At 38.5% G+C, this 288,358-nt stretch overlaps 2 protein-coding genes and 1 pseudogene across 10 annotated transcripts in view; all 3 read right to left on the reverse strand.

Annotated features, from left to right (window-relative positions):
- Positions 1-66,179: 66,179 nt before the first annotated feature.
- QKI (QKI, KH domain containing RNA binding) lies at positions 66,180-190,010 on the reverse strand. 8 transcript variants are annotated; one of them, XM_026705096.2, is made up of 9 exons: positions 188,635-190,010; positions 150,303-150,445; positions 132,259-132,375; positions 126,798-126,941; positions 80,396-80,483; positions 77,018-77,041; positions 76,428-76,700; positions 73,480-73,554; positions 66,180-69,239 (listed from the first exon to the last, which is right to left on the reverse strand). In XM_026705096.2, the coding sequence occupies exons 1-9, from the start codon at positions 188,774-188,776 to the stop codon at positions 69,223-69,225; spliced, it is 1,023 nt and encodes a 340-aa protein (XP_026560881.1). In that variant the 5' UTR covers positions 188,777-190,010; the 3' UTR covers positions 66,180-69,222. The 8 variants fall into 8 exon arrangements, with proteins under 8 accessions (XP_026560881.1, XP_026560883.1, XP_026560882.1 ...); XM_026705098.2 differs by lacking the exon at positions 77,018-77,041; XM_026705097.2 differs by lacking the exon at positions 77,018-77,041 and having other exon boundaries at positions 76,428-76,721.
- LOC148127684 (uncharacterized) lies at positions 142,754-144,175 on the reverse strand (annotated as a pseudogene).
- Positions 190,011-241,756: 51,746 nt separating the features above from the next.
- The window catches only part of PACRG (parkin coregulated), a 277,345-nt gene continuing 230,743 nt past the window's right edge, over positions 241,757-288,358 (reverse strand). For both annotated transcript variants that reach the window (XM_026705094.2, XM_087938616.1), the window contains one exon: positions 241,757-242,218. In XM_026705094.2, coding sequence (XP_026560879.1) covers positions 242,058-242,218 — 161 coding nt within the window. In that variant the 3' untranslated portion in view covers positions 241,757-242,057. The remainder of the gene's footprint in view (positions 242,219-288,358) is intronic.

A 288,358-nucleotide genomic window follows, 5' to 3' on the forward strand; every position in this document is an offset into this window, starting at 1 on the left:
TGGATAACATTAAGAAATATTAGATTGTTGATATTACAAGGACATAATCTGTTGTTGGGGTGGCAGGCTTTTTTATAGTATAAAGGAACTAAAACGCAGGGGTATTTTAGAAGAATTATATATGGGAGTCTCTGTGGTTAAACTGGGAGAAGATTAAAAGACAATGTTATTTGAAAATTCCAGTCTGGCTATCGACTATTGAAGCATTTTCTTATCCTATAATATACAAAAAGGAACAAGCAGTTAGATATGGTGAAATATTGAATGAAAAGGGTGAACTTAAATCTATACAAAAACTAGAGGAACAAGGTATAAAGATGAATTGGTTTTCATATGCACAAATACATTCAAGGTATGATAAAGATTCTAAAACAGGTTTCTATGATAAACTGACTGACTTAGTTAAGATTTTGACAGGTACTGATGAAAAGGTGATTAAAAAATTGTATGGATATTTATTAGAAATTAAACTAGAAAAAGAACAAGTTAAAGAAACTATGATTGCTTGGGGGAAGAATTTTGGATATGGGATTGATCTAGAGAAATGGCAAAAATTGTGGTCTCAAAATTATAAAATGACAATGTCAATAGCATATAAAGAAAATTTGTATAAGATGTTTTACAGGTGGCATTTCCCCCCAACAAGAATAGCAAGAATGTTCAAGAATAAATCCGAAAAATGTTGGAAATGTCATCAGACACCTGGCTCATATTACCATATTTGGTGGATTTGTGCGGATGCTAAAAAATTCTGGACTAAAATCCACATGTGGTTGGAAAAAATGACAAAAAAAAAAACATAGATTTGAAACCAGAGATATTTTTATTGGGAATTTTACCTGAAATATATAGTAAAGACTTGAAATACCTGATTGTAAATGTATTAACAGTGGCTAGGATTGTATTTTCTAAGAACTGGAAAAATGAGAAAACACCATCACAGGAGGAAATCATTAAGAAAATATTGGAATGTGCTGAAATGTGTAGATTGACATTTGAAATCAGAGAACAAGAGGATAAACAATTTTATAAAATTTGGCATCTATTCTATCAATGGTTAGACAATAAAATATAGTAATGAAATATGTAGACTTTTAGAAAATACTAAATGTATAAAGATGTATTCTTTTCTTATTATATCTACAAAATGATTCTAGGATAGATTTGGCATGATAATATGAACTGTAATAAAACAAATTAAGTAAAATATGATTATTTTGTAAAGCATGAATGAATAAAAGTATAGTCAAATGATTGATTAATAATGATATTAATGTATTTAATATTTGATTGAAAATACGAGATTATATACAATGTAATTGTAATTGAGGATTATGAAATGGAAGCACAAAACAATTTGTAAACCAACTGGCACACTGTATGTATGTATGTATGTATGTGTATGTATATATATATATATATATATATATGGAAGATGGCTTGATGTTTTTATGTTTTGTTCGTTTATGTTTGTTTTAAAAACCAATAAAAATTAAAAAAAAGAAAGAAAATTAACGATGAAACCCTAGATCTGTTTATAATTACATTGATTTTCCTAGTCAATCACATAATATGAACATAAAATGAGGCTTCCACTAGGCCATGACTGTCAAACTTTCAGCTCACAGGCCAGATGCATCACGCGCTGGCCATGCCCTCCCCCGCCCGGTTAGCAAAGGGGGGAAAAGTCCCAATATGTCACATGACACCACTTTGTTGACATGAGTTTGACACCCCTACACTAGACAAGCCCTCTTTGATCATTTATATTTCACATATACATAACCCAGGAGTGCCAAATGGGCAGAAATATTATGCCAGCTTTCTAGTCTCTTTTTTAAAGGTTGCTTTTCCCCAATTTTTTTTAAAGTGACCACTTGGCTGTAGTATGGAAGTTTGGGAAGGTGGTTGCTACCTGTTTGACTAAAGCAGGGTATCCAACCATGCTGGCGGGGGAATTCTAGGAGTTGAAGTTCACAAATCTTAAAGTTGGACACCTCTGGATCAGAGCATTCCTGAGTATCAGCCACCAGGTCCAAGGCTGGCAGGAATGATATGGGATGAAGATCAACATACCTAAACAGCATCAGGTGGAGGGGGGCAGATTGATCCTAAATACTAATAAATAAGTGCAAGGTTGGTGTTGGATGTTCTGGCAGCATTTAAGTTGACAGATGCTAATCACAGGAAATATATGAGCTGCATTACTTAAGAATGCATGGTTGCAGAAGGCAGCAAGCCATCTTCCAGAAACATGGTATATAGTAAAGCACCCCATAACAATAGTGTGGATCAGAAATCTGTAAAATATACTTGTTTAATGTTATAATGGAGTCTGTGACATTATACTAAACAGAGGATAGAGGAAGAATGAATCACTGGAGCAAAATTTCAATAATTTAGTTTTTAACTTGGGAAGAAAGGGGCGGAAGAGAGCACATAAGTATGCCTCAGACTATTTTATGAATCAATAAACATTTCATCTTCTGTAGCAGTATATTCTGTTTCACATTGCTAACCACTTGAAGCCACCTTAGAGGGAAGAAGCCAACAGCGCAAACAATTTTGGATGCTCTTTGCTTATCATATGCAGATTGTGGCATTCTTATTAACTTTTCAGCTTTCTTCCTGCATAGGTGCAAATGCTGAGATGCTATTTGAAAACAGTCAAGGTAATTACCATCCAGCAGGGTCCAATTGTTTTCAATTAAAAGCTTGAATTAAGTATTTAGTTTTTAATACCATGGTGACCATCTGTTTTCACTGAAGTTCATCCTTCAACCTGCAAGGAAAAACATAGACTGTATCCAAATGCTCCTTAATTGGAAACACAATTCTTTGTTTTAATTTTAGTCCAAGGCTTGTTGAGAAATTTTAAGTAAAAGATGGAGAAAACTGTGAAGGAGAGGTATATATATATATACATACCTGGTTGAAAACTACAAACCAATCTCATTGTGTTGTGTCATGTGCATAGTTATGGAATCAATTATTAATCAATGCATTACCTTCTATCTTGAGTCAAACAACTTACTCTCCAATAAACAATTTGGTTTCAGAAAAAAATTGTCCTACAATTTTCAACTTCTACACAGCAAAAACATATGGACTACACTTCTTGACCAGGATAAAGCAATAGATGTGATTTACATTGACTTCTGCAAAGCATTTGACTCAGTGGTACATGACAAAATTACTACTATTAAAATTACTACTATTAAAATTAAACTCTTACAGCATTTCTGGATCCCTTCACAAATGGATTACTGCCTTCCTGTCAAATGGGCAACAAATAGTAAAAATAGGAAACGCCCTATCAAACCCTGCACCAGTTATCAGCGGTGTCCCCAAGGGAGAGTTCTAGGACCCTCACTCTTTATACTCTATATAAATGACCTTTGTGATCACCTTATTAGCAACTGCATCCTCTTTGCTGATGATGTAAAACTATTCAACACCACCGTCAATGCTACTGTCCTTCAAAAAGATCTTGATTATGTGTCTGAATGGTCTAACAGTTGGCAACTTCAAATCTCTTCCAACAAATATACTGTAGTTAGAATTTACATTTCTGTAAATTCTAAGCTACTGAAAGACCATTGTTTTTTTTAGTTAAATTCCATCATTCTGCAAGTGAAATCCATCAAAGCAATGAATTCTTGCCTGTCATTTATTTTTATTTCTTAGGCCTACCCCTCACCCCTTCAATCCATGAATATCTCTAATGCTACATGAAATTTCAATTCAAAGGCCATTCAACTGAATCACCCCTTTCAAATCAACTTTTCAAGCTGAATTGATGAATCTATTCAATATGTGGAATCAAATCAAGAATCTTTCAAATAAGTTCAAAGATCCAATAAACTTATTTTTCTTTTTTTAAACAGTGTATTGGTTAACTATAATAACCAGAAGTTATAATCAAGTTCAATCAAAAACGTATCATTGTTAGTATTATCAGAATATGCAGAACATTGCTTAAATGAGAGACATTTGAAAAAACTAAAAATGTATACATAAAATGTTCATTTAGAACTAGCTAATACTTTAAAAGTATTATTAAATCTAGTCATACAAACTATCCATTGCTCCATCTTCTCCATTTTAATGCAATATGTTATTTCAATACAATATAGTGATATTTATGTAATATAATTAAATTCTTAATATTCTATTGTTCAGTTGCATTACAGTATTGAATATAGATAAGAGGGACAAGAGGAATGTTATATCAGTTTTGAGTTATGATTATTTGACTTTTTCTTCAAAATTAAACATATCATTGAAAACTAAATAAAAAACATGAAGGAACAGCATACATCAAGGTATTTGTTTTATAATAAAGCTTTCAATCAGAAGCTAAATTACTTGATATAAAAATTTCCATCATGTTGTTACTTGATGCATGCTTGTGTGTATGTGCACACAAATACATTTTCAATATTGGTTTTGCAAATTTTTCATTCAAGTATTATTTCTTTCCAGAGTATTCAAGATCATTCACAGGTTTTGTTTTTCTGGGATGGAAGATGGACCAAGCTGTAACAAAGATGGAACTGTGGGCCACATTAACATAATAAATTTATTTTGCATGTATGCATCGTTGATTAGTGAATGCCATATTCCATAATAAAAAATAGAACAGCAGTCTTAAGAGTGTCTTAATTACTAGAAGCACCAGTACTCTCAGATGCTTTGCTAGGAAAAGGATCCAATGTTCAAAAATAGGCACATTTAATTAATACATTCATTTGAAATTGAAATTGAATTGTAAACTGATTTACTTGCTAATATTTTTAAATTTTTATCCATTATGTTTCTTTCTAGCTGGCTTTCTTTTTTCTTTTGTGTAGCTTTTTTATTCTGTGCTTTAATGTACAAATTACAACAGAAAAAGAGAAAGCAATGTTTTAAAATAGGACACAGAAAGGGATTAGTCGCCAAATCAGATCAGTCCATTTGGGTCTAGATGAGTTACGCTGACTGACAGTAACTCCCTAGGTTTTATATGGGAGTACTTTTTTAGTTCTGCCAGAAGACACGGGAAAATTTAAACTGGAACCTTTTGCGATACAAAACAGAAACTCATCCATTGAGTTACAACTCTTCCTTTGAACCTGAAGCATGGCTGAGCAGTTGCTAACTCTGTCTGCAGATTTTTGGGGAAGGAAGGGAATTTTTTGTAGCAGAGAGTAGGAGAAATGGTTGCACCCTTCAGAATCTGAGAGGTGGAAACTACATTAGTCTCCTAATATAGTAATTGATCTGCTAATGTAGCGTTCATTACCTGAATTTTATATAATAAATATATTTGCTCCAACAAATGTTCAAGTCAGAGAAAGCTGCCTTGAACACTATTGTCAGAAGAATAATTTGGGGTGCCAACTCAAGCTAAGGTTGCACAAAAGTAAATAAAAATGAGATCCAGACAGCTATGAAGAAAGAAGAAATATTTATTCCTAAAAGCAAATAGTTTGTCTTTAGGGGCAGCAGCAGAGAAATGGGGTAATGTAGCAGATTTTTCTAGGGGGAGCTTGTCTGGGATATGGAAGTGCCTGCATGCTGTTCTAGAGTGACACTTGAGGGGGATATATGGGTGTGTAGATATGTATTCTTGTGAATATGCAGTTCTGCTAGGGGACCTAATTTAATTAACTCTATCTGTGTTTACAAACCATATCCTCTAATATCTAGATTAGGGCTGGGTAACTTATTTGGAGGTTTGAGGAAGTTTGCCTAAAGGATTTCACCCTCATTTGCTGCTTTTACTTGATTAATTTAGTTTCAGCTTGGCTGTCAATTATCTAGGGGAGATACTGATTCTTAGACCATTGAGGGTTATGTTAATGTTTTAAGGAAAAATGGAAACAGTATAAAGAATAACATATGTTTTGACATAAAAATTATCACACTATGCTGTTGTAACCCCAATTGGTTAGGATTCAAACTTACGCTAACCTAGGCTTGAAACAGGTGGTATTCAGCAGGCTCTGACCAGTTCTGGAGAACTGGTAGGGGAAATTTTGAGTAGTTCAGAGAACTGGCAAATACCGCCCCTGACTGGAGAATTTACAGTATCTTTCCCCTGCCATGCCCACAGAACCAGTAGTAAAAAAATTTGAATCCCACCACTGGCTTAAAACATATTAAACTTTACAGGGCTTACTTTAATATTGGCATGCCTAAGATTGTAGTACGCAGGATCTTAATGCTTGAAACAGCTGACAGGGATAACAGGGATATGCTGTAGGAATGTTTTTAGAACTTTATGACTGCATCACAGGAGTGTGCAAAGAATTCTGCTAGGGAAATGTTCTTTATGTTTTAATAAAAACACGGCAGTACCCACATTTGTCACACCTACAAAAAGTATCCTTGTAAAACGGAAGAGACAAGGTTAAATTCTCACCCTATTTGCTTGGATTTAAACAAGGTAGGAATTCTCCTTCAGCTGCAGGAATTTTCTTGGCATGATAGAATACATCAATAAAAGCATGTGAAACCTAAGAAAAATGTTATTACACCAACAGGCAGAGCTGAACGGGCTGAGTATCTATTAAAAATATTCCTAACCGCTGCAAATGTAGTCTTGATTGATTTTCATCTTCTAAAACTGAAGATAGCTTATGCCTCAAATACGTAATTACATACAAAAGCTACAGTTACCCCCAGGAGATGCATTTAATGTCTAACCAATAAGCCTGTCCAAACAAGGGTTGAGCAAATATTCTTTGCATTATGCAAGATTTGGAAGACAACCTTCATACCATTTCCAATGTATTTAAGGTTCAGAGACAATGCCACAAAGAATTTTTCTCTATTTGACAACAGTGACAATCTGCAATGCATACTTTTAATCCACCCCTCTCCTTGTATAGTCAGAAGTTAAGTCTCCCCGAATTAAACAGAGTGCACCCCCACCCCCCAAAAAGTACTGTGGATAGAATTATGCATAACACAGATATAAATCCCTCTTACTCATAGCAGTAGATATGTAAAAATGTTTAACCTTGGCTCTGTTTTTGCTAACCACACCGAAGGTAAGCATAAAAGGAGAAAGAATTATAACCTAAATGTATTGATATGGTAAATAAGAATGGAAGGTTAGTACATGTATAATTAAGTAAATCTTTTCTTTACTATAACCTTCTGGTACCATTCTTAAAAAGAATATTTCATGTTTCAGGTCTATATGTTGTTTAATCATTTTTTCCAACCATGTGTGTATTTTAGTCCAATACCTTTTAGCCTCTGTGCAAGTCCACCACATATGATAATATGTTCCTGGTGTTTGGTGACATTTCCAACATTTCGTTGATTTATCTTTAAACATTTTTGCTAGTCTTGCTGACGCTAAGTGCCATCTATAAAACACCTTATACAAGTTCTCCTTATATGCTGTCGATATTGTCAATTTATAGTTCCTATCCCATAGTTTCTGCCATTTTTCAAATTCTATAACATATCCAAATTGTTTCTTTAACTTGTTCTTCTTCCAGTTTGACACCCAATAAATAACAAAGAATTCTTCAGAAATGTCTTTCATGGTTTAAGATAACATGATAAATACAGGAACATTTTAGTTATAGCATCCACCCACTTTCAGACTCATGGGACCAGGACTTGATCTTTAGGAAGATGATTTAATTGTGGTTTTTTTTGAGTTTTGATCATTCTTTTTGTAACTTTTCATGGTTTGAAGGGAAGGATTAACTGCATAATGAACTCAAATAAAATGACATATTATCACAAACATGCACCCAGACTTAAGACTTACAATATTATACATATTGTATAAGAACAATTATACAAATGTCCAAAAATTGTTTAATAATCTGCTGAAGCAGCCTTCCCAGATCCAGTATCTTTTAGATATATTAATAGCAATAGCACTTAGATTTATATACTGTTTCATAGTGCTTTACAGCCTTCTGTAAGCAATTTATAGAGTCAGTAACAATCTGGGATCTCATTTTACTGACCTCGGAAGGATGGAAGGCTGAGTCAACCTTGAGCTGGTGAGGATCAAACTGCTGGCAGTCAGCAGAATTAAGCTACAAAGCTGCATTCTAACTACTGTGCCACCAATTTGAACTACATTTCCTTGAATTCCTGGAAATATAATTGTAATCTGAACACATTTTATTACATACAAATCTTTTCAGTTTTGCCAAAACATACAATGGAAGCAACATTATGAGATAATAGCAATAGCAATAGTAATAGCACTTAGACCTTTGTACAGCTTTATAGTGCTTTACAGCCCTCTCTAAGTGGTTTACAGAGTGAGCATATTGCCCCTAACAATTTGGGTCCTCATTTTACCCACCTTGGAAAAATGGCAGTCTGAGTCAACCTTGAGCCTGGTGGGATTTGAACTGCCAAATTGTAGGCAGCTAGCTGCAGCAGAAGTAGCTTGCAGTACTGCACTCTAACCACTGTGCCACAGAGTCTCCTAATAATAAACAAGATACAGAAAAATTCTCCCCAAATAATTGCAAATTTAGCCCTATTTAGGAACTAGTTTACCAGCAATACCAAGAAACTTAAATATGCAAAAGGTAGCTAAACATTGCATTGTTCTCTTCATGATCGTCCAGGTAGATAGTGAAAATTTCTACTGGAAGAGAGTCTCCATGCATAGAGTAACTGTTTGTGTAGAGCTTTCTCAGAGGTTGAAATCCTGAATTATTTGTTTTTGGTCACTGTGAAGCTTTTGCTCATATTCAATGAGTCCCAATCCATACAGATTCTTGCAATGTAGGCAGTGGTGGAATTCAAATAATTTAACAACTGGTTCTTTGCCCTAATGACTGGCTGGATAGGTGTGGCTGGGTGGTCATGTGACTGGGTGGGTGCGGTCAACTCAACATCACTCTCATCAAGGAACGCTTCACCACACCTCTCTTTGCCATGCCAGGCCTTGCTCCCCCACCCCCAGCCACTCCTTGTCAAACCCAGCCTTGCCTCACCTCGCTGAGCCTCTCCTCAACTTACAACCACAATTGAGCCCAAAATTTATGTTGCTAAGTGAGAAATTTATTAACTAAATCTTGGTCCATTTCACGACTGTTCTTGCCATGTTTGTTAAGTGAATCACTGCAGTTGTTAAGTTAGTAACATGGTTGTTAAGTAAATCTGGCCTCCCCATCGACTTTGCTTGTCAGAAGATCACAAAAGGTGATCACATGACCCTGGGTGACTACAACCGTCATAAATATGAGACAGTTGTCAACCATCTGAATTTTGATCACTGTGGGGATGTTGCAATGGCCGTAAGTGTGAAAAACGATCATTAGTCACTTTTTTCAGTGCCGTTGTAACTTTGAATGGTCACTAAATGAACTGTTGTAAGTCAAGGATTACTTGCACAAAAATACAAAAAGCTTCTTTGCTTGCAAAACGCTGTCCTAAATATTAATCATTAGATTAGAAATGGGGGAATACACACTGAAGACCAATGATGGTCACAGCCATCATGGAAACCTAAACCATTCTGTCTGAATACCTTTCTTTTCATCAGCAATACCTGCAACTCAGAGTTACAAAACAGGCAGGATGGATTAAAATAGTTAAAATGCCATGATAACAATCAGTAGCCAACTCTTGCTTGTAAAGTGAAACCCTTTAGCAGAGAGTTCATTTAAGCTCTCCAAAAAGTGTGTGGGCATACTTGGGCTACAAAATGCTGAGTTAAAGAGACAAATAAACAAAGTATATAGGGTACCCAGGTTCAAGTCTCTGCCCTCCCTAAGCTTGTCAGGATCACAATAAAATTAGCACATGCCACAAATATCTAAATAAACTTCAAGCCTGGTGCCATGTTACTAAGCCTTATTATCATGAGAGAAAACTAAAACGAATTGGAGGGAGGAACCACACTAGTGGTGGCTTTCACTGGTTCAGCCTGGTTCAGACGAACCGGTAGTTCCAAGGATCATCTGTGAGTGAACTGGTTCATTCCAACGATCAGCTGCTGGGCCCTTCCACTTGCCCCGGCTCTATACTGACCTTTATTTCCTGCTTTTCAACTTCAGCTGCTTCACACGGCACAGCAGATTGCTGCGCATCAGCTGGTTTACACACAGGGCTTGCAGCAGAAAGGGAGCTGCAAACATTGCATGCGCGCAAAGCAAGCACTCACACTGAGCCGGTAGGAAAGATTTGGAACCCCACCACTGATCCACACCGCTACTTCCTATTGGTTTTAAAATCTTACTAACAATCATGTGCCTTGTCCACTCCAAAGCAATGCAAGAGACTCCTGTCCCGAAGGTGCTTTTTCTGGAAACCAAGAAAGTCCAGTTGCCTCTTTGGGACAACCATGACCTGGATGACTGAAGAATCCTTAGCTCAGTGAACTGACAGAGAACCCTTTCCCATCCAGGAGAAACAATCCTTAGATCCATTTGCACCACTTAAAGATACCAGCTGGTCTCACTCACCTCACAAGATATCCTTAGGAAATCATCCAGATTTAAGAAAATATCACATGCCCCCAGCATTCCATTCCATTCCATTTTGCATTCCATCACACTACTTCCTTTTGGAATATCTGGTTGAGCACTGCAGGAATATTAGACTTGATGGTTCTATGACCTGATGCAGCAGAGCTGTTTTTTTTTTATGTTAAATATCTTAGAATAGGGCTTATCTCCCTTCTCTTCTGTAGCAAAATATATTGAAATAAATATCATGCAACAATCAAAACAGCTTCACAATGCAGATTCCCCAGTGCCTGTGCTACATCACAGACAGTTGCCTATTTCTCCTCAAATGTGTACATTTTCTTAACGAAGCTCTTAGATTCCATTATTAGGTTTGCTATTCTTTGAATATGGAACACCTGAGAATTGATAAGTGAATACAATACAAGTGAATCCTGTGCCCTGGGATAGACAAAATGAATAATGTAAAAAAATGATATTGGTTTATCTGTTTATATTTGTCCAAAGTAGTCATAATAAAACACCTGTCTTATTGTTACCTGCAACAATCTTACCGGGTCCTTTGTGCTCTCACTGTAGAATATTTCAGTGGATACAAATAAATCAGAAATAGAAATGACAATTTAAACTACATTTTCCCCCATCTTCCTTCTTTCTCTGTCTCTCTTCACATAGGCAGACAACTTTTCTTTGTGTTAATAGCTGGAGCAATTTCTTGCAAACGGAAGCCACAATGTGAAACAACATTTGAAAACCCAGCTTTTATGTTAGGCTGCCTCAGACAGTGGATGCTGAAAATGTGAGGAAGAGATTTGCCTTAATCAGACTGAGGGCCTAGAGCTTCCTGAAGTCTTCCAACCCATTTTCTCACCTCCACCTCCACATCTCACCATTATGAATGGTGCAATCTGCAGTGGGTGTTACTCAGAAATTAAAATCTACTGGAAATCTTAAAATACATTTAAAATATCTTTTTTTGGGGGGGGGAAGAACCCTCATTCCAAGGCAACAAAATCTCCCAGAATGTCCTGGCTCCACCTAATTTGAATCATTGCTTTGCCCACGCTGGTCTGCACAATCAGTAAAATGTCCAGGCCTCAGTCCATCAACGATCATCTGTCTTTGAATTAAGAAGACTCTCCTAATACTTCAAATTCAGAGAGGACACTATCCAGTGGATAAATGGATAATTTTACGATATCCCACCTAATTAGATACAACAGTGTTAACATATAATGCATCATCATTTGTCTGTGGTGTTCCAATTGGCTTGTGCACATTGAAAAAGGAGGAATGCTGTCTTCTGTACATCAAAAACACAATTTCTTTTGCCAACCTTTAACATTTGCTTTACTTGATTCAGGGTCACTATAGAACTTTTTGTGTACCTCAAGAACACAGTTGATAAAGTTATTGGAAAGAGAAATCCAAAAGAAGCAGCCTGAAGCAACTCTGCTATGAAGACAGTTATAAGCTTGGGACTTTGAAAGCAACTTGGAGAAAACACTATAAAGATTGATTTAAAAGCATGTGTGCTCATGCATAGGGAATGGAGAGAGAGCTCTGTAGCTGGGTTTAGAAATTGCTTCCCACAAAATATACAAACAACCATCAATTTAGGTGGGTTTGTAATGGGCTAAATAAAACAATGGATTAAAAATAAGATAAGATAAACTTTATTGTCATTTTCACTGGCCCACATTAAAAATGAAATTCTGTTGCCTAAAAACATAGAGGATTATCCTTCAAACAACTACCAGACATGGCTTCACTATATGTTTCTCGCACAATCAACACCAATTGCTAAATTGCTACACTAATTCAGCAGTTGGTTAACCTCTGAGATCAGGGAAATTCAGTTTTAACAGTGCTGGGTTTATTTGGGGTTAAAGTGTCCTCTTGGGTGACCGCTATCATCTGACCAAATGTGAGGCCCAGTCCATTTAAATAGTCCTCCCCAAAAAAGGTTTGAGGCTACAGGGTGACTAGGAAGAAAAAAACAAACACCTTTGTTTTTCTGTTACTGAGCAGCCACTGAACCGACCTTCCTAACTCTACTTGGTGGCAAAGGCAATTAAAATGCCTCTTTGTTCCCATATATTCCCACAGGCTTGTAAAAATTAATACGCTATAAAGAATACTATTGAGTGGGCTTGCCTCTATAGATTATAGGACCATGTCTAATTGCTTACCCTGTTTTCTGAGTCTTGTCAATCCTGCCTGAGTATCCTAGAGTCCACTGGTTATAACTTATATTGGGTTTCCTATCAGTGGTGGGATTCAAAAAATTTTTACTACCGATTCTGTGGGCATGGTTTGGTGGGGGTAGCTTGGTGAGCGTGGCAAGGGAAAGATACTGCAAAATCCCCATTCCCTCCCCACCCCACTAACCTGCTTTCCAGCTCTGTTCTCCTGTGCAGGGCAACCAAAGAAGACTCAGCCGATCAGCTGGGACTCGGGAGGCAGAGAATAGATGGGGGCACAGCCAGTCAGAGGTGGAAAATACTTCCGGTATTTTCAGAAAAACAGGAAGTGATGAAACGGGGCTAGATTTCAGCCTACAAAGCTTGTAGAAGCCTGAAGAAGCCTTCCTCAAGCCTTTGGGAGGCCGAAAAAGGCCTCAAACTGTCGGAAATCAGCTGTGTGGCGCACACATGTGCTCGTGTGCCAGCACAAATGGTTCTGCATGCCACCTACGGCACGCATGCCATAGGTTTGCCATCCCAGTTCTAGGTCATCTAGTCCAACCTTTTCTTCAGTGTAGGATCCCCAACCAATGCTTATCCAATGAAGGCAAAACTCACCCCTTGAGTGAAGTAGTCTTGTTTCTGAAAATAAATCATTTGAGGTTGATGAAAGAGCAAACTCCTTGCACAAGAAAAAGCAAGCAAATCCTATGATGGGTGATATTTTGTTATCCAAGGGAAACTAATATGAGGGTGGGAGGGGGCTGAACTCCAGCAGCTTCCCAGCTTCATCTTGGCATTCTGCAGGGCAGAGTGGCTTGCTTCAGGCTGTCCTAGAGATGGCCAGGATCAGTGAACTGGTGTCTAAATAGAATTGCCAACCTTATTAACAGAAAGGTGGATTGGGCTGCAGACAACAGATGTGCTGAGTCTACCCTACATTGGGCAAGAATCTTAGCTATATCTATCTATTAATGGCTTCTCTAGCAATGAATTCATAGGCCGTTTGTTGTTGTTGTTGCTTTTGTGCTCCAATGAATTTCTTCCACATAGGCAGCCTGGTACATCTCTGTTTTGCTAGCAGCAATATATACACTATATTAAAAAATGATAAATTCTGGTTCTAGCAAATTACCCAGCTAATTAAGTCGAATTTCAATAAAACTCTACAGCATAGCTAATAAATCATTGGGCTTTTATTTTCTTTCTGTATACCAAACAGCAACAAAAGATGCATCAAAAACCAGGGGTTTTTATTTTTATTTTATTTTTTGCAGTAACAAAATGGCACTTTGTTGGCAGCAAACCACAAAACGTGTCATCACGAAAGACAATGCAGCAAACGTCTTCATAAATAATTAGAAAAATACTAATGGGGCTTATTTAAGTACTAATACAACTATGTCTATTGCATAGTTTTAGGCACAATGGTAACATGAGAAGAGCAAAGTAGAGTTGAGGTCAAGGATGTATAAACTGCATTTTTAAGAATGACAGGCAGATTTAAGAGCAGCCCTGAAAAACCAGGGATTTTTAACTGCACTTCAGTTTCTCTCTTTGGGCTTAGCCATTGTCCAAGAATGAAACCACCTGTTAGCATTTCCAAGCCACAGTTAGCTTGCAAAAGGAAGATCTTGTTGGAATGGATGGAGACTGTTTTTACACTTATGGATGGATTGTAAAGGAAGCATCTCTCTCATTTGGGGCGTGCATAGGTCTGCCACAATTTGAGCCTGTTAGCAGAAGATGTGCACAACATCATACCAATATAAATAAGCTCAAAACATTGGCCCAGTGTTGTAAATCTAAACCTCAGCATACTTCCATGAAAGTGAGGGGGAAGCAGGAAATTGCTTTCATGATCAGACTGGATTTCAAGAAACCATCTTGTATAAATATTTTAGTGCAATAATAAATGAGAAAACATTTATGGAAGGAACTTTGCAAAAACCGCAGATCAACTTTTAACTGTTTTCTCATTTTTTGCATGTTTGGATGCAACAGAAGTCCTAAGGAAATGGTTTGTATTCAGAAACGAACAGCTATTTTTTATTCAATTTTTCATTTTGACTTTATCTAGAGACATGTATCAGAAATGCCACTTTAACCAATATTTTGGTTGATATTCTATGGCCTTGTGGTTCTTTCCAGTTATGTTTCTCCATCTGCTGGATATTTGGGCACTAAGCTAAAAAAAAATCTGACATCGGGAGTTATTTGGAAAAATTAGTAGTGATCCTTTAGATACCTTCTCTTTCCCACCTGACACCCACCCCCTGTGCCTTCCAGACAAAGAAAGGATATGTTAGGATAGAAAAGTATAACTTTTTTCAAACAATAGGGCTAAAGTTTAGTACTTTCGGGATTCTTTTGGACCTCAAGGACTGCATGGAGCATGTCCAATGACATCAGTTGCATGGATGGGACTTTAAAATATGGCTTTTATTTCAGATGTAATGGATGGTTTGGAATCCTAAATTTTGCTTTGTTTTTGTACCATACAACCTACATTTGCACATGGAATCTGTGGAACAAAAGTCAGAGAAAAGCACATGTCTTTTGCTTCAGATATTACAAGTTAGAGAACGGAAAATGTGTTTCTCATGTTTCCTGTTTGTCTTCATTTAGCGTTGTTTGAAGTAATGCCTGGATTCATGTATTATTCTAAATCATGATTAAAGTGACTTACCATGATATTCTAGATATTTATAAACTGTGTGCACTGGGCCTTGGTTAAAGTGACCATTATTAATTATTAAACAATAATTGTCACCCATCAATGCCATAGGATAACATTTGACCAAGGTGCCAACAGTCTAATGTTGAGTTTGTGCACACTTAATATTGATTGTGTTGAATTGAATAGATTCACTCAGCATATTAAACCATAAGCTATTATTTACGAATTACAATTGACTGGGTTCACATTGCTCTCAAATCAAAGCATAATGTAACTTAATGTGATGCTCAAATGCAGCCTATTTTAATTTTTACTAAGTTCAAACGTTTCTTCAAACGGTTGGTTGAACACATCCACAAAATTGAGCAAAGAAAAAAGAAAACTGTTGCAAATCTCACTGGTATTAGATAGCTATAGTAGTAGTAGTAGTAATAGTAGTAGTGGTAGTAGTAGTAATAATAATAATAATAATAATAATAATAATAATAATAATAATAATAATAATAATGATAATAACAACAACATCAAAAACCAAATTCTCATCCCAATTGCTTTGTCTTGTTCAACTTATGTAATCATTGTTTAAAAATTAGTTTAAATCATTAGAGGGGTTTCTTTTTTAACCATTATTATTGAGGCAAGTATTATTTTTGAAAAATTAGAAGCATTGGGTAGCCTTTCCCAATCTGTTCTATAGATAACAGAGCTCCCATCTCTTACCTTGTACATTTGCAAGACTTAAATGTTACAAAAAGATTCAGGGGGAGCAGCAAGGAAAGCAATATTTCCTCCCAGTGACTTTGTGAGCTATACTGAGGGTTGTGTTCATTTCCAGAAAAATACTAGTGACCTGGGCAAAGGATCAGACCAAATAAAACCCATTGAAGAGGGAAACAGAAATTTTGTCTGATATTCTGCCAAGAAAACTAACTGGATATTTACAACTGAGATAAGGTCAACCTGATATTGAAAGATGACACCCCACCCCCAATTGGAAGACGTCCAGAAAAATGTCCACAAAGCAACTGAGGAAGAACAGAGGGCAAGTATGAATAATACTGGTATTTATGATGTGGCTGGATTATTAAAAAATGCCCAGCTGCTAGTTTGGCTAGATGCAAAAGAAAAGTTTGATGAACCAGTAGTGGAAACTTTGAGTAGTTCAGAGAACCAGCAAATACCACCTCTGACTGGCCCTGCCCCCATCTATTCTCTGCCTCTCGAGTCCCAGCTGATTGGCTGGGTCTTCTTTTGTTGCCCTGCACAGGAGAATGGAGCTGGAAAGCAGGTTAGTGAGGTGGGGAGGGAATGGGAATTTTACAGTAAACTTCCCCCAGGAGTGGGGAGGGAATGGAGATTTTACTGGTATGCCCACCAAGCCTCACCATGCCACCAAGCCACGCCCACAGAACCAGTAGTAAAAAAAAATGAATCCCATCACTGGATCATCAAATAAATCAATCCAGAGTTCTCAGTCGAGGCACAAAGTAATAGATTCAAATTTATCCTACATTGGGCAGCTAAATGAAGACTTAGCTCTTTGGAGAAGGCTCTAAGGCCAGGAAAGATGGAAGGAAAGACAGAAAAGAGGACAACCAACAACAAGGTAGATGGACTCAGACTGAGGCTAGTTGGAAGACCTGAAAGACCAGGTTAGGGATAGATTATTATAATTACCTTTGTGGTTGCTAGGAATAAAAAAAATGACTGGATGATGCATAATCAATCAAGTAATTGGTGATTTTAATTGGTGATCCTGTAAACTTAAGTTCCAGTTATTTGAGGTTATTCTGTTATTTGTGATTGCATCCTGGAGTATGACCATCAGAAATAACTAGATTTACCTATTCAAAATCTCCCACAATCTCCCACATCTCAACATAGAATTTGTAAACTAAATGGAACTAGGTTTACAGCCTCCACTTTTAATTAACAGAAAGTGTATATTTTCATTTTGTTACCTCCAAATCTTCTCACATATACTCTCTCTGAACATTTTGATAGGCAAGCAAGGTGCAATCTTGTTCTTGCTTACACATTTTTCTTGATTAATCCAGTGACTTACATATGTAGGAATACTAGGAATATGTCCAGAAAGAATCTTAACAGCTAAAGCAGGCCTTTGGTGGGGGGCGGGGAGGTAGGAGCAGTCAAACTTAAGAAGGAGCTACAAATCACACATGTATTTAAAATTTCAGTTCAGATCTTATATTATATCTACAAAGAAGATCTTCTCCAGGGAGACCAGGAAAATAAATGCTTAGAAAGAAGATCTATGAAATGCTATGGCCCTTAGATATATTGACATGTCAGCATTCTTCCAATTAGAAAGAAATGTATCTTTATGCTCAAGATGTTCTAGGAAAGACAAAATATAAGGCAGGGATAGGCAATGTTTGGACTTTGCTGTATTGTCATTCCCTGCCATTGGATAACAGTTCCACAATATTTATCATACGTTGCCTAGAGCCTTAGAGTGACATGATTTTTAAAAATGCTTCCAGTGTTCCTATAAACCTGCATTCATTTAATTCCTGGCAAGGGCATGTTTTATTTCCATTAGGTAGCTGTTTTTTATCTGAAGTCTTCAGAAAGCCCTGAAGTTCTACCTTCTTTTATTTAAAAAAAAAAAAAAAAGCTGAGAAAACTCTACCCAAATATCGGTTTGTGAAATTTCTAAGGTCCACCAAAGATTATAACTGGAGTTGCTGGCAGATTTGCTTTTTTTTTTTAAATGCCTAAAAATTAGCGTCTTTTGTCATTACAAATGCTAATATCATTTCTGATTAGCACAGTTTGCTGTAAAGTTGCTTAATGCTTGATCAGTTCTTCGGTGGTAAATACACTTGTCAAAGGTTGCGTCAGGATAAGATCTGATAGACATAAACATGGACAGCACTTGTCCCAAAGGTGCATTTTCCAAAAGGCAACAGGTTTTTTGTTCCTCCTCTGAAAATGCTTCTTTTCTCATCCAAGAAGCTTCTTCAGTTTAGAACTGAAGAAGCTTCTTGGATGAGAAACAAACAAACAAACAAAATCAAGAAAATCCAGTTGCCTTTTGGAGAAAAGGACCTTTGGGATGACCGTGACAATCACCATAGACATGGACAGCACTTAAACAAATGAAGTTTATTCTTAAGGCTAAGGTATTTCTAGAGCTATAATAGTGTAAGTATGTATAAGTGAAAATATACATGCATACACTCCTTAATTCTCAACATCTCAATAACCTTTCAATGTTTCCCTCACTTTTACCTGTGCTGGATTTTGGCCTCTTTTTCCCCCCTCTGTTTCTCAATGGCTGATTTTGGAATAGCCATGAGTTTTCCTGGTTGTTCTGCTGACAAACAAAACCTTTAACTCACACAGTTTGACTGTCCAGTATCAAAATCTCCTTAAACATGATACTGTCCAGTGGTGGGATTCAAAAATTTTTTACTACCGGTTCTGTGGGCATGGCAGGGGAAGGATACTGTAAAATTTCCAGTCAGAGGTGGTATTTTCCAATTCTCCGAACTACTCAAAATTTCTGCTTCTGGTTCTCCAGAACTGGTCAGTACCTGCTGAATACCACCTCTGATACTGTCCATTCTCCTGGTCTCTCCACATGTTCAGATTCTGCTCCAGGATTTTCCTCCTGGTCTTCCTCCTCATTCAAGACTGGAATCTCTGGACTTGCAGGCTACATATCACTACACATCTCCCAAGTGATGTCCTCCTCAATGGCAAATCCTGTAGTATCTGCAACAGAACCACCAACACCACCTCTATCTTCTCTGCTTTTCCTACCTCTTTCTATATCCATGACATATATGTGTCACTGCATAGGTACCTTCCAGTCTTTTTGCCTCTGCTGTGTCATCTACCTTCCCTAAAAATAACATGACCGTGGCACAGACTCAGCTGCTTTCCTTCAGCCAGGCTCTTCAATCTGCCATAAAACCAGAACATTACAAAATCCTGGTAGGTCTTAGTACCAACTTCTCCAAAAAACAACAATTCCACCCGTTTTTGAGAGAATCATCCCTATCAGTCTACAAGAGCAAATCCAACAAGGAGTGTTGTAGCATTTCATTTATGGTGTCATATGTTCTCATGGGCCCCAGTCCATTTCATTTCCAGAATTTCAGTATGGGATCATAAACCCAAGGTGACAGAGTTTAATAAATAGTGATATTTGAGACAAACACAGTGCAGAAGACAGAGATAAATATGGTTGCAAGTGTCATTATTGCAATATGCACTTTCTGTGCCTCCTTTTTCTTTAACATTTACTAGGCTTTCACTTGATCCATATTCCTACCTGTCCCAGGAGACCACTCCATTACAGAGCTTGGTAACATTTTGAAGTACCAGACATCAAATACTCATTATTTAAAAAAAAAATCTTGCAAGTTCACCATATCTCATAAGATTTCAGAGATCTCAGCTTTGCAATTCCATAGAACAGTGTTGGCGAACCTTTTTTGCACTGAGTGCCAAAACAGGAGAGAGAGTGCAGGCAAGGGAGTGCTGAAAACTGGAAGAGCAGATCCCCACTGGGCATGTGTGTGCCGGGAAGCTGAACTTCTGGTTACTGGCATGTGCATGCGTGTTGGGGAGCTGCTCTTTCAGTTTCCGGCGCTCCCGCACACACGAAGACCAACTGGCCGGTGCACTTGCATGTGCTGGAATCCAGAAGAGTAACTGGTGACAGCTGGCATGTCCAGAAGATGGATCTTCATGCCACTTCCAGCACCCATGACATAGGTTTGCCATCATGGCTATAGAGGAATGCAGACATTTTCTACAAACATACGCAAGAATATCACTCTTATGAAACTGCCTAAAGTCTCACGAAGATGTTCTAGGTCTCATCTGAAGTCTACTAAGAAGACCACAAAAGATTAGGAAAAGTATAAGATGTCAATAATTAAATAATAATTTTGGCAAATACTATCTAGGGGTGTTCAAGGCACCACCACTGATATTATAGTGCCATAGCCTGAAATGGACTAGGATCCGGTCTACAAAAGCCTTTATTGTGTTTTTTGTTGGTCTGTAGAAGATCACATCTAACAAGGCTGCCTGAGATCCACATACAATTCCAGAAAAGTAAAGTCTAATGCAGGTCACTATAACAGAAAATTAACATTATTTTGCTGTAATCATCAACTCCAGAAAGTTAACAAAAGGCTGGCACAACTATACCTACCTGAGGTGTGTCACGTCTCAATACATCTAGTATCTCATTTTCACATGTGGAATAAGTGAAAAGAGACCTTTGGTTAAATCCAGGCTGCACTTCCCAGCTAGAATCTCTTTAAGGAAGGGATGCAAAACTTTGTCCATGCATGAACATGAATAAAATGCTATAAATATTGTCTGAAATGGTATAGGGTTTCCTGCCAAAACAGGGGGTTGGACTGGATGACCTCCAAGGTCCCTTCCAAATCTGTTATTCCGTTATTCTGACATCTTAATTTGCATGCCTGTGATACATGCAAGCTGAAAATCAAAAGAAAATATGAGTAGATAGTGATTTTTATGGTGGAGACAGAAAGGGATGATGTGAACTATGGCTTTGCCACCAAATGTCCCTTTTGTCAATTCCAGCAAGATGTTTTCTTGAATAGAGGTATGGAAACACGTGGGGACGTCATTCTTCCAACAAGATGTGAGCCCTCCCCTCCTCTGTTTCACTTTGAAGAAATTAATGAACATTTCAGGGAACCTTTGACAAGTACAGCCTGCGAAAAGCAGTGAAAAATAAATAATTATTCCCTGGCAAGGTCATAGCTTTATAGCTGAGGGATGACGAGAAACCTGCCTGTAATTGAGCTTAAGTAGTATTGTGACAAAATGACTTAAGAATTGAGCCTGTTTGGCACACCTGAAGAACACCCACTAACAATGATGTATTGACCATGTTTCATATTCCTGCCGAAGTCACTTAATTCAGAGAGATAGAGGAGGCCCAGGGGTGAAGTTGACCTTGAAGCTTAGCCAGCACTCTCAGGCTCCCATTTTCTTCTTCCTGGAAAGGCCACGATCCTCTCTGCAGAGAATGGAGATATCTTGGCTTGTCAGTGACTTAATTGTTTTACATGCATCATAGCCGGAGGGGATCAGCTCCTTTTTTTTAGCTTAGAAAACAGAGGATTATTTTTGGGATGGCCATCACTCACCAGTTTTCTCTCAAAGAAAAGCTCCTTTAGGAATATCAGGATTGTAACAAGACTTGGACTTAGTCTGATGACTCCCTAAGGTTCCTTTCAATTGTGTCAATATTGATTCTAAAATTTTGAAAACTTAAGCTCTTGGGGAAGCAATCCTCTGCTTCTTCCTAAAACTCAGCCAGTTTGGTATTGTGAACGGAGGCAACCTGAAGAGACCCAGGTTCAAGTTCCCAGTCAAACAAAATATTCAGTTCAGCTCTTTGGAGAGATCAGTATATCAAATTCCAGTATACACATTTGTTTGGAGGGTAACATAACTAGCTTGTGTGTGAGGAATCATACATGTCTCCCGGAGCGCTTACAAAGAAGCAGGATGTAAATATAAATGGGCTTCCTGTTGTCCCAAGGAAGGGTGCTTTTATATAATATTATCTTCAGAATTAGCCGAACTTCTTAGAAACTTCAAAAGTATAAATCCCATGTGAGAAAATGCAAAGCTATGAATGGCCAGAGAGATTCTTGTGTTGTCACTTGATTAATCAGAGGAACGACAGTCGTGTGATCTAGCTCTTTGTGATAATTCATTAGAAATTGAATGCTTCTGGCTAGTTCTTTGATTTTGCAGTCTTGTGCAAAAATAAGTTTTTTTCTCCAGCCAAGTTTGCTTCAGATGCTTTGTGACTACAGCTCATAAAAATCCATGTCCAGCCAAAAGTTTCCTCCATTGGTTTGGCTAGCACTCAATGCCAATTGTTCTTCCTTTCCCAGAGCATTTACTCTCTTTTCCTTTCTAAGTGACCACTAGGCTACTATAAAGTGCTACATTTTTTAAAAAAGTTTTCCAGAGTTCTTGTTTTCTTTTATATTGCATGGTTATCTACCTGCAACAACTTGCACAAAGAATAATTTTTAAATTGTCTCTTAACAATCCCAACAGAGTGAATAACAACAAGCTGATCTGAATCATATGCATAATTGATCAAATGGCTGTTTTTCCTTTTTTGTATGTAATGTTTAATTAAGAATTTTGATTACAATAGTTAAAAACTAATATATATTAACTTAAAAAAGAAAAAGAATAGTTATAACAAAAAACACAAAATGCAAGAAAGAAGAAATAAGAAACAATAAAAAAAGAATATACACTGCTCAAATAAAGGGAACACAAAAATAAGACATCCTAGATCTGAATGAATGAAATATTCTTATTAGATACTTTGTTCATTGCATAGTTGAATGTGCTGACAACAAAATCACACAAAAATTATCAACAGAAACCAAATTTAGCAAGCCATGGAGGTCTGGATTTGGAGTTACACTCAAAATTAAAGTGGAAAAAAACACTACAGGCTGATCCAACTTTGATGTAATGTCCTTAGAACAAGTCAAAATGAGGCTCAGTTCTGCGTGTGGCCTCCAAGTGCCTGTATGACCTCCCTACAATGCCTGGGCATGCTCTTGATGAGGTGGCAGACAGTCTCCTGAGGGATCTCCTCCCACACCTGGACTAAAGCATCCCCCAACTCCTGGACAGTCTGTGGTGCAATGTGGCATTGGTGGATGGAGCGAGACATGATGTCCCATATCTGCTCAATTGGATTCAGGTCTGGGAAACGGGAGGGCCAGTCCATAGCATCAATCCCTTCGTCTTGCAGTCCCTGCTGACATACTCCAGCCACATGAGGTCTAGCATTGTCATGCATTAGGAAGAACTCAGGGCCAACCGCACCAGCATATGGTCTCACAAGGGGTCTGAGGATCTCATCTCAGTACCTAATGGCAGTCAGGCTACCTCTGACAAGCACATAGAGGGCTGTGTGGCCCCCTAAAGAAATGCCACCCCACACCATTACTGATCCACTGCCAAAAGGTCATGCTGGAGGATGTTGCAGGCAGCAGAACGTTCACCACAGCATCTCCAGACCCTGTCACATCTGTCACATGTGCTCAGTGTGAACCTGCTTTCATCTGTGAAGAGCGCAGGGCACCAGTGGTGAATTTGCCAATCTTCGTGTTCTCTGGCAAATGCCAAACATCCTGCACGGTGTTGGGCTGTAAGCACAAGCCCCACCTGTGGATGTCGGGCCCTTATACCACTCTCATGGAGTCTGTTTCTGACCACTTGAGCAGCCACATGCACATTTGTGGCCCGCTGGAGGTCATTTTGCAGTGCTCTGGCAGTGCTCCTCCTGTCCCTCCTTTCACAAAGGTGGAGGTAGCAGTCCTGATGCTAAGTTGTTGCCCTCCTAGAGCCTCCTCCACGTCTCCTGATGTCCTGGCCTGTCTCCTGGTAGTGCCTCCATGCTCTGGATACTACACTAACAGACACATCTTCCCCGAGCACAGGTGATGGATCAACAGCTGTGGGACATCAGAGATAACATGAAGGGGTGGCAGGGACCAAAAGGGAATGGTGGAAGACTGGATAAATTCACATGGAGCACGGTAGAGTCAGTCGTTAGGCTACAGGGTTGATGACTGCCTCAATGGGAAATGGGCCGATGAACCGATGGTCCAGCTTCTTTATTGGGCGGTCGACCTGAAGATGTTTTGTGGATAACCGCACATGGTCTCCTACAGCCAAAGGAGGTGTTGCCCATTGAGAGCAATCTGCACACCGCTTGTAATCTTCCTTGGCCTGTATCAGTTGCTGCCGAACTAACTGCTGAACTGAGTGAAGTTCCAAAAGGAATTCCCGGGTCTCAGTAACAGGGGAATCTAATAGTGTCAAAGGGAAGAATCGCGATGGTGCCCCACATTAGCATGAAATGGTGTCATTTGGGTGGAGGTGTGCTGGGAGTTGTTGAATGCAAACTCTGCCAGAGGGAGATAATCAGTCCAGTTGTTCTGCCGTTGGTTTACAAAACAACGCAAGTATTGCTTGAGAATGCCAATGACCTTCTCCATTCCCCCATCAGTCTCTGGATGGTGTGCCGATGACAAGCACACCTGCACGTGTAATGTGGTCATCAGGCTTTTCAAAAATTGGGCTGTAAATTGTACACTGCAATCAGAAACTACCCTGTCTGGCAGACCATGGAGACAAAAAACATGCTGCAAGAACAAACGGGCAGTTGTATGGGCCGTTGGCAATTTACGACACAGAATGAAATGGGCCATTTTTGTCAACATGTCGACCATCACCAGCACAGTTGTAAATCCAGAGGACGGCAGTAAATGAGTCAAGAAGTCCATGGAAATCACTCCCCATGGTCTTTCTGGAGTCGGCAGAGGTTGGAGGAGACCAGGAGGCACACCCGTTGCCGAAACGTTGCTACAACTTTAAAAGCACAACTACAATGACGTGGGAAAATACCTGAACAAAGCTGAATGCCATACATGTAAGTACCTGCGAAAACTTAAGAATATATATATATTTTCACCCCATTATACATATACATTTTATCCTAATGCTTATTTATAAGCAAATTCATAAAATACATTAACCTTGGTGTCAGTAAAAGTCCACAAGGAGTTGTTAGAACTTTGCAAAAAAATGTAAAGTTGATCAAATAAACCAACTTTATGTTCCTTTCTTTTACTTCAATCAATCATAATCTTTAATTCATTCAGATATTGTTGTAATACTTTTACTCTTCGATTCTTCTTTATTCCATTGCACAGATTTCTTCAAAGGTTGACAAACTTCTTTTGTAGATACAATAAGAAAACATTTTCCAGGACATTCTCTTGGTTTGTCGTATGTATCTCCCCTTTAATTTTTAAGGCTTCAGTCATCCTCTTTGCCATGTCATTTGTAGTACCACTTTTGGTACTTTCTCTGTCTTGTTAGACAAAATTTGCTCCACATCTCTTATTAGCATCTTTTGTACAGAATTACATAGAATCAAATATTATATCATATATCATACTTAAATAATATTAATTATCAAGCTTCTTTCACCCGTCGTCCTCATAGAGAGGCTCCATTAGTCACACTGTTGAAGTTGTAGCTACTAATTTCTGCTTATTCTTCAAATATCTCCTTTAATAATTTCAGTCTTATGTTTGTGTCATTTTGTAAGTCCCAATGCTAATCAACACCAAAAGCAGCCTTGTATTTTTTCCTTCTTTTAAAAACCTTTAGTTCTCTAGTGTCTAATTTCTAAAGTTATAAAGTTGCCTTGTCCTTGTTATGAGCCAAGATAGCCAAAATAACCAATTTCTCCGAAGAAGCTCTCTCTCTCTCTCTCTCTCTCTCTATATATATATATATATATATCTTTTTATACTCAATTCCAAATTCTTATGGTAAAAATCAATATTCCAAATTTAATTGGACCCTTAATCCATTTGTAACTTTCTTCAATCAAAATCTTATTTAGCTTTTTATTGTTTATCTCAAATTCTTCATTTTTAAGGTTGTGATTAATTTTTCTTTTGTTCAGAATTGAAGCTAAATTCATCTAACAAGTTTTTAAACTTGTCATTCTGAAGTTCTCTAATAGCTTTACACCTGTTAATAGGTAATTTCCAAAAATGATTAGAAAATAAGGCTTTCAAATTTAGTGTATTTTAAAAGGCTCAGCCACTGTTGTAAGCAAGATGGCTAATCCTTTCATCTCTTGACACTCAAAGCCACAGATGACCTGTCCTGCAATTTTCTCCTTAGAAACAGCTATTAAGACCACATGTGAGTAAAGTCCTACTGTCTTCTTATCCAAAGAAGTTCCAAAGAACCAGTCTACTCACCAATTCTTTGGTGTTTCCTACAGTCATTCGTTCTGCTTTTGTGAAGATGTCTTCAGTCACCATGCTTGACTGGAAGTCCAAATGGCCTTGTTTTCCCAATTGATTTCATCTGCTCTTTAATGTAAGTCAGATCATAAAAATGAACATAGCAAGGATCCCAGGAAGGATTTTTATTGTACTAAAGAAGGGACTTGAATGCCTTTCCAAGTTTGTTTCTGTCCCAGCTTTAACTACACAAAATCAAATTGGAATTAATTTGAGTTTCTTTCTTAGATTCCCTCTTTTTCTGCCAGAAAGACTAATGATATGCTTATGAAAGGAGACTTAACTTTAGTTAAGTAGTTTTCCATACCATGGTAATTTGACGTAGTACAAATGCTAAATCCCAGCTTGTGAAAATGTTTCCTCGGAAAAGGGGATTGTTTTGTCCTTTTCTGGTTGTCCCAGGGTGATTCATGCTCACAAGATGGCATTGACTATTAGAAGAGGAAATTGAAAGAGGCTGGAATCTGTCTACCAAGCGTGAATATTGAGTGGCAGAAGAAGATCTAAATGTACCCAAAAGAAAAATGAGATGTTGCCAGCAAACTTTTAAAAGAAGTCCTTGATTAACTCTTGGAGGAGTTAGTAATCATTATCCACCAAGATACAACTTAGACAGGCTTTTGTCATATTAGCAGAATCAATACCATTGCAGGCTGGAGATAGTTAATCTCAGACTAGCAGAGCAATTAGGCTAGAAAACAATTTTCAGCATTCCATTCCTGTTTGAAGACAGATGCCAATACAGGGAGGGGAAGTTGAAGTTCAGTATGTGTGCCTTTGCTGCATGCTACTTGCATAATTATTTGGCTATAAGATACAAAGAAAAAAAATATCCAGGTTCCTAGAAGAACTCTGTGTCTTGAGTGTTGTCTAATTAATCTGAAAAACACATACAAATGCTCAATTCCATTTTGGCAGCCCTTGCAGCTCTCAAAATTTTCTTGCTAAATCCAGAGCAAATACAGGGACATAACTTTAACATTTATATTACAGGTTCTCTTACAGTCCTTTCCCCATCTAGTAAATAACCTGAACATTTCAGCTCCTATACTCTTCAATTACACTCTCATCTTTTGATGACTTTCTCGTAAGTGCCCTGCCTTCCCACACACAGACCAAAGTGGTTGTTCAGCAACTCTATGGTGAATCTACTACTCTATCCCCAGTTCCATTCCTCCAAGCTGTTCCAGAAGGATGCTACCTTCAATGGTATCAAAAGCCATGGAGACATCCTGAAGGGTCAGGATAGTTGCACTGCCCTCATCCTGAGCCATCAAGATTTATCACAAAGGCAAGAATAAAAAGGTCTAGGGAGAACTGTACTTTCAAACAAGTAACACTTAATGTAGGGGTGTATGTGTGTATGTGATGGTTTCATCTGCTTTCTCTCAATGGCTTCTGATTTCTGAGCCTAAAGCAGTACTGCTTGATCTGCAAGGGCATACAGGTACTTGTATCACAATCCCGAGGGACTATTATGATAGTCTTTCTATGAAAAATGTACTGACAGATTTTTATAGTTGCTGAATGCAAACATCTGATAGGGAGGGAAGAAGGCAGGGAACTCTGGTTATATTTTATTTGTTCAATGCAATTTTTTTAAAAGGGGCATGTCGGTGTTTATTGAAACAGGAATGTTCACTGACTTCCTTTCACACTGCTGTTCCCGAGGGCTGCAGTTTAGCCGAGCCCTATCACATTCTTCAACTGGGAGCAGCATTTTTCCTTTTTGATTTTGCCTTCAAAATCAGAGAAGCTGCGATACTGGGAAGATACATTGGAAGAAAGTAGATAATCAAAGTTCTTTTTTAAAAAAAAGAAGTGAAACTTTTTAAACAATGTATACCAGGTCCAAAGTCTCTATGCAATGCTGGTAATGATGTTCCTCTAATGCTAGCTCTTTCTATTAATACAGTTGCTGATAAATTCATGCACATGATGTTGTTTACCAAAGTGGTCCAACTTTAGATTTCCAGACTGAATAATTCTGATTTGTCTCTAATCTCCCAGCAAGCAAAAGAAAAAAGGAAAGAAAAGGAAAAAGGCAAGGCAAGGCAAGGCAAGGCAAGGCAAGGCAAGGCAAGGCAAGGCAAGGAAAGGAAAGGAAAGGAAAGGAAAGGAAAGGAAAGGAAAGGAAAGGAAAGATGATCTACAGCTGAAGAAAAATAAAATGTTTTGTCTCTGACATTGAAAAGATAGAGGAAAAGAGCTGACCCAACAGAAGGAAGTGCTAAAGGGTTGCTAAGCTATCATTCAAAAAAGACTCAGCAGAAAGAATGATGCTGGAATCTGTCCAATAATTACACTTTACAGACTTTAAACAGATGTCACTTTAGATGGAAATATTCCATGAATTAAGAACCAGCCTGTTCAACCATCAGTTATATTGTCACTATTATCATATGTGCCTAACATTAGCAAAAAAAACCATAAAGAGAAAATGGCAAAGAAAGTTACTTGTCTTCAATACATTGTGGGGCCACATATTAAAGCCAACAAAATCTAGAAGGAACAGTGAATCGAGCAAGGTTTAAGAGAGCGGATCCAAATGGTGGTTATTATTATATGGTAAGTCACATTATGCAAATTACTGGTTGCTCCTCATATTCTTTTCAGTTTCATATATTAAAGCAATTGCTGCACTTGGAATGTTTTATAGATGCTCCTTCAAAAATACTGAATCTTTCGGTTTTCTAGGCCTCTCTCATCCAAATAGTATTATTAAGCTCTGCATAATTGATTTGGTAAAAGTATTGCAACCTAAAACCAACCTTCTACTCTAATCCTTTAAAAAAAAATCTGATATGAGTTAATCTAATATATATTCTCTTATCCTATATTTAAATCAGAATTCAATTATCTATTGACTTAATTGTTTTAAAAATGTGTATTAAAATATATTATGGTGGTAAGGCGTAAGAAATGAGCCTTTACCACAGCAGCATCTTTCTTCCCAGGCTTCTTTCAAAGTGCTTTTCCTTTTTCTTTTGTGGATAGTTCCAGCTGGCATTGGTTGGGAAGAGGTCTCTAACCCTGATCCCCTGTGATATGAAGTGATTTGGGATTCTCACAGTCTTCTTTCACCTTTATATGAAATCCCTGGGGAGGTCCTTCAACAGCCCCAGAACTGATATCATCAGCAAAGGATGCCATTCAGGTGCTGACCCAAGACTTGACACTGTGAGGATGCACCTGGGGAAGAACCAATGTCACCTTAGCAAGGTGCTTTGGAGTTTTGGTCTCCCTGGAGCTGGTGATGGGTCAGCTTTGATTCTCACTTCCCCATTCAGAATTGGTGCACAGTTTGGAAGTCCTACCTGACTCACAGCTCCTGCTCAATTAGCAGGAGGCAGCTATGGTTAGTGGAGGCAACTATGGTTAGTAGATTCATCTTCTGTACCAATTGCACTCATTCCTGAACTGGGAGGCCTTACTCACAGTTACTCAGGCTGGGGTCACTTCCTGGCTGGATAATTACAGTATTGTAATGCCGCTAAATTGACATTGCAGTAATATAAGACTGGTCCAGCATGTGGTAGTGCACGCAGTTTCAAGTGTCCCTCAGTTTGGCCATAATTCACAACTAATGTGACAGTTCCTTTGCAGATATAATTCAAGCTACTGGTTACTACCTTTAAAGCAAGGGTCTTCAAAGTTGGCAAGTTTAAGACTTGTGGACTTCAACTCCCAGAATTCCTGAGCTAACATGACTGGAGGAGGAATTCTGGGAATTGAAGTCCATAAGTCTTAAAGCTGTCAAGTTTGAAGACCCCTGCTTTAAAGCCTTACATATTAAAACCTTGCACCAAGCTATTTGATGGGTTACCTTCTCTCTCAGAGTTTATGTGCCTGATCCACCAAGTCCTTTGTTTAACTATTGTCACTTTGAAAACCTAGAAAATGTGCCTTTTTCATGGTGGCCCCTGTTCTGTGGGATACCTCAAGTGTAAGACTAGAGCCCAATAATTCTAATTTTTGATGGGTAGGGAGATACACTTTAGGGGGCCAGGATTTGTTTTTTGCACATTGCTTTTATTTGTTTATTGGTTTGTCTCTCTTGATTTTTATTATTATTTATGAGCCATCCAGAGTTGTGACATGTAAGAGTCATACAAGCCTTTTAATTAAAAGAAATACATGTGGCATTTATGAAGGGAAGATGCCTTTATCCAGTGCAAATGTTTATATTTATTTAATTTATACCCCGTCTTTCATTATTTTCACAAATAACCCATGGCAGCAAACATACCTTCCTCCTATTTTTTCCACAACAATAACCCTGTGTGCTGAGGTGGGCTGAAAGAGTATGACTGGCTTTCATGGCTAACTAAAACTCACTGTCTCCCACTTTCTAGCCTGGTACCTTAACCACTAGATCAAACTGGGTTTCGATTATAATCTGCATATTTTAGAAACTCTCTTGAAACAGGTTCCAGCCCTTATCTGCCACACATTCAACATAGCAGGTTAACAAATTGAGACTTATGTCCTCTTTTCCCTCCAGTACTTGTTCACTTAGTTAATTATACCCGTAGTTTTCAACTGCCTCACTATTGCAGAATGCATCTAGGCGTATATTTAAAAAGCATTACATCTCTGATACAATTTTCTGTCTATTCATACCAAAATTGCAATAAGCCTTGAAATCTTCAGAATACTTCTGTCTTGGAGTATTCAGACACTGCACCCCTTTGGCATCGGTCATCGTGGCTTGTTTATACATTTTTTTTTTGCCTTCCCAAGAATATTAAAAAAGCATCCCTAATAGCAGGGTGAGGTTAAGCTTGGGTCTTGGTTATTTCCTGGCTGGCTTCAGTGAAACACACCTCTGTTTTCTGATGAGGCTCATTGCTTATTCTCAGTAGACTAAGTAGATCATTTCTGCTAATCCACCCAACTGCCAGTAATGTGCATCCAGTCCAAAATTGTTCCTGAGGGACAAATGAGGTAAAAGCTATTGTTTAAAAGCCTTTTAATTAAAAGTCATTATCTTAGGCCATAAAATCCCTGGAGGTGCATTCAGGCCTCACTCAGAAAGGCAGGCATGATATCAAAGACATGGTTAATTTATCCAACTTGCTACTTTGATTTGGTTTTAAGACCAGCTAGACTATACTAGAAAAGATTTTATACCACACAAATGGCAGATACTTTTGAATGAAACACCTGAATCCACATTAATCATCAGTTACATAACAGGAGAACTAGGTTTGGCAACCTCAGAAACTTGCTTCTACTATACATGGGGCTTGCATTTTACATTTGAGAATTGCTGGATTATTCTGAATAGCTGTAATTCTTGTAATAATTATATTTATCAGACATCTTCTTCCTTAAATCATGGTCTGCAATGTCTTTCGTTCTACTACCCAATGGAAGAACCAGATGCTCAGTATCTCTGTTTTAGACTCTGTTCCCACTGATCCAAGAAGAAACAGACAAACTAGAACACTGGGCCGTATCTAACAAAATGAAATTCAATGTAGAGAAAAGTAAAGTCCTACACCTAGGCAAGAAAAACCAAAAGTACACATATAGACTGGGTGAAACCAGGCTCAATAGCAGTAACTGTGAGAGGAATCTTGGAGTCTTAGTGGACAACCAGCTAAATATGAGGCAGCAGTGTGCAGCAGCAGCCAAAAAAGCTAATGTAATCCTAAATTGTATTAACAGAGGGATCAAGATCAAGGGAAGTACTAATACCAATCTATAAAGCCTTAGTAAGACCACACTGAGAGTACTCATCCAATTTTGGTCACCACATTATGAAAAAGATGTTGACTCTAGAAAAAGTACAGAGAAGAGCAACCAGGATGATTAGGGGACTGGAGACTAAAACATGCAACGAACAGTTGCAGGAACTGGGCTTGGCTAGTCTAATAAAGAGAAGGACCGGGGGTGACATAGCAGTCTTCCAATATTTGAGGGGCTGCCACAGGGAGGAAGGGGTCAAGTTATTTTCTAAAGCTCCTGTAGGCCAGACAAGGAATAATGGATGGAAACTGAACAAGGAGAGATTTAACCTGGAAAGAAGGAGAAACTTTCTGACAGTGAGAACAATCAACCAATTGTAAGAACAATCAACCAATCAGCCATTTGTCAGAAATGGTGTAGGGTCTCCCGCTTGGGTGGGGGGATGGACTAGATGACCTACAAGGTCCCTTCCAATTCTGATTATCTGTTATCTGACTGGAGGTTTTACAGTACCCTTTCCCTGCCCGCCCACCAAGCCATGCCCACAGAACCGATAGTAAAAAAAATTGAATCCCATCACTGGAGCCCATTCGCCAGGATCATGTCTGTAATAGAAGACAGATTACCATGGAAGCAGCAAATTATACACTAGCAGAATTTTCTGCCAGCTCAAGAACTGCTGGGTAGTGCTTTAACTTAAGAGTAGGGGAACCTCTTATGCTGGTTCAGACTTGTGTTTTCTGACACCATTGTTTTCTGATGTTTGAAAATCAGAATCATGTAGAAAACCTAATAAATCATCTAAATTCTTTACGAAAACATTGCAAATGATAAATGCCCCTAAACATAAAGACGGAGCCTGGCATAGGTAAATGTCTATCTAATTATGTCCTTCATGACTGGGACAGTGATACACTTACTTGACAATCCCTGCAGAGGCTGACTCTTGGGTTGTAGGAAACCATGTTATGCAAGTAGATCTGCACTGAGCTGGATTGTGGACACCCATGCTTTAGGTCAGGGGTGTCCAACCTTGGCAACTTTAAGACTTGTGGACTTCAACTCCCAGAATTCCTCAGCCAGCTTGAAGTCCACAAGTCTTAAAGTTGCCAAGGTTGGACATCCCTGCTTTAGGTTGACAAAATTGAGGTAGGTGGGTCAACCTGGGAACAGATTCATGTTGGATAACTTAGGAAGCTTTGGGTGGTTAGCAGTCCTGCTGATCAATAGATTTGCAATCTTGGATTCTGTCCCATTTGGTGTTTGTCCTTCCTGCATTTTGTACAGTTCCTTCTTGTTGCAGTCATGTGTGCTTATGCACATTCCATAAATAACTTTCTCTCTCACTCCTCTTCTGATACTCAGAAAAGTATTTTGATTCAGGACTGCCCTGAAATGCTTAGGTTTGGGCTTTTTGTTTTGTTTTTTTAAGAGTGGCTGCCTTAGAGGCTGAGCCATACAACCAAAAGGTTACTATAGAGTATTTCATTGCCTCTAGATGAACAGTAGGTGACAACAAGGCAGCAGATGCAGAGTTCAAGAATGAATATTTCACGATAAACAAGAAACCTCTGTAAACATCAAGTACAGATTTATAATTGATGAATAATGCATCAGGGATTTTACCATGTTCTGAAATTCTTGACTTCAGAAAACCATCCAAAAGTTATCTGTTTTTGAAATGCAGCCTATGCACCTGATGCATTCTGTTAGGTCTCCTGAGGAATTGTCCAGCAACAGAACTTTAACAGATAATAAGATTCATGCAAGCTAATTTGAAAAAAAACATGAATGGGAAGTACTGTAGATCTGAATGTTGCAGATTGGAAATTAGTACTATCCGTCCCTTGCAACTTTAAGATTATAATGAATTCTGAATACCATTGGGAAAAAGAAAAGACCTCATCTGTGTTTTAGAAATATGCTTCAATGGAACAAAGGATAAAACATCTTTTTGTGTATCAGACTGTAAGACAATCTCTACAGGGGTGATATACAGGTAGTATTCAATCTAATTATAAAATTTAGCTGTACTTATAGTTCTTACCATTAGTAATAACACTGACTACTACTGCAAAAAGAACTCTAAAATGTTTAATTTGTCTAATAAATTTAATTAACAATATAAAAATAATGCCAGTCTTATCTGAATCAAGCTTGACTCATGACTTCATGGATATTCCCTATAGTTTTCCTGGGTACAATAAGGAATTGCTTTTTTCTGAGATGGTGAGTGATTTCCCAGTTTGGTCCACTGCTTGGGGATTTCCTGATGATCTTTCTAAAAAGTAGTGATTGTCCAGTCTTAGTTAGCTTTTTAAGTTCAGCAAAAGTAAACTCAATTTTAAGCAACACCCAATTTTTCTAGCACTTCAGGAAGGAGCATTGTCCATGACAACAACACCAACCTACTGAAATTATTGAATTACAATAACACAGGTGGCATTTCTAAAGCCAGGTGGTTGCTGCCCCTGCTCTTCTGCAGCCTTGTTGGTTCTGTGGAAAGAAGAAGAGGATATTATACCGAGACTGTTGCTTTGTTTCAGGTGGCCCACTTCCTCGACTCTAATCGTTAAAAAGTAACAGCAATGTTCCATGTTCAAAAAAATTTATGTGAAGATTCTGCCATTTATCATGGGAACACCAAGTCCCGCAGCAAGTCCATTTTTATCTCTTGCTCCTTGTGTGCAAGCTGCTTGAGCAACTGCGAGAGATTAAGGAGAAGAGATAATTCCAAAGTGGCTGACAAATATCCAATACAGAATGTCTTTCTTTCTGCCAACAATGTTGCTGTTTAATTCACCACACTGTGTTACTAATATTCTGGGATAATGTTCGCGGCAATAAACTGGTTGAAACTGAGATATAGGCATTAGTCCTATAATGCATGTCATCAGTGTCTGAAATATAGCTGAATTGCATTCCACCGCCTCATGCCTTTCTGCAGCTTTGTATTTCCACTTCTATAATTCTCTAGTCAGCATGTAAATGTGGTGATGTGGGACATGGTGTCTGCTTGGTTCGTTCTGTAAATGATAATTTGGGATTGCTTGTCATAATGTATTTATTTGGAGAGCAAAGAAAATTAAACAATGACACACTGCAAGGAACTGTCAGCAAACACAATGCCATTTGAATGACAGAGGACAACAGGAGATTTCTTCATTGGATACTGAGAATACCTGTCTCTTTGTAAGAGAAATATCCATCAGGAGTACAAAGATGCTGGGTGGGTACAACAGGAAAAATAGCACATATCTTTCTCAACAACAGGAGCTAAGCTCTAGATAGACACACATATACACCCCCTTACAATCCAGGCTTATCTGAGATTGAATGATACCATGGAATATAATGATAACCAAAACTCTCATTAATTTAGTGCCAAGACAAAGATTCAAACTCTTCTATTTTGCCCCGTAAATGAAGGGGGAAAGGCACAGAGAAAATATGAAGAAAGTTAAGTGAGAGGAGCACTATCCCATTCACAATTTAATCTGAGGTGAACAGTCACTTATTTTTGTTCTTTTTTTAAAAAAAAGCTACAGTACTATGCTTGCAAGAGCCTTTAACAGCCTTTCTCTTCTATCCCTCACCGTCTTCTCCCAGTTATAAAATGGCCACCTAAACACATAACACTGTACAATCACCTGGCATGGCCATTTCATTCTTAAGAAAATTGGAATGGAAAGGGAAATTCTTCATGAGCGCTTGTTTTTCCTTTATGCTTCATAAGCCATCCTTCTGCCTCCCATTATCTCTTCCTAGTTACCAAAAGTTGTGCAACTTTCCGGCTGTCAGATAACTATTTTGGAACTAAGAAGATGATATAGAAGGTGGATGGTAGAAGCTGTTCATGTCCTTGTGACTAGCTCTTTTTCCAAAGAAGGGGGCAAAAATAACAACTGGCCTCTTATTTGTCAGCTTTTTATGAATTTCTTGAAAATTTCATTTGTTCTAGGCAAATGAAGCCATTTTTCATCACAAAGACTACTTGAATATCAGATTCCATTCCATTGTTAGTTTGGGCTGATCTCTATACAATTTTTTTTGAAGGGGAGGCACCTTGAGCCCCATAATTGATTATGGAGACAAGGGGTAGCTAATGTGACCAGAAGTTATCTCAGGACCCTGCTACTTGAGACCAGAAGACAATCTACTGTTTTTGTGCAGATGTCTGGCAGGTGCAGCCACGCTATTTCCCCTCCTGACCACCAGAATGTTGGGCAACATGTCATTCTGAGAGGGTCTCCAAAGTAATAAAAATTCTCACAGCATAGGGAGCAGATATGGCCAGCCCACAAAGCATCGTTATGAGTACCCTCTTTAAAGCCATGCCAGTGGGCAAGTGCTCAAGAGAGATGTTCACTTCAACTCAATGAATTGGCTTTTCTGATAGTGAATTAGGAGACAGAAGTAAGGTCTTGGCCTTGGTTCATTGTCTACCCATCTACTAATTAATGCTGCTGCTTTGTTTGGCTTGCTGGGATTATTGGCCTTCATCACAGCAACAGTAGAAAAAGTGTTTTGTATTGCAATGTGTTTTGTGCTTTGACTTTGTAAATTACCCAGAGCATCTGGATTGAAGCAGTTTACACTTCTAATAAATAAATAAAAAATCAAACCAATCCAGTATCCATGTCTGATTGAGTCAGCTTGGTGGAATTTATGGTGACAGATACAGAAAAAAATAATGGATATTGAATTAAAATTCCTACTTCCTACATAAAACTGCACACCACAAGAGTAGTTATGTTCCCTTTATTCACTTATAAGGGCATCCCAGTATTTTTACCTACCATTCTGGACACAGATAGAAATAGTAGAAATGACTGGCCCCATTCTGCTTTGATCAGATCCTGACCTTATAGAAAAACATAGCTAAGGGCATTGTTCTGAAAAGAAATGGTCCGTTCTTTTATGCTTTGCACACTAGCTTCAAAATAATAGTTTTCCTTACCAAGAGTAAACTTTCTCCAGATGTGATTGAGAGATTCAATGGCTTCCCAGCTTCTTCTTAAGTCAAACAAGTATCTGGCCAAAAACGCAGCACCTCTGAAATGAAAGGTCCACCAGCTTTCACCTCAATGACCCTATGTCTGATAAATTACTGTAAAGACATAAACACAGAGGTACACAACAATCCACAGTTCTGTCTGCAGTAACAGAAAACACACTATCTGCATACAACATTGGACAGGTCTGCTCTTAAAACTTTTCATATACATATATGCACCAGATTACATAACTCTCATTTCTGTCAAGATTTACAATGCAAAATGCTGGAGTCAAAAGATGTATTAAGTGAATTGTCCTATATTTTACCAAGATAAAGCATTTTGACACTGTAGTAGAGGGCATGTTTCAGGGATAAAGCTAAGTTGGTACACAGCAGATAAAAGTGACTGAGATGTTACAACAAAGATGAAAATAATAAAAACAGAGAGACGCTGACTGTACAGTACAGCATTGTTCACCAACAGTTCATGTAATAAGCAAGCACTGTATAGGACAGCCAAAAAGTAATTGTTCTCCATCAACAAATATTTCAGACTTCCAACCCACTTTGAACTAAAGATGGAATCCTTGCTTAAATCATTAGAGAATTTAAGGTTGGGCTTTATTTGGAAACAATTAGCAAACCAATTCTATATCACAGACATAAGGTAAATTAAGCTGGAAATCTTCATAAATGGTATCCATTAAACCATATCCCATAAATCATATTCCAATAATTGAATTCCAATGTAAAAGAGTGACTTGGGGCATGTTATAGTCAGGGGCTCCAGCAGTAATTGGTTGAATCAGTAGTAAAATAAAACGAAGATTGCTGAGGAGTTGCTTCTCAGGCTAAAACAAGTAAAGCCATGTGGAGCAAATCAAAACTAAAATAACATCAAACCCCATCTTATAAATATAGATTTAAATTGTCCTGATCACAAGGCATACTGAATTGAATACATACATGCAAGAAAATCTAAAGTTGTCTTGATCACTCCTGCTGCCTGACCCATCAGGTAACATAGAAAATGCCCAGTTATCCCAAAGCAGATTGAGACCAGAACTTCATAAAAATCAATATAAAAATCAACCCTGATTTTCACCAAGGTATGAAGGTACCAAATGATCCTATTTCCCCTCCAGATCTGAGGTTCATCCAGATATAATTCATACCCCTAGAAAATATTTACAAGTGTTCAAAATCAGTGAAAAATTAAAGCTATAAAAGTAAAAATCCAAAGCAGAAATAGTTAAACTATCTCTTTGGCTTAGGCAATAATCTAAAATTTAGATAAATTGATTTTCAGACTTTTTGGGCTGTGCAAAAAAAATTCTACAGATCCAAGTCTATAATCCTATTGCCATCTCACCATTCTCCCAAGAAGCAGACTGTTTCCTTGAAGCAATACCAACACAAAACTAAAAACTTTGTGCCATTTAATTCTCTCAGGGGGATCCAGATGCACTCAGCAAGAGTGGGCTTACCTTGGTGTATTGGCTGACAAAAACCAAATCTTCTGACAAGCTGTTAGCTTGGCCCTGATTGGAAACTATCTTTAATTAAAACACCACATCAAAACCCTAAACCAATTTCATCCCAGCTCAGCTAAGTGCTTTGTACAAAACATTAGCTCTAAAATCTCATTACACATTAGCAACCCCTGTGACAAACATAAATGATAATTTAGCTCTAATGCAGTCAAGAGTAAGCCATTTCTTTTATTAAAAAAAGAGGTGGGGAAACTCAGTGCATGGGCAGCAACAACATTCCAGCTGAAGACACAGCAAAATATTTTAATTCTTGATTCACTTTCTGCAGATAATTGGGCACTTATGCATTAGTCACTTTCCAGATGGACTACAGCAATATCAGGTTCACCTTGAAGACCATTTGAGAGCTGCAGCTAGACCAGAATGTGATGCCCTAGGCAATCTTGGGTGCACCATGAAACATTATGTAATACCATACCTCATGAAACACAGTGGCTTCCAGTAAATTTCCAGTTGAAGTTAAAGATACTGACTATGACCTACAAAGCATAGGGTCATGATATATAAGCCCTATCTATCTTGGGTGGTTTGTACCTGTCCCATTAAATCCAGCAAGGTGGGCATGTTCCAGAACATTTCTGTGAAACATCATCATCTTATGGGACCTAGAGGGCATGTTTTCTTTGTCACAGCCTCTGCCCTGACAGCCCCTGACATTCAAATAGCTTCAATCCTATTGGCTCATCAAAGGGCCTTAAAAACCTGGTTCTTCTTTCACACTTTAGGACCAGAATGTTAGTGGAGCCCAGTTTAAGTTTTAATCCTGTGTTGATTGAGGAAATTATTACTTTTACTGGCATTTTATTGTATTTTTCCATGGATTTTGTATGCATGTTATTTTTGTGCTTCATTAGCTACCTGGAGCTATTTGATTAGGATGGGTGGCCATAAAATTTGCAGAAATAATTAAACGTATTTTTCTTCCTCCAAAATGGAAACAAATTAGTCTGAAAATGGCAGGGAAGGAGCTCTACAACTCTTCCAAGATGCCTATAGAGCGGAAACTCAATTTTTGGTATCTCTTTCAGTCTGCCTCAAAACTAGCCCTTCTGTTCTTTCAGCAAAATTTTAACTCTGGTTCATTCTCGATAATGCTTTCACTTTCAGAGAGAACCCTTGTTTTCTCACCATTGGTCTTAATAATCCATCAATTAAACAAAAGAATCTACTGTGCTTTCTGCAGTTATTCCATCGGTCTTCTCCTCTCTAACTCCATCTGGCCACCCTTGCCCATGCCTACAACAGCCTCAACACCAAAATGTTAAGGAGGAAGAGCGTAAAGGCAGAGTTGTGTGGTAATAGTGCAGGTTTTACATTATTTTCATGGACATAATTCCGGGTACATCACAAGTTAAAACAATGAAAAAAAATTAATAAAAATAAAAACAATTAAAATAAACCAGAAACATAAAATGCAGAAGAGTGCCATTTCAGCACCTTACAACCAGCTTCATATATCACCACATGAAGTCCATGGTTTCTTGAGCAAAGCTGAGACAAAAAAGGCATGCCGTAGCTTTCCACAATACAGCAGCCAAGTTCCTACATCATGCTGAAGCCAAAACCAAAGCAACTGCCTTATGACTCAATAAGTCACATGAACCCACATAAATAAAGCTGGTATTCAAAGACAGGGATGTTCAATATAAGCAACAGCAAAATGGTGCTAATTGGAACATACATTAGTGGGGCAAGCTAGAAGGAACTGACCCAGATAGCTCAATGAAAAAGCAGCACCTGACTTTTAAAGAAGCAAAATCCATACTAGGAATCATCAATAAAGGAATTTAGAATAAAAATGTAACAGGAGAAAGCCATTATATAAATGCATGAGGGGGTCAAACTTGCAATACTGTGTACTGTAGTGTTCTATTACCAAATTATTATGCTGAAAAAGGTGAAAGGGCTACCTAATTATTACAGAGTTAAAAGCTCCATTTTAGGGAAAAACCACAGTATTGGGGGCTTATTAGTTTGCAGCAGAAGAGACTAAAGGAGGAAATAATAGAGATATATGAAATAATGCATAATTGGAAAAAACGAGGACAGAGAGAAAGTCCCTCTTCCCTTTTCTGGCAACTTTAGACTTTCTTTTGAGGCATTTATTGAAACTGAATGCAGGGAGATCCACTAAGAGACACTAATTTTTACACAGCACAACCATGAATTGAGGTAGCTTTAATAGGCGGACTGAGCAAACTCATGGATAATCAGATCCCTTAATGGCTATGCTCTTGATAGCTGCATGCAATCCTCCAAATTACTGGAATATAGCATTAACTGGAGAGAAACATTAGAGGAGGAATGCTACCATCCTGCCCAAGCTTATATGTTTCCCAAATACATCTCGTTGACCACTAAATGAGGAACCTCACAGTCTCTATTCTGGTTCAGCAGAGCATGAACATGAACGTTCAACAATCTACAGTTTTCAGGGGCTAAACCATAGATTACCTAAAATTCAACATAACTCTATTATATATTATTTCAGCCCTTGGGCTTGTATCTACTTTTTGTTATAAACCTGACCAACTAAAAAAATGAAGAGTTTACTGAGATTTTGATGCACAGGGATTACAAAATAAATTGTGGGGGGAGCTGGAAAAATTGCTGGCCAAAAAAAATGACATGGAAAGAAATGAATATGCCAAATAACTTATATAAATGCAGATGTATCTTAAACACATCAAGCAAGTGCATCTAATTTAAAACTGTGTTTCAAAGATTAGCAGCTAGCAAGCCTGATGTTCCATTTAGAATTAAATAGTTTACAAATTTGATCTAAGGGATTAACAAGAACAGCAAAAGTCTTTCTAGCTTGGTTAAAGTTTTTCATGCTTTTCCAAAAGCAGCTGGGTTTTATTCCTGTGGGTATCCCAGTAAGCTTTTGCGCAGGTGTGCATTCGAACAGAAGTTACTGCTTTTTTAGACAGTGCAATAAGCTTAGCTTTTTCCCTTATATACACAAAAGCTAATTTTGTACAACAGCAATATATATTCTTTCTGTTGGCTCATGATGGTTATATTAGGAGCCTTCTCCTAAACTTTGGGCAACTTGGTAGTTATCTTTGAAGCCTTCAACAATAACATTAGGTTATGATAATAACCTTATGAGAAGCTGTGCCACTATACATATTTATAGTGATTTTTTTTTGGAGTGGCAGAGGTAGAAGACCTGGTTCACACCCTATTTGATTGTTTCCTGTATAAGAAGGTGAGAGACAGGTACCATGGTCTATATACCAGTGGTTGCTTACTAGTGGGCCACGGCCCACTGGTGGGCCGTGGAAAAATTTTGGTGGGCCACAGAAGAAATGGCCCCCAAAAGCAATTAATCTGGGCCGCGCAGTTCTTGCACCTCCTGGCTCTCTAAGGGACCCCGTAGTCAGGTCTCTGAGATGCATACACCAACCAGCTCCTACACCCAGTGCCGGCAGCAACAGCAGTCCCCTCCCCCAGTGTCCACTATCAGTTCTCTAGCTTTGAATTGCTCCCGGCTCTCTCTCTTTCCTCCCCCTCACCCATGTGCAGGCAGGAAAGGAAAGGGTGATGGAGCCATGCACAGCTCTCCTCTTTTCCTGCCCTTGCTGCCTCTCCCAACATCGAAGCCTCAGAAATGTAGGCAAAGCCGCCACAGCGGTAGCACCCTGAGTTGCCTTAGCATGCTCGGTTAGTTAAGAATCGCCCTACCCAGAGAAGGAAGTGGTGCTGGAGGAGGCAGTAGTGGAGAAGCAAGCAACTCAGGGCGCTACCGCTGTGGCGGCTTTGCCTACATTTCTGAGGCTTCGATGTTGGGAGAGGCAGCAAGGGCTGGAAAAGGGGAGGGCTGTGCACGGCTCTGTCTCCCTTTCTTTTCCTGCCTGCATGTGGGTGGTGGGGAGGAAAGAGAGAGAGCCGGAAGCAATTCAAAGCTAGAAAACTAATGGGGAGAGCTAACAGTGGGCGCTGGGGGATGGGACTGTTGTTGCTGCTATGTGTGGGAGCATGCATCTCAGGGACCTGAGCCAGGAGGCATGGGAACTGCAAGTGGGACCATCTGATGATTTCGAAGAACTCCTGGAACATGGTAGATTGGTGTTTTGTAGGTCTCAGTGAAAGAGTGAGCTTTGTTTCGTCTCCTTTCTTCCCCTGGTAATGTGAGAGATGCTTTCTCTTTCTCCTCCCACCCCCAAATAATCACTAGCTGTGGCTGGGTTTGGCAGCAAAGTGCTAAAGCGAGCAAAGTGCCCCCAGGGACACCTTTTCTTGCCTGTCTCCGGGTGACACTGGAAGAGCCCCCCTCCCTGCTTTTCCTCGGCTGTAGATCTGAGCCTCTCAATCCTCCACCTGGGATCTGGAAGGAGGTCCCACTTTCTCCCCCTCCCCTCCCCCAATTAATCACCAAGAGCAGCAGCCCTTCTGCAGGCAGATGCCTGCTGAGAAGCCCCTGGAGTGGCAGCCAAGGAGCGCTGCCCCCCAAGGAGAGCAAAGCCCCCTTTCTGCCTCTGCTTCTCCCAGCGGCAGTTGCTCCGAGGCCCCTCAGCTCACACACACACACACACACACACACTGGCTGCTCTTCTGTCTCTTTGGAAGGTGCCAGGTAGGGGGAGGCCTCCAGCCTGGAACGTTTTATTTTGTTATCATTAAGCATTTACATTTTTGTTATAATTAAATAAGTAAGTCTGTGTGTGTGTGTGTGTGTATAAATTTTATATATATATAAAATTTATATTTAATATAAAAAAATATATTAAATATATTAGCTTTTAAAAAAATTCGTATTAGTGGTCCTCGGGATTTAAAAGTATGAGTTTGGTGGTCCCTGAGATCCAAAAGGTTGGTGACCCCTGCTATATACCAAATGAATGACCCACTGCGATCCCCATATCAAAACAACTTACCTTATGTGTGGCCAGAATCTGAAAATAACATTTAACACAGCAAGTACTTAAGTAAAATGGTTCAGTTGAGATCTGTATATGTGGGACTAATTGGGGTAAATTGCAGGGGTGTCACCGAAATATAATTTTATCATATTTTATCTATATCTTAAATTATTGTATTCTATACCAATTTCATTTCAGACTGAACTACATTCTAATTTCATTTTAAATCATATTTTACTCCAATTCCATTTTAAATTGCTTTTATCAAATTTTAGTAATTATTTGTTTCTGGAACTTTGCACTTTGATTTAATCTAAGGGCTAATCAATAAGTAATTAGTGATTTTTTTCCTCGACCATATATTCATCTTAGGTTTAGAGCAACTTCAATGGAAGAAGTTTCTGAAGACCAATGTCCTTGAAGGACAGGAGAAGCAGGAGCAGGAAGAAGAGGCATAGACTAGGCAATAATCTGATAAGAGACCACTTAGCAAACAGAAGGAATGTGGACATAGCAAACATCTTAGAAGGCACCCTCCCAAGTTTCTTGAACTATAAAAATAACGGGGCGAAGATGTACTTTCAGACTTGCAAAATTCTGTTATTGTAACCTAAAGGAGGTGGTAGTACATGGTTGGTGCTTCTTGTTTCGATTACCTCAAATTCTTGACAGCTTGACATTCATATTTAAGCAATATGTTTGATCATTATTGTCTCTCATCTGATTCACCCTTGGTGTCCTTTTTGAGCAGAAAATATATTATTATCTGAAAAGGTTCAGAGAGCATTAATTCTAAACGGTAGTTTTTTAAACATGGTTTATTCAATAAACCCAAACTGCTAAATTCACACCACATTAAGCCACAGATAAACTCATTTTGTGGTTTAGGTTGTTATCTAAATCTGATTGTGTGGTGACATTTTCAGAAAAATATCTAATATAACAAAAGAAAAATAAGTATGGAAAGGCAGCAGAATAATAGTGAGGATAGGCATTAGCAAAGGAAATGTATGGAACAGGATATTTCATGCAAGTTAATTGGCCAGTTACTTTAGATGAGAAGGAGGAAGAATGGTTGAAGAATGGTTGCAGGAACTGGGTATGGAGTTGACATATGGCTAGTCTAGAGAAAAGAAGGAGTAGGAGTGACATGACAGCAGTAAACCAGTATTTGAGGGGTTGCCACAAAGAAGAGAGGGTTAACTTATTATCCTAAACACCAGAAAACAATGGATGGAACCAAAAAACAATGGATGGAAATTAATCAAGGAGAGAAGCAACCTGAAATTAGGGAGAAACTTCCGAATAGTGAGCATAATTAATCAATGGAACAGCTTGCCTTCAGAAGTTGTGTGTGCTTCACTACTGGAGGTTTTTAAGAAGAGACTGGACAGCCATTTGTCTCAAATTGCATACAGCCTCCTGCTTAAGCAAAGTTATGATACTTTTTACTTCATAAACCTCTTCTAGTAGCTTTTGAATTAAAAACTCAAGATTTTTTTCATCTGGTGCATACTTATACAAAATAAAATGAATTGTGGTAAGCCATATATCCACTATTACATGCTACAACAGTCTTTGCCTGCCATTAGTAAATATATATACCGTTGGCTAGGAATACAACAAATAAGGCTAGAATGAATAGTTATTTTCACCTCTGTTAAAGAGTATTTCTGAGTGACTGCAGTAATAGCAGACCTAATATTTGCTTTCTTCATTTAATTTTAAGGAGGCTAACTAAAAATCCTTTGTTTGATTACCAACAACACTCTCAATCTCTTTCCAGTCTAAAATGACCTTTGTAAAGCTATTCTGGTGGTTTGAATTGTAATTATACTAGAATTGATTCCTGATCCCTCTACCACAAATGAGGAATATATGACTTTGTGCACCAAAATAATAATGACTAATGTTACAAATGTATAGACTAAGGGTTCAAACTTGGCAAGTTTAAGACTTGTGGACTTCAACTCCCAGAATTCTTGAGCTAACATGACTGGAGGAGGAATTCTGGGAGTTGAAGTCCACAAGTCTTAAAGTTGCCAAGTTTGAAGACCCCTGGAATAGGCTATATAGATAATTTCTTGTTGGTCCTATTGACACAGGGAGATAATGTGTGAGGATGTATTAAATGACAAATAAAATCATCATTGATATCTCTACATCTGGATTTAGTGTTGAAGTTAGACCAATCAGCATGCTAACTTTGAAACAGCAAAACAATTTCATAGGCATCCAGTAAAATTTTTCAGAAAGAGACCATCTATACTATGGTATCATTTCACAAATGATATGATTATGTGAAATTAATTGCAAACTGTGCATTACAAATTACATAACCATGCACTGATGTTGTGATGTGTGATATCACTTGTCCCTCTTGTTCATGGTTGATTTAGCTTTGATGGAATTATCAATTGCCCCTATGTGAACTTGAGTTTTCCATATTACATTACTTTAATTTATCAACTCTAAAATTAAAAAAAAAAACAATTGATTTAATAAAGGAAACTGGAATGGAAAATTAAGGGAATGTTATCTCTCCAGAATGTTTGGCAGTTTTCTAGAATGCATACCATGAGTCAGAGGTTTTTTTATAAATGGAATAATTACCAGATGAGGAGAACAAAATACATGCAAGTTGTGGAACACATTGAACATATGGACAACTAAAAGAAATGTGGAAATCATTATGGAAAACACTACACATTTATTAAATGAAAGTAACAGGAATGACTATGAATCCAATTGTTATAAAGACTAAGAAGCGAATTCCTTTTAAACAAATCTTATCATAATCAATCATCCCACTTTGAACCTTGTAGGGGATGCTTGGATAAAGAAGCCATCAATTACAAATGCATAAACTACATTTTGAACTTCTAAAATCCAAGGCAGTTCAGCTGTAGATGCAATTATTTAATAGATATAGACCTGGAATCGTCTGCCTTGAACCTCTGTACACCGATGATACATTTGCACCCCAAATCTATTTTACAGATTACTTCGTTACAGAAAACAGAGATAGATAAATTAGATGAGATACATATAATGGGTTGGCAGGGTGAATAGCTATAATGAGGAAGGCAGAAGTGGTTGGAAATTCATCATGCAAAAGGTAAGGACCAAAAATTCTATTTTTCCCCTGTGTGTAAGTGGGTAGGTGTATTTGTTTTTATTGAAAGTGATATGCAACCCTGGAGCTGCAGGTTGTGGAAGGATAATTTTCTTGGGGTACATTTGAATCACAAACTAGGGCACAATTACAGTTGAAACACAAATTGGTTTATTGATAGATTTGGTACCAGAGACAGAATAAAAAAGGTTAAAGAGGGGTGTGCTTATAACCTATCTTAATAGATTTGTGCAAAGTATCCTTTTATTTGATAGATTACAATACAATGATAGTTGTTTTTCATGCAAGGGAACATAGCCATCAATGTGATTGATAACATGAATCTTATTGAATTATTTTAACATAGTGTTGTCTAAAAGCTTTGAGTTCCCAACACCGAGAGTGAATTCTTAGTGGCCCCATCTACATTCCTGAGGTTAATATTTTCATTTATGTTAATAGCACTTCTGGCCATTGGAGAGTTCCTAATACTTGATTGCTTTCATCTGAACTAGTGATATTCTATTGTAGAAATAATAAGTGGTTGTTACAATAATAAAGTGGACCTCTCAATTCTTTTGTCCTGCATTGCTCACATTTCGCATAATGGAATGACCAGTGTTTGTGAGATAGGGGAATGATTCATGCATATAATTCCAGTCCCCTTATTATACACTTTTATTTTACACACATCAAGTCCATGTGAATACCTAAATATTTCATTATATTGATGATCACGTAGGTGATGAGCAATTTTGATCTTAACTTCATTCTATGACTGAATTATTGTCCTGATATAAAGTCAAAGAATATTAGGGTTGGCAGGGACATTTCTTCTAGTCCAATTCACTGCCTGTGTCAGGAATCCATATGCCAACTCTGTCAAGTGGCTTACTTAGCTGTTCAAAACGCTTGGCAGAGAAGAAGTAAAAGCAAAGTCATGAAGTTCAGAACCTACAGTATTTATCTGTAATCAATAACAAGGATGGTTGGGAAGCAATCAGATTAAAGCAAAGCAAGGAATTATGGCTTGCTCAGAAGGCTGCCAAGGAAAAACAAACAAAGGCAGTAATCCAGGAAGGGCATCATGTGGGCAGGAACAAGAAAGCTGATCTCAAACAAATCACAGCTGTGGCCCTGAAGTGGTTATGTTAAGAATAATTTTATACTATTATTTGGAGGGCTTCATCCCTGACTTAGCTGGTGTCCAATCTCTGTGATGATTTTATCTGCAACTTGACCCTGTGATTTTTGACTTTTGACACTTCCATAGTCTTCAACATTGTATCAAAGAATCAGGAGTAGAACCTGAAAACATGAGCCTCAGGATTGAATGAATGGTGTCTTCTCTATACCCTGTATTGGGGCTAAGGTCTGCAAGTTCATTATCTTCTATAGCACTTCCCAGGGTTCATCCTTCTCCAAATAGGAATTGTCAAAATCGGGTGAGAGAAAGAATGACAGTATTGGTTCGGATGCAAGTGAACTATCTGAACAGCACTTTGGCTTTAATCAAAATTACATTCTACGACTGGTTTTTGGATCACAATTGGATCACAACCAACATGCTTGATCAAAATTATCAAAATGACACCATATCAGTGGATGGTGGATTCAACTACATTCAGTGATTCACACTACATTCAGTGTGTCCTCAATGCTCACTGAGCCAAAGTTATCTTAGCCATGATTATTCAATTAAGTCAATATATCACAATAAATTGAATCGTAAACTGGCCATGAAGACTGGGTTCACATAACATACTAAACTACAGTGTGATTGATAGTTTGTGATTGAGCATAGTGTATACACATATTCAGCATAAAGCAAGACCCTGTGTAGTGAGTATGACACAGTAAGGCTGTTAATAATAGAATAACAAAGTTGGAAGCAACTTTTGGGGGTTTTCTAGTCCAATTTCCTGCTCAAGAATAATGTGACTGTTCACAGAATATCTCCCTGTGTCAGAATTCTGAGTTGCAATACATAATTCTAGAATTTTGAAGAACTTGGATTAATTTGTATCATTAAGCACTGATGATGGTCTGCTAATACTGTAGCATCAAAGCAATCTGGCTCGCCGCATTTTGAATAATTCACTAGCTTAACAATGTTCAATTAAGAGAAAGAAGAGCAGAGAAAGAAGTGACACAGAATGGTCAGCCCTGTACTTTGGCAAAAATGTGGCTTTAACAATAATTTCATAGGATGACAATTCACATGCTATAAACCCAGACAACATCTGGGAAAATACTGAGGGCAAGACAATTAAGGGAAAGGTTAACATGCAGAAACAGCAAAAATAGAACCTGTTTTTACATAAAGGTGTAAAAACAGGGGTGGGATTCTACCAGTTTGGACAGGTTGTTATGATTCTGCAGTTCGGAGAACCGGCAAATCATGCCCTTGACTGGCCCTGCCCATCTCTGCCCAGTCAGTCCTTATCGTATATGTGCAATATTGCGCGCATGCCCGACATTGCTGACTACGTTCTTCCCCTTCACTCCTTAAGGTATTTTTTCCCCTCCTGACAATCAGCTGTTCCTATGATCAGCTGTGCCGGGATTCCCTTCACTTACTTACTGCTTCACCCAGGAGGCTTCCCTGAGGCCCAGGAAGGCAAAAAAATGGAGGGGGGCGTAGCATTGGTGCCAAAAAAAGGGGGAGCCACACCCACCTAGTCACATGGCCACACCCATCTAGCTATGCCCACAGAACTGGTTGTTACAAAATTTGAATCCCACCCCTGTGTAAAGAGGCATAAATTTCAAAGTGAGTGTTTACATTCAAACTCCAAAACTCAGAAGGAAGATTTGCTTTTCTCTTCAAATTCTATTCAGTGCTAACAATCACTAAGTCTTGCTAGAGTTTTGCCAGATTCCTTCCTAACTATGAAGGTATGGTCATGAAGTACAGGTAGAGGATACATAAGGATAAATCATACCTGACCTTAGCCTCTTTGATTTCCCATGGATTCTGAAATCAGAATGAACTGGTTGGGATGCAATCATAACAAATAATAGATATTGACAAGGGAATTATTTGAAGAAATGAAAAATGAGCATATATTATACTATGCCTAATGCTTGCCGAAGGGGAAAAACCTAGTCCACTGGCGAAGGTGTTTCAGTGGGTATGGGTGTACGTGTATCTTAATGCAAGTTTCTAACTATAGTAATAACATGTCATGCAGTAATCGCTGCCTGGATGATGTGCAGTTTGCAGTGAGCTAAGTCACACTGAAATATTGAAAGCTGATTACTTTTTAGATATATTCATCAATGGATTTTGCACTCAGGAAAGTCAAACGCAAGTGATGTTTAGGAAGCAAAGTTAGAAACCTGCAATGGGCACAACGCAATGTAAATTGTTTAAGTGCCTATTTATAACCATTTTTTTCCTTTCTAAATGAAAAGAATAATTTGGTTAAATTGTGGGAAATACTTCCTTATACCTCCTAGTCATACCTTAATCTTATTTTATGTTTTACTTAGAGGCTTAGGATAACGGAAATTTAATAAGGGATAATATCTTCTTAGAAGTGACTTTAAGGCAGAGGTGGTATTCAGCAGGTTCTGACCAGTTCTGGAGAACCGGTAGTGGAAATTTTGAATAGTTCAGAGAACCGGCAAATACCACCTCTGACGGGAGATTTTACAGCATCCTTCCTCTGCCACACCCACCAAGCCATGCCTACAGAACCGGTAGTAAAAAAATTTGAATCCCACCACTGCTTTAAGACAGTATCTATTGTATTGCTCAATCCAGACTTCCTAGTATTTTGAGTTTTTTAAAAATCCTGCCTTCTTCTCATCTATGTGGCCTTGCATTCTAGAAGAAAATAATTCATGAAATAATCAAGAAAACATTTGTGAGTCAAGGATTTATTATCCAGATCCAAGAAACCATTATATAATTTTCCAGATTCAAAAAGAGAGTCATTCAATGCTGCTGATCTTTTTTTTGGGGTGGTGGGGGGTTTGAAGGAAAGCAATTCAGATTCATCAGTTCAGATTCATCTAGTAATAGGTTCAAAGACTACTGCTTCTTATCAGAGGGAATGGAATAGTTTTCATTTCACAGTTTATGGTGCTATTGTTATAGTTACCTTCTCCCAGATGGTCTGAGATGACATGAGCTCTATTAGTGAAGTCTTTTATGCTTTGTGACTTACGCTAGAGTGGCTTCACCACGTTTCGTTGAAGTGTGAACACAGCCTCAGAGGGAGCAATCGACATATAAGTCTTTGTAATTGGATTACACTGATGAGGTGAAAATGAAACACTTCTTACTTGGTCTCTTGAAATATGATACTTCCCCCAAACCACAAAGAGATGGACATTGGGGCCTGTTGGTTCTGCCTCTTCACCAGGGAGATACAACCTTCTTAAACTGGAGATTTGAGAGAGTTCTGTAGGCATATTCACAAAATGACTGCCACAAATGATTTTTCTAGTCACCAAAAAAACTTCTTATAATGCTGTGATTTCTCATTAACTTCCCTTCCTTGATGCTGCCTGTCATTCTAATCGGACTTTTGTGTGGTCCAAAGTATTGCTGCAAATTTTGAATGTTTGTTTTGAAGAATGCTAAATTCAGATTTTTAGAACATGGATATTGAGCAGATGAAGATGTTTCTAGGGGTGCTAGATTGCCTATTCCAGCAACATACAATCAACTCTTCAAATATTCAAATAGGTTTAGGGTACCTGGCATAGACTGCCATATATTTGTTTAAAAAGTGAAGTACAGATTCATAGAGGAGGCATTTTTAAGGGGAGAAAACACACAGAAGTAAAGAATTATATAACACTTTTTACCTTGTTCCAATTTTCCTCAACTAAAGTGGCATTTCATACCATACTTTATTAAAGCTGTTTTTCCTGCTTGAAGGGGCTAGCTGAATTCTCCAAGCTATGCCTGTTTTGCAGTGTGTGATTTCAGCTTCAAGACAAGAAATACTATTCATTTTCCCTACCCTTATGAAAACCTGTTATTGACACGAAGAAGAGCAACAATTCTCATAACAGAGTTTATTGTCTACTGTTTGTGTACATTTCAAAGCCAGGACTTTATTAGACATGCCATAATCAAAGCTGTACAACAGTTTTGGCAAACGAATCTGGAAATATAGATGAACTTGACAGATCTCGAAAAATTAACCAGGATCAGAAGCCATTAATACTTAGGAAGGAGGCAACCATGACATCCTAGCATTGTAGACTAGAGTGGGAGGTTAAAAAAAAATACTTGGGAAGAAGACAATGGAAACCATTTCCATATTGCCTGAGAAAGTTGCATTGGCACTTCCATGAAATCATCACAAGTGGAGCTTGAACCAAAAAAAAAAAAAAAAAACGCTTTACCATAGAAAATGTAGTGTGTCCCCACAATTCTAGCAACTCGGGTTGCTAGAAAAAACTGCAGTAAGAATGGAATCCATATTTAAATATTAAAATATTTGACATATTCCTATATTTCTCAAGTATAGCATAGTGAGAAAGCTGGAAGCCTTAATTTCTTTTTCAGATTACGGTCACCAATTTTAATTTAATTATTAACTATGATTTAGTAAAACAAACCAGACTCACAAGCCAAGGATTTGGTTTGTTATACAAAGCCAAAGTAATACTAACCAGTTTGTGTAGGTTCAGAGTCAATAAGGAATCACAGTTAGTTGAAATGACAGCAAAAAAAATCCCATTTCTTTTCTGGTCCAGGTGTGAGACATGCGAACCCTGCAGATTCTGTATCTAATGCTTAGTTATAATCGAAAACTAGCCTATATACAGTACTTCATAATACTGTAATCTTCACTTTGTTCATGTTCAGGTACAGCATAAATAATCAGGCTGATAAAGAACTGTATTACCCATATCAATATTATACATTAAATGTGGCCACAGTTATTGCGACACAGAACTGGGAACTATAGAAATCTACTACTGTTGGTGGATCAAGTAAGAAGTGATAGGTGGGAAACACACTGCTTTCTTTTTCAGAGCTGGAGAAGTAGATGTGAAGCATTTCTCAATTCCCATTGTTTTCTGTTTGTGCTCCGAATCACAATGTTGGCAGATCATTTCTTGCAAATAAATCATTCAGGCGTTCTCCTAAGCAACACTGTTTCTCCTCCATTGAAAATGCTGACTTCTCTTGCATCCTCCTGCAGAGTTTCTACACATTCAGAATTTATCCACATCACATTTTTTTTTTTTTTGGTCAGAAAGGGAAAAATTATGTCTACTTTTGTCTGGAGAGCTGCAAGATTTTCAACACAATGATTTTAAAATTTTCCCTGTGAAGGCAGAAGCAGAAGAGATGAAGAAAGAACAATCCAATAGGTTTCAAATTGTCCAACCAAGAGCCTAAAATGTTCTTACCACTACTCATTGGTAACCACCAAGGGGAGGTGAGGTGAAAGGTTCAGAAGATTGCTTTGGTCCTTTATTTTTCCTCACCACTTTCTATTCTGACTCATTACACACTGTTTGGAAGGCAACCAGGTCAGTCTCATGCCTGCATGTCCTCCACATCTTGCTCATGGGACATGAACTGAAAAGCAGTTTGGGCAAAAAGTTAGCAACTAGCTCAAAGTCATTCAGAGGGTCGACATGGACCAGTCTCCTAGTCTACATTTTAACTGCTGTACCACGGTGTCTATCTTTAATTCTGTGGATATTAAAGGAGGCATCTGTGGCACAACAGGCTCCAGGGACACCATATTGCATATGTTAACTCCAAAATGATTGATAAGAACAAAGAATGAGCCATATTCTGGGAAGTAGCCAAATTACATGAAAAGAATGACCTGGAGGCTTCAGAAGATGATATCACTCTAACACTGTCAAAAATGAATTGAGCCTACCTAGGTATGTATTTCAGGATGATGTTTGGATTCAATCACAGTTCATTTAGGAATAGTTAGTGAATGCTATCTTTATAGCTGTAGCTTCCTGTGAGTTAGAGGGATGGCCTTCAAGTCCTATGCAACTATTCCCTCCATACCAAATTATTTTCTTATCAAGGATGGATAGTGGTAGAAATATAGTATGTGTTTTAGGAGCAGTATACTGGCACAGAAAAAATGGACCAAACAGAATTTATCAGGCTAAGACCTACCTCCTGAAAAGGAAGTGAACGACAGTGCTGCTCTTATCTTCTAGTGCTAGTAAATATTTCCTTGTCCATAGGTGTGTGAAGTCAACAGCCTGGCTGGCCTCCTTCTCAATTTCAATTATACTCATTTAATTTATGTGAGCACTTCAAAACAAGTAAAGTAATAGCTTTTGTTGGATTAATTTCCTTTAAGAATCACAATGGGCAAACTTGCAAGGTACCAAAAACTCATCTTCACACAGAATGAGGAAAGAAAGCTAATTTAGCCTCATACAAAGCAGTAATGCATATGCAAATACCTTTAGTCATTTCCAGCCTATAATGTCCAAATTACACCCCCTAAAAAGTCTTTCCAGTGTACCAAATGGCTTGTTTACACTGTATTAACCACCAGGAGAGTTACAGGCTGTTATAATGACTAAGAAACTTCTGGCTTTTAACCAAAGTATTCTGTGATTAGTGAATTCTAATGTGTTTGAAACACAGCTGCATCAGTTACAGAATCTTGAAAACAGGTTTTTTTTTGTTTTTAAAAGGGCTAAATAGTGCTTGGATCACAAAAAGGTAGGTACATTCTTGTCATCCTTGTCTAGTTTCTCAGCAATACAACATGAGCACAGTGGCTTGCATGGTTAGGATGCCAGGTTGGAAGTTAGCAAGCCTGTATTTGAAACCCGAGTGCTGCTGTGGGGAGGGGGTGAGCTCCCATCCTTTGTAAGGAGCCCCCAACTGGATGTCCATCAGGGCATGTATGATGTCACTGGCTAATCCTTTCAATCTGGAAGCACCTCGTTGCTTCTGGCACAAGCACAATGCAAACATTAAAACGTGAGTTAAAATTTGTTTACATCAGAGCCCCTTCTGTTTAAGAGCCAATTGTTCCTGTAGCCAGCATTATCCCCTGGTTGTTATATCTACTGAATTCATTTCATTTACATTGGGTACTTCTGTAAAGAATTGCCCCATCCATATATATATTTTCAACCAGAACTGTGATCATGTGTGAGCTTTGTAAATATTTTCTGATTCATCATCCCAATTTATTGTGCCCATTTTGCAATTTCCTCTCAATATAATAAAATTAATAGTAGCATTCATAATTCCTGTTTCCTAGTTCGGTCAAGCTTGAAAGGCTAACCCAGGAACTCAACACTCACCCTACCCCAAAGCCTGGGGAGGACAGTCAGACCTTCAAAGGTTTTCAGAATGTCAACAGCCATAAAGGTCTCTTGTGGGGAATGGTGTTCTAGAAGGAAAATCCCATGACAGAGAGGTGCACTTCCTGATAAATAACATTGTTTAATTGAAAGGAATTGGAGCTTACTCACTCTGTCTGATATCGCTGGACAAACACAAACTATTGGAGGTGGGCAGTCCTGCCATCTCTTAAGGAGGCAGTGGTTTGTTCCTTTCTCAAGAAGCCATTGGTACGGAACAATTTTTTTTCAGTCTCCAACCTTTCCTTTTTATATGGGTCCCCTTCAGTTAGAATTCATGTTTGGGTATGTGACTGAAATAGCATTGATCATGCTTGTAGACTATCTCCGGTGAGAGCAAAATGGAAGTGGAGCATCCAACCTTGATCTCTCAACATATATTGTAGTACCCTTCTAGATCAGCTGCTAGGATTGGGAGGTAGTATGTTATGATGTTGTTGTTTTTCCTTTCTCCATGCTGGTTCCAGTTGGTTTGGATCAAGGGTGAGAGCGCCTGCCCATGATCCCTGCTTTGTGTGGTGTAATGGGGTTCAAAACTAGTCCTGCTTCTATTAAACATCTACATGAGACTATTGGGTGAAGTCATAGGGTGAGATATTATTATCAGTGTGGTGATAATACCCAACTTTGCTTTTCCATACCTGGCTGACCAGGTGAAGTTATGGAAGTTCTTTTTTGATAGCTGCAGAGGTTTGAATTCAACTCTAGCAATAGTGGGTGACTTTGCATATTAGGGACCGATGCATGGGGCTTTTGTTAATTTTGGATGGGGCTGCAGTACCCCAAACAGAACCAGTGTGCAATTTGAGTCCTGTTGGACTTACAGCTCCTGTTAGAAGATCAGATAGCAGCTGTGGCTAGGAAAGTGAACCCATTCTTGGAACACGAGGATCTGCTTATGGTCACTTATATCATGGTCACCTCCTGAATGAACTTTACATGATGTTGCAATTGAAGAGCACCCCATCCAGGAATCAAAGATAGGAGATCCCTGAAACCAGGAGGTCCAAAACTCAGAGCCACTCAATCTTGCTTAGCTTGAGCTGAAGCCTATTATGCCCCCTCCAGGTCTCCAAAGCCTCCAGAAACCAAGACAGAATTTTCACTCAGATGATCTGGGATGGAGATATAAAGCTGAGTATCATCAGCACACTCTACCTCATTCCAGATGACCTCACTCAGTGGCTTCAGCTAAATAGACAGAAGAGAAGCACCAAGCCCTGGAGTAGTCCATAAAGTAGCAGCTGGGAGGCATACCCACCCCACCACAATACCAACTGGAACTCACTCTGGAGGAAGGAGGAAAATGAGGATACCACCATGCTGCTGACCCCCAACAGCTGCATGGATATTTATGCTTGCTTTTTGATCAGCACATGGCATGTCTTTTGCTTCAGGAGTTGGACTGATTTCTAATGTGCTTCAAGATACCGCTCACACGTCTGAACTACTAGGGAATATCATTTTGTGGAGGTCAGGAGCCGAACCTGACACCCAGCCTTGAGAACATTACTTGAGCCCCATTTCGGCCTTTCCTATGCAGGTTTTTTTAAATTGAGTCTGGAGAGGAAAGTTGCACCTGACCCTGTACAATTGTTGTGCCGATTTGTTTCTGTTTTTTATCTTGACTATGGATTAGGTACATATTTTTTTATCATTTTGTTTTAAGCATTTTTGTTTTATTGTTGTGAATTTGTCATGAATTTGAAATGGATGGCCATATAAATTGAAAAAAAATAATTCTTTTAGAAAAGTGCAAATTTATATCTCATTGGAATACCTCAGTGAATTCTAATGATTTTATTTCTGAATAAGCACATACAAGATTCCATCATGTCTCATATTTTTGCTAATTTATTTTATTACAAATGCTTGAAGATTGGCTACGATTTTTTTTTTGTAACTCAACAATATGCTTTAGTTATTCATTGCTAGTATGTCCTGCTCTTGGCAATGCTAGCTAGGACAAAACCTGTCCCCAAATCACCCCATGTTTTGTTCATTCATGTGACATTATGATGACCCATCCACCACAGCATTGGCCAGGATTTTAAAGGAAGTGTGGCTCATGAAATGTAACTCAGTTTGCTTTACAATTTATGCAAACCTGAGAACAACATGTTCCCCCAGCCCTTTATATATTTTCCCCCAGCCCATTCCTTTTGTTCTCCTGTGAAATTATTAAAGGGCAAAAGCTAATTCCTGAGTGTGGTTTTCTTTTATGCGTAACTTTGGGAACTTTCCTGGCCGAAGAGAATGTAAGTGATGTATATTAAAAACAAAAAAACAAAAGTGAAACAATGGTAGAAATCTAATCAATTTCAGATCTTAAAACTTAAATGTTAAAGTGAAATAGAATTATAAAGGGCAATCCATGATTCTACTATGCAGCAGTTGCATGACAGATGCTTATCTTAGCACCACCTATTGCTGCATTTGTCAATTCCAAGGGAGGAGGATGCTTGCAAATTGCTTTCTGAGTTTTAAAAAATGCAAAGCCAATGTTTTCCAATAGCGAAGTGTAGCAATTAGGCTTGACTAGTGTTCAAAAAAGCCTCAGGACAACCCTTTCTACAGCAAACACCTGTACATGAACATAACCTTGCATTTTGTGGCAATGACTAATTATTCTTAGGTAAAAATTAAGTAGCTTTCAACTGTGTTGAACAACAGATACTCTCATATAGAAAAAAAAATAGATCATTCTCACCATATAAATATATTGAATTTTTATTATGCCGTTACTTGATTAGCAGTCTATTTATGTCAAGTTTTGTTTTTGGTTTCAAAAGATCTGGAAGAGACTATAGAATTTTTTAAAAGGGGTAGATATTGATTAAAGTCAAATCAAGTATTCTCAAAAATACCTTTTTTATTAATATGTCCAAGGAAAATGAATTGTGATGAAAAAAATGTGATGTATATGGACAATAGTGAATAAAAGCAAAACTGGAGTTCATACTCTACTGAATAAAATTATTCATCTATTTGAACATCAGATTCCCAAAAGCTCTGTATATTGGCCTGACATAAGAAACAAGGTGTGGCCACTTTTGTTTACTTACCACAAAATTGTAAGCCACTCAGAATCATTTGGCCAAGTTGGATGGCTATAAAAATTGATAAAATGATTGCTCAAAAAAATCCATGATAGGAATCCATGATAGATATATTTATTTGTGATAATCACAAAAATTCTTCATGGTACATAATCAATTGCTATCATCTTCTGATTCAGTAGAAACCTAGAATGTTCTGTTTTGCTAAAAACAATATAGAAAGGTCCTGAAACAGATAGGAGTGCATTACCGCATTCCTGTCTGCAAGAGGTTTGTGCCCAGTCCAATAACCATCTTACCACTCCTTTTCTTCCCTTGGCTTAGTTCAACTGTTAATTATACAATGGTTTGGGTACATTTCTTATTATAATGGATTGAGCAGCAAGGAGCATGCACCTAGCAGGGCATATCCCATTTATCTATCCTCTGATTTTTCCAGCATTTTTTTTTTTTTTGCTTCTGGTCCTGGACTCTGACAATCAATATCTATTTGTACATGCAGCTTAAAGGAAACCTTGAGTCTTGTCCCCACTCCCATGCCTTCGTTCTTCAATCTCTAATCCTTTGCCACAGCTGTATTTCAATTTGTACTCTTCTGCTTTGTACAGTCATACCTATGTTTCAATCTGGAGAAAACAAGGAACACTGTGCTACCAAACTGTGGCACACCCACCAATGTTAGTGTGAGAATTCATTTGCAGTCATATCACCAGCAGGAAGTAAGAACTGCAATCCCATTCCTGAGCAGAGAATGGATAACACTTTTGAAAAAGAAGAGTTGCATGTGACGGAAAAGAAGGGAAAAGCAGTGGATATGCTGGATTAATCAAGTGAAATATTGTTGGAAAAGCAGAGCTAGCAATAAAACAGAATCAGGATAACAAGGACATGTATAATCCTTGCAGACACCAAAAAGTCAAAACTGACATGACAGTCTAAATAAAATTGATTCTGAAAAGTTGCCTCCATTGCAAAATCAACTATTAAGTGATCTGGAGGAAAGGATGGGAAACTGAATTGATAAAGAAACTCAATTCAAAGTTCAGCTGCTTCAAAAAGGAAAACAATTTTATTCCAATTGAATATTTGATGTATTTCATATATAAATAATCAAATAATTCATTTTTTTGTAAATCAACATTTTAAATTGATTTACATTGATTTTAAAAACTTTTATGGAGTTAAAATTCTTGTTTCCATATTTGCATGTAACACTGTAGCAATATCTGATTATAGACTATTGAATCAAATTGGATATTCTATCAAAAATGTAAAATATAAAGTTGAAAACACTCTTGGCAATATTTTACCAGTAGTGTCAAAACTTTACAGAGGATATTTTATTGTCATAAAATGTCAGTCTTTTCAACCTTGTTTTGTTGTTTGATGTAAGTTTGTGATACCAAGAAAAAGCATGCAAGTTGTGCCTGTCACTCAGCACTGGCAATTTATGTCCAGCAGCAAAGGCGGCTGCTATTTGTCATCAAAACTAAATATGCAGGGTTTGCTGGCTCTGATCAGTGCGGACAGCATTTCCATGTTTCTCTGCCAATTCTCACCACATATCATAGTGGCTGTCCCCTCTAGGTTGCTACTTAACAGTATCTAAAACTCTACACCTTCAAAAAGTTTTTAGAAGCAGTAGAAAAACAAGTTGACCCCTGAATGACAAAGCATAAGAGACAGAAATAGGACTAACATCTATAACTAAATGCCTCCAAGAGTTAAGAAAGTCTTAAATATCTGTCTGTCCCCAATTTTGTTTTGAAAGAAATAGAGAAATCCTGTTTCACATTTAAAATAATGGCAAACATTTTAAACCACATTTAATTTATTCAAAAATGAAGTAGGAACTGTTGTAATGAACCTACCAATGAAAATTACTTGATCTCTAAAGAGCATGGAGACTACGATTTCTATGGACAATCAGCAAGTTCCCCTTAATGTAGAAAACATTAACTTTAAAAAAAATCTTTTTTTGTCTTTTAGACAAAAAGGCAAAATAGGAATCGTTGAAGGAAGTAAAAATACTTCCTTTAACTGTTCTTATTTTGCCTTTTTGTCTCTTAGCTTCACACAATAATAAATCTTTCTTATTCCTCTCCATTTTTTCTTCTCAATGCCGTGAAACATATTTTACTGTCAAAGTTGTCTTTTTCAAGCCAAGCAAGAGCTATCCGGGATATACAGTATCTGGGAATTCCAGTGTGGGGACTAAGATTACCAAGTGCCAAGCCTTTTGGGAGTAACAAACTCAAGAAGCAGAAACTACTTGAATTTCTGAAACTTTATTGCTACTATGGTAATGTAACAGAATCTTTAGAATTACTTGCCAAAAGAATTCTCCAGGACTACTTAGATCTACCTTAATTACATCAGAATACTTCCACAGTTCTATAAGACTAATATTTTTTTTTTTTGTAGCAGTCCTCCTCCTGTCTTCCTCAATAGATCTCCTATTCTTATCACATCTAAGCACTCATGGCCCTCCCTTAATGTCTTTTAGGTTTCTTGTTCTGATTTGTGAATAACATATTATGATGGTAGCCACGGTATAACTTGTCAGATCTCATCTCCACACATTTTTGCCAGTTGCCTGCTACCAAAAGGATTTATTAGCAAGAATTTAGGCTAGGTTAAAGTTCTTTGATAGTTTGACATGACGACAGATCTTCTGTGTTCTGATAATAGACTCCATTCAAGAATGTAATTTACAGTGCATAACTTATTGATCCTTCAAAGCAATGGATGCAGCTTTCGGAACACTTCCAATAATTGGCACCAAACCATAATTATGACAGAATAATAAAATACAGGTAGGGTAATCATATTAACTGTATGAACTGTGTTTGAGTAAATAATTTTGTTTACTCTCTCATTTCGGAATGCTGCACGGACTATGCCTGTTTATTTTTCTCAGGATCTAAATTGACTTAGTACGTCGCAGGTGCCTTCTTTCAGGACTCTACTAATTTGCTCCTTTCCAAAATCTGCCAACCAGAATTCCAATGTTTCAAGAGGAGGATTCCTTGTGTCTATAAGCAATAGCTAGCTTATCAGTAATATCAGTCAAGAAAGCCAGAATTACCTAGGCTACTGTCACTCACCAAGATGTAATGCTTGTCACACATGGCATACTGATGGGAAGAAAAAAGATTCATTAACTTTTTTTCATTTTTTAAATGACAGCGCCAAACTTAAAAGGGAAAATAAATCTTCTAACCACACTTTTTAAAAAAAGAAAGTCTAAAATCTAATCATTGTATTGATAAACACTTTTCAAAAGTAGAATAACTGTGTTCATTTATTCAACACATTTCTATACCACCTCTTTCACTTAAGTAACTCTTATTAGGGGACCTAGAAGCAAAGAAGCTATGCAATGATTAAATGGCATTGTCAACATTTCCAACTATATTCCTTATCAACTGCTTCCTTCAACATATATTTTTGGGGCAGGAAAACAAGTACCCTTTCTTGAGCTATTTAAAAAAAGGAACAAACCACCCACACAATTTAGCCTTGCTTCATTTTACATCTTTGTCCAAATCTCCCTTTCCATTCCTCTGCCCCCAGTGGTGAAGGTCAGCAGATCTAAGGAAATGGAAAACAATTCTGAGCACAGGTTAAGTTGGATAATAGCAGTAATGATCAGCAAAAGGAAACACCTGTTGTTGAGACCATTTATTGCTAAAGAATACATGTTTGTGGTAGTCATAGAAGCATCAGCAACCCCAGTGGAGGCTTCTTGTCTATGAATCTTGTTACCAATTTTATTATGGCAAAGAAGGAGATGTGTTCTATTTGAACAGATTTAAAATGGCTTGTCAGGGACAGAATTGGTACCAACAGTATCAAATAGTTACCAGATAAATGATTAGCTGCATCATTTATGATGTGAGGAAATGACAAAGGAGGAAAGGAAGGTTCCTCAATTATTTTGCTTTGACCAAAGGGCAGGTGGAACTTCCTACTGTAATCTACAGTGCAGGCTATAAGAAGCCATCATACACACATATCCTCCCTTTTCCATTAATATGGAATCATTATTCAATACAGGAACACACACACACACACACACCTGTAAAAGTCTGACTCACAGACGAACACAATACAGAAGCCTGATGATGGCAGATGAGATTCTGCAGAAACGTTGCTACAACTTTAAAAGCACAACTATAATGACATGGGGAAAAAATACACACACACACACACACTTAAATGTGTTAAGAATGATAAAGATAGCTAAGAGAATAGAGATGAAGAACAATGGGAACAAATGCCATCTAAAAGAAGAAACAGAAACTAGAAAAGCTTAAATTCCATGGAAAAAATAGACAACTTGGGACATCCATCCTTTAAATTCTTACCTGTGAGTTGTTTAACTAAACTCAGTGAAACCAACTTCTGGGTAGAGATGCAAGGTTGCACTCTAAGTAAATGAAGATAATTGTGGAAAGCAAGACTCTAAAGGGCAACCATGATATGTTGTCCATATCATACTGAATGAAACATCAATATCTAACATAGTTAAAAATGTCAACACGTAAGCTTCTTAGGTTGAACTACTGATATCCTTTTTAATGCACCCTCCCCACATGCTTACTGCAGTAGCAATTTTGGGAAAACTAGACCATCAAAACAGGAATTCAAGCTTTCAGAGAGATTGTGGTGGTTGTGAAGGGAGGAACAATTCAAGGAGGAGCCACTAATCAAAATGATTAAACTCTTTCTAATTGTGTGTCATAAGAAAATGTGTACCTTTTCCCACTTGCAATATATATCATCCACCTATGGCAATTTAATATTCCATGGGATAAATACAACATTACCTTTTTCTGCTGTTCAACTATGCAAAACAGAATTATTCTTGTTTACACTGGATTTCACATCATTTTATGTTTGGTTTAAAATACCTCCACAGGAACCTGTTATTACAGATATTTCTATTTGTATTTAAAATCTGATACAAGCTGCTGATATATAATCTATAGTAACAGAGTATTAAGAAGCCAGGCATAGAAATCTGGGATATACAAAAGTGCCAAAATCATTAATGACAGTTAAAGAGTGCAAAATGTACATTCTTTATTCTGCCATACAGTTCCATACAGAACAAAATTTGATTTTTCAAAATATAAAAATAATGTATTCTGTCCATTGGCTTCTTAGCATAAAGCACATGTACTTTCCAGTTTCATTGCACATTGTTTACAGGTGTGATGGTTTTATTTACATGTGTTTGGGCATCATCCATTTTTCCTAATACATGTTATGTTGTGGACACAAAATTCAAGTAATACAACTCAAAAGGAAATTTGTATCTTTTAAAAATCTTCTGTCTAATAATTAATTTGCTCAAATGCAAATCTTTCTCCTGGGAGTAACCCTGATTTAATTACTGCCATCATAACTAGTATCAAGAACTGATTATTGCAAATAAATATTCTGTACTTCTCAAATACCCACTTCTGAGGCAGGATGTTCACACCTGCAGTTAGTTAGCCAGCAGCATAAAAAGAACCAGGAGCACAGTTTCTTTTTAACCAGTTTGATTCAACATTGAATATTATATAAAATATTTGACTGGCAATTGTGAATACCTGAAAAAGACACAAAATCCCAGATCTTTTTTTTTTTTAAAAAAAATCAAAATAGATTCTGTAATTATGGGCTTTATGCCAAGAGATGATTTGCACGTGATTTCACTGCATGATTCTTGATTGGTTGTCCACTCTCAATTAGTATTTCCAACAGGAATTATTCCAGTGGTCCCCTAGTTAATAGGTTGAAAAAATGAGATTTACAAATCTTAAGCCTAAAGAACTATTACTAACGCTAAATGTTTAATGTTCTAGAAACATTTGTTCCAGAAAAAACAAATGCTTTTGTGGCTTCCTAAAGGGAACAATACTGGCAATTTATTATTTGATCAAATGAAATTAGAGCAGTTGTTTTTATTTACATTCCACTTCATTAGAGAAATCAGTCTAAATTCAACTTTAATTTTAGTGTTAATTTACCTTAACTATAATAATGTTCAAATTTTAATTGGGGAAAGCACTTTCCTATCCCATGAAACCAAAACATCACCCACATTGTTCCAGTAAGATCCTAGTGTTTAGAAAACTGTGGGAAATGAAATGGCGAAGGGGGAACTGAAAAAAAACTGCACTTCATCATCCTCCAGTGACAATTCTCTGCTGGATTCTTGCTCTGAATGGAAGTGCTAAACAAAGTATCTAATATTCAGCATACCTAAAAATAATTTATAGTACCTGGCTTCGTTAAGCTTCACATTATGGCTGTTTTTCAAAATCAAAAGTACTGTTGTGAATAACATATCCTTTACATTATTTTCACTCTAGCTACAGAGAAGCTTTTATGAGTTTTGTTTCCAATCTATTAGAGAAATAATATTTACCTCAGGAAATATTGGTTTTCCTCCAAAATAAATAACTTTTTGTTAGAAAGTGAGCTAATGTTAAAAATGTGGAAATATGTTAACACTTACTGACTCATGTGATCCTACAAACTCAGATAAATTTCCTCCCCTCTATTATCTTTCTAATTAACATAATTAAACAGCCATTTAATCAAATCATATGGTGTACTGGCTGCTGTTACGGAAAGTTATCATGAAATATGTATTCCACCACCACCACCACCCAGCCTTAGGTAAATTTAGGTATATGTAATTGTCAATTGCTTCTCATTCCACATTCGTAAAAAAAACTATTTAACCATTGCAGCATTTGGATTGTTTCCCTCTGTATCAAAAACATAAGCAGTGGTAGCTATAAAAAATACCTAATTTTTAGTATTAGTTACTGTTTAATCCATGGTGGGTATAATTTCGAACAGGTATGCATCCATGCATATTGTTATGGATTTATTCCTATTACATTCTATCCTATAATATTGAACAAAACCCATTCCTACTGTTTATTTCTATGAAAATAGGCTTGAATATATTGGGACATTTAGCCTTACTTCATTTTTATTTCAATTTCTCTTTTATTATATAACTCATAGCTGGTAAATCCTTATGTTTATCCAGACTCTTCTAATAGATGAGTTAAGATTATGTTGCATACTATTACAAAATACAGTGTTTCAAATATATTACATATGTCAGCAAGAAATATTGATTCATATGCCACTGTATTCACAAAATCTTATTTTTCCTAAAAATGAAAAGGATTTACTTCATTTTTTAAAAAAATATTCATGTTGTGCTTATAACAGCTCTATTTATGTCTATTCAAAATTAAGCCTTATTAATCTGGATATAATAATGGATATAAGTTTCAGCCTAAATTCTCTGAAGTGGATCATAGAAAGGAATGTTTTGAACAAATGCTGTTCCATATAAATAGGTCTCCCATAAAATATATTAAATTTGAAAGAATAGGCCATATTAGCCATATTTTAGTAACCTTTATGAAAAACTTGAATAATTTATTACAACAGATTTCTGCAAGCAATTATCTCCTAGATGAGTATACAAAATGTTAGACTTCTTTTTAAAATGTTTATATACCTTTTACAGTAATTAGAAAATTATCTACTTTGATTTAAAATTTTGAACTGTACATGTCATTTAAATACTATCAACCGTAGATATAAAAAAAGAAGTGTTCCACCTGAGAAGCAGTGAACCCACAATTTTAAAATTGTTTATTAAGAAACAGTCTGCTTTAAAACAACTTAATTACCTGAGACTTGTCCTTTGAAGACTGCTTCTAAAATCACCTTTATAATCACAATGAAATTGGAAGAAATATGGATCCTGCTAGGTTAATGGTCTGTTTCTTGCTTTAGATACATTTAGAAATGTGCACAACAATGCTGTTTAGATATTGAGATGTTGAACTGTCATTTTAATCAGAACATTAAAATCAAACTATATGTTTCTATCATAAGGCTCAACAAAGAATCAAACTGGTTTCTCTGGGCACATACTGTATACCAATATATTGGTATTTTTGCCCTTTTGCTGTGAGGTGACAGTGATTAATTTAGAAAAGGAGATTGTGGAATTAGTAATGCAGATGCTGAAAGGCAAGTGGCAAGACTCTAAAAGAAGATTACTTGAAAATATGCTACTTGTTCCCCGCGCTACTGGCACTTACCCATAAGGTAAAAGTACAATATGACCAAAGCCAATTCAATGGTAGTGTGCAGAATGTCAGCCAAACAAACAACATAAAACAAATCATGTGTTATCTGTGGTCACTTCTTCAGGTTAGTCCAAGAACTCATAACTTACATTCTTCTGTCCTTCCTTGTTTATTCAATTAAACATGTAATGGTTAATAAACTGACATAGTCCAAAGTTAGTAGGTTGGTATTATAACATTTATTAAAATAATGCTATGGGTTAATAGAAACAGCAAAGAACCAAAGAATTAAAATGCAAGCTATGTAAAAACCCAACTAAAACCCAAATATGTCTAATGTATTTAGTCCAGTAGCTAACTAAAAGCCTAAGAAAGACAACACTCCCAATATAATAATAAAGTACTGCAAAACAATTAGCAATTTTCAGTTATCAAAATTGTGGGTTTTGCATTTTTGTATCCTTTTCTCAATCAGGAAAAATTATTCTGAATGTTATATAACATACATATAAAACAAGATAGAAAAATACATTATAAACTTGTAACAATGGCTGTAAATACATTATCTTACATGTTTCTCATAGGCAATAGGTTGGTTATGTTACATACATAGCATCAAACTAAGATAAAAGAATAGACAAATACATGTCATCTGTACGGTTACATACAAGCGACACTCCCATATACCCACTCTAAAAATTACATAATACTGTCAGAAAAAAAGACTTAAACTACATATTTTAAGAAAGAAAAATTCAATAAAGGATGATAATACTGAGAACCAAGGCATTCAGAGATTCAAAAGTCATGCTTTAAGTTGATCCAAAATGTTATCAACCAAGTTTTAAAACTTTTTTTCAGAACAAACATTACTTTTAGAAGTCATACTTCTCCCAAGAAGAGACCTCTGATCAGCATCTAAAAATGTCCAGGTTTATCACAGTTGAGATGAAACTGGATCAAATACTGGTAACGTTATAGCAATCTTCTCTTCAAAATGTTTGAGTGTCGCAAGTTTATTCAACCAAACAAAAATCAAAATGGCACAGCATATACCAAAAGTAAAACCAAATAAAAAACAACAAAAATGTTATGTAACAGGAAGACAAAGCCAGTGGCAGAATAAAAGGAAAGCTAGCTGCGTACAAAAAGATGAATGTTTATTGCATAGTAAATAAACTGATACTTGTTTCCAGGTGAGACACAATGTTGATAAAGTCACCATGCAGATGCTTAAAAAATAAGCCCTCTTTATCTAACTTACTATTGACCTTTGATTTGGAAACTGTGAAGGTTTTTAGGAGAATAAGCTGACACAATGTAAAGGGCAAGGTATCACCTGATCTTTGCCAATTTGCTTCAAAGCCATGACCATGTTGATACTTGCTCATTAATTTTATACTCCACTTTTGTGCGTAGTGTTTATAAACACTAGTGTTAATTAATACTAATTCAGCCACACAAACTTCTTTTAAAAATTCAAACTGAACCACAGCTGGATTTTCCTCCTTTAAAGGAAAGCGCAACCAGTAGTTAACATTCCTCAAGTAGAAGTTTCATGAAAAATTATGTAAATTCATACGTACTTGGCATTATAGCTAAAAACATCCAGAACTTATAACATGCTCAATCTTAATGTTTGGTTTAGTCATGGACGAAATTATATGGGAGCAAGTTTAAGTTCTCTTGTACTTTCCTGCATCTAGTTCAATCAGGAAAAAAAGATAACTAATCTCTAAATCATAATAAAAAACCAAAACACTTGCTACTCTATAACTACTGTAATCTTATAATTTGATTTAGAATGAAACTGCATCGTAGAACCCTTTGGTTTAAGGCTGAGCAAGTATTATAAAAATATATTGTCTACAATTGAAGAGGGAACGTGTTACAAAAATATTGCGGTTGGCTGTTGGTGGAACAATTCTATTTCACAGTTTGGGATCTGACAAGGTTGCATCATGCTGTGGCAAAAACCAGGTAATTTTAATAGTCAACTCATTTGTCTTTCCTCACAGCTTCTTTTCACATACTGGGCGGACTGAGTGGCATGCATTCATTAACTTGCTGTCTTAGGGAGGAGCTGATTATATGACACACCTGACTAAATGACCATGAAGAAAATAAGGCACTTTCTTTTCTTTATACTTATTCCAATACTTAAAAAATAAAAAAGAAAGACAAAAAGGCTCTTTTGGTCTTTTGTTTCTCGACAACCACCAGAAAAAATCATTTAATGAAATAAAGGGTTTCTTTGTTCTTTTTTCTTTTTTATAACACTTGAAAGTATAAAATGCTACATTTCCAAAAATATATATTTCTTCTGCACCAGCACCCTTGTATAGTAAAAGTATCTACTTTTTTTTCAATTTGTTTCAATGCACTACACTTTATCTACAATTTCATTACATGTATACAGCAAATAGGCAAGCATGGCTTTTATATCCTTATGAATTTACTCTATACAGGGAGGTTTAAAAAAATATTTGAACAGTTTGCCCAGTAATGTGACACATAATGCATGTACCTTGTACTCATGTAATTTTTAAAAGGAAGTTGATGTATAGTAAAAGAACTGTATCTCAGCGTTAAGCTTCGATAGGGTTGCTGTCTTTTAATGCATTGATGTGGTTCAAAAATTCAGTAACCTATCTTTCATGGCACTTTTTTTTTTCTTAAAAACACCCAATTTGGCAGGTAATATAAAAAAGGCTGCATCTTCTGCCCTTTGAGGGCATTGGTAGTGATTACACTGCAAGTCAAATTTTGAATACTTTTAGGAATCCCTTCACCAATGATATCCCTGACCAAAGGTTCATGCATGATGCATCATCACACAGTACATTCAAAGAGAGCTTTGACTTCTTTATGAGAAGAGAAAGATTCCTAGAAGTCTCACAGTAACTGCCTCTGACATCAGGGAGTTAAGGGACATCTGCTTCCATCTCTTAAATGAGGCCCTTCTTACCATTTTTAGGGTGGGACACTAAAAGATGATCAGTGCGGAAGGATGAATTGGACCTTATTGCTTTACTACTATTCAGTGCAGGTTCTAGAACCACTTTCACCCAAACAGGGAAAAAAAGCTGAGTTGGAGGACAACGAATTCTTTGTCTTTTTGTTAGATGGTAAGACCAACGGACAAATGCCTCAGCTCGCTGCACTGAAGACAGACAAGCAAAGGCGATTACCAGTTAACTGATCAGCAGGCAGGCATGGTCAGGTCATCATTGGGTGAAGAGTTCAGAGGTCAGAAGGTCATAGGTTAGTTGCCGGTGGCGGCTGGGTGGTTAGAAACAAAACAAAAACAAAAACAAAAAACAAAAAAACAAAAAAGAAAGAAAGATAGAGAAGAGATTAGTTTCAGCTAGTGACGGCTTAATGACAACATGAAAACTAATCACAACTAATAAAAACAAGCATGTTTAATTCTGACATACTGGCTTGACACCATCTACAGAATGCAATAAAAATCATGACAGCCTAGTATCATGATTTGAACATATGAAGGAGAAGCCCAGTCCCCACAAAATTGGTTAACAAGGAAAAATAGAAATAAAAATATAACTAATGGTTAGTAGCAGTCAATGAAAGAAAAAACAAAACAAAACAAATGATGAACAATTTCTGGAACTTGATAAAAGAATTGAGAACAGTCAGTGCACCATATCAGTATCTGACTGCTATTAAGCATTAGTATTCTCCCATGTGCAAGCAATCAAAGCAACTAGTAATGATGAATGTGATTATTAATAACTGACTGTTAAGAGAAATGAATCTAAGAAATTTGATTTGTTGACATTTGATTTCAAAAACTATCGGCCAAACAAGTTTTTTGTTCAATAAATTTTATTGCTTTTCAATGATTCTATTTACAATCAACACTGAACTTCTTGGCTTCATGATACAAAGCAATACTAAATTGAAGTCTAAAAGAGTAGGCATCGTTCATGGGAAACAGGAAAAGCTCAAATGTTCTAGCGAGCTTTTTCCTTTAAAAAAAAACACCTCTATCTTACACATATAGGACACTAAGAAAATGCACTTGTATGTAAACACTGTAAAAGTCCTGCCATTTAAAATTCTATATTTAAAATGCTCTAGTTACATCAAAAATATAGGAAATCTAATTGATACTAATAAGGCATTTTAAAAACTACAAACAGCTCTTTTTTCAAAGCTAATACTTTGCAAATACAATAAAATTTGACATTTCATATACATTCCTGCTTTATATTTTTATATTTTAAAAGAAGCCACCTGTAAATACTATTTTCTTTTCCAAAACACACAAATATTACAATAAAACATAAAAAAGTTCTCAAGTGGAAAGTTATCATTCCCATTTTTCTTGAGCTGTTTCTTCTTTAATTATTCTCTTTCTCATTCTCCTTCAACAACTTGGTCCACTTTACAGTAGTACAAATTTTAAGACTCATTCAACAGCTTTATTATCTCTAATAAATTCTGAGGTTTGATAAGAATATTTGTACTGTTGCCATTGACTAAAGCAGAGGAGATGAAAGTGAGAAAGGTGTTCAGTGCAAAGTCAGAGTTGTGCCATTTTAAAAATGAATTCAGTAGGTGCAATGTTCACAGATAGCACATTTTTAAAGGCCGTACATTTTGGGTTGGCTTTATATTATTTCTATGGCCTATCATTTAGGCTACAGTTCATGAACTCTAAAACCATTACTGTTGTAACTTAAATGATACCTTATTTTCCCTGATTTTTTTTAAATGCTGAGAAGTGGGGTTTTAAGTTAAAAATATTGTAAAAAAAACCCACCTTAAAATTAATAAATATTTTATGTGGCATTATCTTGCCACTATAAAAATGTGTATTAGATATCCAGAATCTTAAAGCGTTCTTGGTACTTACTACAATTTTAATTAATATGGTATTACAATTTGTAGATATAAATTATGTGAAAATTGGCTTTGAGAAAAACACTTACTGTTATAGTTTCAGCACTGCCATTTCTTGTGTATTTAAATCAATGCAAGCTATCGTAAGATACCAGTACACCTGTGATATATCCTCTGCCAAGTCCTTGACCATCTACAGTACACACAGGTTTGTCAAGTGTGCAACACCATTACAGTTTATTACAATTAAATCAGTCAGTCTCTCTGTTACATAAATTCAGTTTTATATTATTTATATGGCGGGGCTTAGGATAAATTATGTGATCTCTTTAACTCTCAAAAGAAATGAAATCTGAAAAGTTGGGAGCTCTTGCTTTAAACACAATGCTTACATATAAGCCAGCATTAAGAATGAAATATTTAATCAGACAATAATGGGATACTTCTTTTAAAACCTCTGTTAACCAAAGATCAAATTAATGCATATGCTAGCTTCAGTTAACTCCTCATAGTTTTTCTTATGAACAGAAAGTGATTCGGTTTACTGACATTGAATTTTAAACACTTATTGAACTGGACAATCATTCAGACATATGTGAAGCTCTAGAGCGTCCAGTTATGTTAGTACAATGGAATTTTCAACTTGGTTGCACAAAACAAATTAAACTTGAATGGGGAACCAAGTAATATAAATAAAAAATGTATTAATGACAAAAACCAGTATAGTATTCTACTCTTTTACACTATTGTCCACAATTCAAAATGAATAAACAAAGCCACCTCAGAGTTTGATGGAATCTGGAATTATTCATCATTTTCACTAATATCATGTGTATCTGAATCAAATACCAACATTAGTAAAACCAACTTTTAGGGATAAAAAGGTCACCATAATCTATACAATGGTAACTGTAACTCAGATGTACTTTGGAACATTCTACTACTAAAGTGTATGCTATGTGCTCTCAAATATTACCAAAATAAAAATCTTAATACAATGTCTGCAAATTAGTTTTAATGAATCTCCCCCAAATCTACAAAACATTGTTTCTACTAACTGCCAACTCTAGATACAGTTAAAAATTCAGTCACAAACTGAACTACCACCCAAACATCAAAGACTTCTAGATACAAAATATTAAAAGCTAGTTGATTCTCTGGCCTAATAACTACCCAGTACAATTTTCTTAAGCAGTGAAATGTGATTTTAATTCCCATTCCACTTGATATATCTGTCCTGATTCCTTTATCTTTAGATATCCACATGCGATCATAATTTCAAAAGAGGAGAATCAAGTAAAGTGGGTTTATAGCACAATTTTTTTCACATTCAACAACACTCACATGTGGAATCCAAGAGGAATGGAAGTAGGAATGCATGATCTTGCTCCCTCATTATATGTACAAAAGGTATTTTTCACAGAAGTGAACATTCATAACGGTGATTCAACACAAACGGGGGTGTCAGAAAAGAAACTATTTTGAAAATACAATGTGGCATTTTGGAAATGTTGCAGAAAGTACCAATCTGGTTTGGAATGTTTCTAACAATGAGCTCCTATGGTATGCACTCAAGAACTGGTTAAAAGTTATAAATAAAGACACTGGTATTTATTTAGGATCTGAAATATCATTTTGCATAAAATTTATTCTTATCTGAATTTATTCTAGTGCAATGTTACAAATGTACTCCAAGAATTAAAATTTTGCATTCTAGTCTCATTTGCACTTCAGACAATGCAACCTAAGTTAATCCTCAGGATACCTCTGCCAACTAAGGGAGGTATATTGATATCACAACTGAGTTGCCAAATTCAGAAACCAAAACAATACTACAGTGAAACAAATGTTCCTAAACTGTCACACTGCTTTCAGTAGTAAATTCAATGTCAATAAACCGAGAAGTCATTTCTCACAAGAAAAGGATATCATTCAAAAGCCTATAAATTTACAAGGAATGTAAACTGCATGATATAAAGGAGAAAATGAAGATTTATTTTCCCTTCAATAACCAAGCCAAGCATGTTTTTTGCTTTACCTACCCAAAAACCCAAGGTATAAGTTAAAAAATGAATTTTAGTTGCAAATGCATTTTTTAAATCCTAGAAGCTAGGAAAACACACTCAAACTTGAGATATATCACTTTTACTCTCCTTGTTAAATGTAGAGATTTTAGGGCAAATGACACAAACAGCTTGTCAACAGAGAAGAAATGAATCTTCAGTTTTCTCCTGAAAAAATACATATAGCACTTACTTCTACCTTATTTAAGCACTCATCCATTCATTTTATTTTGCAACACCAATTTGATACATCTCAAATTATTTAAGAGTCCCATAGGAAAATCAAATACCGACCCAAAAATAAAATGATGCCTACTTGAATTAAAACATAGCGCTCACAAAGGAAGTTATAACTTTGTATACTCAATACACTGAAGTGTATGTGTGTGTGTGTGTGTGTGTGTGTGTAGATTTTTGATAGAAAGGGTACAGTAGTTTTAAATTGCCAGAAAAGTGTTATCTTCACTTCAATTTAATATAAACATCAATAAAAAGTCAAAATAGAATTTGATTAACCAGTTGTGGTGTTGCAAATTTTCATGTACACTCAAAGCATTTCTTATAAGCAAGAACTGCAGAACTAAACTAACCTCTGTCTGCGGTCACAATCCTTTGGTAAGGATGGACACGCATATCGTGCCTTCGAACTTTAGTAGCCACCGCACCTAGTTAAATTGCAATTACCAAGACAGTTAGAAAACATTTGATAAAACATTAACAGCAGGCTTATTAAAATGAATTTTAAATGATCACTTTCTTAAAACACTATTTAAAGAAAGCAACACGTTAAGGCACAGTAGTTTCAAATTTTAACCTTAATATATGAATTATATCTGTGCAGATTAATACTGCATTTATTTTAAACATCCAGGCCTTAACCTGCATTATCCATTCATTTACAAACTTGATTACAGTATTTCATGAAATCTACTAGACCCAAACACAATTGTGCTTTACTAGTCACATATTCACTGAAGTGCCTTCCTCGCAGCAGGACTATCTTAAATAATGCCATTTTTAATACTGAAGGTTCTTTGCTAATTTTTAAACAACTTCCAGTTTTTACCTTTTTTTTAAAAAAAATTATAACACAATTCCTCAAGCCTACAGACTGTTTTAAAAACTAAGTCAATAACTGTGAACTGCAATGAATTAGGTGATTAGTAAAGCAAATAGTACAGAATACATAGCAGTCAGTATACTACCATACACTCATAAATCACAGCTACCTTGCCATAGCACAGGCTACATCAAATTAATAGCATTTTTATTTCTATGTGCAAAAAAGTGCAAGTAAGTCACTGACTGCTAGGCTACATTTTTTTCAAGGCTGCTGAAAACTAAACATTTGTTAAAAGTCAGCTCTGATGAGGTTCAGTTAAGACCATTCTTGAATTCTTAGCCTTTCGTTGGGAAAGCCATACCTAAAGATAAAAGGGAATTAAATATTAGTCAACTAAGATTTGATGCTACTGTCAATCCCTCCCATAAATTTATTTCCTAATCTTCCCTGAATCATTTATACATTTTCCCTAAATTGCTTTTCTTTTTGAATCCTTATATTTTGCCAAAAATATTAGTAAATGAGGGCTTTACAATTTGTTTGAAATAGTGTTTTCTTTTTTTAACAATGGGGAAGGGGCACATACAAAGCACAAGTTCTCAAACAATTAAAGTGGACTCACTGGGAGTGGAATGAACATGGGCATGCACACGCATGCAAAAATAGCTGAGAACAGCTTATGAACTTAAAAAAAAAGATGCAGCTGCTTTAACAATTAGAATAGACAAAGTTCTTACACAATGAAAAGAAAATCTTTCAAATAATTTGTACAGCCTTGCTGGCATTCATCACAAAAAATAAAGATGCATATTTCCATAATAATAGTTTTAACACCTAGTATTTTAGAGTCAATGTTTATTAACACATACTTATACTTAATTTTCACAATACAGCAGGAAGTAATATATGGCATTTACTTTAGTGATCAGTTCTCTACATTGGAAGCATAGTCTTGACTCTGATATTGTGTTGTAAGAAACGAGTATAATCTCTATATTCAAAAAATGTATTATATCACCTATTTCAGATTTGATTACTATTAACTTCATCACATACATAATAGAATCAAAATTAAAATGAATATTTACACATAATTGTAAACATTATTTTTAATTAGTAAATCTTTAGTAAGGGTGAACTTAGCTGAAAATTAGCCATTAACTAATACTACGTATAAAACTATATTATTATATTTAAGTTATGATAGGTGATATAAGTATCTAAAATGACAGCATGAAAACATTTCAAAAGCAATAACTTTTTTTAAAAAAATTAAAATTTTATAATTAAAAAATTTAAAAATATAGGATTATGTTCTATTCTTTAAAAAAATCCCTAATATGCATAGTTCCAACAGTCTAGCACTAAAACTTAATTAACATAAATTAATTTCATATTTAATTATATATGATGGTGTATTATGAATATCTATGGAAATGCTACATTCATGTTATTCATTTATTGATGATTATAAATATCTCTATTCAAGCTAAAGTGTTCCTAAAAATATTATTATCTTGAAAAACTCACAAAGGAAATGAAATTGTGAACTAGCAAATAATATACAATTGCCCAATCTTAACACTATTGTTAATTATAATTATTTTAAAATAACAGCTATTTTATGTAAAAAGAAGTATGCTGTAAATTACAGTAAAAGAATTGGTATTACAAAAGCACTTTTAAATACAGTGAAATATAAAATAACTACGCTATTTTCTCAATCCCAGAGAAAATGGGAAGTATGGATGTAGGCATGAAATGTATTGTTTGCAATCAGGCTTAGAATTTTAGGTTAAAAAAATAAAGATAGGGAACTAAATAATTGATTCACGACTTCAAATGTCTGGGGATCCAAAAACCAATGGTTAAGCTGTCCCATGGATTTCAATGGAAGAGCAACCTAGATAGATAACTGATATATTCAGCAATATACTGTATATAGTTCAATCAGGCATGCATTCACATAAACGGATAGCAGGTTGCAACTAATTTATCAAACTGAAATAAATGAGATTTTATATGTGTTTTTCTTGGACTATATTTTTGCTCCTGAATATAATCACCAGCAGTAACTACTTTTCAGTCAAGCATTAAAAATGACATAAAACAACATAATTCATTATATACATTTAATTTAGGAACAAAGGAAAAAAGTAAAAAAATGATATGAACAAAAACAGCAATATCAAATTAACACTAATGTTTTCTACTAAAATAAAGTCTTCATGCTGAAAACTAAGGAACCAAAGCATTAAGAATATCAGAGGTTTCAATCTCCTGATCTCCTCTAGAGAGAGAAAAAAGTAATTTTTCAAATCCAGTATCCTTATTATGTGGGGACACACTTGTTTAAAAAGGGAAGCACATTTCATTGACAGTAAAACAAAAATGCTTTCAGAATCTTTTCAAACGTAATGGGGCACAAGCCATGCTACCTATAGTACTCAATTAAACTGTCTTGGAGAAACTTACCTAATACCCCACTGGGTTCAATAGGATACTCAAGAATTGATGTAGCAGGTGCCAGTGTGTAGGGATATTCATAAGGTGTGTAAATTAAACCAGCTTCAGGTCCTGGGGGAACTATTGCAGCAGTTGGGTGAGGAGTTCCATTTGGCATGACAGCGGTCTGTATTTGTCTGATCAAAGGCATTATGGTAGGGCCAGCTGGCGTAGGGGTACGCAGGGCAGCTGGTGGAAGAACAGGCGCAGGCCCTGTGATAATCCTTGGAGCCTGGGCTGTTGCTGCAAGAGAAAAGGCAAGGGCTGCTACAGTAAGCAAAGAAATTCAGAAGAAAGTATGAAGACAGTAGTGCAAAACATGAAAAGATGGGGAAAGTAGAAAGAAAAGTAGGAAAGAAGAAAAATAAAAGGAAATCATTAGTACATGCATTGATCACACAGTGCCAAAGCACACCATTCAAAAGCAACAGCTTTCCATTTCCCAGTGTGATTAAGAATGAACATGCAAAATAAAAGCCAATTTAAAATGGCAGAATATATTTCTAAAACAGATAACACACAGCACAAAAGCTCAATGTAGATCACATATTTTTCATTACCTATGCCTTCAAGACTGCATGAGACTGAGAGGCATGCAGGAAACAAAGAAAATACTGTTGTAATTGCATGTGGAATATTAAAAATAGTGAGATTTTAAAATCCACATAAATTCAGTGAAGCTTAAATATACAATGTAACATATTTCAGTTGCAACTTAACCAGTAAACATTCTATTAAGTGAGCAAATACAGTATCAACATTTGTTTGTATCTCCTGTCCATTTTCTGAACCATCACAGGACAAGTGGTGACAAGGATACAGAAAACGTTTTTCACATTTCCCCCCATCTAATATAACTAGAAAACAATTCTGTAACTTTTTTCTGTTTAGAGACAGGATGGCAATATAAAAAACTAAAATACAATAAACTGTAAGTAAAGATGAGCATTTATGTTAATATATGTTTACACTAATAGTTTATCAAAACAGAGTGAAATACTGCTAAGTATATATTTTACAATATATTTAAATTACCACTTAAAAAGCAATTGTGGTATGTTCAGGTAGCACTATTTAATATTTGAAATTTAAGAGAAAGCTGAACCATTAAAACTACTGACTGATCAATAACGAATAGATAATGAATCAATTCTGAAGGTAAATGAAGAGCAAAATTCTGAGCTGTAGCTTAACAAAAGCAAATAAATAGCCTGCTGGTCATGTTATAGTCATTTAATCCTGTCTTTCTATACAAAATGTTCTGACAGATTCCATTGTTATTTTCTATTCCAGTGTGTTGTACCAATATCACTTGTAATGTTGCCTTTTTTTACAAATACCATTCCTAGCAATTCACAAGGAGCATACGTAAAGAAGAGGGGGATGTATCTCCATCTTAAAGCTCTTTGATTATATTTTTCTGACACAGTTTAAAAAAACTGTAAATAACAATAGAAGTTGTGAGACACTGAAGTGTAGTCAATTCATCACAAAAAGGCAGGCTTCAGAGAATCGTTCTTTCTCAGGACAACATAACCTGGTAACAAGGTTTCTAAGTTGCCAGCATTCTTTTTATAAGACTCATACACTCATTAATTTGTAGATTTTTAAAATATTCAGGCATCTCCTAGCATCATGATGTAAATTAAATCCCAGAGCTGTTATACTAGAAAATGGTGATACCTTATGATAAATCTAGGAAATATCTCTATACCTAACAGCAAAGTTGCTTAAGGCATGACAAGATTACTTCTTGAACCTATGAGATATCAAGTACTTGCCCTGGAGCATAACTTAACAAAGTGGCCATTACAAACATGTCAAAATCATCATATGTGGACCAGTAAACTACTTTCAAAACAAAAGCTTTGGGGCACAACAGGAAACACAAGTGATTGTCAGTGATCAAGACCAAGTATGAACTAATCCGTGCATCAAAGTTTTAGAAATGCTAACAGTGTTTTCCTAATGGGTATCAGGAACATGAGAAAAATGTACTGGGATGTGATTTGAATGTACTATATTGCTGAAGTTGGAGACCATTAATGAGATTATAGTGCAACTTAGACTATGAGAAAATAACTAAAAATAAAGTTCAGATAAACACTAAATATTAGCAGTGATTCAGCTGTCTCCGTGGCTATTAAAATCATACTATCCAAAACATAATGTTAAAAAAGAAAAGTTATACTATAAATTTTTATTTTATAAGAAATAATAATCTCTCAAAGCTGTAAAACATTCTTTAATGAAAAAGTAAAGAATCTGGGATCAGATGCTGAAATAGGTATCAGATTACATGGCTAAACTTTAAGCAAACCCACACTATTGTAAACTCAATAATTTCAAAACATAATGCAAGATCACTTTATACTGCAGATACAAATTCACTTTAAAGCTTTGCAGCTGAAAGTCCATTCAAGTTTATCCAATGAAGTAAGGAACATTTCAAATAACTATTGCTTTTAGTGTATTTATCTTTTATTTCAACTAATGTTTGGATAGTGGATTTTAATGCCATGAAGAATCCAAATGGAGTGCTGCAGCATAATAAAAAAGAATTCTTATTTTGACTTTGTTTAGATTTATTGGTAGTGATATTGGACAAATGTATCTTTGGACTTTTGAAAGGACTGTTAAGTATTTAACAGTGTAAAATATATGCTGAAATTCTCACACTGTCATTTGCATGGGAAGCTATGAGTAATAGGTCTGTTTAGTTAGGTTTTCTGCAAATTTATAAAATACTGGCTTATCTAAAATGATGGATGAATGAAATCTAATAGAGAATAACTTCCCAAAGTACTGCCAGAGTTCTGAATCAAATTCAGCCTTATTCTGCCATAGAAGGGATCTTCAGTCTTTCTACTACAAGTTCCTTACATGTGTATATTAGAAAATGAATCTATCATAGGAACAGTCTGGATCAAATGTTGTGGTAGGCCCCATCATACACCAGAAAACTTTGTATTTCTATCAGTTTTGTGATTCATTGAATATAAAAGAGCATTGATGTGAAGTATAATTCCCTATTATCTATTAGTGGTTAGATAAACCATTATTATTCTCAAAATGCAATGATTTGCCTGTTAATGTTTCAATATGACTAAAATATAATCCAGTCAGCAAGTGAAAAGCATTTAGTTTTCAAATATCCCTGAATACATGCATTTGTGAAAGCATGCTGAATCAACTGTTTACAAAGTCATCATTACTATCATATAACTGATCTCAGTATTCACAGCAAAAGAAATGGGGAAAGTAGAAAATAAAATACTACACAGAATATGGTCTGATCTCACCCTAACATATAAGAGAACTGCTTTCCTGAAGGTGCCAAGTCTCTGCCCCCGTGGCTGAATTAAACAGAATTTATTTTGTCTATGGAGATTCTCAGTCATCCAGGTCATGATTGTCCCAAAAGGTTTTTTTTTCCCAAGAGGCAACTGGACTTTCAGATTTTTTCTTTGAAGACGTTTTGCTTATCATCCAAGAAACTTCTTCAGCTCTGAGGAGCTGAAGAAAAACCAAAAAGTCCAGTTGCCTCTTTAAAAAAAGCACCTTTGGGAGGGAATTTATTTTGTAAAAGTCACCACAATTAAGACTATATTTAGTGAAGACTTACTTAAGAAAAAGCAAGAGATGCCAGGAAATATGTGCAATACCTTTTTTCTTCCAAAAGCAAGCTTTGCACAATATGCACTATATTATGGAGTACAAAAATATGAATAGAGATAGGCATGCTCTGGAAAGCAAGATAATATACATGGGGCAAAAACAAAATGTACTCTGTGAGCACGAAGGATATTTGAAAAGGCTATAAAATATCATGTGAGTGACAAAAAGAACTAAAACACATTTTGTCAGCTTCTATTTGCCATATAAAGAACTAAATTCTTGTACACGTATGGAAAGTTCTACAGTACTATAGGACTTACGTGATTTGATATTGGCGTCTCGGTAGGTACCATTCAGAATTGCAAGTTCCATTAACTGCATCTTTTTAAGGCTATCTTCTCCCTCTGCCTGCACAAATGAAGTACATTATTAGCAAAGCAGTTTATAATCTCATAGCACAATTGCAAGGAACTTGATACAAGTTCTAACTGATAAATGAAATAGAAACACATTTACATAAAGGAAATTCATGCTGATGCTGCTCTAGTCACATAATGACTTCTTATATGCTTTTGTAAATTCAAAATCCTGTACCTTTTAATGTACCTATTAGATTTCAAGAATAGGTAAAAGTCACTGTAATTGTACTATATGACAGTGCTATAAAAAAGTAATAGAGATTGTTCTCTTCTGGACTATAATTCCAATGTATACATTCTTTCTTTCAAAGGTAAAACAAATCTGGATGAGGATAGGAAACTTTTTATTGAATCAGAGTTGTACAAAATATACTAGCTTAAAGGGCTGAATCAGACTTCCATTCAATTTGAAATGGAAGAGTAATGATTCTTAAGTCCAAAATGAAAACTCTGAAATGAATGGCTAACAAAATTTAAACTGTAACACAAGTACCAATGCTTCCATGAGGGAAGTCTATGACTATTATTAAGTGTTTCTTGACTCTTGACGAATGTATCTCTTCTTTTATGTACACTGACAGCATTTTCACCAAGACAAATTCCTTGTGTGTCCAATCACACTTGGCCAATAAAGAATTCTATTCTATTCTAAGCACATCTATTCAAAGTTATGATCCATGCATATTTGCTACTTATAAGTCAAGTTTGAAAACTTCATGTCAAGTTATGAAAACTTTAATGGATATAACTTCTACAAAATTAAACTGGATAAAGCATTCCTGCATCAACAGACCAAATTACAATTAGTAAACTAATCTATTCTTCGTATTTATAAATGTTAGTTTGCATTTTAAAATATAATTTAGTTACTAATAAGCAATAAACAAAAAAGTATATATTCTTTTTAAAAGTATTTTATTGAAAGGTTTTAACAGCAATAAGAACTAATACAAACTAAAATAGAGGGAAAACAAAAAGAAAAGAAAAAGAAGTGCAATTAAAGTGCAATTAAAAAAGAACATTTTTAAAAAAGGAAAAAGATGTAAAAAGATGTAAAGATGAGGCTTCCTATATTCTTCATAGCAATTATAAGTAGTTAATTTTAACCTCGCTTTCTAAAGTTACATAATGACCATCCTCTTTCTATAATCCATTCAGTCTAATCATCAAAACCATAAATCACAAGTTCATTTCTTTTCATTTTTATGCAAAAACCCATTAGGGATTTCCAATTACCAATAAATATAAACATTATTCTTAGAACATTTAACTATGTACTCTTAATTGCAACAATTCACCAATTCCCAATTTTAAAATTTATTTTACTTATATCTTGCCTTTATCATTTTTTATAAAAAAAAAAAACCCACAAGTGGTGAACGTATCTAGTATTCCTTCCTCATATTTTCCAAACAGAGCCTAAGGTCACCTAGTTGGCTTTCATTGCCAAGGCAGGACTAGAACTCTTGATCTCCTGGTTTCTAGCCTGCTGCCTTAAACACTTAGATGAAACTGCTTAAATCAAACTCTGTAAAAATACAACAGATAGGAAGCACATCATTTTAACGAATTAGCTATTATTAGATTGGCAATTACAGAAAACTGGTACAATGACTATATCAGTTTTAAAGATGTATTCTTCTAAAACAAACACAATACTGTGTGTATCAGTGAACTGAGAGAGCTGATTTAAATAAAATCAGCAACAATGCTTATGCATGCTTTTCTTTTAGCTTAAAATAAAACAACTTATACAAGCATTTCGTCTTTGAAATCACAATTATAAATAGATATATAATATGAAACAATAATCAGAAAAATATATTATTGAAATGATTAATGATTTGTTTTTTAAAAAAATTGGTAATTACTAGAAATGTGTTTTGAGAGGCTATAGATACTTACATTACTAGGCACATTTAATCCCTGTTGTAATTTCTGATACCAATATTTCATCTCCCCCTGCCCTCACCAATTCTTAAATGGCCTCTCATTAATGGCAAAATTTAAGTAGCAAGGAGTAAATGAGATGAAGGGAAAGAAATTGAAACTAGTGGCACAATGGAGTTAAATGTGATCTTCAAACAGAGAACTGAGAAGTTTAAAGAACAAAAGACTATGAATTGGTATATGGACATGATCAAAGTAAGGATGGCTTTCAAGGACAGAACAGCATAGAAAGTTGTAGTGAATAGGTTTGGTATAAACTGGCTTTAGTCAGAGTTTCTTTCCTTTTCTCTTATCTCCTGTGTCTTTATTCAATTCCTTTTGATACTCTTTTTTTTTAAAAAAGATACTGCATAATGAAGGGGTTACTATTATGCATATATACATACAAGTGAGTTCCCGTTACACTTGTCCTAGCTTCTGCCAACCTAGCAGTTCGAAAGCACGTAAAAATGCAAGTAGAAAAATAGGGACCACTTTGTTGGGAAGGTAACAGCATGTGCCTTTGGCGTTTAGTCATGCCGGGCACATGACCACAGAGACAACTTCGGACAGCGCTGGCTTTCTAACGGAGATGAGCACTGTCTCCTAGAGTGGGAAACAACTAGCACATATGTGTGAGGGGAACCTTTACCTATGTATATAGAGCCAGTTTGGTCTAGTGGTTAAGGCACCAGGCTAGATAGTGGGAAACTGAGTTCAAGTCCTGCCGTAGCCATGAAAACCAGATAGGTGATTTTGGGCCAGTCACTATCATCCCAACCTTCCTCATAGGACTGTTGCTGTGGGGAAAAAAAGAGGAAGGAGTGTTGTATGTGTCTACCGCCTGAAGTTTTGAAACAATAATCAAAAGTCCACTGTACATCTCTGACAAAGCTGGCTCTACCTTTCCTTCATCCCTTTCTTTGGGAAGAAAAAGTATTCAGAAATGGAAGAGATCAAAGAAAAAGTGCCCATTCCTATTTATTTTTAATGTTGACTCCACCCATTTGTTTCATGTAGCCCATCTCAGGGCCTCCAAAAGACTATTCTAAAGGAACAAAGTCCTTGGCAGAATAGTTTCCCCATTCCTGATTTTGAGAAGGAAAACTAGTTAAATACATTTGATTGCAAAATATAAAATATCGTTTACAAATTATTATTTCTAAACTTTTTAAAGGATTTCTTCTAAAAACAGTAGATGTACACAACATGCTCCATCTACCTAGACATCTTATTTCGCATTTGAAATCTATTAACTACATATACAAGTTAATGTTTACTCAAATATTGTAGTTACATAGACATGAACCAGAATGCTTAAGATTAACCAGTCAAGCTTTAGCAAGCTTGCTCCATTTCTCAAAGTGCCTGTTGTTGTTAGGGGAAAGAGTACCTAGTTTTAAAATTTAAAATGTTTTCTACTTTACTGTTAATGAAGTCACTAAAAGAAAATATAGATAAGTTTTATCTGATCATTTATTCCAAGCATAGGAAATTTGGTATCCAAAAGAATAGAGTTTCATGACCCTAGTAATATGTAAATATAAATAAATCCCTTCTCATCCCTATGGGTGGTATATATCTTTCTCAATCTTAGGTTCTCTACCAGAGGCCTGGAAAATTGAAGGTTCTGTGCAGGATCTTAGCTGTTCCTAGCACTGTGTTCTTCTTGGATAAAGCTCTGATGTTGTTCCTGGGATTTGGTGGAGCCACTCTCCCATGTTAGAAGTCACAGACTAAGAATTCTTACTATCACTGAGACCACTGTACTTTCCACATCCTCTCTAGTTCCTCCTTTAGGACCTAGTACTTCATCAGCATCTCATACCTCTTCTTTGTGATGCTGCTTCATTTGGGATTGCTGCATCAATCACCCATGGTATCTCCTGGTCCCTGTCTACTATCAGTGTTGTCTGGTTAACTGGCCAGTACCTGCCTATCCACCTGGTCTTGCTATAATGTGTTGTGCATGATGTGTGAGGCAAAGTTTCTAGATTTTTAAAAAAGTTAATGATTATCATAAAAAAACTGAAGGATAGCTACTATTAAAGCTAATTTCATTAATTGGGTTATACCATGCTTTTGTAAGAAAATAATACAGCAGCTTCATTATCCAAATTAATGACATTTGGCAATATTCCAACTGCACTAGTTACAATGGTGTGTATATGGGGGGGGGTTAAATTCCTTAGATTCAATTAAACATGATTATTATACTAAAAGATTACACATCGCTGCTCTAAAAAGTTGCAAAGGTACTCCTCTTCATTCAGATCTCTTACTCACTATAGTAACATATCATTAAAAACACAGACCTCATTAGCCATTTTTGATATAAGACTCTTCCTGACATGAGCCCCCAAATTCACCTTGTGGTATGTATCCAAAAGCAAATTGCATTTAAAATATAGACTCCCTTTCTGTAATTGGATATTTCGTGTGGTATTAATGGGGTATACAAGTAGTCCACAACTTAATTCCCACAATTGGGAATCAACTTCAGTTTATAAGTAATGTAGTCATTAAGTTAGTTGTGCCCTACTTTATGAGTTTTCTTGCTACAGTCATTAAGCAAATTTGGATTCCCCCCATTGTCAAAAACTTCCTGAGAAAGTTGCAAATGGCAATCACATGACCCCAGGATGCTGCACATCAATTTTTTTCCAGCATCTTCATAACTTTAAACTGTTACTAAACAAATGACCATAAGTCAAGAACTACAAGTAATATCAGAAATAAAAGGATTAAAGGAGCAGTATTAAATACCCTTTTCCCTTTTACACTGAAATAGTTAACTAAAACTGAAGTAGATTGCAATTTTAAAAAGTAGAAAATCTTGCTTGATCTACACTCAAGCTTTTCAGAAGCTTCCAAATCAAACAAACAATATTTCTGCATATTTAAGAAATCCTTCTGTTCTGCACTGTTTTCCCACCTACCACAGATTGGCAGTTTTTGAAAACTGTGAATATCAGCAAGACATGCAGCATCAATTTTGGCTGACCCTATTTGAACAACCAATTTTAGAAGGCTGGATTTCAGGGCCTAAGTATATATATTAAAATATAGTGAGAAGTCAAGAATTTATTCATTTTATTAATTTGTATCTCAAATGTATTATTTTTATGATTAATTCTGGGCAGTGAACATATCCAACACACTTCCTCTTATTTTCCCCACAACAACCCTGGGAAGTGAGTTGGCTGAGAGTGGATGACTTTTTTTAAATAATTTACAAAAATTATTATTTTTTTGGTTGACATTGAAAGTCAGGTTAATTGAGGGATTCTTGATGTTCTCTGAGTTTCGTTGTTGCAGACATTTCATTACCCAAGCTAGGGAACATCATCAGTGCTAGTAAGGAGTGGGGTTTGCTCTCAGTTTATATTCTATTGGCTTGGCTTGTCAGTGTTGGTGGGAATGGTCTTAGAGGTTATTTGGTTGGGCTGTTTACTGTTGGCTTGTCTGGCAGTTTCTTGATTTGAGTATTGTTTACTTGATTGTTGGTCTGATGTTATTCTTGAAGCTAATCTGTGCTCATCTGGGTGCTGATTGCTGAGGAAAAGGTATTTAGGATTTTTTGTTTCCTTTTTGGCTTGCTGATTATCTCTTTTGCATAATCTATGGATATTATTTATCTCTTTTGCATAATCTATGGATATTATTTATGTCTAAAATACAAACAAAATACTAGAAGATAAAGAAACTTACATCCCAGTAAACACTAACAGAATATAAAAATTAGACAACCAAATCAAGAAAATTCTCAGTGACCTCACTAAGAAAGGCCAAATTACCAAACAGGAAATATAGTCAACAGTAAACAGCTCAACCAAAGTACCCCCCTAAGGCCACCAACACTGACAGGGCAAGCCAGTAGATTCTAGAATATAAACTGAGAGCAAACCACACTCTTTACTAGCACTGATGGTGTTACCTAGTTTGGGCAATGAAACAGCTGCAAGAAAACAACTAAGCTCAGAGATCACCAAGGACCCTTCATTTCAACCTTGAGCTACAAATATTTTACTTTATTGGTTCGGTTTATTTATTAAATTTGTTTGCTGTCCATCTTGCTGCAAGGCACCTACTTAATTATTTTTACTTGTTGGGTATTTACTACATGAATTTATAATTGGAAATTGATTTTATCCAATGGAACTGACTTATAGAACACACAACAAGATCAGATAGTCCTCATTTAAGAAACACAATTGGAACCAGCAACTCTGTCACTAAGTGATGCCGTTACACAAATCCCCCATAGTTGTTAAGCGAGACATTTGCCTGTCAAAAAGCCTTGGCGTGAGCTATCAAGCTGTCAAGGTGGCGCCTGCTGTCAAAAAGCCTCGCCGCGAAAGTCAAGATTTAAAATGAAAACTTTTCTGTCAAAATCATCTTGACGCGATGTCAAAATGGCACCGGCTGTCAAAAGCTCTGGCATGAAAAATCAAAATTCGAAAATGGCACTGGCTGTCAAAAAAGCTTGGTGTGAAAGTTGGAGTTCCAAAATGGTGCCGGCTGTCAAAGGAGGCCTCGGCGCAAGTTAAAAAGAAGCCAAAAAGTTGACAGCAATTAAAAGGCTCTCAAATTCAGTGCCGATTAGCGGGATTGTGCCAATGCGCTTCTTGCTCTGGTCAGCTATTTATGCCTCACCTCTTGACAGCTGGAAGAGGCTTTAGCAATGGAATCAAGCTCCTACTTTTTGTGCTGCTGCAGCCCCCTGTTAAGAGCCTGCTGCTAACCGATTGACAGCTATAAAATTACGTCGGCTGTCAGCGTTTCCATTCTAAGAAAAAAAGGATCCACAAAGCGCCCTGAGAGTGACACTCTCACTCTGGATGATTTTAAAGGTCTAAACCAAGTAGTATTCAAAGAATCCTAGCCCAGGAACACATCCTGATCGAACGACAGACTGAGCAAAAATTGGGGACAAGTATCAAGGAGGCAGGTCCTCAGACCTATCGAACGACAGAAGCATTACCCTGGCCTGGATGCTCAGAACAGCACACTGGAGAATTGATTTTATCCAATGGAACTTACAGAAGAGACAACAAGATCAGATAGTCATCATTTAAGAACCACAATTGGAACCAGCAACTACAAATCCCCCATGGTTGTTAAGCGAAACATTGTGGGATAGTGTCTTGTGAGTTTACTGCTTTCTTCTCCATTGACAGGTATGTTGAAAGCTGACCATGAAGCATGCAAACAGTGATCATGCTTTTGTAGACACAGCAACAATCATAAACACCCACAGGTTGAAAAATGCCAAAATCTCCTCACATGCCCTCAGGGATGCTGCAACAGTTGTGTAAGTGCAAAGATCAATAGTAAAGTTACTAAAGAGTCCTGATGGAGCAGTGGTTAGAGTGCAGTTTTGCAGGCTAGCTCTGCCCACAGCTTGGAGTTCGATCCTAACTCAGGTTGACTCAACTTTCCATCCTTTCAAGATTGATGAGGACCCAGATTGTTAGAAGAAAATATATTGACATTTTAAACTGCTCAGAGAGTGCTGTAAAGCACAATGGGGCGGTATATAACTCTAAGTGTTATTGTTATTGCTACTTTTTCCATGCAATCATAACTTCAAATGATCACTAAAAGGGGCAGTCATTAAACAAGGACTACTTGTATTTATTTAATCTCCTCTTTATTAATTTTTTCTTAATTACACCCAACATGTCACTAGGTATCCATAAGGACACCCAAATAAAACAGTTTGCACTCTTTTATTGATTAAAAAATGAGAATAAAAACCTTATAGAAAACTTTCATAGGAGAAAGATAGGTTGCATATGGGCCAATATCAAATGCCACACTAGCATCCAAGCTGGAGTTTTAAACAGCATCAGAGAGAAAGAGAAACCTAGAAAAGAGAAGGAATGAAATGGATTCAAACCACTGGCTGTTGAACACGGGCTGCTGGTTTAATATCAGCCTAATATGGACTGATAAACATGAGCTGAATTAGATTATGGATAAATGAGAAGTTTACAAAAACCCTTTGCAGTCCTACTCTAAGAAACATAATGAAGAGGAGGTGACAGTGGGCCACCTGCTAATTCAATGGAGAAAAGTCATAGTGCAGCTGAAAATGATAAAAGATAAGATAAAAATATACTTACGGAAAGTCTGAAAGCAACAAGCTTCGAGTGTGATTGATGATGGGATGCTGGGCAATATAACTGAGACTTAACTGATAGGGGAGTTTTATAAAATAAGGGTACATACATGCTAGGTATAAAGTTCGTATACTAAATTCATATTATATATATTATTCATAAGATATTCATATTTAAGACAGCTTTTAATTCACATTCATGTATGCACACCTATGATATTATTTGGGCATTAATATTTTCTTACCTAAATAACTTTTTTGAAGTTGCTTTGCTGATTTGGCTAGAGTTATTCAACATTAACACCCGCCATTTCTTTCTACCTTAATTAGGAGCTGCTAATGAGCACTTTTGGGATATTATGAATCATCATATAAATTCTGTAACCTAGTTTTTATTTTACAAATGTTGCATTAATCCTACAAAAAGTGTTCAAAGGGTTTTTTAAAAGAACATTTTAAAAATCATAGCAAATAATAAAAGCTCTATTTTTACTGATGCATTGATTGCAGATTGCCTGCCTAGAAAAACTACAAAACTGAACAGCAAGAAATGGATTAACAAAACAACCTATGCACAATATAACAGCAAAAATACTATCTGGCTGTTGGCTTGGAGGTTCTATCAAATTCACAGTGCACTCACTGCAACGCTCACCAAACAACACAACAGTTTTCAGATGCAGTAATCTGAAAATTCAGAAGCATAGCAACACTCTATAAAAAGTGTTTCATTGCATGTGCCAAACAATGTGTGTGTGTTGGGGGGGGAGTTGAATACACACAAAACTCAAAAGGATGGTTTATATTACAACCCTTGGATTCCCCACAGCAAAGATGGGAAAATAGCTATATTTAAAACAATTATATACTCATTTATATGGCAGGCAGCATTTTTATCATGATCAAAAATGCTTTGCAACTGCTGAAGAGGTGTTGCACTGACTCTTCCATCTCCTCCTCCTGACTTCACCCAATGATAGCAAAGATGAAATCTATGTCTGTTTAACAATGTAAAAGAATGCAGAGCTCACCATAGGAATAGAGAAGGAAGGGAGGAACTGTTAAGGGGGAACTTGCAGAAAAGATTACACTGACATGAGAAAGAAAAGTGTGAGAAAGAAACTCAAATCAATATTGCCTTGATTTTGTTTAACATATGATAGGACAGAGAAAAATAGAGACTTTCAATATTATGTTATTCTACATTACTGTAATAAAGAATCCCTGCTGTGTTGCCTACCTCAAATAATCCTTCAGGTATGGCATGGAAGCATTTAAAAACAAAAAAACAAAACAACTAACCAAATCACCAAACCAATCACAGAATGTCATGAAGCAGCATGGCACACAGGGTGATTTACTTGAAAATAATTTTGATTTTGGAACATTATACAATAATCGCAATATGCTAGCAGACTGTAGAAAATTCATATTATAAACACTTCTAATTTATTTATTATTGTGCTGGCCAGGGAAAAAGAGAAGTCCGTCCCTTGTAACCAACATGAAAATACAGTAAACTGGGAAAAAAATTCTGCATTGAAAGTGCAGAATACAAAGCCTTTTCAATTATTTCCCACAAAGAAACACAGTGGATTTGCAACATAATGATATGCATTTCAAGGCTCCAGTGTTAGCTACATTGTTTGGCACAGGTGGCAGAACAAGGTTTTATCTTCCACATGTTTATAATGAATGATATATGCCTCTAAAACTCACTGGCTGTTAAAATGCCTCTACCTGAATGTGCAGCATAGAAACCTAATTCAGAAAGAACTGAAGAAAACAGCTGGTTGCATTTCTTCCAATAAGTTGTATTTCTGGCCTATAAAATGTTTAACCAATTGCTTTTTATTCATAGAAAGCCTGGCAAAAGAACAGTCATGTATTCTATCTATACATCTTTAACCAGATTGTATTAGAATTAAAATATATGAACGGGAAAAATCAGAATATTTTGAAAGATGATTTGCAAAACTGTGTTAAACTATGGATAATTTAGCTATTAAGTTCAAATGGTGTTTAGGTATATTGCAGAGCCAACTGGTCATTTTTATACATTTGTAAGCAATGTATGAACGCCATGAAGCAACTGTAGTGCTAAGTAAGTATGATATAGCTTATTTTCCTCTGAAGAAGCTTATAATATATATTACAAGGAATATCAACATTATAGCTAGTATACACAGTACAAGCCTTCCAATTGATTCTCTATAGATAACAGTTGAACTACTGGTTCAGGGATGGGGCAGGAGGTACAGATTTTGTCCTTAACTACTCCTATTGCAACCTCTTCCAGGATGGAATGAGGAGAATTACACTTTAGTGCCCCGTCTCCCCAAATCTCAAGGATGACCATGACGCAGTGATTGTATTTTACATTTCAGAAACTCTTTGACTATGATTGGTAAAGAATAGAGGAAGGAAGAAGTGCCATCTTGTTGGGTACAGCATTTTGGAACTAGTGGCCACCTGGCAGTAGATTTGTTCTTGAGTGTGTTGTAGTAGCTAAGCAAACACAACACAATCTAAGCAGCATTAGTAATGTTTGGTAGAGACCATAAACTTCTGTGATCTATACTTCAGAGAATTTTCAATAGGAAAGTATCAATAGGAAAGTTACTGGTCCGATTTCTGTGCTTGGTGCAGAATTTGCTAAAGGTTGATTATTCAGCTTCTTTTAAAAACCTCCAGCAAAGGAGAATTTCCCACTTTATGAAATAGCTATTCTTAGAAAATTTATCTCAAATAAAAAAAATTCTAGACTGAATCCATAATCAAGTCATTGGTTCTGGTATTGCATCTCCAGGGCAAGAGAGAACACATCTGACAGTACTCTAACAGAACAGAGCTGATAAATACTATGTACCATCTTGTCATGTGATTTCAGAGAAAGAAATATAGAAAGGACCTATTCCTAACAGATCAATCAGTTAAAACTGGAAAGTTTGTACTTTCAGATGTGCAAGATTCCATTAATATAGCCTTATAATAAAGTAGAATTATTTCATCTTCTTGTGCTTCCTGACTGCCTTACCTGGGAACACTGACCCCTAGTTATTCCATGGACTAGTCCATGCAATTTTCTTGGCAAGATTCACAAAAGTGGCTTGCGGTTGCCTTCTTTCTAGAGATGAGAGTGAGTGAGTAATCCAAATTTATCCAAGCTCCATTCCAATGGGATACTAGAACTCATAGTTTCCCAGTTTCCAGTCTGGTGCCTTAACCACTATACCAAAGTGACTTTCAGTGTAAATCTAAGCAGGTTATTTTCGTGCCACTTTTTATTGCTGACAGCCTGTAGATTCCAGGATGAGATGTTAATGCTATTTCTGTTGGACTGTCTTGGCTCATATTACTTCTGGCAAAGGTTTTACATTCAGTCAGTTTAATAGGGAGGACTAAACAAAACTGTATGACTTCTCTCTATGGAGCAGATGTGTCACTCTGCTACTTTCCATTCAAAATCTTCAATTCCACTTGGTCTTCTTTATATTGTTGAGAATAATTTTCTATATGTATGCATATTTTAATCTAGACTCTCAGCTAGATTTAATTATCCAGCACTGTTTCAGAAAGTACAAAATTCAAGCTGCTTACTTGTAGCTGTAAAACAAAGCCCATTTAATAATCACCTCTATATATTTTATTGAAGTTTAAAAATAGAAAGAAAAAAATTAATACAAACACATACACGCACACACAAATACAGAGGAATTCCTGAAAAAAAAGGAAAATATTAATACAAATAAAAAATAAGATAAAAATTTAAAGAAAATAAAAAATAAAAAGTCTAGGCAGAATTTAAAAGGTGGAGGAAGAAGAAAAATATATAAACATCAAGACAAGTTCAATTTCAACATATCATCTTCTCTAGGATTTCAACCAAAATCCTTGCTCTTCCATATATTATCTTTTATGTATTAATAAATAATAAAGCCTCATTTATTCTTAATCAGAAAATCAATTAAAAGCCAGAAATAACTATATTTTGACCTTAAATTAAATAAATTAATTTCATATTCCTTTCCTTTTCACAGTAACATTATTTCTCTAAACAAAAAAACTGTTTTTCCCTGGTCTTATCTTTTATCTATAAACAAATATTTAAAGCCTTACAATTCAAATTTAATCAAGAAAAATTATATTGAGCTCCAATACCCGAAACAACATATTGAAATTTAATCCCCTCAAATACTGTTTCTATAAATTAATTTCTTATCATCTTCTTTTCATCTTTTCTGTTTAACATGTGTTTCACAAGTTTAACACTTTTCTTCCATTTTAATATGTATTCCTTTTTTAAAAAGCTGATTTCATTCTTTTTCTCCTTTTTCTAAGAATGCCTTCATAAGTGTAATACATCTACTTGGTAAATTCAAAATAAAAAAGTTGTCCAAGTCACTCTTCTAAGTTGAAATCCACACATCCAAGTCACTTTTCTGGTTTATTATTTGTCTTTCCCTTTCAGTTATTAAAACATCAGTCAGTTTCATTTTAAAGTCTTGCATAGCATTTTTGTCAATATCATTCTTGTATCCTGTCCATTTAATATATATATCCAATAGTCTGATTCTCAGTTGTATTCTTTTCCTTTCTTCTTTTTTGAACAATTTTTTGTAGTTATGGATAATCTTAAAGAGACACTCAGGAATACTGGGAGTTGAAGTCCATAAGTGATAAGAGCCAAGTTTCCCAACCCCTCCCCTAGACCTTATGCTAACAGCTTGAGATCTATCCCTGGGCTGTGAGGTGGTCATACCAGTAGATACATCAGTCATTTTGGGGCTAACTACAGCTACTAAATTCCTGGGTAGTATACTTTAGTTCTAAGGACAGGCCTCATGCTCACAGGAATTAGACTGCAATAATGCCTGGCATGGGTGGGACCTAGCTCACCAACAGATGACAGTTCCCAGTAAAGTCCAGTCTCAGCTTCTCCACTATTTTTGAGGCTTTAAAGTGGTCCTCTGTGAACGCTGTCAGCCTCAATTTGATTCTTGTTGCCCTGGAACTGCTCTCCCTGAAGGCAGACAGCCACGGATCTTCAATCAAAATTGCTGAGGAAAGCCTTCTATTTTGTAGGGCTCCAACACCAAAAATCACTTAGTCTCAAAAACAGCTGACTGTCAGTTGATATGTAGTCTCCAAGCCCTTGCTGCTCTAGGACTGCTCTCCCTTAAGGGCAGGCAGCCCAGAAAACTTTCTCCTTTAGCGCTTCTGTGCCCATCGCTAAACTGTGCTCCCTCAAGAGGCAGGCAGGCAGCTCAGCTGGGCTCTTCTAATACTCTTCACAGTGCCTTGCAAAGTGCTGCAATCTTTGATTGAAAGAGCTGTCAGCACAAACAATTCCACTAACTGACAGCTGTTAGCTTTCAACAGCCCAAAATGGCATTCCCACCAAACAGCTGATAAGCTGCAAGGTCTGGTGGGCCCAGACCGCTGCTCCTCAGCATATAGCTCCTAGTGATCACTTTTGCCTTTTTCTGGGCTGCGCTCCCCCAAGGGGCAAGCTGCCCAGTAGGCAATCCAATTCAAAGAAAAAACAAGCTCCAAGCATGTTTTTCAAAGTGCTGGAGCCGCAAACAGCCAGCTGGGTGCAAAAGCCGACCCACTATTAAAATGGCAGTTCACACCTGACAGCTGTCATGCAGCGATCAAAAGTTGGTCTGCAAAGCGGCATGAGCCCCTTTAGGACCCTGCCCATTATGTGAGGACTGTTCTTCTGTCCTTTCAGCCTATCCTGATCAAACAGCAAAACACACACACACACACACACACACACACACACACACACACACGAACAAAAAAACTTCTAAAACCAAACTCCAAATCCTAAACCTAATAGCTCTCCAGAACACGCCTGAATGAGCAACAGACTGAGTCAAAAAACTGGGGACCATTGGTGAGGAGGAGGCGATGTATCCTCAGTTTAATTCAGTCTAAACAGCAAGCAGACCAGAGTCGGGATCTTATTGACACTCTGGAGAAAGATTTCTTACATTAAATTCAAATTTTTCATATATTATAATAGGATTTTAAACAAATCACACCAAGTATATTAATAATTACAATATTTCAAAATCTTATTACTACTGAATTTGGCCACTTAGTCTGTTTAAAACTTTCAAAATCACACTTTGGGCTACTTATTTTCAAGTAATATTTTTTCCTTTAAGTTCTTAAAGTTACCTAAAACTTCTTTCTCTGATGATTGAATGAAAATCACCAGGTATAATAAATAATGTTCTTCTGAAGGTTCTCTTCTTAATCCGCAAAGTAGTTTAGAGAGCTGATTAATTCAGCACAAATGTATTCAGCAGGTTCTGACCAGTTCTGGAGAACCAGTAGCAGAAATTTTGAGTAGTTCAGAGAACCGGCAAATACCACCTCTCTGACTAGAGATTTTACAGTATCCTTCCCCTGCCACGCCCACCAAGCCAAACTCACAGAATCGATAGTAAAAAAATTTGAATCCTACCACTGATTCAGTGGGTCCTCTTTTTGCCATGGTCGTTGACTCCACAACAGCCATTGCTTCCCATATATATTATTTCTAATAGCCAAGATTAAAAAAGAATTCAAGAGGCATTTATAGGATAATTTATAAAATATATCTGAAAGAATTCATAGGAAAAGGAATCAAACACACATCATTGGACTAAAATACAGATAAATGATTTCACAATGAAAAGACAGCAATTTAGGTATCCTATAAGTTTTCCTAGGGTTATGTGCAAAACTAGAAAGAGGTATCAGTTCCAACGCCACCCCGTCACTTTAAACAGAAAAAGGCCTTAATGTCTCTTGAATAACAGTTGAAAAACTACAATTAAATAACCTGACACAGATACTGAATATAGAGAATGAGATTCTTCAACAATCCAAACAATTCAGACCCATTTAAGGGAGGTCTGAACATGATGAGACCGAGTGAAGAACAGGGGAACGTTACGGGGGGGGGAGGGTGTCCTCAGGTTTTCAACTCGGTCTGCAGAGCTATGAGACTAGAGACTACGCATCCTGGATTCTCCCTTTGGCTTAGTGGAGAATGAGATTCCTGGGAGATCTCAGAATGAACATTTCACAAACTAACTTAAGGGCTCTATTCTACTTTGCACATAAAAAATGTGTTCCACTGATTCAAAATCTTCTGAAACTAAGGATTTTTCTTCTTCTCAGGGATGATCACCTTTCTGCAACCTTTAAGGAGGGTGCCTCTCACAACATAAAATATCATATTTACAATCTACTCTAGGCTCTAATACTCCTAAATTCTTAGTGTCAACTATTATTAGGAACAATAATATTACACAGTACAATTTCATATTTTACCTAATAATAGCCACCCAAGGTTGCTCAATAAGACGATTTTCTCGTAACAAAATAATCTCATAACAAAACAAGTCATGGTTTGTGGACTTAGTAAACCTTTCCATCCTCCAGACCCTGGAGGATACCAGAAGACAGAGTGTCCCTCATCCAAGGACCAGTATTGCATCCAGAGCCCCAGTGGCTTCAATTGGTGCCCTGGAGATTGAGTGAGGATCTCTGATCCGGGACAATTTTTCCTCCAAAGTGATAAGAACTATCCAAGCCTCCAGGAGACCCTCCACCATCCGCATCTACGATGCAACCTGGAAGGCTTTCAGCAAATGGTGTCCTAGATCTGACATTGTCCCTACTGGAGTCTCGATTGCCCAGGTGCTAGACTTCCTCCAAGAGGGCCTAGATAAGGGACTGTCACCAAACACATTGCAGAGGCAGGCTGCACCCTTGTCCTCTGTTCTCAAACTTTTAAAACTTAAAATGGCAGTTTTAAACTGTTGAGAGCCTAGCCAAGCCAAAGTGCAGGGATGCAGTGCTTCTACACACCTCCCGCAAAAGGTATGATGTAGATCGGCCCTCAGTCGATCCGCTGTCCAATGGCCTGGGCCGAAGCCCTGACTGCACTGTCTTTGACAGCTGTCAAACCAGTAGATGGGTTCCTCTTTGAAATAGAGAAAAAAAAAACAACCCAATTCTGAATCCTATTTGTTGAATTAAATTCTTTTAAATTTTAGTTCTTTAGAAGAAATTAACACGTTGTTCAGCTAGCTAACTAAGTCAATTTCTGGGAAGTCCCTAGAACAGAGGGAGTGTCCTCAAAGTTTTGATAGACTCAGTCCAATCAGCAAGTGGAGACTGATCACCCAATGTTGAATGCTATCTCCACCACAATGGAGAATAGAAGATTTAGGGAAGGAAAAATTATCCTTTGGAATTTTTAGCCAATTAATTCAAACATCAAACATGTTTAGTTAACTCTAGGCAGTGGGAAAAATAATTTTGAAACTGGTTTTGTAAATGCATTAGTGTTATTTATTAAAGGCAACTGGGTGACAAATTTCTGCTAACAAGTTCCTTAGCACATGATTAGTTTGTTCACTTTATAAAACTATGATAAAAACATAAGAGATCTTGAATTGTATGTTGTTGGTGTTTTTTGCAGTTCATGGAAAGAGGCATTGGTCTTATCTGATACACCTTTTCTCTTTGGGTGGAGATAGAATTCAGGATTGGTAGCCAGTTGCTGCTAGATGATTGGACTGAGTCTGTCAGATCTGTGAAGACACTGCCATTACCAATGGTCCCCAGAATTTAGCAAAAGAATAGTGACAGACTGATGTGTTCTCTCACTGTTGTTGTGCTCCACTAGATCCGGAATGGACCTTCATCAGGGTGGGGCTGGATGCCATCTCTGCCCAAAGAGAAAAGGCGTAACAGTTAAGATCAACGCCCCTTCTCCTTTGTGATGCAGATAGAATCCAGGATTGGGACATAGCAAAGCTGGCTGTCCTACAGGCGGGCTTAGTTCAGTCCGGATCCTCTAGTCAAAGTGGATCTTTTGAAGGACTCTCTGTCCAAAGGCTGCCTCCACCGAGGCAAAGGAGTCTAGCTTATAGTGCTTAATGAATGGGGATGGTGAGGCCCAAGTGGCCGCCCGACAAACCTCTTCAAGAGAAGCCTGAGTGGCCCACGCTGCCGACGTGGCCGCACTCCCTGTGGAATGCACCGTTATGCAAAGAGGTACTGCAAGTCCCTGGGACTGGTAGGCTCCGGAGATGCATATTCTGATCATCACTCAGTCGATGGAGTGACCTTGCAACCAAGGGAGGAAAGTTGAAATGAAACAAAAAGGGATTCCGACTTCCTAAAGGGGAAAGTTCATTTAATGTACATATGAAGGGCCCTCTGTACATCTAGAGTGTGCCATCTCTTTTCCAATGTGTGAACCGGTTTTGGAGACAAATCAGGTAATATCAGTTCCTGGGCCCTGTGGAACCATGAGATCACCTTTGGCATGAAAGAAGGGTCCAGCCTCAACCATCTAGGCCAGTGAGGGGTGAAAGTAGAAGCTCTCCCTTTCCCCCAATAGTTTCTGTATCGCCCTCAGGATCGAGGCAGTGGGGGAAATGCATAAAGGAGCCCTCAGGGCCAAGGGCTGCATAAGGCATCTGTCCCTCCACCCCCGGAACTGCAAATCTAGAGAAGAATTTCGGGAGTTGTGCATTGCCTAAGAGGTGAAGAGGTCAACTGCAGGTCATCCAAAGCGCTCCAACAGCTCCTGAAACAAAGTGGGGTGCAGACGCCACTCTGCATGGACTATAGTGGCTCTGCTAAGCCAGTCTGCTTCAATGTTGGATGCGCCAGAAATATGCTCAGCTCTGAGCAAGACATGGTTTCTCCAGCCAGAGGCAAAGTTGTTCTGCCTCTAGCATTAGGGATCTAGAATGTGTGGCTTTAACATTGTTTGTTAAGACCAGAACATAATTTTCTGATACTATGTCTTGCCATTTCCTCAAGGCCAGATGGACTGCCCTGAGTTCTAACCAATTGATGTTATGGGCCAAGTCAGTCCGGGACCATTGTCCCTGGACCATCCTGGATTGGAGATGAGCTCCCCAGCCATAAAGGCTGGCATCACTGGTCAGAACTAGCCGGTTAGGTGCCTTGAATCGGGTTCCTGAAGAAAGGGCTTCTGAAGACCACCATCTAAAGGGATTAATGACCTCCAGTGGGATCCAAAATTACCTCCAGTGGGAGTGGGAACAACTTCTACCTGCCCTTTGAAATGGTAGAAGAAACAATTGGAGAGCCATGGCATGCAGGTGCATCCAGGGCACTATAACAATATAAGAAACCATTTTGCCCAAGAGCCTCGAAAGCAGAGCCAGGGGCACCCTGTGCTTGGATTTTACCAGGATAATTAATTCCTTGATGCTCCACTGACCTCCTGGGATAGGTAAACCTTGCACGCCAAGTTATTTATTACGGCTCCCAGATAGAGTAAACAGTTAGTGGGAGTGAAATGGCTTTTTGCCTCATTTACAGAAAACCCGTGCTCCTGGAGCACCTGGATGGTGATCCTCAGGTCCTCCACTGCTTGAGAGGCAGAAGAGGACTGGACAAGGATGTCATCCAGATAACACTGGAGTCTGACTGGGATAGCCCTAAGGTGAGCTGCTAGGGCTGCTAAGAGTTTTGTGAAGGTTCTAGGTGCAGATGAGAGACCAAACGGCAAAGTCCTGTATTGGAAATGTCTGTCATTATAGAAAAACCTAAGGAACTGCCTATGGGCAGGTTATATTGGGACGTGCTGTAGATAGGCTTCGATTAAATAGATAGAAGTGAGGATGTCACCCTCCCTAATTCCATCCAGAATAGACTGGAGAAAATGCATCTTGAACTGCCTGTATGTTAGTCGGCGGTTCAGACACTTCAGGTCCAGAATTGCTCTCCATCCCCCTGAGGCTTTAGGGATGACAAAGAGGATGGAATGCTATCCCATCCCGTTGGTCCTCAGGCACTGGCTGGATTGCATGGATATCCAGCAGGTGTGGAATAGCTGATTCCATGAGAACCCTTTTCTCCCTATAGTTAGAAACACGGCAATGAATGAAAAACCTCAGGGGTATGGAGAGGAATTCTAGGGAAAGGCTGAAGCGGACCATCTCCAGGACCCAGGTGTCTGTGGTTACTTCCTCCCAATGCCTGGCAAACAAGGCCAGATGTCCCCCAATGGAAGAGGCGACAGATTGTTTATCTAGGGCATCAAAGGGATAACCCCCTCCCCCTCAAAATGGCCACTTGTTCTGGAATTGGTGGTTTCTACCTGTCCAGTCCTGTTGTTGTTCCTATCTGGGGATGAAAGGTCTCTGGGATCTAGAAAACCCGCCCCAGCCTCCGTTACCCTAAAAGAGGGACGACAAAAATATGATGTCGAGCGGAATTCACCATGTCTTGATCTGGATGGTAAAATCTTCCCCTCGTCTTTTGAGTCCACCAGAACCTTGTCAAGGGCCTCTCCAAATAATTTATCCCCTTTGAAGGGGGCCATAGCCAACTGCCACTTATACCTCATGTCTGCCTGCCATCGTCTGAGTCAGAGCAGACGGTGAGAGGCCGCAGACGATCCTATAGCCCTTGATGCGAACCTGGCCGCACTGGCATCAGCAGAGAACTCAACGGCATGTAATAGCTTATTGATATGCTGATGAGATCTCACATTGAATTTTCTTCTGCAATTCACACAGCCAGATGAGGGAGGCCCTGTTGAAGAACGATGCAGCCGTGGAGGTCTTCACTACCCAGGCTACTGATTGGTAAGTTCTCTGGAGCGTTTGCTCTGCACGCTTTCTTCTGCCCTCAAAGAGTCTTCAGGCTCACCAGGGATATCGGAGGTAGACTTGGTCACACCAACCATGTTGTTTGCTATTTTACTTGCTTGCTGATCGGCCTTCAGCTAATTTGGCTCCAGCTGATCTAGGCCAAAGCCCCGTCTGACAATCTTTTTGACAGCTGCTCAGATGGTAGACTGGGAGCCAGCTGTCATCCTTATAGCATTCAGGATTGGGTTTGCCAAATATTTGTTGTTTTAATGTCCTAAAATTAGGAGCGATCGAAAGCACGTTGTCCTAGCTGCTTGACTGAGTCAAATTCTGGGGACTGTTGGTAACAGGGGAGTGTCCTCACAGATCTGAAAGACTCAGTCCAATCAGCTAGCAGCAACTGACTACCCAATCCTGGAAGCTATCTCCACCACAAAGGAGAATATATATTATTTTCAGATGGTCTCTGACCTCAGAACATTTCTCAGATAACTAAGAGCACTGCTTAAATGACAATTATCCTACAATTATGTGATACAATGTTACAGAAATATGTGGAATAACTATATGAAAAGTATGAAAAGGGATTCCTTGTGGAATGACAAAGTGAAAAATAATATTTTTATTACTGTACTGCAAAAAACAAGAATGAGATGCATAAGGAGAAAAATAGCTGTAAATAATGAAGTCAAACGGTATAAAAAACAGTTAAGATAAAGAGATAAAAAGTGCAGTGCAATTTGGAAGCCAATAAACCAACAGTTTAGGAAATGGATAATATGATATATATGACATATCTAGCAGAGCGTGTGTGATTAAAAATAAAAGTTATACAATGATTGGGAAGAAACCAACTTTAGGGAATGTTGAAACAAGTATTCTAGAGATGTGAAAAGATGTAGTATTAATATGTTACACATGTTATAAATGTTACTGTCCAAGAAAAATGATGAAAAGGAAGTCACAATTGCTGTGAGAATGTCGAAAAATTGTACAGCTGTAGTTGCAGAAGGTGTAATTGCAGAAAAGCTAAAATATGGTTTGCTTCTGGAATGTTTTTACAACATGCTTAAGAATGTGAAGATTATCTTATAAGGACAGCCTTACTTTTCCCTTACACAAAGCCAAAAGTAATCAAATAAATGCAAAAACTATAAGAAAATTATGTTTAATGCTCCCAAGAGTCTCTGGAAAATTTCTCAATGAGAAAGTACAATTTCTGAAGTGGGGCCTTGTATCATGACAAGAATTTACTCTTATTTACTCTTTAAGTTTGATGATTTAGAGAAAGCACATGATGAGCACACACTTATTACTACAATCCAAGACCGAAATAACAAAATACTATGCTTACAGCATAGGCATAGAATTTACTTTCTATAATGCCTATTAGCTATTTAATGCATTTATGAATTGAAATGAATTAAACAATTGCCTACAAAAGTTGTGGGTGCTCCAACACTGGTGGTGTTTAAGAAGAGACTGGACAACCCCAGCCCGGGCCACATGGGCTATCTGGGGCACTCTAGGTCCACAATCCACACCAAAACTACTAAAAAACCGATCAATAAATCGAAAGGAAAAAAATAAAAATAAAATAAAGGGCACGAAAATAAAAATGCGCAGAAAGCAGCTAAGCTGACAAAGTTGGACAGCTGTCAAACCCTTCCGAAAATCCAGGGAGTAGTATAGTTCTTTTAAAACTCAAATAATTCAGAGCCCTTTTACGGCTGTCTGAACGAGCTGAGACAGAGTTGAAGAACTGGGGACTGTTACCAGGGAGGCATGTCCTCAGAATTCAAGTTGGTCTGTAGAGCAATGAGGCTAGAGACTACCCAACCTGGATTCTCCTGTCGACTCAATGGAGAAGATCTCCAAGTCCCTTCCAAGTCTGTTATTCTGTTATACATGTGGTACATTAGCAGAGTATTGGTTAGGGACAGGCACACAGTACATATGTAGTTTTAAACAGAAAAATGCCATATTGTTATACCATACTGATTTCATGCTACAGCAGGTAATAAGGACTAAACATTAATTCATCAAAAATGATTCTTCTTTATTGTTTTTCCCTTACCTCGTATTTTATTACATTTACATTTTCATTCCTTTGATACTCTTATTATTTTACTTTATTTCAAAAGGGATGACTGATGGATGGCAGGATATATGTGTGAACATATATGTGCGTGCATGTACACACATATAATATGTATATACTTAATTCCAAGCTATGACACTGAATTTTACTGAAAAACTATCCGCTCCTGGTGGAATCTCGAAATAAGAAAAAGATCCTCCCCTCCCTTTTTCGCAAGCCTGACAGTAAATCTTTCCAGTTCTTTTTTTTGGGGGGGGGGGAGGTTCCTTTTGTCCCTTCTATCAAGGATCCTATTCCCAAAGATCACAAAGGCCCTCTGGTTATACACAAGGTTAGCAGCCAGTTAGATCTGAATTTGGGAACAGAAATAGGAGGGGGGGACAAAACAAAAGGTCCTTTCATAGGGCAGGAAATAAGTCCTTTCGTCGCCCCAAGTAAAATCATTCCCAACTCTCCCATAAGAGGCCAGTTAAGGCTATTTGCAGATCAACGGGAATCCACTACATCAGATGCCTGGGTCACAGAGACCATAAGATCAGGTCTCTCTCTAGAATTCCTCTCCACACCCCTGGATTTTTTTATGATGTGCCCTGTTTCAAGGGATCCTACCAAAAGGATTCTTATGGAGACCGCAATTCAGCATTTGCTGGAGATTCGTGCAATCCAACCTGGTCAACGGATCAACAAGGGCAAGGATTTTATTCACATCTATTTGTGGTCCTGAAAAGTTCAAGGGGGCGGGGGGTGGAGAGCGATTCTAGACTTAAAACACCTGAATTGTTTGCTTGTCTACAAAGATTTAAGATGAGCTTCTTGAAATCAATCTTGCTCAGTATCAGACAAAGAGATGTCTTAATGTCAATAGACTTAACAGAGGCATATTTACACATTCCTATGAGACCCACGCATAGCAGATTCCTGAGATTCTGTTATATATAATAACCACTACTTCAAGTATATAACTCTTCCACATTTGGCCTGGCCTCAGCCCCCCCAGACTTTTACAAAGGTTCTGGCGGCATTAGCAGGCCATCTTAGGAATAAGCCAGTTTAGCTACAATGCTATCTCGATGACATATTAATTTTGTCATCATCCAGCCAGCAGGCTGAACAAGATACTCAGCTCACCCTACAGGCCCTTCAATAGCACGGATTTTCAATAAATTGGGCCAAGAGTCATTTAACACCTTCGACTTGTCTCCTGCACTTGGAAGCCATCATTGATACAGTGACTGGGAAGGTATCTCTATCACCAGATAGGCAGAGCAGCATTAAGCAGTTGTCAAAAGAGGTGAGAACTTTCAAATGAGTATCCCTGACCCAATTATCCATACTATTAGGAAAAATGATCTTCTGTATTTCTATTGTTCCCTGGGCCCGGCTCCACACCAGAACCCTTCAATGGTTTCTGCTCCCGTATCAATGGTCAGGAAGGAGCAATGCCATGTCCAAGGTCACCGTTCCGTCAAAGGTACTCATATTGCTTCACTGGTGGACCACAACAAATATTAGCAAGGGCTGTCTTTTCAAGGACCCTCACACACAGACTATAACAACAGACGCAAGTCTGTTTGGATGGGGGACTCATTGTCAGTCCCTTACAGCTCAGGGTCGCTGATCCATGACAGAACAAACTTGTAGCATAAACTGGCTGGAATTGACGGCAGTCCATCTGGCCCTCCGTAAATTTCTACCATTGATCCAGGGACACATTTTCCATAGAGCTGTCTCGAGTGTCCAGGTTGGGAGGAGCTCCAGTCTCGGCTCTCACAGGCTGAGCTTGAGATTGAGGCACGCCTCTCACCATCACATGGTCCTCCGGGCGCGCCCCAGTTTTTTGCTCAGCCTCGTGGCAGTCAGGCTGGTTTTCCTTTCGCTCCTGGTCGTTCTAGCACCTCGTGTTTTCTTTTTTTTTGATCAACTTGGACTCTCAGACAGCGCAGGAAACTGAGGTTTGAGCTCCCTAGGGAGCCTTTTTCTTCTAAGGGGAATTGTTTCACTATCCTTTTAAGGGAGAATCCAGTGCTTCGAGCGCTGCCCCCCACTCCGATTGCCGCCTTTTCGCTCCGTGCGAAGCTGCATCGTTCTTTCCTGCCTGGTTTTGTTCTTTGGCCGTTTTCCCCCGCGAACGCCCTCTAACCCAGGAGACGCTTCCCTGCCTCTCCCAGGTACTTCTTTGTGGCCTCCGGGCCTTTTAACTTCTCCTGGGTGATAGCCGCCGCTGGGGATTGCCTCGTCATTGCGCCCTCCATTTTGGGCTCCCTGTGGCGTCAGCCATCTTGGGAGTGGCAGGAGTCGCCGCCATCTTGTGTGTGGCCGCATGGCCGGGCGCCATTTTTCAGAGGCCTATAACAAGGTTTTTCTTAAGGTTTTATAGGCAGACTCCGGACTGCCTATATCCTTGCCTGTTTGCGCTTAGTTTCCATCAGGCTAACCAGGTTAGTTGGCTCTGTAGCCCTTCCCCAGCAGGCGAGTTAGCAGCTCTGCCATCCCCTTCCCGGTCCGTCCGGCAGGGGTAGCTGCCTGGCGTTCAACTTTTGGCTAATTGGCTTCTGGGCTAGGCCCTGCTGTGCAACAGCCTCCTATTTTAAATGCAAAAATTTTTTTGATCAAAGGGGGTGCGAAACGTGCGCTAGGATCCCCAGCCTCTACGTAGGCCGCATCCAAAAGTGCAACTGTCCGAGGACCCATGATGGCACTTTACTTTAAAATTTTTGGTTGGTAGCCCCAGGGACGCCTGCCACTGCTCGAGGCCTACCTGCAGGCCGCATTGTGTTTGATTCCTGGGCAGATCCTTGGAATGTCCAAATCCCTGCTGGTACCTTGCAATCCTGCCTTGGTACTCCTCTAGATATAGGAGTCTACTGGCTACACAGTCTCTCCCCAGCAAGGGAGGTAGCAGCTCCGCCATCCCCTTCCCGGTCCGCCCGGCAGGGGCGGTTTTTTAGCGTCCATCTTTGGCAATGGCTTCTGGGCTAGGCCCTACTTCTCAACAACGTGCAAAGCACCTCTGTTGCCCTTGACCTAGGGGGTGCGAAGCAGTACTGGGTTTCCCGGCCCCTGCTTAGGCTGTGTCCAGCCTTGTTAATCACCTCACGTTAATCAAGAACTTTTCCTCCTTTCTCCTCTCCAGATGGCAGACGACAATGCATCTTGTGGCACTTCCCTGAAGGCCAAGGCTAAGTCTCACCACCTGCGCAAACAAGCACAGGAAACATCCAAAGCCTCTCAAAGGGATGCCCTTAGGCGACACAGGGCCCTTGAAAAGGAGATTGACAGACGCTCTAAGGAGTCAAGCTCTGTGCCTCTGGACCCTTCCAATCCCACTCCCACTACCTCCACCCATCCTCCCTCCTCCCTGCTTCTGCCTCTTCATCGCAGCCTGGACAGGCCCCTGAGGCCACCTTCCCCCAGCTGCTGCAGGTCTGCGCCCGGAGGAGCCTCACCCACCCCCACGGTGGAAATCCCGAAAATCTCAAACAAGCGATGGAGCTGGCCATCCGGCACGGGATGGCACAACAGTTTCAGCAGCTGACCGGTCTGGCCCCTAGGCCTGAGGCCCCCGAGGCTCGAGGATCAGCAACTTCGCATGGTCAGGTAGCTCTCCACGGGGACTTGACCCTGCCCTTGGAGATGGAGGAGATGGAGGCCCAGGAACTCGGGGACCCTACCCTCTTTGGGGACGAGGAGGATCTCGGTGGGGTCTGTCGTAGACAGTGAACTCCTCTCGGGAGCAGGCCCCCAGAAGGGGACATGTCGGAGGACGAGGGCCTCTCTCCAGGCCAGCCCGCGTTTCTGGGGCTGTTTAAACCACATCTATTTAGGTCCCTCCTGTTCAAGGCCAGGAATACCTCGGGCCTGAACCTCCCCCCACCCAACCCAGCGGCATCGGGGTTCCTCCCGACTCCATTTTCTCCCAGCCTGTGGTGGAAACCAAGTGATTCCTGTCCCACCCATATTCTCTGACATGGTCTCAAGGCAGCTAGCCTCCTCGGGCCTCCTCCCCTCCCAACGCCCAGGACAAGCGGTTTTTCAATCTTGAACCGCAGTTCTCTACCTTGCTCGATCCCCCTGTGGACGAGCCCGTAGTAGGTCTGGCCTCCCGCTCAACTCCCAGCGAGTCCTCGAAGCTCTCCAGCCCGAGGACAAACGAGCTGAACTGGCCTCTGCGCCGCGCTCATCTCTCTGATGCCTGGGCGGTCAGGGCCTCCACGGCCGCGTCTTTTTTCACCAGAACCTCCATCAAGTGGCTCCAGCAGCTCAAGCAGCACGTCCCGCAGCTAATCTCAGAGCGCACCAGGATATTGCCAAGATTCTGGCCGCAGCCGAGTTCTCTGCAGACGCCACCTTCCAGGCTGCAAAATTTTCCACCAGGCCATCTGCCCCAGGTCACTGCCCGTCGCCTTCTCTGGCTCCGCCACTGGCAGGCAGACGTAAAAAACAAGGCTAAGCTAGCATCAGCCCCCATCTCTGGGGGAAGCTATTTGGACCGGTTCTCGACCCATTCCTGGCCGAGACCCGCAACAAGCGCAAATATCTCCCTTCTCTTGCTAGGAGGTCTGATTTCAGAGGTTCCTCTCCCTCTTCTCGCCAAGGTTCTTCCCGCTCTTCCTCCTTCCCCAGGTACTACCAATCATCTCCCTACAGGCCTCCCGACCGATCGGAACCAGACAGGTCCGGAGGCACCTCGTCCAGGAAGCCCTCCCGGGATCCGGGAGAGGTTCGCTCCGCTGCTTCCGATAATGCAGTCTCCCCAGGTGGCTGCCCCCCAAAAAAAAAAAAGAAAGAAAGAAAGAAAGAAAGAAAGAAAGAAAGAAAGAAGTATAAAAACGAGGAGAAGGAGAGCGAGAAAGCCAATCCTCTTCAGGCTTCTCGCCTAGTCTGGCTCCACTCTGACACTTAACTCCTGCAAAATCTCTTTCTCTTCAGCCTTGCCCAAACCGTTGGGGAAGCCTAATCCTCATATCTGCCTTACCTCTCCATACCAAGACTCCCGGTAGACCATACGGCTCCCGGACGCAGGCTCATAGTCTGGAGCACCCTTGTCCTCCTCACCTTGCCCCAGGGCATCTGGCCGGCAACACATTTATCCCCACCCCATGTTAGCTGGGGTTCCTTCTCTGGGCCCCCGCCCACAGCCTCATAATCCAGATACACGGACCCCTTGCCCTGGTCCTCACTACTACCCTTAGTTCCCTCTGGGGCGGTCCTCGGTCAGTTGGCTCTTGAGCAGGGCCGACCGCCTGCTCTGGGCGGAACCAAACTTGGTCCCCACTAGCACAGGTCACAGTTTGGGAACTCCTTACGCCTCCCCTCCATCACTCTGACCTGGAGTTCTCTCAGGGGTTCCCAACAGGGTCTATCCCATAACACCCTAGGGCGTCCCATCACCACCCTCGCAACGGTGACCCTCCGGTTATTAAGGGCGCTCCCCTCACTCTGGCTAGGTCTTCTCAGGGGAACTTCCATCCTCGCCTCTGCCCGGCTCCTCGTACCGGGTCCCTAACAAGGTTTTGGCCGCTCTACCTAGTCTCCTTGCCCCACGGTCTCAGTAAGCATCCGTGGCATCCCGGCAGGGCTAGCTTTAGACAGCCCCGCCTCCTTCATCAGGCCCTCTCGTTGAGGCATTCCAACCTCCGAGGGGTTCTCCTGTTGGGCGTGCCCTCCAGCGGGTCATCAGGGTTCCAGGAGAGGTCCCATTCCAGACGGGAGCCCGCCCGCAGGACTAGCCAAGCTTTGAGTATGTCCCAACCTGGACACTTCGAGACAGCTCTATGGAAAAGGGGCGTTGGTTCTACCTGATACGCTTCTTTTCGTAGAGCTGTTGAGAGTGTCCAGCCCCACCCGTAGGCCGTCTGGTGGGAAACCCTGCTGTTCGACCGAGCAAACTAATATTTTTTCCTGAGTAAGATGAGAACAGGACCTTCCTTCTCGTCTTCGCAAAACTGGGGCACGCCCGGAGGACCATGTGATGGTGAGAGGCGTGCCTCAATCTCAAGCTCAGCCTGTGAGAGCCGAGACTGGAGCTCCTCCCAACCTGGACACTCTCAACAGCTCTACGAAAAGAAGCGTATCAGGTAAGAACCAACGCCCCTTCTCATCCTGACCGACAATGTGGCTACAAAGGCCCACAGCTAGTTTTCTAATGTTTCTCTGTTTCTCTGGGGATAGGAAAACTTTCCCTTTAACTGTATCTATAATGGTGCCCAGGTGAATCAATCTAGTTGACGGAGATAAATGACTCTTTCCCAATTAATGGAAAAACTGTGTTGGTGGAGGGTCTCTAAGGTGATTTGAGTATCTATTTCAGCTTGACTGTGTGATGATAAAATCAAAATGTCATCTAAGTAACACTGCAGCCTAACGAGTGTACCCCTGAGATGGGCGGCCAGAGTTGCCAGGACCTTTGTAAATGTCCTTGGAGCAGATGACAAACCAAAGAGTAGGGCAACATATTCAAAATGCTGGTCGTTGTAACAAAATCTGAGAAATTTGGTATGTGAGGGTCTAATTGGAATGTGTAGATAGGCCTCTGTTAAGTCAATGGAAGTTAAAACATTGCCCTTTCTTATGCTAAGCAGAATGGATTGCAATGTACTCATCTTAAATCTTAGATACACCAAGGAACGGTTAAGTCGTTTTAAATCTAAAATTGCCTTCCACCCCCATGAACTCTTCCAGACTACAAAGACTAGTGCGTAGAAACCTTGCCCTTGCTGATCCGGAGGCACCGGTTGTATGGCATGGATCTCCAGTAGGTGTCTGATAGCTCTTTCCATCAGGTTCCTTTTAATAGGATTTCTGGACAGAGGGCAAGTCATGAAAAAGTTAGGGGGTGTGGATTGGAATTCCAGAGCTAGACCAAATCTAATGGTATCTCTGACCCAGGAATCCAAGGTAGAGGAATCCCAATGGTCTGCAAAGAGTTTTAGTCAACCTCCAATGGGGGCGTAATCTCTGAATCTATTTTGGGTAGCGAAGCCTCTGTTTCCTGTCCCCCAGAATGATCTTTTACCTTGCCTTCTCCTTCGATTCCTGTCAGTAAAATCCGATCTATCTGACTGCTGGCCGCTCCTAAACCCAGATACACTCTGGAACCTTGGAGAACATTGTCCCTGATAGAAGGGATGAAAAGAACCTCTCCGAAAGGGCTGGAAATTTCTGTTATCTGGGTGACAAAAAAGGGAGGGGAGTATCTTTTTCTTACTTCTAGTTTCTATCAGAAGTGGATCTAGGACAGCACCAGATAATTTGTCTCCTGAAATTGGGGAAGAGGCAAGCTTCCATTTGTGTTTAGTATCAGCTTGCTAGTGCATAAGCCATAGCAATCAGCGAGCTGTAACCTGCAATGCCATGGCTCATGCAGAGAATTTGACTGAATGTTGTGTCTGCAGAGAATTTTGTGGCCGCTATTAGTTTGGCAATGTCCTGATATGAGAATTTGGTATAGTGATGGAGCCATCTGAGGGAAGATCTAGTGAAAAAAGATGCAGCCGTTGCCGCCCTTATAGCCAACTGCGTCCAACTGATGCGCCTTGTGAAGAGCTAACTCAGCCCTTTTCTCTTCCAGTTTGAGTGCCTCCTCTGCTTCGTTGGGAATTGCAGAGGAGGGTGCTAAGGCTACCACCGGATCATCTACCTGTGGAGTATTGAGGGAGTTTGAAATTCTGGTGCCAAATTAAAAAATTTCCTGTCATATACTGTGGGGGTGGGGTACGCTGCTGCCAAAGCCCATTGTTTCTGGACCAGATCTGAAAACATCTGTGGGACGGGATAACGTCCACTTCAGTAATTGGTTGGGAGAAAATCAGATCCTCTGACTCCCCTTGTGATCCTGGTTATTAAGCAGAGGGGAGATTTGTTAAGGCAAGCGGTGTTTTTGGCCTTGAAGAGTGATTTGAATAGGTGAGGATGGAACAGCCCCGTAAAGGTTGGTTGGCTGGGCGTGATGCCTTTATCATCTGACTGCTGCTGCTGTATCTATGAACTGTGAGGGCTGCCAACATATTATTAGATCTTCCCAAGCAGAAAGAATGGAAGTTAATTTTCTTCCCCCTGGTCTCTGCATCGAGAGCTCTGAAGACAGTAAAGCCTCTTTGCAGTCCAACAGGAATAGGTAGAAAATTCCACTCTGTGCACTCTCAGAATGGCATTGGCCGTTAAGATTGTGCGCCAACGGCAGTAGTAAACTGCGTTAAAATGGCGCTAACCATTAATTTGAGCACCAAACACAGAAGCAAACCATCGTCATCCTAATCACCTGAAAAAACAGCTCTTCTGTGATTGAGAGACAAGATATAAGGTTCTGATGTCCCCACCCCGTGCTCTCTGTGGGGAGGAATTGCCTCGGGGAAAAGGACAAGTTTTCAGAGAATAATTGAAGTTGTTAAGTTAGTAACATAGTTGTTAGGTGAATCTGGATTCTCCATTGACTTTGCTTGCCAGAATGTCACAAAAGGTGATCCCATGGCCCCAGGACATGTGCCATAAATATGAAGCAACTGCCAAGCATCTGAGTTTTGATCACGTGACTGTGGGATGCTGCAACAATTGTAAGTGTGAAAAACAGTCATAAGTCACTTTAAGTGCCACTGTAACTCTGAATAGTCACTAAACAAATTGTTGTAAGTCGAGGACTACCTGTAAAGCTTTTAGTATTCTTCATAGTTACATTTGGCATGTCTAATAAATATTACATGCGGAGGGGAAAGTTAAAATCAAATTAATGTTTCCTGAAACAATATAAATATCTCTTTTAAATAGAATTTCTTGAAAAGGTATCTAATTCAGCAAGATAATTTAATTTAGATCTACAGCAATCAGATTTTTTTTACTCAAAGGAATTGATACAAACTCCCTTGAATTGTGCTTGCTATACTGGATAGCATTAAGCAGAAACAGTTTAGCTTTAATAAGCTGATAGCCTGCTTAGAAGCTTGGTTCAACTTCTCTATGTAAGCATTTTCTTTAAAGACCCCATGCTGCTTAGTCTATGCTCAATCTATGCCGGAGACAGCAAAGATTGCTCCTTTAAAACCTGTAATTTATTATGAGTTTCATACCCTTCAAATCACTCAAGGGAATGCCTATTTGAAAATTCCCATGGCAACTGATTTAGTTTGGCAGGCAAGGAGACCCAAATTCAATCCTTTTATCCTTAAACTAAACCATTACAATGGTAATTCTACTATTGTCACTCTGAAAAGACTGCTAATTACTGTCTTTGGGGTCCTAAGACAGATTTTCCATTTAGATTAAAATGGCCTTGGATGGTATGAAATAATAGTGACACCTTTTAGCATGTTAGGACTACATACTAATATATAACTGCTTATTAGGAAGACTCAGAAACACACACACACACACACACACACACAATCAGTATAAGTGTGGGATCTGTTTCCTGTTTATATGTAGTAGCCTCCCCTGCCAATTTTTGGAGGGGGCATGGTTTTCTATGCAGACTTGGTATCAGAACTTCAAGTGACATTCTCTATTTCCCATCCACAGTGCTCACTGGTGATTGTTCACATTTTCTCCTTCTAACCTACCTCATAGACTAGTAGTTGTGGATGTAGGGGGAAGAGTATCCCATACACTGATCTGAGATCTCAAGAAAAAAGCAGGATATATATACAATAGCAAATCAATTAATTTACATTCTAAGAAAAAGTACAGCTAAGATTAAAAATAATCTGCACTATGGATAGTGACCAAGAAGATATTTATGTTATTTTTCATATGAAAATTGGATAAAATGATGTTTTCAAAGTGGAATGAACTACTACATCTTTCATTATTATTACTTAATCAAATATAAACATAAAAGCTGAAATAAATATCTGAGATAAACAGAATAACAGAATTTAAAGAGAACAAAGAAAAATGCAAAGAAAAGGCTAGTATGATTTCTTAAAATACATATTCATGTCCAAACATGTAACTAAAAAAATTAAACATTCATATTAAATATTTCTATTTGGAAATATATTTGTACAGTCCATGTTATTAACCTAGCTAATAGAGGAAGAAACATCCATGACCTGCACTATGCCAATGACACTACCCTAATTATTTGAAAATGCAAATGTATGTAACTGTTGGGCTCACAGTGGAGATGTTCTGGGAGCCCTGTCATTTCTCGCCCGGCGCTTACCAGCCACATACATCTTGTGTTGGCGTGTCTGCTCCTCGCCTGCCAGCTGGGGAACCCAACTGAAAGCGATGCCTGCCTCCCCGATATGGCGTCACAACAAACTGAGATCCTGAACTATACTGCAGCTGCACAGAAAAGCCGGAGCAAGCTCTCAGCTGTTTGGCGGTTTTGACAGCCATCAGCTGTTCGGCACAGAGGGAGAATCAGCAAAGTGCTGAGAGAATCAATGGCAGTGAACTTGGCTGCCCTTCTGCGATGTTGGGGCAGTGGAGTTCCTGAATATACTTTTGGGGTGGTGGGGGTTGTAGGTGATGGGTTTGTTTAACATTAGGCGTAAGTAGGTGTGGAGTGGAGGTGAGGATGGAAACGGACGGATGTAGGTTAGTTGGGTGGGGTTGATAGGCAACCATAATAAGCGCTGAGAGGCAGTTGCTCTCAGTGCTAGCTTTGCTTGAATTGATCCAGTATTGCCTTTTGGGACTATTGTGAAATTGACTGATAAAACAAACCTTGCTTACTGCAATCTACAATTGTGAGTACCATGGTTTTTCAATGCAAATCATCAGGTACCCAGCGTGGCTGACAGTAACCCTTAGTACTAGTACAAATCAAGGCGCACGGTAAAAAATGAAAACAAAAGCTAAAGCTATAAGGACCAAATTAATGATAGAACAACTATACTTGCCAACCAAATTAGTAATTAAGATATAAAAGTAGTGTACTGCTTCTGCCTGTTAGGATCAACTCTCAATAGTCGTAGTCAAATACCATGATATGTCTATATCTACAAAGACCAGTATTGTGCAAACTGTAATATTCCTGGAAGTGGAATACCCTCCTCTATGGAAGTGAAAGATGAAGAAGCAGGATAAGAAGAATAGTGACACATCTGAACTTCTGTATGCAGACAGCTGGTCATTTGCATCCTTTTAGAGGGGTTGTATCCTCAAGGTCACTTGAGTAGTGCTGATGGTTCCTGTAGTCTGCAATGTTTTTATTTTTTATTTCTCTTTCCCTGGGAATCTATTCATGCTCCCACACCATTTGAAGGGTGCCCAACCGAAACAGGATAGCTAAAAGCTGTATGCAATGAATGTAAATCCTTCTATTCCCCACCATCCATCCAGTCAGAGCTGAATGAGCTTCTTGGATGAGAAGTGAAACGTCTTCAAAGAAAAAACAAGAAAGTCCAGTTGCCTCCTGAAAAAGCACTTTTGGGTCAACCATGACGTGGATGACTGAGAATCTCTACAGACAAATGATCAGGCTCAAATTATCTTACTTCAGACATATGCAAAGACCTACCTGTCTCAAAAAGCCTCTAATGCTGGAAGAAGGTAGGAAAAAAAGAAGCGCCAAGACTTACTTGCAAGGTGGGCATGAATGTAAATTTGACACTTGACCCCTGACTAAATTCAGATATCATAAGACTAACATCTGACAAAATTATCAGTGTAGATTCAGAATAGAGGTTTGATTATATGTAAGTAAGTAATTCTTCTATTAGTTGCCACTCTACAAGGCAAATTCAGATATGGAGTACTGATTTTAAGGGGGAAATGTTACATAAAGATAATACATAGAAACAATTTCAATCATCAGTTAAGTATAATGGGAGGGAACTGCAAAGCTTGCCTATAGTTTTATATATATAGTTTCCTAATATTATTTAATTTTTCTTTTGTTTTTAAAATTTTTAAATATTTTTATTTTATCTTACCCTTTACATAATTACAAGTTTTTATCCTTCGAACAATGACAAAGTAGGTAATAACAATATTAATTTCACATTCAGATTTTTATAGATGTCTAGTTATTTTCATAACTTAATTCTGTACATTTAATTATGGAATGAAATAATGAATTTCAAAGTTCATTAAAATTGTAAACTCCCTATTAATTTATAGATATTTTAGTCTTTATCCACTATGTTTCTTTTTTCCTTTTATATAGCTATTTAATACTATTCTTGCAATGTTCTAATAAACAATTATTATTAATGGGGGAGTTTAGAGGCTTTTTGATGATTTAACCCTTTGGAATAGCATCCCATCTGAGGTTTGAACACACGGCTCTCCCCTTAAGCACTGGGCTAAAATAGGACACTAACTTGGTGCCTGGGGGAAGGGGAAATTCTGTTCTTAATCCTTGTTTTTATACATTCTTGGGAGCCACTTAGAATCATTATATGAAATAATCTTACAAACATGAAAACTGAAATTTCACAAGAGAATAGAATCCTAGAAATCACAGTTTATCTCAAGGCCACCAACACCCCACACATTCTGAATTTCAACAGCAACCATCCACTGTCAGACAAAGAGTTGCATTGGAACACTATGTGGCAGGGTAAAAAATCCACTGTAGTACCCAGCAAGTCAAACAGCTGGAAAACAGATACCTACGTGAACACTTCAAGCAAAATTGATTTGGAAAAAAGGTACATTTCATGAAGTCATAATACTATATTCAAAGGGCATTGTGATTTTTTAAATTGTCATGTTTACCTAAACTTAAAATATTAGAATGCATTTTAGAAATACATGGAAACAATTTTGCTTGTAATAGTTTGTCAAATATATTAAATACATAATTACCAACTGTGTACTTGCTCTACAAAGGTATATCAAAATATATAATCCATTATAGTATTTTAATAGAATTTACCAAATGGGTGCTTGACAATGAAGTACACTACAAATTTTGACACAGAAATTCAAAAAACCTTACATGAAAAAAGGTGGTTATTCAGAAATGTATTCAACAGTTTAAATTTCCTTAACGCTGGTTTGGAGTGTGTTCAAATTCATTATGACAACAGTATAATCACTGCTGCTAAATGATACATTGATTGAAGCAAATAAATTCCAAGATCCACTTCTACAAAATAACTTTTATTAAAACGTATCTTGCTAACACCAGTGGATTTTTGTGAATAGAAGTTATCTTGGTTGAGATGAAAGCCTTCATAAAAATCCACTGGTGCTAGCATACTGTGTATCTTTATAGTAATTCTAGAAAACAGATGTATGTTTACAGAGGATCACAGACTTAGAAGAGATCATGAGGATCAACTAATTCAATCCTCTGTAATGTATTTAATTAAAAAAAAACTTTTAAAAAGTCAATGGATTTTTGTGAACATCTTTGGCTAACCCAAGTATATGAAAGTGTATTTTATGTTAGCTACAAATGAAGCAAGAATTATAGTTTAAATATTTGTTTCATTTGCTCTACACAGCCAATATCTTTTTATGTGTGTTGTACATGGTCTAATTCATCCCTCTTGCATATAAACCAAAATACATGTATTTCTCTTTCTTGGAATAACTTGGAACCTGAGTTATATTTTTGAAACCGTCAAACTTTTCTGATTTTTAAGGCAAGTTTGTGAAATTTCTTAAAAATGAAAAAAGTTTCCAATCTACTTAAGAGCCTTGGTGGCGCAGTGGTTATAGTGCTGTACTGCAAGCTACTCTGCTGCAGCCAGCTGCCTGCAATTTAGCAGATCGAATTACACAAGGCTCAAGGTTGATTCAGCCTTCCATCATTCCGAGGTGGGTAAAATAAGGGCCCAGTTTGTTGGGGGCAATATGCTGACTCTGTAAACCACTAAGAGAGGGCTGTAAAGCACTATAAAGCGATATATAAGTCTAAGTGCTATTCCTATTGCTACTTCACTGTAATATAGTATCAGCATGTTTCTATGATATCCTTTCTTTATTTGCACACATACATAAGCAATGGATATTCTTCTGACACTGTACACGGTAACTGAGGAATTATATTTTTTTAAGATGAAAATACAGCATGTCAAATTGCAGTATTTATCATTTTAATTTCAGTATTTTTCATAAAAGAAATAGAACTATAATGGGCTTTAACTTTACAACTTAGCGATTCAAATCATGCTTCATGTAAAGATTTACCACGTTTTGAATGCTATCTCAGACATATGTTCCTACATATAATTGTAATAAAGATAGTATAAACATCAATAGTACTTCTAGAAGCATCTCCTGAGTAGTTTTATTCCTCAAAAGACAAAAGGGAGTGAAGCACATTTTCCCTACCCTCCCACATTTCCTCTGCATCATCTGAAGTCTTTCTAATGGTTGTGAAAACTCCTGAAAAATATTCAGAGAAAGATAAGGAATCTTATCTTTAGCATTAGCATTTCTCCTCATTTGCACTAGCATCCCTCTGCTACATTCAAAATTTTCTATGGACATGCTCTCTTTATAAATGACAACAGATGATCCATACCTATGTGATTAATATAACTCATTTTGGTTTACTTTTATTTGTTTATAATTTATTAATAATTTCAACTTTTATGACTATTGACGGCTTGGATGTTGACCTCAGCATTGGTGGGGCACTTTGTATCGGGAGACATTCCGCCACCATTCCTTTCCCTTCTCCCCGTGCCACCGCGGCATTTGGAGCATCACCATGGTGTTTGCCGTAGCCGCACAGGGCCAGCCAGGGCTCCTCCCTGCAACTGGAGCCCGGCGGAGACACTCGGCTTCAGGCGCTCCTGTCTCCACCTTCCCGGGCATAGTTTGAAGGCAAAGCCCTATTACGACAAAATCTCCCCTACCCGAGAGGGCAGCCCAACCCCACATGGAGAGGTGAATCTCCCGGGGCCGCAGCGCAGGATCAGCCCACCCCAGGAGAAGCACCCAGCCGCCATCCCTGCCTGGTGCCGGGCAGAGCATGAAGAGCTTCGCCTGGGGTGCCCAGCGCAGCTGACAGGTGGGCCCTTCTGCCTGGCGGCGGAGCTCTGGCCAACTCAGCGAGCACCTCCCCGCTGGGCCCTCCGCTCATCCTGCCAGGGCCATGCTGGAGCCGTGTGGGCTGGGCAGAGCCGGGAAAGCGAGCCACAGGTGTGCGCCTGCCTGCCAAGCAGAAGAGCCGGGCCGACCAGAGCTTGGCTTCCCAAGTCCCTCCAGCCCAACCCCGAAGGGGCCACCGGGAGAGGCCACCCGAAACAGTGATAGCACCCACCCATCCGCAGACAGGGAGGTGAGGCGACGGCCCACGCCGTGTCCTCCTCCGAGCTGAGCCCCACCGAGTGCCTCTGCCTGATGCCTGTGCCGCTGTAGCATTTGGAGCGTCGCCGCAGTGTTTGGAGCTGCTGGCAGGCTTGGAGATGCATAGGGACAGGGACAGGATGGACAAGGGGTGGAAAGGATGGGCGGCTTCGGGCTCTCTCCGCTGGACCCGCCAGCCAGGGAAGCAGCGCTGCCGTCGCCTCATCTCCCTGTCAACACAGGCAGCACCATACCCGGGTGTGCAGCAAAAGTACTTGGCAAGAGCAGGGAGGATGGTGGCGAGGCATGGCTGCCCGTGGGGTGCTCCTAATGGCAAGCCCCCCACCCTTCCCCATTTTGCATGTTTTAAAATAGGTCTTAATTTGGAGGGAGGGGCTTAATATCATTTTATGCCTATAAAACATGCGGGGACCTCCTATTGGGGGAGGCCTTATTGTTGGAGAAACACAGTATAAGTTCTATCATCTAACCTCATTTGAGTAACTGCTGCTTACTTATAATGAATACTTATATTAAAATCCACATTTTTATGAAAGATGATGCACAGCCACTAAAAATAGACAAAAATTATAGAGATTCAATGGTAACCCCCAGTACATTTTATCCTTTAACTAAATGTCCTGCTTAATTCTCTCTTGTGTTCAAAACGTTTAAGTATCAAATCAAGGAATGTAAGTGCGGATTATGCTGTCATACAGCAGCTTAGACCATCACTCAAGCAGCTTAACTGTGATCTTCAACAATAATTCAGAAGAATTGCATAATAATTTATGCAAACTGACAATGTATCATTCAGAAACAGATAGTTGTATGGATGCTTAACTTATTTGCAGGCAAAACAGAAAATTTCAACTTCGTTAAGAAGAATCAATTGGAGAACTCTTTAAACAGAATAAGGAAATTTTCAACAGACACTTCAAGTTGTATAAATTTATTCCCACTTAACTGTCAATTTTATAGGTCCTAGCAAAGATTAAAAAAATAAAAAGCTAGGAGCAATAATAATTATGATATTGAAAGTTTTGTCTATTGTTTAATTTTTTAAAAAATCAGGTTTCTTCAGGGGTGGGTTTCTACCAGTTCTGTCCACCTCTGTAGAACCAGTAGCTCTGAAGAGCAGCAGACATAGAACTGGTTCTATGTCTGCTGATGTTTTTGCCCATCCACCTACCCAGGCTCTTACCTGACTTTTATTTCCTGATTTTTTCAATTTCAGCTGCTGTGCAAGGCATAGCTGCAGTTTAAAAAGCAGGAAAAAAGGGGCTTTTTCAAAGGCTGCTTCTCTGCACGCAGTGTGCTGATGACAATTTACAGGCGCACGCTGGCAGCGTGCAGGGAAGCACATCATAAATTACCAAACCTCGTAAATCACCGAACTGGTAGTTAACCCTGTTGGATCCCACCCCTGGGTTTCTTGTATATGAATTTTAATGCTTGATACAATCTGGCAACATTGATATTTGTGACATACGGTTAATAAAATTAAAATTAGGGCAAAAGATTGAATTAAGGCTACAGAAACATACTAATAATTATTTAAGATAAAGGCCATATGTATCAAAATTTTATGAATTATTGGAAATAATATATGAGGAGTTCACAAGTACTCAAAATGCTATTTTTAAAAATTTACCTTCTCGTCTTGATGTTTAGGGAAGGACATAAACTGTATTATTATTCTGCATTTAAGAATCTTAATTTCAGTCCCCTCCTGGACTAGGGAAATTGAGTTACTTTTGACCTGCCACTTTCTTTCACTCCAACTTACATTACAGAGTGGGATGGGAAATTGAAGAAGGCAGTGTTATAAAGACCTATCTTTATGTCAAAGATCAATTGAAAGTTTTAAAAGAGATAATACACATGCATCTTCTCATCTATGTTGAAATTCATTGTTCAATTTCATTACAAATGATTAAAAATCTTCCTATCCATTTTCCCAGACCATTCATAAATATTTTTTCCTTTTACTTATTTCCACCTGAAAAACACTCCAAAAGTGAATTCATTCATCCTAGCAAGATGGCTCAGAATCTATGTTGCCCTCTTCAGTGTTTTCTCAGATTCAGCATCTTTCTTAAGTACAATAATCAGAATCACACTCAGAATTCCAGGACTACTACCCCAAATTCTTTTCTAAGTGTATGATGATTTTTCCAATTCAATTTAATTCATCTGCTTATTTCCAATACAATTTTTATACCAGAAATACATTGTAAATGTTCTTATAAAGCAAACCACACTAATCCCAAGATCATTTTTTAACAGTTATTAGCTTAGGCCTTATCAGATGCAGGGTTTAGCGTGCACACACACACACAGGGAGGGGGAGAAACAATACTATATTTGCTTATACTGAAACTTTGCCATTTTAATTTTCATTCTCCCAACATAAACAAACTTTTGAAATAATCCACTGTTCCTTTTAACCATTCTAAATTATTTGGTATCACCAAAGATAAGATAACCCCTTAGAACTTAAGATATTAAAATGCTTCATGTGACCAAAGTGGATAGACCTCTACTGCGAGGACATTTTTTTTAGTATTTATACATTTATAGTTGTTTGTAAGTAGACCATTTATTTTTTACACTGTCCTAGATGTAATTGTTAAATGGCAATAGCCAAGATACTACTATTATGCCATTCATGTCTTATGGACATGTCTCATGTCTTTTCCTATTGACAAAACTTTAAAAAAACCTGTATCATATATCCTGAGTTCATTTTACAACGACACATTCTATACAAAAAAGAGTCAAGGATATAGTTTGATCTACACTCTTAATCAGCAAATGTACAAGTACAAGTAGTATACTGGGCTACATTAAAATACAGGTTATACATGTTTTACACTATTTCCAAATATAAAGTATTCAAAAGTAGAAACAGAATTATAGTCCTTGCATTTGAAACAAGAAAAAAGTCATACTGTTAGGATTATAAATACCTGAATACAACAATGTCTAAAATAATAAATTTCAGCATTAATAGAATTTAAGCTCTGATTTTCCTTAAAATAAATTATTACTATCATTTTAGACCCCTTAAATCAGGGCTGTCAAAATCACAGCCTATGGGCCGGATGCATCACATACTGGCCATGGCCATGCCAGGTTTAGCAAAGGGGGGGAAAGTCCCTATATGTCACGTGACACCACCGTGACGACGCAAGACGACACCCTTGCCTTAAATATAAACCTTTCAGAATTCCCTATTCTAGCCTTTGCATGAATGTTTCCATTTTTTATTCCAAAATGTCAGTATTTACTATCAAGTACCTATAATAAATCACAATATGATTCAAATATATTATTTATATTTAGCTTCATGGGTCAATTTCAGGGAATTGCAACTGTATAAGCTATACAGTTCATAAAATAAAGTGCACGTTAACAACCAATCTTTTATAGTCTTATAAAAAGGTAAAATACCATAAAAGTTGCTTATTTTTACAACTTTTTAAATCAGAAAAATTACAGCCCAACTTACTTTTTCGGGGAGGAACTTATCAACCTTTGGAAGACCTGGAACATGACACAAAAACTGGAGTTAGAAAGAAGAAGCTCCTTGCCTGTTAGGAGAATTCTTCCTTAGTCACCCTGTCCAAGCAAATAACTGCTGGGAATACTGGAAACTTTAGTCACCAAATACACAGGAAGCTCCATTCAACAAATGAAGACAATGTATTTGGTTGCCTTGCTTATCTTTCGCTAATTAAATCATTCCCCAAAGAGGGAAACACTACAGATAATTGATTAGACAATGGCACTCTGGAAGAACTCTATTTACAGGAAAGCAACCTCCATTTCTCATGCAGATGATCCTGTCCAGTCACAGGATGAATTGGGCAGAAAATATAGTATGGGTATCTGATCAGTTACAGTTGTGTCATTATTAGAAATTAGATTAGATTAAGAATGTTAATATTAAAATTAGAATTAAAAGATTAAATTTGGAAGAGCAGAGACTGAGTAAAGTCATCAAATTTGTAAAACATTAACTGTTGTCAAGTATTTTCAAGGAAAACACATTTTTCTAAATATAATCCTCAAAGTGCAAATTTAACTCCCTGTATAATTATCATAGAGGAAGCTAATTATTTCTTGAATGTTAACACTGTATGCCACTTTTCAAAGAATTTGTTGCAATATTTTATTCGCACAACAGCTAAACAGTCTGAACAAGACCAATCAACAAACTTCATAAATAAGCAGAGCCTCAAACTCAAATCTTCCTTTCAAATCATCATTGGCTTTAACCCCAAAGTTGACACACAGGTATCAGAACGTATGGATTCAAGATTTTATTTTGAGAAGAATAATACTGAAAATGCAGCAGCTATGTTCCAATGAAAACTGTCACAAAGTAGAATCTATGTAGTAGATCTACAATCCTAACACAGTAAACCCTCTGGTGACGAACACTTCTGACCATGATCAAATCAGGTTCCAACAAAAAAATTCAAAAATTTTTTTTTGTTTCGGGACCGATTTCCCCTTCGTGCCATTTTTTTTGTAAGCACCAAATTTCCGAAATTAGGTTGGGGTCACGACCAAAGTTATGAAACAACGTATGGTTGTGACCAGAAGTTCTACTGTAGATGTTTTTAAAACATTTGTACAACTAATATATCTCCCTTTTTAGAATAACAAGGAGAACATAAAATCAAACTAATTTTCAAATACAGTGGAAAAATAAAAATAGAATTCATCTATATTTTGCAATGCATGCTTTGGGAGAAATCTAATGGTGAAAAAAGAAGCCGTATTCAATTCAAATGTGAAAGATTCATGCTTTTATTCTCTCATCAATAAAGAAGCTTTTTTTCTTTAATTCGATCCATTGTTATAATTACTAAAACTTATGCACTTTTAATCTTAACAATACTGAAGAGTGTATAATAAAAAAACATACAAATAAGAACTGAACTTTCTATATGTTCATGGAACTTTCTAAGCAGTCAAGAACAAACAAGTCAAGGGATTTCAAAGGTATAATTCAGACCTGCAAAACTTGTAGAGGGGAAAGGGCCACATTAATAAGTTAAACATCAATATAAAGAAATACCTGGTGCACCAATCAGTTATTTAATAGCTAGAAAAAGGGTGACATCACAGGAAGTGGTGGTGAGGGTTACAAGTGCTCAGCAATGGGTCTTTCAGGATGACAATAGTGGTGAATTAATTTTTAAAAAAATGTTAGCCAACTACACAAGGCTGTTTAGCAGGTCACATATGGCCTCTGAGCTATATGCTTCGCAGCACTGATCTACATAAAGAGGTGCATCTAACCTCTTAATAAAACTATAGAAAAAAGCAGAATTGTTTAAAGTAAGGAAACCATTACTGACATGATTCTTATTAACTTCCCCAACAGTACTATCAAAATCCACTCCACAAATCTCAGTATGCTGGTTGATACACATTATGAGAAGTATTCTGACAAGTACTTAGGCCTAAGAATTTTGAATTTTGTAAGTTAGCACCGATACTCTGAGGTAGATTGATATGAAGAGATATTCCCCATAACAGATTCTTGAGAATTGAAGTAATATTATTTCCATGTAAGGACAGCCTTATGTAGAATGTGCATAGTAATCTAGAATAGACTAAGACATTACAGCATGGCCATTCTGGCCAGGCTATATTTATTTAAGAAAGGACATAACAGATGAATGACTAGAACTGAAGAAAGTCAATTGCTGTGGCTATCTAAGCCCCAGAAATAAAACTAAACCAAGAAGTACCACCAAACTACAATCCTCTTCCTTGAAGTGCATTTTCATTCAGAATTCATTCAGAATTCAACTCTACCAACTCCCAAATCTGGAACCACTCACTTTATCACTTCATTTTAGGAAATTTCAATTTCTGTTTACCAATCACCATCTAACCTTCTGATCCCTTTACCACTTTATCTGATTAAATGAATTAATGTTGAAAAATTAATGAATCCCTTGGAGAAAGTTATTCAGGAAGAAATTCTGTTAAAATAAGAAAACCCCATCTTTAAATCAGGTCTAAATTCTCTTCATGGCCAAAAGTATGATCAACTAGAGATGAAACATAATCTACAACAAATATTGAACTCCTAAATTTTAAAATATGCCGGGAAGTAATGTTAAAGAACGATCAATTTACAAAAGTAGTTTCTAAAATTGGTAACTGTGATGATGATACAGAATTACTTTTAACTACAATTAATTGTTGGTTGATACAGCTATTCAAGGTTATATGAATGTTTGTTCAAATCTGCCTATTTTAAAGCTTTATTATGGAGGCATTCTTAGATGTGTAGTATTGGGAAAAGTTCATAATGTATAACTGAAACCTTTAGCAGGGGTTTGTATCGCAATAAAACTTTCTGTTCTTCCTGAATTCCCTACCCAGTACAAAAAGCAAAGAAAATGACTACATTTTTACAGAAAGTTATAGAATATGATTTTCTCTAGAAAAAAAAAGTAAAACAATCCCTTAAAATGCACAAACTACTTTCCATTTGAACACAGCATAAGCAATTAGTTGTTTGAACTTCCAAAACAATATGTATTGATACTTATTATTCCCTCTAATTGCAAACTCACATGATTTGGTGATATCAAATATGGAATCAAAACAAAACTAGAGAAACAAGAGGGCAAAACAAACATACTTGGATAAACACCAAAGCAAGCAGAATTGTAAAATGCTTTATCCAAAAGTACACTATACCGTGTCAAAGATAGTTCATTGTTTTCATGATACTATATAATCACTACTTGGGCTCAAATGTTAAGCCAGGGGTCTTCAAACTTGACAGCTTTAAGACTTGTGGACTTCAATTCCCAGAATTCCAGTCATGTCAGCTCAGGAAGTCTGGGAGTTGAAATCCACAAGTCTTAAACTTGCCAAGTTTGAAGATACTTGTGCTAAGCCATACTTTTCTTTTAGCTCAGTGCAATTTATGAATCTGAGTGAAAAATCCAATGCAGCTGGCAAATTAGTGGTCTACAACTTAATGTTGTACTAACCTATATATTATATCTTGTTAAACAAGCTATGTGTATTACAGATACTTATATCAATTTATCCTACAATATGCCTACCAAGGATATTTCCTGAATCAAACTAAAAAGTTTATACTTCAACATTTACAAAGAAAATTTGGTAGAATCAATACAAACTACAATCTGAGTGAAAAATAGATTTCTAAATATAACTTGATGGCTGCAGTTTAAGAATCATAGCCCTTAGTGTGGTAGTATTTTAAACTACAAACATCATTTTCTCTATGATTGTCCATGTAGTTAAAATCATTTAGATAGAGGCAGTCAAATAAAACCCCATTTTTCCTCTAAGTAAAGATTGAAAAAAATAAAGAAAAAATAACTAATATGTACATAAAGTATGGATATATATTAAAATATTAACAGAGATAAAAGGATACAGAGTACAAAACTCTGGATCAATAATAAACAATGATCCGTATTAAAACTATTGACAAATTTGATAGTTTATCTGCAATTAGAACTCAGAAATAATTTTTGCACACTTTATCTTTATATCCTTAACCAAACCAACTAAAATCCATTCTGATGATAAACATTAATTAAAAGTTTAACACAGCTAACTGTTCAGTCTTTAGATTTGAACAAAACATCAGCACAATTATATTTTAAACTTAATATATCTACAACTGAGATAAGTTTAGTTACAAATTACTATGTGTACTGTATCAAAGCAAACAATTTTCATTTAAGACCAAAAATGGAACTAAATTAGTTTATTGCTGAAGAATTGATTAATAAGCTACATGGGCAAAATTTAAATTAATGAATTTTTTAGATTTTTGTTTTAAGGAAATAAACTATACTATACTTTATTTCCCTGATAAAAATAGACTTTCTTTTAATATTTCTTTGATTTTTATCCTGCTTTTATTTTTGGCCTACATAGGATGAAATATTCAATATTCCTCCTCCTATTTTCTCTATAACAAGCACTGTATGAGATGGTAGGATTGAGACAGTATAGCTGTTTAAAAGTCACCTAGCTAGTTTTCATGACTACGGGAGGATTGGAACTTAGGATCTTCCTTGGCCACTAAATCACATTGGCTTTCAATTTTTACTAAAATTGCATCTTTACTGGAGTTTCAATTGTTCTCAATGAATGAAATCAAGCAAGTCTATTCATAACTGATTTTAAATAGAATTGTATCATTCTACTAGCATTCATCAGAATTTAATTTTTCAGTGGTATAACGAAGACATATTTATGTCTTTCTAATAATTTTATTATAGTTAGTATACAACTATTAAGATACAACATAATTTTAGAAAAAATCCTTCTAATATGAGTTTCTATAAAACACATTCCAACTTTATAAGGGTCTCTAAGGAACTTTTCTTTCTATATTCCTTCTATATTAAGCAAATTGTGTTTGTTGTATTTTTGTATTTGTACATTAGTTTTCTTCCTCTGCATGTTTTTTTCTTTATAAATACCTATAAAATTCATATAACGAAACATCCTACTCATTCATGCACATACTTGTAGTGAAATATCCCGATCTCCAAATTAGTCTTTTATGGAACATAAATGATATAATAAAGTATAGCCAATACACTGACTTCTTTAGTACATTCATCTGATAGATATCTATATTTACCAGAACAATTTTATAATAAGAAAAATGTTGCCTCAGTAAATTATGAAATCAAATCTCAAAATTATGGCTACAGTCAATAGTACTGTATAACCTAGTGAGATCTGATGCACCCTCTTTTTACCCATCTGGATAGAATATATAGATTGCAGTGTTACTACTACAGAATGTACAAGGGTCATGCCATGCTTAACAAAAAATTTTCCTTATAGCCCTCCTTATTATAAATGGTTTATGAAAATTCCACAAGTTTAATTGAGTCTTATAACTTTAAAAGTCACTTATTACAGAGATGGGATGCTTTATTTAATGAACAGCCTCATACTGCTCTCCAGACAATAGTAAAAATTGTCTGAAATATTCCTGTTTCTCCTATAAATCTATGTATGTCTTCTAAGTATGCACTTATACACTACTCCTTTCAAATCAGAGTGTTGCTTTTGAAAAAGTAATTGATATCCTACATTCAAATCTTATCTGTACACTACAGTGGCTCATATACTAACAATGCTTTAGATAAAAAATATTTTACTTCAATATATTTAATTATTCTATATAATGTAAATACCACATGGAAGATAATATAACCTTAAGGAACACATATCAAACATCAATATGTCAATAATATTACTTACTGCAGGTACCAGTAATTTTTTTACTTCCTCGACAGCCCTCTTCAATTTGATTTCTGCTCTATTTTGAGCATCTTCCACAGTGATTAATACATGCAAATCTTCATTCAGATGTTCCCAATTGGGCTTGCCTCTGTTTTGTTCTTCCTAGAAAAAAAATGAAATACCAGATTTAATTGGTTATCCTTAATTGCAACAAGACAGATTACTGGACAATATTAGAACCATATACAGTATGAGTGTGTGTGCTTGTATGCTTCATTGTGCATTTTGTATTTCTGAAAACCTAACAATTATCATCAAATGGCCAAAAAGCACACTCTATTGCTAACAGGGAGAATTCAACATAAAAGCTTTCTAGAGATTTAACTGAGTAAGAAAGACAAAAGAATAATTTGAGATCTAAGGATTTTCTCACTTTGTACTGCTATCAATTGAAAATAATTAATTAAAATTATAATTATTAATATTAATTTAATTATTAAAATAATTAAAATAACACATTATCAGACTTCATTTGGGGGCAGGGAAAACATGACAATCACCTTAGGCCTCTTTCTCCCCCTCCCCCAAATCTGAGCATCTTCCAAATGCACTAATACATTCTGTTCATTTCAATAGCCCTTTCTTGCTATACTCAACTGAGTTCATTATTATTATATACAAAACTAGTTTTTCCCTTTAATTCCCTGTAACAGTGTGCCGATTTATCACACAAGCATGCTCACATATAGAAAAACTGCCTTATATAACTACAGTGTTTCTTAGAAAATAAGACAGGGCCTTATTTTCTTTTGACCCCCGAAAAAGTCTGACTCCTGGGCTGTTTCTTTCATGGCCAAAAAGAGCAAGCGATGTGCCTTCCTGCCAGCCAGGCACTGAAGCTCCTCTACTGCCGATAGGGGAGGGGGGGAAGAGAGAGAGGGAAAGAGAGAGAGGGAGAGGGGGGGAGAGATCCTCGGAAGGCTGGCGGTGATGTTCTCTCTCTCTCTCTCTCTCTCTCTCTCTCTCTCTCACACACACACACACACACACACACACACACAGGTCCCTAACACACCCCCACCCCCTCCAAGGCAGCCTCATTCCTTCACTAACCTGCTTTCCAGCTCTGTTCTCAGGAAGACGGAGGGAGGGAGGGGGAGAGGGAGAGAGAGAGAGAGGGAAACGGTATCCTGCGATCCCAAATAAAGAACGATCAATCGGTAGGAAAACCGGGGGGGGGGGGGGTCCTGCAAATTTTTTTAGGATTTTCCCAGGGTCTCTGCTGTTTCTCTTTTTGGCTTCATGCAAGGAGAGCAGCAGAAGTATTTCTTTCTCTCCCTCAAACTCCACCAGAAATGAGTCTTTGTGAGACTTGTCGCGCCCGTGCAGCCTCTTGGAGCAGGATGCCATGCAGGGTCCCAAAAATTCATTTCTGGTGGAGTTTGGGGGAGACAAAGACTTCTGTTGCTTTCCTTGTGTGCAGCCAAAAGAAGAAGAAGAAAGAAGCAGCAAGAAGTGGCCCGGTGGCCAGGCCAGGCACATGGAAAAAGTGGGACAAGTTCCCCCCTCCACCCTTTCCTCCCCTCCCCTCACTACCTAGTATTGTCCGCAATGCAAGCATGAGAAAACCAGCTGCGCATGCGCTTAAATAGGGCCAAATTTTGGGGAAAGGGCTTAATTTTACTATATGCGTACAAAACAGTGCTTGGCCTTTTTGGGGTGGGTCATGTTTTATGAGAAACACAGTACTATAAAGATCTCATTCATTTTAAGACAATTGTTATTAAAATGAAAGAGAACCTAATAATTACAGGAATTATATCAAATTCTGAGTTCTACTTTTCCCCCAGCTAGTTTTTATACATGTATAAAGGTATCTGAAATACTGCCACACCTGGTTTCTTTGGCTTCTTCTTTGTACCAGTTCAAATCAAATTATTAATGTAATACCAAAGAAGCAGAGATAGTACAGTGAAACTGTGTAAATTAATTGCATAATTACTGAGCTGTTCTTCAAATAATTTAGCAGATTTCCTTATATACATATGTAAACTATTCTTTTCGATACTTTCCTACATACTTTAGACAAAACATCAAGAACTTTATCTACTGCAATCACACAAATCAAATAAAAAACTAAGCAAACTCAAACGTGTATTAATATCCTTCACTAACAGAAATATTTGAACAAAATACTCCCAAGGAGTAGGAAGGTGAGGATGACCACTGTTTTCGATATCAAGCAAAGCAGATAATTAATTGCTATTCTGACATAGTCCTTTATCACTAAAATGCACATCACTGCTAAGTTTTTCTCAACATCACTTTGCTGTGCTACACCCAAGCAAAGCTGATGTTTCAGGGCCCCATTCACTCATTTAATACCGAAGTGTATTTTTAGACACTATTATTACACATGCGGGGGAAAAAATCTAATTCTAAAATATAAAAAAGCAAACATGCAAATGTGATATTTTCTCCATAAAAGATTGCTTTTCATTTTCCAGTTCCAAGCAGCTACAGTTCACTTAATTTTGAATGCACAGTAATTAGGCATGCAAATAATCTAGAAGCACTTTGAAATTTTAGTCTGTGTGCAATCAATCCTATTCTTTTTCTTCTGCACATAGAGACCTCTCATTAGAAGATAAATTCTCCCATAAATCTGCCAGATGTCTTATCATACTATTAAGAAAATATACAATATTCACAAGATATTATGAACTGGATCTAAATTTAGTTGTATACAAGGAGGCTGGATGCCAGAACACTACTGAACACCAAGTATTTGAAATGCCAAATATAAAATTTAAAATAAAGCAACATACTTCATACAGAGGGGTACTTGAAAGAAAATTTAGGTAAACATGGTGGCACAGTAGTTAGAATACAATATTGCAGGCTAACACTGCACACATCCAGGATTCAATCCTGACCAGCTCATGCCTGGGACTCAGCCTTCCATCCTTCCAAGGTCAGTAAAGTGAGGGCCCAGATTGTTGGTGGTAATATGCTGACACTGTAAATCACTCAGAGAATGCTGTAAAGCACTATGCAGTGGTATGTAAGTGCTACTGTTATTGCTGTTACTAAACTGATATTAACTTACGCTGTCATAATTTAAGAGAAAATTTCTATAAATAATGTAGTGTTGGTATATGACACCAACAAAATTATCAAAATTATTTATAAAACAAAAATGTTTTTTTGAACTAGAACTTTATTTTGATTTTTGCTGAAAGAAGAAATAAAATGAATTAATGATTTATAGATCTGAAGACTAAGAAAAGACTAAATGAAGGATGAAGGCCTCTTGTAAAGTATTTAGGAGGAAACACTGATTGTTGTGCAATTAGCTTTTGGTAAGATGGATGACTATACAAATCTAAAGGTTCCCCCCCAAATTCTTTAAATTGAATGCAATCTAATTACCACTTAAGACATGCATTAACAGCATTTGGTAATAAAAATGGGTGGTGTTTTCAAAAAGAACCTCATAACTGACTTTATTATACATAATTAAATTATAGATCTAAAATAATAACTAAAATTTCAACAAATTACTATTATTTATTATTCTATTAGGTAAGTAATTTTTTTACAAATTGAGTAAAAGACAGTATTAGAGAGCAAGGAAAGAAATTTAAATTTTATGTTTAAGTTTACTTAGCATATTTTCCTATACAACCAGGTAATAGGACTATATTTCTAGAAAATGCTATCAAATTTCCATATATCCACTCGCTCAGTGTACCTTAACATTCTAGAGCTATTATGAAATAAATAGACATGCTTTAATTTTACTCAAGAACTTAAGACATAAACAACAGAGAAGCTACTATTCCTATAGCACAACAGTTCTAGCAAGCACGCACACACGCGCGCACAAACACACACGCGCACACACACACACCAGTGATGGTATTCAGCAGGTTCTGGAGAACTGGTAGTAGAAATTTTGAGAATTGGGAGAACTAGCAAATACCACCTCTGACTGAAGATTTTACAGTATCCTTCCCCTGCCATGCCCACCAAGCCACGCCCACAGAACCGGTAGCACAAAAAAATCTGAATCCCAACACACACACACACACACACACACACACACACACACACACACACAAAGAATGTAACTATATCTTGATGCTGATCAGAAAATAAGCCTCCCAAAGTGAAACTGAATTGCTGATGACTTCACCAACTTGCAATGGCAGCAATACATATGTGCTATCTTTCAGGATGCTTTTCTGCTTCCCAGTGTTGATATTCCCTAGTAGTTGATATTCCCTCCATTCAAACAACCTAAGTTCTGTATGTTAGAGGTATGTTTCTAAACCTAGATGTTTGCTGGATGCTACCATCCCGTAAAATTATGCTCTTGGGGTACTGAAGAAATGTAGAGAAAATACGAAGTTTATTGGAAAACATTAATTGGAAGAAGTAAGGAGGAGGAGGAAGACGACCTGAGCTCAAATTTAGCACTACAGTATAATCATTCTTCGGTTTAGTATTTAAAATATAGTCAAGCTAAAAATAAATAATGTTACATCTTAACTTTGCTTTTTATATTTCACACAATAATCAGAAGAACTCTGGAGAATGTAAAAAATTATATTGAATACTTTTGTATATTAGTATTTATATTATTATAAAGTGAAAACTAAATACCGTAGCAGCCTTAAAGTGCTGATATATAAATTGAATTAGTAGTCTTGAGATTAAAAAACAATCTATGTTTTGTATCAAATTCTCAAAATATAACAACATTTTTATATAAAGAACCAACCAGAAGATTTCATGTTTTTCAGTGAAGGCTTATGACCATGAAATGAGTGATAGTAGAAAATAGAAAATAGTAGAAAGTGAGTTCTTTTTCTAAATAAGATATTGTCTTTAGGATTTTTGCAATGAACATCTCAATCATACATTACAGATTACAGACCTCAAGCATTAAAATCAGTCATGGTTAAATATGATTGTTAACAGCTATTTCTTAGTAGTTAGGTTATATATTAGGGCTTACTGAAATATGTAATTTCTTGAAGCTCTTTGCATAATCCAAATATACTATGAAGTTGTAACAGGGAATTTTTCCATTTTTTTAAAAAAAAATATAGTTGCCATTCTATTCTTGAAAATAAGATTGCATTTAATTCTTTTTTAATGATAAATTTAATTTCCTCCACATTTGGAGGGGTACTGATGTATGTGACAGAATCCCAGTAAACATTCCACCAAAACACCTATATACCCACACACCCTCTGTAAGTAAGCAAAGCCTCAAGATTTCCTTCAGGACATGTAATATTATATGTATAAACCATTTGGATAAAGCAAATACGTTTTTCCAAAGTACTACATAATTTAGTAACATAGTAAACTGTTGAGCATTTTATTAGTTTAATCAGTTAATTATATTGGAAAGTCTGCCATCTGTGAAAAAGTTTTCCTGACAAGTGCTGTTTTTTAATGAACTTACCTTCTTCTTGTCTCTCATGGACCCTTTGCCTCGGACCATTATCTTACATCCTGTTTCAGCCTCAAGTTGTTTAGCTGTTAGCCCTCTAGGCCCAAGAATTCTTCCAACAAAATTAAACTGAAATTTTAAAGAAGAAAAATAATTGCTCAGAACATAGTGAAAATAATCAACACCCAGCATTCTGTAAAACTTTGCCTTAGCACATGCCTATCATTTTGAATTATTTCTTCAAAACAATGGAAAAAACTTGCTTTGTTAGTTTAAAAAAATGCACTAGAAAATAGAAAAGAATCTAGTGTGGATATAGTCAGCTACAACAGATGCTTAAATTACAATATATCAAAGGTACCATAATTGTTAAATAATTGAAGATGTCAAGAAATTAAAAATACAACTAATTGAGAACGCAGAAACCCAGTACTTATTAGTTAGGAGGAGGAAAGTATTATCCTTTCAATGGGGGTGCAAGTTGTTAGTTTTTGGGGATAAACCCCTGAGCTGAGTGCACAGCAGCAGTCAAGCCAGGCAGCCAAATGAGAGTGAGGCTGGGCCCATGAGTATACACACACTTGAGACAAATACACTGTTTGTGGTTTAAATAGGTATTTAATTCATACAGAGATTAAGAATAGTCATTCAGTCCATATGTCAGTATCCAGTTTATCAATCCAGTTATCAAGTCCATTTAAACAGTAAATACAATGTCTTTATCTGCTTGTATATCTTCTTCTTAAGATACCTTTCTCTCAAGTACTAACGCTGAATCCACAGCTCACCAGTAAACAGTCCTTGTGTTCAGGTGAAATGGTATCTGGCACAGTAGCCTCCAAGGTAAGCAGATAGACCAACACAGTAGGCAGCAGACCAGGAACAGTAACCAAACCAGTTGGAGTATCCATATACCCAACATAAGTCTCCAAAGAAAAAGCATTATTTGGTAATTTGCCACACCATAGAGATGGTACATTACATTGCAGAAGAAGTACAGGCAAGACTATTATTTTCTAGTGAGCAAGGGCCAAAGTCTCTTGTACAATATTGTAATTTAATTTTCCTTCTTACTATGAAGGTGGGAAAATATTGTAATGGTGAGAATGAAAGCTGTTCTACAGGATTGGCAGAGATTGCTTGATAAACATTTGACAGGAAAGAATGATTTCTCCAACAAGCATATTTCCCACAAAAGTAAGATTTTATTTCACGCTGAATATCAGTATCTAGCATCCTTTGTTTCAATTCAGATCAGACTTTCTCAGGAGCATGCCAAGCAACACAATGGGTCAATGGCATATGATATATCAAAATAATACGACTTCTATGACAACAAAAAGTCTTACTAGAAAGGGCACTGGCTTACCTGAGACGCCCATTCTCATTAACTGCAAGAGTCCAGGACAGGGAATCCCCAAAGAGCTTGTCTTCCCCCACCCCAGCATCCAATAATTCGATCCAATATTTCAACTGGCAAATCTGCATGCTGGTATTCACAGAAACTAGGTCCAATACTAGTCTTGATAGATAATTTGATGTACAATGGGGCATCTGCTTTTACAAATGCTCTCAAAATTGAATTGAACCAGCTCTACAGAATCTACTCACAATAACCGCAAATCTGTATACAGTCTAACAGGTGGCTGATGACCTTAAGTCTGAAACTTTCTATTGTAGCTGGGATATGATTATTGGTTATCACCATCAGCAAAATGAAAAATTACATTTGAAAGTTTGAGTCCTAAAGGTGACACCTCTCTTTTGCTGATTCTAGGTCAACAAGGCTTAGAATAATATATCCAAATATTTAAAAAACTCAATTTGGTCAATGCTAAGGCCATTGACTTTCTACGAGCTGCAGGAATAGAGCTTTTAGCAAAGATGACTAATTTTGTTAGTAGACTAGTAGTTATTAATTACTAGCAGATCACAGAAACTCTATCTCAGATCCAGTCTGTGTTATCAAGAAAGTTGCTATATTGGAATATAGATGAGTAAAAACAAATCTATTCCTTAATAAGAGAAGGAAGAAATTTAAGCTTTGTCAAAACCATCTTATTTTGCCCATTTGTGAATATTAATTATGGGTGAAAAAAAAATCCTGAAGCACTAGAGCAGGGATGTCACAAGGCCTAGGACCCAGATCCAGCCCACAGGGTGCTAAGATCTGGCCCGCAGGGCCACCCTGGAAACAGCAAAGGACTGGCCCATGGTGCCTCTGCCAGAAAAAATGAAACTCAGGAGGGCCACACGCAGGTCCTTCCAAGCTCTGTTTTGGTTGGCAGAGGGTTGCAGGAGGCCGTTGCAGCCAAAAACGGACCTTGGGAGCCCTTTTTCACTGGCAGAGTGCTCGGGCCTCCACAGGTGCCCAACACGAGTGACGTCGAGGTGGCCACACCCATCCTGGCTATGCCTACTCCGCCTCCCCAAGGTTAAACACAACCCTGATGCGGTCCTCAATGAAATCAAGTTTGACACCCCTGCACTAGAGCAACATTGTTACAGCATCTTCATATTGTTTCATCCTTTCAACAAAAGGTGAAAAAGTTTTCCCCAGAAGCTATCTCTAGGTACTGAATCACAATCTGCCTTTAAAACATTTAGAGACAATATAAAGGATCCAATGCGGATGACTTTAGTATTTTTCAGTTTGAAGATAAAGGAGAAGGCAGTATGGAGTGCTGACTGTCCTTCTCTGAAACCAATTTGTTCTTCCATCGGGATGTTATACTGCACCATCCAGCCATGTCGTTGGCCAGAAGAGGAATCCACCAGATGGAAATTGGGTGGGGCTGGATGCTTGTTGCAGCTCACAGAGAATGGATGTATCAAATAAGTACCAACGCCCTTTCTCCAATGAGCTTCTCCGAGCATCCATTTGTGGGACATACCAAAGCTTGGCTTGTCCTATGGGAGGGTTTACGTCTGGAATGGAGTCCCCCCATGGTCCGTAAGGACCCGTTGCAGAACTCTCCTACCAAAGGAGGCCAGAGCTGAGGCAAATACATCAATTTTGTAATGTTTAATAAAGGGCGATGAAGAAGCCCATGTTGCCGCATGACATATTTATGCTATTGGTGCTTGTGTGGCCCAAGCTGCTGAAGTTGCGGTGCTCCTGGTCAAATGCGCTGTTATGCCGCTAGACACTGGTAATGATTGAGTCTCGTACACCTTAGCAATTGCGGCTTTCAACCACCTGCCTATAGTTGAAGGTGAGACTTTGTGTCCCTGAGTAGTTGGCTGAAAGGAAACAAAAGAGCGCCTCAGTCTCCCTGAAGGGAGCCGTTCGGTGTAAGTTCGGATGGAGAGCTCTCCTAACATCTAGTTGTAGGTATGTACGTATGTATGTATGTATGTATGTATGTATGTATGTATGAATGTATGTATGTGTGTGTGTGTATATATACATATATGCGTATATGTATGGTATTCAGCTTTCTTTGGGTATTTTCCCACATCATTATAGTTGTGCTTTTAAAGTTGTAGCCTCAGACGACATATGTATATACATATGTTTTGGATCGTTGGCTCGTCCAGGGGCCTGCTCCAATCAGGGGCAGGGAACCCTCTTATTATTTGCTCCCCTTTTTTAACTCCAATTAATTATTACTAGTTATTTTGTGTTTGTGTGTGTGTGTGTTTTCTTAAGTTTTTGCGGGTATCTGCACTGCTCAAAAAAACAAAGGGAACATAAAAATAAGACATCCTAGATCTGAATGAATGAAATATTCTTATTACTTTGTTCATTACATAGTTGAATGTGCTGACAACAAAATCACACAAAAATTATTAATGGAAATCAAATTTAGCAACCCATGGTGGTCAGGATTTGGAGTTACACTCAAAATTAAAGTGGAAAAAAACACTACAGGCTGATCCAACTTTGATGTAATGTCCTTAAAACAAGTCAAAATGAGGCTCAGTAGCGTGTGTGGCCTCCACGTGCCTGTACGACCACCCTACAAAGCCTGGGCGTGCTCCTGATGAGGTGGCAGATGGTCTCCTGAGGGATCTCCTTCCACACCTGGACTAAAGCATCCCCCAACTACTGGAAAGTCTGTAGTGCAACGTGGCATCGGTGGATGGAGCAAGCCATGATATCCCAGATCTGCTCAATTGGATTCAGGTCTGGGGAACAGGCGAGCCAGTCCATAGCATCAATGCCTTTGTCTTGCAGGAACTGCTGACACACTCCAGCCACATGAGGTCTAGCATTGTCGTGCATTAGGAGGAACCCAGGGCCAATCACACCAGCATATGGTCTCACAAGGGGTCTGAGGATCTCATCTCGGTATCTAATGGCAGTCAGGCTACCTCTGACGAGCACATGGAGGGCTGTGCAGCCCCCTAAAGAAATGCCACCCCAAACCATTACTGATCCACTGCCAAACCGGTCATGCTGAAGGATGTTGAAGGCAGCAGAACATTCTCCACGGCGTCTCCAGACCCTGTCACATCTGTCACATGTGCTCAGTGTGAACCTGCTTTCATCTGTGAAGAGCACAGGGCGCCAGTGGCGAATTTGCCAATCTTGGTGTTCTCTGGCAAATGCCAAACATTCTGCACAGTGTTGGGCTGTAAGCACAACCCCCACCTGTGGACATCGGGCCCTCCTACCACCCTCATGGAGTCTGTTTCTGACCGCTTGAGCAGCCACATGCACATTTGTGGCCCGCTGGAGGTCATTTTGCAGGGCTCTGGCAGTGCTCCTTCTATCCCTCCTTGCACAAAGGCGGAGGTAGCGGTCCTGATGCTAAGTTGTTGCCCTCCTACGGCCTCCTCCAGGTCTCCTGATGTACTGGTCTGTCTCCTGGTAGCGCCTCCATGCTCTGGACACTACGCTGACACACACAGCAAACCTTCTTGCCACAGCTTGCACTGATGTGCCATCCTGGATGAGCTGTACTACCTGAGCCACTTGTGTGGGTTGTAGACTCTGTCTCATGCTACCACTAGAGTGACAGCACCGCCAGCATTCAAAAGTGACCAAACCATCAGCCAGAAAGCATAGGAACTGAGAAGTGGTCTGTGGTCACCACTTGCAGAACCACTCCTTTATTGGGGATGTCTTGCTGACTGCCCATGCTTTCTACCTGTTATCTATTCCATTTGCACAACAGCATGTGAAATTGATTTGTCAATCAGTGTTGCTACCTAAGTGGACAGTTTGATTTCACAGAAGTGTGATTGACTTGGAATTACATTGTGTTGTTTAAGTGTTCCCTTTATTTTTTGAGCAGTGTATTTGCCAGGCATATAAGGTTGGTACAATATTTTTGAATGCAATCTCCCCATTACTATCACTAGCCATGCACACTATATTATGGAACAATCTTCCTTTATAGATTAGATGCCTTTATTTTTGGTTATCTGAAAAGCCTTGGAGAGTGCATGATATGTCTATTGTACAATGGCAGATTTATGTATTCATTTATTAGCAACGATATAGTTGCCCATCTACCAGAAGGAACAGGGAATGGACAGCAGAATAATAGTACAGGGCACTAAAAACAAAAAGGCTATCTAAAACAATAGTGTAAAAAGTGTCACCTGGTGAGAACTCAGAAGGTTGCTTTCTCTGCCACAGAGCCTACTGTATGGAACAGCTTCCTGCAGATACACATGGGTTTAATTCTGTTGGCCTGCAGGAAAGCAGTACTGAGACCAGGATTTTAAGGGATTTGGCATGGAATGGATGATTGATGAATGTGAGTTTAATTGTCAACACTGTTGTTTTAGATAGCCTTTTTGTTTTTAGTGCCTATACTTTTATGCTGCTGCCTATTCCTTGTTCCTTCTGGTAGATGGGAAACTATATCTCTGCTAATAAATGAATTTAAAATTAAAGACTATTTGTGGAAAATTGGGAATAAAATATTCCATACCGTCTGTATGTCTTTTCTCCAGATTTATCATTATGTAAGAAGTGTTTGTTATACTACCAATCACATTTTAATAAATAAACATTATTCTTAAACTTTACTTTTTATTTTATAACCTCATATTCAATTATGAGAGTAGAAACCAGGGAGTTTAAACATAGAATCCAACTTTCTACTGACCCAAACACCATACCAGATTTTGTTATATCAGCTCAAACAAAAGGTTGGAAAAAATCAAATTAAGGAGCTTGGAACTCTGTAAGCAGGATAGATTTCTGAAAATAGACTAGGACTAGGACCAAAACTGTCAATGTAGTGTGACTGCTTTTTTTAAAAGAACTGAAATCAGTGCCTTTAAATCTCTGAAGGCTATAGATAATGACATGAATATCTACAGGACACAAACATGAATGCAAATTCCCATTTGTTTGAGTCTTATCTCCAATTTTAAAGTATTTGCCCTTTCAGAAACGATCTCATAATTGACTGAACTTATTTCAAGATAATGCTGTTTCTTTGCTTCTCATATGAAAAACTGAAAAGTTATTTGTGGTAATTAAAAAAATTTAAACCTATATTCATAAATTAAATCTCTCAATATGAATAAGTATGTTACAGATAATACATGATTATGTTTATAGAACACAGGGAAATATATTTATTACATACAGTAGTACCTCTTTAATTTGTTACACAAAGAACATGAAACTTACTTCATTTTTTTTTAGTCTGACCTTCTCTGTCAATTAAGAGGAGTGATAAATCCACCAGCTGTTTCCTTCTTCATATGTGGGCTACAATATATTTGCTTCCTTTTTAAGGCCAGTGTATTTGAACAACAACAGCATGGCTTAAACCAGCTGCTAGAATGTGACAGACATATATTTAACTCTGATCTCATTTATTGCCCTTCTTCTCTGACAACTATCCTTTTTTCTGGTGTCTACTGACATCCTTTACTTAGCTGACACTGCCATTTCACTGAGAGGACAATATGCACCCATAAAGCAGAAGCTTGGGAAACAAATTCCAGTCAAATACATTTATTGGTGAATTATTTCTTTATGACTAGTTTTTTTGAAAGTCTTGTAAATTAGGTTATCTTTATCTCACTGAATCAGAAACATATATAGATATTATATTCTACTATTAGTGTATTAAAATCCAAAATCAAGCATGTTCATAGTATTAACTAATCAGGTAAGAACTGTACACATTTTATTTCCACCTACAACTTATAGCGTTCTCAAGAAAGAACTCTGTGTTTTTATCTATATATTGAAAAATAAAACAAAGAATGGAAAAGACAATTTCTAGTAGTATCAGAGAACATGAAAAATTCTTGCACTATCTCTGGCCACATGTCAGCAGAACTCATTATGCATCTCCCTGTAAGTATCTGACAATGAAGTTAATATACAAACATCTAAATGAGCATAGATTAGAATGAAGAGAGTACATAGCAACTCTCATATAATCTGGAGATGAGACTGAATACTGACATGCACTGCAATGAGCTAAGGAGTATTTGAAGATTATCCTAGTGCAGGGGTGTCAAACTCACGTCGTCACAGCAGTGTCATGTGACATATTAGGACTTTCCCCCCCCTTCGCTAAACCAGATGGGGATGGGACCAGCACATGATGCACCCAGGCCATGAGCAGTGAGTTTGATATCCCTACCTTAGTGAATCAAATCTGAAACTCAAAAAGTTTCTGAAGGCAATGATCCACCTCCATTGGATCATTGAATAAGTCCCTCTCAACATTACTGAATCACACAGAATAAATGTAGATAAAAATTGGCCTTGACCGAGCTGAAAATTTCAAGGGAAAATTTTAACAGATAAAATAAAATAATTTATTTATTTGAATACATAAATATATGTATTAGATACATTGGACCTGTGTAACTGAGTATCTATCTTTGTATCTAGCTATGTGTCTGTCTATCCCCTTGAAGTGTTTCTGAAATGGGAATAAAGACTGTTTCCTCAAATTATTAGCAATAATTTGAATGGAAAACAAGAGGTACCATCTAACCCATAAATAATGAAATAATGCATATCTCTGTATTTAAAAATCAACAAGCAAGGAATAATGTCTTTTTTGTGTCTACCAAAATCAAGCCACAGGATTCAAATTGACAATATGCAATACAGGATTTTTACCTTGCACCTATAAAAGAATATAAACTGTATTTGCTACAGCCAAAATGTGCAATCTTTCTTCTATATATAGTTTGAGATATAAATGGAAGCTAATAGGAAAATGTGTCTTGCTAGTGCTCCCTAGTGAATTAAGGCTTATGAAATATAAAGGACTATAGTAACTAAGTAACTTAACAAAGAGATTAAAAGGAACTTCAGATTGTAATAGTAAGGATTCAAACTTCAATCAGCACTACTAAATTGAGCTTTTTAAATGTTAGTCTGTCTTAGCAGGTTTTATTCTATTTATAAATCTGTGTCATTTTATTACAATAAATATGCAACAAAACTTGGAATTTGGAGAATGGAATATTTTGGCAAGTTTCTGGAGTAATAAATAATATCTAACATACAATAACCTCCTGATGGTCTAAAAAAATTATTCCAAGCTACAGTAGACAAAGTAGTGACCATGGCAACAAAACGCTGTGGTAAAGTTTGAGACCAAGTTGTAAGTCAAGGGTCTGTTTTAGAAAGTTTAGGAACCTTAAGGTGGAGAACTACTTGAATTTGGCAAAAAATAAATGCTTCTTGAAATGTTATTATTTATAACGACACTTTGTGGACTGTTGGTCACAAACAAAGCTGGTGTTAAATAAACACAGTGCCAGAGTCAACATTATTGACATATTTATCTGCTGGTGTTAAATATAGTGAAAAAATAAACTTTTAATCCTTAAAGATCTATTAATCTATTTTTTCCTAAATGTTCAGAAAAAGAACATGCTAAATCTGTACACTAAAACAAAAACATACTGAATTCTTAGCAATACCACTGCACTATTCACACATAACTATGAGCAAAATAAAGTTTTCCAAATGTGCACACACACATATAAACAACCTACTACACCTGTCACAAGTATAACTGAGAATGCTTAATATATGGGGCTTCTATAACAGGAATTTATCTAATACAATTTCTTTTTTTCAGATTATCCATTGAGGTTTTAGTTCAATTGCTGATACTTTTTAAACTCAAAGTAATGAAGACCATAAGTTTTTTTATAGTTATTACTTGATACATTTCTTAACTAGAAAAAATATTTTAATCAATTTACATTAGAATAAAACATTAATTTAAAATAATTAAACTTTCACTCTATTAAAAAATATTTTACAAATTGCAATGGTTCTGTATCAAATTAATCAATCAATCTAGAATAATATGCATGCTCCATGAAAACTAGAAGGGGCGTTGATCTTACCTGATATGCTCCTTCTCTATGTGCTGAGAAAGAATCTAAGGAATGGATTAACTCGGCCTTTCTACTTGTTAGGCTGAGTCTGTCAATCTTTTATAGCCACGCCTCTTGTCTGCATTCCCAGCTGTGCCCTATTGGGGGGTTTTGTGAGGGACTCCCATGTCTGCGTAAAGATTGACCTGAACATGTTTCATGCCTGGACTGTGGACCAGACGGTCGCCAGGATGGGGGTTGGATTCTCTCTCAGCACACCAAGAGGGAGCATATCAGGTAAGATCAACGCCCCTTCTCCAGTGTGCTGAGGAGAATCCAAGGAATGGGACATATGAAAGCTGGCTTGTCCAAAGAGTGAGTAGCAGCCTGGTCCAGTGTTCCCAAGTCTGTGTAAACCTTCTGGAAAACTTGTCTGCCAAAGGCCTTCAGCAGAAGTGAAGGCATCCAGCTTATAATGCCTTATAAATGGCGATGGGGAGGACCACATCGCTGTTTTACATATCTCTTTAATGGAGGCCTGTATGGCCCATGCTGCCGTGGTGGCTGCGCTTCTAGTGGAGTGGGCTGTCACTCGCCAAGGTAATGGGAGAGCCTGAAGCTCATACAATTTGGCGAGGCATCGTATCCACCAGCCTATGGTTGACGTTGTGACCTTATTACCCAATGTGGAGTGTTGAAAGGATACAAACAGAGCCTCCGACTTCCTAAAGGAGGATGTCCTCTTAATATACATGTGGAGACCCCTCCTGACATCCAAGGTGTGTCATTTCTTCTCTAGGGCCCAGTTCGGACCAGGACAGAAGCCTGGTAAAATTAGTTCCTGTGCCCTATGAAATAAGGAATTAACCTTGAGAAGGAAAGAAGGATCTAATCATATCACCACTTTGTTGGGATGAAAGACACAAAGGTCCTCCCTTATTGAGAGGGCCACCAGTTCAGAGATGTGCCTTGTTGAAGTGATGGCCACAAGAAAGGCAACCTTGCAGTTGAGGGAGTGAAGACTGGCGGAGCGCAGCAGAAAGACGTAAAGGTTGCTTTGAGCTCTTTACCAAGGCTGGGAGCTCAAGCTATTCATTTGCCTGACCTCACACAGAGGTTGTAACAGTTGAAATTGAAAAGAGCAGGAAAAAGCAGTGAAACCTGGGAGAATGCCCACTTGCCTACATCACTCTGCCTCCCTTCCAGTCTTAGCAATTTCCTTCTCTAAGGCCTTTTGACAACTCCATGCGTCCTTCTCCTCAGCCTAGTGGCCTTTTTGGAAAAAAGGGCTTTATGCCCTGATTTGGACCGCTGCTCCTATGACAGCCGATTTCGGCGTTGAGGAGCGTTTCCTTGGGGTCTGGAGCTTGGCTGTCAAACCCAATTGTTCTCCACTTACAGTTTCCTTGTGGTTATCTGTTGCCGTGGAAGACTTGTTTTTGTCCTTGGTTTCCACCAAAATAAAGTCTAAGGTCTCTCCAAATAACTTGTACCCTTTAAAGGGGGCAGAGGCTAGCTTCCATTTGTATTTCATATCTGCCTGCCAGTGGCAGGGTCAGAGTAGTCGGTGGGCTGCCAACGATGAGGCAATGCCTCTGGAGGCAAATTTGGCCAAGTTTAGAGTGGCATTAGCAGAAAATTCTGCTGCCGCCACCAGTTTGTTAATATCCTGGTGGGTATGGACGTCATCGACCAGAATTCTTGCTTGCAATTGCCTGAGCCAGAGCAGGGAAGTTCTGAAGGAGGCGGCTGTAGCTGCCTTAACTGCCCAGGCCACCGCCTGATGTGCCTTGTGGAGCATCAGCTGTGGACTCTTGTCTTCAGTTTTCAAGGCATCCTTTGTGTCATTGGACATGATGGTGGAGGATGCTTAGGCCACCACAGGGCCATCTATTGCTGGCATTTGTAAAACCGCCATGAGGTCTGGAGCCACATTATAGAATTTTTTGTCATGTCCACTCAGTGGTAGATTCTCCCTGGTAGTGCCCATTGCCTCTGGACAACATCCAGGAACAATTTTGGAGAGGGAATCTCCTCAGTGTCTATGGCCGGCTCCGAGAACAATAATTCACTTGGGTCAGACAGGCCGTTTGTGGAATCTGAGGGGGCTGGGTCTGTGGTCTTGGCCTTATATAATAGCATTCAAAACAAAGCGGGACAGAAAAGCCCCGTGAAGGCTGGGGGAGGTCTGGATTCACCTCTTCATCCTCTGATAACATCAACTCCTTCCATTCATCCTCCTCCAAGAGAGATTCCTGGCTTTGAATGGAGGAGTTAGGGTAAGGCCTTTGGAGGACCAATAATCCTCTTGGGATCTAGGATGCAGAATACTGCCCTTGGTGCAGGGTGTTATCAGATGCTGTAGAGGCTGACAGGCGGTTCCGCTGAATGCCTGCAGCAATCCCCTGGGCAAGTCTCTGTATTAAGAACCTCATTTGAGAGGATAGTTCTGGCTCCTGATCTTCCCTTGGGCAGAGCCCCACCACTGTAGGGGTAAAGGCAGCCTCTGGGGTAGGCTTCATTCTTTTGGGAGCTGGTTCCCAATTCCCTTCTGCTGGGACAGGTTGGAAAGGGAAGCAAAAAGCCCATCACTGCTGTCTGGCTGAGAGGTATGCTCTTGAGCACTATCTGATGACCCAGACTGAGAGATCAAGTTGTTCTTGCCTAGCCGGAGTGAGAGGCTGTAACGGCTCAGCCTGAGGCTATTTCTTTGTCCAGGGTCTGTGTGGCCTGGGACTTGACTGACAATCCCAGTTCTGTCACTATTACGGTCTCCTCGGCTGCTCTTTAGAAAGTTGGAGTTGATTTGTACTGTATAGTCTTCTTGGTTGTCTGTTGTTTTGCTCTGCTCTTTAGAAAGTTGGAGTTAATTTGTACACATCTGTGTGAGCTAAAGACTGAGTCAAAACTGGGAATGCAGACACGAGAAGCTTGGCTATAAAAAATTGACAGGTTCAATCTAACAAGCAGAAAGGCAAAGTTAATCCATTCCTTGGATTCTCAGCACACTGGAGAATATGAACAATTTGGTAATTTCCATTAAAAGTCCTTCAAAAGAATTGCTGAAGTATTGACTGTTACTCTGATCTACAGTATTACTAGAAAAAATATTTCTTTACTCGTATGCATATGTAACTCATAGCATGGTAAAATAGCTACAAAAACCTGTTTTTATATATTCCACGGCAACATTTAGAATTATAGAGTACAACAGGTTAGCATGACCAATTTGAAATGGTTGATAGTTCACATAGTTAAACATTTCTAACAAAGAATTCATTTGATGGTCGTACTATCAACTGATAAAACAAATAAGCAGGACTTTATCATGCTCTCTGGATCCCCAGAGAATACCTTAAGTCAGCTTTTTCCAAGGCTTCCAGTTCTTTATCACCTACTTGGTGACAACTGTCAGAGATACACTACTCGCCTATGGAAGAGACACTGATCGTTGTCACCTGCTCCAAGGCAAAATCCCATTAGCAGCACTATAATTTCTCTTATGAACTATAGTATGCAAAACAAAATTAAAGTGAAATAACAAAAATAAAAATATTCAATACACTCTCTGAAGTTAATAGTTTCAGGATTAATAGTTTAATAGTTTCAGGATTAGGTAACAAAAAGCCAGATTTCCATTATCTGACAGCTTTCTAGAACGTGTCACTATCTTGAAAACACAGACCACATATACAAAATTATTTTAAACATATTTTGCAGAATGTACTTCCATAAGATCTTCAACTGCACATCCAGTAGTATAATTTAAATGTTGTTTTATTAAAATGAAGATATGTTACATAGACTAACAGTTCTTTTAAAATCAAAACTTCATTCGAATAATTAATAGATATACTTACCCCCGAAACAATACTTCTTCTCTCATAACAGAAAGTCGGAGAGTATATTAGAAAAAATATTAAGTAACTACTCTCTTATTCCAGATAACACATCTGGGTATCAGTAAGCCTGGATCAACGTTTATATATTTCTATACATTATTACTGTATGTGTTCCTTTAAAAAAAACCTGCCTACATTATTGATATGTTAATCAAAGCATCATCTGGACGCTCAATCAAATTGAAATGTATTAACAATGTATTATAATTCTATAAATATGTATTACATTAACAAAGGAATATAATTTAATCTGAGCCATTATCTAATTGAAGTATGGCATTACTGAAAAAAGCTGTATCTATTTTAGTCAGGAATGCCATACAATACACTTTTTTAAAGAAATCAAACTATGAAGTTTGTGTATGCTCACTATATTATATCAATACAACAAACACAGCTCTTGGGATGGGGGAGGGCAGTGAATTATCTATTGCAATAAAGAAGAATGGGTCAACCTATTTTCCAAAGCACCAGAAGGCAAGACAAGAAGCAATGGTTAGAAACTAATCAAGCAAGTTCGAACTAAGGAGAAATTTTCTGATAGTGAGAAGGGACGTTGGTCTTACCTGAGACACACCTTCTCAGATGGTGGAGACAGGATCCAGGCATGGGATACATTCAGCTCTGCTTGGCCATAGACTGAATAGAAAACCTGAAGACACCCCCCCCTCCAGGCTACTGTCGCCAGTTCTCAATGAAATCAAAGTCTTATTGTAGTCACTGTAACAGTTCCATAATTAGGTATAACCCATAGTTTGTACCATCCCACACACCCAAGACCATAGAAGCCAGTGAAAGGGGTGGGACTGGATCCTATCTCCACCATCTGAGAAGGTGTGTCTCAGATAAGACCAATGCTGCTTCTCCAGAGTGGTGTCGACAGGATCCAGGCATGGGACATACCAAAGCAAATGTCCTAAGGGTGGGTTTCTGGCTGCTACTGAGAGTGAGTTTCTGGTGAAACCTTCTGTAATACCCTTCGTCCAAACGCCACATTATCAGAAGCAAAAGAGTCAAAGCGATAGTGAATGTCTAATGAAGGGCGAAGAGGTAGACCAGGTCGCTGCTCAACATATCTCTTCCACTGAAGCCTCTGTAGTCCAAGCCGCTGTTGTGGCGGTGCTACACAAGGAGTGAGCCGTAACATGTATCAGACCAAATAAATGTTGTTCTGCATAAGCTTTGGCAATGGTCACTCTAATCCACCTGCCTATGGAGGAAAAAGGGACCTTCTGACCCAAGGAATTCTGATGAAAGGAGATAAACATAACCTCCGTCTTTCTAAAGGTTTATGTGAAGAACTTGCCTTACATCTAGAGTGTGCCAGAGTTTCTCTCTAGGGTGAGATGGATTTGGACAAAAGTTTGGCAAAATGAGTTCTATGGAAATAAGAATGGACCTTAGGAATAAATGTTGGATCCAATCGCAGGACTACGCGATTAGAGTGGAAGATACAGAGGTCAGCCCTGACTGACAGGGCTGCCAACTCTGATATCCTCCTGGCTGCTGTAATGGCCACCAGGAAAATTAATTTGTAAGATAAATATTGTAGGGCAACCGTTCTCAAGAGGCTCAAATGATGGGACCGTAAGGGCCTGAAGCATATCTTAGCTAGATCCCAGGAGGGGAACCTATGTATCGCCGCCTGTCTTAAGTTGGTTGCTCCTTTGAGAAACTGACGTATTAATGGAATCTGAGCTAATGACTTTAGGTTGCCAAAGGACAGTACAGATGATAGTGCCACCACCTGTCTGCACAGCGTGGCGGGGACAAGACCTTTGTCTAAACATTCTTGTAAAAACTCTAACACCTGGGTGACCGACACCTCAGTGGGATTGAGATACTTCTTGTGCTCCATATACAGAAGGCCCTCCATGTGGCTTCATAAATTCGAATGGTCAATGGTCGTCTGTCTGCCTGGATGGTGTTGATGACTTGAGAAGAGAGATTGCTCCCCTTCAGAATCCGTCTCTCAAGTGCCAGACAGCCAATTTGAGCCACTGGGGTTCTGGATGTTGGATTGGCCCCTAGCTTGACCCCTTCTGCCCCCTGAGACGGGAATTGAGAGAAAAATCAAGGCAATTGATGATTTGTTGCAGAAGCAACAAGATCAACTATTGGAATGCTGAATCTGTCTGAAATCTCCTGGAACAGAACTGGGTGCAGGGTCTACTTGAACTGATCCATTGTGGACCTGTTCAACCAATCTGCCCAGATATTCACCACCTCTGAAATGTGCTTTGCTTTGACTGATATTATGATCTTCTCTGCCCACTTGCAGAGATGAAAGGCCTCCTTCATTAAAGTTCTGCAATGTGTCCCGTCCCCCCCAACGATTGATGTGCACCTTAGTGGCCACATTGTCCATTAGGAGGAGCACTAGCAGTCCTGGCAACTCTTCTAGTGGGAACAGTTTGCCTGACAGACAGGTCACCAGCTGGTATTAAAATTCAGATGCCACTGAATAAAGAAGAAAGCCAAATGCTGCACACTATGACTGAGTCTCCGTTGAAACACAGCAGAAAGACAATCACAGGGCTGTTCAAAAATTTGTGGCCAGCAGATTGTTCTAAAAGTCATTTGACAGACTGATGAGCTGAATTTCTAGCCAGGCAGATAAATGTCAATAACAGGGCTATTTTAATCCTCCTAGCCATGGATTGTGTCAAATTAATAACAGGTTACAGCGTTGTAACTTGTCCAGCTCTGGCTTCTGTTACTCTGAATCTTCTTCACTTCAAAATGGCGCTCCTGTGACAGGCAGTGAAGCCAGGGAACTGCCACAGGGATCCGCTGCTCTGACTAGGCAATACTCCCTTATTGGGCAGGCTACCTATCAGGCAGGTCAGCACTAGACACCCCCAGTACCTTTCTCTAGGCACTGGGTGTGATATTGTCAGAACTGCGAAAACCGGTGTTCCGCTAGCCAGCTGACAGACATGAAGTCGGTTCCTTCGCTTTGTAGCTGTTCTGCATGTTTTCCTCTTTTTCCTGTGCAAAGGAAGCATGAAGGCAAACTATAGCCTCTCGTGCCTCTAGTCCCTTTAGGACTGTTGGTGGAATATATATCCAATGAAATTTAACTTGGCGGTGTCCCTCTATTTATTAAAAAACAGAAGAGCTATCAAAAAGGCAGTCTAGTTCAGCCAAGACTGAATAGAAGAACTGGAGATGGTAGCCTGGAAGGGGTGTGTCTCCAGTTTTTCTATTCAGTCTATGGCCAAGGAGAGCTGAATATATCCCATACCTGGATCCTGTCGACACCACTCTGGAGAACAATCAACCAGTGGAATGGCTTGCCTTCAGAAGTCACTGGGGTTTTTTAAAAAGGGATTGGACAGCCATTTGTCTGAAATGGTATGGAGTCTCCTGCTTGAAGTGGGTTAGATTAGAAGACCTCCAAGGTCCCTTCAAACTCTTGTTATTCAGTTATCAAATGTCATTTACCTAGCAGGCTAGGCTTGTCTTTATGCCATGGTAAAAGAAAGTGCATAAACCTTTTAGAAGTACCCCAAAACCTGCAGTAATGCAATTAGGTCTTTAGTACACTAAGACAAGGGTGTCAAACTCGTTGCCCACAGGCTGGGTATATCACGTGCTGGTCCCGGCCCCGCCCAGTTTAGCAAAGGGGAAAAAAAGTCCCGATATGTCACGTCATGATGACGTGATAACATGAGTTTGACACCCCTGCACTAAGAGTTTCTTTTAAGTCCCAGATAAGAATATTCTAATTGAACCATGCCAAAATAATCTACTTTGCAATTTTTCCTTAAATATACTTCAGAATGTTCACTGCCCTTTTTGGAAAAGAATGTGAAGATTATAATAATTAGCTCTCTTAAGAGAATAAGTTGAGACAGATGTTCCAATAATGAGATGACAATATTATGCCAGTTTGAGAAGGAGAAAAGGACACATATGTGTTGATGGTGACTAACAGAATCTACTTTTCATGACCCTAGTTTGTAGAACTCAAAGGAGAATTTTTTTAAAAAAGTGTTGTTTATGCTCATGAGTCTGGAAAAGGCTATTAAACCATTGTGAAAGACTCTTATCATGCCTCAGTCAGGCAGACAGTGTACAACTGGAGAAAATGTAACATCACTGTTATTCATCATGGAAAGTCACACCAAAAATAAGGCATAAAATATTTTGTAAAGAGCCGCAGGCTATGGGTTGCATTTTCTGCCGTGTTGTATTTTAAGTGAACATATGGTAACAACAACAAATGAGCAAGACTGATGTGCGCACCATTATACAGAATTTAGAGAGAGAACAGCTAAATAGAAGAAATTGTATTTTCATTGGTCTTCAATTGGGCCAATTAAAGAAGGATCCAATCAGGAAGTAGCTTTCTTGGAGTCCTGTAACATGGATCAGTTATAGGTCAGCTTGCCAAATTCAAATACAAGAGGCCAATCAGCCTATTTCAGGTACCTGTGAGCTGTTGAGAAATATACCACAAAGCAGCTTACCCTGCTTCTGAAAATACCAGCCACAATTTCTGAAGAAATATCAAAATAAAAGAAAACTAGACCATGGACATTCAACCTGAAAGCTTGTCACTGAGACACAGTATGCTGTGGGCTATTTAATGGGAATCTCTATCTGTTAACATATCTTTTTGTAAGTTCAGATCACACAGAAGGTAGTAAAACTGCAGGAATATGGATAGATGTAAACTATTTGCAAACTTTACCACTTTAAAAAATAACAACATCCCATTTGCTATGATGCCATAAATAACAAATACAGACTTACTTCTCAACAGCATTCTTGGGCCCGCAACATTTGTATAATAGAGGTCACGTGAGAAAATAGACTATAAAGGTATCACATGAACCAGAAGAAAAAAGAATAAAGTGACTAGTAGGTACTTACATCTGGATATTCTTTTACAGGCACATATAGTTTTTCTTGTAGCTGTACAATAGGTCCCACAGCATCAGGTAACTCCGCACTTCTCTTCTCCGTACTACCATTTAATGTGTCGTTATACATGTCTTTCCGTACTCTGCTGATTTCTGTAGGAGAAAAATATACTGTATGTTACATTAACAAAGTTAACAAAATTAAAAATCTGGGCCAATAATTTATTAACTGCCATTTCTATGGAACATTGTGTTTAATCAGCAAAGTAATTAGAAACTGATATATTTTAAATACATTCCTGTTTTTTTTGAGCTGAAAGTACTGATGGGATGCAATTAGGAACCATCTCTAAATGCACTGAATGTCCTTGCTCACCATAAACTGTCACTGAGATTTTATATAAACTTGCTTTTGCATTTTCAAATAGTCTTGAGAATGAACTGGTTTGAGTTTACAAACCACAAGGATAAAGCTCTGATTCTCACATTTGCAAAGCACACATCCCACAGAACTTCAACACCTTCCCACTCATCATTATGCAGCAGAAGCAACTTTCTGCTTTACCTGTCAATTATTCAGATTACAGATAGACCTTGGCCACCTGACTGCTTCACTCAATTACTGCAATCCAATCATTTCCAACTGTAGCTATTAAGCAATTTACTGAAGTGGATGGAGTGAAGGAACTGCCTATGGAGTTCAACTCCCCTCCATCCATGGAAGGGAACTGCTCTGATGGGCTGTAGGATCTGAGCTTTATTTTCACGCTTTTTTTTTTCACGCCACTAAAGAGTTCAAGTATACCCAATGGAGCTCTTCCTGCAGCCTGGAAGGGAAATGAATTCTTCCAGTGGAGAGGAGAAATGGGCTCAGATAGATCCTTAAGTTCCTAACTACATTCCTGAAGCCCGCCAGAGGGCTTTGAAATCTGATTTCCTTTTCTGCAATCCACTGAAGGATTTCCCACCCCCTCAGTGCATTAAAAGGGAACTCCTCTAGTAGGCAGCAGAAGCAGACCTCAGATCTTTGAGATCACACCTATGCCTAGAATTGAGATTTCCTCCAAACAGGCAGTCCTTTGATTTGCAAAATATCGGGAAGGGGGAAATCTTAGTTCCGTGATAGGAGGCAGCACTTGCAACCTTCCCTAACTCTCTCATTGACTTTTTGGGGAAGCTCGCAGAGAAAGATTGCAAATGGTAATAACATGATTGTGGGACACTTGATAACTAGTCATAGGTTGCCAAGCACCCATATCATTATCACATGACTGTGAGAGAAGTTGGCAAATTTTACAATAGCTGGAAGTATTTTAGAGGTCGTAAACACTCTTGCTGAGACCATCATAACTTCAAATGGGTCTTAAAGCAACCAGTCTGATTTGAAAAAATGGGACTACAGATTCTGCCCACTGCTGATTCTGTCACTGTAAAATCAATCTCCTTGGAAATTCCTTCCTATAAAATGTGACTATAGAAAGTCAGACAGAAACAGCCTGCCTGAAAGATTTTACTGATGAAAAATTGCATAAAAACTTCATCCAACAATCTTCTTCCCCTGCAAGTTCTCCTTCTATTTTTGATAAGAATTACCTCCATGTAGGTTAATTACTGGTTTCTGATCGATATCTATCTATCTATCTATCTATCTATCTATCTATCTATCTATCTATCTATCTATCTATCTATCTATCACATTTCTGTACTGCCCATTTCCTCAAAGAGGTACTACTGCATATTGCTATCCTTTCCCTTTCATTTGTGAATAACTTTTATTAGGGGAATGGACTATCTGATTTGCCTAATAGAAAGACACAAATATTTTTTCTTTAATATTAATAATATTAATCATGAGAAATTCCCCAGTCCTGCTATGGTGTCACATTCTGATGCAGGTGAGCCTATTCCACAGCAGGATAACCAAAGAACACCAGGAATGTATGCCTAAAGTATACACTCTGAGCAGGGTCTCCCAATACACGAAAGTTGTCTCAGCTGCCTAGCTAAAGCAGGCAGGCATTTATATTGGACAGAACAGTGATATAGGGAGATTCTGGAGGCAGATGACTGCTCATAAAGGCCTCACTTCATAGGGCATTGGAGAAAGCCAGGATAAACCATTCCGGTATTTTACCAAGAAAATCTCATGGCAGACAAGACAAAGTGTTTGCTGATATAAGTGCTCAGTGATGGGCCCCTGAAGTCAGATGGCATTCAACATGCTATTATTGATGAAAAGAAGAGGATCTTTCACACTACTACTGTTGTTTATGATGTGGCTAATTTAAAGCTTTTGAAATGTCTAGTTACAGATGCTACTGTGCAGAAAAAGAAAATCCCATTGTAAGCTTTTGAAAAATAAAAGAAGTGGTGTTTCTTTCATAAACAGGGGGGATAAAGCAAAGACTATATTTGGGTACATTTAATCAATGATTTAATATTACTGAATGAACAACCCTTTAATGCGATAGTGATGTAGAAAAAGGGGAGATTGACAATAAAGCAAGAGAATCACTTTCTCCAAATCCAATTACTTATTCATTGCTAACAGTCTTCAATTCACACAAGCAAAATAACACCTATCTAGATGAACAATACCAGATTTTCCACACAATACTTCTATGGGGTGGACTGATGTCAGCCAGTTTTAATGCCTAATAGATTTTAGAACTCATGGTTCTGTTGCTTAGATCAATATCTGTAAAAAAGTGAAACAAACATGGAAAAAGGAAAAGATCTCCTAATTCAAAATGTAGTTCCAACCTTCCAACCTGCTAAAGGACACTAAAGGACAGTAACAGATTCAAGATCAAAGATGTAAGATGTGTACTGAAATTCTATACATTAAGGATGTCAATATTCTAATCAAATGGATACAGGGATTGATGCAGTATCTATAGTATAGAAATATGGTAAGCAACTTAAGAATTAGTAACACTTCTAAACAAACTATGCCAACATGTCTGGTGAACAACGCAATTACAAAAAACTACAGAAGAGAATAGTGGGCACGTCGTCTCTTAATGTCCTTAATTTCACATGCTAGCAAAGTAGCACTTAGGATCTTCAAATGCAGATTAGAGCCCTGCATAGAAAAGGAACTGCCAGCAAGTCAAGTTGGTTTTAATAATAGCTGAGGAGTAAGAGATTACCGTTATTTCTCATGCATACTGGATAACTGAGTAAGACAAAGAAAACTAAAAAGTAAATACATGCTTCATTGACTATAGAAAGGCCTTTGATTGTAATAAGCATGTCAGGCTGTGGAATTCCTTAGGAAACTGGGAATGCCAAAACATTTTATTGTCGTCAAGCAAAATATATTCACAGGACAAGAGCCATAGTCTGAATAGAAAATGGTCAAAATAATAATAAAATTGTTTCCAGGTCAGGGAAAGAGTGAAACAAAACTATATATTCTCCTTATTTACTCAATCTATGTGCTAAATATATTCTTAGTAAACTGGATTGGGTGAAAATAGACAGGGATTTAAAATTGTAACAAGAAACATTGATAACCTTTGCTACACTGGTGACACTATAGCTACTGTATTTCCTTCAGAGGTTAAGAATCAACTAAGTTCCAAATGTAAGGAAACTGAAGTACAGCAGAATACCTAATATTTTTCTTATGATCACAAATGGGACCAGAACATTTGTTGTTAGGAAGCACGGTTGTTAAGTGAGACATCACATGACTGCACACCCAACTTTACCCTTTTTTTGGCCCAGTCATTAAGCAACGTATCACGTGATCATGATTTGCAACCATCTGTGATTTCTCCATTGAGTTTGCTTGTTGGAAGTAGCCTGGGAAAGTCGCAAATTGCAATTATACGATCACAGAATGTTGCAAACATTGTAAATGTGTGCTGGTTGCCAAATGTCCAAATCACAATCACGTGACCATAGAGGTGGTGTGACAGTCGTAATTTTGAGCAGACTGTGTCTTTTTTTTTTCAATGCCTCTGTAACTTTGAACCACCCCTAAATAAATGTTTGTAAGTCCTGTAAAAATTATATTTAATGTTAGAAACACCTGGGCAAGTTTAGGAAGATGATGAATCTACAAAAATAAGCTGAAAATGTTTATTCCTATTTAATATTTATTCCTCTAAAATGACTTTTTCAAATATTCACAAAGAGAGCATTCTACTCCTTGGCTAATGAGCATCTTATTCTTTCTTCAATTTCTTGCTTAAAGTTCTCCTATAACTATTTTTATTTTATTTTTAATTCTACCCTCGGAGATTGCTCTGAACTTGATCAAGTTTCTTCTGCTATGGGGAGTGTGTTGCTTTGACTACTTTACTTTATTCACTAAAAACCCCTTTCCATTTTTGTAGATGGTTAATATTTTGGCTATGGTAGCCATGATTTCTGAATATCAGAATTAGACTCAAAAGTTCCGCAACAAGTGGCAGTGAAATATTTGTTTTTGCTTTTTATTTTTGGTTGAAACATAAAGCAACTTAGCACCAAAAATCAATCTCTGTTCTAGCTTTAATAGTATCTCATCTCCAAAGTTTCTGTGTAAGCAAATATGAACATTTTGAGGAGTTAATAAATAAGCAACCTATTTTGCATGAATGAATTTTTCAATGCAATTAAGTATCTGAGAAGACCCTGCAGGAAAAGACTGAGCATTTATTTTTTACATTAGAATAAACAAAAATCCGAACAGTTTCTATCAAACTTTGATCTAAATTAATTACATAATTGCAAATATAAATATTTCAAAACTAATTATTTCCTCTTATCAACCTTTTATATATGGATATTTTATTTAGCTTATATAATTTTCTTTTATTTTAAAATTTTAAACCATTCATTGGCTGCTTGTTCTAATCAGCACCATCATCTTTGTAAGGTTTAAAATAACTGCATTCTTAATTATTTCCCATCAAATGTTAATTTATAATAGTTGGAAGTATTGGATTATGAAGCTGAAGATCAGAATTTACTAATGCTTTAGCTTTGCCATTTTAGGTATAAAATGACCTTGTCAAGTTTTAAACTTGTACATTATATGTAAGTGCAACCTTTCCATCAAAACCCATCATATTAGGAGTTTGACCAACGATTTCTAGTATGTTAAAAGAGAAAGCTCTCCAAAACCTTACAAGCTTTGTAAAAATGTATCAAATCCTTTGTAATACAGATAAAAGTATTCAAATATCAAGTAAAAATGTACTAAAGATTCTGCTAACTTTTCTCTCAACTTAGCTTTGTAATGCTTTTTTTTTTTTTGGCACACAAAGCAACCAACATCAAATATCAAAAATGGTCATATATTGTGCTGATTCTAAGAATTTGTTTAAACAAATCTCACTTCAGGCAATGAAGAAATAAGTTATCATATGCATGTTTATATATCTAATTAAAATTTGCAATCAATATATACCTTAAGAGAAAATAAAGAGCAGAAACAAAATACACTACTCAAAAAAATAAAGGGAACACAAAAATAAGACATCCTAGATCTGAATGAATGAAACATTCTTATTAAATACTTTGTTCATTACATAGTTGAATGTGCTGACAACAAAATCACACAAAAATTATTAATGGAAATCAAATTTAGCAACCCATGGAGGTTACACTCAAAACACTCGACCCAAGACTTACACTCAAAATTAAAGCGGAAAAAAACACTACAGGCTGATCCAACTTTGATGTAATGTCCTTAAAACAAGTCAAAATGAGGCTCAGTAGCGTGTGTGGCCTCCATGTGCCTGTATGACTTCCCTACAATGCCTGGGCATGCTCCTGATGAGGTGGCAGATGGTCTCCTGAGGGATCTCCTTCCACACCTGGGCTAAAGCATCCCCCAACTCCTGGACAGTCTGTGGTGCAACGTGGCATTGGTGGATGGAGCGAGCCATGATATCCCAGATCTGCTCAATTGGATTCAGGTCTGGGGAACGGGTGGGCCAGTCCATAGCATCAATGCCTTCGTCTTGCAGGAACTGCTGACACACTCCAGCCACATGAGGTCTAGCATTATAGTGCATTAGGAGGAACCCAGTGCCAATCGCACCAGAATATGGTCTCACAAGGGGTCTCATCTCGGTATCTAATGGCAGTCAGGCTACCTCTGGCGAGCACATGGAGGGCTGTGCGGCTCCCTAAAGAATTGCCACCCTACACCATTACTGACCCACTGCCAAACTGGTCATGCTGAAGGATGTTGAAGGCAAAACATTCTCCACGGCATCTCCAGACCCTGTCACGTCTGTCACATGTGCTCAGTGTGAACCTGCTTTCATCTGTGAAGAGCACAGGGCGCCAGTGGCGAATTTGCCAATCTTGGTGTTCTCTGGCAAATGCCAAATGTCCTGCATGGTGTTGGGCTGTAAGCACAACCCCCACCTGTGGACGTCGGGCCCTCATACCACCCTCATGGAGTCTGTTTCTGACCGCTTGAGCAGTCACATGTACATTTGTGGCCCGCTGGAGGTCATTTTGCAGGGCTCTGGCAGGGCTCTTCCTGTCCCTCCTTGCACAAAGGCAGTGGTAGTGGTCCTGATGCTGGGTTGTTGCCCTTCTACGGCCTCCTCCACGTCTCCTGATGTACTGGCCTGTCTCCTAGTAGCGCCTCCATTCTCTGGACACTACACTGACAGACACAGCAAACCTTCTTGCCACAGCTTGCACTAATGTGCCATCCTGGATGAGCTGCACTACCCTGAGCCACTTGTGTGGGTTGTAGACTCCGTCTAATGCTACCACTAGAGTGAAAGCACCGCCAGCATTCAAAAGTGACCAAACCACCAGCTAGAAAGCATAGGAACTGAGAAGTGGTCTGTGGTCACCACCTGCAGAACCACTCCTTTATTGGGGATGTCTTGCTAACTGCCTATGCTTTCCACCTGTTGTTTATTCCATTTGTACAACAGCATGTGAAATTGATTGTCAATCAGTTTTGCTACCTAAGTGGACAGTTTGATTTCACAGAAGTGTGACTGACTTGGAGTTACATTGTGTTGTTTAAGTGTTCCCTTTATTTTTTTGAGCAGTGTATATTTTATTCCAATATTCCTTTTATGGTTTTTCTCATTTTTTTTAAAAAAAAAAAACAGTCATAGGAAGTCCCAGACTAATCCTAACTTACCGTATTATGAATTTACGAAGTTTTAAAGCCAACCTTCACTGAGGCATTTATATAATACATACATAAGATGGCTGGCTAAGGAATTTGGGGAATAGTCCACATTGCTAAGGTTCAGAAACATCCATCTAATATTTACCTTGAAATATCAAAGCTAATGACACGAAGCTAATGACAAGAGAAAAATAGTAAAAGGAAAAACTGACTAAACAAAACACCTCAAGCAAAGATATCCATATGCCATTGCAAACAGAAAATACATAGGAACATTAGCTATTCCTTAAATACGAAGTAAACAATAATGATTATGTTATATAGGCTATCAAGATCTGGGGAAGGCTTGCTGATTCAGAAAGGAACTTAGAAGTGAAAATTTATATAAAGTTGAGATCAGCTTGAATTCAAGAGATTTATATCTGGGCTGTGAAATTTCAACAAGAAAATACCAGGGGTGAAATTCAACCACCTCGCACGAGGTGGTAGGGACAATTGGGTTCAGTTCATCAAACCGCTGAATCGGTCCTGGCTGGTCCCGCCCGTGCTCACCAGATTGCATCCGTGTGGCAACAGGGGTGATACCGGCGGCGGAAGGATTGATACCTGCGGGGAGGGAGAGTAGTACGCGGGAGATTGTGACATCAGAGCCCTTCCCAGGTGTTCCCTGGCCTGCGAGGGGAGGGCACAATCTCTTGCACCCCCCTCAGCAGCCACAAAGAGCTTGCCACCTATCTGGCATCCAAGCCTCCTCCCCAAAGCACTTCTCTTCCTCACCAGAAGCGCTTGAATACCCAGTGGGAAGGAGGCGGCTTGGCAGGTGCCAGAGGGGCGGTGAGCGCTTTGCGGCCTTTGAGGGGAGCCTGGCCAGTGGTTTCCCCAGCAACCAGGGAGAGCCAGCCCATTGGGACCGCTTGCACCCACCTGGCCCGGCTGACTCAATCACCAGGAGCTCGGGCGATGGAGAAGGAGCCAGAGGGACCCTTGCCTGTTGTGACTTTCTTCCAACCCCACGACCACCAAGTGCTGCTGGTGTATAGGTGAGGAGGGGGCAGGAGGAGAGATTGGGGGAGGCATTGCTACTTCTCCTCCTGCCAGAAATCCTCCTCGCCCACTTCCCTCTCCAGTCGAGCGGCGTTTGCCACTTAGAGCAGAACTTTTGCTTTCCTCCCCCCCAAAAAAGTGTCAGAGAAAAAGAGAAAGGGAGAAAGATGAGAGAGGGAGACAGAGAGAGATGAGATGAGAGAGAGGCCAAGTGACGTCGACTTGGTCACGCCCACCCACCCAGTTATATGACCACCAAGCCATGCCTACCAAGCCAAGGTCATAGAGCTGGTAGGAAAAAAAATTGAATTTCACCCCTGGAAAATACCATTTCAAACAATGTAACTCTACAATAGACAAACATAATTATAGGCTGGGTACACCTCGGCATACACAGAGCTACAGGTAAAAGATAGGAAACTTTGCTAACTATGAAAATACCCTATAATATTTCATACAGATGTGTTCGCTCTTAAATCACAGCTCTTTTTAAAAACAACACACACTAAAAATCCTAAACATTACAGAGTTAAAAGACTCATTTTAATTAAAATAATAAACCAGCTACACCATCTCTTTTATAAAACTATAAAGTAAGTAAAATATTGATATTTTACACTGAACATTGCATTATAAATCAGGTACTGTCAAGTAAAGAAAAATGTTTAGATTAGGCTTTGAGATTCCATGCCTTCTCCACCATGCTGCTTTGAGAGTCCAGCACTGGGATATGACTCCACCGTCTGATGTCATCAAGCTGAGTCTGCTACTATAAAAAGCCAGCCTCTGCTGAGAGCCCCAGATTTTTGACTCAGCTCTTTGACATAGAGTTAATGTCTCTGGACTAGTCTAATTAAAAAGCAGTCTATAGCTGCTTTTCTCTGAAAAAAAGCATCAATACCATCAGCGCAGCTCCTGGGGCTCCAGTACAGCTGCGTCTACAGGGAGAGCGGGGATACGTTTTGTGCCAATCAGCTGTCCCAGCAAGGCACTGACAAGAAAAACCATAAAAAGGAAAAAACTTTTCCTCAGCAGGCGCAGCTCGTTAAGAGCTATTTTGCCAGGAGACCTCCTGCACAGGTCTTCTGCGGTGTGCATCTCCCGGAGCACCATTTCAAGCCACAAGAGTGATATGAGGCAACAGAAATAAATTGGCTAGCTCCCCAAGGCCCCTCAGCAGCGCTAGGCCACGATTTCGATCGCTCCCCTCAGTGGGTGGTCTGGACTCTGTGGAGTGTCTCCTTCGACCACAGGCATAACTATTTCACAGCCATCAATCTCCCAGCACTCCCTTAAGGATTTGAGAAGGAAGGGTGACTGGGCTATAGGCCGTCCTCAATCACCACCTAAGGCCTCATAGCAGGTAGCCATTTTGGGATCGTGTTCTTTCAAGCACCATTTTAAGTGGGCCTCAAAGCAATGATCCCAGCTAACTGACAAAATTCTAGGGAGACATGACCTTTCAGGAGCTGACAACACCTCCAGCGTCCTCATCTAGTAAGATGGAGAGTGACTTGGCCCAGCCAGGAACATCGCAGATGGATGCCACACAATGCTCTGAAGTATCACAAAGACCTTTCTAAAGAAAGAGGCAAAGAGTTCTTTCAGTCAACAGAGAGGCAGCAGCTATGATTAGGGCTAAGGCCTTGGCCCTCAAAAAGACTTCCAAGTCAGAGCTGAGAGCTGAAAGAGGCATGCTGCATTAGAAAAGCTATTTGCAAAGAACTTCCAACACCTACAGGAGCAGGGCCTTTCTCAGTCAGGAGAGTCTCAGGCCTACCCAGATTAGGCCCCCAGAGCAGGAGAGTCAGAAGATAGTTTACCAAGCCACCTTCAAACATGGTCCCTGGAGAGGCCTGATGAGACCTCCCTTCCCCAAGACCTGAGTAGGTCTGGGCCTTGCTTCGGGCCAGCTTATTGGGATACTGGTAATTACAATCCTCAGGGGTTTTTGCCCCAGGGGCATAGGGCTGAGGCCTCCTTTACCTCCACTGCGGTTGGGCTTTGCCCAATGGCTCCCCCTCCAGACAACAGACCTCAAGATACCCAGTCCATGGTCTCTGTGGCAGTTAGGCAAGGCATCACGGAGGGTTCCAGCAGCTCCTCCACCCGGCTGGTGGGGCCCCTAGCATTCTATCCTCTTTCTATCAGGGCCGTCCCCCTATGCAGAGAGAGATCTCTAAAGCCCCTTGATTTTCATTACTCTTCCACCTTGACTGGCTGGGGAGAGCATGAGGACAGAGGGTCCTTATATTCCTCAGAGCATAGCAGATCCTCTATGTCAGAGGAGGAGAGGGGAGCTCAGGGTTTCCTGTCTCTCAGACGAAGAAGAGAGTAGGCTGGAGCAGCCCACATCAGCTGCTGTCTTCCAACCCTCTTTATTCAGGCCCCTACTCCACAAGGCTTTAGTTACTCCACAACTAAGTCCTGAGATGGCGGCACTGGAGCTGCAGGTGGACCTTACAGCCCAGGGAGACTCATTTTCTAAACCTGTGGTCCAAAATGAGGTGCTCCCCTCTCCATTATTATTATTGGACTTGGTGAGGGATCAATGTGCTACTCCTCTGTCTGGGCCTCGCCCCTCAACCCAAGACAAAAGATTTTTTAATGTGATACCCTCCCTGGCCAATGCTCTAGCAGTACCTACAGTAGATGCTCCAACACCTACATGAGAAGGGCCTGACAAAATTCTAGGGAGACACGACCTTTGAGGAGCTGACAGCACCTCCAGTGTCCTCATCTAGTAAGATGGAGAGCGACTGGGCCCAGCCAGGAACATCTCGGATGGATGCCACACAATGCTCTGAAGCATCACAAAGACCTTTCTAAAGAAGGAACCAGAGGATGTCTTGAGGCCTGATGACAAAAGATCGGAAAAAACTCTGAAATGCACGCATCAGGCCGCAGCTTGGCCGGTGAAAGCATCCACTGCGGCCTCGTTCTTTACGAGGTCAGCAATACATGGGTTACACCAACTCCAAGACCGGCTACCAAGCAGCAATGCCAGGTCCCACCAAAACCTAAACAAAATACTTGCCGTAGCAGAATTCACAGCCGATGCCGCCCTAAGCTCCGCCAGATTTGCGTCTAAGGCAATGGCTTCCTCTGTGTCTGTGAGAAACCTTCTATGGATGTGCAACTGGCAGTCCAACTCTCGGTGCAAGTGGAAGCTGGCAGCTACTCCATGCTCCAGAGAGAACCACTTTGGAACTGTTTTGGAACTGTACCTGGTGGACACCAGGGATAAAAGAAAAGTACTGTTGTCTACCACTAAAAGATTGGAATTCTAGCAGATACCATACTCCAGGCCTCCCATCTTCCATCCTGAAGCCAATCCTCGGTTCCCTCGGGCCCAGAGACCGTTCCCTCCGCGCCAGGAACAACACCTGGACCGCACAGCAAGGCAACAACAGTTTTCTGAGAAGCGGCCCTTTCAAGGGGGAGGAGATCATTCATTCTGATGCTCTAAGTAACTGCATCCTCTCCAATCAGAGGTCTGACCATTTTTGCTTCTAGATGGGAGGAGTCAACAATGGACACCTGGGTTCTCAGGACTATATCATCTGGCCTTCGCCTCGAGTTTCTCTCCCCTCCTCTGACGTTTTTTGTTTGCTGTCCAAATTCTTGGGACAGATCCAAATGGGCTCTTATGGAATCAGCCATCCAACACCTGGTAGACATCAGAAAGCCATAGAGATGGTTCCTGTGGACCAGCAGAGGTTGGGTTTCTATTCCCTCCTCTTTGTAATCCCAAAGGCCTCAGGAGGGTGAAGAGCAATCCTCGATCTCAACAGAATCTTAAACAGATTCATCCCCTACAGGCACTTCAAGATGCAAACGTTACACTCTATTCTTCAGAGGGTTCAGGAGGATGATCTCCTCTCTTCTATAGACCTCACAGAGGCTTACCTCCACATTCCAATCTGGCCCTCTCACTAGTTCCTCCGCTTGTTATAACAGTAAGCACTATCAATATCGGGCCCTTCCATTTGACCTTTCATCAGCCCCAAAGGTCTTTACCAAGGTCTTGGGAAGCATTGGCAATGTACCTCCAAGCCCTCCTGTGAGGGTCCAACGCTACCTGGACAACATTCTGATCCAGTCTACCTCCATCCATTCATCCAACCACGACCTTTGAACCATGATGCAACTCTTGCAGGAGCATGGATTTTCCATAAACCTTGTCAAGAGTTGTCTTCTACCAACAACTCATCTGCTACACCTTGGGGTGATCATCAACGACTCACTGAGAGATCTTCCTTTCTCCAGAGCGACAGGAGAGCCTCAACAAGTTGATCAACCAAGTTCGACTGCTTCACACCGTTCCTCTGTCTCTACTGTCCCAGCTGCTTGAGAAGATGATCTCCTGCACTGATGTTGTGCCATGGGCATGCCCACATGCCCGCACTCTGCAATGGTTCCTCCTCCCCTTTCAATGGGCAGGACCAGCCATTCATCCAACAGGGTGCTGCTTCCATCGCAGATTCTTTGCTTCTTTCGATTATGGCAATCCCAAGCCATTGCAAAGGGATACCTTTTCAAGGAACCAGACAGAATTGTAGTCACTATGGATGTTAGCCTTTACGGTTGGGGGGCCCATTTGGCCAGATGGCTCAGGGTCACTGGCCTCATACAGGCAGTTCTTTCCCCATCAATCTCTGGAACTCGGCTATCTTCCTGGCCTTGAGATGCTTCCTAGACAAAGTATCAGGGTCCCACATGCTGGCTATGATGGACAATATGGCCAAAAAGGCCCATGCCAACAGGCAGGGGGGATCAGGTCCAGGGCCCTGATGCGGGAAGCGGAACATCTGGAGAGGTGGGCAGAGAGGAACCTTCTGTCCCTCAGGGCAGACCACATCTCCGGGATCAACAACTCCCAGACAGACTTGGTTGAGTTGAACACAAGTCGACCACTCAGAGTGAGGCCTCCATCCATCCCTGTTCCAAGAGTTGTGCCTCAAATTCAGACCTCCAGTGGTGAACCTATTCACCACGCCCCAGAACGCACAGATAGGAGGTTCTTCTTCAGGTTTCCAAACCAGGGAGTGGAGGGGACCAATGCACTTCGGAGCAAGTGGCCTCTAAGTCTCCTCTACGCCTCCCCGCCCTTCCGATCATTCTGGCTGTCATTTGGAAAACGTTGAAGAAGGCGGGGGCTAGTACTTCTGGCACCACATTGGCCTAGGAGGCCCTGGTTCACCGACCTGGTGAATCTGTCAACTCAGAGTCTGTGGAAAACCCTGGCCAGCAGGATTTCACTCAGCCAAGGGCTCCTTCTACATCCAGAACCCCAGTGGTTCCAACTGGCCACATGGCATTTGAGTTGCAATTATTGAGAGATTCCAGCCTCTCTGACAGGGTCATTGAGACCATCTAGGCATCTCGTAAGGCATCAATGAACTGACTTTATGATGCCACCTGGAGGAATTTTTGTGGGTGGTGCTCTGAGAGGTCCCGAGACCCTACATAAGCATCAGTCCCAGAGGGGTTACAGTTTCTCCAGGACGGGTTGGACAAGGGGCTCACTCCAAACATCCTCCGCCAACAGGTGGCGGTTTTACCATTGGACCTCTCATGGGATAAGTATTCATCCCTTTCCCATCACCCTTCAGTCCGTAGATTTTTGAGGGGAGCTGCTAATCTGCATCCTCCCGTTGTCCATAGGTATCTCTCTTGGGATCTCGCTAAGGTGCTTCAGGCCGTCACGGGTCCTCCGTTTGAACCCTTACAGTGGGCCTTCGTCCCTTGACCCTCAAGGTATCATTCCTGGTGGAAATCACGTCAGCCAGGAGGGCTTCTGAACTGGCAGCCCTTTCTGTGAGGCCCGATCTCTGTATTTTCCATGATAACTGGGTAGTGTTGCACTTGGACCCTTCCTTTGTGCCAAAAATTAATTCTTGGTTCCATAGGGTACAAGACATTGTACTACCTGACTTTTGTCCCAAGCCTCAACATGTGTTGGAACATAAGTGGCACACATTGGATGTGAAAAGGACACTCCAGATTTATTTAAAACACACTGCTCCCTTTCACAAAACTGAAGCAATGTTTGTGTCCTTTCAACCTATCTCCTTGGGGTCTAAAGCTTCATCTCCCATGTTAAGCAGGTGGATCAAGGTGTGCATTTCTACCACCTATGAGACCTTGGGATTGCCAGGTCCCAAGAAACTGACAGCAGACTCTACTCAGAGTGCAGTGACTTTGACGGCCTGGGCACATATTGAGGAGATTTGTAAGGTGGCTACAGGGACTTCGCCTTCTCCATCTATCCGGCACTATTGACTGGATTCCTCTGGCTCTGCAGAAGCAGCATTTGGATGAAAGGTACTCCAGAGGGTTCTTCCAGTATCGGATTGATTGGACCAGACGGAGACCCGCCCTGGGGCATGCAGGCTTCGATATGTCCCAGTGCTGGACTCTTGAAGCAGCATGGTGAAGGAGTGTTGGTAGACTTACCAGTGAATGCCCTTTCTAAACGTGCTGCAAGAGTCCAGCCCCACCCTGTGACCTTCTGGTCTTGTTTGGGGGGGGGGGGGTATTCTCACTGTTTGGGTTTTGTATTCCAGAGACATTTTAAGTCTGTCAAGTTCTTCGCCAGAAAAGCTGGGGCTCTCAGCAGAGGCTGATTTTTTTATAGTGGCAGACTCAGCTCGATGACATCAGAGCGTGGAGTCATATCCCGGTGCTGGACTCTCTTGCAGCATGTTTAGAAAAGGCATTCACTGGTAAGTCTATCAACGCCCCATCTATCATCATAATAATGTACATGTTTAATGCACATCTTATTTTCCAATACTTTTACTTCAAAGTTTTCAAATATTTATATAACCTGTAGTTTCAAGATTATATGGAAACAAAATACATGTGGTTTGTTTCTGGTGAACACTTAGTTTAGTAGTTAAGGTACCAGACTAGAAAGCAGTAGATCATGAGTTCAAGTTCTGCCTTAGGACAAAAGCCAGCTGGGTGACTTTGGGCCAGTCACTCTCCCTCAGCCCAACTCACCTCAAGAGTTGTTGTGGGGAAAGTAGGAGGAAGAAAGTGTTTTGGATATATTTGCCATCTTGAGTTATTTATAAAAACAATAAAGGCTGAATACAAATAAACAAATCAAGAAGACATACAATACTTCAGTTTCTATAATCAGTAACCTCATGATGGATCGTATCATTGTAATTGCCACTCAAGTTCTGCTTTTTGGATGGGTGACAAGAATTGGGAAAACAAGATATATTTTCCATTATAGAACTATTATGGTTCATTGTTCCCCCATCCTTTTTGATTGATTCCATATTTTAGTGTTCTTTCACCAGCAGTTTGTATTTTTTCCAACTCATTAAGCTTATTCCCATTCTCAATAATGTTTGCATTCTTCTTTCCAAGCTTTACCACTCCTTTCAGACAATTCCAGCCTTTCTTTTTTCAAGACAGTAATTCAATTATTATTGAACTAATCTATTTCCCTCATTCAATTATTTAGTTTCTTTTGTATTATGTGAATTATCAGAGCACATAGGTGATATGTTCAGTTAAAAGTTTTGGGTAAGTATGTAAGGAAGGTGATAGAACAAAAATATTGTAGGGGTGTTCTCCACATTAATAAGCCAGGAACAAGATGTGGATAATTGCTTTCTGGAGCATGTTACATAAATAGAAACATAGAGACACTTTAAATCTATCTGAACATCTGTTGGAAAACCAGCCTAGTCATGACTGCAAGGTTCAACAATTCTTCAATTATCTTGCTGTTTTGTTTTCCAGAAGGTTAAAGAAGAGACAAAGAGATTAAATGTCCCAAGTCTGCCCCTTACCAACAAGAAAAAGTTGTTTGAAGCAGTAAATACAGCAGGAACTTTGGAAGGAAGTGGCCGTATCATCTTGCAGTTTGAGTATCTACAGGGGGAAAAAACCCTGAAATATGCAGTCTAGAATAGATTTCAGGAGAATCAGTTTCAACAGACATAAAGGAATATTAGATAGAATAGATACAAATCCTTAGATTAAAAGTTTGGGAAAATGTAAAAAACGAACTATGTAAAATATAATTTCCTCAAATAAAATAAAGTACTAGAAGTTGCTGAATTACAAGGGGGCGGCAGCTTAGAAAACTACTGTATATAATATACCTGAATTACAATGGGAGGCAGCTTAGAAAAGTGTTGTAGATACATGGAACTGGAGAAATAGAATAAAATAACATGCACTACTAAGCTTATCAGATTTCCAAATTTACTTGCTCCTGAGAAACAATCATAACAGAAATAACCAACTTTAACAAAAACTAAATAAACACAATGTGCAGAAATAAAATTCTCAGCTAATAACCAATTATTCGAAGTATACCAATAGCCTGATGTTCTTTGCGATCTGGAAACATATGGGCCTTGATAGTAGGGCTGAAAGGAACCCCTTCGAAATGACTGGGGCGTTCTGTTTTCAGATCGCCAAAAAAGAGGGGGAAGCACTTTTTTCTTGTTTCTATTCTCAATAAGCAGGGGCTCCAAGACACTGCCAAATAATTTATCCCCCGATAATGGGGCTGATGCCAGCTTGCATTTATGCTTGGTATCCATCTGCCAATGTCTGAGCCATATGGCTCTAGACGAGAATTTGTCTGCATTAAATGTGGCGTCGGTGGAGAATTCTGCTGCTGCAATAATCTTAGCAATGTCCTGGTGGGCTCTGACATTTGACGCCGGCAATATATTCCTCAAGTGGAAGAACCATCGTAGGGTGGACTGTGTAAAAAAGGACACAGCTCTAGCTGCCCTAATGGCCCAGGCATCAGAAACATGCGCCCTACGGAGTGCCAACTCTGCTCTCTTTTCCTCCGGTCTCAGGGCTTCCTCGGCCTTATTGGGAAAGGTTGAAGAAGAGGCCAGTACCACAACGGGCTCATCCACCTCCAGCGTTTTGAGAAAATTTGAAAACTCTGGTGCCAAATTATAATATTGTTTATTGTACCCTGTTGGAGCTGGGTAGGATGCAGCTGATGCCCATTGATTTTGTACTAATTCAGCAAACATACGAGGGACAGGAATAGTTTCTGCCTCATTAGCCGGTTGTGAGAATATTAGAGCCTCGGATTCGTCCTGAGACCCTGTTGACAATGGATGATGTGCCTAGTTTAGCGGTGTTCTTTACTTTGAACAGTAAAATTTAAAGAGGTGCAGACAAAAAAGACCAGAAAAGGTAGGTTGATCCAGAATGAGGCCTTTGTCATCCGACATTCCTCGTTCTAGTGAGTCAGCCTCTGACAATCCCAAGTCCATCTGATGGATCGACCCCACCTCCATGGGAACATCCTGGTCATCTAATTCCACCTCCTCCCGAAGACCCTGGGCTGGTATGTCAGGGATATTGGGGAATACCTGAGTTTGATGATGTCCCATATGCGCAAAGGATCAAGCAGACAAGGATCCTGCTTCCGAAGTAGCCGAAAAGTGTCTGGTCCGGTTGGATTTCTGAACTCTAGCTGCAATGCCCTTTTGTATGGCCATCTCCATCCATTGCCTCATTTCGATGGGAATAGTCTCAGATAATCCCTCCTCCTGCCTTAACCCAGCAGCCGTAGGGATGAAGGTTGCCTCTGGGATTCGCCAGGCAGTGCTCATTGGAGGAGATATGCCTATGGGAGGCTGTCCAGAAATAGTCTGTCTGGGTTGGGTGGATAAGTCCAAGGGCCCCAACAATGTACTTGGGCCCTGATCCGATTGTTGTGTCATAGCTATCTTGTCTGCCTCCCTGGCCCGTTTCTGCCACTGCCTTTCCGAGGCTTGGTGCCCGTCTATGGGCATCCTTATCCGCCGCCTTAGAGGCCTTTTTGGGGCCCACTGACTTATCTCGGGACTTATTTGTCTTGGACCGGAAGATGTTGTCACCTTCCATTGTGGAGGACTGAATCTCATGTCTCTAACTTTAATTTTTTAAAAAAATAATAATTATTATTATTATTGTTGTTGTTGTTGTTGTTATTACTACTACTACTACTACTATTATTATTTATACTTAGGGGTGATGCCTACCCCTGTGGTTGAAAGTAGAGCGCTTCTCCAGGAGTGTAAGAGTGTGTGTGTGTGTGTGTGTGTGTGTGTGTGTGTATGTATGTATGTATATGTTTTCTTAAGTTTTCGCGGGTACTTACATGTATGGCATTCAGCTTTGTTCGGGTATTTTCCCACGTCACTGTAGTTATGCTTTTAAAGTTGTAGCAACGTTTCGGCAGAATCTCATCTGCCATCATCAGGCTTCTGTATAGTGTTCATCTGTGAGTCAGGCTTTTATAGTGGTTTCAGATTTAAATTTGGGGCAGCCTATTGTTGTGCCAGAATGGTTTTTTCTTCACCCTGATTGGTTGGGAGTCTTGGTCTGTGTTTATTGGTCTTGGAGTTTGCTGTGTTCTGCTTGATTGGTGTTTCTAATATCTTCTGTCTGTTTTTTTTGGCTCTTTTTGTATCTTGATTGGCTGGCAACATTGTTACTTTATTGGAGGCCAAGCTGCACTACTGACATTTGCCTTTGCGGCCACATTGTCCGTCATCACCAGTACATGGCCCCGTCACCCTTGAATGGAAATGTTTGAGGGTGAGAAAGATAGCCCTGGGTTCTAACCAGTTTATCGGACAAGACCCCTCTGCCAATGACCAACATCCCTGGGCCATCTCGACGTCCAGCACAGCCCCTCAGCCCTGGAGACTGGCATCTGTTGTGATCAGCAATCTGTCCGGCTCTTTGAACGGATGCCTCCTCCAAAGCATCGGAGACTGCCACCAGCGGAACGAGTGCAGAACCTGTGGGAAGATCTGCACCCTGGAGTAAGAGTTGCTGGTGCCTGCTCGTTGAAAGGGGAGCAGGAACCACTGAAGAATCATTGAGTGCAGTCTTGCCCACGGGATGATACCGATGAAAGAGATCATCTTTCCCAGAAGTCTGGAAAGATAAGCCAAGGAGAGATTGTAGGGCAGATTGGTGTGACGTGGATTGGATTAAGATGTTATACAGGTAACACCGAAGTCTGACAGAACCTCCCGAAGGGTAGCTACCAATGCTGCCAGTACTTTGGTGAAAACTCTGGGAGCCAACGACAGCCCAAAAGGCCTGGTACTGGAAAATGAAGAAACTGGCGGTGGTGATGCCAGATAGGAATGTGGAGGTAGGCCTCAGTAAAGTCTATGGAAGAGAGGAGGTCACCCTCCTGAATGTTCTCTAGGATGGAATGCAAGGTCTGCATTTTGAAATGCCTGTATGGGATGAACCTGTTTAAAAACTTCAGATCTAGGATGGCAAGCCATCCCCCAGATGCCTTTAGAACCACAAAAAGCCTGAAATAAAACCCTCACCCTTGCTGGTGCACAGGAACTGGTTGAATGGCTCTAATATCAACAAGATGCTGGATGCCCTTTTAGCACCATCACCTGATACGGGGCACGTCAAAAAATACTCTAGAGGTGAAAGGAATTCTAATTGCGGACTCGATCTGATTGTATTGAGGACCCAGGCATCCAATCTGGCGATAAAGAAGGCCAGATAAACTCCAATGGGAGGGGGAACAGGCGTTTACTTGGAGTGTCAGAAGGCACAGCCCCCTCCTCCTCGAAAGGGCTGTCTACCCATATATTGGTGCTGCTGTTGGTTATTCGTCTCAGGGCACTGCTCCTGGTGTTGAGGGAAGCCCCTCTGATGACGGGAGAAGCGAGAGGAAGGTTTGGCCCGGAAAGATGACGGATGGAAGGGGTTGGGCGGTAATCCTCCCTCTTACCTGTCGAGGAGAGGACCTTCCTCTTATCCCTGGTCTTGATCAAATATGGATCCAGGGCCTCACCGAAGAGTTTCTCACCCACATAAGGAGCCGATGCCAGCTTCTACTTATGGTGTGATTCAGATTGCTAGTTCTGGAGCCAAAGTAGTTGTTTAGCTGTGATCAAGGAGGCCATGGCTCTGGGGGCGAATTTTGCTGAATTCAGACTGGCATCCACCATAAATTCAGCCGCTGCAATAATTTTGTTTAGATCTTGGTGAGATCTAAAATCAGATGGAGGAAGGCACTCCTGTAACTGATGCAGCCAGCTGAGTGAGGCTCTGGTAAAAAATGACGCTACTGTCAATGCTCGGACAGCCCAAGCTAAGGCCTGATGGTTAAGTTTGAGCGTTTGCTCTGATCTTTTGTCCTCATTGTTAGGAATAACATAGGTTACCTAACGTAGTTTGGGTAAAATAATATATATAAACTATGATTGTAAGTTTAAGTGTGTGTCACTTTAAACTGCAAAGCATGTAATTTTGGGTGCGGTGTTGAACCGCCATAAGAGGGAGCAAGAGTACCTGACAATTGCTGACGATTCCTGACGATTGACTGGTTTGATGAATTGATGGTTTGTTAACTGCGTGTTTTCCCTACTGCTGAGTTGCTGAAGGAAGAGAGGAGTTTTGACTTCTTCATATCTCTACTGCGAGGAGATATATTACTGGACTGATATTTTGTAAGTTTATTGACCTCTTTTTCGTCACTGGAATTTGCAACTGAATAATCCCTGGACGGACTGAATTAGTGAATGATATATGGACTGTTTGATTATGCTATAACTCTTACTGGAATAAACTATTTAACTAGCACGGTGTATCTGTTTTACTGAGTGTAAGCTACAAAAACGTCTATCTCACATATTTTGCCTGCCTGCCTGACAGCTGTGCAGATTCTGCTAGGGTGTATTCCTAACACTCATGCTTGAGCACGTCTTCTGGTTCGGTGGGGGTGCCAGAGGAGGAGGAGGCGGCCACTACTGGAGCATCCACTGAAGGGACCACAAAGGTAGAGGTCAAGGGAGGGCTGTGCCTCTAATCCAGAGGTTTCTGTCTGCTTGTAGGCCTCCATGATCAAACCAGGGGTACACAAGAGGTGCTGGAAGCAACCCTCAATATGTGTCCCCTGATCTCACTGGGATAGTTCTCTCAGAAATATTGCCACAGGATAAGACAAACCGACGCTTCTGGCCAATTAAAATGGTTGCTGGCCTCATTCTTTGTGCTGAGGTAATAAAATGGCCGCCTGCACGAGGAGAAATTGTTGGAGGGCCTTTGTCGCTCTATAGGCTCTAAGAGCCCCAAGCGAAGAGAGAAACCCAGGAGCAAAACTTTTAGCCTCAGAGCAGCTGTGTGTCAGAGGCTTGAGATCAAACCTGCAACCTTGATGAAACTGTTGATGGGTCTTTGTCACTCTATAGGCTCTAAGGGCCCCAAGCAAAGAGAGAAACCCAGGAGCAAAACTTTTAGCCTCGGAGCAGCTGTGTATCAGAGGCTTGAGATCAAACCTTCAACCTTTTCCAGCTAATTGCTAGCTACGATCCTTAACTCTCCTTCCAAGATACAAAGCTCGTTTTGACTAGGAATTGACTCAAAGCTGGGGACCTAGCTAGAGGCTGGTCTTTTATATGGCAGACTCAGCTCGATGATGTAATAGGCATCCTGGACTTTTAAAGCAGCATATAGGATAATGTATTAATTATATATGACGCCCATCTCACTGTCAAACAACTCTGATAGTATGGAGTTAATACCTTGCCGGATATATGAGGAAGCTATAGACTAGGCAAAAGGGGGTGAGGCAGCTTTTTAAGTCTGGAACAGATTAACTTTTGGAAAAGGCTCAGATGTACATCTTAACTCAGTGAATTGTAAGAAAGAAGAGGAGATAGGAGCACACTCAGACTTTGCAAGATTCTGTTATTACAGTTAATCTTGATAAAGCTCTTATATTTAGCCTTCCCATAGAGCTGAATTCCTAGTCTGACCCACTTAATGGGGCTAGCTCTTCAGGGAATGACATCACTGGAAAACCAATCCTGAGAGAAAGTTATTAGAATAGTTATCAATGAATTTCTACTGCCTTTTAGCTTTCTTAATCCATTCACATTTCCACATATCAAGAAACTGCTTCTCCAAATCAATCAAATTTCTTTCAATAAAATCACAAAATATACAAATATGTAAAGATTAGAACAGCTGATTACTATTCTCAATCAATGCTTTGACCTGGGCAACATTTTAAAACTTTCATTTGTAATTATTTTATTGCATTTGTTTGCCACTAACTTCTTTAAAAAATAATTTTAGAACTGGACAAACTTTTAATAAATACAAATATATCTTTTAATAAACTTAAATAAATACAAATATATCTTTTAATAATTAAATTTATTAAACTTTTAATAAACGCATATATCTAATAAACTATATTGACACCCTTAAAGGCAGGGAAGTTTTGCTAGGTTCTATGAAGAGATGAGTGCAGAATATATGTCTTATTGTTGTGAATAAAGGTCACTAGACCAGGGAAATATTGTTACATTAGTGTTTATAATTAACTATAATTAAGTTCTTAAAAATAGTTAGACTTTTAAACACAACCATCTAAATGTATGAAGCCCTTCATACTAGCTGACTAGAGTATGCTCTATTGTGCAAACTCCCACATAGTATGACCACTGCAGGAAATTTTATTATCAATAACTGAAAAACTTCTAAGCTTTCCCCTATAATTTCTTTGTAAAAAGGGAATATCTTGGCTGTATCATCTTTAATAAGTCTTACATAAAACTAAACAACCTTGGCACAACTTGTTGCCTTACCTACTCAGACAGGATCATTTTGATTCAAGTAGTTGCTCTTTGAGGTTGTCCTCTATCTTTGCAATTCAACAGGGCCTAATGCCATTGGACAATGGGATGTTTGTTTGTTTGTTTGTCTTGTGTGTCACCCATTTTGACTCTGGGCAACTTACAAATATTTTTAAAAGTTGTTTAGCTATCTCCTATACATGAATAACATTAAACTGTAGGCCAAGAGTGAACAAAATATCAACTCACCGATCTACTTGACACAGATCTACAGGGAGAACATTGAGATATCATTCAGACTTGAGAAATGGATAGATGGTAGTCAAAAGAAGGAAAATGGTAGGTTAGAACTACCAATGGGTCACAAAGCAGACATACAGACCAACTACAAATAGCTTGATATCCCACATTCACATGGGAACCACAATAGGGAGGCAAGAAGACAGCGACGACATCCAAGTACTACCAAAGGATAAGATAGGGCCTGAAGCTCTATGGAAAAACAGGATCCACGCCATCAGCATGTGTGCCCTTGCCAGTCTTCAGATACTTTGCTGCAAGGGTGGGCTTCAAAAAATTTAGCAACAGGTTCTCTGCCCAGTTGCTGGGTGGGCATGGCCATGATGGGCATGGCCTAGTCGGCATCCTACACTATGGTAGCGAGATATTCTCCCCTCCCCAGGCTCTAGAAGCTGGAAACGGGCTCGTTTCCGGCCTTCCTGATCTTCCAAGACGCCCGTTTTTCACCCTTCCTGAGCCTCCACACACGCCCTGTACTTACTTGCATCTAAAATGGGCTGCATGGGGACTCCTGAGAGGGATAGGGCAGGGGGGTAGGGCCAGCCAAGAGTGGGATTTGGGGATTCTCCAAACTATGCAGAATATTAGCTAGAGGAACTCCTGAACCCCTGCAAACCCTCAGCAGCCCACCCCTGTCTTACTGGTATAGTGAGATGACTATAGCAGGACATGGAAGCTGCCAATGAGAAGATCCGGAAGCTTCTCACAATGTATGGAGTTTCCACCCCAGGTCCAATACTCAGAGACTGTATACCAGCCAGAAACAGGAAGGCAGGATCTGGTGAGTGTCAAAGCTATTGTACTAATGAAACCCACAGCATACATGAGTACAATGGCATACAAAAATGAGCTGCTGAGAGAATGCCTGAGGCAGCAGCAGACATGGGAGAAAGATCAACTAGAGGAACTGCCATGGCAAGACAAGATCTTGAATGAGATGTACCATAAACAGATATGTGAGGTGGCAGAAACTGGGAAATCCTACTAAAAGACAGCACTGAGGCATTTATCAAAGCAGCATGTGAACAACCACTAAGCACCAGATCTACCGAAGCAAACATTTACCACACTAGACAGGATCTAAAATGCAGGTTGTACAGAGAAGCCTCAGAGATAGTCTAATACAGTGGCAAGGTGTAATATCCAGGTAGAAACAGCACACACCGAACGGCACAACCAAGTAACTGGCACAGTATACAGGAACATGTGCATAATGTATGGACTAGACCCTCTTTCACAGAAGGTTATGGAGAATAACAGGGATAAGATCCTGTGGGACTTCTAAATAGAAATACTGGCCAATCAACAAGGCATCATAGTAGTAAACAAAGATCAGAAGACAGTGGTGGTGATAGATGTAACAGTACCAAGTAACAGCAACATCAGGAAGCAGTATGAGAAGCTGAAGAAGTACCAGAGGACTGAAGGAGGAACTAGAGAAGATGTGGGCAGTAAAGTAAAAAACCAGTAATGCTAGGAGCATTCAAGGCCGTAACTCCTAAGCTGGGAGACAGGCAGGCAGGCAGACAAATTAACCTATGATTCTGTCTTTTTTAATCTTTTTAGTACCTCAAGAATGAAAATGAACAAAAGTAGTCCCATTTTTTTATCTCAGTTTTCTCAGTTCTCCACTTTGGTTTTTTTTTCTTTTTCTGTGAAGTATAAATCTTATCCATTTAACAAAATTACCTGCAAGATTCATATATTCAAGAACTCTCACAAGAATATCCCATTCAAGTTGTCAAATTTACGGAAGATAACAGAGAATCAGAGACAAATTTTGAATGGACCATCAGGTGAGTATGTGAAGCTATTAAAAAGGCTTAAAGAGGAAAGGCACCTGGTGCAGATGGGCTGCAGTTTCTTACTTTTAACGCTTTAAAGTTGAACTTTTACAACCTTTACAACTAACAAGTATTTTATAGACTCCTATAGACTCCTGATAGTTGAAAAAGGCTAATATAGCATTAATACTTAAAATGGCCCAAGAGCTGAGTTCAACAAAAAGTTATCAACCAATATTTTTTATAGAATGATAACTATAAATTGTATACAACTATATTGTCTGAAAGGTTGAAAACTATTTTACCAGACTTTATTCATGAAGGGCAGAGGCAAGATCTGATGTGCAGTAGCATAGGGAGTATTTGCCTCTTTATTGAACTCACCTGTCAAAATGACACAATTTAACTATTTACAACACAATTTATTAACTAGTCAGGGCACTAAACATTTCTAGAAAAAGTGCACTTATGTTTGACGCTTCATTGTTTATATAAGGCTGTAAAATGCTGTATCTACATATACCACTCAAACTTTTGTTCCTTTAACCTTTAACTGGGTGAAACAACGCATCATAGGGAAACAATCTTTGAATTAAGGTACCTCAAATGGACTAACTTACAGAATGCGCCCAAAATCTTGGATACCCACGGTTTTGAAATTTGATAACTTTATAAAACTTTTTATGACATAAAAACGATCATAAAACAGTTTATGACCTAACATTAAATGTCATAAAACATTTCCTATGCTGACTGTACTAACAGTTCAACATGGGGCATTTTCCAGACAAATACATTTCTGAATGTAGCCCAACTTTTTTACTGAAGGTAATACATTACATCTCACTGTTCAAGACATTGAGGAATCTAGTAAAGAAATATCTCAGAAAGGATGATCCAACAGGTCATAGGTTGTCTAGTTGTGATAAAAATCAGATTATCCTTCCTTATATTACACATTCACAATTTGTCACATCTGCTGCAAAGAAACTGGGAAGCTTGAAAGAAAGGGATGGGAGAAATTCTAATTAAGCTAATAGAAGTAGACTGATTTTGGATTCAGCCATAAGAGACAGACATTTGTAATCTAGTATCAGCAAACAATCTAAACATACACAAGTTCCTCCATATCAATTTTTCCTTTTGATTAGTAAATAGCAGAACATTAGATCATAAATGCTTTGTCTGTGTATATGTGATACATTCCCCACACTTCAGCAAGTGGACAATGCCAGGAAACAATTTAATTTAACCAAGTAAATTAAGTAACTAAGTAATTTAACGTAGCAAAAGTTTTTTGACTACAAGATTTTTGAAAACTGAGCAGAGCTCTGGATCTACAAGTTGTACTTCTTACTATGGCTTATAATGAAAGCTGGCAATAAAAATCATATACAACTGAATCATACACAACTGAATCTTGACAGTCCTTATCTAAAGCTAATGTCAATATACTTAACTACCAAAAGTTCATTTATTAAGATGCTGTTTAACATCTTTTTAATTTTATAATAGAATGACAAATATTTCCACGGTCAATTAAAGATTAAAGGAACAATTACAGCCATTATTTTTAATAAGTATCTATACTTTTTGTGCATAAAAGAAACAACATTGAGTTGGGAAAGACAGTACAATTATTTGCACAGCTTCCTATGTAAATATTCGATTTATATTACAAGTACATAGGAACACCACTCACAATTCCTTCAATTCCTTCAAGAGTTTCTTTAAAAAATTGTATGACTTGTGATCATGCTAATATTGTAGTCTTAATCCCTGAAAATCCCAAACTTTGTCAGGATTCAAATAAAATATATTTAATGAAGCTAATAATGTTTAAATAATTCCATTAATTGAAACATGTTGTTTTCAATAAGTAGCATCTATTCATAAAAGCATACTTTTCCAATAATGCAATAAACTGCCTAGTTTCACAGCATTCAATTAGTCTAAGCAAATATAAATTTAACATTAAAAATACTGAACATATTTTAAAAGATATTTTTTGGCCAGTTGAAATGCCAGTGAAAATGTTAAATGATCATATAATTTACACTGCTAACTTTAATCCAAAAGGAAATTAAATGTTATTCACCAGTATTCTTTAGGGGGAATATATTCTCTTCTAATACAAGGTAAGAAACCCTAGTGGCGTAGTACTGCAGGCTAATGATCCTAACTGGCTCAAGGTTGATTCAGCCTTCCATCCTTCTGAGGTTGGCAAAATTGTTGAGATTGTTGAGGACAATATGCTGACATTGAAAATAGGGTTGCTATTGCTATTATTGCTATTAGTGTTTGAAATGCCAGAACTTATGATTGTGACCAAATTCAGTCAGATCTAAGTTAAAGAGAAAATTAAGTTTTAATTTTTATTTGTTCATCCTTGTCCATAAATCTGTTATTTCTACTATTGAACATACTCTCTTGCAGAGTAACTCAACTGCTTTCAGTTCAATTTTTTAAAATTGAAAAAAAAAGTGGTGAAATTTAAAAGTCCTGTTATATTATTATTTGTAAAACATAGTTACATGCATCACTTTTTATTATCTGTATATCCTCCATTCAAGGACAACTGTTGGGAGACTGACTCCATATACTGTAGTTTTCTTCCTGACATTACAAATTGAGATGCTCAAATGCTAATTAACATTGATCTGTATCAATTACCTACAGTGGGACAAACACATGGGAATGTAGTGGATTAAGGGATTTCCTCTAGATTATAAAGGATTGCTGACTCCTAGCCATGATAATTGCAAATTAAAAAACAAAGACTGTTATGCTATGGCTGGCATTTTCTATCGCTCACAAATACTTACAAATGATCACTGCAACTTTACAATACACCGCTGAATTGAAAGAAATTGTGTAGATACAACTTCCATATCATTAGAAATATATTGGGAGATATAAATATAATTTAAGAGTGACTTTAAGATATGACACCAAGTTGGAGGTATACTCCTCACCACCATCACCAACAACCCTAGAATGAGACACTACAAACTAAACTGAGAAAACCAAGATTTTAGGAATGTACTATTATGGGAATGTAGAATGTATATTTAATATAAAATGTACTTTAAACTCACTAGAAACTAATTCCTGAGATTCTCCAAAATTAGGGACGGGTTATCTCATATATTTATATATATATATGATAACCCGTCCCTAATTTTATATATATATATAAAATAATCATCTAAATCAGGGTGTCAAACTCGATTTTACTGAGGGCTGCATCAGGGTTGTGTTTGACTTTGGGGGGGGGGGAATTTAACTACTCACTATTAAAATGATAATTATTTCAGCCTTCCATTGGACAATACAAAGTAGTTTAATTTGTATTAATATGTTAGGCCCAAAAGGAGCAACACCTAACTGATTTTGGCTCATCCTGAAAAGCTAAGCAATTCAGATGGAGATGATCATGGAATTCCAGGACTCTATACAAGATTTTTTTTTAAAAAAAAAAAAGCCAGACACCTTTGGCAGAATATTTTGTAGTTACCAAGCAGAATAGATGAGTAAGAGGTAGATTACTATAAAGAATCAAGTTCAAGAAAGTATTTAATGGGTTTGCAGTTTCCAAATCATGGGACACAAACCAAAAACAGGATTTCTATTACCAAATATCCAATAAAGTGTAACAAATATCTAAATTGAGCTTTTGTGATTCCACCAGGCTCCAAAACAGTGTTCCTATCAAGAAGATTCAATTTAATTATTTAAACTATAATTCATTCAACAATTAGAAACATCATACATAATTCTAGTGTCTAGTAAATGGACATTCTTCTCATTTGCTATAAAAGTGAAAGTGATGGTTACCAGATTGATTTTGGAATATGTGCAGTCTTGTTCTCATCATATTAGAAACTACAAAAATGCAATAATAAAACAATATGATTAGAAGTTTATCTCTTTGTTACTTTCATTTTTTTTTCAAAATGCTAAAAGAGTTTTTAAAATCTGATTTTCATTATTTTTAATAATTTATTTTTACCCGTGCTATCAAGTTCAACATGCTATAACACAATTACTACTTTAGGCTTAATATGTTACGTGAATTTAATCATTGTAGGAGCCATGGTGGTGCAGTGGTTAGAATGCAGTTCTGCAGGTTAACTCTTCCCACAGTCAGGAGTTTGATCCTGACTGGATCAAGGTTGCCTCAGCCTTCCATCCTTCCAAGGTCAGTAAAATGAGGATCAAGATTGTTGAGGTCAATATGTTGACTCTGTAAACCAGTCAGAGAGTGCTATAAAACACTATGGAGTGGTATATAAGTCTAAATGCTATTAGGGTTTACGACCAACATTATAGCTTAGTGCTTAGTGCATTCCCTACCAGTTGCTATTTAATTAAAAACATTCTTAAGCAAATCATATCATAGCACAATATATGAATTCCACTTAAATAGAAGATTTCTCTATAGTATTTAATTCCAGTTTATAATACAAAATGTTTACATATATAGTAAGTCTGCAAGAAGGTAGGGGAATGTATTCAATAATAATAGCCTCCAAACACATCTTTTGCAACATACTGCACATTTTCCAAAATCAATTAAGATGCCCCAGGAAAACCTCTCAAATGTATCTGGGTGGTATATAGTGAAATGTGATAAGGTGAGGGGAAACACCTCTCTCCCTCTTTTTCTGAAAGATGTTTTTCCATCTAACCTTAATTAAGATTCCATTCATATGCATTTTATCCCCAAATTTATTTTGATTGTAATTGGAACTAGTAAATATCTATGCACAAAGGTTAACCTGTCTACTTATTATTTGGAATCATACACATTTTCAGGAAGACCCAAAATGTTTACATCTTCTGAACTTTGTAACTCTAATCTTCCTTCATCCTTGTCCATTCTTGTTCCCAAATACCTTTTACAAATATATGCCTTGTCCCTTGTTTGCTAAATCATTTTTGTGTATGATTTAAGATCTTTTACTGCAAAAGAGGCAAACTGCAAGACATATACTGATACTTGCATTAATTTAAATGAATCAGAGAATTTATTTATTCATTCATTTATTTATTTCCACCTTCATTATTTTTATAAATAGCTCAATATGACAAACATATACAACAACACACTTTTCTCCTATTTTCCCCTCAACAACCTTCCTGTGAAGCAAGTTTGATTAAGAAATAATGACCAGGCCAAAATCACCCAGCTGGCTTTCATGCCTTTCTAACCTAGTGCCTTAACCACTACACCACTTACATTACAATGAACAATTAAAAGCCTGTCTTGCATCTGAAAAATAAGTTCAGTGCTATGGAACATACTTCTAAATCCTAAAACTTTTGGTAAGGGCCAAGAAATGTAAGCTGAGCAACTCTGATTAAACTGCCATGTCAATTTCCTGAACCACCAAAAAATGTATGCTATACATTGCATGTGATCCAGTCAAAACAAATGTAGTTCTAGTTGCTGTAACGCTGCTACCTTACTTGTAACAGAAGTTATAATACTACAACTATTCAAATTACCATCTTACTCAAATCCTATGCAAATTCAGGAGAAAACAATAAACTTCCATTGTTCTAATTATATAACCCAAAATTCATCCTAGCAATATCATTAAATCTGGAGATATTCAAGTAGTAGTCAAGATGTTGGACTGGCACTACGGAGATCCTGGTTTTATTTCTCCTTGGTCCATAGAAAAGCAGTACATAACTTTGAACTAGTTATCTTGGCCCAACTTAATCCAGAGAAGGAATATTATGTATTTAGCTTCTAAAAATATGGGATTAAATATATTATTACAAAAATAACTATGTAAATCTGTAGACAAATATAAATGAATGTGTTCAAGCCTTTAATTCCTCTCTCAGAAGAGAGGCTAATTCATTATTTAATTTTTTAGAAACAATTAAGATTTGTAGTCAGAATTAAATTATTGTGCTTAACAGTTTCAGATGTAGTTAATTTTTAAAGTGTTAGCTAGTAATGTTTTATTTGAATAGGGCTAGTTGGATATCCCTCGTTATTCACTTTTTAACTACATGTTTTCTTAGAACTGCACCACTAACTTCAAGGAAAATTATTCCAAAATGATTCCTATATGAGAGTGCAACCCAAGCAATCATTCCCCAATGATCCCTCTCAGCCCAATCTACCTTGGAGTCTTGCTAGAATTCTGGGTAAAATGGAAAAAGGAGCCATGTGCCTTGCATTGCCTTGAGTTCTTTAAAGCAGTGGCCGCCAACCGGTGGGCCAAGAGAAAATTTTGGTGGGCCGCAGAGAAATGTCACCCCCAGAACACCCCCACAAAGCAATTAATCCAGGCTGCGCAGAAACACAAGGCTGCTCCGCGCACATGGCCCGTGGGAACCCTTCCTGCCCACTCACTCCTTACCCAGCAAACTTGCCTGCTAAATTTCTATTTTTCCTTTTTCTGACCATCATCTGTTCTGCTGTGCCGGGAGATTTAGATTAGCTAGGAAGCAGAAAATGGTTGGATTTCTTGCTTTCTAGCTAGTCTTTAGATCTTCAGCTTTGCTTTTAAGTACAGCCAAATCTCCCTTAGGACTGAAGGTTTGCTTGCAAGCAAATTCAGTGCAGACTCACGGCAAGCAAATTTGGGAGAGTGAGCTAGCCAATGGCAGATAGATAGATCACTCAATGATTCTGTGAGCAACTCAATCTGCCTGCTTTGCCTGATTTTGGATAAAAGTTGCTCTTTTAAAAAAATAAAAAATTCAATATTTACATGCATGGTGTGTTGTGAGTTAATTTTGTGAGTTTGCTTGCTAGCAAATTTTATGTGAAAGATTGAGCTAGCCAATGGCAGATAGATTTCTGAATGAATCTGTGACTCTGTGAGCAACTCAATCTGCCCGCTTTGCCTGATTTTGGGTAAAAGTTGCTCTTTTTTATAAAAAATTCAATATTTATATATATATTTATAATATTTACATACAAGCCATGCCCAGTCAGTCACATGACCACCAAGCCAAACCCACAAATTAGGCCACGCCAACAGAACCAGTTAGTGGTCCCTGGGATCTAAAATTATGAGTTTGGTGGTCCCTGAGGTCCAAAAGGTTGGCGACCCCTGCTTTAAAGGACCAACATGTGTTAAATTTGAGTTCAAATTCAGCATTAGTAAACAAGGAAGAATGAAATTATTCTGTATAGACAACAATGGGCTTTACTCTAACTTGAGAAATCATCTTCTCCACAATCGGTTTGGCAATGCAAGGAGTTGGTAAAGAAAGGCAGATTTCTTTTTTCTTCTACACTAGACTACTTTATATAATTTAAAAACATAACAGACTTCCATCTCTATACAACAAAGAAAGACTAAATATGCAATTGGAAATGCAGACTATTGAGTTTATAGGAGGCTTTTAGAAAAATGCAGTTAAGACTTTATAAAGTTACTTTTTATTCCCATAAGAGCAATGTAATAAAAATTCTGGAAGCTATTCAAAAAACTGTCTTAAAAAGGATAAACAAATAGACATTTTTCACATTACATAGGCTGGGCATTTCTGGGGAAAAGTCTGCATACTTCACAAGAATCTTCTGATTTATTTTTTAATTCTTCTGTAAAGGCTGAATAAGCAAGCCAACAATCACAATTCTAGATGAAAAAGATTTAAACAAACATTGCTTCTTTCACATTCTGTCGATAAAACTGCATTGAAGTACAAATCCACACTTTAAAATCTAATGGTTTCAAAAACTATGAATAGTATTTTAAATTTCCTGTAGTTCATTCAGGAAAGACACTCAGCAGCAAATAACGTACTTAGTTCCTTCATGCATTCTATTTAGCAATATAACCACTATAGTGATATTCAAAGCAATATCTATATCAAAATACAATGGGTAGAAACCAAATTGATGTTTCAAGCATGAAACGCTTGAGAATGCCCAGTGAAGTCTTTTATCCTAACAATTTCTTTTCCCCAACTTACTATCATACTTTAAACAAAAAAGGTTAAGATCAGAGTCAACTGCGAATGATTAAATAGATGCAACTATGTAATTTTCTTGGAACAGCACAGAAATGGTTCAATATTGCCTTCTTCCAGAATGTGTTTAATTTCTTAGTGTAATTTATAATATTGGTATCTTTCTTAATCTTTCATCCAAATAGTGAGCAATCTCATTGATACTTAATGCTCAATTATCATTAACTTCCACCCCTTGTAAGTCATAAGCAACTAAGATGCTTTTGGAAAAAGTCTCCTCCCTCCATTGGATGGCATGGTTGATTGCTGTTCAGTGAAGATTACCCAGATACAGATACAATTCTCAATCTCAGCCAAAACCTAGTCATCTGTGCTTTAAGAATTAAAGAGTTTGGTGTGACAAATTGTTCAGTTGTTTCCTCATAAAAAGTATATTCTATTGTTTCTTTCATCCCTATTCCTGTATATACTAAAACATGAAATGTATCTAAGGGTAAGAGGTAAAGGTTGTATTTTCTTAGCTAACAAACATATCAAATGATCTGTATATCAAATCAGGAAAATAAATTTATATTCATCTTAAATTCATAAGGACAATCTTTTCAAAAATCCTTATAAGAAAAAAAATTAAGTATTCATATGATAAACTAATCTAACCCTGTTTTTGTATAGCATATTATTATATCTGATGTTAAGCTATTAAAAATATTAAAATTTATTATATAGTGAGAACTTTAAGTATTTTGTATCTTAAAGTTGGAAACATATGAACAAGCCATTGATCCACCAATCTTCACTTTGAAATGCAAGAGCATAGTTTGTAGTAAACTATATCAATTTAAAATGCATTGCCATTACTGTTATAAACTTATATATTCTACATTACATGGAACTTATAAAAAAGAAACCACCATTTACTTTCAACCAAAAGTGCTAAAAAATCATTAAACGTTTTTCAATAGCTCTGTGGTAAGTAACTACTAACCTTATCAGAAACTACCTATGAAATTAGTCAATACATAATTTGGGTTTAATGAAGCCATTTTCAAATTATACATAATTTCAGTGTCTTTCCAAAATGCTGGTTTTAGCTTTAAAATTTAAAAACCCTGAAGCCTCTGTAAACCCAAAGGAAGTTATCATATACAATATTATAGTGAATACAGATTAACAAGACTTTCCACTATTATTAAACACTGGAAATAATTTGCTGTTGTGAAAGTCACATCTAGGTACTATTTTCAAATAAATAAAATTTACTAGTATACCTCAAGAAAAAAATCATATCCTTGCACATCAAATACCTACATGAATTTTATAATAATTGTGTATTTTATAAATATATATTGATAGGTGATAAGTTACAACTTTACATAAAATCTCTACAAAAACACATTTAATTGGGCATTGCAACTTTAAAATGAAATCTTACCCACTGTATCTTACATTTAATACAGGTATGTTTCTACAGGACTCTTCACAAATGTTAACTGAGATATATTATTTCTCTCATTTAACAATTCTACTAAAGAAATCATGTCACAAGGGAAATCATTTAGACTGTTTCTTGAATGCAGTATTAGAAAGTAACATAAATGCCTTAAATGGAATAAAATACTTTATTTCCAGAACGCTTTCATATAGCTGAAAAATTCTCTTGTGCAGTAAATGAACTAATATGCAAATATAAATATATTAAATAATATAAAATATAACAATATAATAGAAGAAAATTTCAAGAACAAAATGCTAAGGAAATCTTGTGGATTTTTCACTGACAGTAATATATTTAAGTACTGTAATATATAATATTAGCAATAAGGAAAGTTTCAGTAATAGAATGAAACATAATTAATGTTAACTCTTGTGTACTGTTCTTAAGTATATTTTCCCTGGAATTTCTAGTTGTTATCTATTGACTTACTAGTTGTGTTTTATAGATTATAGATTATAAAATTAAAAATTCTAAGTAAAATATCTCAAACTCAGTAACATATTACCTAATTTAGTATTAGCTGTTTCAGGAATTATTAAAAATGGCTGCCTACTGCTATTAATTTACACTGTAGAATTCACATACTATAAAAGTGCTGAGAAATCTAGAACATTTTGGAAACTTGAGCCTCTATCAATATTTCATTTAAAGCTGAATTAATTCCAGTTTAATATATTAGAAATTGGCTGAAAATGGGCTGCATGAATTTATACATGTAGTAGATCTGTAATAATGTGGTACCAATATACTTGTTTGGAAATTGGACTGTTGGATCAAATTGAAAAATTAATTGCTGCAACATGTCATTTTGATTGCTTAGTCTTTGTCAAATGTATACTCAAGGTAATGACCCTTTTTTGCATAATATATCATTTAATTATGATTCATTCACAATAAAATTTCAGGGTTACATTTTTTCAAATCAATTTTAAATAATTTATTATGAATAATGTTAGCTAATACACATAACAGCCATATATTTTTTAAAAATCCTATTTTTAGATGGTAAGGGTTTATTATTATATATCTTTAGTTATTAGTGCAAGTGAGTGTAGTTATAGATTAAGCTTAATAAATATATACTACAGGTCAAGAGGACATGTTTAAATTACAATTTATGAAAAATAAACATTCATCACTCATACTTCAAAGCTGGGGAGAAATTTGTAAATGTAATATAGCTATTTCTTGATGATTTTACTGAAAAAAGTAACTTGGAAGCCCAATTAAGACAGTGTTTTTTTAATTAAGAATATCATATACATAAAGTTCTCTCTCTCTCTCTTGCTCTCTCTATGTGTGTATCTTCTGTCAGTTGCCAAGAAAGATTTGGATCATTGACCAGAATGTAATATTCAGTTTATAGATAGTCATAACACAAGGACACAAGAAAATGGAAATCAGCAGGTTTCTCTTTTCAAAAATGAAAAGGTTTTACCTTTAAAATATACTTTAAATAATTTTAAGATAGAATTGATAGAACTATAGCTTTAAACTCAGAAAAACTCCTCCTCTTCTTTCTATAGGCTACTGTAAACCAATAGAAATTGCTTCATTTTTAAAAATCTTTGCAACTAAATATATTTATCCATTTATAGAAACAGCTATAACTATGTTAAACAATGAAAATCTTTATTATTTCCCTTCCTTTACTTTTGAATATAAAAGGTGTATAACAGAAAATGTTTGTCTTCCTTCAAAAGTACATCCATTCATATATAAGAATTTGTAAATATGAAAAATATCCATTTTTTTCAATAAGTATAAGGATTTCATTAAAATGATGTATGTTTTTTATTTTAAGCTTTAAATAAGCTAACCAAATATTGATAATTTAGTGTAAATACCCATAGCATTAAGTGAAAATTGCAGAATTAGTGAATTTTACTTTTACTATTTTACTTTTCCCCCTGCTTGTTCACAGAAGTACAGTATTATATTATTAGAGTCTTTAGCTTTCCAAAAAATGTAAATCTTCAAAAAAACCTCCACCATTAAAGATCTCTTGAGGAAAAAAATTATTCTTGTAAAACAAGTTATTTGCGAGTGATAGTGGATGTGTTCTTCCTAACATCTTCCAATTATATAAACTTTTTGCAATATTTTATAGGAAAGAAATATCACTAATCCAAGCAACAAAAGCAAAATATGTGAATGTGTTTGTGTTTTAAACTTAATTTCTTGTCTTAAATACAGCACAAATACACTGATTTTGATATTAATGTTTAAAACCATCTTAATCTTTTTTTCAGAAAGAACTAGCGCCCCTTAGTGTTCATCTCTTAAAACATTTAAATCACTTATTTGCATAGAGCATTTTTTAACATTCCAGAAAGTTTTCAACATTTGCAGTTCTTCCACCCAGAAGCCAATGCAAACAAGAAAACAGGATTTAAAGGGGCTACCTAAACAAACGAACAAAAAACAGTAATACGGAAAAAAATGTATATTGGGGCAGTTTGACTTTTGAATTATTAGATTTCGCAGTCCTAATTTTGGACTTATTAAAAAACTGACAGCTCAAAGCCTTCAAAAACATTCAAAAGATTCTGTGACTTAATGTATTCTTGAAATAGGCACACCAAAAATATTCTCATTTGCTCTTCTTACAGATTTATTATGGTACTAGTCATTCCCCTATGATGATTCCAGAAATGTTTAAAGTCATTGTAGTGTTGTGGTTAAAAACAGCTATGTTTAAAAAGGAACTGCAAGGACAAATTTATACTAAACTAGTCCCATATAATGTTTATACTCAAACTTCTTTACTTAATATTAGGGTATGTTATTAACTTTCATCTAAACTAGAATTAGCCAAATACACACTCTGATCAACTACTATTTGAACAATATCTTCCAAAGGAACCAAAAAAATGTTTCAAACATGTCACATTTCAGTTAAGAGCTGTAATATGCTTCCCGGACAAAAAAGATTAAATCATCTCAAATGGAACCTGAAAAGCACTATCAAGTCTAATTCACAAATGGTGAGGCTGATAGTCACCAAGTTCCCCCTTCTTAAAATATGGAAGTTTCAAGAAGACTTTTTGAAGTAGATTTTGACTCTAATTTATACTGAACATATAGTTCAAAACGTTTATATTTAAGAAGATACTGTTTATGACATTTCTAGCTGAATTCTCAAACCAAGTAATTTGTTTAAAAATCGCAACACTTAGCGATTTTTGGCGGAAACATAAATCTGCAAACACTTTGGTCTGCAAAATTACTTACTCTGCACCTTCTTGGAAATCAACTAACTACAGGCAGGAGATCGAGATTACGCACACGGCCTAAAGCTACCAACGGGTATTCAGAGACTCCCAAAACATTTTTCGCGTTGGCTTTTGATATTCAAATCGAGAATCACCCAATATGTTTTTCAGGGTAAAAGCTAATAAAGTTCTTAATATTTATTCGCAGATCTAACATTTTTTCGTCCTTTTAGGCCGAAAACCAGCCTAATTTTGAATAAAAACTGAGCCCTCAAGTTTCTCGTTTTTTTCAAGTCCCTCCGCCCAACCTCAAAATAAAAATCAGCCATGTACAGTTTAGGCTGAAAGACTAAGTTACTTAAAAGTATTTCATAAACGTACTATCGGGCCTACTTTGCCTTTCATACTTTCCAAGAAGATTTAAAAACTCAAAATGCTATAATCCCATTTTAAAAAAAACTTTCTCCTCTCCCAACTTTTTTCTTGTACAAAATATAATTTTATATCCCAAGTTTGTCGATTAAAAAGGAGCTACCCAAAAATAAAAATAAAACGACGTACTGAGTTCATCGCTCCCCAAAAAGCCAAAACTTCTGCGTGTAGACTTCCCGCTTCTCTTTGTTTATGGGCAAAAGAGGCAAAGCCAAAAGACGCCATTGAGGGGGCGCAAAGCCTAGTCCGCCCCCATCTGCAGGATAGGAACGGGAAGGGCAAAGCGGATCTATGTCGCGGAGAGGCCGGGGCAGGGGCCACCATTTTCCCCCTCACCCTCCGACCTACAAAGAAGAGTTACTTGTTGGGGGTTTTCCGTTTTGAGTTTTTGTAATTGCGTTTTACCTTCGTCCAGCAGCCTCTCGAGGTGGTTGAATATCCCGCAGAAGTTCGGGAGGCTGCTCATGAGCTTCTTGTCGTTCATCAGCTGCATCAGGTAATCGGGGCTCGGCTTGGGCTTCTCCTTCGTTTCCATTTCCCCAACCATATTCCAAACAGAGAGCGAGCGAGCGCCCGCACCAGCACTCGTCCAACCACCGCACTGGGTGCACGCCAGGCGGGGAAGAAACGGGGTGTGTTATGTGGGCTGAGGGGGGGAGAGGCCTCTTCCCCCCCTTAGGAAAACAAGAGAGCGGGAAAAGGGGGTCTCGTCAACCAAGAAGCCACCAGCACGCCGCGGCGGGTCTCGGAGGAAAATAAAAGGGGGGAACTCGATGACCGCCACCCCAAACCCTCCTCGGCCGCCGCCGCCACCACGGAGGGTTGCGCCCTAGTCTTCTTCCACAACCCCGACTGTACAGTGATCCTCCTCCTCCACCGCCGCCGCTGCCGCTTCCTGTCGCCGCTCCCACTGGATGCCTTTCTCCAAAGCGGCGCAGTCTTCGGTAGTTCCCCCTCCTCTCCCTCGCCGCACACGCAGACGTCGGTCGCGGCTCCCTCTTCTCGGCGCTGCTGCCCCCTGGTCTGTCTCCGCGGCGGGGAGGGAGGCGGGGAGGCAGGCAAAGGGGCGGCGGACTTGGCTGTTTCCCGAGGAGTCCCTGCTGCTGCTCCTGCTGCCGCCGCGTATTGTAAGGCTGTTCCCGGCCACCGGCGGTGCTTCCGTTGTTGTTGTTCCCACCGCCGCTGCTGGTGGCAGTTCCGCCTCGTCTCCCGCGCCGCCTCGCCTCCCTCCCCTCCCGCTTCTGCCGTTTGCTTGAGGCTGATGACTCTCAGCCCCGCCGCTGCCGCCGCCGTGGTGCCTTCACCTCCTCCTCCTCCTGCCGTCTCCTCCTCTTCAGTTCGCTCTGGAGTTCGCTTCAGTTCAGGCGGCGCTGGCAGCAAGCAACGACGGCGGGAAGGGGAGGAAACAGAGAGGCAGGGAGGGGGCCAGCGGAGGAGCAGAGGCGGGGCGGCCGTTAATCAGCGACGGCAACGGTAGTGGCGGCGGCAGCGGCGCCACTTGGCAGATCCACTCCGCCCCGCCCCTCCAGCTCGCCTCTGACTGATTGGGGACTCGGTTGACGGCCGGAGGTGTAGCGGAAGGGAGCGTGCCCCTCACACCTACACCCGTGTGATGTGCCTGGGCTCTGGAATGGCGCGCGCCCCCGAATCCTCGCGCCCCCGCCTTGCACTACTTTTACGCGCGAGGTGGTTGCGTGCGTGCGCGTGATCCCTCCTTCCACCACCCCCCTCCCCGTTTGCCGCCCTCCCGGTTTTTTGTTTTGTTTTTATTTTGTACGAGAAAGAAACTGAACAAACTCCGGGCTACTTCACAGATCCGGTGTTGGGGCGGGGCTCGGTCACGTGGTGCTTAAGTGGAGGGGGGGTAGATTTGGTTGCGCTGCCTCAGAGGCGCAAGCGCGCTGCGTTTTCTTGGCACCCGCGATTCGCATGAGGGTGTGCGCGCCCGCCCGCGCGCGCTTTCAATTGTGTCACGCCGGCCCGCGGCCCCTTATATTGAGGTTTTAGGATTGAAATGGGAGAGGCGGGGTCGAACTGAGTATTTGTGCGCTTGCGCAAGAGGGAGAGGGAAGAAGACAGCCGAAGAGTAGCGGGAGGCGCACCAAGAAGGGGGGGTGGGGTTAACCGCGTGTAGTGTATCTCGTGCAGCAGTCGCGAGGAGAGCGACTGGGGAGAGTAAGGCGGCTTCTCCGCAGGGAAACAGAACTGGGTGCGGAAAAGCCGTAGGGGCTTCCCCGTGCAAAGTTTAGCTCACCCATTCACTCAAGAGGCGTCTTCCTACCGCACGCGGGGGGAATCCCCCCGTCCGAGTGCTTAACAGTGGGAAGTGTTTTTACATCGAATGGTGCTCCGGACCTCAGGCGGTGCAGACACGGCCGGTTGCACTTCTTGAGAGACTGGCTGGAAAGTTGGGCAGCGGCGGCTCGCCTTCCTTCCCGTCTGTTTGGCATTCCCCCTCCTCCTTTTGCACGCCAGAGGGCTTGGACGCGGCGGCAACACCCGTGGGTGCCCGGTGGGGGTGGGGTGGGGGGGGTCTCCCGTGAAAGACTTATGTGCCTCCGCCGGCTCGTCTCTCCACCTAGGTTCATTTTCCTACGCGAAGTTCCACCGAGGGCTGACGCGGTTTTTCAACGCTTTTTAAGTAGCCGGCTGGGCTTCGCCGCCGGAGCAGAAAGGCGGGAAAACTCTAATATTACCACACACACACAAAAAAGCCAACTTCGGGATTTCTTGACTAGCCGGGAAGGAGCCGAATTCCAGGCAAAAGCCTCCCCGGCGCAGCCGTTCCCTTCTCGCTGCTTCAAACAAGGGAGGTTTAGCCGCCTTACTCGCTTAGTAAATCCCACCGAGATGAATGGAGCTGTCGGGCTGGAGGCTTCCAGTCGCCTGGAAGCCCTCATGAAAGCCTGAGGCTCCGTGCGCTCGCGAGTATCTGCAGAAACCGACTTCCCGCCCAGACTAGCGGCTTGAATGAATTATTTCCTTTGGAGGGCCGCAGCGGTCGGCCGACCTAACTACCGAATCTGCACCTTATTTTCACCGATTTCGAGGTTTGTCTGCAAAGAAGACGTGCCTCCGCTCTTTTTCTTTTTACCCTTGTTAAATACTTAAACGCTATCAGTCAAATAAATAACCAGAGGTGTTTTTTTTTTCTCCCTCCGGAATACCCACATTTGCACTTCATACGTGCCCCCTGCAAAAACTTTTACCGCTGCATTCTTAACTTTCATCCTCGTTATAAATAGTGTGTCGTTTACAGCAGCCTGACTTTTCTTTCTGCAAAACTGAATAAAAAGGAAAGGAAAGGACTTATGAAAAGATATGGAAGAGATGATATTCTAATAATTAGGTTGTATTATTGATGTAGTTTAGTGCTAGCCCTGTATTTCATAAAAACTGATTTCAAAGTGGCTTGCCAAGCACCTGCCACTCATTTATCTGGAAGAATGGCTCACTTTGTTTAACAACTGGTTTTATTCCCCATGGAAGCTTAATCAGTAGTTCTATTGACAGTGTTTCACTGAAACCTGATGCATAAAAATGCAGTAACAAATTCCCTTGTCAGCTTTCCTGTATTTTAACAAGGATATTGATAAAATTGACCACATGGAGCAATACCAGTGGTTTAAGTTTATTTTTTACATTCAATTAGAAATAATTTAATTGTTTTGACTCTTAATCGGAATGGTGTCATTCTTTCCCAAGACCTAATATGTCTACTAATGTTTAGTGTTAATTTAAACATTCTAAAATTTAGAAAAAAAGTAATCAAATTTCTGTCAATATTGATTATATGGGGTTTTTTAAGTGGGAGAAAAGGAATTTGGCTGAATTATCAGATCCTTTTTCTCCTTTTGGAGAATATCTGTATTCAATATGTATACTAAATTAAAAAAAGAACATATAAAGCAACCCCATTTTAGCATGATTTATAAAATGTGCTGCCACTGCTTGCTAGTTTCAAATCTTGAAAACTACACAGTCCAATCCTAGACCTGTTTTCTTAGTCCTTCAATTGACTTTAGTACACTTCTTAATAAGTACTATGGGGTATTGCCTGATGATTTAAAGGTAAGAATTAACAGCAAATGGGCTGATCTCATCCTGTCTACTTTGACATCGCTCCACTGCCCTTTCTTTTGCCCTGTTAAAAGAAATGTCAAGTGGAAAAATGGAGCAATATTTCAGACTTCAACTGATTAATTAATAATTAATAAACATGACTTAGGAAGCAAGGTGTTTTACTTATTTGTTGCTTTTTTTAGTGCAACTACCAACATTTTACTTTTTGTCATGTGGATTTACTTATATATGTGCAGAGATCACGCTGTTCTCATTTTCTTTTCAAGAGGATTCCGATTTTTTCAAGAGTATTGTTTAATATTCTTAACTAGGCAACTGCCCATATTGCCATGGGATTAGTCTGTTCTTCCCATTGAAATAGCAACAAAAGGAGACACAATTCTCCATGTGAATGTAGCACCAAATCTGATGATCACATATCCCTGGGTGTGACCAAATTCATAACTTTGTTCTCTTAGCTTCCTTCCTTTTCTTACTTACTAAAAAAAAATATTGCTCTAGTGTGCAATTATCTTTAAAAAAAACATACCAGTTAGCTGACATAGTAATAATAGTGATAGACTATGCTAGTACATGAGGGCTACATTATGTACTGAGTTATCTACTTTCCTTTAGGTATATTGGAAACATTTATTCATGGACCAATCCACATAGAGTTTAAAAAGTACAGAACCATGCTTCATTTTGATCATTTCACTTATCCAAAGTCAGTATATTGTGGGAATCTTGTTATTGATATGTTTTTCTATGTTGCTAAAAAATCTGATCATTTAAGTATACTGTAGAGTGGCAATTTTATTTCCCTAGGGGTCCAACTAAGTCCTTATCTGTTCATTCTTTTTTTTAAAGAATGATTTCTACTATGTGAGTATCTTAAAGATAATCTACAACAGCAGTTCTCAAAACGTTTTGGTTTTGAGATCCCTTTACATTCTTGAAAATGAATGAGGATCCCAAAGAGCTTTGGTTTATGTGAGTTATATCTATTAATGTTTACTGCATTAGAAGTTAAAACAGACACACACACACACCCTCGACATAGCCTTAGGAACCCCAGGAGTCACCAGACCACACTTTGAGTACCATTGCTTTGGAACAATATTTCTTGAACTTTTCAAAGGTACAGAATATTCAGCTTTTTAATGAGGAATGTTTCTTTTAAAAAATAGCATTAAAAATGTTGAAATTTACTGTAATATTTATTTTTATATTTCACACATCAGCTATAAAATTTAATGGAATGTATAATGTTTTGTGTTTGTTAGCGTGTTTTATTTGAATCAGTTTTAGATTCCTGCCAACTGCCTGGAAGAGTTTCTGCAGTTTTCTTGGCAAGTTTTCCAGAAGTGGATTGCCATTGCCTCCTTCCTAGGGCTGGCCCAGGTCACCCAGCTGGTTTCATGCTTCAAGACAGGATTAGAACTCATCCTCTTATACATTGATTTTTTTCCCCTTACTTTCTGCAGAAGGGTTCTAACGCAACACACAGTTATATCTGAGAGACCAAGGTTGGAGTGTAGAAAGGAAATGATGGTCAACAATTCCTTCTTTATTTTTACAGTCTCTTTTGAGTTTTCCAGACGTCCCAACAGCCAGAAAGACATTCTGGAAGATGGAATGGAGGGCACCAGACAGCAAAACACTTCGCTTTCCCTCATGAATCAAAAGTTGTTATAGCAATATATCTGCTGGCATGGAAAAATCTGGAAACAATTCAATTATTTGAAAAACAGGGATTCCTGACTAAATAATTTTCCACCAATTCTCTTGATAAAACATCTATTTAACAAACCATTTTGATAGTGTGCTGCAAAAAGATTCTTCAAGCATAATTTAATTGACTTCATTTCCAGAAAATTTTAATTTTCCAAACAATATTTGCTTATTCATTGTTCTTGGTACGTTATATAAAATACTAATTTCTATAAAGGGCAAATTTTAATTGCACTTTTATTAAGATACCTTGAGCGCTTTATTCAATTTTTCCATTCTGATATAAAATGATAAGACTTCCATAAATTGTTTTCAACATTTTAAGGGTTGTGGATCTTAAGATTCATGAATTTAAATGGATCTTAACATTTATGAATTTTCATTGCGGGGGAAGGGAAACATAGCTAGCAAAGGTACTTTTTTGGAAAAGATGTATAATTGTTACCTATATCCAAATTGTAATCCTTAAACAAACAACCTAGATTGTCTATCATAGATAGTTCTGGTTGACAAATCAGTGTATCCTGATTTCAATTCATCTGGAGGGCGCAGGTTAGGAAAGGGTGCTTCACATGGAGGAACAAAATACAAATTTCTCTTGCCAAATTCTCTTTGCAAAGCTGTTGGTCATGTTCAGAATCCAACTAGGCAGCGAGACTGGGACTGGGCTGACAAGAATAAGATGAATAACCCTCTAGAGATAGTGGGTTTGCATACTAGTTTCCAGCATCTTTTCATCCTTTTGTATCTTCTTTTGGTTCACATGCAGATTAACTCTGACTAGCTCCTTACCAAACATTCTGCCCCCACCTTTGCTTTGGAAGGTAGACAGGAGAATCTAAATATTTATGAGGTCCTCCCCTCCCCCTCATTTATGATGCACTGTTGTTGAAGGTTGAAGAATTACGTTAATGAATGCATGCCTGCACACACAGTCACAGAAACCAAGCAAAGGGGGAAAACACAGACAAAGCTTTGTCAGCTTTAATGTCTGCACTTACCAAACAGTTCCCATGGAAAAAGAGAGGCAAACAAATTCAAAACCTTTTGCCAAGAGAAAGGATTGTCAGGCAAATGTAAAAGCTTAAAATCTTTTTGATTTGAATGTGTTCAGGAAAAAACCAATACAGCCTATTAATATAGAAACGTTACTTTACACTGTAAATCTGTCTTTGGTTTGATTTGTCCAATAATTAGAGAAAGTTCAGTTGTGTGCATGAAGAAACATATTAAAAACAAAGGAGTCATAGATAACATAGATCTTACATTGTTTTCTATAATATTGAAGTTATACGTACATCAACATCGTTGGAGAAATGTAATTATATATAACTCCTCCCTCATACAATGCTCATATCTTAAATGTAACATCAATTCCACTCACACTTATCTAAAAGATTTTCCAAGGGATTCATTTCTCTAAGTAGATGTGTCCGCTGTCCTCATTTCCTTTTTAAATTGTAGGAAGTTAGCACCCACACCTCTCCTAGAAAATGGAAAGATCCTAGGAAATATTAAAAAGGCAGAATATTTCCCCTAAAAAGAGTAGAAACTCAGAATGAGAAACTCACCTCAGAAGTAGAAACTCACCCCCACCTTTTTTAATGGGTGGGCCTTTAAGGCCTGGGCCAGAATACTTTACATAACAAAGATCTCCAGGTAAAGCTATAGCAATTGCCAAAAGCCCTTTTCAGTGCATCATCATCCAGCAAGGCTTAACAAGCTTGGAACTCAGGACAGCCCACAGACTTGCCCCTGCATGGCCTCATGGGAGTCTGACAACCAATCAGAATACAAGTTCCAATTCAAATCCCAACAAAGGTTATAAAACCCAGGCACTCTCAGCACCTCAGCCCTTTCTTGACCTCTTCCTTCATCTTAAAGCATGTGGTCATCTTTCCTTTTCACTCTGGAGTTCCAGGCCATGTGGTCTTGTCCACCATTAAACCTTCCAAACAGCCTCCAGGTTTCCAGTGTCTTTTTCCCCACTTGGAGCTGAACCCAGAAGGGTATTCCTTCCAACAAAATGTTTCAGCTTCTTTATGTCCTTCCCTTCATATATCTCTGGCCTCTCCCTTCAAAACTCCATTGGTGGCTCCATAGGTAGCATTATTTGTAAATCTGATTAGGTGGCTGGTTTATCTTCATTGCCTTCTCACTCATTTATATCTAATGTTAATTCTATCACAGCATAATCTTAGACAAGATAAGGCATTGTGTACAGAATATTTTGTATTTTATTGGGATTTTGCAACAGTTTTCTATTTTAGTATAATTATCCATTGAATAATAGGCTTTGCACGTACATATTTGGATATAAACCTTTTTGACAGTGCAAAACCTGAGTGGTATAGATAGGTTGAATACATTGCATTAAAACACTGGAACTGCAATAGTGCTTAATCAATTGTTCAAGATTAATCTTGTCCATCTTCTATCATTGCAGCTCTACCCATCAATCCATTTCTTTTATTTGCTTTTAGGAGAAAGAAACTGGGGAATTTCACTGTTCCCTTCTTGGAAGGATAGGAAATGTTAAAACATGTATTCTGTGTTACCATTTAAATAGTTGTTAGAGATGGCAGAATGTTCGCTGCTTCTTGAAAAGCAATAGGAGTTTAACTGATGCCTGCTGTTTATATTCTTGTCTTTTGGGATTTCAAAGTCTGTTGCCTTAATAAATATGTAGCAGTTTTCATTGTAGTTTGTTTTCAAGTTGTCTAATTTCATATGTAGTTGGATCCAATAAAGTGATCTACATTTCATTTATTCAAACCCTATCATTTACATCAGTCTCAATATTGACATTACCATTTTCATTTACCATGCTAAGGGCTTTTCTGAATGAAAAATCACTTCAAGCTAGATTAAGTTTCAGTATAATGTGGCACACAGGGAGTTTGTAGCAAGAGCAACAATAAGCTAGCTTCCTGATGAGTTAAAAGTAGGTGTAAAAGACCCCCAGATGATATACACTGATCAAGTACAGCACTTTGGTAGTTGGAACTTTCATGGAAGCAGCAAGTTATTTTGGGAGATAATCTCTTTCAGTTTTCATCAACCTGGTCAGATCCCATATGAGTGGTTTCAACTCTCAGAATTCTCAACAACAATCACATTAGTTGGGAATCTTGGAGTAAAGTTCACATATAATCTATACAGGAGGGCCAAATTGGATTAAGCATATCATACACTCTTTGAATATGATATAATAATGTCATTTAAAATAAATTTGCCACATGATAATTGTTCAGAGTAACAATGACTTATAATTTATATATTTAGCACATACTGAGGAGATTCTTTCATCATTAATTCATACAGAATTAGTTGATTCACTCCTGACTTGGATTAAGATTTGCCCACACTCTAATTTTCCCAGTTTTATTTTGGACAATTCTTTTGATTAGCTTTCTCCATAAATCTGACATGAAATGCTTTTTCTTAATCTTAGAAGCTTGTATCACTACCACGCTTTAATATTTCTCTATCAAAAGACATTTCAACCTTGCAAATAACACAAGTGAAATTTGTTTGCATAATGTAATTCTACAAATGTCAGTGCTGAGAAGCTGAGTGCTAATTATATAATTAAATTCTGTGTTTATTATATGGGGTTTTTGTTATAAAAGAAAGTTAATACTATCATTTCCCCATTTTTTCAATGCTTTATGTGTTTAACATTTCTAAGACATCTAAGCTGAATAAACCCAATAAATGCTTTAAAAATTTAAAAAATAAGATGGTGTGTGTATACCTTATGTTAAATGTGTATAGCATACAGTATATTATGTCAAGAATGTTAATACTAAGAATTAAAGCATGTAATTCTTCAATAAAGAATGATTAAAAATGCATTTAAATAAAAATAATGAATTCTAAAGATAAACTTGAAAAATGTCACTAAAATTCATATAGAAAGAAAATCCATATGTTGGACATGATTGTCCTTGTTTTTTACTTATTTATAGTTATATCCTACTTTCCACTGTGTGAAAAGCCAGGTAACCCAAGAATTAAAGAACATTTGGTGAGAGACTGGTTGCCCACTCCTTTTTTAAAAAAATGCCAAGCTTCTCAATATGCACTACCTTAACTCAGTAGCTGCAATTGGTCTTCAGATATCTAAACTGGGGATCCCTCACAGAGGTCCTAAGGAAATTTGAACACCTGTGCTTATTGATTGGGTTCATACATCCAGGTAGGTGATAATATTTTTAGTTCTGAAGTAGCATGTTAATTACTCAGTCATGCACCTTATAAAGCATACAAACCAGTATTTAATGAATTAGGTGAGCATAGATAGTTACCTAGTCTGCAAATTATGATTAAACCATGGCTTGGTACAATATATTCATTTTGCTTTCTTCGCTGCCTTTTACATCTGAATTGTTACTTTTTGTTTCTGAAATTCCAGATAGTAAAGCTCCTTGTGTGCTGTACCTGATCACACTGGCTTATAGGAATTTACAGCACTTATTTCTAAAAGTAATAGGAAGCACACAAGTGGGATTTAGTTTATGTTCAAACTGTCCTTTGGGCAGAAATGTTTGCTTGATAAATTGTGTAAGGCATGTCAGCACAAATAGTTTGACTAATATTGTTACAGGACCACATAAAAATGTAACATTTAAGATCATTTTCAAACACGCAGCTACCATTTTACCTTGATAAATATTTATCTTGGAAGGAGGGTCTCTTAAATGGGTACTTATGTGACTTCTAGGGTAGAAGTGCTAGATGTTCATTAAATCTTTCAGACACAGTTATGTTCAAGACACTAGAAGAACATTTGCTTTAATATATACAGAGCAAACCTACCCTAATTAGCACAAATTTTCAAGATATCAATAAGTGTTTCCTTTTTCAAAACAAATCCAGCATAATACAACAAAAAGAATACTTTTGGAATCTAATTTCAGAGTCCTCTGAAGCAGATTGGTGGTTCAAATATGTGAAAAATAAATGAAATTTAGTACAGATTAAATTATCAGAAGCCAGTTTAGAGTCAGTTTATTTAATGAAATGATTAGTTCCTTTAGAAGGATCAGCTGATACGTTCTCATATGCTATATCATTTCCCCCAGTTTTACACTGTTATTAAAAAGCTGCAATATTGTAAATGAAGATGATAAAAGGAAGTATATATGGTGCCAAGATTCAGATTTTAATTATGGTTATAATTTTAAATAATGGAAAATGAATAACTGTGAGGTGGCTCAGGGCTGAATACACATACTAAGCATTTAAAACAGGAGCAGCCCTCAACTGGACTTGTAATTATAACTCTGCTAAATAATTTCTAAATGGTAGGTAATCATTAAACATATGTGTTGTAATCCAATTATTGGTAATTAATCTAATTTTAACTTGTAATTCTGTGAGCTGTTTTGTCCTACAGGGTTGTCAATTACAGAAATGCTGTTGCTCTTTTTCATTGACATGCATTGACATGCATTGTGTGTATTGTATACTTTCCTAACTCATTTTACCTCCAGGTAACTTTCCAAAGTGGATCTGATTCATAAAGCAAAAGATTCCTTGGCTACTATACCTCTCAGAGAGTCCTCCCAATTCTAGCCTATGGCATCAAATGAGACCACTCTGCTTCCCAGTTTAGAATGTAGTCCCTCTTTCCTCCATGGGGCCCTTGCCATTCCTCTTTCTTTCTTTGGTGAATTCATCAGAGAGTGCTGCTTTTCCCCCTTTCTCCATTAATAATTCACTAAGAATGCCATGCTATGAAAAAAAAAAAAAAACCTCCTGCTAAAATTCCATTTGGGACCACCATTTTCATTTCCGCAGAATGAAAGTACTAAAAAACACAATGGGAAAAAAAAGATGTTTTCTGGTCAGCCCAGTAAATGGTGACCCATGCAGGAGTTTTGTTTCCAACCAGTGCCATATTTGCCAGCGTTTTAGTAGTTAATCTAGAACCTGGGCACTTTAAACTTTTGCTTAAGGTCTACCTTTCATAGACGGGGTGGCCCTTATGAAGTATCTAAGTGATGAAAAAATGCTTCTGCAAAAGGTTTATTGCAGAAAATGAAAGAACGTGACTATATCCCATAGCTTTATGATTTCTGAATAATAAATACTGAAATTGTGTTCAAACTTCACAGGCCATATATTCATATTAAAAACACAAAGCTTTTTGTTATAGATTGAAGCAGCCTGTGGATACTATTTGATAAGTAAATCAATAAATTATTCTGTCACCTCAAACGTATCAGAAAAAATAATAATCCAAAATTGCTGTGAGAGAAACTTTCAAGTTTCATAAACACTTTGTAGAAGGAAAAGGGGAGGATAAAGAGATTAAAAATATTTTTAAGTTATGCAAATAAGTAAATGATGTTACAACAATATTTCCACCTTCGTTTGAATTTCCAAAGATAAGTTAAAAGTGCTATAGCTTGAATTCTGTATTTGAATTCGTACAAAATACTGAATAGATGTGAACACCTGCTTCAGAAAACACAAAAGGTATAACCAAGACATTATTATATATTTCAACTTTTTAAAGCATATTAGCCTCCCCCGATTTACTTTGAACTACAACAATATTCATTTTGTAAAGCTGAAAGATAATGTGTGTTCTCAGTACATTCCACAGATGTGACAGTGTCTTACCCAATTTTTCATATCAGTAAATTGGTTATTCAAGTGACAGAACTTTGCCATGGGTGGGAAATCAAGTAGATTTAAGAGAGGTACAGCTCTCCATATTTGAAGACTAAAAAGTATTCTGGACAAGAGGAGAAGTATCTGCTACTGTTGCATCTGGATATGAGTCATAAGAACACTCAGTGCTCAATTTGAATCTTACTTCACTTTATTTATTTACTTGATTTCTATAGCTGTCAATCTCAATAAGTGACTCTTCCAATCCAACTCTTATGCTTTCCACTTATTAAAATTATATAAAGCGATTCCGGGTGACTTCATCATACTTAGCTTCCCAATAAATCACACACTTCATCACATCACCTTGATAAACCATACTCACTTCCCTGATAAATCCTGATATCTAGCTCTTGATGAGAAGTGCTTGGGAATAATAGGAATAATAAAGAGTAGTGGTGTATTTTTTCCTGGCCAGCCAAATGCAGCAGGTGGAAACTGGCAGATTGCTGGGTAATGTATTTGGTCAGGAAAATGGAAACTTTCTGGATTTATATCACTCAACCACCATAATCTCCAAACCATATTTGCCTTAATTCTACCCAATATGAAATAGTCCTAAAAACCAGAAGTTATGGTGACTGAGGCTTTTATGAAGTCTGAAGCGTTTTAATGTATCTTTTTCTTGGATCCAATAGAGTCACATCTGAATTTGAGTCAGTGATAACATCATCATGCTAGCAAACAGTCTTAGTCTGTTCAGCAAATGAGGCCGTGGGGATGGTAGGAAGAACCAAACTAGCATTGTAAAAAATATTTGGAAGGGTGATGCTGAAGTTAGTTAATTCAGAAAAATCTTAGTACAAATTCTGCATATTACCCTCTGAAGCATGGGTTTCAAACTTGCGGCATCATGTTGCTGTCAGGTGATGTATTACAACATTTTTTTCCCCTTCATAGAGCTGGGACCTGGTTGTGACACATCCAGCCTCTGGGCCGCCAGTTTGACACACCTCCTCTAAAGATAGTAATCTTTTTTTAAAAAACAGTATGTGTAAATCTAATAATGTTCTAACAGCAACACTGTATACTATTAATAGACAATTAAGATCCATGTGCAGTGGTGGATACATATAAACTTTCACATATGTTAATTTGAAGCCGTATTAAGTTGTTTCTAAAGTTCTCTTGCCCTTGCCATTCAGCAGGCTGTATCTGTCAATCACTGGTTTGAGTATTTTGGTGGAACATCTTCATAACCAAGTTTGATATAAGCAAATTAATTGCTGCTGCAAAAGGGAGGCCTAATTTAAACAGCACTCAACCACAGAACAACCCAAAGTTACCTGATGTTATTCCATCCAAACAGGTGTATAAATCATTTGCAAAGTACTTGTCTCATCCCACATACTGTTTGACTGCTTCAGGACATCTGCAGAAAGTTGAATCCTTACTGATTATTATAAGCCTTGACTGCTACTCAGATGATGACATTTCAAATTTTTCAGGGCTCTCCACCCCCAGCAACACTTCTCAAATGTTCCTCTGAATATTCTTTTGTTAGGCACATGTTCATCGAGGCTATAATAACAGATGGAGTTTTATGCTCAACTGCCTTTTTTTATCTAGTTGATCAAACTGGAAAACCAGGCTAGATGGAAATTTGCTGAAATTCAGATTTCTTCCTGCAGTTTTACATATACTATATGTTATCATTCATTGATTATGTGAGGTCTCCCGTCTCTGACATCTGTTTGCTGCATATGGAGGATCTTTCTTTTTTTAAAAAAATGTCAGTGTATGATAGAATGCAGATGCATATCTGAAATAAAGAAAAAATAATATGTATAAGTGTGTGTGTGATTATTAAGCTAATGATAGTTCGGTTTTACCAGATGACACAAAAAGGATAATCTATGTCTTTCTTCTAATCTCAGTATGGTAATAGCTCTCAGTTGGTTGCAATCTCTGTGTATTCTCTAATATAATTCTTAATTGACATTATGGTATCTGCATGTATCCAGGAGCCCATGTCTTCAATTGCTGTCCCTATAACCAAAACATGAAATAGAGAAATAAAAATGATATTGGCAGAAATCTTGTGAGATTCCAGGGAAGAACTTCTTATTATTACATGAGATCCTGTGAGCTCTCTGGGATAGATTCGGGGCCATTTTTTAAATTTTAAATATTAATTTACTGTAAGATACTCAACTCTTGAAAAACTTGCTGAAGACACATATTCTTAGTTCAAGAACATAAATATTGAGGTATGGAGGAGAAACAGAATCTGAAAAAGCTGCTTCTCTAAGCTTACTCTCAAGCCCCCGTAGCAAGGCATAATCAAGGAAGCCAGAATTCTCTAATTTCAGTAAGATGTTTTAATGCAAGATGTTTGTATTAAAGTACAAAATCTTATAAACTATGGCAAGAATTTCCAGCCCTCATTTATTAATGAGTTCATTGAGGCAGAGACATTTTTCTGACACTGAATCTCTTCTTCCTTGACTTTTTGTAACAAGACTGAGATGTCATTTATGAGGTAAATCCCAAAGGTTCTTTTTCAAAAGGCAACAGACTTTGTTTTCCCTTGAAGACATTTCCCTCCTCATCCAAGCAACTTCAGTTCTGATTGAATGGTGGAGGATGGAAGGATTTATATTCCTTGCAGTCATCTGGTTGTTCACGCTCATTTTGAGAATCACTTGGAGGTTTATCTGTGCCTTCAAGGTCACCTGAACAATACAAATGGCTGTGGGACCTTCTTGGAACTGCTGAAAGGACTGTTGTAAACAGGAGGTAGTATCATGTCCCTCCCCCTCTGATATGGCCTCAACAACTCTCAGAAAGAGTGCTAATAACCAGATAATTGCAAGGAATATAAATCCATCCTCCACCATTCATTCAGTACTGAAGAAGCTCCTTGGATGAGGAATGAAATGTCTTCAAGGAAAAACAAAATCCCGTTGTCTTTTGAAAAAAGCACCTCTGGGATAACTATGACTTGGATGACTGAGAGTCTCCATAGACCTTCATGAGATCAGCTGCTAAGAACCCCCTATCCATTAGGCATTTATATCTAAAGTTCTTCCTAGTACTTTCTTAGCCTCTCCTTGTTCTCTCACAGTTATTTATTAAGTTCATGGTACCAGCAAATCCCTATGTATCGTTAAGTGTCCTCCTTAGAAGTTTTCTGAAGAGAACACCCAAGTAGTCTTTAAAGCTAGATTATATAGTCAAAGGTGGGGTATATACATAAGAAAGAAACATAGTCAATTGTGACTTCCATTTTATAATCCGAATCACGTTTTTAATTTGCCACTTTGGTATTTATAAATCCAAATGACCTAGAAATAAGCCCCATCAATCTTAATGTGATTTCAGCCCTAAACCATACTCTACATGTTTTAGCCCGTCCTAAACAGTAGGGTGCCACAAGGTTCTGTCTTAGGCCCAGTACTCTTCAATAACTTCATTAATGACTTAGATGAGGGAATAGAAGGGGAACTTACCAAATTTGTAGATGATATTCAGCTGGCAGGAATAGCTAACACCCAAGAAGATAGGCTCAAGATCCAGATGGATCTTGACAGACTAGAACACTGGGGCGTATCTAACATGAAATTCAATGTACAGAAAAGTAAAGTCCTACACTTAGGCAAGAAAAACCAAAAGTACACATATAGACTGGGTGAAACTAGGCTCAATAGCAGTAACTGTGAGAGGAATCTTGGAGTCTTAGTGAACAACCAGCTAAATATGAGCCAGCAGTGTGCAGTAGCAGCCAAAAAAGCTAATGCAATCCTAAATTGTATTAATAGAGGGATACAATCAAGATCAAGGGAAGTACTAATACCACTCTATGAAGCCTTAGTAAGACCACACCTAGAGTACTGCATCCAGTTTTGGTCACCACATTATAAAAAAGATGTTGAGACTCTAGAAAAAGTACAGAGAAGAGCAAGCAGGATGATTAGGGGACTGGAGGCTAAAGCATACAACGAACGGTTTCAGGAACTGGGCTTGACTAGTCTAGTGAAGAGAAGGACCAGGGGAGACATGATAGCAGTCTTCCAATATTTCAGGGGCTGCCACAGAGAGGAAGGGGTCAAGCTATTTTCTAAAGCGCCTGTAGGCCAGACAAGGAATAATGGATGGAAACTGAACAAGGAGAGATTTAACCTGGAAACAAGGAGAAACTTTCTGACAGGGAGAACAATCAGTCAATGGAACAGTTTGCCCTCAGAAGTTGTGGGAGCATCATCACTTGAGACTTTCAAGAAGAGATTGGACTGCCATTTGTCAGAAATGGTGTAGGGTCTCCCGCTTGGGTGGTGGGTTGGACTAGATGACCTACAAGGTCCCTTCCAACTCTGATTATCTGTTAAATCTGTTAAATCCTAAAGGTGACTTCTATGTGTGGGTCTGCAGTTCCCAAAGCCCCAACAAGTATGTGGGGGGGAATCAAGGAATATGCTACTTTAGGTTCTTTTATTCACCCAGCCCTTATTGTATATCTCTTATTTTATTTTTCTCTTTAAAATTTACATGACAAAGCAAATGTAGTTCAAAAGGAACGTAGAAACCGTAGCTCTTGCCCAATGCTTGTGCCTCATGGATTCTAATTTTAAGTGAACCTCTCAATTTAGGTGGGGAAAGAGAGAAGAGTGAAATGGGAACAGCAAATTACTTCCTAGTGTCTGTTTATATTGCCTCATAAGAGCATGCCGGTGTTTTTTAAGCCAGCGAAGAAGGAAGTGGAAGAGAGAAGCTTTTGTATCCATGGTCTGCTGGGTGCTAATTCGACACGGCAATAAGATGAAAGTTGGTCTCCTGCTAGTTTTAACATCAGAGGATTGGAATGTGACCTACTTAGCATAAAAGTCAAACAATTCACTTGCAATAGATTGCTTTTCACTTCTAGATCTGCTAAATAAATAGAAAACTAATTAACAGTGAGGTATGGCAGATAAAGCAGGTTTTAAATTCATTACAACACTGGCTAACAACTGCAAGAATCGAGAAGTAATACTTTGTCTGATGAATCTTCCTTTGCCTGGAGATAGAATAAAAATGTGGTCGATGAAGAACTCAGAAGTTCCTTCTACTTCCCTCACAGTTGATCGTTACAGAGACCATTAAAAATAGCTATTCAGACCCCAGATATGTTTCATATTTTACTATCCACCAAAATCTCTATGAAGATTGTGATTCTTGTAGCACATGTACTATACATCTGCTCTTTCTTTAGTTTTATCAAATATGTTTCATGGTATTTTGTGCAGGGTGGGGTCTGCAAGCTCTATCAATATAAGATAGATACTGTAGCTAGACAGACAGACACACGCACACATGCACACATTCTCCTGATAATGACCACATCCTAATCCTCTGCAGGAAATAAATATTTCCAATAATGTACCACATATAAAAAGTGGAAGTGATATGGACAGTCATTCCCTCTTACACACATTTAACTAGCCGGAATGACAGATTTGCATAACCAGATTTGGCAGCATTAATTAACAATAAAAACAGTGTTTCCCCTTGTAAGTGTCAGTAAGATAATTATGTTACCAAGGTCACGGGAGTCATGTGATTTTGCTTTCGGGTGCATAATTAATGACAGAAATTTCCATACCAGGAAAAGAAGCTGAGGGTAGGTAGGGTGCAGAAACCCACGTTACTAAGTTGGTGTTATGAGTGCTATGTGCAGAAATGTAGAAGGGATGTATGCATGCCGTGTCCCAGAAATTTTGTGGGACAGGTTTCATTGATATGCAAGAAACACCAGAACCATTTTAGATATTGGGTCCTAGGAATATTTTTGCCATGCTTCGCATAACACCATTTCAAGTACCCATTATAAAAACAAAGTGCTGTACATAAATATGCATGAAAGATTACTATTGCCTTGAGATGATACTTAAAAGGGTCAAGTGTCTCTTATTCGTTTACTTGCTGAAAGACAGGAAAGTGAGTGCTCTACATCCTTTGACACAAACCATTTAGATTTATTTTACTAACTGCAATTTAGTTTTTCACAAGAGGTTCATATATGCCCATGGAGCAGTTTTCCATCCACTGTTCCATCCCAGGGTTCCAGGCTTGATTAAAAAAAAAAAAAATAAGGGCCCAGATCTTCAGTTAAAGTGTGCAATCCAGAGCGGGTAGAATGAATAGGGTTGTTTTTATGTTATTTTTTAAAAATCTGGCTGGAAAACAACAGCGTTCCTGTTCCATTCACTATCGGTCTTATCTCTGTCATGACTATTATGACTGCATAGTGTTTTACCCCAACCCTCATGGGTGTAGTTCAAATAAATCTTTGCTCTCCTATCTCTTTTAATATTTCAAATCATTGTATGTTCTTGCATGTTTTCCTTATATGGGTAAATGTGACTCTGTGTCTAGTGTACAGGTTGTCCTTGACCTATAACAGTTTGTTTAATGACCATTCAAAATTTTGATTTGATTTAGATAATCAGAGTTGGAAGGGACCTTGTAGATCATTTAATCTAATCCCCCGCCCAAGTGGGAGACCCTATACCATTTCTAACAAATAGCAGTCCAATCTCTTCTTGAAAGTCTCAAGTGATGACGCTGTTCCATTGGTTTATTCCATTGGTTGACTCTTCAAAGTTGCAATGGCACTGAAAAAAAAGACTTATGACCATTTTTCACATTTATGACCATAGTCATAAGTCTCATGATTTACATTTGGATGCTTGACAACCGACTCACATTTATGACAGTTGCAGTGTCCTGGAGTCATGTGATCCCCTTTGGCGACCTTCTGACAAGCAAAGCCAATGGGGAAGCCAGATTCACTTAACAACCATGTTACTAACTTAACAACTGCAGTGATTCACTTAACAAATGTGGCAAGAAAAATCATAAAATGGGGCAAAACTCACTAACAAATTTCTCACTTAACAACATAAAATTGGGTTTAATTGTGATCATAAGTTGTGGACTGCCTGTACTACAACCTATGGTTTCGAACACTTCTGGCTTTGTAGGTTTGACTGCTAATTTGAGTGTAGGATAACCAAAAGTGTTGAACAGATTGAAGACCGTATGAATCTCTTGACAAAGCCTGTTGAAGTCAATTATATATCTATCCATCTGCATATCAAGGGAAAAGAATTCAATTGAGGATCTTGTTGAAGTCAAGGTAGCATTTCTCCCAAAATCACTCTGGACGTTACTTTAAATAAGTGGTAGAGATTTCACCTCTTGAAGTTCTAGCTTTTGATTCACTTGCATGGAGAAGAGAAACTTCAGAGTTTTTCTGGTCTTGCTTTCTGTGTCCTGGAAGGCTGACAAATGCAATGAAAAGCTTTAAAAAGAGTGTGATAGCTCAAATTTCCTCCGTGACCTCCTCTGCAACATCTGTAAATAAGGATGTGCAGATCATTTTGATATCCATGTCAGTAAGGCAGAATTCCAGCTTGTCTGTGTTTTTCTTGCTATTATTAATTAACAGAAAAATCTGTATCTCATAACTTCCTTAACTGCTTGACATACAAAGTTGTTCTCTTTCTGAATTCATGTTGCCGTTGACTTCTTTTTTAAAAAATGCCTATTTCCTGGATGAGACTCTTACATTAATTTCCCCGATGCAAAGTTTTGAATATATATTTCTCTATGTACGTGTTTTTTCACTTTTCTACATAATCCTGCTCCTATTTATATCCAACATCTTTTAGACAAGTATATTGTTTCTCAGTTGTGTTTTTGCAGATTGCTGTTCACAGGTTTCTCTAACAGACCTTTGATTAATTTTAGATTATTAGGACAAACAGGCAGAAGGCTAGCAGAGCGCATCCATGAACACCAACTAGTAGTCAAAAGACATGATGAAAACTCCTTAATTTCACAACACCTGGAAAGACTTAACCATTGTTTCACTGGGAAAACTATAAGCATTTAGTCCAAGCCAAGTCCAACTCCTAGGGGCACTCAGACAAATCAGCCATCAACAAGCACATAGAGATAAACAATAGCAATGCAGCGCTTTATGGCATGCTCTGGGCAGTTCATAATGTAAGCATTATTTGCATATTGCCCCCAACAATCTGGGTCCTTATTTTATCAATCTTGGAAGGATGGAAGGCTGAGTCAACCTTGAGCTGGTTAGGAATGAACTCCCGATTCTGGACAGAGTATGCCTGCAATACTGCACTTTAACCATTGTACCAGCAGTGGTAAACAACCTCCAGAGGTGGTATTCAGCAGGTTCTGACCAGTTCTAGAGAACCGGTAGCGGAAATTTTGAGTAGTTCAGAGAACCGGCAAATACCACCTCTGACTGGCCCCACCCCCATCTATTTTCTGCCTCCTGAGTCCCAGCTGATTGGTGGGTCTTCTTTTGTTGCCCTGCACAGGAGAATGGAGCTGGAAAGCAGGTTAGTGGGGTGGGGAGGGAATGGGATTTTGCAGTAGCTTTCCCCCAGGAGTCGGGAGGGAATGGAGATTTTGCAGTATCCTTCCCCTGCCACGCCCACCAAGCCATGCCACACACACCAAGCCACGGTCACAGAACCAGTAGTAAAAAATTTGAATCCCACCACTGACAACTTCTATATATCATTCAAAAGAGAGAATCAAAAAGCCAAAAAGGAAACAAAAAGACAAAACACCTCAGCACCCAGATGAGTAGAGATTAACATCAAGATTAACATTAGACCAACAATCAAAAAACAATACCCCAATCAAAGAACTGCCAAACAGCCTAACAGTAAACGACAGCCTGATCAAGGAATCACCAAAATCATTCCCACCAGAACTGACAGGGCAAGCCACTAGAATATCAAATGAGAGCAAACCCCACTCCCTTCTAGCACTGATGATGTTACCTATTTTGGTAATGCAACGTCTGCAAGAAAGCAGCCAAGCTCAGAGAGCACCAAGGACCCCATAATTTTAGTTTCAGTGTTACTATTGAGTCCGTTGTAACCAGATTGCACCAATCTTACCCCAACAAGATCCAGAGTGGATTTCTTTGGCTTCTTGTTTGGTGAATTCCATTTTAGGGAGACGAAAGAGTATGAAAGAAATGGAATCTGGATAAATGGGCACTTCCATGATTCTGGAATAGCAGAGGCAATTTATCCTGAAGCAAAGGGTTTCTGACCACTTTTGTCCGATTTCAATCTCTCATGACAATTAAGAGTGTCTCTGTGTTCTGTGTTTCATCTAGTTTAAGCCAGAATTCCATTTCCACGTAATGAGAGCCACATTACGCGTCATTCCCACTGTATTCTCTACAGATGAACTCTCATGAACCAGAAGCCATAAACAAAGAGCAAAACTACTATGGCATTTTGACTGCAAGTTTGGAGGGCTTAAAGAAAAACAACTAAAAATGCTTCAATGTTCATCTTTTGATTGAGGAGCACAAAATGAAAGTGTGGTTACCTACACTTTTCCCATCAGATGCACAACCAACCAGGAAGAAATGGGAAGAAAGAATGACTAAAAACGATATTTTGTTTCAAGAGTCTGTTTTCAGGGGGCTATTCATTTCTTTAGAGAAATAATAATAATAAAAAGATTCATTCAGCCTAAGAACTATTTGTCAACATCACCCATGTCAGTGAAAAGCAATAAGGATGAACTCCAGACTTGAACTGGATCATTGAAATATAAAGTTCAAGAGTTGTCTATTGGCCTGTCCTGCTAAATAACTAGCACTAGTTAACTGTGACTCCAACTAAGAACAAGGACCTCCAGGGTGCATGGAATGGCTTCTAAGAAACCATTATGTGTTAATTACTATACTTCTGTCCTACCCCAGAGTATGTTTTCTTTGGGTTGTCAGGCAGAAGTCACAACAACACACAAGAATAAGGGCATTGCCCCTTAGCTCATAGAAGGTTCAATACACTGCTGAGAATATTCCTCCAGAACACATATATTTCTACCTACTGCACTGGTATATGGCAATGTTAACTTGTAGCACTAAGTATTTCTTTTGGCTTATCTTAATAAGTGAATCCAACCAACTGTGGTTTATTTAATATGAACTAGTGAAGTAATGACAGCCAGTTCTGTGTCTATTGTTACAATCAATTAAAATTGTTATATATCCTAGAAGAAGACATGCTGCAATTTGAAAAACTTCTTTGCTGTGGGTGAGTATTAAGACACCCATTTAGGCTTTGTCTGGACAACTACAGCTGTGAGTGTGGTTCTCGATTTTGTCAGAATCCTACAGAAGGATTCTTAATATTGAGAGAATCTCATTCTATTTCTTTTGCATTCCCACCATTCCAAATCTAAATACCCCTTTGTTCTACTCCTAAGCCTCCCAGGACAATAGCAGTGATATGTAGTATTATACAGTACACTGAAAAGCTAAAATAATCTAATAGGGAAAGCCTCAGTTGAATATTCCTTGGAGAAGGGAACATTATGAATGTCATCTTGAGCTCCTGAAAGAAAGGCATGTAATCTAAGAAAAATATCCCCCCAAAGCAAAGTATTGGACATTTCACTTTTTGCTATCCACCTTCTTTGGAAAATATGCATTGGCAGAAGCAGCCTTCATTAATCTACTTCATAAGTTTGCAAATGTTCTAAAAAAAGTAGAGTACTTATTATTTGTAGCTTTTGTTAAAGGAATGTTTCTGTGCATCTCTGTCTGTCTCAGTCTGCCTACTATCTCTGCCTATCTCTATCTATCTATCTGTCTATCTACCATCTATCTATCTCAGAAATAAGTTAAGGCTGTCTTATATTTTGAGACCATGGGACTACAAGTGGATGTGTATGCAATCATTTTGGCTGTTGGTATTTCAAAGTGTTGAATACATCAGACACGTACACTGTAAGAGACTAGGGTGATTTTTCCAATGCTTACATTAGCAGAAGCACTCTTCTCCAAACATATACTTGCAATTATCAACTTCTATCATTAGGTTGTTGTAATGGAATGTGTGGGTGGCCTTGGGGGATGAAGGAAAGAGATGCTGTCTAGGAAGCAATCAGACTAGAGAGGGAGGAGCCCCTAGTCAGAGAAAGAAATTTAGGAAGGACCCACCCTAATGTGTCAAGCAGTTAAAAGTAGTAATGGGAAGCTAGTGCCTTTAGACTTGCAAGATTCTCACACCCTTACAATAAAGTAGAATTAGTTCACCTAGTTCTGTTTCCTGCCTTGTTTACCTGAGAGGGCAGGCAGTTATGTTGCCTGGGGTAATTCCTAGATTTTTGGTCCAAGATTTTGGAAGGATCTTTAGTTAAGAAAAAGTAGCTTCGAACAACTACAACTTGGTTTGAAAAACAGATTCTAGCAACTTTTTGAACAAGCTGGATATGATTACAGATAATCAGAGTTGGAAGAGACCTTGTAGGTCATCTAGTCCAACCCACCACCCAAGCGGGAGACTCTACACCATTTCTGACAAATGGCAGTCCAATCTCTTCTTGAAAGTCTCAGCTGATGGCGCTCCCACAACTTCGGAGGGCAAGCTGTTCCATTGGTTGATTGTTCTCACTGTCAGTTGATTGTTCTCCTTATTTCCAGGTTAAATAAGATTTAACCTAAATACTAGACCCATTGTGTCTTCTGGCTGCCACTTTGTGTTCATGTATGCACTGTGCTAATCTTCTGTCTGTCCTTTACAGACAGACTGGATTAACATCAGAAATAATATCAGACAAACAATTAAGAAGCAAACAAATCTCTAATCAAGGAACTATCAACTTAGACAATCAAGCTGTAAACAATAACCTAATCAAGGATGTACCAAGGACAAAACAACACACAGACCCAACTTTGCAAGGACAAGCTATATCAACAAAGAGCAAATCCCTCTCCTTTCTAGCACTGAAGATGCTACCTAGTCAGGTAATGAAATGACTGCAAACAAACAGCAAGCTCAGAGAGCACCAAGAACTTCACATTCCATCCAGTGGTGGGATTCAAATTATTTTACTACTGGTTTTGCGGGCGTAGCTTAGGGAAAGATACTGTAAAATCTCCAGTCGGAGGCGGTATTTGTTGGTTCTCCGAATTTCTGCTACCGGTTCTCCAGAACTGGTCAGAACCTGCTGAATACCATCTCTGATTCCATCCCTGATAAACATATATTCTTCTTTATTAATATTATCTCTACACAAGAACAATCCTATGATGCATTTTCCATTACATGGGTTTTGTATTCAGGATCCCTTGACTATCTAATGAGTTCCTACTCAGGATACCTTTTTGTGTTTACTTTATCTGGTATGATGGCATCCACAGCTTTTTAAAAGCAGCAAAACTCAATTAGCAGGAATGTGTTTTACTTTTCTATACCTGAGATATAATCCAACGTGTTGTAGCCCAAGTGGAAAGCAAATTGTAACTAATCAAAAATACCTAAAATAGTGGCAGACTTATTTTCTTTATTATGAAAAACACGCCTGTCAAGTTGCAGGTGTATTGAGCGCTGACTTCAACATTTCAAGTGGTAAGGATATAGCCGTAGGCTTTTTTCTCTCTCCCCCACCAAATGTTACACATGACAATCCTGTAGCTCCTGTTTATTAAAGGTTGCGTAAGAGGTAAATCTGAATTAAATTAACGCTAAATAATGCAGATTTATTCACACTCCCTATTTATCTCCATATAAGCAGTTGAAAAGTAGCTGAAGAGGTCTTCATCCTGCGTGGGGTTGATTGAGGTTGAGAACAAATGAAAATATGAATGAAATTAATCCAATGCATTAACATGTATCCGCCTATGCTAAGAGACATTCATGCTTATTTATTTGAGTTTCCTTCACAGAGTTTTTCTGACCAAGTTCTTTATCTTGAACAATTTATTATCAAGAAGGTATTATTATTAACCTGGAGTCTTTTCCTAAAGAATGAAAACATGTCACTGCTCCCAATATGTGATAACTTCACTCACTAATGAGACTGTCAACTGATGTGAACTTGAAGAGAGGCGATGATTTGATAGATTCATTCTTGCACATAAAATCTGACCACCTGCCACTCCACCTTCTAGAACCAGGTTTTGGAGTATAAAGTGGATTTATACCCTTGAACATGGAAACAAAAACAAGAAAACCAACCGGGAACTTTTGTGTCTTTTGCACAAAGCTGACACCACAGTTAGAGACAGAACAGGGAGAAAGAAAATTGCATCATCTTGCCAAATTGTCTGCCTTTCCAGCAAAATAATTAGGGGGAAAATATTCAAGGACTCCATTTCCTGTTTCATGGAAAGGAAGGCCACCTGATTTTTGCAGCTGCTTGCAGCAAACCTCCTTCATCACATGAGCTGACATGGAAAAACTCTTGATGCATTTTAGGGAAATGAAATGTTGACATCTCTGTCTCTGGAAGAAAAAAAAAAGGGAAATGAATCTTACAAGCTTTCATTTTTTTGCGTTTCTTTCGTCTGCTGGAGGAAATTTAAAGTATATATCAAACACGGGTTTTTGAGGGAGGCGGTAAAGTTGGAATCCCATATTTTAACAGTTTAAAGTGGATCCTGTCATATGGGGACAACTTCTTTTGCTTTGCTTTGCTTTATTCTGTTCCCATTTTATACTGTCAGTACCCCTAATTAGAGAGATTAAATGCTTCATCAATATATTGAGTTATGCAGTTGAATTAATCTATTTCCACTGAATAGTATCATGAAGTGGTGGGTTAAAACCACTCAGCTCCCTTTGCTGCGGTGTATCCCTAACCATACTAACTATTAGTGGGTCATATAATAGGTTGCAGGCAGGGCAGCCCAGCTCCTACCAGTCACTAGGTTGCTCATTACCTGAGATCAGCCTTCTTGTAAATTCTCTCTGTTGTACAGTATTTAGTCTCCTAGCCAGCTGGATTACTCCACAGGAACAAGAAATCTGCAATGGCCTCCTTTGGTTATTTGTTATCAGTATACATATACTAATTCTGAATACAGAGGATCCACATACTGGTAGTAGCTTTTGTCTGCCAAGTGTGTGGTTTTGTTCAAAAAGCAGTATTTGCACTTTAAATTACATATTTGGCACTGAAGAAAGAGATGGCTGTAGGGGTATTATGTTTCATTCTATTAAAATTTTTGATATGATAAAATTGCCATCTATTTCAAAATAGGTCTCACTATCTGATTCCCCCCCCCCCGCCCCCCAAGAAGTTTTTGCCTAACAAAAGAAGCCATTTAGGTGCATGTATTTAAAGCAGAGATGTACAACTTGAATATCCAGGACATATGCAGCTCTGAAATGAGTAGTCGTGGGCTATATCAATGACAAGATTAAGACTCGGTTTTTCATGCATGATGATCCTGACACAGTGTGGCACAATATCAATTTTATACTTCATATTTAGTTTGGCACTTAGTCACTGCAATCAGCACATGTCCTACCATTAGAATTGATAGAGTGGACTAAGTGCATAAATACATTAAGATTAATATTATGGCTTTGATGCAAAGCCCTTGTCTCTTAGTTACGTTCTATAAGGTAGCCCTTGACATATTACTACAATTAGGCCAAAATTTCCATTGTTAAGCAGGACAGTTGTTAAGTGAGTTTTGCCCCATTTTATGACCTTTCTTGCCACAGTTGTTAAGGGAATCAGTGCAGGCGTTAAGTTAGTAACAGGGTTGTTAAGTGAACCTGGCTTCCCCATTTGACTTTGCATGTCATAAGTTCTCAAAACGTGATCACATGATCTTGGGACACTGCAACCTTCATAAATATAAACCAGTAGCCAAGCATCCAAATTTTGATCATGTGACCATGGGGATAAGTTGCTTTTTTCAATGCCATTGTAACTTTGAACAGTCACTAAATGAACTGTTGGGGACTACCTGTGCTCACTAATCTTAGAACACAAGATGTTACAATCCAGATCATTGTTTTTCAACCTGAGCAAACATTGAGTGGATCATGGTTTCTAGAATTCCCCAGCCAGCTGGGAGCTGAATTCTACCCACCTTAAAATTGCCAAAGACCTGAGTGTGGATCCAGACATAAGTGAAGATATTCAATTGACAAATGAATTTTCTTTCATTCTAAAGAAATTTCCTCTTTTGTTCTGACCCACCCACTTTTTGAAGTTTGGCCTCTTAAGAGCTTGCCCAAAAGCCAAGTTTGACCCTTTATCCAGAAAAAGTTCATTTAAATGAATCACATAAATCATTTAGTTTAATTAATGTCATTTTTTGAGCCATGAATAATTCAAAAATAAGTTGAAGGGGCACGGACTTTCTCTGCTGCTCATTAAAGCAGTTCAAACTTTATAAAGCTTCCTCGTAAAACTAAAATGAGTCACTTCTTAAGAGAATCTATAGGGACTTTGAATAATAATAAGACTCTTAAAACAGCAGCACCTTTTTTCCGAAATCCTGAAAAATGACAGGCTACAGCACCTTTTTTCTGAAATCCTGAAAAATGACAGGCTGCTTTGATGAAGAGCAAAGGTTTTGTGCTCACGTGAAATCCAGAGCACTTCTGAATCATTTTCAAAGTGTGAAAAGGGTGTGAATGACTCTATTTAAATGAATAACCCTATTCACTAGTTAAGCATTTTAATAATGTTTAATTGTACCTTGGTTAAGAAACAAATCTCAAGACAGCACTCATACATATTTGAAAATTATGTGACAAGACGAAATCTGAATGCACGTAATAAAAATAGAATACATTCGACAATAACTTTTAACATAACTGAGAATTTGATAAGATAAAATCCCCAAGTACTGTAAATACATAATCTATAAAAATGTTTTCTCTCGGAATCAAAAAGAATAGTGTTAGCAGCAGACATAATTCCCAAGGTATGGGGCTACCTCAGAGAAGGTTTTCTATAAGGAGAATATTTGTAGTTTAAGATTAAAATGAGTGGTACTCTTTGAGCTTGGTTGTTTTCTTGCAGACCTTTCATTACCCAAACTAGGAAACACCATCTACATTGGTATGAAGGTTCTCTTTGTTCACTGCTTTGTCAAGATTCAGGTACATCCTCTGAACTTTGCTTTGTGTCTTCATGATGCGTCCTGTTATATGTCCTCCTTTCAGAGCCCATTGCCCACCAGCTTGGAAAATCCACAAATCCAGAAAAAGACTCATTTGTGACACATGTTTGGTAGGCTGAGAGCTGCATCTCAGTGTCATCAGAAAGAATAGCTTAGAAAAGGAGCAGGGATTTCCAAACCAACAATGATTTTGTGATGTTCACTGTTAATATCACTTATCATTTTCTCTATCTCCTGTATAACATTTCTTTTTGACCTCTCTAATATTATGAATACATATTAACTTATTTCTCAGGATAATACTTCCATTTTACTTCAGTATTCATAGCAGAATATGTGAAGATTCTCTCTCTTTGTTTCCATAGGATATAAGGAACCATATAGTGGAATTGGAGAAGCGGAATAGATACACCTCTTTAGTACTCTTTGTGTACACACACACACACACACACACACACACACCTACTACTACACAGTAGTAATATTTGAAGGCAGGAAGGAAGCCCTATCATTTCCTTTCATTGGGAAGCATTAAATTTCCTCCTTGCTGGAAAAAAAAATGAATCCACTTCTCCTCAGTGACTGCTCTATAAAATCAAATCTTACCAAGCTTCAGTAGCTAGATTTTCAAGTAAGTCAAACCGAGGTGCACTGAACGGAAATCAACCTTGCCGTGTTAACTGTGCAAGACCTGCCTTTCTGGTTCAGCTGCAGAATTATGCCCTATCAGCTATTCTGGAAGCTCTGTCAATTTCACAGATAGCACCAAAGTTTAATGTAGAGTTCAGTGAGGATTACCTCTGAGTAGATATATGTATACATAGAATATCTGAGTACATGAGAAGGTAAGTTGACATTGACAGTACTATCTTGGGGTGCAGAGGGCTTATCAAAATGCAGGCAATCTTGCTCTTGGTTTCTTGTCTCCTTCTTCCAAGGTTCCACATGTCTTTACTGTAGGCTCTAGGAGTTAACTCTTGTTGGCCAAATTGATGTAAATGAAAGGATGAGAAAATGACTGCGGAGAGAAAACTGGGGTCATAGGTTCTATGATCACTTCTGGACTGATTTTTTTTTTTCTGATGAAGAACAGGATAAAAATATATTCACCTATATATTGGGTGGAAAACTAGATGTATCTGGTTGTAGTTCACCTACAGGTCCTAAAATCTTTTACTGGTGACCAATAAAAGACTGGCTACAGTGAAGTAATGGGAGTCCCACTTCAAAGTGTTTTAAATAAAGTGTAACTGTAGAAATCAATAATATTTTAAACGGATGTATGGCTGTTTGTATTGTAATATGGCAACTAAAACCATCTTAATTGTATCCTACTGGTCTTCTTATCTTTATGTCAATGTTTATCAAATTCTAATAAGGTTATTTAATAAAGTTCTGTCAACCAAAACTATGGAAACAAGTAGGTGTATGCACAAAACAGAACTCATATTTCATTTTGAGTGTAGAAGAAAATAATCCAACTCAAAAAGTTCCATCATTTTTTTATTATTTTCTGCCAGAACAAAACTTGAAATGCTTTGGAGAGTCCATCTGTAAGACACTGTTGTTCTCTTAAGTTTCACCCCTAGCATGTGCCGAATGCTAACTATTACAGAGATTGCAAACAAATTGGCTCAGGGCTCAATTTTTAAAATATTTTTTAAAAAGTATTAAAGTAAAACCCTACAAGAGGCTATGGTAACACAGCTTAGCAATCTATTTTAAAAAAAAAGTTTCAATTAGCACTTGTTATCCAAAAAGCCCCCTTTAGAAGAGATATATTAAACAAAATCTTCTAGACTGTTCAGCCAAGTGATAAAACAAGAGTGGGACCAAACTGTTTAACATTCTTTTCAATTATTATATCCATCCCACAAGGCTTTTTCTTAATTTTTATTTCTATTTAATCACCTTAGGTCACCCTACTGTAGTTATTTTTTTCTTCTTCCCCAGCTTTTTTTTTTTTTTTGCAACCTGTCAAGTACAAGTCCAACCATGTTTACTACATGATATGACAACGTGTGCCAGTAACTTCCTAGGCTGCAAACACGCAGCTGTAACCAGCTCTTTTCTGCTTAGCGATGTGCTTAATTGCTTCTTTCCTCAATGCTCCACTCCCTGAACAGCCTATTCAGTCTAAATTAAGAAGACGTGCCTGGGCCATCTACTAAACGGGCTAGATTAGAAAAAAAAAGGGGGGGGGAACAAACCAGATTAATCCCAAGTCACAAAATAACAGTGAACTGATCTACTCTGCATAGACACACAAGCATGCAACTGGAAGAGTCACACATATTTTGCTTCATGCTTGGAACAGCCCAAACAGGTGCTTTGAAATGAAGTGTTTGGGGTTTAAACCTTTTGCACATACCTATGAACGATGGCTGGACTTTCACTTCACTGATGGGTGGAGAATTGTCAGCCGAAGCAATGAAAACCAATGGCGGTTAAAGCCCTTCTCATGTCACCTGTAAAAGAAAAAGAAAGCCATTATTCCATATATCGCAACATAAATGCCAAACAATGCTTGCACATCTTTTCATCAGGAAAGCTAAAGTGATTATGAGGCTTCACTGACCACCCAGAGACGTATTCATTCAATCTACTCTTTTAATATCATGTTAAAAGTTTTCACTTGGGATCCATTAAAGATCTGTGACTGCAGAGTTTTGGCTACTTGAAGTTCAGTATCAAAAGCTATCCATTTGTGTGTTTTACTGTTGCCTCTCAGAAAAGCATAGCTTCCTATGAAAGGAGAAGAACATTTTTACTGCTAAATGCAAGGGTTTCTCCTTCTGTGCTGCCAGTAAGTGTTGGGTACAAAGCTGACTTTTGGGAGGTGGTTTCCGCATACTGCAGTCTATGAACAGAACTGACATCATCATCTTATTCTTAACAAACCTTCATAAGGACAAGAAAAAGCAACATCTTCTCAGAACAGGGGAACTTCCAGCAGAAATGGAAAGTATAATTTTTAACTTCGCACTATTTTATTTTCAGGGGATTTTTAGTGATCCCTCTAGAGTGGGGGTCTCCAAACTTCAAATCCCAGCTATGCTGGCTGGAGAATTCTGGGAGTTGAAGTCCACAAGTCTTAAAGTTTCCAAGTATGGAGACCTCTGCTCTAGAGTTCCAGGGAATTGTGGCCTGCTTTGGGTCCAACTTTGTAATAAAAACTCCTTGGTGTTTTCTATCTAGCCATGGAGATTGTCTCTGTATTGAAGGTAGCTGCAATCTAAGTTGCAAACTCATGTCCTTTTTTTTTTTTTTTTGAGAAAACCCACTTAACAGAGGGACCTGTGTCCAGAAACCAGCACAGAGAAAGTACAGCTTGCTCTACTATAGACATTGGCACTTTTGAAGGCAAACTTCATCTTTTTCATCCCTGATGTTGGGATGTCGTCCTATGCCTTACTCAAGTTTTATGAAAGATCCACCAAAAAGTAGCAGTGGAGAGGCATTTTACTCAAGGTCCTATCAAACCTAATGTCATTCTTGATAACCTCAGGTCATTTAATTAATTACGTTAAGGATTTATTCTGCCATAGGTATTCTGCCCTATACCAGGGGTGAGTTTCTACCGGTTCTGTCCACCTCTGTAGAATCAGTAGCTCTGAAGAGCAGCAGACGTAGAACCGGTTCTATGTCTGCTGATGTTTTTGCCCTCCTGCCCACCTGGGCTCTTTCCTGATCTTTATTTCCTGATTTTTCAACTTCAGCTGCCGAACGAGTCACAGCTGCAGTTAAAAAAGCAGAAAAAGAGGGCTGTTTCAAAGGCTGCTTCTCGGCACACAGCATGCTCATGTTGATTTACAGGCGCGCGGCTCACAGCGTGCAGGGAAGCTCGTAAATCCCGAACTGGTCGTTAACCCTTTCATATTCCACCCCTGCCCTTTACTAATAATGTAGTGCTATGTTGACGAAGAGCTACAACTGAGAAGTAGAACATACAGCAGTGGTAAAATATTCCGTGCACAACATGCCAGGTTTTGAAATCCTAACCTAAACTCTTCCATTTGAAAAGAATTAAATAGCAGGACAAATGGCAGTCTTTTTCCTGAGATCCTACAGAGAGCTACTCTCATCACCAGGCCAATCAATTCTTAACCAGACTGATATTTTGACAGGTGCACACATCATACTAAAGCATTATGGCATTTGCGTCCTAGTGGCTGAATATGTTGCAGGAACTCAGTGGTTGTGCTTTGTAAACTCTGGTTCACAGCTTAGTCATTAAGCCTCAGTGTGGTGTGTTTGAACTCAAGCCTGCTTGTGACTAATTCGACAAATCAAGATTAAGCAAACAATGACCTAATGCATTGCACAAGACAGCCATAGCCTAAATTAGCCCAAAGTTGCATCTTGTATTCCTTATGATTATTTTTGTCTTTGCATAAACAAGAGAGGTGTGAACAAATCCAAGGAAAAAAGGTAGGGAATACAAATTAATTTCTCTCAAACCTATAGTTGACTATTTTGGATATCTTCTATTCCCAGAATAAAAGGAACTGTTTATTGGATTAATCCTTAAACATCTTAGGCAATCCTTGATCATAGGCAGGTATTGATTCCAAGTTTTGTGAGACAGGTATATCTTCTTTTTCCTGCCCTTAAGTTTCCCTTGAGTAGTGATAGGCTTACTGTGATAGGCTATCCCAATGACAGCCCATACAAGGATAACATAGCTACTATGTAGAGCACCTACTTTACATGCAAAAGCCCCAGTTCTAGTTTCTCCAGTTTATTTTTTATTTTATTTGGTTTGTCAATTGCTTACAAGATAATAGATATAAGTAAAAACATAGTTATGAATACATGGATATATATAAGAAAAATAAAAGAAACAATAGGACAGCAATGGTAGGCACGTTGGTGCGTTTATGCACGCCCCCTACAGACCTCTTAGGAAGGGGGTGAGGTCAATAGTAGAAAGTCTAAGATTAAAGTTTTTGGGGTTTGGGGAAGAAACCACAGAATCAGGTAGAGTATTCCAGACACTGACCACTCTGTTGCTGAAGTCGTATTTCCTGCAATCAAGTTTGGTGCGATTAACCTTGAGTTTGTATCTATTGTTTGCTCTTGTATTGTTGTGGCTAAAGCTGAAGTATTCATTGACAGGTAGGACATTGCAATGTATGATTTTATATATTATACTTAGATCGGAGTGAAGGCAGCATAGTTCTAGGTGTTCTAGGACTAGAATTTCAAGTCTGGTGGCATAAGGTATTCTGCAATGAGTAGAGGAGTGGAGAACTCTTCTTGTGAAATATTTCTGGACTTACTCAACTGTGTTAATATCCGATACGTAATGTGGGTTCCAGACTGATGAGCTGTATTCGAGTATTGGTCTAGCAAATGTTTTGTATGCTCTAGTTATTAGTGTAATATTACTAGAGAAAAAGCTACGTAAGATTAGGTTAACTACTCTTAATGCCTTTTGGGCTATGTAGTTACAGTGGACTCTAGCACTTAGATCATAACAGATAACAGGTAACAGATAATCAGAGTTGGAAGGGAACTTGTAGGTCATCTAGTCCAACCCCCCACCCAAGCGGGAGCCCCTACACCATTTTTGACAAATGGCAGTACAATCTCTTCTTGAAAGTCTCAACTGATGGCGCTCCCACAACTTCCTAGGGCAAGCTGGTTAATTGGTTAATTGTTCTCACTGTCAGAAAGTTTAACTTTATTTCCAGGTTAAATCTCTCCTTGTTCAGTTTCCGTCCATTATTCCTTGTCTGGCCTACAGGCACTTTAGAAAATAGCTTGACCCCTTCCTCCCTGTGGCAGCCTCTCAAATATTGGAAGACTGCTATCATGTCTCCCCTGGTCCTTCTCTTCACTAGACTAGCCAAGCCCAGTTCCTGCAACCTTTCATTGTATGTTTTAGTCTCCAGTTCCATAATCATCCTGGTTGCTCTTCTCTGTACTTTTTCTAGAGACTCAACATCTTTTTTATAATGTGGTGACCAAAACTGGATGCAGTACTCTAGGTGTGGTCTTACTAAGGCTTTATAGAGTGGTATTAGTACTTCCCTTGATCTTGATTGTATCCCTCTGTTAATACAATTTAGGATTGACATTAGCTTTTTTGGCTGCTGCTGCACACTGCTGGCTCATATTTAACTGGTTGTCCATTAAGACTCCAAGATCCCTCTCACAATTTATTGCTATTGAGCCTAGTTTCACCCAGTCTATATGTGTACTTTTGGTTTTTCTTGCCTAAGTGTAGGACTTTACTTTTCTCTACATTGAATTTCATTTTGTTAGATACAGCCCAGTGTTCTAGTCTGTCAAGATCCATCTGGATCTTGAGCCTATCTTCTTGGGTGTTAGCTATTCCTGCCAGCTGAGTATCATCAGCAAATTTGGTAAGTTCCCCTTCTATTCCCTCATCTAAGTCATTAGTGAAGATATTGAAGAGTACTGGGCCTAAGATGGAACCTTGTGGCACCCCACTGCTTACTTCCCTCCATGTAGACTTAGACCCATTAAGGACTACTCGTTGAGTACGGTTTGCCAGCCAGTTGCGAATCCATCTAGTGGTGGTGCTATTCCACTTTTTTCTAGCTTACTAAGAAGTAGGTTGTGGTCTACTTTGTCGAATGCCTTGCTGAAATCTAAATATATTATGTCCACAGTATTTTGCTGGTCTACTAATTTAGTCACTGTATTGAAGAATTCTTAACAAACCTGTGCTGGCTGCTAATTATTACTTTACTTGTTTCTAGATGTTGGCAGATATGTTTTTTTATTATCTTTTCCAGTATCTTCCCGGGTATTGAAATTAGGCTGATTGGTCTATAGTTTCCTGGGTCTGTTTTTTTTTCCTTTTTTGAAGATGGGAACCACATGAGCTCTTTTCCAGTCCTCTAGTAGTTCCCCGATGCTCTAGGATTTTTGAAAGATATGGTGCAGTGGTTCTAAGATGACCTCTGCCAGCTCCTTTAAAACTCTGGGATGTAATCCATTAGGCCCTGGTGATTTGTTTTCATCAAGATCAGACAGATGTTCTCTTACTATTTTTTTGCTTATTTTAACTTTTATTTCTGGTCTGTCTTTTACAGTTATGTTTTTGGTGGGTTGAGCTATAGTTTCTTTTTGTGTGAAGACGGATGCAAAGAATGAGTTAAGAAGTTCTGCTTTCTCTCTGTTGCCTGGTACTTCCTTGCTGTCTTCTCTCTTTAGTGGACCAATTGTTTCCTTGATTTTTTTCTTGTTATTTATATGTTGGAAGAAACTTTTTATTATCTTTGACTTTTGTTGCAAGTCTTTGTTCATTCTGAGCCTTTGCTCTCCTGACTCATCTCATTAGAGATGAGTACTCCAAGATCCTTGACAGAGTTTGGATCATCAACAAGGTCTTGACTATTTAGCCTGTATTTTATTTTCTGATTTTTTTTTTGCCAATATGTAAGACAGAGCATTTATTTGTTGAGATTTGAAGTTGCCATTTGTTTGACCATTCTGATACATAGTCGAGGTCTTTTTGAAGGGAAGCAGTATTGTCTATGGTGTTGAATATACATCATCAGCGAAGAGAACGCAGTTGCTCTTAATATGATCACAGAGGTCATTTATGTAGAGTATGAAGAGAGTTGGTCCTAGAACACTGCCTTGAGGGACACCACTGTTGACAGGTACAGAATTTGATAGGATGCTCCCAATTAGGAAGTAGGAAACAAGTTGGATTGGATGTTGGATATATTTTTGCTAATCTGGAGTGTGCTAGATGCCATCTATATATCATTTTATATAAGTTCTCTTTATAAGACACGGATTTAGTTATTGTAAGATTTCTCTGCCAGATTTCTTCCCAGTCTTCTAAGTCTATATTATGGCCGAAATTTCTTGCCCACGCTTTCAATGGTCCTTTCACAATTTCCTCTGCTAATTCACACTCCAATTGATAATTATATAATTTAGATATCATATTTTTGTCTGGGCCCAAAAGTATCTTATCAAATTTAGTACTCTTTGATTCTATTCCAAATTCTTTTAAATCTTTCTCATATCTTATTGCTATTTGGAAATAGGACCAACAATCAATCATTATTTTTTGGTTTTCTAACTCTTGGGTTGATTTGAGCTTTCCTTCTTTGTCTAAAATTTGGTAATATTGAGCTTTTTACTGATGTCTATTTATTAGGGTGGAACATTGCCTCCATTGCTGACAACCATAATGGAACTTTAATATAATGATTTTTCCTAATATCAGACCAGGTTTTTATCAAAGATTTGCGTAGAGTATGTCTCTGGAAGTATGAGTGACTTTTACTACTCGGGTTCCACAAAAAGGCATGCCACCCTATTTGTAAGTCATATCCTTCTAATGTTAGAATTCTTTTGTTATCCAATTTAATCCAATCCTTTAACCACATTAACATTGCTGCTTTATAATAGGTCTCCCAGGCAAGGAGACCAAAGCCGCCTCTGCTTTTATTATCTTGTAAATAAATTTTCTTAATTCTTGATTTCTTGCCTGCCCATATGAATTTCATAGTAATTTTATCCAATTCTTTGAAAAATGATTTATCCAATAATATAGGAATCGTTTGGAATAAATAAAGCAGTTTGGGTAGAACTTTCATTTTAATTGTGGCAATTCTGCCTAATAAAGAAATCTGCATTTTGCTCCATATCCCCAAATCTCTTTCTATTTGTTGTACTAGTTTAACATAATTGTCTTCTTTCAAAGTTATTATTTTGGGTCTCAACCATATACCTAAATATTTAATCTTATTGACAATTTGTAGTCCCATTATTTCTTCTAGTTCTTTTTCTTTATTATTTGTTATATTTTTAACTAACATTCTGGTTTTTTCCTTATTGATTTTCAACCCAGCTAGTTTACCGAATTTATCAATACCTTTTAATAAGGTTGGTCCTGACTCTATTGCATCCTCTATAATAACGACCACATCATCAGCAAATGCCTGTAGTTTATATTCTTGTCTTTTAATCTTAGTACCTTTAATTTCCTCATTCATTCTAATTCTGTCCAGTAATGTTTCTAATATTGTAATAAAAAGTAGAGGCGATAATGGGCATCCCTGCCTGACAGCCCTTTTTATTTCAAAAGGATTGGTAAACTCTCCATTTATCATTAACCTTGCTTTCTGAGTTAAATAAATTGAATCTAACATATTTGTGAAGTTATCCCCAAATTTCATCATTAACCACTCACCAACTTCCATCACAATCAGTATACACTTAATCAATTTTTAACTCTTAGCAATCTATATTAGAGAAAAAATACCTATGGTGTTGTTGTAATAAATACTATAATAATTTCATTCCATCACAAATCACTGGAAAAAGGGTTAAGTAGGACAATTAATTACCACCTTCCTTTTATCAAAATCAATTAGGGTTATCTAAACATTACTATATGATATCTTCAATATTTAATTCTTAATTATACTGACACTATACGTAAAATAAGAATTGTGAATTATGAGGGAACCAAAGCAAAGAATCTATATAAAAAAATAGGAAATCTAAAGTAATCAGCTACTAATCAAAAAATAGAATTATATAAGTTATCTGATACAATATTCCTCCTATCTATAATATGACAATAAACTAATTAAATATGTACCAGCGCTTTTGTAGTTCAAATCAATATTTTTCCAGTTACAAGTTTATAAGTTTCTTCATTCACAATGAAACAGTTTACCAGAGTTTAGATTTCTCAATGGCCGTCTTAAGAATTGCACGGTCACTCTTCTTTCTGTTTAGGTTCTTATCTGATTTTTTTCCCCTCCAGTTCACTTGATTTTAACACATTCATTTCAAGCTGTCAAAAGAAAACAGAACCTTCCAAAAATAACTTCTCAGCTCTTACACCACACTCCAATTTTCTGTCACAATTCCTCTTGTTATTTTCACTATTACATTCACTATTGTCTCAGCATTAGGGGTGGTAGGTTAAAACACTGCTGCTGATTTCCACTCTCCCTCCTTTCACCCTGGGTTTCCTTAGACTGCTTGATTGTTCTTTCAAACAATCGTCTATCTCAATTGTTATCCAAATGAATTGTAATCCAAATAAAGCTTCCAACCTCATGCGATCGCCACACCTTCATCCACTGCCGTCTTGCTGCTTCTTGCTTGCTAGTTTATCGCGTCTCCAGGTCTGGCCACACAGGCTGACTTCTTTCACCTTGGACTTCAGGCTCTCTTCTTCAACATTTCGGGATCGCAACCTCCCAAATTGTCTCCAAGAGTCTCTCCTCTCCTCTCCTCTCCTCACCTTGTCGATCCCTCCAGGACCTGACACTGCCATGAACGGCCGTCCAGAGGCGAAAATCCTGGCTCAGGAGATCAGAGCAGAATGCTCCTGAACCACCACGATGCGATGTCACCGGAAGTCTCAAACCAAATTGTTTATTAGAGAGTAGGTTGTTTGTTTCTAAGTGGAGGATAATGGATTGGTTAATAATTGATTCCATGACTTTACAGGTGACGCAGCATAAAAGAAATTGGTTTGTAATTTTCAACTAGGCTGGGGTCTCCCTTTTTGAAGATGGGGATGACTGTGGCTTGTGACCATAGTTTTGGCAAGGAGCTGGTCCTGAAAGATTTTTCAAAGATTTATGCTTAGAGGTTCGGCTATGGCAGTGGGTAGCTTTTTTAAGAAGTAGGCACATATTCCGTCTGGTCCAATAGAGAGAGATGGTTGATAGAGTTGGCCTGAGAGGATTCTGTGTTTGCATCCCTGAAGGATTGCTGTCAGTTCATCCTGACAATCCTGGGTAGATGATGGACCTAGAGGCTAATTCTGTGCAAAATTGCTTCTGGCATAAATATCCTAAAGAACAAAATCAGAAATTAGCAATAGAAAAGAGACAATACTTGTTAACTCGCTGCTTTTGTGAATCTGTGCTAAAACATTAGATGCCTTTAAAAAATTGACATCAGTATTGGAAAGCCAAAAAGAATGGGGGAAAAAGAGTATAAAGAAATCCAATTTTATTATCTGGATTTCTTTTATCCTTGTTCCCTCGTGATATTCCTACTGCCTGTGATGACACCATAGGATCCCATAAGTCAAAGGGCAGCTTTTTTCATTGCTTTAAATCTCACCAAAGGTTTGTTATAGCTGTTGGGCCAGTCCTCAGCAGCCCTGAAGCTAGCACTACATCTTATCTTTGCTGACTTTTAATGCTGTTGATTACAGTATCATTCTGGACTGGCACTAGGGATTAGGAGTGGAGGGCAGTGGTGGGATTCAATTTTTTTTTTACTACCGGTTCTGTGGGCATGGCTTGGTGGGCATGGCAGGGGAAGGATACTGTGAAATCTCCAGTCAGAGGTGGTATTTTCCGGTTCTCCGAACTACTCAAAATTTCTGCTACTGGTTCTTCAGAACTGGTTAGAACCCGCTGAATATCTGGTGGAGGGACTCTAGGTTCCCTTGTATTCAATGATTCCAACTTGCAGGATAAGGAAAACTCTTCTTGTCACAACTTCTGGAACAGCATCTCTCTCTCTCTCTCTCTCTCTCTCTCTCTCTCTCTCTCTCTCACACACACACACACACACACACCTTTAAAATCCAGGCTGATTGGTCCCAGACTGGGGTTGTTTGTGTAGGGCCCTATTTTTTTTAACCTTTGTGATCATCAGTCCAGTTTGGTTTGATTCCTCCACCCCCTGTTTTTCTGTGTATTTTTTTCTAGTTTTGTATGGTGCCTATAGTCCATTGGAGTTAAGTGACTAATAAACTCAAAACAGATAAACACAGTTCTGATGTGGATCCTGGTCCAATTTGAGAGTCGGTAGGATGTGAAATTTGCCATATGCAATTGACAAATGGAATCTCTTTGGGTTTGTGACCTGATCTATGCTAAGTGTTTGCTTGCTCATGATTTCTGTACCCCTTAGCCGATGACTCAATTTACAGAGAACAAAGGAAATCTTATGTGATAATCCTAATCTTAATATTACAAGGCAGTTTTGCAAACTGGAGTCGTCTAAAATCTAGAATAAAAACAAGGCAGAGAAAATGTAGCACGACTGCATGAAAACATTTCCTTCCCTCACCTAGAAATCATTAAGGAAGAGGCCAGTCTAATCTTTCCTGGAAAAGAGTCAGTCAATTTTGAACTGGCTGTTCCCTTATCTTGCATGCCACCAGCTACATTTCTAGAATAAGGTCACCAAAATGATTATAAGTGAAGCAGGGTCATGTCAAAAGAAGCAGACTTTCTGATTCCCATTTAGAGTTTTATCAGTGATGAAGTGGGGCGGGGGGGGAACTGCTTGGAATAAATTGGATGCCAATGAAGCATGAGTGTAATACAAGCCACAAAATGAGCCACAGTGATGTGTTCAGATGATACGATCAACTGGATCATGAACCAGGTGATGGTGTTATGCTTAAGCCCAGGCAGCTGTAAGGTTTTAACATTCCCCAGGTTAATTCTGGGTTTAAGTCCTCCCAAGTCAGTTTGTTGTGAGCCACCATAACTCAATGAAAAAATAAGACAATTCCATAACAACTGCCTAGCTAAATAGCTTTATAAGAAAAAAAAAAGTGGTGGGATTAGTAAGTGGCTAGAAAAGCTGAGGTCTCTGTTATATAATAGAACAGAATAGACTTCTTTATTGGCCAAGTGTGGTTGGACACACAAGGAATTTGTCATGTGCAAATACTCTCAGTACACATAAAAGAAAAGAAACATTTGTCAAGAATCATAAGGACACTTAATGATAGTCATAGGGTACAATAAGCAATCAAATCATACTAGGAAACAGTCCATATAAATCGTAAGGAAACAAACAACAAAATTACAGTCATACAGTCATAAGTGGGAGGGGATGGGTGATAAGGAGTGATGAGAAGCTGAATAGTAATAGTAGTGCAGACTACAACTTCCTGTCAGAGTCCTGGCAATCTCTGAACCCACCTGTCTACACTAATTGGTTGCAAGAGACATCAAGCCTTCAAGCCACCAAACTTGGAGACACCTTCCTGCTGACATATTTTTAAATTGTACTAGTCTCCATTCCTACAGGGAGGCAACATAAGACAGAAGTGAATTTGAACCATCAAAAAAATATTATGGGACCATACCTCTTTCTTGGCATGTCACAACCACATCTACATGTTCAATTTAGCCTATTATTTTGAATTTGAACATCTATCATCCATTCCCGCTCTCTTAAAAACAAACAAACAATATCTACAGTGCAATTGAAAAATTATGCTTTTGTATATATTGTTCTGTGCTTTTCTAAGCAGTGCAGGTGGTCCTCGACTTACAACAGTCCATTTAGTGACTGTTCAAAGTTACAATGGCACTGAAAAAGCAATTTGTGACCATTTTTCACAGTTATAACCTTTGAAGTATCCCCATGATCACATGATCAAAATTCAGACACTTGGCAACTCGTTCATACACCATTTCTGCATCCTAAAGTCATGTGATTATCTTTGGCAACTTTTTGATGAGCAAGGTCAACGGGGAAATCAGATTCACTTAACAACTGTGGCAAGAAGGGGAATAAAACAGGGCAGAACTCACTAACAAATGTCTCACTTAACAACAGAAATTTTGAGCTCAATTGTGGTTATAAGTTAAGGACCACCTGTAGTTGAATAGCACTACAAGACTTGAGAACCAGTTGGTTAAGGACCACCTGTAGTTGAATAGCACTACAAGACTTGAGAACCAGTTGGTCATGATGTGTAAATAAATCTCTATACCATTCTATCTTCACCAGCTTTTGGAAGCTAGACTATCTGTACTCTGCCGCAGATATTTGGCAAAAGTCTTCTGGACTCATTTGCTTGTCATATTCTGATAGGTGAGGTTGAGAGCTGGCAGGAAACCTCACACTAACATTTACAAGGGCTTAAATTCAACCTTGGCTCTGAAAGGCTCAGATTGTGTGTCTTGGAAGAAGTCAGTTAACCTCCCAATACTTTGGCCTTCTAACCAAGGAGCAGCAACAAGAACAGCTCGGCTGTCAGCAAACAACTGCTTAGAATGACCTCATAGGAAATGCAATATAACAAGCCACATTGGGGATCCACAGAGTTCAGTATTATCTGATGCTGCATCTTTTGGAGGTGACTTTACTGGATAGCAGGTTGAGTTCTATCCCAGATAATATCTGGAAACGCAGGGGTTGAATTTGGCATCATTTGTTTTTGTTTTTTGTTTTTTTTAATATGGGTTCGGCCAGTGACATTTGAAACAGTCAGGAAATACAAAAATAGATTTTCTTCCCCTAGAAAGTGAAACCATTAGATTTAATCACTCTCATGGTTTTAATAACTCTTATGGTGGGGTTATTTAACCTGGATGAAGTGGCATGGCATGGCAGCCCTGCAGGTTGGCCTATCTGATAATACTGCTTGTGGAGTAGAGAAAGTGGTCATCTAAGGACTCTGTTACAGACCCAGCACTCATCTTTGACTAGTGCTGTGAACTTTACCCATTTCAGGGTGGAAGGATCCGTTAGATTACACATCCAGCAGGCTGATTTTAACATTTTGAGAGCAAGTCACAGAAGCCCAAAGAAAACAAACATCATGGAGTGAAGATTGCCTATTCATAAAATGGCTGCTAGAAGAGATTAGGCCAATCACACAACACCAACCGATCAGAAAGCAGAAAGTAAGGATGCTTTATTTTTTTGGGAGCAAAAGTAAAAAAAAAATACTCTATCATATTTCTGATAGCCTTTCTTATATCTGAACCTGGTTATTACCTTTTTCACTCTCTTCTCCAGGCTAAAAAATCCCCACACTTTAACCTTTCCTCGGAGGATAGATGGCTGTGCTGCCAGGAAAAGAAATGTTCTAAGGGTGCCAATAAAACGGCGCTTTCAGCATTTGTGACAGGTCTGAAATACCTGTCTGTCATGATACCACCAACTGTCTCCAGAATCAGAAGTAGGATTTTCACTATTCCCACAGTTGTATCCACTAATTACTAGCACTTTTGGCAAATCCTGTCCTTAGCTTCAGATGCCATACACGAGCAGGTTAAATTGCATTTTAACAACTTTAAACTGTGTTGTTGCTACACAATTGTAAGACCCAGGAAATATAGAGGGGGTCCTCGAATTATGACCACAATTGGGACCAGAATTTCTGTTGCTAGTGGTTATTAAATGACTTGTGCCGGGTTTTATGATCTGTCGCTTAGCGAATCCAGCTTCCTTTACTGACCTTGCTTGTGGGAAGCCAACTGGGAAGGTTGCAAATGGCAATCACAGGACCCCAGAAGGCTGCAACCATCGGAAATGCTTGACAGTTGTCAAGCTTCAGGTAACCACAGGGACACTGCCATGGTCATAAGTGATCAGTCGTAAGTCACTTTTTTCAGTACTGTTATAACCAACTGTTCAAAGTTATAAGTCAAGGACTCGTGAAGTCAAGGACTCAATGTATTCAGATACTGAATTGCGGCTGACGTTGATGTTCTTGAAACTCAAAGCTGTCGTTATTTTAGATAATTTTTATTTTTAAACACCCACAGGACTATATTTCAAGAATGCCTTTTCAGTGTTTTTCGTTTTGTTTTACTGGCACATTCCTCTGAATGTGGGACAGGCCTACAGGTTTGCTAACGAGTCAACAAAGCAGCTTCATACTATAAACCTGAATACAGCCTACGCTCTGTTTGCCAAGAAAGGAATATTTTTGTTCAGGAGATTTTCACTAATTTTCTTTCCCACTCTGCCATTCCTCGCCTTGCATTTTTACATGCTTGGACATCCCAGGCGTATGGGGGAGTGGACAAAAGGCCTTTGAGAAGGACAGCTTTTTGAATGATCCTATTGTGCCCTGCCCTGAATCAAAGCTTGCCTGGCTCTGATCATATGTGGCCGATCGCCTCTCAGCTGTTCGGTCAGCTTGAACTAAGCTACCCGTCTTTTCAGCCAAAGCGGTGGATGGACAGAGGCAGCAAATGTTTTCATTTAATCACATGATTCATGTTTGCACCGCAAACAAGAAGGAGATGTAAGAGATTTTTTTACAGCAACAGATGTGGATTCTTTGGATTCCTGAGCACAACACTGGCGTTTTCTCCTTTTGTTCCTGACGTGAATGGTTCTGCATTATTAGGAAAACAAAACAGTTTGCAGCGTAAACTTCTTAGAGGGAATGACTGAGAAATAAAATGAGCACAGTGCAATGGTATGCTCCTAAACACAAAAACTTCCGAGTTTTTCTTCCCGAGATTATACAGAAGAAGGGGATAATACTCACATGGAGTCAGTTATTTTTAAGTTTAATTTCCCACCTCCCCTCATTGCTTAGTTTTCCTTCTATAGCAGAATTCACTTAGTTTGCCTTCCAGAAATGGATTGGTCTCAGTGCAATATTTACTTTGTCAAGCTCTGCTGCAATCTGTTGACAGAGCTGTGCAGGAAGAGAAAACAAGAAACATGCTGTGTTCCACTGGGGTACATAAAGCTGCTGAAATGGATTCTCAGACCCACAACTGGTGGGAGAGAGAGAGAGAGAGACATTTGGGAGCTCATGAGGCAAGTACAGATTCTGTATCAGCAGAAAAAAAGAGAGAGAGAGAGACAACTCAATGAAATAGAAGGGCCCACAGTTTCCAGGAACAGCCCAATCTTGTCCTCATCCCTCCAGAATTGGCTCAGTTTGGTTAGAATTTTAGAAACAAAGTCCTAGACTCTAAAACGAGGGTGTCAGACCCAAGGCCCTGGGGCTGGATCTGACCTGTGGGGTGCTTAGATCTTGCCCGCGGGGCCACCCTGGAAAAAATGAAGGACTGGCCCAGGGTGCCTCTGGCAGCAAAAACAGAGCTTGGAAGGGCCACAGGCAGCTGTCCTGAACTTCGTTTTCACTGCCAGCAGTTACAGGGGGGCATTGCAGCCCAAAACAAAGCTTGGGAGCCCATTTTCACTGGCAGAGTGCTTAGGCCATCATAGGCATCCCCTGACATGAGTGACGTTGAACTGGCTACGCCCACCCTGTCCCCTGCACCCTGATGTGGCCCTCAATGAAATCGAGTTTGATACCCCTGCTCTAAAGTTACCATGAGGAAAAAAAAATAGAAGCATATTTGTATAAGATTTGTTTTTCAGAAGGGAATTATACTTAACAGGCGAGCTAAATAGTCTTGAAAGGATGGTGCAGAGTTTCACAGAAGCTGATTTCTCAAACTGTGCTTCTTTTGAAGTAGTCATAATTTTGTTATTCCCAGTGATGCTGGCATTAAGAATTAGGAACATGCACAAGGTGATGTCAGGGAGAATTTTTTTTAAAAAAAGTAAGTTGGGGCATAGATATAATTGAGCCCCTTCCCTTTTACATGGAGCACATGTGCGCCCCACATCAAAACTTCCAACTCTTGAATTTTTAGACCTCCCATCCATGGATGCCCTTGAATGCACATTGTCTTGTTTAAAAACTAAGGTAAATGATGCGACATGCCATGTTTTTGTTTCCTTATTTTTATTGATAATTAGTGTCTCTGTGTGTAAAAATGACACAAATCAAATTTTATCATTTTATGTATATCAAATCAATAAAAATAATAATAAATAGAAAAGCCAGTTTTAGCCCAAAGAGAAGGAATGTTTACAATAAATGATTTTATTAAAAACAATAGAGTTCATTGTTAGGGTTTGAAATAAAAGTAAAAGTAGAAGTATGAAGTAAACCTGACATGATTTCCCCATCATAAAATAAGTTACTAAGCTATCTTAATTGGCTGATGCAATTTGCAGGCACTATAAAATTACTTCTGTTCTCATGAGAGACTTACATACAGACTGGGAAAACACAATGTGGAAAGAACATGGTGAAACAGATGAAGTTAAAGTGGTGATGGGTGCACCATTGGAGGACCTGAAGGAGCAGGTTAGGGGTAGATAGATTGTCATGGAGAAAATCTACAGTATTTGAGTGCTAGGAGTCGAAAATGACTTGGCAGCACATAATTGGTCAATCAATCAATACAATCACTAAGGAAACAAGACTGGAGCATATTACAAAGAACTGAATGGTATAATTAAGGATCAATGAATTTACCTCAGTTCCCACATCATTCTACCTTTCAAGTTATAATCATTGGGAGAACCAATGATGATATGATACTTCAGATTTGGGGACAAGTCTGTCAGTCACTCAATCCAATATTCTCCTTTCTCCATCAAGAGTGTTTTACTATCTAACTGCTGTAACTTTCCCCACCCTTTTTAGGCATGGCTGTTGTAGTTTCATCAGTGGTGGGATTCAGACGTTTTTACTACTGGTTCTGTGGGCTTGGCTTGGTGGGCATGGCGTGGCTTGGTGGGTGTGGCTTGGTGGGCATGCAGGGAAGGATATAGTAAAATCTCCATTTCCACCCCACTCCTGGGGGAAGGTTACCACCGATTCTCTGAACTACTCAAAATTTCTGTTACCAGTTCTCCAGAACTGGTCAGAACCTGCTGAATACCACCTCTGAGTTTCATTGTTTGGAGTCTGAGTGAACAAGAACTGGAAAGCCAAGGTCATACATATCTGCTATCTTTCAAGGAATTGAACTAAGTCACACTTCTATTTGGTTTGGATTGGAAGATTGGTCTAGGTGATCATGATTAGTCAATAATGATTTTTCGCTTTGCATCCTATCTGAATCCAACCAACTTTGGCTTATTCACAAACAATGCTTTAATAAAGTGGTTTGGAACTATTTCTTTGTCTAAGCTTCTTGTATTTGGGCACAGAAGTCTTTCTACATTGTTTCCTTAAGTACAGTCCCAATTCCCTGCTTTCTCTTTTTCATTAGGCTAAGAGGAGCTGTTTCAGGCCTGTGTGGCAAGCTCTACTAGAAAGCTATATGTAATGCTCTTAAACAGATCTGGCTATTACAAACACTGTGTGGAGTCTGAACCAGAAGGCAACGTTCAACAGACTTTTGATTTCCCTAGCCTGATTGAGCAGCCAGATTTTTATTTATATAACCCCATTAGATGATCTGAAAGGGCTCCAGCAAGCAGCTCAAGAAAGGAACTGGACTTAATGCTCCCCTAAACAGCTTATCTTCTTGACGGCTGATTATGACAATGATATGCTGCATGGGATCAGCTCAGAGCCTATTCACATTATATCCTGGGAAGAGATAGAAGATACAGATCTACAATGCAGTGAATCTGTTTACCTTATAGGAATTAAGTGTGAGTACAGAAATTTGGCCCTGCCTTTTGACAAAGGATAGCCATGCGATTCCTTGTTAGTGGAAATACTTGTTTGGTACTTGACCTCATCCAATCCCAAATCCACAGATATCCAACTACATACTCTAGGGTAGACCGTTCTACCTTGTTGGTTTTTTTATGTCTCTTGCTTAAATGTAGGTGTAGATAATATGACCTTGAAGAAGAGAGCTGTATAAGAATACTAGTGGAGATATGCATTTGAAAATTGATACAAACCCTCAGATTCAGGATTGCAATGGCATTGAATTCAGCTGTGAGATAACAAAGCATGAAAGACTATGACTTTCATGTCTATGGCTACCTGGAGTCATCTTATCAGCTTCTCTGGGCACAGCATGCTGCACTATATCTGAGTTTCTTTCGCATAGTAAATATAAACTCCACTTGTTACTACATGAACTTATCCATGATGAGTTTCAGGGTGGGGGCACAATAATACAGAAATGGCTTTCCACTGTGTTCTTCTGAGGTATTTTTTCACTTTCCACATATCAGTCCTGGGATCTCCTATCCACCCACTATCTACTGTGGGTCTGACTTATTTATGTTTCTCAAGCTTGTCTAGACAATGCTGTGATTGTTAACTTTAATGAAAAAGGTACATATGTATGTGTCTGTGCAAACTTTCATGTATGCATGTGCATACAGTATGTATTCATAGAAAATTCTAGTCAATATAAAAATTTAAGATAAATTAGATGTTTCACTAGTACAAATACTAAGCAGGTAACTAAACTACCCTCACGGAATATCTTGTATTATCATTTATACAGAAAACCAATGTATTACATCCCAGTGCATGGACCAGAAGAACAATAATAGAAAATGTGGCAGTGGGTCCATGATCTTTCCCCAAATGGCTTGGTGAAAGTGCTTGCCCACAACATTCATGAGGCGAGGAAAGCTGATCATGTTCATTCAAAGCTGATATTCCCTTTCTTCTACCCAGCAGGTAGTTGAACAGTGAACAGGCTTACAGATTTTTTGAAATAATGCCCTTCAATTATATCATTAATTCTTATCCATCTGGTTAGAGGACCATTATTTGTTGGATCTAAGAAACTGAATCAGAGATAGGACAGGACATAGTCCTTTGAAGAAGATGGAAATAAGGTTCTTCTACAGAAGCATGGTCTGAACTTCAATATTTGGTTTCAGTTCTTACTTTACCTAGAATTAAGAAATTGAAGAAATTGAAGTGGGTAGAAACATTCTTGATGTTACAGATTGCATGGCTTCTGGTCCAGTTTGGCAAATTCCATGACTATCTTGTTCAGTGGTGGGATTCAATTTTTTTTACTACCGGTTCTGTGGGGATGGCTTGGTGGGCATAGCAGGGGAAGGATACTATAAAATCTTCAGTCAGAGGTGGTATTTGCCAGTTCTCCAAACTACTTAAAATTTCTGCTACCAGTTCTCCAGAACTGGTTAGAGCCTCCTGAATACCACCTTTGATCTTGTTAGATAAATACCAGAAAGATGGCAGAAAAGTTCAATTCTCGATTTTCCTCAACCATTCTCTGACTCTAAATAATTTAAATGCAATGCTGTTCTGGGCCTTCTGCTACCAATGGAGATGAGTCTTATATACTAGTGATCCAGATCTTGCTTTACGGGATAATTTCAATTTGGGATATAACATTATTGCTATGCCCCTCTGCATTTTGTTGGATTCTCCTTGTTTTGACTATCTCCCTATGAATATTTAGTATCCATATTACAGAAATCAACTAGAGATGGACAACAAGCTACTCTTGTTCTTTTTCAGCAAACTGTTTTCTTCTTCTGTCTAGAAAAAGGAGTCATTTGTGTTCTTTATCCTATAGCAGGGGTCCCCAACTTTATTCTACAGCAGCTCCATGGGCCGACACTGAGCTGCGGCATGCCAGAAACCAGGCCACACAAACAAGCGAAGCCCCATCTGCAGATGCAGGCAGCACATGAAACCATCCCCTTCCAGTTCCTGGTGTCCAAAAGATTGGGGGCCACTGTTCTACAGGATTAGATTCAAGAATGAAGTGCTACAATATCTGTATTCTATAATAGCCTTATTTATATGCAGTACTGAGCATATGGGGGTGTGGCCCCCGCTCCTGATACAATACATACAGACCAACTTTTTTATATTTGCACAGACAATATGAACATGCAGGCAGGAGCTTTAAGAAGTTTCTGTGGAAATTCAAACCCTCTACTACAAAGCTTCCAGATGTTGGCCAAGCCCTTCTGTGCATAGTTGTGTATATAAACAGTGTGTTCCCACAAATGTTTGATTTAAAAGTTGTTGATGCTGAAGGAGGTGTGTGCAAATCAGTGCACACTGCACCAAACACAGAATTATGTTTTGGCCCTATTTCCACTTGAACTCATCCAGCCAACGAAGAGGACTTCTGAATAAAGCAATTGTAAATTATCTTCAAGATAGTTGCAGATAACTGCAAACGTTCACACTGAATGCCACTTTTCTTGGAGACTGAATTAACACCTGCTTCCAAACTGAAAGAAAAGCTTTTCCTGCTGCAATTTCCTCTGCTAAATCATAGAGCTTGAAATTTAGCCTACTGTGGTCAAAACTGTCACTTTTACTGAACTATGAAATGCTTTTTTTAAATTAGATTCCCTTTGCTCTATATTTAAAACTTCTGGATGTTATCAGCACCATTCCTCAGATCCCTGATAATTTGTTTTTTTTCCTGCATCTATCTATCTATCTATCTATCTATCTATCTATCTATCTATCTATCTATCTATCTATCATCTATCTATCTATCCTTTCTCTCTCTCTCTCTCTCTCTCTCTCCCTCCCACCCCCTCCCTCCCGACCTTCTGCAATGCTTTTGGGGGAGTGGGGGTAGTTGTATCTTAAGGTGGTAGTTTGCACAAAAGCAAGCCATTTGAATTATCCCTGACTATCCCCAAAATGTTTATTCATATCATTGTGTTTTACAAAATGTAGACTTGGATGATATCATCCTCTAGAGTATACTGTGATTTCATAGGAACTCACTTTTTTAATATAAGGAGCTATTCTGAGCACACCCTTCAAATCAGTGTAAATTTCTGTTTTGGCCCTGCCTGTGTTGATGACCACAGAGTGAAGAAGGAAGAGACACCAGCCATTCCTCTTGCTCACCACTTCTATTTTTATATGGGTTATGTGTCCTGGCTTCTTTTTAGGTCATGGAACAAAGTGTGTGTATGTCTGTATGTACATGTCTGTATATTGGAGAGGAGACATACTGGAGCACATACTAGCTCCAAGATTGCAATCCTTTTGGCCCATTGCCAGACTGCTATTCTAGCTACTTGGAATTGGAGTGGCCTTTTCTGTATTGCACGCATGCGCGCACACATGCACACACACAAACACACACAAACTTGGACTTTTGCTTTGGCCTTTTCTACCTATATTGTAGCAGAAGAGTATTTTCCAGGGCACATATTATAAAACAAAAAGTAAAGTGCCTTTTCCCCAAGGGATTTTTTTTTAAAATTCACTACAAAATAACTGTAATTTGTGCTTCTACAGCTGATTTAAGGCAGTATTGCTGTGTTCTCACAGATTAAATAAATGAAGCCTACAACAGCAAAAACTGAGCATTGTTTGATACACACACATACAGGGACAATTCAGGCAAAATTAAATTTCATTCATTTCATAGGGAGGACAAAGCACTGCTTAAATCTCACCCATTTAGTTTCACACGGCACAACATATTTTATTTTGGCTGGAGGAGAACCACTTCATGACACTTTCTAGTATAAATAGTGTTTTTAAAAAGCACGGATTCAGTTGTTATAAACACCAAGAATCTTCGTATCATTATGCTTATTCAAACTCAGCCTGTGATTCCAATTAGAAGCACTGTTCATTCATGCCATCTTTTTCCTTCATTGTAAACAATAATTTAGTGTTTGGGTAAGTATAGAAGTGTTTTGCTGTGACACAGCATTGGTGATGATTGAAGAACTCAATTTGTAGGAATGTGCCCCACATGGACCATCACAAAAACCATGCCTGAAAAGTTGTGCCCCAAGGATTTTTATTATTATTATTATTGCTTAGACCGCCTCAATCATACAAGCCACCCCAATAGTTATATTACATCCTCTGTTGCGAACGTATTAAATCTTCTGTGACTGGAGACTTTTAAGCATGAAGAAAGAGTTCTGCTGGCCTCATAAACTCACACAATATCTCTGATGGTAGCGCTGGTAGTTCTGTATCAGAAATGGGAACAAGAGGTTTGAGGAGAAGACTTAGTGGGCGGATGGGAATGTTGGCTGCAAAGTACATAGACGCCATTGTACTTAAAAACAGAAAAGGATTAGCTGCTGGAATGGAGAGCTTTTCTTGTGGTTTAATGCAGGCACTTCTCTAAACTGTGCTACTTATAATCGAAAGGCAAAGAATTTGTATTCTTCATTGTTATATTGCTTTTATAACAGAAATACAGTGAAAGATATATAGATGTCTCTAGATATAGTTAAACCAAATCTTTTATCTACAAGGATTCAGGGTGCTGGCTAGGGGTGCCAGCAGCCAGAGCTCGGCAATATCTGAGGAGTCACATGTAGCTCACTCCTGAATTATGTTGTGCTGGTGAAAAACATCATTTCATATTTTTTTTTTAAATGACCCTTAATTTTTACATTTGTAAAGAGCTCTTAAAGTTTTTCTGTCAGGTTAATGTGGACACAACATCGGCAGCTTTACCATTTGCCTTCCTTTCTATTCTCCATCTAATTTGCAATTGTTATGGGTAAGGATGGCAGAAATGGTGGCACTTGCTTCTCTCTGTACAATCTTCAGTAGCTATGGAATTGGGAAACCATAGGACAGGGGTGTCAAACTGGTGGCCCACGGGCCGGATGCATCACATGCAGGCCATGCCCGCCTCAGCTCCGCGAAGGCCAAAAACGTGATATGTCACGTGACATCAATGTGACACAGTGAGTTTGACCTCTGTGCTATAGGACAACAGAAATACAGGGGTGTCCAGGAAGGAGCAGGGGTGTCAAACTCAATCTCATTGAAGGCCGCATTAGGGATGTTTAACTTTGGGTGGGTTGGGGAGCATGGCCAGCTCGACATCACTTGTGTTAGGGGTGCATGTAGTGTCCTGAGTGCTCTGCCAGCAAAAATGGTGCTCCATTTTCAATGGCAGAGGCGGGCCAGTTCTTCACTGTTTCCAGGGCAGCCCCACAGGCCAGATCTACGCACCCTCTGGGCCAGATCCGGCCCATGGGCTTTGGGTTTGATACCCCTGGGACGGAGACATCTGCCAGCCTTTTTTTATAAACAACATTTTGTTTGGTATTACCAGCCAACAGCTACCTTAGTTTTGGGAACCAGATCTCCTTCGCAAGCGGCCAGTTCATTAGCCAGGTCTGTCATACCTGAGGAAAAATGTTGTGCCTATACATCATAAACATGGTATGTGCTTATGCTTCAGCCAACAGAAGCAGTAGATAACCTGGAGGAGGAGTCCTGCAAATAGCCAGTCACAAAGATTTAGAATTCTTTAGAACCCTGACAAACCACAAGGCAACACTGTTACTATAAAATTTTGCTTGCAGGCTGATCCATTTTCCTTTCTTGCCCTGCTACTTTTTTAAAAAGGGAAGAGAAAGAAAGAAGAAGGCATTCTGTTTTTGGAAAAAAGGCAAACCACCTGGAAGCTTGGATGACACGTGTGTTTGATTCATTAATTACATTTATGAAGGCACTTTCTAATGGGCTGCACAAAAGTCCCTCCTGTGCTTCATAGAGATGCTCAACAGTTTTATTGTAAGTCGGGGCGCATTATTCTGCCCAGCTGCTAGAGAACCACTGCTGAACGATTGTTTCTCCTATTAAGCAGTCAGCATAAACTCTCCTTGTTACAGCCTGGGACATCGCCTCCAGGGCAAGCAGACACAGAAGAGCAATTGCCGAATTGCATATGAAAATTATAGTTTTATTGTCCGTACAAATGAAGGTTTGACTCTGACACCCGCTCCGCTCTGCTTTTGTGATAAAGAGGCAATTCTTTCACCAAACAAATAAGCACAGCACACCATTGTAATCCAAGAAACAGGCACTATTTATGCATTGGAAAGACAGGCTCACATTTGTATTGAGTCTAAGGCCCCAGAAGCTGCTTTTTTTTAGTAAATTGGAGGGTGGGGGGGGTGGAATGAGTACCAAAACATTAGACAGAGCTGGAAAGGGCTCGTGGCATCATTCTTGTTAATTTAACAGGCATGACTGATAAGTTGGGACCATGTATTTTATGTTTATGTAAGCATCTTCACCACCATAGCGCTCAAAAGCTTCCAGTGTCTCTTGAATCAAATCTCCAATATTTTCTCGCTTCTGCTGGCTGTAGTCAATGCCGTCGCCAGAGTTCACTGAAATAAATTAAACAAACAAAAAAAAACAACAGAAAGAAAATTAGTTGTGGGTGGTGAGTGCTCCACCACTGGGGGTTTTCAAAACAGATAAGCAGGATTCATTGTACCTAATACCACCTTTTTCTGCTTCATGTCGTAGGTAGTATATATTAATGGTACATTCACAACTTCCTTCTCACTTTTGGGACAACTAGAAATGCGGGAAATGCCCTAAAACAAATACACGTCTATCTTCTTGCAAGTTGCTCAGCAAAAACCTCCCTGGCAGACTGCAAAGTTTCTTCCAGGCATATTGCTGACAGGAGAGCATGTTCTGCCAACCAATGGGCTACTCTCGGTGTGTATGGCAATGGGGATGTCTTGAAGGGGCACAGAGACTAAAGAAAACGAGAGCTACTTCAAGTGCCTCTTGATGCTGCGGAGCGTGCCTGAAACCTAGGGCCCCAGGGCATTCCCTCCTGCATTAAGTTAGGGGGCTGCTTCCAAGTATCCATTTGTAGGGACATTGCCATGAATCTGATACTTCATATCCATGCCAATGTTTTGGTCCACATTCAACCTTGCTTGATAATGAGTTGATACTGAGGCAGTCAACTAGTTCTGAGTAAGACCAAGCCTGGAAATAAAAAGAAGTAGAATATGTTATTGTAATAACTATATTCCTATAAATTGTCAGTAGATCAAGACTATCGCCAAAAAATAGAGGTGGGGAAACTTAACCGGAAAGGAGATAAAACTGATTTGCATAATATTTGTATATGCTAATTTTAGTGCGCGGATACAAATTTTAGAAATAACTGTCATTTGTCTGACTTTGCTGCTACGTTGTGGTCCTTTAGTTTCATAAAACAGATCTGGATGCCATATTGCATAGGAAAATGCATCTCACTGAAGCAAAGAAAACAATGACCATAGGACTTGGGTTTCTGTTTTGTTTGCTTATTTTTCAGGATAACCTTAAGATCATGGCTTCTCCTAGTTTATTAACCCTTGTATATTTAAATTGGATTTTCATAGGATAATCTTTAAATGGAGAAATGTTCCCAGGAAAAGAGAACATATGGCCATTCTGCTCTCATTAACACCACACTGGGCCTTTTCCTGCTTTCTTGATGAAATTGACGGTGTTGGAATATTCTTCATGATATCAGGAAGATTCTGAATCATGAATTGGTTCTAGATGTCAGGTCAAGCAGGTTTCCGTCTCAGAACCTGAAGCTGCTTTCTAGCTTACAGTTGAGGAATGAAGTGCAAGAGAGCTGGATATCTAACAAATTATTCTGGCCGCTGCTAAACACCAGGACCAGTTGTTCAGGGAGACTGAGTGAGTATAAGACTGCAGGACTGTTTGTTACAAACTCTTCTCTTGAAGAAAATACAATATAATCTTAGTTCACTCAATTTTCTTCTGAAAAAAAAATGTATTGAATTAAGTCGAAGTCAAGAATAAAAGTTATTAGAAGTTCTACGTGAGGGCAGAGTTTTTCATCTATTCTACAGTGAGGCAGCTCAAGAGCTTATTGGAAACATATTTGCTGCAAGACGACATTCAAGTAAAAAGCATTCTAGATACTGTGCAAATATGAAATGCATGTAAAATGTAGACCACTATCTTTTCGGGAGGATTTTGATGATACACATGTATTTGAAAATAGCTCTCAAAGATATGGAAAAGTGGCATCGATCTCAATGCTCAATAAATAACTTCTAAATTAATATTCTGTACGGTTTAAGAGATGGTCAGTGGGACAATGCTAGAATAATGTTCATAAATCATGGCCATATAAGGGAGCATCGTACCACTCCTGAAGCCGAAGTATATTCAGAATCATACCAAAAATAATTTGGCAATAAGCACTGGATGATTTAGAGGTTTGGCAGTAAGATACTGACTTTTTCAATCTCTTATATCTTTGGCTCTAGCCCTGTCTGGAGAGGTGACTGCTGGAAGGTTATTTCATGGCTCATGTGACATTAAGTGAGCTCACTTTTGTTAATAGCAGACAGGTGTCTAAACCATAAAACTCAAGAGCTCTTCTAACACAATTCATCCATTCCAGTAGAAGTCAACAAAACTAAGAAAGACGCCACATAATCTCTTCTGTCTGGGAGCTGCAGCTGACGCTTTTCTGCTTCAGGTATCTGACTTTTTAAAAAAGCAAACTCCTGGATTTTTTTAAAAAAAGAAAAAAAACTGTAATTAAACAATGTTTCTGTTAGGTTTTAAACTGGCAACTTTCTGTATGTAACTGATCTTAACCGCTAAACTATTTGAGAGGTGAAGGAGGGAGGGAAAAGAGATATAGCAGCTATTACAATGCAGGGGTAAGGATTGACTAGGTTGAACAGGCAACCTTGCCTTTGCAAAGTTCCTAATTTGTTGCTGATATTAGTGTACCGTCAACTGAAATGCTCTAGCTCGTGGCTTTCCAAACTTGGCAACTTTAAGACTTATGGACATCAACTCCCAGAATTCTCCAGCCAGCATGGCTGGATGAGGAATTATGGGAGTTGAAGTCCACAAGTCTTAAGGCTGCCAAGTGTGGAGACCCCTGCTCTAACTGCAGCTCCAATGGACAGAAGGATTCAAGACAACACAAAAGGGAGAATGGTGTCCAAAGTACAGCAGAGATATACACCATAAGCATGTTTCATTTGAAGGTGAATAAGGGATTAATAGGGAATGGGGCCATCTACTTCTGCCCTTTAGAAATGATTGCTTGCCCATTCTAATCATGAGAAAACTGGGCAATGAGGTTAGGTGCAGTTGCCTATCCAGATTAGCCATTTAAGCTTCATATTAAATGAATTATTTATTACTTCATATTGCTAGGACCATACAGAATCAGGCATTGTTATAAACACTCATTCTTCTGGAAACTCAACCTCACATTCATGAATTAGTAGCAAAAATTTCAGTGATTTCACATTGCTAGATACATGTCTTCATTGTAAACTAGAAGTCATATACAGTATATGCAGAAGAATAGATAGAGACCAAATATAGAAATCAAACCCATATCTGTGCCACCCCCAGAGATTAAATCGTATGCATTTTCATCCTCTTCTTTTAAGCTAATAGACTCTTAGCCACCCCTTTCCAGCATGGAGATTGGCATGGACCTGCTCAGCATTTAACCGTGCCCTTCTCGGACCTGGTTTCTGCTTTAACCCTTACATCCAGTAGGACAATACTACTGAAAGCTGAGCGGTGTATCCTGACCTTCAAGGCTGGACCTGATTTCATTGCTGTAACAAACAGAAGTTGCAGATTGGCCCTGGATCTAGTCACTTTGCTACATATCATTATTATACAGTCTACCTCTCTCTTTCTAAAGCTAAACTACATAAAGATAGTTCATGGGTCTTTAAAATGACATTCTCAGCATAAAATATTTCAGAATTAGAAAAAAAATTGGTAAATATAATGAAATAGAACAAAGATCTATAGCTATCATAAGATAAACACAACACTATGTTAGTGCGTCTCCCTCATGTTCAGATCTTCAAATTTTCTCATTTGTTTCTCTTGGGCATGGCATGAGCATCACTGGTTTATTAGGAAAAGAGCGAGGAATTAGGGCTCAAAACAACTCTTTCAAAAAAAATTGAAGTTCAAGGACACATTGGGTCAAGCTTGCCGATTACATTCTAGCTATAGGCATACCACTGGGGATACTCCAGGAGCATCAAACTGGGGAAGTCTCAAGACAGCCCCCATTTTCTCTGCTCGGCAAAGTCAGGGGCTTTCAAAAACAGCAGGCTTCCAAAGCCAGATGCATGTTGTTTTCAACATCTCAAAATAGTTATGGTATGCCTACTTCAGTCTGAATATACCCAGTACTATCATTATTCTGGTGCTAAAGAGAAAGGAGGAGGAGGAGGAGGAGGAGGAGGAGGAGAGATCTCATTACAGAATGCGGGTCCTTTCGAATTGGGAAGATGTATGTAGGCCACAGGTTGCTCATCATTTGCCAGGGGGCTCATTTGGTGCCAATGGTTGCCAAAACATACCACGATTCAACCTTCCGAAAATGACTTTAAGGAGGATGACTTCCTCATATCCTGATAATGGTTCCTGTTCTACCCCCTCAAATATTAGCTATTGTACAGAAAAGAAACACAGAATTACCTTTGCATGTGTGTATTGGAGAGAGAGGGAATTAACAACCACTGCAGTCGTATTTATGTGAGATGTGGCAATAGTTTGTTCCTGTCCAGAAAATTAGGGGAAATATGCCAGAGTAGCAAAATCATTCTACTGTAGAAGATATTGCAGCTTGGGGGAATTGAATTAAAAATATGTGAAAGAATCTGACACTAAGAGAAGCCGCATAGAGAATGGCACCAAATGATGCTCAGACGATCGTTACTGACAATGTATGCTGTGTGCCAGGCTCCTCTCCTCAAGACAGCTATTGTTTTCTCTAATTTCATGGCCCAGTTTATAAGCGATATTGCCAAAAGGCTATTTTAGCAAAGAAGTCACCCACTAAGGCCACAACAGCTGCTTTGCACAGCTATAGGAATTAGCAAATCTTTAAGGCAAAGTTGGGAATGATTAACCCACCAGGACAACATCCACCCCAGCATTTGCCAGCATTCGACAGATGAGTCATACTGATCTCCTCAGTACACCTAAGGCTAAGTATCTAGTCATAGTAATAATTAGAATGAAAACATGAAGAGGGGAGAGGATAAAAACTTGCCACCAATGCACAACAGTTTCAGCCTGCCTGTCTCTCGTGTAATGTTATTTCTGGGTTATTTATTGTATAGTGAACATGTGGGTAACTACAAAGAAATAGCTGTCTCTATGATGCCAGAACCTGGATTGGATTCAAGCTGTTTACTGAAGTTTCCCTCAGTGGCAGAGAATTAATCAACATGAAGAAAATTTTGGAGGCCATATCTATCTTGCTAGGCTCCCAAAGTGAAATGTCTAGCAGACACAGCGTGAAGCAAAGGATCTTGTCCTAGGAAGCAGAGCGGTTATTATTACTATGCATAGGAAAGAAAATACCCACTCAATACATAAAAGAACTGCTGATTTAGGCCACTGAAATTAGAAATAGTGAGGGCTCAGATAATCAACAATTTCTAGATTAAGGCATCTGTTATTACCTGCATAAAGGTGCTTATTATATTTAAAGGTAGCTTCTCTTTTCTTATCTCTTAAGAACTGTTTCAGATGGTGAGGTAAGGCAATCCTTAAACTGGAACTATAGAGAACCAATAGGAGTCAGTGGCTGCTGCTAAGGGATTTGGTTGAGGAGACATCCTTTGCCATTGCTGTTACCACAAGAGGACATCAGAACACTGAATAGTAGTACTCTTTCCCCCTTGCAGAGATGAGACAACAATATGTTGACCTGCAAATAATCTTTAAATTAGATAGTTTAACTTACGTAGCATAACATCAACATGTTTAGGGTAAAATTGAGCTTTGGTTCCACTTCTGACACTTATCCAAAATGACCAGTACTATGTCCTTACTGTTAGCAAGGAATATTGCGTATGACATGAGTGTAGCAATAGCAAAAGGAATAGCACCTAGACTTATATAAAGCCTCACAGTGCTTTACAGCCCTCTCTAAGCAGTTTACAGAGTAATTGCCTTCAACAATCTGGGTCCTCATTTTACTGACCTGGATGGAAGGCTGAGTCAACCTTGAGCCGGTCAGGATCGAACTCCTGGAGTAAGCAGTGAGTTAGCCTGCAGTACTATGTTCTAACCACTATGTTACCACAGCTCTTAGTGTAACAAAGGTTCATAACCGAATTTACTCTATCTTTCAAAAAAACATTACGTGAAAATGGGCAGAGGAGATAAATATTCATGTGGTCAACGATGACTGCGGCATTTTGGAGATTGTGAGTTGGAATGTAAGAGGTGCATGAACTAGTGCCTTTAATGAAAGAAAGAAAAACAGGCATATTATATGTAAAACTAAGATAAAGTAAAGATGTAATGGATCTGAATGAAAGTGATCTGGTCTTGTGGAAGGGAAGAAATGAAGGTGTGGCTTTAATTAAGAATAAAATAGGTAAACTGTGGATCAGAAAGCAGGCAATGCTGCCATCTAGAAGCAAGTGCACAAGAAAATAGGAATCCACAGGCTGATGATAGTTACATATTATACTCCAATCAATGGTGCTAATCAAAGATTCACATGTGACTTTGGAGAAAAACTGTACAACGTTTTGAACAAATGGTGTGGACTTGAGGAATCATTCTTTTAAATGCCATCAATAGATAGGTAAGAACAAGATGATGGGATACAAAAAATGATTAGGCCATTTGGAAATTCAAGACTGAACACAAATGATGGCTTGGTGAACAGCATCGATATTATAGAATGCCATAGAAGTGCGCTATGCTAAAGGAAAGTATGAAAAAACTTGGTGAAATAACGATGTGGAAGAAAAACAATGCATAAAAAGGAAGTACTGCTGTAAAAATGAAGACAAGGGAATTATATTGTACAAGGAGGAAAAAGGATGATTGCAAAGTATATAATAAAAGAGAACAAAAAAGAAATAAAAGAGAGAAAGTACAGATCGATATTGATGGAATAAAACAATGTTTTAGAAACGGATGAAAGAGGCTCAACAAGGAACCTCCCATAGACTAACAAAAAGAAAATTGAGGAAATTATTGGTAATGAAATTAATATGAGGGAGCGTTGGAGGAATATTCTCTGTGAGAAAGAGAATGAAATGTTGAAGAATAAAAATGACACAAATAGTATAAATGTTAGTATCTAAGAAAAAATGGAGTAAAAGTTGCTAAAAGCAAAATAAAAAAAACTGCTGTGAAAACATTGAAAAAGACTGAAAGTGTAGTTGCTGTAACAAGAGAACCATTAAATGAAGAATCTGGTTTGATCATGAAGTGGCTATCCAACTTGCTCAGTGTTTGTGGGAAGTCTGTAATTGTATCTGAAATTTCAAGAATACTGTTGTCATTCCAGTTCGCAAAGGAAAATATAGCAAGAGTGAAAGAAAAATTATGGAGGATTTTTTTTCCCCCCCAGAGTAACCAGAAAGTCTGTAATAAAATCTCAACGGAAATGTTATGAGAGGTGACACTGAGCAACATTTTCAGAGATACAGTCTGGCTTTATGCCAAGGAGGGAATGAGCAGATCGGAGATTTATTCTTTATCCATGTATGAATATATAAATATATTAAAACTGTGGATTTTGGAGTTGGAACTGCTTGTCGAATTCCACAAGAGTGTCATTTAATAGAAATAAAGCATATATAAGAATAATGGAATACACAGTGAAGGTAGTAAGGGAGGAAGTAAGGCAAGCAGTGTAAAAATTCCACTCATTGCTTAATATATTTATTGATTAGTGTATACTGTGCATAACTTGTGATGCTTTTAATGTTGTGTCAGTTGTGGATGTGAACTTGTGCAAAATGTTGTGTGTGGGTAAAGCCACACATTGCTGCTGCACAAGGCAGTCAGGAGCACGGCTCTAACAATGTTTCAGAGACCAAGACAATTGTATCTGAATGGAAAGTGGACTGAATGATTTCAAGTTGTATATAAATAGCCCCCCCAAATTGAAGGAGATGAATTGGTATATCCTGGTAGGAAGTTTACCAAGGATAGGGAAATAGATGCAGAACATTTATGATGCAGAAATGTAGAAGAACAGTAGATAGTATCCAATTTGTCTAGAGAAATTAATGTAAAAGAAAAAAAATGGCTATCTGTAGAAGTATGCTTTCGTCCACTTCTTATATGGAAATGAGAGTTAAGTATGTCAAGAGACATAGAAGTTAAATGCAATCAAATGGGCTACTTAAAAAAGTGGATGTAATTAAGCAAGAAGAAATAAGGTCAAGTATAAATGAGTGATAAATGAATATGGATTGAATTCAAAAGTCAGAGACTAACCCAAAAGGAGGAAAGCCAGTGGAGTGATTATAAAGAAACTGATTGAAGATATATGAAGGAAGAATGAAGGGGTCAAGATGAAGGGGAAGACTAAGGGAGGTGGATGGATGAAGTTAATGAGATCCTCAAAGAAAATAATGTGGGAAATTTAAAGAATAATGACAGTTCTTTAGGTGGCATATGGATGTGACAGAAGCAAGGATGGCAGGCAAGGATAAAAAGATACAGAGAAGTACAGTACACGGATTGGTGTAAATTAGATTTGCTTCATCTTTGGAAGTCCTCCCCCCTTTAAAAAAATAGAAATGTCTCCTCCTACCCCCTTCCACAAGAAATATTTTATCTTTACAGCGAAACCCAATTTACAAAATTTCTTTTACTAGAAAGGAGAAGAAACAAGAAAAAAAGCAATGAATTGGGGCATAATATTATTACAATATTTTTGCTGTACTTTATTGTCTCAGTAAGTGGTTTCCTGACCTTCAGAATGCATTTAAACTTATATCCCCTTTTGGCTGAATTTTTAATAAAATGAGCAGGATCCAAGAAGGGAAAGGTTGAGAATTATTGGTTTAGATTAGACCGTCATGGAAAAGATTGCTGCTGGACATAAGACTTGTTAGAGGGAAATGAGTTCCAGTACTGAATAAAATCTGTTAATATCTATAGGGGTTCTTTAGAATGAAAATGTACTATGGATATTCTTATTCTTCTACTTCTAGGGGTGACAGTTGTCTGTTCAAAATGTTTAAACTTCTGGTTGTGATCAAACATCTGTTAAATCAGTGACAGCACACTTGACCTTGCAGATGACTTTTTTTTCCTTTTTCTCAAGGTTTTGGGTACATCATGGAAAAAATAAATTGAAACTGGAATGATTGAAAGACTGAAAACTCACCTCCCAAGATTTTAATAGTTTGAGCCTGCCCAGCTTCTGTTTGAAAAGAAAAGAATTCAAAGAGACTTCTGAAATAGATGGCAGAATTCCAGCTTAAATATTTTTCTTAACAAAGGCAGGAGCCCAGATGCCCAGATTCAACAATTTTATGGAGAAACGGTCTATCTATAATACCTCTCTTACTCTCACACCACAAGGTGATTAAATAATTCAGTCTCACTATCCTCTTTGGCCAAATTTCTATTGCTCTTCAGTTCAACCATTTTGATTTCTTCCAGCCTTAAAAGCTTGAGACCATGAATGCTGAATTCTTCTCCGTGCAAATGATTAGAGTTTTAATTGTCTTTAAAAATTAGTGTTTTGCCCCTGAGCTGTCCCTGCTCCTCAGCAACAAAAGCCTTCTTGCCTCCATTCCTCAAAAAACAAAGAGAAAAACCCTGGAACCCATCTTCCATTCACATTGTCATTGTGTGGCTGTGTCTGGCCATTTACAACAACATAACAAGCCTTTGCAATTGTTAAGGAGAAAGCACCAGTCTGTTTTGTTTTTTTGTTTTTATTAAAAAGCCTTTGCTAGTTGTGATGGAGGAAGGACAACCTGGCAGGGGGCCTTTTTTTTTTTTTTGGCAGCCAGGTTCACAATAACTTTAACCATGATTATAGCATATGAAACCTCTAGCTACGTGTGGAAGAAGAAAAGTAGTCACACCCTTAGTCCAGGGGCTGGAAAGTGAAATTGAAGCAAGTGTTACCACTTTCAAAGTGGGGAAAATCAAACTAAGTACTGTTTTTACCACAATTATGAAACTGACTAGAAATCAAGTAGGAATGAGACTACGTTTGCTGATAACTCCTGCTTATATAAATAAGGAAAATCAAGAAGGCTTGTCTTTTTTATAGAAGTATTGTGAAAGTGACTAGAAACTAATGAGAAGGTTTAAGATCAACTTCACTGATGGTTATCCTTATTCCTTTCCTAGAATCAATTGCAGCAAGAGAATGCAAGAGCCGAGAAAGCGTGTGTCCAAATGCTGTGAGGCATGAAAAAGGAGGAGCAAACTTAACAGGGTTCCCACAAAACATAACCTTTGCCAGGGAAGGAAGGAAAGTAAATCCAGTTTTTGGTGCTTTTAGAAGAACTGATACAGGCTTAGAAAAAATTGACTCAACCTTCAAAATTAGCCAATATCTTGGGGGATAGCAGCTGGTCAAAGACTGCATATGGAAAAGCCCTAAAAAGTATTTAATTTTGGCTGAAGTGTGTATGCAATGAATAAACCCCCAATGAATGGTCACCCAAACTCCTATCTTTGAAAGGAAAGTAAAAAATAGAAGCATGTGCAAATGTAATCCAAAATGCATAAATGTAGATAGGCTTCTGTTGACTCAGGTCATAGTTTCATCTCTAGCTTAGTAAAAATGAAAGCCTCCTGATGGGAGGCTTATTAGTCTGAGAGATATGGAGCATGAGATTTCCTGGAATGATACCTTTTAAAATACAGAAGCAGCAATGGGGCACAGAATGTGGAGACTATATCCTGCTGGTTCCCATGAAGGGGGATCACTAAATGCTCCACTCTTAATCCTAATGTTTCCTTCCTACAACTTCTTCGTAGGAGTACCAGATTAAACAAGTGTTACCATCAGCCACTTGTCTTCAAAGAAATCTTTCTCAGACTTAGGAAGTCTGAGAAGTTCACTTGGGAAGAAGTAAGTAGTTAATTCTATTTCTTTTGGTAACTGTTTGAACTGAAAGATTTGTGCTAAAAGAGTCATTTTGGTTTAGTGCAGGGCTGTCAAATTCATGTCACCACGGCAGCATCACGTAACATATAGGGACTTTTTCCCCCTTCCACGCCCCTAAACTGGGCATGGGCGTAACTAGCATGTGATGCATCTGGCCCACAGGCCGGGAATTTGACAGCCCTGGTCCAGTGGTTAAGGCACTAGGTTAGAAAGTGGCAGACCACGAGTTCAAGACCCACCTGAGCCATGAAAGCCAGCTGGGTAACTTTGGGTCAGTCATTCTCAGCCCAGCCCATCTCACTGTTGTTGTTGTTATTGTTGACAATAGGAGGAGGAAGGCATGCCGGATATGTTCACCACCTTGAGTTATTTATAAAAATAATACAGGTAGAATACAAGTAAATAAATAGCGCTTTCCCCTCCCTGATGTATGTCATTGATTCATTAAGAATTTGAATCTTTATTATGTATAGCAAAGCCAAAGAACTAGAAAGAAATGGAAAAGCATGGAGATAGGGAAAAAGAGAAGAGAGGGCGATTAGTTCTGAAGATCTCAGCTGCTAGTCTCTCTGATTAGGAAGTTCCACATACACAGATGCACACCGACCTCAGATCATAAAGTTAAACTGAATCTACACTGCATTTAGCCCAATTGGTCCTAGTTTGCTATATAATTCCTTAAGTATAACTTGGATATGAATGTTCTGGAGCTCTAATACAAGCCCCAAAACAGGGGAATGAGTGCCAATGGGACAAACACAAATGGTAAGATAAAATGGAGCAAGTCCTTCCTTTTTGAAAAAGCCCACTGAAAGGGGAAAAAAGCAATTCCTTTTTTGAATGTATCACTTGATTAACAGGTCAGACTTTCCTTTAATTCCTTTTGTTTCTGAACCTCTTGGAATAGAATGGAATTTATCATGAATACAGATGCCTACAACTTAACCTAGAGCATAAAAAAAAACAACCTCATACAGAGCAAGTATTTTAATTCCAAGCTACTGTTATAATTCTCCCGAGTGCAGGACATATCTAGTGACTCCATTATCTTTATACAATGATGAAGTCAATGGAGGTATGTCACACTAACTTCTCCATAGTGCTGAGATACTGCAGAGGATGCTGGGTAATGTAACTGTGCTCCCCCACCCTCTCTCACACTCCTAGACTCTGACTCAATAGCAAGGGTGTCAAACTGGTGGCCTGCAGGCCGGATGTGTCACATGCAGGCCACACCCACTCCAGCTCCACGAATGGGGGTAACATCATGTCAAGACATGTACCCCCATTCAAATCATAGGTCTCTAGCCATGTCTCTCAGAGTAAAAAAGATTGATTTATTAGGAGTTGACATGTCGGCATTTCCTGATTGCAGCCAACCCTGACACATCATTCATTTCACCATTGACCGTGGTTTCCACCCACCCCCGTATGTATATTCTCCAATGAGACATATCGATAGCCAAGAGTCATCAATCATGCTCTCCAGCAATAACTTTTCATGCCAGAACCTTTGGTTGCCAAAGTGATTATCTGAAGCATTTAAGGAATGCACTGCTTTCCCCCATTCCCTTTCTGCTGGCAAATAAAAAGACCAAAGAAGTATTTTTTTAGTTGACATGTCACAAGACATCAAGTGATGGCAACATGATGTGGCCAGTTTGACATCCATGCTCTATAGCAGTGATCACCAACCAGTGGGCTGGCTGGTGGTCCGCGAGAAAATTTTGGTGGTCTGCAGAGAAATGTCACCCCCAAAAGCACCCCCGAAGCAATTAATCCAGGCTGCTTGGGAACACAAGGCTGCACCGCCCACATGGCCCACGGGAACACAAGGCTTGCGTCACTTTCATTGCGAACAACACGAGGTAGTGAGGAGAGGGGGGAAAGGGTGGAGGGGGGCCCCACTCACCCCACGCACCTAGCCTGGCCACCGTGCTGCTTCTTTCCGCTTCTTTCTTCTTCTGCTTTTGGCTGCACATAAGGAAAGCAGCAAAAGTCTTTCTTTCTCTCCCCCAAACTCTGCCAGAAATGAGTCTTTGGGATCCTGCAAGGCATCCTGCTCCAAGAGGCTGTGCCAGTGCAACAAGTCTCACAAAGTCTCATTTCTGGTGGAGTTTGGGGGAGAGAAAGAAAGACTTCTGTTGCTTCTGCTGCTTTCCTTGCATGAAGCCAAAAGTCTCCCCCAAGAACAGAGCTGGAGACTCCTGTGATCCCAAACAAAGAATGATTGACCGGTAAGAAAACAGGGTGGGGAAATTTCCTGCAGACTTTTTGGGGGATTTTCCCAGGGTCTCTGGTCCACAGCGGGGGTGGGATTCTACCAGTTCGCACCTATTCGGTAGAACCAGTTGTTAACATTCTAAGCAGTTTGGAGAACCAGCTGTTAGAAGAAATTACTGGCCTAATCCTGTAAGGAAGGCAGGAAGGAAACATTCTGGTGTTGCTTACAGAAACTGCCTCTCTGTTAAACCTTATTACATTCTTGGCAGGACTAGACTTCCTATCTCTGGAACTTCTCTGGAGGTTTTTTCCCCTCCTTTGCTGGTACTTTGCTTGTGTGGAGTGACCATTCAAAGTTACAATGGCACTGAAAAAAGTGAATTATGACCATTTTTCACACTTACGACTCTTGCAGCATCCCCACAGTCATGAGAGGCCAGGCGAGGAGATGTGTGCCTCGATGTGAGTGATATTGAGTTGGCCACACCCAGCCAGTAACATGACCATCAAGCCATGCCCACCACCTAAGCCATGCCCACAGAACCGGTTGTTAAAAATTTGAATCCCACCCCTGGTCCACAGGATTTAAAATTATGAGTTTGGTGGTACCTTAGGTTGGCAACCCCTGCTCTATAGGATGGGATAAGGCTGTGGCGCACTCTGGGGTCATAAGGATTTCAGTAACTCAAGAAGAAGAACTAAATAATATAAAACATTTTGGTAACAATTTGACTGCATTTGAAATATCTGAATCCATGTAAATTGCTATTGCTTAACATGCATTGTCATTTCAGAATCAACTAAGATAGCAGCCCTTATCATTATTTCAGACCAAAGGCAATTCTTTTAAAATCAGAACCTTTCTTTTTCTGCTTTGTTTTAAATTGGGATGTTGCACTGAAAATAACACTCCAGTCTAAGATTTTGTTTTTTAAAAAATGGATCTGATTTTCTGCAAACATATTCATCTCAGCAAAAGACCAATAGGGAAGGAACAAAATCTTTGGATTATCGCTGGAAGTATTTGCTCTTCTCCAACAATCCAAATAGCCTGCTCAGCAGGAGAGAGAGACATGAAGCAAAATTCTCAGTGGCCTTGGTACAATGTTTGTACTGTTGTTGCAAAACAATGAAGGCTAGGCACAAATCCTGCTGAAAGAGCCAGAGGGATCACATTTTGTCCCTGTATGTTATCTGTTGGAATTTACACAAAAAGAAAGCTCATATACCAAAACTGCAAATATTATCTATGTGGAAAAGAACTCGGTGTGTTTGATTGCCAGTGACTTAATTTGTATTTACACCAAATTATATTTGACATTGCATTCATTTACAAAAAGAAATTGAATTAATTTGTAACTTAAGATAGCAACTCGAAAACAATTTGCTACCGATGTTCCCTTCATAAGATAATGTAAGACAATAGTGCCAAGAGGCAGACCAAGTGACTTGAAAGAAAACCAGGAACAGGAAATAAAAGCAAATGTTACAATTGTGTATTTTTTCTTATTAAAAACACAGACAACCCTCCTTTGTGAATCCATACGGTGGTGCTTACATTATCTGATAATATGTGAACTATTGCACTGCAGAGTTACTTCTTCCTGTGAAGGTCAAAAGGCAAACATTTATGCTGCAATTTCCACCTCAACTTCTTAACTCCCATTTCCAAAGGCCTGACACTTGTGGAAAGAAGACATAAGGTACAGTTGATCCTTCCCACATAGCTAAGCTTTCTTACATCATCCCATCTGAGGCAGGAAAGAGTAATATTTCTACTGGAGTACTTGCTCTAAATAGCAGACCCAACTATTCCGAAGCTTCCAAGATGCCCAGTAAGATGATTCCAATCCCAGACATAACTTCTTCTGTGTCAAGAAATAGCTGCTATGAACAGAATGATCCTGAAATTCATGAAAGCCACAGCCATAAACCTATTAGTGAAGTTACACCCCAAGACTTAATACATTATGATACAATGGATTTCTTTCTTTTCTTTCTTTCTTTCCTTTCTTCCTTTCTTTTTGAAGTAAGAAAGAAATCAGCGGGAATTCAGTATTCTCTCAGAGTAATTCTGATCTATGCAACTTTAAGGTTTTGTTTTGTTTTTAAGAAAAAAAAGAAATAATATTTAGAACAGCTGAGTATTTCTTGTTTATCATTATGTTGTGCTGTCCAGAAGAGTAATCTTAAAAACAAGGGCTAAGAACATCTGAACCTGAATGGAGGGGAAAATGACTGTGTAGGCATTAAGACCATTTCTGAAAAAGCACAGGATCGGGGTTGAACACTTGTACTTATGAAGGTTAAAGAACTGGCAGCAGTGAAAATTTACTGGGCTGATTTATCTTCAAACCAGGTATAGTCCAGACAGTTGTAATATGAGTTTCCTTATAAATCCATGCCAATAACCTTAACTCTGACCTTTGCAAGCAGGCAAAGGGGACCGGAAATAATTCTTTATACTATTTTTCTTTACATTTTTTTTTAAACTGGAAGGCATTCCTGCTGAATATAGCTACTCTTCTGTTTTTCAACAGAAATCAATGTACACTTTATGTCAGAAGTATGCAGCCTTCACCGGACTAGTTATTTTAAGAGTAAAGTCACAATAAAAGAATGATGATTCAAAGTTTCTTCATCTTGAGAAAGTCATTCATTTCCATTCCAAAAACCTTGCAGTCAAAATTGCTTTTCCTTTCCAAATATAAATGCTGTGTACACATGGTTTACCTTTGGTCATACAATGATCACATGGTATTTATTTACAATTAGTTAAGAAAAACAAAAAATTCTCAAAATTATAGAGAGAGAGCTCTTGTTCACTCTCCAATCCAATCAGCATATTTAAAGTTCTGAAACTCCATGAATGACGAAGCCGGAGCTCACATCTTTTTTCTATAACCTGTACAACTTCCTACATGCTCTTCAGATCACAACCCCATTCAGTTACTTTTAATAGATTTCCAGCAAGGTATCTGTGAGCAAGGTTTCATTTATGATTCCCTTTGTAGATCAGTCCGAATATATACAGAGTTCAAGATGAAATAGCATCTCTGCATTTTTTTTTGCAAATGTAAGAAATAAATTAACAATGTTGACTATTCTTTCAACAATCACTTTTTTATAGGTTTCTGGAATTGCTGTCTCGTCCAATTAAATCACACCTAATCCCATACAAAGGCACTTCCTTGTATAAAAATAAATGCTATTTGAGATATGACCCAACACAAGATATGGTCCTGATTCTGTTTAATGCAAACCTACCATTCTTCTATTAGCAATTCTCAGATCATGATTATGAAAGAGGTTGCAATTCACAAACTGTGTTGGTCTTCAAAGGTATGGTTCTATCATTCATGACCCTCAGAGTCTCATTTTTGAAGGGAAGATAAACTTTGAAATTGCACATCCGCAAACACACAGAGACACATTATGATATGGATGAGATTGTTTTAAACAATATTGACTATTTATTAAAATTTGTTTCCTTCCAACAATATAAAAAAAGTCACTATTATACCACGCAATGTAATCGCTTTGAATGTTTTCCAGAATAAGTTTAGTCATGTTGTAACAGAGAAAGGCATGCACTGTCAGCTAAGTTTATTAACTGGAACTATGCTTAAATGCACTTGGAAATTCCTTCTTGAACATGCACAAACTTGCACTTAGAATCAAAACCATTTGTGCTTAGCAATGCTAGTTCTGGGGGGACCTAAAAAAGGCAACTTGATCATCTCAAATACATCCTTTGAAAGTAATACTGTACTACCCTTCTACTGCTTTGGGTGTATGTGTGTGTATGTGGGGGGGGGGGGAATCCTGCAAACTGTTTATATGTGCATGAAGGAATTTCTCATAGATGAAATGTTCTAATATGCCTCCTACTCAACTGGTGGAATTGCAATTTCTAATTATTCAGAGGAAGAGCAGAGTGAGGTTTAAGGATGAGTGACAAATGAGTAATAGTAGCTGAGACAAAATGGTACATGGAGGCAAAAAGCCAATTAATTATATTTGAAAGGAAGAAATCTACAATGTTGAGACTTTGAATTCATGTTCCAAAACAGAAATTTAGCTTAGTTTTTTTTCCCCCTGACCTATTCATTTATTTATTACACTTAAACACACTCACTCACTCTTATACAACTCTGGCCCTATGTCCTTAATTTCTGTTATCTTTAACAAGCTGCTTGACAGAAATGATGATGATGAAGATGATAGTGATGATGATTTTAAAATGTTCTGGACAAGCTGTGGGAAAGTAATCTGGAGCTCCTTGAGGAGAATGCTACTGAAGGTTATCAGCTCTAGACATGTCTGCAAAAAGACCTCCAGGGTAGAAGGGAGCCCTAGAACTGGCCCTGATTCTCATAACAGATGCATCCTGTGGTTTATGAATAGAATAGAATAGAATTCTTTATTGGCCAAGTGTGATTTGTCTTGGTGCAAATGCTCTCAGTGTACCTAAAAAAAGATACATTCGTCAAGAGTCAAGAATCATCAGGTACAGCACTTAATGATAGTCATAGGATACAATAAGCAATCAAATCATACTAGGAAACAGTCAATATAAATTGTAAGGATACAAGCAACAGGGTTACAGTCATAAAGTCACAAGTGGGAGGGGATGGGGGATAAGGAATGATGAGAAGATTAATAGTAATAGTAATGCAGACTTTGTAAATAGTTGAACAGTATTGAGGGAATTATTTGTTTAGCAGAGTGATGGCTTTTGAGAAAAAAACTGTTCTTGTGTCTAGTTGTTCTGGTATGCAGTGCTTTACAGTATCGTTTTGAGGGAAGGAGTTGAAATAGTTTACATCCAGGATGTGAGGAATCTGTAAATATTTTCACAGCCCTCTTTTTGACTCATGCAGTATACAGGTCCTTGATTGAAAGCAGGTTGGTAGTAATTGTTTTTTCTGCAGTCCTAATTATCTTTTGAAGTCTGTGTCTGTCCTGTTGGGTTGCAGAACCAAACCAGATAGTTATAGAGGTGCAGATGATAGACTCAATAATTCCTCTGTAGAACTGTATCAGCAGCTCCTTGGGCAGTTTGAGCTTTCTGCGCTGGTGCAGAAAGAACATTCTTTGTTGTGCTTTTTTTGATGATGTTTTTGATGTTAGATGTCCATTTTAGGTCATGTGATATAATAGAACCTAGAAATTTGAAGATCTCTATTGTTCATACTGTCTTGTCTAGTATTGTAAGAGGTGGTAGTTTGGAAGCGTTTCTTTTAAAGTCTACCAACATTTCTACAGTTCTGAGTATGTTCAGTTCCAGATTGTTCTGGTTACACCATGAAGCAAGTTGTACAACCTCCTGTCTGTATGCGGATTTGTCGTTGTCTCGAATGAGACCAATCACTGTTGCGATTTATGTCACTATTGTCAAATTATTCTTTCACTAAGAAGAAAAGTATCACTAACACCAACTCTTAATATCCAAGGAAAAATAGACAATCCATCCCCCAATCAAATCTTTCAAAGAAACTTAACTTTATGGTCGAACAAAATGATGAAAAGACATATGGGACTTTGCTTCTCAATCAGCAGAATAACTTTCCCAAAGCTAATCAGAACAGGACCAAATTCAGGGTGGGAGAGAAAGGAGCAAGTTTAAAAATGGGCTGGATCTAGCCAAGGGTCTTCTGGGGGGTGGAATCCATATTTTTCCCGTCCTAATTCTCCTATGGAAGAGGATTAGGGTAGCTACTGGTGGTGCTAGTGATGCTTCTGGTGTCTTCCTACCCTGTTCCCTTCTGGTCACCTGATCCAGACAGGATTATACATTGTTCAGCCTGTGTTTCCAGTGCATTATGTTCTATATTAATACACGCTGACGGAAAGGAGAAAGATATAGATATAACATGTTGTTTGTTGCATAGATGCTTCCTGTGGACATTTTGAGTAAAAGGTTGGAAAGGATTCCAGAAATGGTGCTTTGTATGCTTTCTCTACCTTCTTTAAAATTACAATAGGGAACAAAAAGCCCTCTTCCACAATGAGCTGCAGTTTCTGCTTCACCTCAAACACAGCAACCATCACACACTATTCTTATACTTTAATTACTTTTGAATATAAATGAGGAAAAAAAGTAATCACATATCCAGCAAGAGAAAAGGCTATGCTTCTGTAATTTTCTGCTATTCCAGGGCTAAGAATGTCAATTTTAAAATTCAAAGAATATGTACTATGAAGGGCCAGTCATTTAACAGCAACTCTTTTAGAATTTTGATTGAACTGCAAATAAATCATGGCAAATGAAATATAAAATATTTGTCGGAGGGTGGGGAAGCTAGTATGATTTAATCCCAATTTAAGAGGGCCTTCTCCTAGCTCAACCATTGTGGCCAATGTAAGGATTTAGAAAGTCCAAAAGGAGGGTTGTTGTTGGTGTTCTTGCTTGTGTCGCTTAGAGTAACTTGTAAGCCTAGTTACCACAGCGACTACCAAGTTTAGATCATATAAGAATTAAGAATCCGCTTATTCTGAAATCAACACATTCAAATCCTTTATGTTCCACTTTCCTTATCTGGATGGCATGAAGGAACATCTATTGTTACAGCATGAGAACATACATTGGAGATGCCATAATTCCACCTCTTGCTTATCTCCCTCAGGTGTGTAAATGAAAAGGCCTAGAATTTCCTCCTCCGCCTCTTCCAAATAGGACCCGCTCTCATCCCAACGGGAATCAGTGTAAGAAGCAGACAATGCAGCTTTTCTCTTTCAGCTAATCAAATGCATTGCCACTCGATGGGAGGCCCATGGATACTGCCTTGAAGAAAGGCAGAATACACATGCATTAAACAGGGCGTGGAGCATCTCAAGCACACACTCTGGGAGCAGGTAGCTCCCTGAGATCTTGCCTCTCTAGTAGCCTCTTGTTTTCTCTCTCTGCTTCTCTCTTACTATGCTGAGAAGAGGGACTTCACTCCAGTGGTGGGATTCATATTTTTTTTACTACCGGTTCTGTGGGCGTGGCTTGGTGGGTGTGGCAGGGGAAGGATACAGTAAAATCTCCAGTCAGAGGGGGTGTTTGCTGGTTCTCCAAACTACTCAAAATTTCCGCTACCAGTTTTCCAAAACTGGTCAGAACCTGCTGAATACCACCTTTGCTTCACTCTGAAGATCATGCCTGGGAAGGTAGGTTAAGTTTTCCATTTGTAAAGGTATGTAGGGTAGAACAATCTTGTCCGAGGTCTTGTTATTTTCTCCAACTCTGTCCTTGGCGAATTTAAAAAACACTAAATAATGGGAAAGGACCATTTTGATTACTTTCACTTGGCAGGAAAGTACTATTGTACATAGTTGTACAATTGCTGTATATGTCTGAATCCCTAATTTTAAAGATCACTGCTTCAAACATCTCATTCAATTTACAGCACATACCAACTAATAAAACCTACTGAAAGATTTGATGTAAGGTATATTTTAACCAGATAGATCATCTTTTAAATTTTTTTTTTACCTTTGATACATTTTCTTGTATTACTTTGTCTGTCCGTCTGTTCGTCCCCACCCCACCCCTGGGTGTATAACTGCACAAATTATCCCAGAGCAAGGCTTTAAATTTTCGCACTGGTAAGACTTAATCATTCATGTACTGCTTTTTTTTTTTTTTTTAGGTTGTGTGGAAATCTGCAAAGCCTCCATCTCCATTTGCTCATTTCGGTTTCCTCTCCTTTTAAAAATCCCCATCTTCTTCCATACATTTCTCAGTAAGAAGCCAAGTGCACGTAATCCTGTAGAAGGGATGCACTTGTGGCTTAGTAGCATCAGAATCAAAGCAAACGGCTAAAGAAGGCACCAAAAAGTATTAAAAGCATTCTCCATATTGATGAGAATTCCCAGGACTTCTATTGGGGAGAATTCATGGAACAGAACTTGTTATCTGATAAAAAAAAATATGCCTATCTAGTATATTGAATATTTTATATGCTTTATCTTATATATAAGAGAGTATTTTTAAGCCACCTTTATAAATCAGCAAGAACTATATACATTTACATGTTCATTTTACAATGTGAAATATGAATCAGGCCCGGGCATCAGTTTTATTCTCCTTGATTCCTTCAAATCTTATTATCTAATTAGTGTAGCATCCACAGGACTTTATAACTGATCTTCTGGAAAATTATATTTCTATAATTGTATTTCTATAGAGCTCAATCTGGTATCACTGTAGTGTATTTTGTTATTAAAATATAACTCCAAAATTAAAGGCAAGAAAGAATGTAATTCAATAAGCACTTTTATTAACAGCATAAGTAAAGATAATATGCCTAAAGTCTAAAATGGTACTGCTGAACATGGCACAAATATGTGGAGGAGGAAAAACAATGTAAATGTGCAAGATTAAATGCTATTAATGCAGTTCTGAAGGGGCTCAATTACATATTTCATACATTATAGTACATGAAGATTTATGATTACAACCATCCAAGCAAGTTCATAAACTCACTATCTTTGGATGACTCCTATGGATATACGTGCCCTATATCATTATAATCTTTCAATTACTACCCTTTAAAAACTAAAGAGTTCTGTTTATAAAATCATTAAGAAACCAGCAGATACTATAAAGCTGGCTGAAATCAGAAGTAATTCTATAAGAGTGTATGAATGGCTCTGTTGAAATGTTAAGACTTTTACAATCGTATATAGCTATATTAGATTACATGACTGCGTTGTATTATTAAACTACAAAGCTTGTAATTTCATCTTTACTCTTTAATATTGGTGAACTGAATTTGAGATTGGCAATACTTTATAGAATAAAATGATATTATTATAAGCCATCAAGCTGATATCAATTCTTAGTAACCACACAGATAGGCTTTTTCCATGACAATCTGTCCCTAACCTGGTTTTTCAGTGGTACATTGATCACTATTATAATTGAACCCAATCACTTTGCTGCTGGTCTTCCTCTTCTTTCAATTTTTCCCAACATTAAAGTTTATCCAGAATGTTAAGCCTGATCATTTGCTCTGAGTTAAGAACTCTGAGTTGATTTGTTTGATAATCCCTTTCTTTTCTTTTCTTTTCTTTTCTTTTCTTTTCTTTCTTCTTTTCTTTCTTTCTTTCCATGGTATTTTCATCATCTTTTCTACACCAAACTTCAAAAGTCAACATTCTTCTGAATTGATTTTTTTCAACGTCCAACTTTTATTTTCACAAAATATCACAGAGCCTACCATTGCCTGCACTATTCTGATTTTTCTTTTTAAGTATAGACACATCTGAACATCTTTTTCAATGCTATTCTAGTCTGCTGGTCTGTGGCATATTTCTTGATTGCTTTTTCTTTAATGTTGGTGGTTGATCTTAAAGGGCAAAAACTTCAATATGCTCTACAGCCAGTTTTGTACCTTCATCATTAGATTGATCTTCTTTAATATAAATATAATACTGTATAATAGATAATGTTCAATATTCTTTCCATTTTTTCAGTGTGCTTCTAGACTTTTCTTTCTAGAGATTGCAGAGCCTTCAAATTTTTGTCTATCAGACTAGTATCAGCAGCATAATGCAATTTATTGATGTTTCTTCCTTCAGACTTGAAACTATTTCATCTTCTTCCAAGCCAGCAACCTTTACTTTACTATATATTCAGCATATCTACTGTGTTACTTCTTTGTCAATCTGGACCCATTCTGTTTCACTATATTCTGTCCATACTGTGGCTTCCTCGCCACTATATGGGTTTTGCATGAAGATAACAAGATGAACTGGGGTTCCCATTTTTCTAAGCACATTCCATAGCTTGATGTGATCAGATTAATCAAATGACTTTCTATAGGAGGTGTGGGGGCACAATGGTTGAAATGCAGTATTGCAGGCTAACTCTGCCCAATGTCAACAGTTCGATCCTGACCCGCTCAAGATTGGCATCCATCCTTCCAAGTTCAGTAAAATGAGGATCCAGATTGTTGGGGGAAATATGCTGACTCTGTAAACCGCTTAGAGAGCACTTTAAAGCACAATAAAGTGATATATAAATCAAGTGTTATTGCTATAATCAATTAAACATACAGCATTCTGACTTTTGGCGGAGTATCCTTTAGCTTTCTCCATTACCCAGCATACAGCAGCGATAATGTTTCATGTTCCTTAGCTTTTTCTAAAGTCATCTTGACTATTTGGCATCTTTTCCATGTAGGCCTTGAACCTGTATTAGATTATCCTAAGCATAATTTAGCCAGCATGTGATTGTAGAACAAAAGGTGTGAGAAAAACAATGATTCTCAAAGGAAGATAATGTCTAATATTGTAAGATGCTTCTTGCCTCAGCTTAACCCAGTTCACAGAGCAACTTCCACCACTTTCCCTCTTATGTGCACTTCTCTATATCAGAGCTCACACAAGGAACTATATTTGAAGAGAGCAACGGACTGCAGTGGGGAGGTAGAAAATTCCTGTTCAGTCAAGTTAAAGAACAAGCTAATACAATTTTCTAAAGTTAACATCCATATTGATTTTATCTGAAAGAGGCTTATTTCCCAGATGAGAAGCAATAGTAATTAACAAGAAAACTTAACCTAATTTTCTTATTTTTATGCTATAGCCTTGACAGTCTGCAGAGAAAGGAAGCCATATTTAAACCACCCATTCTTTGCCAATTCTTATTTCTGGTCGGTTGTATAGCATAATCCAAAATGTTTTACTATATTTAATTGACTCTTTCTTCTCACTTGCTAAATTCAAGAGTAAATTGGGTACTAATGCTTTGGATTTTTTACAAAGTGGTTATCTTTTTTGCCTTTGTTCTATTTTAAAACTGAATGTTAGCAAGGATTATATGGTCTCTTTGCCTTCTTTTTCCATCTTCAAGGAATACATTATAAGTTTTTTATTTCAACTTTTACAAAAAACATAGCTTTTCTTGGTATCTGAATTTCGAAAACTAAATTGTTCCCATTAGAGAGAGCTATTCAAGCTCCACATGTGGCCTCAAATACTTATTTTTTTCGTTAACAAAAGGAGTTTCTAAAAAGCTTTAATAAATGAAACTAGTAGGCTCTTGAAAATCATGTTACAGATGTTTTGGTAAAACTGATGTGGCTGGAAAGTGATCTGTGGAATGGATAATAAAATAGTTACAAATTTGCAATTGATTAATTATTAGCTAAGTAATACATGGATTACTTAGTTGCAAATTGCAATAGTATCTCTAAAAGAAAAATCTAAGAGATATGAAATGTGTGATTTGAAGTGCATGTATATTCTAGCTGGCATTTGTAATAGGATATGGATTACAACTGTGTAATTGAATGATATTTAATTAGAATGCTGAAAATTAAGTGAAGCTGATTGTTTACTGAGCTGTTGCATTTCAGTGCGTTACTCTTGGCAAAACTCCAGTATTGGCGATATGCAATGTTATCTATCCCTGCTCTCTTGAGCAATGCATAGACATTTAATGTATTTGGGCCCAGTGAACAAACAAATAAAACAAAACATCATAAAACATCAGGTCAGATGCTAATTTAAATGTTCCTAGTCTCACTAGTTAGTTTATCCTTATTTAGACCAGTTGATATATGCAGCCTGCATATATTATGTTTTTCAGCAGTGGTGGGATTCAAATGATTTTACTACTGCTTGGTGGGCATGGCAAGGGAAGGATACTGTAAAATCTCCATTCCCTCTCCACTCCTGGGGGAAGATTACTGCAAAATCTCCGTTTACTCTGCACCCCACTAACCTGCTTTCCAGCTCTATTCTCCTGTGCAGGGCAACAAAAGAAGACCCAGCCAATCAGCTGGGATTTGGGAGAGAGAATAAATGGGGGAGGGGCCAATCAGAGGTGATATTTACCAGTTCTCTGAACTACTCAAAATTTCCACTACCTGTTTTCCAGAACTGGTCAGAACCTGCTGAATACCATCTCTGTTTTACAGATATTTTTTTGAAAGCACGATATACTTTCTAGCTTTTAAATGGAATTTGCAATGAATTAATTAAAAAAAGATGTAATGCTCTTCAATGCATAGCAGTTACCTGGAGCATTTTGTGTCCAATGCCACATTTTAAAAATAAAACAGAGAGCCAGGTGATTATTAATCATGCCTCCCAAGTGTGACATGTAGGAATCTGCAAATCAATCTCTTCCTAGTTAAATCTCCATTTGCATATCTATGAATATTGCCTGTTGAAAATTAACCTATTTTATCTGTATTTTTCTCACCAATTTGTATATAATTTCACTTCAGTATACGGAGCACAACTAGTGCATTCTAATAGGACACCCAAATAAATTGCTCTTCCATTCCCAATTACATGAGGGCAATATCTGTATGTGTCTGATTCCTGATGACTGCTGGACAAGTCCCTGAAGTTTTCTTGGCAGCATTTTAGAAAGTAGTTTGCCTTGCCTCCATCCTAGAGCTGAAAAGGAGAGACTGGCCCAAGGTCACCCAGCTGGCTTTGTGTCTAAGGTAGGACTAGAATCCCAGTTTCTAGCCAGATGTCTTGAATCGCTAAATCAAACTGGCTCTCAGGAGGGACTAACTGCTTAAATTATATAGCAGGCAATCAGTTGGCAAGGGTTTCTAATGTTTAAAAAGTTGCTGGAAACAATGAAGAGTCATTCTGAAAACCAACCCCATGGAGAGCAGCCAAAGAAATCTACCCATGTAAGTGGGTCAAGGGGGGAAATGACAAAATGGGCACCATAACACAGGTCGCATGATTTACATACTTGCATCGGATATTCAGAAGGCAAATATGTGAGGACAGGTCTTGCATAATGACATCGCCACATGTGTTACTGTTTTTGCACCATTATGGCTTTCTATGAATATCCCTGCTTCAGGCGATAGATTCACATTCAGTGTTAGCATAAAAGCTGTTCTGCCAGAGGACAAGCATGCTAGGAAAGTGTAAACTTTGTTTGGGATTTTCAAATAAAAATAGACAAGCTATCTTCAGGAATACTGTAAAAAGAAGATACCATGCAACCATTTTATGAAACCATTATGATAAAAAGAAAGTGGCTTTGTTTTTCATTTCATTGCACCAAACGGAACTTCTTAGCAAATAACTTGCACATAGACTGTGACTATACTATACTACACCTGTAGTCCACAACTTACAACAGTTCATTCAGTGACCATTCAAAGATACAACGGCACTGAAAAAAGTGACTTATGACCGTTTTTCACACTTACGACCATTGCAGCATCCCCATGGTCACATGATCAAAATTCAGATTCTTGCCAACTGACTCATATTTATGGCTGTTGCAGTGTTCTGGGGTCAAGTGATCTGCTTTTGTGACCTTCTGACCAGTAAAGCCAATGGGAAAGCTGGATTCACTTAACAACTGGGTTACTAATTTAACAATTGCAGTCATTCACTTAACAACTGTGGCAAGAACAGTCGTAAAATGAGGAAAAACTCACTTTAAGAAATGTTTCACTTAGCAACATAAATTTTGGGCTCAGTTTTGGTCGTAACCCGAGGACTATCTGTACTATACTAATACTTCAATGACTCCATGCCCAAATACACCTCATAAAAATAAATGCTTGTAATGGATATTGGATTAGTAAACGTCTTAAGAAAAGTGATCTTGCATAGGAGGCAAACTGTGTATATTCTGAGTCCATATTCATCACGTTAGTTACATAAATATAATCAATAATACTATTGCCTAATAGTGTCTGAACTGACCATCATTTTAGTGCAGGGGTCTCCAACCTTGGCAATTTTAAGATTTGTAGACTTCAACTCTCAGAATTCCTCAGCCAGCTCTGCTGAGGAATTCTGGGAACTGAAGTCCACAAATTTTAAAGTTGCCAAGGTTGGAGACCCCTGTTTTAGTGCACAGACCACTCCAGACCAGCATTTCTCAATCTTAGCTACTTTAAGATGTTTGAATCTAACTCTCAGAATTCCCCAGACAGCATGTGAAGTCCATGTTATGTCCTGAGGACTCAAGGAGTTCTCACTCAGGTCCACTCACTTTACGTGGGCGTTATTCCCCCATTCCCATTGGTTGGCTCTCCCCAGCAGCCAGCTATAAATGCAGGCTGCGGGGTCCAACCGGTTGCTGATTGCTGCGAGCCAGTTCCAGGCTTGGCAAGCACGGTCAGCCCTTTATTGTAAAATAAAGTATTGTTGCACTCATGCTCTGGTTCAGCCTCTCATTGCTCAAACAAAACACTGGCGACGAGGATGGGATGGCTACCAGAAGCACCTTGCAACCGCTGAGTCACTAGCCACCGATCCACAGCCCAGAGAGAGCGATCGGCTGGCGACAAGGAAACGCTGATCCGCAGCCAGAGAGAGCGGTCAGCTAACGAAACGAGCGATCAAAAAGAGCAAACGCAGATCCGCAGCCAGAGAAAGTGGTCTGAGTCAAATAGTTAGAAGCGTCTGTAGCCGCTTGTTAGCCCCGCCACGGGAAAGTGAAGCGCTGCGAGCCGCAGCCGCTCTGCATTTGGCGCGAAATTCAAACGGGTGTCATTTGAATTTCGAGGCCGGTAGGAATCACAGCACAGCGCTGTAGAGAGTCACTAACGCCCACTTTTTTGGCGCGAATCAAGACACCTCCAACGGCTAGCAGCCAACGTGGTAACCCAGAGAGAGAGAAAGAGAGGGTAGCAAAAAAACCTCTCCAGAGCTGATATCACTAGTAACTCACGAGCGCCGTAGTCCCAGAGAGATTTTTTCCGCAGGTAGCCCAGCCGTTCCAGCACCATGAGTTCCAATCCAGTATTCCCGGCGTTTAAACCAGACGAAGAGAAGTGGGAATCGTATAAGAACCGTTCAATCATTACATCGATGCGGTCGGCCTGGCGGATGCGGGAGAGCATCGGAAAAATCCTATTTCCTAATCTACTGTGGAGCCACCGTTTACGATACCGCTGCAGCACTCGTGGCGCCGAGAGAATTGAAAACGTTCCGTGGTCCGAGTTGCTTGAGATCCTCACAAACCACTACGCTCCCAGGCCTTCACAAATCGCCAGGAGGTTCACGTTCCGAATGAGGAAGCAATCAAGTAAGGAGACCATCAACCAATATATGGCCGCCCTCAGAACAGCAGCCCTGCACTGCGGGTTTGGAACATACCTGGAGGACATGCTCCTCGATCAATTAGTTTGTGGGGTCAAGGATCTCCACCTACAGAGGCGACTGCTAGCTAAAAAGACCTCAACCTCGCGCAAGCGGTAGAGGAGGCCCTAGCAGCCGAGCTAGCAACGAACTCAGCCACCGAAATTCAGGGCCCAAGCGCCAAGCTAGCATCGTTCCCAGTCCATTCCGAAGAGGTGGAAGCGGAGGAAGCCCACAACGATGAGAACGATGGCCATCGCCTCACCAATGACAGACAGTCGCAGGTAGGGGCCAAGCAAGAATACACCGGTCCACCCAAGCACATCACTCTGTGCCTAGCCTGTGGGGATCACATCAAAGGGCCACCTGCAAGTTTAAAGGAGCCGTTTGCAACAACTGCCATAAGAGGGGGCACATTGCGAGAGTCTGCCAAGCCCCAAAGCGCTGCACACAGACCCCGTCCTCGCACTCGGGACCTCAGAGGCAAGTATTAAACTGTCAGCACGCACCGCCTTGCCAGGCGTACTTGCCACACTGTTAGTAAAATTTCTCTCTCCGTTTCCCTAGAAGGTAAACCGTGCCACATGGAGGTTGACACAGGGTCAGCGCTCTCAATAATCTCGTGGAACACCCTCAAGAGACTCCACCCCAGCCTATCTACTACCCGGCTTCAGAGATGCCAGTTCGGTCTGAAGGACTACCAGGGGAAGGCCATTCCCGTGATCGGCAGAGGCAAGTTCTTTGTCAGTTTTAGAGCTTTTAAAAGGCCACCTACCTCTAGTGGTAGTTAAAGGCAATCTACCCACCTTATTGGGGCTCGATTGGTTTCCCCACCTCGGCCTAGGGTTAACAGGAGTCCATGCTGTCTCAACCTCAGACACTGACTCCTTATTCGCTGACTACGCAGATGTGTTCAGCGAGGAGCTGGGGTGTTATAATGGAACCCCCATCTCGTTCGCCGTTGACCCCCAGGCAGTCCCAATCAGATTAAAACCACGTGAGTTCCATTTGCTATTCGACCAAAACTAGACGCTGAATTGGATAAACTACTAAAACAAGGGGTCATTGAGCCAACAGATTTCGCCAAGTGGGAGACGCCCATTGTCACACCCTCAGAAAAGATGGTAGCCTGAGAATTTGCTCGGACTACAAGACAACAATCAATAAATATTTACAAGTTAGCGCCTACCCTGTGCCCGTCATTCAGCACTTATTGCACACATTCGAACCGGGCAGTATTTTTGCTAAATTGGACATGTCTCAAGCATATCAACAGTTCCCTGTTGATAACCAAACAGCGAACTTCAGACCATCGTCACTCACAGGGGTGCCTTCCGATGCAAGCGTCTCCAATTTGGCGTAAGTGTTGCCCGGGTATTTTCAGTCCCTCATGGAGCGGATTTTACAGGGCCTCCTGGTGTAGTACCCTACTTGACGACATCTTGGTCTCGGCCAGGGACAGACCCCAACTCTTCCAGAGAGTGCGAGCAGTGTTAGAGAGGTTCAGACAGCATGGCCTCAGGTTAAAAAAGAAAAATGTGCCATTGCCACTAGACAGGTGGACTTTCTGGGTTATAAAATTGACGCCTCTGGCATTCACCCCTGGAGTCCAAGGTTAGGGCGATCCACGAAGCTCCCACACCGACCTCCAAAACGGAGCTACAAGCTTTTCTTGGGGCTCCTAAACTTTTATGCATCCTTCTTGCCCCATAAAGCCTCAGTAGCCGAACCCCTACACAGATTACTAGACAAAAAGTCACCGTGGCACTGGGGCACAAAGAAGACCAGGCGTTTAACGCCGTCAAATCACTACTTATGTCAGAGGCAGTGCTCATCCAATTCGACCCCAACCTTCCTTTAGTACTGGCAGCAGACGCATCCCCTTTTGGAATTGGGGCGGTCCTTAGTCACAGACTCGCCAATGGCGCCGAGGCCCCCATCGCCTTTTTCTCCAGGACGCTCTCGCCACGGAGCGAAATTACAGCCAAATAGACAAGGAAGCCCTAGCAGCTGTTGCAGCCGTGAAAAAGTTTCACGAATTCCTTTTGGCCATTTCTTCAAACTGGTCACCGACCATAAGCCCCTCCTGGGCCTACTGGCCGGCGACAAACAGACACCTCAAGTCCTTTCCCCTAGAATGACAAGGTGGACACTTTTCCTAGCGGCCTATTCATACAAACTTATTCACCGCCCGGGCAAAACTCTATCCCACGCCGACGCTCTCAGTCGCTGCCCCTTACCCGCTCCGGCTGAAGACCCAGCTCCTGTCAACGCCATTTTTGAAATCACCCAGTTGGACCTGCCCATCACCGCCCTTGACATCGCCGCTAAAACCAAGGCAGACCAAACGCTCGCCCAGGTGCTCGACTGGGTGAGGAGGGGGTGGCCAGGAGGCAACGTTGATAACAAATTCGCACCCTTTAAGACTCGCATGCAGGAGCTGTCCAGTTTGCAGGGTTGTCTACTGTGGGGCACTCGAGTGGTCATTCCGACCTCGCTGCGTGCCCGAGTCCTGGAGCGTTGCGAGGGACACCCGGCATTGTGAGAATGAAGGCGTTAGCACGCAGCTACGTGTGGTGGCCGGGTCTAGACGAGGACATTGTCAATTGGGTAAGTTCCTGCAGCATTTGCCAGGAATCCCGTCCTGCTCCCCTATCGCCACCCCTACCAGATGGGAGAGCGCCAACGCCCCTTGGTCTAGAATCCATATCGATCTGGCAGGCCCGTGCATGGAAAGATGTTCCTAGTGGTCGTGGGCGCTTATTCCAAATGGATAGACGTGGCGCAGCTATCCACGACCACCACACTAGCAATCACCAACGTGTTAACACGCCTGTTCAGATTACACATGGACTACCCGACTCCATTGTCTCCGATAATGGCCCACAGTTCGCATCAGTAGAATTCAGCCGTTTTGCTGCCAACCTGGGCATTCGCCACATTTTCACAGCCCCATTTCACCCTGCCAGTAATGGGTTGGCTGAAAGGGCCGTCAGGACCACCAAAGAGGCCCTCGCTAGGTTTGGCAGGGATGACTGGCACCACAAACTCGCACGGTTCCTGATGAGCCAACACTCAACCCCTGTGCAGTCACCAATAAGTCCCCAGCGGAACTTCTGATGGGCCGGCGCCTGAGGACTGTATTGGACAGATTGCACCCACAATACTGCCCTGACTCTCCCCTCGCTTCTACGTCGGGGTTAGACAATTTTGTTACAGGAACCGATATTCGCAAGGAATTTCGCGGGGACCCACTTTGGATTCCTGGCGAGGTCATCACCATCACCGGGCCGAGATCGTATAGAGTCAGGCTGGAGGATGGTCGCGTCTGGAGGAGACATATAGACCAGCTTAGAAGGCGCCTCAGCACCCTTGCCAACAAGAGTCCAGAGTCTCCAGTCGAAGGGGAGCCGCCTCATCCGCCGCCCAGCCACATCGTGCCCAGCGACCAGTCTGCACCAGCGGTCGTTCGGTCAGCCCAAACTCGGACAACAGCGCCCAGAGAGTTGACCAGCCTGATCCAACCCACGAGAGCTCGACCCCAGTAACCAACCCGGTGTTTCCGAGGATGCCCAGTCCAGAGAGAGTGTTGGCGACACTATGCCGGCTCGACCATCACAGGCTGGTACCGAACAGACAGACAATGTTCCCGAGTTGCGCCGTTCCGGCGCCAACACAAACCCCGTCTACCTCAAGGACTATGCATGTTCGCATCTGGGGGAAGGGTGTTATGTCCTGAGGACTCAAGGAGTTCTCACTCAGGTCCACTCACTTTACGTGGGCGTTATTCCCCCATTCCCATTGGTTGGCTCTCCCCAGCAGCCAGCTATAAATGCAGGCTGCGGGTCCAACCGGTTGCTGATTGCTGCGAGCCAGTTCCAGGCTTGGCAAGCACGGTCAGCCCTTTATTGTAAAATAAAGTATTGTTGCACTCATGCTCTGGTTCAGCCTCTCATTGCTCAAACAAAACAGTCCACACATCCTAATGCTCCCAAGTTTGAAAATCATTGTATGTTGATTTCTTGTTTTATTTGTATGCTATTCAAAGTCATTTCTGAGAGGGAAGCTACATAAGTAAACTAAATTAATAAATAAGATACACACAGTTTGTGGTCATTATTTAAGAAAACCACTGATTTATGTTTAAAAAGTCATTATTCTTACTGTTGTAAGAAAAAAAACCCAATGGTAATATGTTATTGGCAATAATACTAGGGAAATTACTAAAAATTCATACTGTGTGCAATTAACATGTCTAACACATATTATTAGAAGATGCTAAAACTATAAAACAAACAAATGCTCTATAAGCACACATGAACTACTTGCAGAAAAGAAATGAAAATATATAATCAGTTTTCCTTCACAACAGATACGTATTGTCCACTTTTTGAGGCATGTTATCACTATGTTTTTTCCATCATCTGTGAAACTGGTTGACTCAGAATTTTTCTCTATGCCAGTGAACTAATTCATACATAAAATACCAAGGAAGCTTTATTTCAGACTGGAATAAAAATATATACGTGGTCTCTTTTTGTATCATTCATTTTCCTTTAGCAACCTTATCTTCTTGTTCCCAAAACAAGGCTTGATTAAAATTTGACACTTTCCTTTTCTGCAATCTCACCTACAGAGTTCCAGAAGTAGATGCCATCTGTGCAATGGAAAGTCCCCTTTTCAGTAATCATTTCAGCATATGTATCAATTTCCCCAGAGAACCTCCATTAACAGCACAATTTAATGTGGTTTTTTTTTTCAGGTGGGAAGAGGCACAGTCACCTAGTGACTACTGAAATCTTATCTCCAGCTCTATTTTCTTAAATAGAGTTGAGTTGCTGTAATATTTACATGACTAAATATATTAAAGGCCTTTTTGTTGCTAATAAAGTTTTTCTTTGCCCCTTTCCTATAATATAATATCTTAACAAAATTAATACACCCCTTCAATATTTCTTTCAGAGATATTTCTGCAACACATCACCAATGCACAACAAATGAATGAAGAACTTTAATATAATATTTTCTATTAGTTTGTGTAGCAAAGACGGCTCAGAAGCTTTCAAGGCTTTCTTAATAAAAAAAATGCTGAATTATTACAGAAGTATTTTGTTTTTCATTTAATGTTTTCCATAGTTTCCTGTTTCATGCCACACTGAAGACAATGTTTCCTTGCTTTTGATTCCTATGTCCTTTTCCAACTTCACACTGAAACACTAAAATGGTTTTTCTTCGAAGTATCAATACAAGCATCTAACAAATTTTTGAAGCCACACTTCATACATATATTACAGACAATGAAATTGTTCATAATTTGTGAAGTCCCTTATAAGATAAACTGTATTACTAATTAAGAATTCCCAAATGAAATATTAAATTAATTGAATTTAATTGAGTATGTATGTATGTAAACTGCAGGACCATGTACTCTGAATAGAACCCACTCTAACTAACTAATACATCTGAAGCGGGAATATTGAGAGTACTTTTCCTATATGAAATCTGGAAAACAGCTGCAAGCTCAATCTCTTCAGCTGTGGCATCCAACATCTGGAATTGTCTAATTTTACAATCATCACAACTTAAAACTATGATGGACAGGCTTCATTACAGTCACAAATCAAGGACTACCTGTATAACATACTCCTCCATATACATCACAACCAATCCTATTAGTGGCCAATTGTGTTGTCTTTTTCTTTGTCTTCTCTTTATAATGCAATAGGCCAAAGGTATATAAACTGTATTTTAATTTTGTTCAGGGCTATTGAGCAAGCTGGGAATTCAGTGTACACTATAGTTGTTTTTATGCTTAATACATTCATGTTGTATCTTCAGGTTGATTTGGTTTATTCAAGGGAGCCAGATTTTGACCACAACAGATCAAAAAAGTTTCTATGTCCAACAGGAGTACCATAATCACAGCATGATTAAAGTCACAATGAAATGTGGATCCAAGACCAGATTTCAGACTCTGTTTTGTCTTCACTTTGTCCTTTATATTTTTCTACAGCTCAGAATGCAGGTTTTTTTTTCTGCAAGTGGAAACACAACACACACACACACACACACACAGAGAGAGAGAGAGAGAGAGAGAGAGAGGAGTGAAGGAGAAGAGAACTATACTTTCCATAATGTTTCCAAAAATGGCACTCTCCAGATACTCTGGGATTACAAACCCATAAAGCCAACTGAACATGTTCAAAGTTCAAGGAATTGCACTCTAATGCAGGGGTGTCAAACTCAAGGCCTGAGGGCTGGATCCAGCCCATGGGGTGCTGAGATCTGGCCCATGGGGCCATCCTGGAAACAGCAAAGGCCCAGCCCACGGTGCCTCTGCCAGTGAATACGCATGCACCCTACCCTCCCGAGCTCCGTTTTTGCTGGTAGAGGGCTGCAGGAGGCCGTTGTAGCCAAAAACAAAACAAAATAAACTAAAAGCAAAACAAAAGGAGCAATGTTTCCCCTTTTGCGTTTGAGCATGCAAGAAGTAACAGGAAAGGAAAAAGGGAAAGAGGTCAGACAAAGAAAAAAGAAAGAGAGCAAGGAAGGAAAAATAAGGAAAGAAGGGAAGGAAGAAGAAAGGAGAATGAAGAGGGAAGGAAAAAGAAGAAAAGGAAGGAGGGAGGGAGGAAGGGAGGGAGGGAAGGAGATTATAAGGAGAGTGCGGGAGGGTCTGAGGAAAGTCCTGCCTTAGCATTTGGCCACCACAGGTGCCCCCGACATGAGTGATGAGCTGTCCACGACTCCCCTGACCACAGCCCCAGGCTCCCCCGAGGTCAAACACAAATAAATATATAATTGTAACCAATGAGGAATGAAAAGATATCCTTTTTCAGAGAAAAATGCAGCCCAAAGCATATTTTAAAAACATTAAGAAAGACCTAAACCCCTGCTAATCTAAACAAATACTAATCAGAAAGATAATTCTTTACTTGTAAACACAGTATGCTAGAAGTAGATCTATTTATGGCACAGTACTGTAGTTATAATGATGCCACATACTATCAATCAAAAGAGGTTATCGGTTTATTCCTTTATTGAAAGAATTTTCTAGGAATCAGTAGTATCACGATTTGACTCTAAAATATTATTTTATTTTAAGTAGTTCAACTGTCACAGACAACCAAATCTATGATTTTTTTGCATTGAAAAACAACTCAACATAAAATGAAGCAAGAAAGTAGAAAAAGATTTTAAAGCAATATCCATGCATGGAAGATTTGGAATGCAGAAGTGCAGAGGAATTCGTATAGCAATAGAAAGTATATGGGAAGAAAAGCTAAAGTTATATATCTTTAATGGATGTGATAGTGGATTTTGAATAGAATTCTCATCAGAACATCTCATCAAACTAAGCCAGAAAAGATTGTAGAAAGATGAAGGTTCCAAGACTCAATAAAACTATCCAGACCACTGAACAACATTCTACTTGACCTGTGCAAGTTTCTGTCCCCAAGCAATTTTCCAGGAAACTTAGTCACACATCCCCGTGCCTCTTCAGGCCTCTTGAGTTGGGTATGGGTTCTAAATTCTTACGTTTTTCTCCATTATTGGGGGTTCTTTAACTATGAGTAATCAAACATATGTTTATTGAAAATATGCAACCTGATACATAGTTGATTCTGTAAGGGTTGGTCTGATTTATATTGTTATGGTACATTTCATTGTTTTAGCAGCACAATTAAAGTGATTAAACATACTAATTCTCTGTGCATCACAAATTGAAAAACTGTGTGTTTTCCGCATGCGTGTTTGATTTAATTGAGAAAGTACACCAGAAATAAAGTCTAATTTCCCCCCTAAATTATACATAAATAAGAGTAGGCTAAACAGTACCTAGGGTTCTTACAATGTGAATAATGTTCCATTATCTCTACCTTTTTTATTAGAATTTAATAATTTCAGATTAGTTGCCAAAAGGGAGTTATTTTTATACACTGAATAAAAAAAACCTGCAAATAAAAATTATAGCAAAAAAATAAAAGAAAACTCTTATAAATTAACAAAACAGCAGTAAAAACCAGGTATAAAACTAGTTTGAGTAGTTTGAAACCCTGGCATGCAGTTCAGCTGCTGGCAATTGTCAAAAGAGAATAAAAGGATATTAGGGAAGTCTTTTTAGGGAACTAATTCCCAAGAGGACATCACTTGTAGAAAATGTTCTCTATTTTACTGCCACCTCTTACCTTAAAAAACAGGCCACCTGAAAGAACATCAATAATTACCTACAGAGAAATCACCACTTCAACTGATCTGAACCCTTTATGATATTGTTAACATTCATATATTTGTCATCCTATAGAAAGTACAAATATGTTTAACAGCTCAATCATACCAGAATTTAATCTGAAGGAAATTCAGTCAAAATCAGTAGGACCTGTTCCACCTACATCAAAAGGTATGGTAAAGGACTCCCTGCGGATTTTATTCTGCTAGTCATTGCTGACTATAGGGGGCGGTGCTCGTCTCTGTCTGAAAGCCTTTGAGTAGCACTAACTGAAGACATTTAGACAGTCATGTGGCCAGCATGGTGTCATACAGCATTGTTACTTTCCCATCAAAGTGGTATCTATTTATCTACTTGCATTTGCATGCTTTCGAAATGCTAGATTGATAGGAGCCATAAAATTAACAATACACAAAATCTTACTGGAAACATTTTTTTCAGCATCATTCAGCATGACTAAATCTGGCACAAATGTGGATGATTACTGATTTATGCCATAATTGCTTTACAACATTAGTGTTTTGGCTTCAAATATTGAAAATTTGAATTGTGAACTGTATTCTTGTTATTTTACACTTAGAAAAATCACCGCTCTTCAACCATGGTCTGACCTTTGGTAATGTGCAAAGTTAGTCTCCCCCTAAGTTTTGAGTTCAGGGCTAATTGGGAAAGACTGCATCAACACATAATATTTAAAAGGAAAATAATATTCTTTTAAACATTCAAAAACACTAAAAATTAATTAAATATGCACACTGGTTCAGAAAGAAGAGTTCTTATCTAACCTTGAACACTATCAAAATACACTAGCAGAAATTCACCAAGTCTACTCCCTCAACCACAGGTCATTGATATAGTGACACATATTAAACAAGGTAGAAAAGGCATGCAGAACATGGCTTCTATAATTCTTTCCAACCGCTTTACTAATAGTGGCCATAAGAGGCATCTCCATTTTGTTCTGTGCAACACAGTGTTCTCTAAGTCTGTGTGTATGCATAAGCGTTTTCTCCAGGGGTGGGATTCAAAAATTTTAACAACCGGTTCTGTGGGCGTGGCTTAGGTGGTGGGCATGGCTTGGTGGTCATGTGACTGGGTGGATGTGGCTTGGTGGTCATGTTATTGGCTGGGCATGGCCAACTCAATATCACTCACATCGAGGCACGCATCTCCTCGCCTGGCCTCTTGTGACTGTGGGGATGCTGCAACAGTCGTAAGTATGAAAAAGGGTCATAAGTCACTTTTTTCAGTGCCATTGTTACTTTGAATGGTCACTCCACACAAGCAAAGTACTAGCAAAGGAGGGGGAAAAAACTCGAGAGACGTTCCAGAGACAGGAAGTCTAGTCCTGCCAAGAACGTAATAAGGGTTAACGGAGAGACAATTTCTGTAAGCAACACCAGAATGTTTCCTTCCTGCCTTCCTTACAGGATTAGGCCAGTAATTTCTTCTAACAACTGGTTCTCTGAACTGCTTAGAATGTTAACAACCGGTTCTAGCGAATAGGTGTGAACTGGTAGAATCCCACCCCTGGTTTTCTCCCCGGGACTAATTAAGGAGAGTTAAGCATATGTGTTGCCTATACAACAGCCATTTTTCCAGGAATATGTCTGCTATCCTATCCATCATTTAATGTTTTGTGCCCTGGTCTGGAGTATCTGAAAGAACTCTGTGTTAAGCATTTGTTTTGGCACAAGATATTTCAAGACAGAAAAACTGGCTTTTTATGTCCTCCATCATCGCCTTCCTATCATTAACATGATTCAGTCATAAATTGCATTTGCTATTGGTTTCCCGGCATGTAACAACTCCCTTTCCTGCCTTCCGTCCCCAGCAATTTTGGGGGGTTCCCTAGAGCACTCACAGTATCTTTCCTTAGCCATCTGTGATGACAATATGGCAATTATTTTGATTTTTTTCTTCCACTCTACAATATACAGACTTTTATATTTCCAAAAGCTCAAAACGCCCATCCACAAGACAATAACTTCAGGAAACTGGGGAAGATAAAAAACATTGCAAGCAAACTTTTTTCTCCCAAGTTACAGAAGGTACAAAGGGAAGATGGAGAATGTGATTTTAGCAAGAAATAATATAGAAAGAAAATAAATGATAATGTGGGGACTTTTTTCTTCTCACTGCTGAAATCTGGCTGGATAAGTCAATCCACCAGAAACATTCATTCCCCAGGCTTATATGCTATGGGCAGTTGAAATTCATTTATGATTGCTGGTAAAAAAAGAAAACGGGGGACCTCAAATACAGGCAGATTGAAACATTAAAATTATATGTAAATTACCCACATTGTTTGCAGGGTATATGTAAAATGCACAGTTAATTGTCTCATGAGTTTCTGATTCTAAGATATAACTTTACTAAAGTCCTATAATAGAATAATAGTTGATATAGAAACATTGAACTGTTTACTGCTTTCTGTATAAACTGGCTATAGGTCAGCTGTTGGTGACAATTATGTATATCCGTATCAATCCTATGTAGTATATATCGATATCAATTCTATGCAGCATATATCCATTATTTTAAATATGTGTTTATTTAATTTGTTCAGTATGTCATATTCAATTTTATTTAAGTTTTCATTTGGATACAAAATGTTTTGCTTTCAGACAATGCCTGAGGATAAGTAGCCATGCCATCTTTTACTGTACTTCATCTGGGTAATACTTAATCTGCAAAATAAAGCAGCATATTACAAGCCAAAAACCTGAGACTGCACTCCTTTCAGTCTTATTAAGTTGATCAAAATTCAACCAAAAGCTATTGGATGTATATTTTTAATCTAGACCATGACACAAAGGAAACTTTGTAATATATTTTGGAGATTTTAGATCAGTGTTTCCAGATAGTCTTTGTTAATATCAATACATTTTTGACTAAGCATAAAAGTACTTTTGTTGCATACTTTCATAAGAAAGCCTTAAGATAACGGTTGTGAATCCATCAATAATGACAAGTATCCAGCAAACATGTCCCTTGATCATAGGTATGTATGATCCCCAAAGAAGTTTCATACACAAAATAGTCTGTCTTCATATGATCTCATTTACATTGTCCACTTGTGGATACACTCCAGTAATGCTAGTTCCTATATTATTGATTACATTTAATGTAAGTTTCCTGTTTAGATTAGCTTGTGTAGCCTAAGCCTTCAAATAACTGTGCATCATCACATTTATATGAAAACGCAGTCTGACTCACAACATTTGTACTGGATAATTTTGTCAACCAATTGTCTGATTCAGAAATTCTGGGTCACTGATTGTGATCCTAGGAATCCCTGGTTACCAAGGTTTACAACCACGCTAATCAACCAAATGAAGCTAAGTAACAAGTTCGTTTGACTGGAAATGTAATCAAAAACAACGATTATATCTATTGTATACAAACTGTTCTAATAAGATTCAGGAAGCAAATGGTTTTCTATGTGAAGATAATTAAGAAAAAAATCAGCCTTTTTTGTGAAATAACAGAAGCATAGTAATCACTATTTCGATATATGAATACAAATTACTATCAATGACAGGGAGTGATCAAAATCAAGAAGGCATTTAGACTGCATCCCAGTCATATGGGGACTGTTTAGGTTTGACAAACTCCAATGTATCATGCAGGAACATTTCAGTGAGATGTCAACCATGGAATGGCCGATGCTCAACTAATCTCTCCCACAGAATCGGCAGCTTCCTCCAGAGTAGCAGGCAAACAATCAATAATATTCCACAAAGCACCCTGACCCAGACAGTTGGGTCATTTAAAGGTATTTTCAGCATCACTGGAGCTAATCAGGAACACACAACCATATAATGCTGAGACATCTCATCCATATGACAGCTGCACTGAAATATAAGACTTTAAAGAAAATAGCCATTCTCTTATGTCCAATCCAAACGTTTATTCTGCAAAATCTCACAGGAAAAGCATATTTTTAAATACTTGCCATGATTTTTAAGGGGAAAAAATGCTGTTGAGGGAAAAGCTTCCTTTCAGACAAGCTAGTTTCCTCCATGTTGGATTGTTATTGTTGTTTCTAACCAGGGGAAATGTTGAAGATAGGCTATCTAGAGCCCAAAGTCCAAAAGAAAGAATATGATACTTTTCTGTGTCAGCTGAACATGTATTCAGCTAGGCCACTATTAGATGTCATCTACAGAAACAACATTTCATACACTAATTTTTTTTGACTGTTTAGGATGGAAATGGATAAGTTGGCAAGTTGAGAAATAGGGACTCTTCTGAAAGTGAAAGGAGCTCTGGTTTGGGGGAAAAATGAAAACATCTCACACAAAGGAGAAAGGGAGATTGCAACGGCGATTTTAAAGATGGAGGTCAAGTTTTCACCTTTTCAGAAGGTGAATTCTGGGAAGCCATAGCATGGGCAAAGAAAAAAAAAGTATGATCTTCATTTATTAAGATGCCGTCTTTAATAGGATTCTCACACACACAGAGAACTCCCAAAATAACAAAAATGATGCTTCAAATATTGTATTAAACTTGATCCAATATCACTGCTGGGCATATTCCATTCATTTCAGTGCTAGCTATGCTAGGAAAAATCTGATTTTAATTTTTTTTCAAAGCATGTGTGAAGGAGAACAAAGTGGCTTGTCATTTGTTTTTCCCTATAGTTTTAATGAAATCCCACAGCACTGTGTTTTGGTTCCAATAACTTTTTGAAAACAATCATTACAGAAAAACTCTTCTTCCAAAAGAAAATTTTCTACAATCTGAAAAGGGGCTTAATATTTTGAGGGTTCGGTATCTTCCAACCACTAAAAAAAATTATCTTCATTGCTTCATTGATTTTTAAAATAATATAATATGCCTTCTGAAATGATCTATCTTGTCTGGCATAAAGAATCTATATGAGATCTCTGCTAGGCCAGGAGCCTGGACATTTTGCCCTTTGCCAGAAACTGGATTGAAATCACTGGTGGCCTTTGCTTTTTCAGGAGAGATTGAGGGGAGAATAATCAGATTGATTAATTAGGTAATCAACTTACACCAGGCCTGCCCCTAATTAAGAAATTTTTAAAAAAATTAAATGAAGATGATAAAACAACACATGTTTTTTAATGATAGGATAATTCTTGAAATTGCAGAGGCAATATTGTTTTATGATATATTTTCTTTAATGTTTTAAAGACTTGAGGTGCTGTTAAATTCAATAACTAAACACTGAATTTTTTTCAAAGAGACTGAAAAAGTATATTGCAGTGGCCTTTGGGGAGTGATGAAAAGTAGAAATTCCAGAACCAGCTATTTAATAGGAGATGTAAATTTAGTTACTTTTGTTGTCCAGATGCCCTAAATTGTGAGAAAAATACAAAAAATGACATACCATCTGGTGTCAGGTTTTTTTTTTTTTTTTTTGCAATGTTTCCCTCTTAGCTGCCTTGGAGGAGGAAAGTAGAAGGCAATGAGAGCTTTTTTATAAATCACTTTTATTGATTTCTTTAATATAGGTTTCTCCTACATAATGGCAAGAACTGTAGCCTCTGACTATATTCACATATTGCACTAACACATTATATGGTTAGGTAGTTGGGGTTGGTGGGCTATGTAGCTTATAAGACATGAGTTTATGGTTTTTCATTAATGCATTAACATGGTCAAGTGTGATTGATTCAATAAATTTTGTTTAGATTTGCAAAGATGAGACCACTGAAACCCATTTCTTAACTGCACAGAACCTTAGCAACTTTAAGAAGAACTTGCTGGGAAAACTGAATTGAAAACTGAAATAGGGGAAATGAAAGTCAAAATTAGGAACCTGGACAAGAAAATAAGTTTGATCCAGGAATCAATTAAGAGGAATGAAGAAAAGATCAAGATAATTGAACAACAATCTGACCAAAATGAGAAAAAACTAGAACTTATGGACCAAAAAAATACTGGCTATAATAAAGAGACAAAAGAGCCCTTAATTCACCTCGAGATGGACAGAGCCTCTTACTATTTAAGATTTCAAAATGTAGAGGAAGTCAAAGTGGAACACTTAACATTGGTGATGGCCGAGCTCTTAGCGGAATTTCTTCAAAGAGACAAGAATGAATTAGTAAATGAAATAGGTGGCATCTACAGAGTTTATACAAGTTACGCGAGACGGCATAGACTTCCTTGAGAGGTCAATATTAGATTTGCCAGGAGAAAAGTCAGAGATATAATTTACAAGATCTCAAGGGAGAAAACAATAAAATATAAAGATAGAGAAGTAATCATGCTGAAACAAATACCAAGAAGAGTCCGGGAACAGAGGAAGGATTACCGGTTCCTTACTAATTATTTAAATTAAAAAATAACCCCTTTAAATGGATTACCCCAGAAGGTGTTTTGATGACTTGGAATGAGAAGAGTGAAATTTGACAATTTAATTAAGCACAAGACTTTTTTGAACAGATAGATGAATCGGAAGAGGAAACAAGTAGTAAAGATGAACTTGAGACCCCAAGCCAAGAAGAAGTGCAACAAAGAACCAAGAAAGATCAAGACAAAGAAAGTAGGGGAGAAATAGTCGTCCAAGAAGAATTAGGGATTAAAACTAGGAGTCAAACAGCTACCAGAGTTAACGAGAGATAGAAGTTAGAACAAGGAATAATGGAAAAAGGATTGAAACTAACATCTATTAATGTTAACGGACTAAATGATTTATCCAAAAGGAAAAGAATATTTTGGAAATTAGAAAAACAGAAACCTGATATAGTATGTCTTCAAGAGGTCCATATTAAATTACAAGATCAGAAATATTTACAAAATAAAAAATTGGGGAAGTTGTATATATCATTAACAGAGGAAACAAAGAGAGGAGTAATATTATGTATTAAAGAAGAAATAAGGTCAAAATTGATTTATAATGATATGATGGAGAGAATATTAATTGTAGAGGTGGTTATACAGAATAAAAATATATTACTGGTTGGGATATATGCCCCTAATAAAAATCTGAATGAATTTTATAAAACCCTATATGAGAAATTAATAGAATTAGGCAATCCCAGGATTTGTATAATTGGCAATTACAATGCAATTACTAATAATAAACAGGATTATGCCAGTGACCAAAAATACCCCAAAAAAGGAATATATTTCCCAAAAACTTTTTTGATATGGCCGAAGAATTAGACTTGGTAGACGCATGGAGGAAGTTGAACCCAGGGGTGACTCAATTCACTTTCTATTCCAATCCACACAAATCTTGGTCAAGACTGGATATGGCATGGGTGAATAGTGATTTATTTAAGGAAATTCAAAATATAGAGATACTAACTAATATCTGGGCAGATCACAATCCTTTGCAGATAATTTGGAAGGATCAAATTTGTAAGAATAGTAGGTGGACACTTAATCCACAACTATTGAAAGAAAAAGGGTACACTCAAAAAATTAAGGAAGAATTAGAGGTATTTTTTAAATATAATTAAACAGGATACCTCATTGCAAAATCTCTGGGACATAATGAAGGCATATTTAAGGGGAATATCTACAGCTTACACATCCAACAGAAATAAGGAAAGGTGAAAGAAACAAAATATGTTAACAAAAAGAATAAAAGATTTAGAAGATAGCTTAATGAAAGCGGGGGGACAAATTAGAAATGATCTGGCACTACTTAAACACGAAATGAATATTTTAGACCAGGAAGAGTTAACCAAGATACTGCAATACATAAAACATCATCATTTCGAATACGCAAATAAACCCAGTGGATGGTTAGCGTCTAAAGTGAAAAAAAGAAAACCAAAAAGGAATGATATACCTATTTGCATGTTATTATGAACCACAAAAGCTGATTTTAAATCATTTTGTCACGATCTATGTTATATTATAACCTATTGTTGTGAATATGTAAACTTGTCCAAAAAGGAAGTTTCTGAATTAAAGAGATACAGCTTTTTAAAACCTCTCTCTTCCTCCTCCTCTTCTATCCACCAAGCATGGACAAAATACCTGAGCAGACAGAGCTTGATATGAAAAAGCTTCAGCTGTTCCCAAAGCATATAATCTTTATTTGAAGAATACCATAATGTTTTTTCTAGTCAGCTGCAATATTAAAATATGTTCTCTTGCTTGTCATTCTCAGTCAGTTTATTTCCAGCTATCCCACATGAGGGAAAAAAATAGGAGAAAGGATAGCTGGATGCTACGTTTTGCTCCTGAAGGAAAGGCAGGGTTTTAATCTAATAAATAGGAATTTATAGACAAACAAGAGAAGATTTTTATAACATGAATCCCAAGTATCTTTCTTAGCCATGAAAAAAAAGAAGTATGGTTATTTGATAGCTTGAGAAATACATCAACTCATCACCAATATCCATTAGTGAGTAGAAAGTATACAATAGCATATATACAATATACAAACATACCCACACATCCATCCTTTTTTTCTTGACAGAAAAAAACAACAATTAGTATGGCATCATATATTAGAGTTAAAATGGCTGACACTACTTATAATTATCAGTATCACTGCTGCTACTGATCAAAGCCCCCGCCCCCAAAGCAGATGCTACATAATACAAAAAAAAATGGGTACAATACTTACCAACAAGAAATGAATGAACTGGAGAACTGCCCAAAATATACTTTTAGCTACCATTTCAGTTGACAGAGTCTCATGCAAGCCACTACTGAGGCAGAATTTCATTCCAACTGGAGAAGTCCATTTGACACAGAAGGTGGTACTTGAAGCACAGATCTTAAGAATTTGAAATACCTTATTTCTAAAGCTGTTGTATTTTTACAGCCAGAGCCACACCAAAAAGCTCAGTGCCTTAGTTCAAACAGCAGGTACATTTCTTGCCCTGTATCAAACTATATTTAAAACACCATTATGATTCTTATGCATCCTTTCTACTCTAACATAATTCAATGTATCAAAGTAGAATTTCATTATAATTAAGTAAGCCTCTATTAATAGATTGACCTATCAATAAAAAAAATTGAATATATTATACACAGGCACCTCAAATTTTAATAGGTTTCTTTAGCCTACTGCATAAGAATAAGCTGGTCTATGCTGTGTAGTCTAACATTAAACATACTATCAATATTGCTTTTAAGCAAATAATACACAAACAAAATGAAATGATTGTAAATCTGTTACTCAAAACCAAAAAGAAATGATTCATGCTCTGCTAAATACAGCCCTATTAAATATGAAGCAAATCAATTAACAGCAAATGTATTGCTTTTTTTAATAAGGAAATTGATATGTTCGCTTAATTTTTAATATTTTTATATAGAAGACTGGTTAAAAATTACGTGCAGGTAATTTTGCCCTATGATTTGCCAACATTCTATTATACTTAATTAACTTATTTTTATTATACAAGCAAGAAACTCATTTCAAGTAAATGTTAAATAACATGGATTTTATTTCCTGTGGTGGATAGAATAAAAAATGTCCCTGGAATTTTATGGCACCATGGGAGGTAAGCTACTGTTTAAATAATACTAATAATTAAAAAAATAATATATCAAAAGGGTTATTTTTCAAATTCTCCATTGCTTATAAAATGCATTTGCAGAAAGCTGTACAGTTAACCAGTATAAATATACTTTGCCTTATACCAATGAATGGGGCTTATACTTTTTTTGAAAGAAAGACAAAATATCCTTTTTAAAAAGGGAAAATTATTTTCTGGCACATTAGGACAAATATGCTGCTAGACTTGAATGGCCATTGTGATTATGTTTTAGTCCAGTATGGCAAATGTTTCTAAACAAACCAATGATAGCAGCTTGACTTTGAGACTTCTCGCTACTATTCTTGCTGCTACCCCCAAGGAGATTGAGGTGAGATCAGCAGTTTTCAGGGGCAGTCAAAGCAACAAGATGACAGATATGGCATTGTGATTTATTTATTTATTCTGTTAAAAATAAATTAGAATCTTTTGTTTATTTAGGGAGTCACTTGCGTTCTTGCTGATGTTCTATTTATGTTAGTTATATAAAGAAAAATAAAGTAGAAACAAAATATACTGATGACAAGCCACTTGGATTAGAAGAATAATTTGAAGAAAATTTCCCAATTTTGCA

Source organism: Pseudonaja textilis, chromosome 1, assembly GCF_049901715.1.
Source record: "Pseudonaja textilis isolate UNSWEBS1 chromosome 1, rPseTex1.2, whole genome shotgun sequence".
Lineage (NCBI taxonomy): Eukaryota > Metazoa > Chordata > Lepidosauria > Squamata > Elapidae > Pseudonaja > Pseudonaja textilis.

Bases quoted from the DNA above. Each gene is read 5' to 3' on its own strand.
- QKI (XM_026705095.2), bottom strand. From the start codon at position 188,776: ATGGTTGGGGAAATGGAAACGAAGGAGAAGCCCAAGCCGAGCCCCGAT. The intron at 80,484-126,797 runs GTAAGTAATATT...TCATTTGTGCAG, and splicing joins AAAAATTACTGGTACCTGCA to GCAGAGGGAGAAGATAGCCT. The intron at 76,725-80,395 runs GTAAGTCCTATA...TGCTTACTGTAG, and splicing joins AGACGCCAATATCAAATCAC to CAGCCCTTGCCTTTTCTCTT.